This window comes from Garra rufa, chromosome 15 (genome assembly GCF_049309525.1).
Source record: "Garra rufa chromosome 15, GarRuf1.0, whole genome shotgun sequence".
Taxonomy (NCBI): Eukaryota; Metazoa; Chordata; class Actinopteri; order Cypriniformes; family Cyprinidae; genus Garra; species Garra rufa.
The window spans coordinates 25348911-25637268 of NC_133375.1; the positions used below are offsets into that span (position 1 = coordinate 25348911).

Below are 288358 nucleotides of genomic sequence, written 5' to 3' on the forward strand. Positions count from 1 at the left end.
AAACCTGTTTGCAAACAAACCATTGTGTTCATAATTAAGATAATACATCAAAATAATATGGTAAGACACACCAATTTGCAGTATCAAGCAGCACTGTATGTGCAAAGAGATACTGAGATAAATAAACAAATAATTAAATAGCTAAATAAAGGTTAAGATTTCATTATTAAGAAGAAGGTTGAGGTTGACAGAACACATTCAGTTATTATAAAGTAAATGCAGGGCCCAATGAGGAACAATCTGTAATCCAGAAAGGTGTATTCTGTCAATACAGAAAAAGCTTGAGTCCTTTGACATAAGATTCTAGTAGGCAATTTTAAGTCAGAAGGATTCTGTGGAGTTTCAATGAGCCTTCTAGAACACAGTGTTCTTTGGTCAGGACGGTTCAAGGTATGAAGGCGGTTTAAGGTGTCAGAGAGTGCAGCAATGCTTCACTCATAGCACCGGTACAGAATATCACACCATTATGACCCAATTTCAACCTCTTCTCTCAGCGCACATATACATATTCATGAACTCACTAATCAGAGACCAACCATATGCGTGCGCCAAAGAGGAGATGTTAATTATTACCAGCCGGCTCAAAGAGCACTGAGTGCTCATTAAGGGTTGGGTGCGAAATAAAAGAGATGTACGTGTATGACAATGACATAGTGCTGGAGCTATGTTTTTCATATTTTTTTTTAATTGGAGGGAGATACCTGGAGAGATGGAGAGAATATTGAAAAGGGTACTGGGAAACACCAAGAGAAAAAAAGTGCAATAAATTGCATTTTAAATACCCTAGTGTAAAAGCAATATTGAAATATTGAATAAAGATGACATCAAAGATTCAAAAATATTCAGAATATGAACTGAAATGTCATATGGAAAACACACACGGATTTTCTTTTTCATCAAAATGGTAGATAATATTAATGCACTGAACTATTTTGTTCAAACATGGTATAACAAATTGCATATTATATAGGCCTACATCTTTTTTTTTTTTTTTTTTCAGGATTTTTTTCCACTTACACTACCAGTCAAAAGTTTTTGGACATTTTTTTTTTAACGTTTTTTTTTTTTAAGAAGTCTCTTCTGCTCACCAAGCCTGCATTTATTTGATCCAAAATACAGCAAAAACAGTAAAATTGTGAAATGTTTTTACTATTTAAAATAACTGTTTTCTATTTGAATATTTTTTTAAATGTAATTTATTCCTGTGATCAAAACAAAATTTTCAGCATTTTTTCTCCAGTCTTCAGTGTCACATGATCCTTCAAAAATCATTCTAATAAGCTGATTTGCTTTTCACGAAACATTTATTATTATTATTATTATTATTATTATTATTATTATTATTATTATTATTATTATTATTATTATCAATATTTAAAACAGTTGAGTTCATGTTTTCAGGATTCTATGATGAATAGAAAGATCCAAAGATCCACATTTATCTAAAATAAAAAACATTTGAAACAATACATTCTATATATTTATTATATATTATCACTGTATTATTATATATTCATTATATTGTATTCATTATGTACTATACCATTTAAAAGCTTCAAGTTTTTTATAATTTTTATAGAAATTAATACTTTTATTTAACAAGGATGCTTTAAATTGATTAAATGTGATGATATGATGATATAATGTCACAAAAAAATTATATTTCAGATTAATGCTGTTCTTCTGAACTTTCTATTCATCAAAGATACCTGAAAAAAATTCTACTCAGCTGTTTTCAATGTAATAATAATAATAAATGTTTTTTAAGCAGCAAACCAGAATATTAGAATGATTTCTCAAGGATCATGTGACTGGACCAATGATGCTAAAAATTCAGCTGTGAAATAGCAGGAATAAATTCAATTTTGAAATATATTCAAATAGAAAGCAGCTATTTTAAATAGTGAAAATATTTAAAGATTTTGCTGTTTTGCTGCTGTACTTTGGATCAAATAAATACAGGCTTGGTGAGCAAAAAAAAAAAAACTTCTTTAAAAAAAACATTAAAACATTTTGACTGGTAGTGTAGTTACACGTGTGGTGTTCCCAGCCCATAAAAATTGCTTGTAAATTTCTTATTATGCTATATTATTACCAAACACTGCATTTGGTCTAAAGAGAGATTTACAAGCAATTCTGAAAAAAATGGGGAACACCAAAATAGATACAGGATTTCAATACAGCGCAAGAGTCAAAACAAACTAAAGTGAAATGTTAGGTAAGATTTCAAGGCAGCCAAGCAGAATTATATTCGCTTTCTGTTGCAATGAATTTTCTTTGTCAGTTCCATGAGGTGCCAAACGTACACAAGCATTCACAAAATCATTACTTGTTTCCCATTCAATGCCAGCTGCCATTCTACAGCAGATATGTCATCTGCTTTGAAAAAGGCTAATGGCAGGAAATAGGAAGGCAAGTTGCAAGCTTTAAAAAATTACCGGTTTCCTCGAAAGCATTATGTGAACTCCTACGCAGAGTCAGAAATGTCAGATGTTCCCTCACGAAAACAAACACCCAACCTCCAAAGACGCTTCTAAGGCTACAGTACAAACACATGCTGCACCTTACGCAAAAAGTGGCCTTGTTTCAATCTTTCATTAAATCAGTCAATTCTGTTTTGCATTCTAATGTTTTGTATTTCAGTGTCATGGAATTGCTATTAACTGTTAAGTCATTTAATTCCCAGTTCCTCAACAAACCTGCTGCTGTCAACAGCACACTGAGCTGCTATGATGAGGAATTATCCCACAGACAACAGTGAATGCTAATCCTGTTACTCTAGGATACCAACCGATGCTAATGTGGTTTGATGTATAAATGCAGCGGCAACTCCTTCCCACAAAATACATCAAAAACAAGATTTATGAAAAGAATATGAAGCAATTTAAAAGACAATATTTTGTTATTGATTTACAAAGGATGCTTTTTTTGATCACTTTTAGATTCATGTGTGGAACAAAATAATAATTCTGTAAATATAATTCAGTTTAAGGCCTGGGGGAATTGATAATTCAATAAGAGAGGCTGGGGAAGTATATCATATCAACGCCGTATAGGTATGTTTGGTTTCAGCTACACAACAAAAAACACAAATGAACCGAATCCACCTTATTTTTTCCATTTGACTATTTGCCATTGCCGTAAGAGTGGTCATTTGTACATTTTATGGATCTGGCTTCTGGTCTCATCCACATCCAGTTATTTTTAGCTGTATAAAACAGCTAATTTCACTGCTTGATATTGGAAAATAGCGTGTCTTGCCGTATTATTTTAATGTATTATCTTAATTATGAACACTGGAGTGCAAACAGTTTTACCGTTTACTGCATGTTGTAATTCTTCATGTTATTTCCCCATGGCGACTAATAAACTGGAAGTCTCGCCCATAGGCTTACCTCCATGATAAAAAAAAACAAAGTGGATAAACTGGGTGGAAATTATGTGTATGACAAAATTTATTTTGTTTTCTTGTTCAGATCTAAACTGCAAAATTCCAAACATTTTGAAAATGCACTACTGTTCAAAAGTTTAAGGTCAGTAGGTTGTTTCTTAAAAAAAGTACCTTATGCTCACCAAGTCTGAAATGAAACATTATTACATTGTAAAATAATTTCTCTTTTAATACATTTTAAAATGTTATTTATTCTTGTGATTGTAAAGCTGAATCTTCAGCATTAATACTTCAGTCTTCAAGGGTTAGTTTACCCAAAAATGAAAATTGTGTCATTATTTAACTCACCCTGATGTTGTTCCAAACCCGTAAGACCTTCGTTCATCTTCAGAACACCAATTAAGATATTCTTGATTAAAATCAAGAGCTTTCTGACCCTACATAGACAGCAATGAAATAGAAAGGCAGTAAAGCCATTGTTGAAATCGTCCATGTGTGGAAAGAAAACAAAAACACTTTTATTCAACAATTTCTTCTCTTCCCTGTCTTGAGCATTTTTGTTTAAAGATTTCAGCATTTTTTGAGCATTTTTCTTTCAAAAGATTTTTTATTTTTGGGTAAACTATACCTTTTGGTGTCACATGATCTTCCAGAAATCATTCAGTGAGGAAAAAAAAAAATTTATCCCCTGCTGATTTTGTACGTATTTCCCACTGACAATGAAATAAGTCTATAATTGAACTGTGAGAGACAGAATAACAAAATAATACAGAAAACACATTTCAAAAAAGTTATGAAATGATTTGCATTTTAATGAGTGAAATAATTATTTGACCCCTTCGAAAAACATGAGTACTTAATACTTCGTGGCAAAACCCTTGTTGGCAATCACAGAGGTCAGACGTTTCTTGTAGTTGTCCACCAGGTTTACACACATTTTAGGAGGGATTTTGTCCCACTCCTCTTTCCAGATCCTCTCCAAGTCATTAAGGTTTTGAAGCTGATGTTTGGCAACTCAAACCTTCAGCTCCCTTCACAGACTTTCTATGGGATCAAAGTCTGGAGACTGGCTAGGTCACTCCAGGACCTTAATGTGCTTCTTCTTGAGCCACTTCTTTGTTGCCTTGCCTCCTCACCATTCCCATGGTGAAACTCCACGAGGTGAGATCTTGCATGGAGCCCCAGACAGAGGAAGATTGACAGTTATTTTGTGTTTCTTCCATTTGCGAATAATCGCATCAACTGTTGTCACCTTCTCACCAAGCTCCAGTTTTCTGTAGGTCTACAATCTTGTCCCTAACATCCTTGGACAGCTCTTTGGTCTTGGCCATGGTGAAGAGTTTGGAATCTGATTTATTGGTTGCTTCTGTGGACAGGTGTCTCTCACTGTTCAAATAAACCTACCATTAAAATTATAGACAGACAATTTCTTTGTCAGTGGGCAAATGTACAAAATTAACCGTGGATCAAACATTTTTTTCCCTCACTGTATGTATCTGGTGGCAGAAAATGACAGTTTTCAAGTAGCAGTCTATGGAAGCCATGGAATAAAAGAATAAAAAAAAGGGTAAATCTGAGTTTATATTTCAAAATTCCAAGATTATATCTCACAAATCTGATAAGAAAAATCAACTTCTCATTTTCTCTTTTTTCCTCGGCTCAGAATGAAGAGTTTATATCCCACACTTCTGGCTTTTTTTCCTCAGAATTGACAAACCCGCTATTGTTGAGTTAAATTGAGTTATAAAGTCTGAACTAGGAGATATAACCTTGCATTTGTGAGGAAAAAACTTTTAGAATTTCTTTCGAATTTTTCAGAATTGTGGGATAAAACAGGTCAATTATAGGTTCAAATACTATTTTTATTAAATACTATTTCTAATATATGTCCCCTACAAACTGCATATGTAAATATTTTGTAGACCTATTGTTCAAATCAAATGTATGCTTTAAAAGTAGAGTAATTATAGCAGGTTTCATCCATAGTCTGTCTGTTTAAACATCTGCGTTTAGTTTCAAATGGCGTCTTTGACAAGAATATTCTATAAAAGTGACTTTGATTTTGATTCTGACATCCAAAGGCACAATACATTTTTTGTCACACTCCATGGATTTTACCCATTTCCCTCCACTTGTTACCAGTGTTTTTCTGCCACCACAATGTGCATGCAGCTGGAAATGACGTAACTGTGACATCTACTCCAAATTGGTCTATTTTTATCAAAGTTGAAAACAGATGTGTTGCATTTTGGTGGAACCCATGATTTTTTCAGGATTGCTCAATGAATAAAACGTTCAAAAGAACAGCATCTCACCTTTGATCTATTTAATGTGTCCTTTATGAATAAAAGCATTAATTTCTTTCAAAAATATGTCATTTTCACCTCAGTTTTTTTAGTATTTATTCAAAACAAGGCATAACTTTATTCTCTAATTTGTTAACATCTTTTATTTTATAACTCACAACATCAGGGTGAGTTAAATAATTACACAATTTTAATTTTTTGGGTGAACTAACCCTTGAAGACTAAAGTATTAATGCTGAAAATTCAGCTTTACAATCACGAGAACAACTAGTATAACAACTAGTTATACTAACTAGATTTAACAACATGGTTGTGCCAGATATGTGTAAAATGAATGTGAAAAAGCACTTTAAAACCTGTATACATCACAAAACTATGTTGATGAATGTCTACAATAAAAACAGTAACTGTACCTACTGGTAAAACCACGAGAAGCATTAATATACATCAGCACATACTGTTCCTATTGAGGGATGCATTACACTCTGCTTATAATAGACTGAAAGGTCAGATACATATATATGTCCATATCACTCAAGCCTCGATGACAGTGAGGCTGTAAAATGTGATATCAAGTCAGCATAATATAAAAACCTCAGGCGCACACACACACACACAAATGCACAGACCTAGGCTATATCAACATATAGTATTATGATCTCACATCACTGTACATCCATGCACATGTGCCTAGGGACATCATTAGAGCAAACAACTGAGCGAATGGGTGTGTATGTGTGTATCCATACACCTCACCGAGGTGTGAACTAAAAAGTTCAACTCACAAAGCTCTGCTAACTTCAGATCTGTTTCGATCCAATCGGGTGATGAGTAGCTATAACCTCAGGGAGGTTGAGCAGCTCCAAAAACTGCAGCGAGGAAGATAAAACAGGAGTTTGTCTAGTTCACCGACTGCATCATCTTCACTGCAACCGTAAAGAATTGGAATCGGTTAAACTGCATCAGTCACTGCCAAATCCTTCGCTTTACCCCCTGAGGAAATTCACAACGGTGATCAATAGCGACCGAGCGGCGGGTCAGGTCTATAACAGGCATTAGCTGAATATGATAGATGAATCTGAAGATGAAAGTACCGTTTCACTGCTCTTATTATGGGTGGGATTGTGTATGATTCTTGCCTGTTCTCCAGCTCGATCGATGCCATCACTGACATTACTCATTTTCTGACCCTACTGACTATTCCTCTGACAGGGCACAAATAATAAAAAGCCCTCCAGGGAATTGACCACTAAATAACGACTCATCCTGACATCAATATCCGAACCGAACACTTCTTAATCTGAGGTCCGCACAATGGAAAATGCATGGGTGTTTCAGCAGGGGTATAATGACAGAGGTAAATAGAGTACAGGCTGCTGCAGAATGTTGCTTCTGAGAAATATTTTACAGCTTTTGCTCTGTAGTCAATAACTCATGTTAAACAAACTCACACATTATTCATATTGTGTGGTTCAGAATTCAAAAAAACATAAGTTTCAACATAAAGAATTAAGTAGTTAAATTGGTGTCTTCAGTTATCAAATATCCACAAAACTAACACACAAAATAGAGTGAGGTCAAACGTGTCTCCATGTTAATATAGCACTAATGAGAGATCCATATTAGAAAAGTGTTAAGAACTTGTTTTAAGGCAAACACTGTACCTTTCTAAATGGCATTTGGCAAAACAAATCTCAAATTTTTGCACTAACATTCAAACATTTTGTGATCCTGGACCACAAAACCAGGTAGCTCAGGTATATTTGTAACAATAGGCAAAAATTCATTGCATGCATCAAAATTATCCATTTTTCTTTTACTTTTCTCAAGTAAAGATTATGTTCCATGAAGATATTTAGAACATTTCCGACTGTAAATATTTCAAAACTTAATTTGAGATTTTCAAATGGTTGTATCTTGGCCAAATATTGTCATTTCCTAACAAACCACATCAATGAAAAGCTTATTTATTCATATGATGTATAAATCTTAATTTCCAAAAATTGACCGTTATGACTGGTTTTGTGGTCCAGGGTCACAAATGTATCTTGATTTCCATAAAATTAAAGCAACACAACCTAATAATAATAGGAAATGTTTCTTGAGCACCATATTAGAATAATTTCTGAAAGATCATGTAACACGGATCAAATAAATTTAGGCTTGGTGAGCATTAGAGATTTCTTTCAGAAACATTTGAGAAAAAAATTCATACTGACCCCAAAATGTTGACCAGTAGCGTATGCTGGTGAACTGCCAAGATAGAAAACACTGTCTTTTGTATTGGCTCCAGATTAGATATGAATTATGCAATGACGCATTTTTGTGTAAATGGCATCTGTGGAGTAAAGTGTGCCAGATCCTTCAGGGTGAGTGGCTCCATTAGTGAGCTTTGCATCTAAATTTAGGAAAAAATGATAAAAATATGAAAACTGTTTAACTACATTCATATATTCAGAATATTAAAACTTTTCAGGCAGGTTTATACTGTAAAAATAAGGATAATGCTCAGGAAAATAAGACTTGGGAATTTACATGTAGCACAGACATTTATCCAGAGTGGCTGACAAATGATAAATAACAGCAGCTGAAGCAAGTAGAAGTGTGTCGTATTTTTAAAATGTGATCATTTTAATAGTTTTACTGTCATCTAATTTCTCTTCAGCTAAAAGGGAACTTTTATATTCACATTCTATTTAATTTCACTCCACTAAATTGTTTAAATGATTGACTGTAAAATTGACTTTTCAGCATTGCATTGTTTCATATTGTTAAGTATTTCCTATATTTTCATGAAAGAACTTGATCAGCTTCAAGTGCTGGGCATTCACAAATAGCCCAAAAAAAATGCAATTTCATGTGGCTGGGAATGGCTGTGCCGTCGACACAAGAAACATCAGGGACAACCACTAAAGACTGCACATTTCAATGCCACACTATGAATGCTGCTTCTGTAGCATTTGAACTTGTCTTACGTCAATAGCATTCGTGGACTGATATGCTAATGACTGACATTCACTGCAGGGTAAGAAGATAGATATCCATTTTAAAGCACAATATTCTGTTGAAGCATTGGAAACAGCTTAATTACAAATTCCTCATAAATAATCATAATCACTTCAGTCCAAACAAACAGGCTAACCCTTAATTAGCAGTTACAGGACACAATTACCATGACTGCCTACCTATGAATTACAAATGCAGACTATTTTTTTGCCATTGTGTGCAGCGCATCATTCATCAGTCAGAAAGGCTTGGTTTCTAGGTTCGGAATGGAAGAGAAACATTAAATCAATCAATCAATCAATCAATCAATCAATCAATTTTATATGTGTGTGTGCATTTATACGCTGTAACTAAAAAATAATACTGCCTGTGACATTCAGATTAGTAAATGCTAGTGATATTACCTGTTCAAGGCTGAAAAATGGTATTAGATTTTATGCACCAAAGGTCCCAGTATGGCAAATAGCAGCACTAAAGCAGGTGAACAGCATATATGATAATAACTGTTTACTTTAATGATAGCAGTGCACTGCACTGCCCGGACAAAGCCCTCCACTTAATACTCATCAGCAATTATGCTAAATTGCTCTATTCGCCACACCAGCAGCTGTCCATAAACAGGATGAGCTGCAATTTCCCAAGGACCTTCTGTGGAGGAGGTGAGGGAAGTCCGGGCACCAAGCCCAAACTCAAACAAAGCCATTAGCAAACGCAAAAGAGTTACACGTGCCACGAAAGATACCAACACTAATGGACAGCCAACGAGCGGAAAAACATTTCCTATTAACTTCTCCCATTATCTCAATTAAGCCAGAAATAAAAAGAAACAGAGGCAAAGAAATTAATGAAATTATCACTGATGTGTTCTTAATTACTTCCTCATATTCATAGCCTCAACCTCCACACCAAAAAAAATAATATAATATAATATAATATAATATAATATAATATAATATAATATAATATAATATAATATAATATAATTTCTGAAGAAACTTTTTTATGACCAGGTAAAAAAAATGCAAAGTTCTGTCATAAAACTCTAGATGGCAAAGGTCAATATGTTTTAACTCAATCTGATATAATCACATAATTACTCACATGGCACTGCTGATTGGTTTCTTTTCACATGAGCAGCCAATGAGCAGCCAATGTTGCTCAACCATTCAAATACTTTCAGCGTGGTTCAGAAACCCTCCACCTTCCCCAGCTCCACCTGTATATACCCGCTACGGGATGATTTTAATGTAGGGTAGACCGGGTACAGTTGGTGCAGGGGTACATTTGAGACACCTTTAATAACTTCCATGCGCAACAAGTCAGATCTGTGATATTTGCTTCACACATGCGTATTAGCACCCTCTTCGATCGTGGGAAATTTGAAGTACATGCACTCAAGAAGATATTGGTTTCACTTCACCACTTCCTTTCCACATTGAATAGTTTCTCATCCTTACATGAATGTCAAAGTTAACTTACATTTTCATAAACCTTAATCTGTGCTCTAAAAACTGACATATTGCATGACTTTGTGTCATGCAAGGTCATCGGAAAATCTAGAGAAATGTTCAAGGTGGCGAACGGGGTACAATTGAGACTATTTACAGTTGAGTATCAATTATTTATTATGTTTATTAGGTTAGCTAGTGTTTGTATTTGATCTGTTGTATTATTGCTGTTTGCAAGTTCAATGTTTTTTACTGTTACTTAATTTTTCAAGTGTTACTACTTAAATGATGAACTGAAATTAAATATTGTATTGCTGTTTGCTATTGTACAATGTTTTACAAATGAACTACTTTTAACTAAACAAATAATCAAATAAAATAGTGAATGGAAATAAAAACTTGAATTCTCAATTTTAAAGGTATTTTACATTTGCAATAAATTGGTTAGAAATATATGGTATAGCAAATATGATATACTTATGGGTGTTAATAATTATTAATATTTTAGTAGACAAGTAAAGGAAATGTCATATGAAAAATCACTTATTTTCAGTCCCTAGTTTTGGTGTGGTAATGGAAAAAGCTCAATGTGTGCCAACTGTACCTGTTCTAACATATGTTATATATGGGATTTCATATATGTGCAGCAGCAGTCTTTCTTACATGCTTACAGCAGCATATCTACGGATGTATTGGCAGTAGCAAGTCTTAGTACTCACTCTGCCTCTGCTGCTGCTAGCAGATCTATTCTAACCAGACCAAACATATTACCATTGCCATGTAGATTACCATGCTAAACTCTCCAAGAGTTGTCATGACAGAAATGGGATACATTAAAAGGAACACAATATGTCGATGTGTTCTCTTAATGTCAATCTGATCTCATGCCGAAAATGTACCTGTGGGAAGTTTTTCGCAGGACGCGAGTGAACATATATATGGTACATTTTATGTGATGTTGGTTTTGTACGTGTCACCTCAGTTCTGACTTGAAATGTCCGTTGAGTGGTGCAATAACTCGAATGCTCTGTGATGTTTTAAAATAACGTACCATCTGCACTACAGTTAACCCTACCAGTATGAACAAAAGTGAATGTGACGTAAAAACACAATCGCAAGCATGTCATTTTAGCTTGTTTTTCGATCTTTCAGCTCTTTCATCATGAGTCTTGTTTTTTACAGGATTCCGCATCCTAAGTCAAATTCCGTGCCGCCTAAGCTACTGAGCAAGCTTGATACATTCGGAAAACTAAACATATGCAGCTGTAATCATAACTGTATATGAAAATGTGAAAGTGCTCGCTGTTTTACCACCTCCAGGGCCAGATTTTCTAAACAGGGGAAATCAGCATTAAAGCACAATTTCATAAAAGCCCTGATGGGAGGGGAAAATTCTGTGTGTGATTTACTGACAATGCCCACATTAAAGAACACAGGCAGATCATTTCCATAATGACCAGCGCAATCTACCAAAAGCATCGCAAATTAGTACCTGCTTTAAGACATGCTTTTTTGGGGCGTTAATAATGGCTCAAATACTAGTAATTTGATGAGTGCAAACAGTATATCAAGTTGCACAATTCATTTTAATACTCTCCACCCATAAATTTTGCGTCTGAAAGGGAATTTCCTACAAATGCAAGACTGCAGAGATATGTACTTATTGGTGTGTATTTCGCGTCTTGCGAAAAAGTTCCTACAGGTACGTTTTCGTCATGAGATCAGGTACCTTAATGTAAATGTCTATGGAACAGGAATCATTGTCAAGGGGAAGCAACTAAGACTTTTTATGACCTTATATCATTTTAAGACCCACGGAAAGCCTGTAAACGTAACTGGTAAATTATCCACAGTACTATAATGAAATATGAGAGATGTACTTGTCATCTGCAAAAAATAAGGTCAGAATAAACGGAATTGGCATCTTCCAGCATGAGATAACCAAGTCATCCTAAGCAACCAAACCTTGTCTCCTTGATCCCTCCAAACTTGCAACTTTATCATCATCTCTGAATTTCCTGGTGTGGGTTTGATGAAGAGAGGCGTGCAAGTTCGCTCACCTCCTGCAAGGTGAAAGAAAATTGTCGGGCGCTGGGCACGGCTTTGAGGAAACAATGCTGCAATCACCCCACAGAGAGCTGCAACAGAGGTCAGAGGTCAGAACAGGTGATGAGAGGCAACAAAACGCTGATATGAGTGAGGAATAAATTCCATGGAAAAACCACCGTTGAAGCCTTTGATATGATCAAGAGCAACTTCTAAATAAGGAGGAAGCACATAAATATAGTTGCCCCAAAAAGTATTTGACTTTTAAGCAGCACTTTAAAATTTATAAATGGTAATGTGTTATATATTCAAATATCACCATATTTCCAAAGAAATGTAGCACAAACACACATTTTTTAGAATAGAATGTACTTTCTTAACAGTCGCAAAGTAAAAAGAAGTACCTACTTACAGAATATGTGATTTCAGATGCGGCCGTGAACTTAAAATAACTAAAAAAGAAAAGTGAAGTTACTTCTGAGAAAAGGTCAGTCATCATTTGTTAGCAGATACCATTTGGTTTGATATTTCACAACTAGCACAATGACATTCATACATTTTTATGTGTGACTTAAGTGTCCAAACACTTTTTTGGGGACATAGCATTTATCCACTGGGAAGACTTAAAATCTCCAGACTTCACTGTTAATGGAACAGACTGAAAGAGCTCAAACCTCCGATGAATACAAGGTCTGTAAATGAGACTGGCTGCATAATCGCATTAAAGTAAGGAAACCAAAGATACACCACAAGATGAAATACACATTTCTTAACTGGGACAGTACACAGGTGAGTTTTATGTCAAGTGAGCAATGGGCAATCTCAAATTTACTGCTGAAAACTAATTGTTTACCATGTGTCAAATATGACATATGGCAGTACTGCAGTTCCAATCAAAAACCAATAAAATGAAAAAATGAAATAACAGTTGCAACAAAGATTAAAGCTGGTCTTTAATTCAATAAGTCACTGGCCTCAGGTTTTTTTTCTTTGCTGTTACTGAGCTAGGTTAATTTGTACTCCAACATAAGATTAACAGCCCTCACCTGAGTCATTAGTGCTTTTGCTACACATTAGTTCATAGGCCTTCTATGGTAGCAGTTTGCCTAATCAATGGGCAGAAAGGCTACTGGTTAACTTTATACCATTAGACACACTCTTCTGAAATGACAACTACATGGCACTTGCTGAATTAAACATGCAACAAAATTAGGTCACAACAGCATACTGACAAGTAGTCTACATTTCATTCTGTGCAATATAGAAATAAGGCCACAAAAAGCATTATTTTGAAGAGGAATGAACTTGGAAATGCTATAGGTCTGTTACAGTTAGTAATTTTTACATTAGATTGTTTAGTTATTATTTAGCGATTTTGTTCATTTTGAGTAAAATGTTAGTATGTTTGCTAAATAACGTAATGATTCATGATTTGGTTAGTTACCCAGATGTGTGGCCATACTGGCGATACTCGGATGTAAACAATAGCATGGAGTGCATGGAAAGGGCACAATATTTAGACAATAGGTGGTAAATACATGTACAAGCAGTATTAATTATGATATTAGCCTAATGTTTCACCTACAGGACCGGAAATAATAAGAACAAACACGAATGTTGTCTTTTGCCCTGGAAATCCTGGTTCAGTTTGGCCAATTACAATCCCCCTTTGCTTCTCAGACAGTTTCTTGCACTCTTCTCCTTGATTTGTTGTCAATTTTGACAGTCTATAGTACTCCAAATGTTTTATCCGGTCTGACCGATTAGTACAGCGCAAATCATGACAATAACTGATCATTTTCAGCAGCAATATCAGAAAAATCTGCAAGTTTTATTCGGTTTAGTTGCATTGTTTACATTCTGGGCTGCCAATATGGCCGACTTTATATTAAAATTTAGATTTAGTCCTAGACTACCACTTTCAGATTAGATATAAACTACCATTAAACCACAAATGTAATGAAAAGTTTTAAGATCTGAGCTATAGCTTGTTTCAGAAATATTCTCCAAAGTTAGGTGTTTTGTGACGCCCTTTATTTACATTCGACACGCATAAACTATGCAGGAAAATTAAGTAAATGAGTGAATTTCAGCAGCACCGCAGATGGCAGATATGTTGGACGTTACCTCATTCATTATTAGACTTGTAGTCAAGACCGCCTAAACCGAGACCAAGACACTACCAAGACCAGAAGGTATCGAGACCAAGACAAGACCAAGACCAAGACCAAGACAGACCATGTCAAGACCAAGACCTAGTCGAGACCAAGACCGATACCAAGTCGAGACGGGAGAGAAAAAAAACAGACTAGTGTTGAAGCCAAGTTTAATTTAGTTTAGCTTTTTAAAATTTGTTTTATTTTAGTATAGTTTTCAAATTTTCAATAAAATTTAGTTTAGTTTTTATTAGTTTCAATAAAAAAAATTTTAGTTTTAGATTAGTTTCTATTTTGTGAACACATTTCTATTTAGTTTTTATATAATTTAGTTTCAGTTTTAGTTTTAGGTTTTTTTTTAGATTAAATAGAGATCACGATTTCCTCGCAATTCTAAACTAAGCAAAATAATGTGAGACAAAATATGAATTGCTTCAGTCTATTTAAAAATGTTTAATTCATTTTAATGAATTATTAATAATTTAATACATAATATTTATATTTAAAATAGAATATGTTTAACACACCAATTTTTATATTAAATTTATGAAAAAGTGGTTTGAATGAATAAATGACTTGCTCACAAAAACATCACTGGATGAATCTGCATTTTTGAATCAATCTCTATTCATTGACAAATACATTTTTTAACAGTTGTTTCCATCTAGTGGTGAAACAATGCAATCGACACAAACGTTATTTGAAGCGCCTATTACTTTCAAAAGATGAACGTGCTCTGTTTTAATTTCTACCATAGACATCACATTAGTGTTTATATCCAAACTATGACCTTTAATCAGAATATTGCTGTGATAATATGAATGACTGGGTATTTGAAAAGACTGTTTGTGAAGCGGTTTTTTTTTTTTTTTTTTTTTTTTTTTTACATTAACATGATGACTGCTCTCTCTGCTAGCGGCAGTGCAAATACAGATTTGAATGTAAGACTTTTTCAAAGGTTGGGACATGGGAAATCGTTTTCATTTACAAATGAGATCGCGTGCGTGTTTGAATGTCTATCCTTTAACGATTAAGCAGCTCCAGTATATTGGCTTGATCGCTTGTGTTATATAAAATAACGTTACATCAATAAAAACGTATGCAGTAGCCTAGACCAGGTGCTGTTCAGGTCGCAGTCTTTATTTTTTCGTAATGATTACGAAACGATTATTTATTTTAGATAATTATTATTTTATTTCAGTTAGTTAGCAAATTTTATGATCGAGGAATTCGCTGACATACTGTCACTACTAGCTGCTGGATATGTGCTTGTCTCTTCTTTACGCTCTACGCTACACTCACTGAGGCATAACCATTGACTGTTAATATAGAGGGCATAACGTTATATGGATGGATGAGCGCCAACGGCTATCGCAAAAAAAAAAAAAAAAAAAAAAAAACATGCATGTGATTGGTTGCATTTGATTTGAAGGGCGCAAAATATTAATGTTGCATTATCAAATGTGTTGATTCTAGAGCGTGTAGGTTTTTTTTATAGCGTGTAGTACTGCTAAATCTCCGACCACTATGACGGTCTGACACAGCGAGACCTTTACAAGACCGAGAGGTCCGAGACCAAGACAAGACCAAGACCAAAGACCGTCAAGGCCGTGACAAGACCAAGACCACGTAAAAGTGGTCTCGAGACCGGTCTCGAGACATACATCACTATTCATTATACAGCTTTCGCAAACGCTAATCAAATATTCCATTTTCCATGTGTGTGTGTGTGTGTGTGTGTGTGTGTGTGTGTGTGTGTGTGTGTGTGTGTGTGTGTGTGTTTGAAGACAAACTGAAGAGAGCAGAGGAGCGGCTACAAAGTAAACAAGATCAATCATGTTGCATATGCAAAACGACAAAGCCCAGGGATCATATTTATCAAATACCTTTACAGCACACTGCTGTGTCTGAGTGATATATTCCATTCATTACCTCTCACGTCGGGTTTGGCCAATAAACGACATAGAATAAGTCAATGGACTATTTAGATTTTTTTTAATGCAAATACACACGCCGAAGATAACCTGCGTGAAAATGCGTTACTTCAAGGTGCGCCACCATAAAAACCGCGAGATTTCCAAACAAAGGTTCCACACGATGCAACATTTACAGAACCACACTACGCTTGTGTCTGATTTGTATGCTAGTTTTAGTTCAGGCCTGTGAAGCACAGACATTACATGCTAGAAAACATCATTAGCCTATATTTCAGAACAATGGAAGTGTGCTAGTGGAAGTTGATTTCTTCCACGCCTGCTGTGAACACATCCTCATTGGATTCTCTGCTGGTGTGTTTTGACGATGCTGTGCGCATGGGGGAAAACTCATCTGGCATATTTACTGCTGCTATGTAATCTTATTTATAGGGCATTCTACAGTATGAGTTCTGATGGGAGGCAGCCATCTGGTGGTGAAGCTCCTCACTGCATACTAAATAACAGCACTCGATAAATGTTACAAAAGTAGGCTACATTTGGGTATATGTAGGCATTTGTGGTGGTGGGATAAATTAAAAAGCTTTCTTTTTATTTATTTTTTACCCAATATCCATTAAATAAGTTACCACCACAAATAAGTATTTGATTTGCTGTAACTCTATGCTATGGAGTGTTTTACGACGCCTCATCAAATATTGGCGGCACTGAATGTAAACAATGCCACTGAATCGAATAAAGCTTGCATATTTTGATTATTATTGCTGCTGAAAATAGTAAATTATTGTAATGTTTTGGGCTGTACTAATCGGTTAGACCAGGAAAAATATGTGGAGTACTATAGTACTGCCAAAAGTTAAAACAAATCAAGAAGAAAAGTGCAAAAACTGTCTGAGGAACAAAAGGAGTTTGTTCTTATCATTTCCATTCAGGTAGGTGAAATATTATGCTCATATATCTTAATTAATACTGCTTGTACATATTAACTTTAGTTTGTCAAAATATTGCACCCTTTCCTGCTTACTAAGTCCTTCTCTATGATTTAGAAGCTACCACACGTTTTTTCTCCATGGTTTAGACAGCATAAATTAGAAGAACAAGTATCTCCAAAATGGTCATGCTTCTGGCTTCTGACCAAATCATGACATAAGAGAAAACCCTCTATACCAAAGAGAGTATATAAATGGTGAGACCCAAAAGTAGTTATTATTATAGCCTATTCTTATAGGTTTTCTGTGTGAAAATCCTGTTAAAATATTAAATGTAAATTAGGGGTGGGCATAGATTAATTTTTTTAATCTAGATTAATCTAGATTAAATCTTGGAATTAATCTAGATTAATCTAGATTAAAATGGCTAATTTGAATTCTGCTGAAGGCATTCAGAATATGTGTGCTACCCAAATAATGACTAAACATGTTACACCATACTTTTATTTTGACAGGTTGCCGTGAAGTTTCTGTGTACAGTATGACATGATGCGAGTTTTCTCAAATGAAATGGTATAAGTGACACTCACAGAAGTTTTGGAGATTGCGTTTATCTGTTCATGTGAGATGCAAATGCCAAAAATTACCGGGAGCGTCACGTGTGTTTCAGTATGCCTGTAGTAAAAGCGCGTCTCCACCATTCATAGTATGAATGTCATACATACAGCTAGGCAAACGGAACATACCGGATTCATATTAAAACGGTCTTTTTGCATTTCAGTTTTCACAGACACTAGTCCATATCGCGATTTGAATTAAGTGACAGACCATATTTGATTTATGAATCCAAAAAACGACGAATTTACGTGGCATTTCGCGCTATAGTAGATTCGGTTTTTATGAATGGAGGACGACGTGATCCCGTCTGTGTTTTGGCGGAGGAGACATAAACGCGCGACCATATTCTATAGTCTTTGGTATATATCCGCGTTAAACTATCAAGGTGAAAGTCATCATAGCTTGCATAGTTTAGTCCCAGCTCCCAACCCAATTTTGAGAATAGATTAACGGCGATATTTTTTTTATCGCCCGATAAAAGTCTCACGTTAACGTAGCACGTTAACGCCGATAACGGCCCACCACTAATGTAAATATAAATCATATAGATGATCCAGCATGTTTCTTCTCTCCGCTTTGATTCTGATGTTTCACAGGATCAGAGGCAACAGAAGCCTGTGTCACTAATCAAAGATCTGTCACATTCTGGTGGACACCCAAGGCAGAAATAGCACGTGGCTTGTTCAAGGCAGGCTAGTGGTATTTTTACTACAAAAACATGAAAAATCCCACCACAGAGCATTAACTAACACACACTTTGAAATGTATACTTTACAGAGGTCTGTATAGAAGTTAACAATTTGTCCAGGAATGATGTTGTAAAATGTAGCTTGTGCATTATGAAAGGTTTTGTTGCATAATTAAGGAAGTGCTTATAGGATAACAAGTTCTTCAAAGCATTTATAGCTGGATGTATCTTGAGATTTTTTTTCAACACTATCACATCTATTGCAGTTGAACAGATGTTGCATTGCTGTTGCAGCATTGTGTGATGCTCAAGGGTTCTGTTTGCATATCAGGCTCGCAGCGCCTTTGATATCTTTGTAATTCTTGACCTACAAAGCAAAGGCTTCACATCACGCCCCAAGAGGAACACAAACATCAATGCACAGTCTTTTCTGACAAATTCCCTCTTGAGCAATAAATTCCTGACAGAGATACATTTACTGCTTATTGTTTATCACTACTAAAACCTCATTAGCAATGATCTGTCTTTTATTCTCTATCCTCTTTTCCTTGTGGACATTGTTGGTTTTAGAACTTGAACTAAAACCATTGTGTTCATAATTAAGATAATACTTTAAAATAATATGGTAAGACATACCCATTTGCAATATCAAGCAGCGAAACAAGCTGTTTTTTCTAGCTAAAAATAGCTAGACATGGATGAGACCAGAAGCTAGACACATAAAATGTATAAATGGCCAATAAATGGGGGGAGTTGGTGGTCAGTAAGATTTTTTTCAAAGAAGTTAATACTTTTATTCAGCAAGGACGCATTGAATTAGTCAAAACGAATGCTTAAGACTGATGTATGGCTGCTAAAAATTATCCATCACAGGAATAAATTGTTTTAAAATATATTAAAATAGAATACAGTTCTTTTAAATTAAATTGATTTTTTGATCAAATCAATGCAGCCTTTTTGAGCATAAGATACCTCTTTTAAAAACACGTATTAAAACATTTATTATTATTTTTTTGTATTTGCGTTTAGCATATTTTTACAGTATACACTACCAGTCAAAAGCTTTTGAACAGTAAGATTTTTAATGCTTTTTAAAAAAGTCTCTTCTGCTCACCAAGCCTGCATTTATTTGATCCAAAGTACAACAAAAATAGTACAATTTTGTAATATTTTTACTATTTAAAATAACTGTTTTCTATTTGAATATATTTTAAAATGTAATTTATTTCTGTGATTTCAAATGTAAATTTTTAGCATCATTACTCCAGTCACATGATCCTTCAGAAATCATTCTAATATTCAAATATTTTTTATGTTGAAAACAACTGAGTAGAATTTTTTCAGGTTTCATTGTTGAATAGAAAATTCAGAAAAGCATCATGTCTTTATCATCACCTCTGATCAATTTAAAGCATACTTGCCAAATAGGAGTATTGATTTCTATAATTTCTTTCCCCAAAAAATAAAAATTATACTGACTCCAAACTTTTGAATGGTATAGTGTAAAATGTTACAAAAGCGTTTTATTTCAGATAAATGCTGATCTTTGGATCTTTCTATTTATCAAAGAATCCTAAAAATATACTCAAATGTTTTAAATATTGACAATAATAATAATAATAACAAATGTTTCTTGAATCAGCAATGATTTCTGAAGTATCGTGTGACACTGAAAATTGGAGTAATGATATCACAGGACTAGATTACATTATGAAATATTTTCATATAGAAAACAGTCATTTTAAATAGTACAAATATTTCAAAATTGGACTGTTTTTGCTGTACTTTGGAACAAATAAATGCAGGCTTGGTGAGTAGAAGAGACTTCATTAAAAACATTAAGAATCTTACTGTTCAAAAACTTTTGACTGGTAGTGTATAAGATGTCAAAAATTCCATCACACAGACACTAAATAAACGGTGACAACATAGTCAGCTCCTGAATAAAAAAAAATAACATTTTGTGAGTAAAACTGTTTGTTTTGCCGAGATAAAGTTGTGGCTTTGGCTGTGTTAACTGCAGCTTTTCAGAAATATGAAACGTTCATGTTTGTCCTAGAACACAGCTGTTCTTTTAATGTGAAGTCATGAACATATCTGATAACAGCATCTAAGAGAACAGGTTATTGTCGCCACCTTACTCCTTAGCTTAATTTACCATTAATAATTTAAAACCTGACACCTTTGTTGGCAACACTGTTTTTTCAGACACTATTCAGCTGGTGACGGTCTCCCTAGCCTTTGGACTGCTTTGAAAAAAGCTAATTTAATCAGTTTCTCCAGTATAATAAGAGCTGTCCGAGGCATTGGATTCTGATCTCGCTTTTCATCTGGTCTGGTTTTCTTCTTGAGAAATATCTACAGACTTCTAACCTCGCTGGATAATTGAAAATCTAATAATGGCGAATGAGAAGATGCTTCCAGCCCAAGAGGCTGCCAAAATCTACCACACCAATTATGTGAGAAACGCCAGGGCCATCGGCGTCCTGTGGGCTGTTTTCACCATATTCTTCGCCATCATTATGGTGGTTGTCTTCATTCAGCCCTACTGGATTGGTGACAGTGTTAACACCCCGCAGGCTGGATACTTTGGGCTTTTTTACTACTGTATTGGAAACCCCATCACCTCCGAATTGGTCTGCAAAGGAAGCGTGTTTGATTTTGGTTCGATCCCCTCAGGGGCATTCAGGACTGCTATGTTTTTTGTAGGCACCTCTATGCTCCTTATCGTAGGCACCATTGTGTGTTTGGGTCTTTTCTTCTTCTGCAACTCCGCAAGTGTGTACAAGATTTGCGCATGGATGCAAACAGCTTCAGGTGGGCAATGTGTTGACTGGTCAGCCTTGCTAATAAGCATAAATACATTAAAACAGTTTAAAAAGATGAAATGCTTTTAATACATTTATTAAGGGTAGATGTCTGATTTATTTATTCGCTATTGATCACAAGGTTGTGAGGCACAGTCACACAATCCATTAAAAAATATCCATATAATGATACAAATGTTTGGTTAGTAACATTCTTTAAAATTATTTTATGTTCTGCTAAAAGAAATTCACACAGCTTTGGAATGACATTAGGTGAATAAACAATGACTGAATTTCATTTTTTGTGTTAGCATCCATTTAAACTCTTAGATTATATCTATATTCCCTGCTGAAAAAACAGCTAAAACCAGCCTAGGCTGGCTGGCTGCTCTTAGCTGGAAGTAACTGGTTTTAGCTGGTCACCCGGCCTGGCCAGGCTGGTCAGGCTGGTTTTAGCTGGTGGTCTCTCAGCCTGACCAGCTAAGACCAGCCTGGGAAAGTGGCCAAAACCCCTCTAAAACCAGCCTGCAGACCAGCTAAGACCAGCCTGGCCAGGCTGGGAAAGTGGCCAAAACCCCTCTAAAACCAGCCTGCTGACCAGCTATGACCAGCTAAAACCAGGCTGGTTGACCAGCTAAAAGCAGCCAACCAGGGTAGGCTGGTTTTAGCTGTTTTTTGTTTCAGCAGGGTTTGACAGGGAATATATTGGAAAGAAATATTTTAAGACATTTTTTGCTTCAGCTAAGTTTAAAACATTACCAACTGTGCATCTATTCCTTGCAACCTCGTTTTCATTCATAAAAAATTAAAATTGCCTCTACCCTGTATAAATGGATATTGTAATTTTCTATCCACTTTTTCCCTGGTGAAAATAACAGCTAAAACCAGCCTAGGCTGGTTGGCTGGTTTTAGCTGGTCAGCAGGCTGGTTTTAGAGGGGTTTTGCCACATTTCCAGCCCGGTCAGGCTGGGAAACCACCTGCTAAAACCAGCCTGACCAGTCTGGGAGACCAGCTAAAACCTGCTACTTCCAGCTTAAACCAGCTAAGACCAGCCAACCAGCCTGAACGTGAATAATAACAATGTGTAGTAAACGGTAAAACCAAACTATCATAATTAAGATAATGCATTAAAATAGTATGGTAAGACACACTAATTTGCAATACCAACCAACAAAACAATCTATTTGTACAGTTAAAAATAGCTGGACACGGATGAGACCGGAAGCCTGACTCATAAAATGTAGGCTACAATTTGTCACGCACGTTCTTACGGGAAATGTAAGGTGGGTAAAAAGTAGTCCATTAAAGGGAGATGTTATAGTAAAATGTAACCTTTGCACTTGATGTTATAGCTGCGTTGATGGTGATGGGTTGTTTGATTTATCCGGACGGCTGGGATGCTCCGGAGGTAAAGCGGATGTGTGGCGAGCGGACGGACAAGTACACGCTGGGGAACTGCACCATTCGCTGGGCTTACATTCTAGGCATTATCAGCATCCTGGACTCAGCGTTACTGGCACTGCTTGCTTTCACTCTGGGCAACCGGCAAGACAAACTGCTTCCAGAAGACTTCGAGGTGGAGAATAGCGGTAAGAGATGTAATGATTAAGGAAAGATTTGGAGGTCAATGACAATGTATTCATGACACAAAATTAAGAGCGTAACATTGTAACAGTAGCTGTGATCTGGATGGATTCCCACTTTGAAAAAAAAAAAAAAAAAAAATTATTATTTTATCATATGATTAATAATATAACAATTATCCACAAATAGTATTTTATTTATCTATACAACAGTTCTTTCTGGTTCTCTAATCTGATTTTCTGAGAACCTTTTCCAGGTGTGGGATATTCTAGTGATAACTGAACTTCAACTGTTTCACTGTTTGTAGTGCTCTGCCTGAGTATTTCTCACAGCAAGTGTCATGGTGGACGCCTAAATTCACTATAAATGTATAAATAATACTTTTTTGTCACACTTGTGACGTCAAACTGTTGTATAAATGCAACTATCACACTCGTAGCCATACAATATGCCTGTATATCAGCACGCTTTGATTACTTACAGCTGAATCTCAGCCATGTTCATATACAGCCATGTCACACTGCTACCTGTGTGATATTGCTTTAAATATTAATTATTCATGACTATACAGTTGAAGTCAAAAGTTTACATACATTCTGATTCATCAGGAAACACAATGCATTAAGAACCAGAGGGTGAAAACTTTTGAACGTGTACATTTTTCTTATTTTGCCTAAATATATTTTTTTATCATTTAGTACTGCCCTTTAGAAGCTACAGAAGATACTTGATACATGTTTCCCAGAAGACAAAATAAGTTATATTTATCCTGATCTTCAAATTCCAAAAGTTTTCACCCCCAGGGTCTTAATGCGTCGTTTTTGAGCATTTGAACCTTTTGTAAGGTTTAGTTGCATATGAGTCCCTCAGTTGTCCTCAGTGTGAAAAGATGAATCACAAAATCATACAGTCATTGTTGGAAAGGGTTCAAATACACAAAAATGCTGAAAAAGCAAACAATTTGTGGGACCTGAAGGATTTTTCTGAAGAACAGCAGGCAGTTTAACTGTTCAGGACAAACAACAACAACAAAAAAAAAAACCCAGCTGTGGATCATTCAGGTAACAACACAGTATTAAGAATCAGGTCTATGGAAACTTTTAGAAATTCAGCTATTATTTTCTCTTGTGGAAAATACGTAAACATCTTTTATGTGAAATATCTTATTCAGGTTAGTACTAAATAATTTTTTTTTTTAGCATTTTGTATGATCCCTCCTATTTTGGTAAAATAATTCACATTTTGCAGATTCTGCAAGGTGTATGTAAACTTTTGACTTCAACTGTATTTAGGTTGCAATAACCTGTAAAAATGCAAAATGCACATTTAGTAATGTTGATGTTTTTATTTGTTTACAGATAAAGCCTGAATCCAAGAGATCTAAACTGAAGTGGACACAAAACTGGACATTTGTACTAAAGTTAAAGGAAATGATCAAATGTATAAACCTAAAGAGAAAGGAGTATGTCACCTTTTTAAAATACTATTTTATACAAAGTAGATTTGTACTTTTTTTTATTGGACAAAGGCTCTAAAATAACCCCAATTAAAAACAACTATTTCAGTCTTTAAAAAAACATACTACAGTTTTGAAGTAAAATTTCCAATGTTTTTTTTTTTGTTGTTGTTGTTTTTAAATTCGAGATTGACAACCCTTGTTTTTATGATGTATTAAATGAAGTAAACTGTTATCAAACATTATTTTGTTTTCCTGCACTCTTTACTTTTTTTCTATTGTTTTGCACAGATTTAGCAATACAATGATTATTTAATATTAACTTTTATCTGTCCAAACCTTTTCACTTCCATTATACAACATTTGTGACCCTGGACCACAAATCCAGTCAAAAGGGTCAATTTTTTTTAAATTTAAGTTTTCCATTGATGTATGGTTTGTTAAGACAGGATAATATTTGTCAGAGATAAAACCATTTAAAAATCTGGAATCTGAGGGTGCAAAATAATCTAAATACTGAGAAAACTGCCTTTAAAGTCCAAATGAAGTTTAAGCAATGCATATTACTAATCAAAATTAAGTTTTGATATATTTACAGTAGGAAATTTACAAAAATATCTTCATGGAACATGATCTTTACCTTTTGGCATAAAAGAAAAATCGATCATTTTGACCCATACAATGTATTTTTGGCTATTGCTACAAATATACCCGTGCTACTTACGGTCACATTTTATTTTTTTCTTTGAAAACAGCAAATCAGACAAACAGGTGCACCCATCTTCCAAATTCTTTATTAAAACACTTCTATCCAGCTAAATAATTTTAGCTTAGATGCAATAGTAGGATTTCTTTTAAAAACTGTACATGGCTGTAATATACAGATCAAGGCAAACTCTTTGGTACACATATATACAGACACACACACACATGCACATGCGCGCACACATAAATCATACGTACAACACACGCGCACTCACAAATGTTTTTTTTTTCTTTTTCTTTTTCCCCCCCAAATATCAAATATCTTTTGGTGGCCCTTGACATTTACTCACTTTATGTGGAAGCTTCTTGTACACAAAATGTACTGACCATGAGTAAGAAGACTTCAACTCTTTAAAATCTAATCCGAGACAGACAAGATCAAAACCTACTGAACTAAACAACACACACACACACACACACACACAAAAGACACTTGTATAGCTGAGAGAGAAACACAGAGGTGTGGCGAATCTTGACACAGAACAGAAACAATATTAATTTATATTCTATAGTCATAAACTAAACCAAACAATTCCCTTTCCATAAACCACCATTCCTTTCCCACTCAATAAACTAAGAGTAACAAAATGATCTCATGAGCATCGCACTGCAGTCCGAGTCGTCAGTACTCGGGAGGATTGGACTGCATCTCATATTAGTACTGCAAAAAAACCACCTCCATTTAAATTTTTTACGACTTCAGAAAATACCCCAGGTACCTAAACAGGCATCTCCTAGGTCTACATTTCATCCTTTGCCAAAATAAGAGGGACGGCAGTAGGATCAAGGCGAGCGTGATCCTCACGAAAACCTCTCAACTCTGAAAAAGAGTAAAAGAAAGCAGCTAGAACAAAAACAGACAGGTTTACTATTCCTCTGGTGAGCCAAGCAAATGAAATTACTCTGGTTAACAGAAGAAAAATAACTACACCGATATGCTCTATAAACTGGAAAGTGATCTGTTGCAGTCTCTTGAGTTCAGGAAGAAATGGCCTGAAGTATATGTGCAGTGACTGCAAGAGCCACTAGAGGGCAAGCCAAGGGTGTCGCAGACAGTCTGCAGCGGTGACTCTTTTCTCTGGCAGGAGCTCCAGCATTGGAAGCAGGAAATCAGCGAAGGTCTCTGCCTCCTCCCGAGGCCACTCGTATTTATCCATCAGAACATCCAACAAACCCCACGGCTTCAGTTTAGTGATGTGCTTCAGGTCACCTACAGAAAGCACACAGTTAGAGTCCAGGCTTCTCATTTCATGCAGTACTCTAGTACTGTTTTTTCTTTGCAATATTCTGCTATTAACATGTCCCACAAAGCCACATAAAACCAACAATCCTTTTAAATGAATGTGATGCATTTTAGTACAATAATGTACACTGGTGAATGTGCAGAACTGTGCATTAAAGAGGTCATGAACTGAGAAACCAAAATTCCTTTGATCTTTGGACATATAAGAGGTCATTGTACTATAAAAAATATCCTGCAAGTTTCAGAACTTGTTAGACTAAAAAAAAGCTTATACTGAATATCTGCCAAAATAACATATTGTGGATTGTGCCACTTTATGACATATCAGTGTGGCTAAACACTTGCCTCCGCAGAAGATGATCAACGCCTACTTCTACATAACTGCCTGTTTATTTTTCATGTAGCGTAAATGACGAGTGAGATCCCAACGTTAGGAAAGAGTGGATGAAATTCCAGAAGATCCAGACCGTGTCATTGAGAACTTGGTCCTTTGTTCACTTCACTTTACCGTGGATTTTCAGAAAGTTTAAAACCAAAAGATGATGCTGTGACTATATTGGATCCGACAGTAATGTCGCACCACACAAGTGTGAGTAACTGTTTTTATTATGTATGTAGTGAACATTGCTTTGTCTGTTTTTACAGATTGTTTGATACGTATTTATGCATTTGCGTGTCCGCCTATGAAGGATGTAGGCTATCAAATATACACAAGTGTTAGCCAATCATAGCAGCGGGCGTTTACTTTCAGGTCTACAATCCGCCATGCCTATTCAAACAGAGCTTTCTGATGAGGGGGGGGGGGGTCAAAAAAAAGAACAGAAAATAGCCTATTACTTCTAAATTATGTTTTGTTTTTTTTGCTTTTTTGAACACAGTAAAAGTCCAAACTAATTTGAACAATTGACAGTAACAAGACTGACTTAATACAATACTTAACAATAACAGTCAGAGATATAACAGTATGACATATGCAAATAACGTTTTACAATTGTCACAAAAACCTTCTCCAAGGAGAAGGCCATGACAGGGTCAGCAACATCTCTTGAGTTCCACATGAGATGTAATAGTCTTCGCATGTTATCTGCTGAAGACCTAGCCCTAATAAACCCAACTTGGTCTGGATGTATAATAGTAGGTAATAAGTTTTCTAATCTCTTTGCGAGTACTTTGGCCAAAATTTTCCCATCTACATTGCCGAGTGAGATGGGTCTATAATTTGCACAGTGTTGTGGGTCTTTTCCTTTCTTGTGAATTAGAGTGATTCTGCTGGTTCTCATACTTTCGGGAAGTTTACCAGTTATCAATGCATTCTGAAAGACAAAGAGCAATTTGGGTGCCAGAAATTCAGATAATTTTTTATAAAAGTCAGAAGGAAAGCCATCTTCCCCTGGGGCACTTCCCACTGGGTTTGAGATCACGTATGGCATCCTTAATTTCCTCTAATGTGATATCATTTTCTAGTGAGTCCCTATCAAATGTAGACAGACATGGAATCCGCAGGGAAGAGAAGAATCTGTCGTATTTTTCAATGGGTACTTCCCCTTGTGATGTATATCTCTTGATAGAAATTTGTAAAAACCTTATTAATTTCTTTTCCATCTGTAATCAGTTTATCTTTATCGTCAAGGATAGAGGGAATAAGGTTCTGCGTGCTCAGCTGTTTGACTCTATGTGCCAAATATTTACCTGCTCTCTCACCTTTTTCATAATAATTTTGTTTTGTGCAAAATAGGGCAAATTCAGCTTTTTTCTGTATAATATCATTCAGCTCCAATTTCAGACTATTCAATTTATTAAAAGTTGCAGAATCCGGATGACTGTAATTTTGTTTTTTCAAGGACCTAATTGTTTCTTCCAGTTTAGTTAATTTTTCAGATTCCATACGTTTGCGTAGCGAACAGTGTTGAATAAGCCTACCCCTCAAAAAAGCCTTAAAAGCATCCCATGTTATACCAGGATCCGAGACAGAGCCCTCATTATATAACCAATAAATTATGTTTTTTGATGTAAAATCTTGACATCATAAGTAGACCTCAGAGAACAGTACAAAATAGGGTTGTGCCGATAGACGATAGTATCGTGTATCGGCGATAGTCAAAGATATCGCCTGTTGCTGATGCCTTTGACGATAGTAAGACGATTATTATTATTATTATGCGTCAAAAAGGCACCTAACTTTGGCAATGCAGCGCGGAGAGTCGGTTCTAGAATGCCTCAGAAACTTGCCGCGGTATAAACGTGCAGTGAAAATGGGTAAGAGATTTATTCATCATACAGTGTACATAGATTAAGTGTAGACAGTCATTAGGATAACAGAGGTAGTAAAATGTGGTTTAGGCTGAATTAAATACGATATGAGAATTAGGGCTGGGAATCGATTCCAAAAAGAATCGATTCCTCAATTCCGAGGCATTGGGAATCGAGAGTCGATTCCAACGTTTGGAATCGATCCTCTCAAGGGGAATCGACTCCTCATTCAGAGCCGTTTTCAGTTCAACAAAACTTACCTCTTAAACGGAAGGCTGCATTCCATGAAGACTGCATATTTCGGCTGCAAGTCATCAAACGCCGATTGACGAAAATAAACGTAATAAAAACGACTCATTACTAAACTCGTCTGAGTTTAAGGATGCAGCCTTCAGTTTGAGAAGCACCCATTAATTTGCCTCTTGCTCGCTAATAGTTATTATAGTCTGATACATTTCCACAAAAAGATTCGTTCGGATAGATCATTTAAATGAACCAGTTCAAAAAACGATTCAGATGTTATTTTACGTGAGAACTGGCTCATGATGTCCACAATTTATAGATTGATCTTATTTACATCTTAAATAAATGCTATTTTTAATATTTCTATCAGCCAATGATAACTCTGAAAGAAAACGCAGAGAGCACGTATCAGTGGCCGAGAGCGCATCTGATTGACAGCTACACCACAAGCTCTTATATCATTCTGCATTTATTGCGAAATTATAGCTCTTATATCAGTGTTGTTGTTAAATTTCTGTTTATTTTGTTTCAGTGTATAGTTTGCTAATTTTGTCATTTTATACATGTCATGTCTTGTTTTATTCATGCAATAAATGCATGTCCACTGCTGAGCTGTGGGTTATGACTAATTTCCTGGGCAATGAATTACAATTTGAAATCAGTCAGAGCTACAGAAAAATAGTATATATATATTTTTTTTTTTTACAAATGAAGCTTCATATTATGAGAAGGTAACTTTATACGGCCTTTTACATCCTGCATTTATTGCGAAATTAGCTTCCTCCAATCTAAAAAACAAGAATCGAATAAGAATCGAAACAACAGTGAGGAATCGATTCTGGAATCGAATCCATCGATTCCAGAATCGATTCCTCACTGTTGTTTCGATTCTTATTCGATTCTTGTTTTTTAGATTGGAGGAAGCTAATTTCGCAATGACCCTAATGAGAATCCGTCTGTATATAGTAAACATAAACATTCACCTCAGTAACATCTGTATGCATTAACTAGAATTACGATGCGATAAAATGGCGCTAAACATATGCACGTGAATACACGGGCACCGTTTCTCCACTATCAATATGAACTGAACTACAACATGAACTGATGACAAAGATCAGACATACAGCGGTAACATTATCGAAATATGACGGGTAAAGAAAGATACATTCATTTACATTCACGCACGCACATTTACCGCTCCCTGAAGATAGCAGAGAATGAAACCGAAAGTAAACTTAAACCTATCCTACAGAACTACCGTCAGCGCTCTGTACACACACAACTTAGTCACATGCACTACCCTTACAAAACGAATAAGGAATTTATTACATATTGACATATTTACATATTATTAAATAAATTAGCAGGATAGTATCGTGTATCGGCGATCTCACAGGCTGACGGTAGGACGATATGAAAATTGTGCATATCGCCCGACACTAGTACAAAATTTTAAAAAAGGCAGCTCATGACCTCTGTAAATTCAAAATTATGATTTCATGTTACCTGTAAAATGTCTGTACATTCAAATATACATAAAACACCAATAAATGAGGCTTTGCTTGGAATTTGTTCGAGATGCACTACCATTCAAAAGATCTGGGCCAGTAATTATTTACATTTCAAATAAATGCTGTTTTGTAACCGTAATGGTTTCCACAAAAATATTAAGCAGCACAACTGTTTTCAACACTGATAAATGTTTCTTGAGCACCAAATCAGCATTGATTCAGCATCAGAATGATTTCTGAAGGATCATGTGACACTAAAGACTGGAGTAATGAGTTCTAAAAAAAATGCAGCTTTGCTACCTAATAAATTACATTTTAAACTATAATGAACATACATTTTTTAATTCTTCTACACAACATGATCATTTTTACTGTTTTTTTTTCTCAAATAAACGCTGCATTAGTGAACACAACAGACTTCCTTCGAAAACACTTAAATGTTATTAACCTCAAAAATGTGAACAGTAGTGTGCATGTTTAACACTCATTTAAAGGGATAGTTCACCCAAAAATAGATATTACCCTATGATTTACTCACCGTCAAGTCATCCTAGAGTGTATATGACTTTCTTCTTTCAGACTAATACAATCAGAGTTGTATTAAAAATGTCTTGGCTCTTCCAAGCTTTATAATGGCAGTGAATGGCTGTTGATATTCAATATTCCAATAAAGTGCATCCATCTATCATAAAAAGTACTCCACATGTCTCCGGAGGGTTTTTAATAATTTTAATTCTTTACATTTATATAGCACTTTTCTAGGTACTCAAAGCATTTTACATAGAAGTTACCGATCTCCTCATCCACCACCAATGTGCAGCATCCAATTGGATGATGTGATGGCAGCCATATTGTGCCAGAACGCCCACCACACACCAGCTTACTGGAGGACAGGAGACAGAGTAATGAAGCCAATCAAAATATGGGGATGATTAGGAGGCCATGATGGTCAGAGGCCAATGGGCAAATTTGGCGAGGATGCTGGGGTTACACCCCTACTCTTTTTCGAAAGACATCCTGGGATTTTTAATAACCACCAAGAGTCAGGACCTCGGTTTAACGTTTCATCCGAAAGGCGGTGCTTTTTGTCAGTATCATATCCCCATCACTATACTGGGGCACTAGTATCCACACAGACCACAGGGTGAGCACCCCCTGCTGGCCTCACTAACACCTATTCCAGCAGCACCTGGTTTTCCCCGGAGGTATTCCATCCAGGTATTCCATTCCATTCCATCCTCTGCTTAGCTTTAGTGGGCGAACAGTCTTGGGCTATAGGGTGATATGACTGCTGGCATAATAAAGCCCCAAATAAAGTAATCTGGTGCGTTTGTGTAAGAGAAATATTTCAAATTTAAAACTATATAAACGTAATCTCTAGATTCCACTAACTGGCGTACGTGCCTCCACGAGAGAGTGGTGTTCCAGCGGATGACGAAGACGTAGCATAAGCTAGTCTGGCGAGAACCAAGTTTTGTTTAAAGCAAAGGAAAACCAGTCTCCTCTTGGCTTATATTGAAATCTGCCAACATTTTTCTTTACAAATCCCTGTTTTGTACTTCTAATTCCGTGTTCGTCACCTCTATGTTCGCCTACATCCTCCATCATCTGTTGGAACACCACTTTCTCGTGTGCATTAATTCACTTCAGAAGGCCTTTATTAACCCTCCTGGAGCAGTGTGGAGCACTTTTTTATAATGGATGGATGCACTTTATTGGACTTAAATTTATTTTTATTTTTTTAATCAACAGCTATTCACTTTCATTATAAGGCTTGCAAGAGCCAAGACATTTTTTTATATAACTCTGATTGTATTGGTCTAAAGAAGAAAGTCATAAACACGTAGAATGGCTTGAGGGTGAGTTAATCATGAGATAATTTTCAATTTTGGGTGAACCATCCCTTTACACTTATAATGCAATTTAATCATCTGAAATGAAATCATCGAAACCAATGACTAGGTGTAAAATGTATTCATAATGGCCGCATTACCTTTCTTGGAGAAAAACTCCTTGGAATATTTTCCGGTCAACATGAGTTTGCGTGGGACGGCCCCCAGCAGTTCAATGATCAAAGCAATGTGGTCTACCATCACACACAAAGAGTGTCGAGCAGGGAGGGGATGTGGTGAGGTGGAGGGGAGGACGAAACATTGAACAACTTGATCAGACAGTGTTAATACAATCATTCACCCATCCTGAGAGAAGAGAGATGAGAAGGAAGGCGAAGAGACGCAGCCATGTCCTGACAGCACTGACGGCAGTCACACAGTGAACAGTTTTCACATTAGAGATTCAGTTTAAAGATTTTAAGAAGAATTGGGCTTGTTTAACACAGAAGTGTTTTTGAATTTCTTCTGCCTCTGGTAGAGCTTAAAGCTAATTTAGCAGAGTCACACCACAAGTCTTTGGCTTTGAAGCTACAACAGTTCGTCTATTGTGATGAGGGTCGCCTCAGACTTGTAAGAAAAGCCTCCTTGTGAACAACTTAACATTAGCTGAAGGAGATTCTAGCAAAATGTTTTCAAAAAGTTGTGACACAAGACTGTGCTGTCAATGGAGCTGCTGGATCTCCTCTTTTCCCTTCAAACCCCGCTCTCAGGGCAGGACTCTTCCTGACTGGCAGGCGTACCTTTACGGCTGAAATATTCCTGTGAAAATTTCCCGCTCAGAGCATAGTGACGGGGGATATGCCCCAAAAGCTCAATAATCAGAGCAAGGTGGTCTGAGAGAGAGAAGACAGACAGAAGAGAACATGATCATGGAATGGAATGGGGACAATAAAAAAAAAAGGCAAATGACAGTGGGCCAGAATGACAGATTACAAACTAAACAGGCAGTCCTACATCAGTGTCTCCAGTCAGCATATAAATGTTTGTTAGTGTCTCCCCAGTGTACATAAACAGAACTGGAATGAGTAAAGGATAGAATGGTGACCGAAGAAACCATGAGGCACACAGACAGGCAAGGTTCTCTATGTTAATAGGAAAATTCAATAAGTACCTTTCTCTTTGAGATGACTTAAACTGGAAGAAGTTTGATCTAATTCTGCTCACGTCATATTTAGGAAAATTACATCAGCTGATTCCAGTGCAATGTGGTCTTCCACAAGACTAAAAACACAGTCTGTTCTAAGCAAGAGGATAATGAATCATTACTGGTTTCTAGCTGTCGCTCCAGTTTGACTTCTTGTCTGACTAGATTCTGCTAAATACCTTGCAGATATACAAATACAATAAGTTAAAGCACAACCAAATGCTTAACCTCCAACGAACACATTTGCCTTTGAAATCAATAGAATCATCTGAAATTTCACTTGATATGTAATTTGTATCTCATTACTTTTATTTATTATACTTGAAGCAACAAGCACAGTGACACAAAACATGCAAATTCTGATTATGGTTAACACAACTGCTGATTAAACTAAATTTATGCTCCAGCACAAACACAATTAGATGACAGAAACTGCTAACTAAGCTTGACTGATGGGTAATAAATTAGGTTTTTAGGAATTTGTAGGTTTACAAATTCTTCCCACACTCAATCAACTTCTAAGGCATGCATCTTTCTGTCTTAGTCCATTTAGTTACAGCAACAACTAAGAATAGAAAACTAGGAGGAACAAAGAAACATGGGTCAATAAAAGAGGCAGAAGTAGTGGGTGAAAGGTGGAGGAAGTGAATATGAAGAGGAAGTTTTTAGAGGAGACTAAGTCTCCATGAATTTTAATAGCAGGCTCTGATTGTTAGCAGGGAAATAACCACAGGATTGCAACACTTAAATCACTGTAATATCATTACATATCAGTATAGAAGAAAACAACAGACAAAAAAAAAATTATTAGATATTTAAATTTCATTACATAGTGCCTGTAGTGAGATTAATAGGACAGTAAATTGACAGTCACATTAAAACTGAAGTCATTAGTTACATTTAAATTTACATACACCTTGCAGAATCTGCAAAATGTGAATTATTTTACCAAAATAGGAGGGATCATACAAAATGCATGTTTTTTTTATCTAGTACTGACCTGACTAATGTATTTCATATGAAAGATGTTTCCATATAGTCCACAAGAGAAAATAATAGTTGAATTTAGAAAAATGACCCTATTCAAAAGTTTACATACACTTGATTCTTAATACTGTATTGTTACCTGAATGATCCACAGCTGTTTTTTTTTTTTTTTTTGTTTAGTGATAGTTTTTCGTGAGTCCCTTGTTTGTCCTGAACAGTTAAAAAAAATTGTTTTGTGTATTTGAACCCTTTTCAGCAATGACTGAGATCCATCTTTTCAAACCAAGGACAACTTAGGGACTGAAAAGAAAATTAAGAAAAATCTTCATTCTGTTCAAAAGTTTACAGCCCTGGGTCGTAATGCATCGTTTTTCCTTCTGGAGCATCCGTAAGCGATTTAATCTTAAGTAATAGTTGCATACGAGTCCCTAAGTTGTCCTCAGTGTGAAAAGATGGATCTCAAAATCATACAGTCATTGTCGGAAAGGCTTAAAATACACAAAAATGCTGAAAAACTAAAGAATTTGGACCTGAAGGATTTTTCTGAAGAACAGCAATGTCAGGACAAACTGTTCAACTGTTCAGGACAAACAAGGGACTCACAAAAAACTATCACTAAACAAAAAAATAAAACAGCTGTGGATCATTCAGGTAACAACACAGTATTAAGAATCAAGCGTATGTACACTGTAAACTATTATTTTCTTTAGTGGGCTATATATAAATGTCTTATGTGAAATATCATATTCAGGTCAGTACTAATTAAAAAAAATAACATGCAGTTTATATAATCCCTTTTATTGTGGTAAAACATTAACATTTTGCAGATTCTGCAAGGTATATGTAAACTTTAGACCTCAACTCTATGTCTCTTATTATAGACATGTACGTGCATCTGTAATTCAGTAATTCAGATTAATTATTAATACTATACATCTTTCCTCAATAAACGTAATGCAAGAAATATTCATCATTTTTGTAATTGAGGCAGAAAGAAGAAATAGTGCATTACCTTCATCTCTGGAGTAATCTTCACCAGAGTGGGGCTCAAACAAATAATCACCAGTGGCCAATTCAAATGCCTGAAAAGAGAAAGAGCAATCAAATATCAGGTCTGAACTGTTACCAAATTGATTTACCTGTTCTCACAAGGGTGCTTGTGGATTTATGTGAAAGCAATGCAGATTAACAAACTGATGAAAGGCCACGTGTAGCTTCTCACCATGCAGGCTGTGCTCCATATGTCAGCGGGTGTGCTGTACCCTGATCCTAGCAGCACCTCCAGGGAGCGGTACTGTCGGGTCTGAATGTCTTCAGTAAAGTGCTTGTGCTGAAGAAAAAAAAAAAAATCATATCAGTACTCAGCTCTGGTCAAAATCTGAATATTCAGTTCAAAAACAGATTAAATCAACTTCTATATTTTCTTTCTTAAAGGGATGGTTCACTCAAAAATGAAAATTCTGTCATTAATTATTCACACTCATGTCGTTCCAAACCCATAAAACCTTCATTCATCTTCAGAACACAAATTAAGGTATTTTTGATGAAACCCGAGAGCTTTCTGACCCTGCATAGACAGCAATGCAACTGACAAGTTCAAGGCCCAGAAAGGTAGTAAGGAAAACATTAAAACAGTCCATGTGACATCAGTGGTTCAACCTTAATTTTATGAAGCTACGAGAATACTTTTTGTGTGCAAAGAAGACAAAAATAATGACTTTATTCAATCAATTTAATCTGTGTATGTGTGCGTCATTGTACTCTCACGAAAACACACTGAAGTCATTATTTTTGTTTTCTTTGCTCACACAGAGTTTTCTCATAGCTTTTTTTAAATCAACTCTTTTACCTTTCTCGGCCTTGAACATGGTAGTTACATTGAGGTCTATGCAGTGACAGAAAGCTCTTCGATTTAATCAAACATATCTTCATTTGTTCAAGGTCTTATGGGTTTGGAATGACACAAGAGTGAGTAATTAATGACAGAATTTTCATTTTTGGGTAAAGTAACTTTGGGTTATTAAGATTCTTACCACCCAGCAGGCGTTGCCAAGGTCAGCAATCTTGACCTTGATCTTGTCTGAATTAAGTGGTTCCAGTGGATTGACCAATAGGCTTCCCGAGGCCAACTTATCTGGAAGAGGAGGAAAAAGCTCATCAAAAACATATGTGGTCACTATGAACTGTCATTAAGTACGTTTCCATTACTGATTTGCACAAAACTTTTGCAATATTTTACAAATGTTCATAAAAAACTAATGTGTAATGATGGCGCTTCTATTAACCGATGTTATGCGACTAAACGTCATTTTTTCCTCTCACGATAGGTCATGACAATAGATGTTGGTAGGTTTTTGTATATCGCAGCCACCATACTAGCCATTCATTTTATTCGTAGGAGATGTAGGTGTCTGTAATGCACCACAGACATGTTCAGTGTAAATAAGGGGTTATCCAAACTTGTGTAGTCAATGCTTGCGTAAGCAGCCACATGAGGTTATAGTACATTAAAGAATGATCATGTCACTTATGTACGCAAGGTGACTTGTAAATGTGAAAATGCTGTTCCCATTGCAGTTTAGCGAAATATTCCTTTTTCGAATTGCCTGAAAAACCACTTCATGTGAGCATGAAAACTATTTTGCGATACATGGGAGTTTTTGCCAAATTTACAGGTTTCCATTACGCGCATTTTCAATTCGGAACTTCAATTTGTGCAATTTAAAGGGTAATGGAAACGTAACTATTGTAAAGTGACTTTTTTATGTGATCTGTCCCTTTAATACAGTTACCAACATGTAAGAATTATAAAATATCTTAAAAATCTAACTTACTAAAAATTTAAAAAGCCACAGAAAAATTCACTGACCGTTCTTTAGCTTATCCTTGTTCTGTTCCCTGGCTCTGGTTCTAGTCTTTTGCTGATCTTGATCTCCGGGTGGCAGATCTTCCTCCTCCAGCTGCTCTCGGCCTGAGGTGCCATTACTATAGCCGGCCTGGTCCACTTCAGGGGACTCTGCCCCATTACAGTACTCATACGTGCTTTCAGCTATATCCTCCAGGCCTATGTTTGCATTATGGTGGTCCTCCTGTAGCAGTTGGCCATGTTGCTGGTCTCCTTGATCGTCCTCCTCAGGCTGTGTTTGACTGGAGTGCATGCAGCCATTACAGTTGAGCTCAAGTGAAGCATCTGAGGTCAGTCTCTCTCTAGGCTCCACTATTACATGAGACACAAAGAAACAAAAATATAAAGGATATATGTTAATAGCAGCTGATTTACATCTAATCACAAATAACAGAAAATTCTAAATGAATTTAACACTAGGACTATAGGAAAATGGTTGATACAAATAGAAACTAACTTATAGTGTCCTCAGTAGCAATGTCCTGCAGTGATGCCTGTCTGAGTGGGGCACAGGATGGGGATTTGGGGGATTCTAGATCCTCCTCCTCTTCCTCTCTGCCTTCAGGCCCAATCTCCATCTCCTCCAAGTCCATAATGCACTTCTCCAGGAGCTCCGCTTGACGCTTCTGTTTCTTCTTTAGCTTCTTTTTCTTGTTTTTTGACATTTTTGTTGCCTGAGGAAGAGCAAGATCGTGTTAATGCTAAAAAGAAAAGCATTTTGATAACAACAAAAAAGATAACTTTATATTTTGAAATGACATGTGTAGCGTAAAAACACCTGCTGAAATAGGAAAACATACCTGTTTAGGTGCCGGGGCAGTGCTCACTGGAAGATAAAGACCAAACAAGTCATTGTCAATGACAGAATTTTAAGAGCATTATGCTAGAGGGTAAGAAAGCTAACCAACAAGTTGTGCTAAGAAGAGGATGTGAACTGGTTAAAAAAAAAAAACTACTGGGGAAAAGCTGACACATAATCATTTGAAAATGACTGAAGCCGTGTAATAAGCGTGCTTCCTCGTGTGTGTCAGTAAGCAGAACTGCCGTACCTGCTGACCCAGATGGAGGGGGAGCGCCTGCTTTCTGCCACTCAGTAGCTTCTGCAGCCAACCGCCTGACATACAGCTCATCCACGTTCATGAGAATGTTCTCTGGCTTAATGTCTGTGTGGATGATTTGACACTTTGTGTGCAAGTAATCCAGACCTTGAAGAACCTGAGAGATTTCAAAAACACAGAGACTCAAACAACTATAAAAATATCTATTAGCATCTTTCTAAGCATACTTGAGCAACATAATTTTAATCACAAGACCAATAACAATACAGTACTTTTACAACAATGCAACACAACATTACATCATTATTATTGGGTATTCACAGCTCTCTAATACAGAAGATTCAAATTGCTTCTGATTCTAATTAAAAAACCTGTAGGATTTGTTTTGTTTTTGAAAGATCTCTTATGTTCACCAAGGCTGCATTTATTTGATTAAAACACAGTGAAAAACAGTAATATTGAAAAATTACAACTATTTTAATACATTTCAAAATGTTATTTATTCATGTGATGGCACAGCTGAATTTTCAGCAGTCATTACTTCAGTTTTCAGTGTCACATGACACTTTAGAAATAATTTTAATATGCTTATCAATATTGAATACAGGATTTTGTTTTTGGAATTCTTTAATGAATAGAAAGTACGAATGAAATGTAAGAAAATTTTTGATTTAAAGGAGAATTTCCAGAATGAACATTTCCTGATAATTTACTCACCCCATATCATCCAAGATGCCCATGTCTTTCTTTCTTCAGCCAAAAAAAAAATTAACGTGGTTTCAGGAAACTATTCCAGGATTTTTCTCCATATAGTAGACTTCAATGGTGGCCAACAAACTAAAGGTCCAAACTGCACTTTCAATGCAGCTTTAAATGGCTCTACATGATCTCAGCTGAGGAATAAGGGTCTTATCTAACGAAACGATCAGTCATTTTCTAAGAAAAATACAAACTTATATACTCTTAAAGGGAGTGCTCCTAATCTCAGTTTGTTACCTGCATAAAAGACTCCCGTTCACAGAAGCAATCAATCAGATTCTGAACTATCCACCATGGCCAAGACCAAAAAGCTATCCAAGGATGTCAGGGACAAGATTGTAGACCTACACAAGGCTGGAATGGGCTACAAGACCATCGCCAAGCAGCTTGGTGAGAAGGGGACAACAGTTGGTGCGATTATTCTCACTCCCTCGGTGCCTGGGGCTCCATTCATAATCTCACCTTGTGGAGTTTCAATAATCATGTGAACGGTGAGTATAATCAGCCCAAATTTACACGAGAGGATCTTGTCAATGAGCCCAAGGCAGCTGGGACCATAGTCACCAAGAAAACAATTGGTAACACACTACGACGTGAAGGACTGAAATCCTGCAGCACCCGCAAGGTCCCCCTGCTTAAGAAAGCACATGTACAGGACCGTCTTAAGTTTGTCAATGAACATCTGAATGATTCAGAGGAGAACTGGGTGAAAGTCAGATGAGACCAAATTCGAGGTCTTTGTCATCAACTCAACTTGCCGTGTTTGGAGGAGGAGGAATGCTATCTATGACCAGAAGAACATCATCCCCACCGTTAAACATGGAGGTGGAAACATTATGCTTTGGGGGTGTTTTTCTGCTAAGGGGACAGGACAACTGCACCGCATCAAAGGGACGATGGACGGGGCCATGTTCCTTCAAATCTTGAGTGAGAACCTCCTTCCCCTTTTGAAAATGGGTCGTGGATGGGTATTCCAGCATGACAATGAGCCAAAACACACGGCCAAGGCAACAAAGGAGTAGCTCAAGAAGAAGCACATTAAGGTCCTGGAGTGGCCTAGCCAGTCTCCAGACCTTAATCCCATAAAAAAAAAAAAGTCTGTGGAGGAAGCTAAAGGTTTCAGTTGCCAAACGTCAGCCTCGAAACCTTAATGACTTGGAGAGGATCTGCAAAGAGGAGTGGGACAAAATCCCTCCTGAGATGTGTGCAAACCTGGTGGCCAACTACAAGAAACGTCTGGCCTCTGTGATTGCCAAAAAGGGTTTTGCCACCAAGTACAAGTCATGTTTTGCAAAGGGGTCAAATACTTATTTCACTCATTAAAATGCAAATCAATGTGTTACTTTTTAAAAATGTGTTTTTCTGGATTTTTTTGTTTTTATTCTGTCTCTCACTGTTAAAATAAACCTACCATTAAAATTATAGACAGACAATTTCTTTGTCAGTGGGCAAACGTACAAAATCAGCAGGGGATCAAATAATTATTTTCCCCACTGTACAAAGAACACATGCAAAGAAAGTCAAACGCCCTTTAAAAAAAATGGTAAACCAACAATGTTTTGAAGTGAATTACACAGATGAAAAACTAACCGAGACTTTTCCAATGTGATTATGCAATGCGTGAAGACACGCATGTGCATCGCAGAGCTAGTGCAAGATGAGCATTTGTGATACAAAAAAATATATATATTTACATTTTTATTTTTTAAGAAAATGACTGATCGTTTTGCCAGATAAGACCCTTGTTCCTCGGTTGGGATCCCCACTGAACTATATGGATAATAATCAACTATATGGAGAAAAATCCTGGAATGTTTTCCTTAAAAACCTTAATTTCTTTTTAACTGAAGAAATAAAGACTTTAATATCTTGGATGGGAGTGAGTAAATTATCAGAAACTTTCATTCTGGAAGTGAATATCTCCTTTAATGCATTTAATGTATTCAATTCTTTATGAAGTAGTAATGCACATTCATCCCTTAAAAATATATCTGTTCTCATGGTTTCATACAAAAAAGGTGTGACAGAAACTAATTATAAAATTATTCAGAATTTTTACTAAAACCAAAACCGTTAAGCAAGACTGTAAACTCATAATTAATCTGTAACTGATCTACTGAATCCAGGACAGCAGTTAATTAGTCAAACCGTAATTACGTGAACACTGATCTGGTTGTGCGGCGGTGTGCCATGTTACCTGTCGAATGATGCTCTTGACACAGGGCAGAGGTAAGCCTTGATAGTTGGACTTTATAATCCATTTAAGCAAGTGGTGCCCCAGAACCTCAAACACCATGCAGACATCTGAAAGATCAAGTGAAGGTCTAATGCTTTTAAAACAGAAACTGCTGGTCATAGCAGTAACTGGAAAAGTTCTAACTGGAAAAACAACAACTGCTTCAAAGTCAGCATTTACAAATGCCCTTGGAAAAGAATTCGGGGTATCTTAAAATAGCACAAGACACCTGCTTGAAGACTTCTTGACCCATTTTCTCTCTCTCTCTCTCACACACACATACATACACACACAAAACATTCTTCATATTCAAGGATACGAGTCCCATTGACCCCTGAGATCTTGAAGTCATCCAGTAGCTGCACAACCATCTCTCTGTTTGGATCATCAGGGTCTGTATTTCTGACCTGAAAATGAAAGAAAGAAAGAAAGAAAGAAAGAAAGAAAGAAAGAAAGAAAGAAAGAAAGAAAGAAAGAAAGAAAGAAAGAAAGAAAGTCGGTTCAGTAATAAATCAAAATACGCTTGCCTAGTATATATTTTTAATCTATATTTTTCACCCTTGTTTGTTTTCTCTGAACCCTTCCTATTTTCTAAACTTATTATTTAAAGCATTTAGATTTCAGAGGTTTCTCGGGATAATTACAGATCTGAGTAGCTTTATTTCATCCAGAGCTGTTTCAGTGTAATGCTCTGCACTTTTCACCACCTTCATTGCAACAAACCGCTTCCCTCTACAAAGAAAGAAAAAGGAAGAGAAAAACAGTATTATTAATAAGCAATTTTGGCACATTATAATGTGTCATACATTACCAGTCAAATGTTTTTGAACAGTATGATTTTTAATGTTTTCAAAAGAAGTCTCTTCTGCTCACAAGCCTGCATTTACTTGATTCAAAGTACAGCAAAAACAGTAACATTTTGAATATTTTTACTATGTAAAATAACTGTTTTCTATTTGAATATATTTTAATTTGACTGAGTTCAAAGCTGAGTTTTTAGCATAATTACTCCAGTCCTCAGTGTCACATGATCCTTTAGAAATCATTCTAATATGCAGATTTGCTGTAATATTATTATAATTATCAATATTTAAATATTTAAAGTATATTTTTTTCAAATTCTTTGATGAATCAAAAGGGCCTGCTTTTAAAATTTCTTTGGGAATGATAGAAATTAATACTTTTCTTTAGCAAGGATGCTTTAAATTGATGATAAAGACATTCATGATGTTACAAAAGATTTCTATTTCAGATAAATGCTTTCTATTCATCAGAGAAACCTGAAAAAGTTCTACTCAGCTGTTTTCAACATTATAATAATGATGATTTCTGAAGGATCATGTGACTGAAGTAAATTCAGCTTTGAAACCACAGGAATAAATTACATTTTAAAATATATTCAAATAGAAAACAGTTATTTTAAACAGTAAAAATATTTCACATTTTTTTGCTGTACTTTGGATCAAATAAATGCAGGCTTGGTGAGCAGAAGAGACTTTGAAAAACTAAAAATCTTACTGTCTGGTAGTATATATTATTCAAAATGATAATGCTCTTACTGGATGTCCCAGGCAAGCCACACAGTGGAGAAATGCCCCCATCCCAGCTTCCGGATCACATGGTATTTGCTATTGAATAGGTCCCCTATTTTCACATGGTGATATCCTCCTAATCAAAGAAGAACAGCAATCCTTCAGCATTTATTCAGACAGCTCATTGATTGTCCTTTAGGGCTGGTTTGACTGTCATTTTGTTAGGGATTGATTTTAAGCAATCAATTTAAAGTACGTTCAACAAGAATAGAAATTAGAACTTGACCAGACTACTAACATTTTAACATAAGTAAATAATAATAAAGCAAAAAAATAATAAAATCATTATTTAAAACATAGGGGTATAAACAGAGGATGATGACAGTACTAAATATCCATTTCTTTTGCAGGTTACAGTAGTTGTGTGCTGCAATTCTAAGCGTAAATTTTAGTTTCACCAACAGATACTTGCAAAAAACAACAACTGTGAAACAAGGAAGTGCATCTTTTGAGCTTTCTTAGACTGAGCTTGTCATTTCAGCTATTTTATATCTTGTCTATAATAATCAAACTGTAACGTCTACAGTTAAAAGACGGTATAGAGCTTTGTCTCCAACCTTTGCAATAGTCATTAGGATCTTCTTGCTCTTCATCGTCAGAGCCGAGGATTTCCTCATCGGGCTCCTGTATCTGGGTCTCTGTAGGGGGCTGCTGTTGTGATGCTGCGCGTGGAGGATGTGCTGGCCTGAGGGATGACAGTACATTTCATTTAGGTCAATGGACACACATTACAGCGCAGTCTATATAGGACAGTCCTCGTACAGTATAAACTCTCATAGAGCAGTCATCTTCATGAAAGACTCTTTGATGCTGATTTGACATGGTCTAAATGTTCTGACAACCATTTCAGCATGTGATTTTCCTTTCTGACACACCACAATTAAATTAAAACACCTTTATTTATTCAGTGAGCTCGCTGAATAACCAAACTGGACTGACCAGAATTGCTTTATACGTGAAACAGAAGTTTGAATTATAACTAAAATTGCTGAATCCTGATTGAACAATTTTTATAAAAAAAATAACACTGTCAAACATTGGCCATAAAGTACCTTTCCAGTCCACAAAAGGTTCTTTTGAGAGGAAAAAAAAGATCTTTAGATTCAAATTCAAATATTCTTTGCACTAAAAAATTGTTCTTTTAATAATCCTCTTTTGGAACCATTATTATTAAGAGTGTAAATACATAAACTTGACTTGTTAAAAACTGAATCAGTCATCTGAATCTAATTCTAAAAAAACACAATGTGCACACAGCCAGTGTTTTGCTTTCTACCACATAAGCTCTTTCATTAAATACTATGGTGACACAATATTGAGTAAAACGTCTACCAGTGTTTGAATGCATTTCACTGCCTGCATTTATCAATGCTTGGTTTAACCCATTCAAGAAAAACACCAGTGTCTTACATCATAAAAAATGAAGTGAAAGAAAGCCCATCTTGATACTGTGCATGCCAAAAAGATGACTTAATCTGTCAAAATGTTAAGAGATAATGTCAAATGAACACGGTTCAACAACTAAGACTAAATAACCAGAGCAAACTCAAGATGACTCATTCTGTACACATCAAACAGTGGCATCTTAACAGACATTGTTTAACAGCCTACTAAACTTCCAGAACATCATAAAAAGTCTACAGATAGAATTGTGCACCATATTATGGTTTGTAATATCTTAATGTCCAATAATCATATCTTAGAAAAGAGTTACTTTGCACAACCAAGTATACATACAGGCAGTTCTTCGTAGGTCTTGTTTAACAGTCTCATTTGATCTCATTTAATCAAACTTATCAGCCAAATACATAACGAATAATAAAAAAATAAAAAAACAAGAGAATAAAGCACAAACTCACTTCTTGGTCGACTTCTTGGCTTTGGCCCTTTTCTTCCTCGCCTGAAGTGCCAGAACTGGTGTGACAAATGAGGTACAACATATGACAATGAAACTATTAATAAAAAATCACTTAAAAGACAGCCAAACATAGCCTGACATGTATGGAGACACGCAGACCGGTGATAGTGATTTCATGTAATCTTATGTAATGCACATAAACAATACACAGCTGGGTGTTTACAGTGACAGGAACTAAGCGCTTTACATGAGTGTAGACGTAGCTCTTTGATAACATAAATGTTTTTATTAGTCTATTTTTATAGCGCCAGGAACATGGATGCAGAGAAGAGGCTAAAGGAAATAAATTCCTGAAGTTTCCACGACAGCAAAGAGGAAAACAGACGCTTTCAACTCTCATCCAGCTGATACGTGCACGCGCCTACTCATAAGATTAACGTCTGTCAAAACAAACAAAAAGTAAAATCGCTTAAAATGAAGGCGATATAAACCGACAGTAAAACGTGCCTCTGGGGCGTGATGAAAATAAATTTAGCTCACTTCAGCTGCAGACCCAGTGGCTACATGCTAACGCTAAAGACACCAACCCATGCGTTAAAATACAGGGTAAAATGTGCATTTATGCTTTAATATTACGCCTGCTCGTTTGAGTCAGAATGTAAGTTAGCCGCCTTGTCTCATCTATAATCGTTATAGCTTCAAATAAGGCTAAATTTATTCAGAGAAAGTCAAGGAAGAGATTACCTTTTCTCTCCATGTTGGCCCCTTAGTTGGCGACTTGGATGGCCCTGCGCATGCGCTCACCTCCGGACACGCGCGTCTTGACTCGTGCGCGTTCACAGCACGAACTGTCATATTTTTTCTGTGTCGAGTACATTTTTTAAATGTATGTGCTTTCGCAGTTATACATTGAATGAAAAAAATGTGACAGAAGTAGCCAGACGTGCGCATTTTAAATTCTTAAATGATAACTTCGATGAACACACGAAAACAAGCATCGTGGTGGCCGTAGTTATAGCGTTTACTAAAATTGTTTACTGTGGTCATTTTTGTAAGAGACTGAAAACCACTTTTGAAGGTATATCAGTCATAAAATCATTTTAATACGTTTTAAATGAAATTTAGAATCAGGGTGGTGCGTAGAAAAGGTAAATAATGACCTCACACTCTATTGTTCAACATAAAACAAACAATCAAAACAAAGAAGCAGAAGTTTTCTGAAAAATATCGGCCTTTATTTTCAGTAAACAATGGTGTGTTTGATTCAATGTTTTCTATTTCAGGTGCTAAAGAAGACAGTTGCAGCTTTTCAGGTTCATAAATACCACCTCAACAGTATATAAATATCTTACTCTACTTTCATATTTGAACAATCAATTAATAGCATTTTAAAAACAGCTACTGGAGGCAGAATCAGTTCGCATACAGTTCATAGTAGCAACCTCAGGTGGACAGACACACAGACACACACAAACTCACACTTTCTCTCCCTAGGAAACATACACAAACAATGTGAAAAAGATCAGAAATAACACAGCTACAGATTCCAAAAGCTTTACGGAACATATTTACAAACAGCCTAAACATATCACCAATACCCAATGCAACAATTTACATTCATCCTAGCTCTATCGAAGGAGGCTCTGATAAATCCCATTTTTATGAAAACAGATTAATGAAGAACATACTGTAAATTGTTTAATACAATGCTCATGATTTGATTGGAATAAAATATATTAACAGAAACTAAATGAACAATGTTTTCTGAACTTTTAAAAGTACTGCAAATGTGATACATTGTACATGGAGAGAACATTTTAACAGCACAACTAAATACCAAGAAATTTTAAGGAGATATTACAATTTACAAGTGGACTTGAATGGACATCATGAAACTGACCAAACTGTTAAAAAAACTGATGATAATATTACTCAGATTTTATTATATCAGATTCTTTTGAATAGATTCAGTGTGTAAAATAATGATTTTCTATGATATCTATTCCTTCTGTTTGGCCCAGTAGACAACATAAAAAAAAAAAAATGAAAAGAAACAGTCAAACATTCTACTGACTGGCTGATTACAATACTGCAATATGACAGCATTACTGTATTAGTAGTACAGTTGGTTTGATTGCCATCCAGAAGAGAAGGTCAAGATTCCATTTCATCTCCATCAAAGGCTGGTGGCTCAAAACTTATCAGTTCTTCATATGTCTGACCTGAGTGGGAACAGAAAACAAACAATTAAAGTTGTGACTGGAACATTCATTAAAACATGAATCTAGATTATCCTAAATAATCACATTCAAACATGAACTTAGTTCCTTATTTTCATTAACTAAAATTAATTAATTTTTCTTAAAATAAATAATACCATAGCCACTATGTTAAGACTCTGTCTTAAAAACTTGTTTGACCAGCTAGCAGTTAACCAAGTAGTAATCAGTCCTACTTTCCAAATTCAAATTAGACAGACTTTACAAAGTTATGACCAAAAAAAATTAGATGACTAACTTGTAAGACTAGTCTTTATACAACCAGCCCCAGATACATACATTTTAGATTTAAAAAATTAAACTAAAATGGGAAATATTGCCTAGGCAACTAATTGAAACTTTTAAAGTTGAAACACTTAAAATACTAACTGCAAAGTAAGTTAAGTTAAACTTAAAACTAAAATGAAAGTACCTAAATATTAATATTTTACATTATAATAAAAATGACAAAAGTGCAGAAGAAAATGACTAAAATGTAAATTAAGGATTTTTCTCCATATAGTGGACTTCAATGGGGATCAATGGTTTGCAGTTTCAGTGCAGCTTCAAAGGGCTCTACACGTTCCCAGCCAAGAAATAAGGGTCTTATCTATCGAAACAATCTGTCATTTTCCAAAAAAAATTTATACACTTTTTAACCACAAATGCTTGTCTTGCACTATCTTTGGGAAAGCTTTGAAAAGTCACACGCGGTCTGTTCTTCATCGGTGTACTCCAGTTCAAAAAGGTAGAGTAGGGTGAAAAACTCCATCTCTATTTATCCTCCAACTTCAAAATAATCTCACATTGTTGTTTTATCTTTTTTTTGTAAAGGGCATTTGACTTTCTTTGCACGTTCGCTTTGTAAACACTGGGTCGGTACTTTCTCCTACATTATGCAGGATCATTCCAAAGTGAATATGTAATGCGTGAAGTCATGTACGGTTAAAAAGTATATATATATATATATATATATATATTTTTTTTTTTAAATGACTGATTGTTTCACTAGATAAGACCCTTATTCCTCAATTGGGGTCATGTAGAGCCCTTTGAAGCTGCATTGAAACTGCAATTTCGACCTTCATCCTGTTGATCCCCATTGAAGTCTACTATATGAAGCAAAAACCAGGAACTTTTCCTCAAAAACCTTTATTTCTTTTCGACCGAAAAAAGAAAGACATATTGGATGACACAGGGTTAAGTAAATTATCAGGAAATTTTAATTCTGGAATGAACTAACCCTTTAAAGCACTTGTAACTCGTACCATCTGGCATTTTCTATACAAACAATCAAAAAAAAAAAAAAATTCCATGACTCACGTTTCCACTCTTCAATATCAAGCTCTCTGCTCTCAAAGCTCTGGTCGAAAGGGTCTGCCTCGGGTTCATCATCTGGGTCATGGTACTGAGCAAAGTACGAGTGAGCCAGAGCCTCTGCCGCCGTGATGCGCTTATCTGTGTCCAAAACCAGCATCTTTTCTAGGAGGTCCACAGCTAAAACATAAAGTAGTAAATATTTAATCAAAAATAAATATTTCGTCAATAATGTGTACCTTATACGAAATATACTAATATATAATGTTTTAGCACATACACAACCATTAAAAAGTTTTTCTTCGTATTTATCAAGAATGCATTAAATTGATCAAAAGTGACAGTAAAGACAGAATGTTAGAAAATATTTCTATTTTAAAAGCTGTCCTTCTAAAATGTATTACAAATTCTGCAAAAATAAACAAATGTGCCAGTTTTACCTTGTGGATTAGCTCCGATAAACACGTCAGCAAAATTCCTCTTGGGCATCTGAGGAAGTGAGTTGATGTAAGTACGAGCCTGTGGAAAGAAACGGTTGAACCATGTTTATTACTGTCAATATCAGCTACATTCATTTAAAGTTACCATTACAATTAAGAATTGAGCTTGTTTCCAATTCTCGACTTGATCACCATGACAACTGCTTGTGTTTTGCACATACATTGCTAACCCTGTGAATCATAACATTGTGGTGTTAGTATGCAGTGCCATTTGAATAATGCAGCAAACAAACAGCTTCAGAAGGCAGAGAGGTCTGTGCTGTGCTGGCGATGACAGACAGTGATTTCAGCTCGCATAGATCAGTGAATAACTGCATGGCGGCTCAGCGGCAAGCAATGAGCAAAGGAGAAAGTGGAGAAGATCCAAGAACTCCATTGGGTGGAATCTATTACCACTATTACTTTTGCTTATAATCTCCACATAAAATAATGTCTAAACTGCACTTGAAAATGTTCTAATGAATATTTGAACAGTTTAGATTGGCTAAACGGGTTTTCAATCCAACGTCGCTATTTGTATTATTCAAGCTTGTCTGTGTCTCCGATGTTGCATTGTGCGGTGTAAGTGAAAGAGGTTTTTTGTTTGTTTTGTTTGTTTTTGGAAGTCACAGTAGCAGTAATTTCTCTACCTGGGCTGTACAACAGCACTCTTAATCATGTAATATTGCTTTATTATACATTAGTAAGACTTTATTTCCAAAGTGTGGTCTGCTTTAAAGGGCACGATGGGTATTCGGCAAACAGCGGGCTGGGTGACATCGAGCTCACCTCATGGCTAGGCATCCTGCTTATTAGAGAGGCAGGTGGAGTTCCTGTAAGTCGCATTATCTGTTGAAGCTGGTTTATATCTTTGAAGGCCGAGTCAAGGAGCTCACGGTCAACAAATTTAGCGTAATGCATTTTTATCAAATGTTATCTGGACATGTATTGTGGTTCTCCACTGCTCTAAGGAGAAGGACATGATCAAAGAGAGAGAAGAGAGAGGAGAAATTGGCATGCAAATCATGTTCATACACAGCAGAGAAGAATGGCATGCTTTGGAAAAAAAGAGATTTTGACGAAGAGTAGAATCAGTTCAGAAACACATCAGCAGAGCTGCAAGACAAAAATCAGGCTTGTTAAATTCAGTTTAGATGTCATGATTCAGTCCCAAACAGAACCTCAAATCAGTCAAACGATTAAAGTTTAATCAGAGAACACTGGAAAATATACTTTTTAATTAGCGACAATCAACACACATTCCCTGTTGGAAAATCCAGTTTACGCCGTTCTAGCTGGTCCAAGCAGATCATCAGCTTGTCATCCAGCCAATGTGTTAAAAAAAACTAGCTTGATCGCTTTAAGATCTGGTAACTGGTCTTGTAGCTGGTCAGTATTTTTATTCAGCAAGCATTAATTGAATTCATTAAAAAAAAAGACAAATATATTTATAAAAGTACAAAAATTTGTTGCAAATAAATACTGTTCTTTTGAACTTTCTGAAAAAAATCCTGATCCGGCCTGGATAAAAGCCATTACAGCTGCCAGCTTAAAATGGATTTTCCATTTTGAAAATCAACACAGACAGGCGTTTTTAGCAAGCACACACTTCCTAAATATATCAAACTCACAGACTCCGAAGATATTTTCATTAACAGCTCAGGTCCTGGAGTTCCAACCAGAAGCATTATAAGCTTCAACTGATCAATGTCTAGTAAAATAAGATAAAGGAAAACTAGTGTGGCTAGGCCACAAAAAAGCTGGAAACTTATTTCGTTTCATGTTTACTTAAAGAACAGGATAGCATAGAAGCTTCGGTCACATCTGTGGAAAGACATGCAAGCTAGTAAAAATAGCACATGTTAAATATTTTCAGAAGTCAGAAGTAGCTGCACAGGTGTGCTCTGCCTGTGAAAGGGGGGAAATATTTGGCAAGCATTTCTGTTCCATGGGTTGTGGAGCCAGATGCATTTAGAGTGGCAGCCGTTCAAGATACAGAGTGTCAAATATGCAAAGCCAGGGGGGAAAACAAGCTGCAAGCGCTGAAACCTGAAAACATTTGTCACTGGAAATTAGGAGCGGGAAAGAGAGAAAGAGGCATGTCATTTCCTGCAGGGCAGTTTATTGCGTTCTCATAATGATGGATGATATATCCTTCAAATCGCTGTTGCGTCTCGGGGCGCAGCTTAAAGGCGGAGCTTAAGCAGAAGGGACAAAAGTTCAGTTTAAAATGGGGCAGAAAGACCTGCCAGCTTCTGCTGTAGCACAAAAACACACTGCAAGGATAGAAAAAGTTGTGATGATGTTTAAAAAAAACATTTATCCATAATTTGTATCAGCTTGAGAGCAAATACATACTTAAAAACACTAAATCATGCATTTTTCTGGCTTGGAGCCATGGTGCAATTTACAGAGAGTGTTTTGCAGGTCAGCGAAGGGGAAATGAGAGGAAAAGGATACGATCTGTGCCAGGAAACAGAGTCCTGCCTGTCAACAGCTCGGCCATGATGCAGCCCACTGACCAAATGTCCACTGAAAAGAAATCAAGAAACAACATTAATGGAGAGGCAGCAAGCACATGTTCCCTCTCTTGTGTCCTGACCCAGCTATCTTATCACAGAGGGCTGTAAAAATGGCATGAATTAATAGCCACAATCCTCAGAAGACATCCAGGAAAACACAAAGATTTGGCTGGTTAGCATGGGCCAGTCAGCTTGATTGGTAGTCGTAACTAGAGTACCATTCAAACATTTGGGGTCAGTAAGATTTTTTTAAAGAATGTATTAAGGATGGGTTAACCTGATCAAAGATGACAGTGAAGACATTTACATTGTTACAAAGTATTCCATTTAAAAAAAAAATGCTGTTCTTTAAAAGGAGACGTTCACTTCCAGAACAAAAAATTACAGATAATTTACTCACCCCGTGTCATCCAAGATGTTCATGTCTTTCCTTCTTCATTTGTAAAGAAAGTATGTTTTTTGAGGAAAACGTTTCAGGATTTCTCTCCATATAGTGGACTTCTATGGTGTTCCAGAGTTTGAACTACCAAAATGCAGTTTAAATGCAGCTTCAAAGGGCTCTAAACAATCCCAGCCAAGAAGAAGTGGCTTATCTAGCGAAACAATCGGGTATTTTCTAAACAAAATTGACAATTTATATACTTTTTAACCTCAATTGCTCATCTTGTCTAGCTCTGCATCAATTCTGTGTATTCTGATTTAAGACAGTAAGGGTAGGTCAAAAATCTCCCATTTCATTTTCTCCTTCAACTTCAAAATTGTCCTAAATCGCTGCAGAAGTACCGACCCAATGTTTACAAAGTAAATGTGCAAAGAAGATCAAACTCCTTTACACAAAACGGCGATATAGGGCGATTTTGAAGTTGGAGGAGAAAATGAGATGGGAGTTTTTCGACATACCCTAACTTTCATAAACCGGAATACACAGAGTTGACGCAGAGCTAGACAAGATGAGCATTTTAGGTTAAAAAGTATATAAACTGTAAGAAAACATTTAGAAAATTATCGATTGTTTCGCTAACGAAAGACCCTTATCCTCTGCTGGGATTCTTTAGAGCACTTTGAAGCTGCATTTAAACTGCATTTTGGAAAGTCCAACTTGGGGGGCACCGCAGAAGTCCACTACATGGAGAGAAATCGTAAAATGTTTTCCTCAAAAAACTATTTCTTTACGACTAAAGAAAGAAAGACATAAACATCTTGGATGACAAGGGGGGTGAGTAAATTATTTGTAATTTTTTGCTGTGGAAGTGAACTTCTATTCAAAGAATCCTAAAAAAAAAAAAACATTGTGGTGTCCACAATAATATTAAAGGGATAACTCACCCAAAAATGAAAATTACCCCATGATTTACTCACCCTCAAGCCATCCTAAGTGTACATGACTTCCTTCTTTTAGGAAAATACAATCGTAGTTATATTAAAAAAATATCCTGGCTCTGCCAGTTTTTATAACGGCAGTAAATGGCTGTTGAGATTTTTAAGTCCAATGAAGTGCATCCATACATAATAAAAATAACTTCACATGGCTTCAGGGGCTAATAAAGGCCTTCTGAAGAGAATTAATGCGCTTGAGTAAGAAAAATATCCTTTTAAAAAAAAAAAAACTACAATCTCAAGCTTCCGCTAACTGTCGCACACACATTTATGAGAGAGTGGCGTTCAAGCGGATGACGTAACATGCTAGTCTTTTAAGAACCAAGCTTTGTTTACAGCAAAGAAAACCAGCCTTGGTTTATAACAAAATCTTCCAACATTTTTCTTATTTTGTACTAATTCATGATCATATTTAGTTTTGCTCTCTACTCTGCGATTCCATATTCGCCACTTCTCACGCTATGCCTACGTCATCCACTGGAACGCCATTCTCTCGCGAATGCAATACATTTTATAAAGTTTTACATATGAACATTTTTCTTACACAAACACATCAGTCGACTTCAGATGGCCTTTATTAACCCCCAGAACTGTGTGGAGTACTTTTTATCATGGATGGATAAACTTTATTTTGCTTCAAAATCTTAAAACCTTATTCACTGCCATTATAAAACTTAGAAGAGCCAGGACATTTTTTATTATAACATTGTTTGTATTCATCTGAAAGAATAAAGTCATATACACCTAGGATGGCTTAAGAATGAGTACATTTTCATTTTTGGGTGAACTGTCCCTTTAAGCAGCACATATGGTTTTACATTATAATTTTTTTTTTAAGTTTCTTGAGCACCTAATCAGTATTTTAGAATGATTTCTGAAGGATCCAGTGACAATGAAGTCTGAAGTAATGGCTTTAATTAATTACATTAATTTAAAAAGATTTTAAATAAAATTTACACTTCTATCCATTTCTATAAGAAACTTGCATAAGAGATCTACACCAGCTGGTTTTAAACAGCATTCATAATGAGTTAATTTGTATTAGATGTGGGTGTAGTTGTGTTACCTGTCATGTTGTAGTGCATCCAGTTAAGCATGATCTCTGGAGCACGGTACCACCTTGTGGCCACATACCCTGTCATTTCATCATCTGTGTGTCGAGCCAAACCAAAGTCAAGGATCTGAGATGCCAAAAAAAAAGAGAGAGAGAGAGAGAGAGGGGGGAAATACATAATTCATTAGTATTTACATGATGTAATGAGTAACCACATAAAAAGTAAAAGTACCACTATAAAAACAAATGACAGACTCACCTTTAGTTCACAGTCTTCATTTACTGCCAGATTACTGGGTTTCAAGTCCTGGGAAACAATTAATGAATATTACTTTATTACCATCTGTTTTAGAGGAATATTTGCAGCTATTTAAGAATTAAATGTATAGATGTAACATATTTTTGCATTTCAGTTAATTCAAGTTCATAAAAACAAATTAAAATGCCCATTTTCTTTTAAGGAATATGAACATGAACAAGTTTGAAAACAACAAGAGAAATATGAGCTGTAATGTTGTCAAGTTGGGCTACTTTCAGACCAATGTGAGATTGCAATTATTTTCTGTGGTAAACAGCATGGCAACGATGCTGTTCTCAGGCATTAGCTGAAAATAACAAAGACTATTCCTTTAAGACAGACAGAACTTCTTTAAAGCAATATCTAGCTTTAGTCTTTGCACAGCAGCAGGCCTGAGCATGCAACATGGCGATGCCAGGGTGAACTGGCTCCATGGGGCAACACAAACCAAATTTTTTGAGGGGGGAAAAAAAGCCTGTAGGCAGTTTCTGATAAGCCGGAGTAAACACTTACCCTGTGAATTATGTCGGCCGAATGAATGTACTGGTATAATTAAAGAAAAATAGAGTTAGGTTATGAGAGCGAATCAAATTCCAGATTACATCTCATTTACAAAATACTTGAGAGATTCCTGTTTGTTTGTTACAGGATTGAAAAAAGTGCAGTTTCACCTTAAGCCCTCGCAGGATCTGGTAAATAAGGAACTGAACATGATCATCGGTCAGCTTCTGACACTTCACAATATTATTCAGGTCAGCACCCATTAGATGAGTCACCAGGTACCTGCCAATCAGAACACAAGAATGTTATTCTCCTGCCAACTGTTTAACCTGTTGTTGGGAGTGACAGCACAGCCTGAAATGTAGGGAACATTTAGTTCCGTTTTGATAAATCCATTAATCTTGTCTTGTTTTCAAGGCTGACTGTGCTTAACAAACTTAACACAAATGTTGGCCATGGAGAAACTTCTCACTACTGTCAACATTAAGATATGCCACTGGATCAGTTTTCATTTAAATACACCAGGGTAGCTACTTACACATGTCGAATGCTTATTGTTAGGACTGTGAGAGAAGACAGGACAAACAGGAAACTACAGGGAGATATAAACTAGGGCTGTGCTGACACAATCATATAATCAATATTTCGCAACATGTTTTTCTTACAATAGTGAATAAATACTTAAATGGCCAGTCTTGGATCTCACAGTATGCTCAAGCACATTAACAATTAGATTTTTTTACACCCTATTAAACAAACACCTCATGGCAACCCACAGTAGAGTCTAAATAAGCACTGACTCTTGGCAAGAGGGTGGAGCTACAAGTCAAACAGAGCCACTGTGGTGCGACACACAGCAGAGCTTAAAATAAGCCCTACTTAATCCCAGAAACACTCTCCACCCAATAGACACACTCAGCATTACAGATAATCAACAAATACATCCAACCCCCACAAAGATTTGGGGAAAAAAAAAAACAGATTAGAGACGGTAAACAAACATGCATCACTTCTACGTGCGCAGACGAATGAAAAAACCAAGCAAAGTGCGGATGCCCTCCATCCATCACTGTGCGTCAGGTCTATTTTTGGCAGCGGAATCGATGTTAAGTCACCGCAGCATCTGGTTTTACAACCTGGTTGTATCCTTAGCATTCCCTACTAACCCATGGCTGCTAGGCAGGAGCCAGGCAGCAGGAAAAGCTTAGTCTCTGTGGAAACCCAAAGCTCCATAAAACCATGAGAGCCTGAAAACATGCTTCTAGTCATCTAACAAATGGCACAAGATAAATAATGCATTATTCTGTTTAGTGTAGAGCTAAACACATGAGTGATTATATTAAAGCTGTTCTAAAGGACGGGTCACAGTGCTTCGAAACCAAATTGCTCTAATTATGAACAACACAGTTGTTTACACAGGAAGCGTCTGATGTGGTGTGCCATCACACCTTCAGTTGGCAGACAAAGAGTTTCTATTTCTGTTGTGTGGCAGCCACTTTACTTTGACCACCTGTCTGCAAGAAAATTATTTTTTTGAACGAATTTACAGTACCATTCGAAAGTTTGGGGAAAGATGGTATTGAAAGACTCTCACCAAAGCTACATTTATCATTTGATCAAAAATATAGAACAGTATAATTACAAAATTATTATTATGAGTATTTAAATCTACTTTATTCCTGTGATGCAAAAGCTGAATTTTCTGTCATTACTCCAGTCTTCAGTATCACATTCTAATATTTGATGCTTAAGAAATCGTTATTATTATTATTATCATCAATGCTGAAAACAGTATGGAAAAGTATGGAAGCCCGTTTCCGCCACTGAATACAATTTTTTGAAAAGGATCATTCGACTTCTTATGATTCTGACTTAACTCGCAATTGCAAGTTTATATCTCACAATTCTGAGGAGAAAAAAAATTATACAAACACGCAATTCTGACATTTATTCTCAGAAAAGAGAAGTTATAAAGTTATAAAGTCAGAGTTGCAGTATATAAACTCAAAATTGTGAAAAAATAAAGTCGCAATTGTGAGTTAAGTCAGAACTGTAAGATACAAATTTGCAATTGTGAGTTAAGTCAGAATTGTGAGATATAAACTCTCAATTCTGTGAAAATGTCAGTCTTTTTTCTCCTCAGAACTGGACTTTATAAATCGCAATTGCGACAATTCTGAGAAAAAGTGAGAATTGTGAGATACAAGCTTGCAATTGTGAGAAAAAAGGCACAACTGCGAAAAATAAAGTCAGAATCGCGAGAGAAAAAAGTCGCAATTACCTTTTATATTTTTTATTCAGTGGCATAAACAGGCTTCCATATTAAAGGGATAGTTCACCCAAAATGAAAATTCTGTTTTTATTCACTCACTGTCATGTCGTTTAAAACCTGTAAGAATCTGTTTATCTTCAAAAAACAAATAAGATATTTTTGATGAAATCCAAGAGCTTTCTGACCCTGCATAGACAGCAACGCAACTGACACATTCTATTTTACAGACTATTTTAATGATGTCCTTACTACCTTTCTGGGCCTTGAATGTGTCGGTTGCAATGTTGTCTATGTAGGGTAAGAAATTCAGATTTTAACATGATGAACGAAGGCTTTACAGTTTTGGTACGACATGTGGGTGAGTAATTAATGACAAAATTTTCATTTTTAGGTAAACTATCCCTTTACATTTTTGTGAAAATGATTCTTTCAAGATTCTAAACAGACAGTTAAAAAGCAGCATTTGTTTGAAACATTTTTTTTGCAACGATATAAATGTCCTTACTGCAATTTTTAATCAAGTTAATGCAGCTTTGCTATATAAAGCAATTTGTTTCTTGAAAAAAAAAAACTATTTCCTCCAGTTAATTGACACACATGAAGTATAGTCATATTCATAACCAAACAAAAAAATTTATGAATTAATCAAGTCCAGTGAAAATATCTCTTAGGGAGGAGGTAATTGTCTGACTCACACATCATTAAACTCCTCCAGGCTGGTGGCAGGTGTGAAAACATCCAGCAGACCGATCACCTGCAAGCGCAAAGTGCATAGAACAGCAATCAGGATCATTTAGTACAGCATGTACAGTCTTGCATTAAGATTTCATTGCATAACCTGAAAGGGAAAACCTACAAATAAACAGTTATAGAATTCCCTGAATAACCTATAATAACCCAATTTCAAATAAGAAAAACTTGAGACGAATTACTATGTTTTAATACCCGTTTCATTTTGACAGACATAATAATGGCTAAATCTAATAGCAGAGTAGGGCTGCTCAAAATTCGCTGGCGTTTTCAAGGATAAAGTGAGAAAATTGATGTTCCAGAGCCCCTGGAGCAAACAATACCTCAATGACAGGGCTTGATTTAAGAGTATAATAACCCACATTTCCAATTGCACACTGCTATTTCACAGTAAAAATATTATTGACCTATTCTATTTTATGATTTCCAACAATAATTGTTTTATTGTGAATTATACTAGGGACTCAACACAAAAAGGACTTTTGTCTTGTGCAGTAACTCTTGTTAACATCCTATTAATTTAGAAATTCTAGGTTGCCAGTTCACTCATGGTCATTATGTTGCCTGACAAAACTTAATATGGTTAGATGCCATATTGAATTTTCTGCGAATGAAAACAAGGCTGTGAGAAATAGACTTTACAATGGCATGGTATGTAGGTCCTAAATCACGTTATTCTTTTAAAACATAAAATGTTTTGAAAGCTTTTTGTGAATACAGTTGAGGTCAAAAGTCTACATACACCTTGCAGAATCTGCAAAATGTTAATTTTACCAAAATAAGAGGGATTATACAAAATGCATGTCCTGAACTGACCTGAATAAGATATTTCACAGATGTTTACATATAGTCCACAAGAGAAAATAATAGCTGACTTTATAAAAATGACCCCTTTCAAAAATTTACATACACTTGATTCTTAATACTGTGTTGTTACCTGAATGATCCACAGCTGTTCTTTTTTTGTTTGTTTGTTTAGTGATAGTTGTTTGTGAGTCCCTTGTTTGTCCTGAACAAATAAACTGTCCTCTGTTCTTCAGAAAAATCCTTCAGGTCCTACAAATTCTTTGGTTTTTCAGCATTTTTGTGTATTTGAACTCTTTCCAAAAATGACTGTATGATTTTGAGATCCATCTTTTTACAAGGAGGACAACTGAAGGACTCAACTATAACAGAAGGTCCAAATGCTCACTGATGCTTCAGAAGGAAAAACAATGCATTAAAATTTGATTTTGAAGACCGGGATAAAATTAACTTATTTTGTCTTCTGGGAAACATGTATCTTCTGTAGCTTCTGAAGAGCAGCACTAAATGAAAAAAATATGATATTTAGGCAAAATATGAAAAATCTACACCTTTTCATTCTGTTCAAAAGTTTATACCCCTGGCTCTCAATGCAATTTTCCTTCTGATGCATCAGTGAGCGTTTGAACCTTCTGTAATAGTTGCATATGAGTCCCTCAGTCGTCCTGGATGGATCTCAAAATCATACACTCACTGTAGGAAAGGGTTCATATACACAAAAAAAATTAGTGGAACCTGAAGGATTTTTCTAAAGAACAGCTGGAAGTTTAACTGTTAAGGACAAACAAGGGGCTCATGAACAACTATCACTAAACCAAAAAAAAACAGCTGTGGATCATTCAGGTAAGGACACAGTATTAAAAATCAAGGGGATGTAAACTTTTGAATGGGGTGATTTTTTAAATTCAACTATTATTTTCTCTTGTGGACTATACATGTAAACAACTTTTATGTTAAATATCTTATTAAGGTCAGTAATAAATAAAAAAACAACAACGTACATTTTGTATGATCCCTCTGATTTTGGTAAAATAATTAACATTTTGCAGATTCTGCAAGGTGTATGGAAACATAGATCTCAACTGCATGTTTCATCAGATGCACAATTGGCATGTTATTAAACAACAGTACAATCTACTCAAATATAAGTCTGCAGTGGATCTTCTTTTGTGGAAGAGAGAAAAACAGGTTTAGAACTACATGAGGGTGAGTAAATAATGAAAGGATTTTAAATATTTGGATGAACTAAGCCTTTAAATATTGGGATTACCATCCACCACTCTCCATATTAGCCTTGTCAGTTTGATAATACATGCGATCCGAACTCACATTCTCATGTTTCATATGCTTGAGTAGCCGCAATTCCCTGTAGGTCCGCTTGGCATGGATGATGGACTGAAACGGCCTTGACAGCTTCTTCACGGCTACCTTCAATCCTGTCTTTTCATCATACGCAGAGCTGAAACACACATGATTCAAACATGTCGTCATGCTTCATTTTGTTGCACAATTGAAACTTCAACATGCTACAACATGACCAAAGTTAAAGACGGTTGGAAGTAGGAGTCACCATATAAAAGGCACCGATTTAACTCTGACTGAAACAGAAACCAGCCAGATTCTCACTTCCTCATGGAAATAACCAGCAAGGTTTACAGAACAAACTAAACGTTGGCAATACCCATTGCAACCAATCACAAACTACCTTTTCAAGGGCAAATTGTTTAAGAATTTGTCACACATTGACCACCACAACCTATGAAGTAGTCCTAACAGTGAGGGTCATGATAGAACTTTTCAAGAACCATAGGATATTTTACATGATTAACTTGACTGAGAGAACTAATAGATCGTATCAAAGAAAATCTCAGAGCTTTGCTTTTGTGAATACACTGCATAAGCTGAGAGATGAGCCTGGCACTTCAAACCCAGTGCAATCTGTTCATCAGATATTCAATTACACAGACACAATAAGGGGGCCATGAAATATAATCTAGATAGCACGGTTGCCTAGCATCGCAACTTCTAACAGTCACTTTGGTGCATAAACAACCTGTCTGCCCTGAGTAGGAGTAATTTAGAAAATGAGGCTGGCCTTCAAACACCTGTCTGTTTAATATCACAAAAACCTTTCTGAAAATCATTTGCAAACATTAAAGAGTGAGGTAACGCTTGTTTTGAGGTTAAAGAAGAAACTAAAGAAGTCTTTCGATGTGCACAAACATGACTGGTTAAAACAAGGTCACATCTCTTTAGATAAACATCGTCTCACAACAAGTGCTGATTACAACCATTTAAACGCTGAAATGTGCAATTTTTGCAATGTAAATACTTCCTCTTTAATAAACAGAAACAAATAAACTATTTGTAGGTTGATTCCCTAAAATCAGTGTCGCTTTTAAAACACTGGAGTGCTTCTTTGAGCACTTGACACTGAACAATGTGTTTGAAAACAGCCATTTTCCCACTTCTGTTTGGTGGCACTAGTGCTGCAGAAGTTAAGGTAAAAGTTAAAGGTGCACCCAGTACGTTTTTGTTTATGTATCCACCTTTTTCCTTAACGCGGAAGTCTTGTCCGCCTCATAATGGAAAGATGCTTTACATTTCCGGTCTCTGGTGTTTCTAGTCAAGTTAACACATAGCTTAACTGTGCACATATTTTTATATCTAGTTATATTTAAAGAGTTTGAGTTTAATAATAGGGGGTTTGCACTTACGTTTATGTTTGGTTAGGTACTTGGATGCGCAGCCATATTAGAGCTACTCGGATGTAAACAACAGCATGGATTGCATGGTTAATATACTACTGAATATGTTGTTCTGCTCATTTATGCCGTTTAAATCATGGAAAAAAATTGTGAAGCTGCTAAATCATACTGAGAAAGAATTAGTACACTCTAAAAATGCCAGGTTATTTTTTTTTTAACCAAAATGCTGGGTTCAGCCTGCTGGGTCACTTATTTTTAATATTTGTTTTACCCAGGTGCTGGGTAGTTTTTCTGTAACTAAGCTGCTGGGTCATTTTTAATGGGTTATTAAATATAAGGTTATTTTTTTCTACCCAACCGCTGGGTTGAACCTCTCTCCGACGAAACAACCCAGCTGCTGAGTTACAGTCAGAGTGCAGGCTTTTTGCTTCCTCTACAGGAGAGAGCGATTCACAGCACTGCCGATTTGGTGCACTTCTTCAGCGAAATAAGGTTTGTATATATTTTATTTAATTTATAATGTTTTTAATGTGCTGTCAATATTATTTTACGCAAAGCAACATACAAGGATGAGATGTCAGTCAGCTGCGTCAGCAGTGGTTGTTTCGCATAATATAAACTGATTTTATTTATTAGAATACTGAATTTAATTGAATTTTATGTTAAAATATGTTCCCTAATCTCAGTACTGTTTGTTTATATTCAGATTATGGAGTCAGTCATGGCATCTTTCAGCTACGATTGAAACACGAGGTGGCATTCTGAGGTTCGTAGTTCCCCCAGCGAAGAGCGGCCCACACACCGGCACAAGAAACAGTGCTATTTCAGTGAAAAGTGATTACAAAGGACAGTTGCTACTTTTAAATGTTCCAATTTTTCTTTCTAATGCTTGTTAAACATGTTTAAATGTATGTTGTAAACTATGCTGGATTCATCCAAGTAAATTCTATTTGTCTTATATTTTTGTCCATGGGTGTTTTCTCTTAATAATAAATGTTTATCTTGTGATTATTGCTGTTGCCTCTATAATTCTGTGTGTGATTTGTAATTTCCGGCCCATTTTAAGTCAGCAATATGATAATTTTTAAAAAATAGTTGACTTAAATAAAACAACATAGTGTGTTGGGTAAAACGATTTAACCCAACCAGCTGGGTCAAAATAACGCAGCATGTCTTCTGTCCAATATTTACCCAGCGTTGAGTTGCCAAATAACCCAAGTTGGGTTGTTTTTAAGCCAGCATTTTTTAGATTGTAAGCAGGAAAGGGTGCAATATTTTGACAAACTGAAGTGAATAGGTGGTAAAGATATGTGCGAGAATTTATTTAATAACAAACACGTATGTAGTCAAGATTCTTGGTTCAGTTTGGCCAACCACAAATGCCTTCTTTCCTCAGACAGTTTTTTTCCATTCTTCTCTTTGATTTGTTATAACTTTTGGCAGTCTGAAGTACTCCAAATGTTTTTTTCCCGGTCCGACCGATTAGTACAGCCTAAAACATTACAATAATTGACCATTTTCAGCAGAAATAATCAAAATTTGCCAGTTCTGTTTGGTTCATTGGCATTGTTTACATTTTGTACCGCCAATATGGCAGATTGATAACGCATCGTAAAAACACTCTATTAATCTCCATTATCTTTTTACCCCATTTTAACATGAATTTTTATGGAGGCCTGAACATGAGACCATCCAAACGGAAGTTAGAATCCATCATGGCGGCACTCATCGGTTACTCAGAAAAAAGGCAGATAGTTTTGGATTTTATAACCAAAAGACATCTGTTTATGCATCTTTTGTTTAGTTTTTTTTTTTCTTTTTTGTTATCTGAAAGTGTTATACAACGTAAATGTAACTTCGTTTTGATTGCGTGAAAGGTCATGTGATGTCAACATCGTAAAACCGTTTTTCAGACTGGCAAATCTGGAGACTACACCTCAGCTGAGTGTAAATGTACTTTTAATTATTTTTTCCAAACGCGTGGTTCATTTATTTACCTGTAATGTTTTGTTAATTAGCAACAAATTACAGAGTGCACCTTTTAAGTGAATCATAAATCCAACTGTGTCAGAAAACATAACCGACAAACTTCCTCATCGCAACTCAACAAACCAAACGAGCAATCCAGAGGAATTATTCACGAGATTAAGATAATAACAAAGACAAACCCAGTGCTTCACCTCATCCGGGGTGTTACTACAAGCAAACTAGAAAATAAAGTGCTATGAATCATTGACAACAGTCTTGAAATTACACGCAGCTCTGACTCACTGGCTGCGTTTCAAAACGTATCGAGTTACCTACAAAGACAGCAATTCTGCGCATCACAAGCGCACTAAGGTGCCCAAAACGGCGGCTCCCTTGTTTCTGGAGACACAGTCATGATGCATCATCTGCGGGGTGACCTCATTCAGGACAGACCCCACCAGATGTCCGCATTAAGACCACACTACACCGCTAAGTAGGGCAAATTTAGAAAACTGTGGTTCGGTATCATAAACAACCATCGCAGTTCACCAGAAAAACAACTTTGCAGTGCATTGCATTCATATCTTCAACTTCGTAACCATTTTAACGTGTGCATCACGTTTTCCGTCCACTGCAAAGGTTTATCACTTTGCAACAGAAGTGGCATGCGTGCGTGCACGCGAGGTGGCTTTCGCAACATACGCGACTTTAAATGTTCATAAAACACAAATCACACACGTTAAAACACTTTGCAACACTACGAGCGCTTTTAACCCGCTTTTTGTAACTAGCAATCGCTCTTGCATAACAAACTACGGACTTTGGTCTTATTAGCAAGTTTGCTAACGCAGTGCAATGCTGTACGGGCCCGTAAGAATGAATGGGACACATCGTTCCGCCATCGAAACAACATAAATATTTACCAGACAGATCCGTATGCACCAGAGCCGACGGGAGACAAGTTCTGATATCGCACAGGGACCTCCCATATCGTCTTGTTGACCTCCTGGCGATAGAAAGTGGGTCTTTCTTTCTGCGACATGCCTGCAGAACGAGCGCCCGAGGCGAGTTGAGAGACTTCTGCTTTCCCTGGCTCGCCTGCCTGTGGTTCAAGGAGGTTGAGTTTTCTTGAAACAATCAAAAAAGGAAAGTAAACGACCGATAAAGTCGACCGTGCACGCGGAGACTCAAGAACGAACCAGCTAGGTGCGTTTAATTCATGCCAGCGTCTCCAAATATTCTTGGAATGCGAGTGTTGAGAAGTTGCTCGGTTCCGGGTCGCGGTGATTTCGAGCACTATCCCGTCTGCGTCTCTCCCTGCTGCTACAAATGAAAGTCACAGCAGAGAAAAAAAGCAAAGCGAGTTCCCAAGCGCGCCCCCTGCAACACTTTTACACGTACACAGGAGATTTAACAAAGCAACACACAGAGGTTGTTGATGTATTGCAAAACAGGACACAATAAACTATAAAAGAGACACGGAAACGTTTAATGCAAGTCACTAAAACGTTTTAGGTGGTTTGTACTTTACAAACATAACATCAGAGAACATACTGAAGTACATAATGAAAGATTGTGTAAAACTCCAAGACGTATTTGTTTTATTTTTACATTAATGTATACGAAAAAGCATTCACTCAAGATCACTTTATAAGAGCATAAACGACAAATAAGAAAAAATATTATAAAGAAACGTGATAGATATAAAATGAAAAACACAATATAGGTACAGAATGTAATAATGAGCAGAGAGAAAAATTTCATAAATTAACACAGACTGAACCTAATAAAACAATAACAAAATAAACCAGTGGATGGAGAAGAGAGAATATATTTGTCTGAAGATGTTTGTGCCTTAAAAACCACCAGTCAAAAGATTTTGAATGTCACTTCTGCTCACCAAGTCTGCATTTATTTGTTCCAAATACAACTAAAACTAAAAATTTTAAATAACTTTTTCTATTTAATATACTTTAAAATGTAATTTATTCCTGTGATTTCATTACTCACATGATCCTTTAGAAATCATTCTAATATGCTGATTTGCTGCTCGAAAAACATTTATTATTATTGTTGAAAACAGCTGAGTAGCATTTTTTCAGGTTTCTTTGATGACAAGAAAGTTCAGAAGAACAGCATTTATCTAAAATAGAAATCTTTTGTAACATTATAAATGTCTTTATCATTGCTTTTGATCAATTTAAAGTATCCTTGCTAAAAAAAAAAAGTATTAATTTCTATAATTTCCAAAGACTCCTGACTCCAAGCTTTTTAATGGTATAGTGTAGTGTATAATGCGTGCGTGTGTATAAAGTTTTTTATTTCAGATAACTGCTGATCTTTAGATCTTTCTATTCATCAAAGAATCCTGAAAAAATGTACTCAACTGTTATAAATATTGATAATAATAATACATGTTTTTGAACTGCAAATTAGCATATTAGAATGATTTCTGAAGGATCATGTGACACTGAAGACTGGAGGAATGATGCTGAAAATTTAGCTTTAAATAGTAAAAATATTTGACAATATTACTGTTTTGCTGTATTGTAAGACAATATGCAATTTGGGACCTCAGAGTATTGTCCTGTATTTTTAAATGAAATATTTGAATATAATACTACTACAGTATATGAGATGTTTTACAGTCAGGTGCTCTTAAGGGCTGGTAGAACACCGGGGTCAGAGGTCATATTTGGCATTGGCATCTGAGTTATAAAAGTCAGGTTGTGTTTTTCTTCAGTAAACCTGTGAAGGAAAAATTGTTTGACTTAGCAACAAAATAGCATTATGATTATTCTTTGTAAAAGAACATCACAGTGTTATTATCCATCACAGTAATGGGGCCTTACCCTGCATCACTGCTAACCTGGATCTTCTCAGATGAAGATGTTGACAGAGCTGGAAGAAGGGCTGGTTTCCTGTCAGGGAGTAAAGAAAGAAATACATTTATTGTAGAGTTGTAGAGAACCACAAAAGCTATGCAGCACTGCATTGTCTGTCACTACAAAAACCAGGACACTTCCACACAAGCATCTGGGACTCTGAACTGCCTCAAGGAATTTGTGAAATGCAAAGAAATTTAGGCCTAAGAAATCAAAATCTGAATTCTGGATGCAGTTTCATTGAGTGACAGCATCGCAGTGCTAATTTACTGCTGTTTTAAATGCCTTCCATACAGAACAACAAACTCTTGTTTCTCACAGTCTGAGGGTCCTTTAGGTGCTTTTTTGCAAATTCCAAGTCTTGCCGCACCACTAAAGACCGGATTGGTGGAGTGTTGCAGAGATGTTTGTCTTTCAGTAGGTTTCTCCTATCTTCACATATGATCATGGAGCTTAACTAGAGTGACCATCAGGTTCTTGTTTACCAGTCTAACCAAGGCCTTTGGTCACTTGCTCAGTTTGGCCAAAAGGCCAGCTCTAGGAAGAGTTGTTTCAAACCTCTCCCATTATGGATAATGGAGGCTACATGGTTCTGTGAACCTTCAATGCTGCTGATTTTTTTCTGAACTCTTCCCCATATGTGGCTTGACACAATCCTGTTTCTGAGCTCTACAGGCAGTTTTTTTTACCTCAGGTCTTGGCTTTTGCTCTGATATGCATTTTTAGCTGTTAGACCTTTTATTAAGATATGTGTGGCTTTCCAAATCACACCCATTCAAAGTGTAGTCAAAGCAATATGAATGCTCCTGAACTAAATTTCAACTGTCCCAGATAAGGGTATGAATACTTATGCAATGGAATCTTTCTTTTTTTTTTTTTTTTATACATTTTGTTAAAATCCAGGTTTTTTTTGCTTTGCCATTATGGTGTATGTAGTGTAGATTGATGTGGAAAAAAGTAATTTAAAACTGTTTAGCTGTTTAACATAAGGCAGCAATGTAACAAAATGTAAAAAAAAAAAAAAAAAAAATACTTTTGCAAGGCACTGTATATATGTATGTGTGTGTGTGTGTGTGTGTGTGTGTGTGTGTGTGTGTGTGTGTGTGTGTGTGTGTATATTTTACCTTGTTTTTTGCCCATTCAATTTAGCAAAAAGCAGATTAAGTAGTCTCTCTTTCTGCTCCCATGTAAGATCAGAAATATCCACACTGGAGCTTTTCAAGTTGCTCCTAAAATGACACCAGACAATTTTCATCTTCATAATCATTTTGATTAGTGAGGCACCTTAAGAGCAATTAGAAATTCTGCAATAAAAACTCTCACACCATTTGTCAGCTTCTTCCAGGTCAACCTGAACATCATTGGTGCTGTGCGGGGCATTAGAGAACGTCCGTATACGAGGATACTCCAACCTTCCAGCCCGAGCCTCATTCATTCTCCAGCGATAGGCTTTCAGGGCCTCCTGTCTACAAACAAGATCATCTTAAAATACATAAAGCAGTTCCAAAATGCCCTATTAAAGGATATTTCCCAGAGCAGTATTTAGTTTTCATAACTTGAGCGAACCTGTAGTGTTGTTGCTGTGATCTTATTTCCTTCCTCACATGGTCAAGAGCTTCGTGAAAGAAGAGCTCAAGTTCTTTGCGCTGCTCGATGATGCTTTGCGCCAGCCGTTTTACTTGGCCCAGCTCCTTCTCACGGGCAGCTAGAAGCATTTCCATCCTCTCGAGGTCTGTGCTGTTAGCCTGCATGCTGACCATGGCACGCCGTTCCACCTCTTCTTTCTCCTGCTCAAACTCCCCAGACATGATGCCCAGGGCTTGCTCAAGTGTGACCAATTTAGCCCTCAGCTCGGAGATCTCATTTTGTTGGGATCTCAGCTGGGAATCGCTTTCGTTTCTCATCAATTCATTCGTCTCCTGCAGAATGAATCAGTTGGAGAGTCAAAGTGCTGAAAACAATGGCAAACAGGCATCTCTGAAAACCAGCTTAATTAACTCTATCCACCTTATTTTTCCTGTATGAGTGGGCACAGCCATTTGTAAATTTAATGTGTCTGGCTTCCAGTGTCATCCACTTCCATCTGTTTTTAGCTATACAATACAGTTCATTTTGCAGCTTTATATTGCAAACTGGTGTGTCTTACCATATTATTTTAATAATTTAGCTTAATTGTGAACACCATGGTTTGTAGTGCAAACAGTTTTACCATTTACTGCACTTCGTTATTCTTCTCATTATTTTCCAACAGCGGCTTATGAACCAGAAGTCTAACACATTACCAGAAATGTTTGCTTCCGTATTGAAAAATGTGAATTGAAAGGTGAATAAAGCCTTTTGTATCATATTTGAAGCATACATTTCTCTGTCAGTAAACATAAACATGAGAAATTTTATATTGTAAGTAATACTACAATAATATAATATTATTATTTGAATATATAGAGTGACAACTGTTATTTATATGCATTTTATATATAAGTAGTCTGATATATTTTTACAAAGATCAACTATCAACGAAAAACCCACATTCAAACTTTTTTTTGTCTAAAGGTTCAATAGACTTTTTTTAGACAGTTTTGTCATATGTCAGGTTTTACAAGGTTAAACTGTATTTTGATTTTCATTAAGCACACACTTGAATTAAATAGAGAATGTCTCTTAAAATTCCTGATTGTCTGTTAGTGGTAGCACCTTTAAGAGAGCAAGGGAAGCATTCTTCTTTGTCAAGGCTACGTTTGTCCTCTTCAGTTCCTCTGCCTCTTTCACATAATAATTCAGTGCCTCATTCAACCGTACATTCTCCTTGAACACAGCATGTGATGCTGTACCAAGCTGCCTGTTGGGAGCAAATTCTGACGATTTGACTCATATATTTCCAAAAAACACAAATGATACACATACCTGCATAGGTCTTACATGCAGTGTTTAACTATCATGCCAGGAATGAGTAATGGATTTAATAATAGAATTGAAAGAATAGCTGCTCACGCAATAGCTTCATGATGCGCTTGCTCTGCAAGCTGAGTGATCTTTTGCTCCGCTTCCTTCTCAAGGTGAATCTATATAGAAGAACATATGGCTGGCTGTGTATTTTAATGTCACATATGGTATTTAAAGTACAGTTGAGGTCAAAGTTTACACCACCCTTTCAGAATCTGCAAAATGTTAATTATTTTACTAAATAAGAGGGATCATACAAAATGCATATTATTGTTTATTTAGTACTGACCTGAATAAAATATTTCACATAAAAGATCTTTACATATAATCCACAAGTGAAAATAATAGCTGAATTTATAAAAATGACCCTGTTCAAAAGTTTACATCCCCTTGATTCTTAATACTGTGTTCTTAACTAAATGATCTACAGCTGTTTTTTTGTTTAGTGACAGTTAAACTGCCTGCTGTTCTTCAGAAAAATCCTTCAGGTCCCACAAATGATTTGGTTTTCCAGTATTTTTGTGTATTTGAACCCTTTTCAACAATGACTGTATGATTTTGAGACCCATCTTTTCACACTGAGGACAACTGAGGAACTCATATGCAACAATTACAGACGGTCCAAACGCTCACTAATGCTCCAGAAGGAAACAAGATGCATTAAAATAAAAACCTTTAAAAACCTTTTGAATTTGAAGATCTGGGTAAATGTAACTTATTTTGTCTTCTGGGAAACATGCATCTGTAGCCTGTGAAGGGCAGTACTAAATAAAAAAAAAAAGAAGATATCTGAGATGTGGAGATGTGTATTTAGAAAAAAACTACACATCTCCATTCTGTTCAAAAGTTTTCACCCCCCGGTTCTTAATGCATGGTTTTCCATCTGTAGCATCAGTGAGCGTTTGAACCTTCTATAATAGTTGCATATGAGTCCCTCAGTTGTCGTCAGTGTGAAAAGATGGATCTCAAAATCATACAGTCATTGTTGTCAAATACACAAAAATGCTGGAAAACCAAAGAATTTGTGGGACCTAAAGTTTTTTTTCTGAAGAACAGCACACAGTTTAACTGTTCAGGATAAATAAGGGACTTATGATTCGAACAACTATCACTAAACAAAAAACACAGCTGTGGATCATTCAGGTAAGAACACTGTATTAAGAATCAAGGGGGCATAAATTTTGAACGGGGTCATTTTTATAAACTATTATTTTCTCTTGTGGACTATATGTAAACATCTTTTATGTGAAATATCTTAATCAGGTCAGTACTAAATAAACAATAACACGCATATCAGGGGCGGACTGGCCATCGGGAGAACCGGGACAATTCCCGGTGGCCTGGTAGCCAATTTGGCCCGCTGCCATTTTTTTAAATTTATATTTTATTTTCATATATATATTGTTGTTGTTGTTTCTGTTGCCTGCCGAATGTACTAAAGTGATTATTTCCAAATTCGCCATTCAATAATAATACTCTAATAAATCGTAATCCGGTTTGTCTTGACTGACAACACAATTCGCCACGCGCACGCTCAGCCGCTCCGCCCATCCGCGCGTCCGCCAAAAGAATGCAAGACTCGAGAATGGAGAGCCCAGGTGGAGCAGAGAGGCAAAACTGTCCTGTTCAGGACATCATTTACAGGTCAGATACATCTGTAAATAGACTATTGTAGTTTTGTTTTCTTAGTTAAGCATTAAACTGCTTGCAAATATTATCAATAGCAGCCAATTAACAAAATGGCATAATTTTGTAAAGAGTAGGAATTTAGCAGACAAATATTCACATTGTTTTATAACACGTTTAGAGGGAGCTAAGGCTAACAACAATACAACCCTTACAAAAATTAACCATGTTTTCACTAAAAACCAAAAACCATTGTTACTATAGTTGCCAAACAAACAAAACAAAAACAAAAACACAGTTACTACTATACTTTCACCATAGGCCTAATTAAACCATGGTTAATTTTCCAAAGGACAAAACATGACCCATGATAATGCAAAAAAAAAAAATTCAGTATTAGGATTTTACTAAAGATATATTCAAGATGTAGCTATTATTGTAGGCCAACAGTTTTGACATTTGGGCAAGATAAAACAATAGTACATAGTCCTAATGTAATACTTACATTTTTATAAAAAGGTAAATGGAAGTTCTAGAGATAATCTTTAGTTATTTTGCGTGGCAGCAGCCAATGGATTATACTTTTTATGTGATAATAATAATGGCTTTACAAAAAATATATATATTGTCCATGGTTTCAGAATTTGTTGTGGGTTTTTGGGATGGCCTGGATGAGTGTGAGATTTCCCGGCCTGAAATTTTGTCCCAGTCCGCCCCTGACGCATATGATCCTCTTTATTTTGATAAAATAGTGAACATTTTGCAGATTCTGAAAAGGGGAAGTAAACTTTTGACCTCAACCGTATCTAAAAATCCATAACAAAATTATTTTAAATATGACGAAAAATGCACTTTCTATGCATTCTGTCTTTTTTCATCTGGGTTTTCTCACCTGTGCTGTGTAGAACTTGTATTCTGTTCTCGCCAGAGCCTCTTGGTGTCCACGGCCAGCAATATACATTTTTTCTCTCATCTAAAAGAACAAGAAACACATTACACATCACATTTCTGGAGTTTTTATGCCTCTACAATGCAAATAGTATTAGTAATAACTGCAGTACACTGATCAAGTCTTCTTCCAGATTGGCCTTTATTTTGCGATAATGCTTAATGGTTTTAAGCTCGCCCTGCATCCTCTGGAAGTCACTTGACCTCTGCTTAAACCTTTCTTCTAAAGCATCAATCTTCTGCATGTATTCAGCCACCTGCAACAGAATGAGGGGTGAAATTCAAGTCTTGCATGCTAACAGCTTCGAAATTCAATTGTAACATCTTGACACAATGCTAATTCGTTTGAAAGAGAATTCAATATCTTAATGCTTGCCAGAAGGTCCTTCTCTTCTGAAGCTTTAGCTTTTTCTCTTTTCAGCTGCTCTTCTAATGCTGCAATCTTATTGGAGAAAAATGAAAGAAAATGAAGAGCACAGGTGGATAAACAAAAATGTTTGTCAGCCTTATTAATGAGAGAGATGGTAACATAACAAAGGCAGACTAACCGTTGCTGTCTTTTCACGGTCTGTTCTCTTTAGAAAAGCAATAATATCATGTGTGTCTTTCTCGGCTCTGTATTGCTGGTTTGCGAGTTCCTCGTTTGTTTTGGCGAGCGAGCGAGTAGCTTCGCGATACTCGACCCGCGAAATTTCCGTGACATTAAACTTCGCCTCCCATAAAGCAGCGTTTGATTTGAACTTTTCGATCTCCGACTCCCTATCGGCTTTAGATTCATGCTTGCCTTCTTTCTTACCTTTTCTGTAAAGACAAATAGAGAAAGCAAATATGTCAAAGGCTTACTTTTACTGTATGAATCAAACCTAAAACTACATCTTTTATTCTTACCCTTTTCCCTTTCCTTTGCCCTTGCTTCCTTTCTTTTTCGGCATCTTTCAGCGCTTCAGACAACTATCAGATGATTTTGGACCAGCACTAGCTCATTGTTTCATTGTTTACATTCGTTACTATAGAAACGGTCACTGTCTGATCTACTGCGTTGAACAAACTGACGCAACGTGATAAATTATTTTAACAAATAGAAGCTAGATTTGCGTTTTTATTCTTGTCCTTACTGATATTACTTCTTGTTGTAGCTTGGCTTAATTATAGTTAATCTCAAGATTTAATAAACGATGGACACATTAGCTTTATCAGGTAGGTTATATTCTTTAAGAAAAACATTACAAACAAGACATTTTCTGAAATACAAATATAACAAAAACAACAAAAAAGGTCCACACAACATAAATGCTAGTATACCAAAACATTTGAATGATTAAGAAATATTAAATATGCAACAAATTACAATCAGTTGTAAGGTAGGTGTAGCTCTCATCTCATGAAAACATCTCACTGACCCAAATGGAGAGAAAAAAAAATCATATTTGATGTATCAACATCACAGAATGACATGTCAGATGGAAATTATACATTATCTTTAACAAGCATATATGTTTGGTATAAAATGTTTCTATAGGCTTACGGTATATGGGCCATTCTACAGAATTGGTGCAAACTTCTGTCCCACAACCAACAAACACATTTAAAAAGCATTTAAGTATCAAATCTTAGATGTTTACTAAGATCGTCTTATTATCCATTGAAGCCAACAATATTTAAAATATCAGTAAGCTTAATATACACAACTATCATTCAGTGAGTACTTGCAATTGGGAGGTGGCTGTCCTGAACCTTAACCCGTAAATTTCAGTTTAAACTTGTGTACAACTTTGGTACAACTGTTCAAAACTGTGCTAGCTAACCATGTGCTGATTAGCATCTTTGAGCTAGGTTCAAAAGTATCTAAAATTGTCACTACCGAAACAGCCACTACCAAAATATATGGTGAAGTTTCGGGTAGTAACATCTTTGGATTTTTTTGTCTGTTATCCCATAAAATTGTCACTACACTAAACAAAATTTTAGTACAGTTATGTCAATTTTTAATGTGTTTTTAGTATGTGAATTAAAATACTGTAATGTGATGTGGTCGCTATCAAAACATTACTGTCAGTACCAAAAACGTCCTGTCACGACTGAAGCATGGGATGTTTTGTCAAAAATAAAGTATACTGAATTATCAGTTAAGATATTATGTTAGTGTTTGGTTCAATGTATATTCAAACTAATAAATCCTTCAGTTTGAAATCAGTATGATCAACTTTTTGCCTTTTACAAAGAAAAACTGGATTCGAAATACCACAAGAAATCTCTTAAATTACACTTGAAATATTGTTACAATTGTAATTGTTATTGATGTATCTTGGAAATCTTTTTAATAAAATAGAATATATATATTTTTTGGGGAGAGTACAAATGTTCCAAAACTTTCTAAAAATACGAAAAAAAGAATGAACTGCACAATTACTAGAATTAGCATACAGACTCTTTTTTTTTCAAGACGTTACCAACTTTGAACCAGTTCTGTAGAATGGCTCATTTACACAATGATATAGGTCTTTTTCTTAAACTTCCATCATAAAAAAGGTTTTTCAAAATCTTCTTATGCCAGTCGACTGCCTTCAGTCTGCTGACGCAATTGAAACAACCACGGTTTATGAGGTGACATTAATAAGGCAGACGTGTTTTTCAGTATTTTTTTCTTCACTCAGTCTCTTTGGGAATAAAAGTATTGATGTTATATTGTCAAATACAGCAACAAGGATGTCTTGTGAGGGGCCAAACATTTCTTGCTGGCTCTCCCTGTGTCTGAGAAACTCTAGTTCATCTCCATCTCCTGTGCAGCTGATGATTTCAGAGGAACAGAATCAAAGCCATCTGATGTTCTCTGTAAAACAACAGAAGTTTGTCAAAATATGTATCTGCCTGTTATTGCTAATATTATTGTAACATTAAACACAGTTTAATGAGTTTATAGTATGGCCAAAGTGAAGTCTTGTCCCGTGACCTCCTTACCTCTCTGGAAAATGACTTGATCTTAGTAAAGAAAGATTTCTTGGAGAGGTAGATGAGGTCATCCTCTGCATCTTCTCCCTCCATGATGGCACAGCTATCTGCAGCTGGAAGTTCACACTCTTTATCTCCTGCAGTCATCATTAGCTTTGAGTACTTATACTGCAGCCTAAAGAGAGGACATGAATACTGAGTACATACAGCAGCCTTCGTTTCTTCCCAATTTATCTACAATTAGGCTTATAGATATAAAACAACACTATTTTATTACTGGATGTTAAGGTGACAATTTTTCAGTCTCATTTTGAAATGTTGCTTTCAGTAATGAATTCTCACTTGCGTGTCCTTTTCCAGAAGTAGCAGCTGATTGTAATAAGCAAAATAGCAGCTATAGTTCCGATGGAGACACCAAACTTCAGCCAGAAGTCCAGCGTCACACAGGCACTGATCTTTTGAGGAGGCAGTGGCACCCCACCTGTGCACCTTAGAGGCTGCTGCCACACATAGGTAGTCCTCTGAGAAACATGAACACATTTTAGCTATGAAGTCATCTAATAAATTGTGGGAAAATAGTCTTGTTCACAAATTATGACGTGAGTTGACATGTACCTGAATTCCTTGGATGCAAGCGCTCACAATCTCCTTATAGTTCCTCTCAGAGCACAGAGGACAGGCATACTGGGAGCGCCATAGGAAATGGAAGGAGCAGCCATCACAGGTGCCCTCTGAGCAGTTGCTATACCAAATACACACACATAGAAAACAAGCATTTGAGAGTGATATTCTTCCATTGTCTGAAAGTTGGAATACATAGTCAAAAGTTTACATACACCTTGGAGAACCTGCAAAATGTTAATTATTTTACAAAAATAAAAGTGTTCATTCAAAATGCATGAGAAAAGAAAATAGTTTTTATACTATAGAATTTATAAAATGACCCTGTTCAAAACTTTACATACGCTTGATTCTTAATGTTTTTTTTTTATTTTTGTTTGTTTAGTGATGTTGTTCATAAGTTCCTTTGAATTGCTATTCTTTAGAAAATCCTTCGGGTCTCACAATTTCTATGTTTTTTTTCAGCATTTTTGTGTATTGGAACCCTTTCCGACAATGTGATTTTCAGATCCATCTTTTTACACGAGGGGCTTTTTGAAATTGAAGATCACGGTAAATTTAACTTTTGTCTTGAATCATGTAAGTATTTTCTTTAGTTTCTAAAGGGCAGTAATAAATGAAAAAAAAAAAAAAAATCACATTTAGGAAAAATGTACACATCTTTATTCTGTTCAAAAGTTGACAGCTCTTAATTGTTTTTCCTTCTGGAGCATCAGTGAGCATTTAAACCTTCTGTAATAGTTGCATATGAGTCCCCCAAGTTGTCATCAGTGTGAAAAGCTGGATCTCAAAATCATAGTCATTGTTGGAAAGGGTTCAAAAACACAAAAATGCTGAAAACAAAAGAATTTGTGGGACCTAAAAAAAATTTTTTTTGAAGAACTGTGGCGGTTTAACTGTTCAGGACAAACAAGGGACTCATGCACAACAATAACTATACAAAAAAAAAAAAAATCATTCAGGTAAGAATACAGTATTAAGAATCAAGGGGATGTAAACTTTTGATTGGTCCTGTTTTTCCTTGAAATAGCCCCAAAATAGGGCTGCACAATTTGGGGAAATAAGATATAATTAGACTATTTTCTAATTAAAAAAAGATTTTTTTAAATATATATTTTATATTTTTACATTAATAATGTAATCAATATTATATTTATTACAGTGCTTTTAAGCAGTTTACATTTATTCCACAATAATAACAGTTTAGATAGTAAAGATAGTAACAGTTTAAACAATATATTTTATTTGTGAATGTATGTTCACCTATTGTTTTTACTAGTTAATTAACTATTTTTTAAAAGTCATCAAAGCTTGGTAAATATTGTTCACAAACAGAGATTTACCTTAAATTTCACCAAGCTGATTAATCATTGAAAACTCCCACAGATCATGTTTTCACTCCATTTTAAGTCCTATTTTGACGTATCAAAATGGTTATATGGTAGCAATTATATTGTTCATTCAGACTGATTCACAAACACAGAACATGCATGATAAAACTCTTGATGGTCTGTTAAAACTCAATGGGCTCAAGGAAGGCGAGAGAGACCTGGACTCCCGCTGTAACTTTACCTGCTGGTGTCACTGTTGAACAATGATTTTTTTTTAGAAAAACAAGTAATACACTTTTTAATGTTACATTTTCATGTTGTACCTTGGTAAAGAAACATGGTTCTTCAGTGTTACAGTGGGATCACATCGGAGCCTAATGGAGGCTGATCTTCCATTTTTACATGCTTGCGTGGTTTCTCTGGATCTGTTCACACCATCATAGGAAGAACATCATTGCAGATCAGTTTGAGGTAAATCATTTGAGATACTGAGTTGAGGTCAACAAATGGTCAAACTGTTTGTGAGCATTAGAATAAACTAAACACAGATCATTGCAAGCAAATACACTCACCTGTAGTAGAAAATGACATCAGGCAGCTGTGATTCAACAGGAAAGTTGCCATCCATTGATGAGATGTCATCCAATTTGAAGTCAGTAGTCACTCCTGAGTATAAAAAATTGGCATCTGATGAATCCACAGGACCCACTGTGATAGGTTTATTTGATAGAGATTTGAAAGCATTGGTAGCACTCACCGATTAAAGTATCTCCAATACTGAAGGGCTGAGAGGACACAACGCTCTGACCCCTGACCTCAGAAGGCACTACAGTAGATTGACAGATGTAGCCTTTTACATCTCTCTTGCTTTCGGTTACATTTTCCACACAGGATGCAAGAGCCCTGGTCTAGATAAGAGACAGACACACTTTATTGCTTGATTCTGAGCTTTTACATCTCACACTGTAGTCATTCATAAAAACTGAAGGAGGCTGAATGTATTCTCTTACTTCTGTCCCACACAGCGCCACACTGAAATGGTTGAAATATTGCAGCCCTTTACTGGTGAAGCGTGGGCTGCTCTGGAAGCCAGTGACATTTGCCAGTGTAAAGAAATCATAATTTAGCATCTCTCCTTTATGATGCAGTGATAATGTACAGTCACTCATGCACGCAGAACGACCCTGTGAACAGAGAGAACAAACATATGTAACAGAAGCGACTAGATATATAAAATAGTTGGAAAGTGCATGATTTGTTAAAATCTATTTGTGACCACAAAACCAGTAATAAGGGTACATCTGCAATTGAGATATATAAAAAAAAATACATAAGCTTTCCATTGATGTATGGTTTGTTAGGATAGGACAATATGTGGCCGAGATACGACTATTTGAAAATCTGGAATCTGAGGGTGGGAAAAAAATCAAAATTTTGAGAAAATCACCTTAAAATTGTCTAAATGAAGTTCTTAGTTCTTGATTTACTAATCAAAAATTAAGTTTTTAATATTTACATTGTAAAATTTATTAAGCATGGAAGATATAAGACAAGTTCTCAACTGCTGAACAGTTTTACTATTTCTTTGTCAGATCTTTAAATCAATAATGTTGAATCTGAAACCTGTCGACTGACAACAGTCCCACCTACTGACTGGAACAGGTACTGTTCGTAAACTAGATATAGCAAAATCTGACATTTAAAGATGAGCGAGGGTCTTACAGGATTGGAACGACATGAGGGTGATTAATTAATGACAGAATTTTCACTTTTGGTTGAACTATCTCTTTAAAAACAAAGGCTTTAAAACTGCAGTGAGCTGAAAGAACAGGGGCCGTTCACACAGGATGTGTTTGTGGAATGGAAAAGAGCAAATGATCTAGAAACAAGTTTAAATAAATAATGCTCACTTCATTACTGTAAGTATTGGGTCCACAAGGTATGCAGGCTTGCTCTCCGACTGGCTGCTCGGGTCTGATGATGGTATTTGAGGGACAGCTTTTACACACTCCAGTGCCGTTCAGCATGTAGTGTCCTGGAGGACAGGGCACGCAGGCAGAGTCAGAGTCAACGGCAGCCAGAGCACACTGACGACATTCTGAAGCCACACCTCCAATCACATTAGTGATGTGAACAGAGTAGATCTTAGCATAGTCAGAGCTGTGTTCATTTTTCTGTAAGAAAGTAGATCATCAAAGATTTTTAGAGTCTAAAATCGTTGTAGTACTTGTAGTAAAAACGTAAAAACAAAACAGGAAAGAAGTAAAAGATTCCAGTTTTATCTTACTGTGCTGAAGATCCCAGTGCGCTGAAAACCCCACGTGAAGCTAACAGTGCTGTTGCTTTTAATAAGATAAGAGTAGGACTGCTTCCCTTTAGTGCCAGACCAACTCTCCACAATATTACTCCATTCATTTTGCCCCTGCGGAGAGATGTAGACAAATCTTAAAATACTCTACAAAATTAGGCAAAAACAGTACAATGATTGTACCATTTAAAAGTAAGCTTTAAAGATTTATGACAGTAAAGACATGTATAAAGTTTTGTGTTCAAATAAATGGTGTTCTTTTGAACATTCTATTCATTTAAGAATTCTAAAAAACATTCCACAAAATAATTAACCAGCACAAACTGTTTTCAATATTGATAATAAAAAAGAACTGTTTCTTAAGCACCAAACCAGCATATTACAATTATTTCTGCTATAGCTCCAGCTTTTCCCCCACAATAATACAGTCGTGGCCAAAAGTTGACAATGACACAAATATTAGTTTTCACAAAGTTTGCTGCTAAACTGCTTTTAGATCTTTGTTTCAGTTGTTTCTGTGATGTACTGAAATATAATGACAAGCACTTCATACGTTTCAAAGGCTTTTATCGACAATTACATGACATTTATGCAAAGAGTCAGTATTTGCAGTGTTGGCCCTTCTTTTTCAGGACCTCTGCAATTCGACTGGGCATGCGCTCAATCAACTTCTGGGCCAAATCCTGACTGATAGCAAACCATTCTTTCATAATCACTTCTTGGAGTTTGTCAGAATTAGTGGGTTTTTGTTTGTCCACCCGCCTCTTGAGGATTGACCACAAGTTCTCAATGGGATTAAGATCTGGGGAGTTTCCAGGCCATGGACCCAAAATTTCAACGTTTTGGTCCCCGAGCCACTTAGTCATCACTTTTGCCTTATGGCACGGTGCTCCATCATGCTGGAAAATGCATTGTTCTTCACCAAACTGTTGTTGGAAAAAGTTGCTGTTGCAGGGTGTTTTGGTAACATTCTTTATTCATGGCTGTGTTTTTGGGCAAAATTGTGAGCAAGCCCACTCCCTTGGATGAGAAGCAACCCCACACATGAATGGTCTCAGGATGCTTTACTGTTGGCATGACACAGGACTGATGGTAGCGCTCACCTTTTCTTCTCCGGACAAGCCTTTTTCCAGATGCCCCAAACAATCGGAAAGAATCGGAGAATATGACTTTGCCCCAGTCCTCAGCAGTCCATTCGCCATACTTTTTGCAGAAGATCAATCTGTCCCTGATGTTTTTTTTTGGAGAGAAGTAGCTTCTTTGCTGCCCTTCTTGACACCAGGCCATCTTCCAAAAGTCTTGGCCTCACTGTGCGTGCAGATGCGCTCACACCTGCCTGCTGCCATTCCTGAGCAAGCTCTGCACTGGTGGCACTCCGATCCCGCAGCTGAATCCTCTTTAGGAGACGATCCTGGCGCTTGCTGGACTTTCTTGGATGCCCTGAAGCCTTCTTAACAAGTATTGAACCTCTTTCCTTGAAGTTCTTGATGATCCTATAAATTGTTGATTTAGGTGCAATCTTAGTAGCCACAATATCCTTGCCTGTGAAGCCATTTTATGCAACACAATGATGGCTGCACACGTTTCTTTGCAGGTCACAATGGTTAACAATGGAAGAACAATGATTTCAAGCATCACCCTCCTTTTAACATGTCGAGTCTGCCATTCTAACCCAATCAGCCTGACATAATGATCTCCAGCCTTGTGCTCGTCAACATTCTCACCTGAGTTAACAAGACGATTACTGAAATGATCTCAGCAGGTCCTTTAATGACAGCAATGAAATGCAGTGGAAAGTTATTTTTGGGATTAAGTAAATTTTCATGGCAAAGAAGGACTATGCAATTCATCTGATCACTCTTCATAACATTCTGGAGTATATGCAAATTGCTGTTATAAAAACTTAAGCAGCAACTTTTCCAATTTCCAATATTTATGTAATTCTCAAAACTTTTGGCCACAACTGTATATTACATGTAAAATATATATTATATTTAATAATAAATATTAAAATATATATTAATAAAATAAAAATATTTCACAATGTTGCTAATTTTACTGGATTTTTTATCAAATACATGTAGCCTTGGTGAACGTAAGACACACACACACACAAAATTCTTTAAGCTTTAAATTCTAAATGTCATATATACAATAATATAAAATATGGTCAAACTCACTGCCATGAAATACAGTTTACAATCAGCTGTACACTGTGTTTCAAACACAAATGTTATTCTGGAAAGCTGAGCTCTCTCATTGTCTTCACTCTGGAAATTAGGCAGGCTGGGGGAAAAAATCACATGTATTGATTAATTATTAGCCCATGTTATCTCTTTTATTAGTATTAAAGGGATAGTTGACCCAAAAATTAAAATTCTGTCATTAATTTCTCACCCTCATGTTGTTCCAAACCCGTAACACCTTTGTTCATCTTCGGGAAAACACATAATTAAGATATTTCTAATGAAATCCAAGAGCTTTCTCACCCTGCATAAACAGCAATGCAACTGACACATTCAAGGCCCAGAAAGGTAGTAAGAATATTGTTGATAATAAGAATAATCACGTAAGGCTTAATTCAAAAATATATTCTCGTTTGAAAGTGTCAGTTGCATCGCTGTCTATTCAAGGCCAGAAAGAGGAAAGGTCTTACAGGTTTGAAACAAAATGAGGGTGAGTAATTAATGACAGAATTTTCATTTTTGGGTGAACTACCCATTTAATATCGATGCTTCATATGAGGTATTGAGATTATTATTAGTAGTAGATGCAGTTGCTGTTTGTTAACATATGTGTGTGCTCACCTGTATCCAGGTACTGTGAGCGTCAGCATCGTGTAGTCAGAGTCCTGATTGCTTGGTGTGGTGTAGATGTACTCACCTGCAACCTCCCAACCTGTTACAACAAAACCCCCATAACTCACAAACATATATGACAGGATGCCTTTAGAATGTCTAAAAAAATTCAAAAACAGCTTATGCCCTAATCAATGGCTCACTTAAAATTATAAATTAAATCATATCAAATTGTGAGGAGATAGTAAGGTGATATTTACCTGTGCTCCTCTCAGTGCTTCTATATTCTGAGCTGAAGACTGTACTCCTCATATTTCTGGGCATTTTGTTCCACCATTTATATTCAAAACCCACAACTGGTTCTGTTCCAGCAGGACACTCTGAACATTCTTAACAAATGTAAAACAGTTAATGATCTCTAATAATGAATTCTGTCACTGCAATAATACACCAAAAAGACATTTAATGTGCTATATACAGTTGAGGTCATAACTTTACATACACCTTGCAGAATCTGCAAAATGTTAATTATATGTCCAAAATAAGAGGGATCATACAGAGTGTATGTTATTATTTATTTAATACTGTCTTGAATAAGATATTTCTAATAAAAGACATTTACTTATAGTCCACAAGAGAAAATAAAAAGTTTAAAAATTAAAAAGATTACTTATACGTGATTATTAATACTGTGTTGTTAAATGAATGAGCTGTGTTTTTTTTTTTCTTTAGTGAGTCCCTTGTTTGTCCCAAACAGTTAAACTGCCCACTGTTCTTCAGAAAACTCCTTCAGGTCCAACAAATTCTTTGTTTTTTTAGCATTTTTGTGTGTTTTATCCATCTTCTCACAATGAAGACAACTGGGGGCAACTCATATGCAACTATTACAGAAGGTTCAAACCACTTAGTGATGGTCCAGAAGGAAAAAACATGCATTAAGAGCCGGGGGTGTAAACTTTTGAACAGAATGAAGATGTGTCGTTTTTCTTATTTTGCCTACATTTCTTTTTTTCATTTAGTACTGCCCTTCAGAAGCTACAGAAGATACTTACATGTTTCCCAGAAGACAAAATAAGTTTTCCCTGATCTTCAAATTCAAAAAGTTTCTACCCGCCGGCACCTAATGCAATGGGTTTTCTTCTGGAGCATCAGTGAGCGTTTGAACCTTCTGTAATAGTTGCATTTGAGTCCCTCCGGTGTCCTTAGTGTGAAAAGATGGATCTAAAAATCATACAAAATTCATCTCAAATACACACAAGTGCTAAAAAACTAAAGAATTTGTGGGACCTGAAGGATTTTTCTGAAGAACAGCAGGCAGTTTAACTGTTCAGGACAAAAATTGACTCATGTAAAATGTCTTATTCAGGTCAGTACTAAATCAAAAATGACATGCATTTTGTATAATAATAAATACATTTTAATAAAATAATTACCACTGTGCAGACTCTGCAAGGGGTATGTAAACTTTTGACCTCAACTGCACATGCAGTGTTGTTATCTAGAGATATAACAGAGATTCATATGCTGTCATAGGTGAGCGAAATCTTTAATTGTTGTCTTTTGGCTGTTTCTCTCTACCTGTTCCATTTGAATAGAAGCCATGTGGGCAGGGTTCACAGGTGGAGGTGTTGCTGGAGAAGAATCCTGGATTGCATGGAGGGCAGGCCATCATCTCCCCTGAGGCCGGAAGCTGCACTGCCCCCTCCACACTCTCACTACAAATTTTGGGCTCAATCCACTTATACATCAGTTGTGTCTAAACATAAAAAAGTCAATTGTCAGCAGGAGATGTTACATCAATAAAATAAAATTAAATTAAAGATCTCTCTTTTTATTTTTTGTAGTACCTGACCACTGGAGTCACATGGTGTGTGAGTATAGAAGTAATCGGTTGTCTTGCAGGGCGGTCGCTGTAGACAGGTTCCAGATCCAATTCCTGAAGTAACATAAGCAGTAGAGAGGAAAACGCCCGTGGCATTAGGAAAAACACACAGACTCGTTTAGATAAAGTGATAAAACACAGTAGGCAAATCTCAGGGTGTAAAGGTGCTGGGACGTGCAGGTCATTTACATGAACATGCTTACATTTAAATGCTTGATCACATCTATGCAGATGTAACGTTCAAAGCCCTTTACAAGGCATTTCTTGGGTGACCACCAGTCATTAAAAATAGCAATGCTTAAATGCATTGTGAAATACACACTTTCTAGTATACGACAGATATATTTGTTAGTTTAACCACAAAATCTGTCAATAATTATATCAAGCTTTATATTTTATTGAATGCTTTTAATTAATATAATTAATGTAATGTTTATAATATGTGACCCTGGACCCTGGTTCTTTTATGCCAAAAATCATTAGGATATTAAGTAAAGATTATGTTCCATGAAAATTTCTTAACATAAATATATATCAAAACCTAATTTTTGATTAGTAATATGCATTGCTAAAAACTTCATTTCGACAACTTTAAAGGCGATTTTCTCAATATTTTGATTTTTTAAATATTGTCCAATCCTAACAAACTATACATCAATGGATAACAATGATGTATAAATCTAAATATAAAAAAAATTGACCCTTATGACTGGTTTTGTGGTCCAGGGTCACAAACTGTCTATATATAAGTACAAAGGGAAAATAACGAACAAGCAATAATGAACATGAAATGATAACAATAGCAGTTGATGACTGACCTGAATTAACATTAACATTGCCCTTTAAAAGTGCTAAAACACACACCTGAATATTTGTCCGCCTCACAGAGTTGGCACGCGGTGGCTCCCTTATTTGAGTATGAATTAGCAGGGCATGGGACACAGCGGGCAGCCCCTGGTTTATCACTATAGCTACCAGGTTTACAGTGAAAACACTCAGATGTATACGAGACACCTGAAGAAAATGTCAATTATTTATTGAGTAATTTTTTAATGCATTTCAAAAGTAATTTCTGCAATCTTGTTTTAAGTGGACAAATAATTGTGATGGGTAAATACCTGAGATGGCAATGTTCTTCAGGAGAACTGGTTTGGCAGTGTTGGCAGCCAGAGAAAAACCTGTTGTTCTCCAGTACAAAACATTGTTACCACTATTTAGCGGTACCTGGTTAGATAGCAGGAAGAAAAGGTTTTGAGGCCTGAGGGTTCTTCGTATTCTCTCAAGAAAACACACACACACACACACACACACACACACAGACTTACATAATGCTCATCCCAATCACTTTCCGATATCTTCATCCAGCGACGTTGAGAGTCTGTAGACTGACACTGGTCATTCTGAACCTGTTAGCAAATGCATATCATATCCCATATCAGATCTAACATTATCAAAGGAATATAGCACCAGAAACATATTTGTGGTGATTATAAAACTCAATCTATTAATTTTACATTGCCTATTATTTGTTATTTATATTTTAAATATAAAAATGCCCTATATACAAATGCAATTTAAAGGGATAGTTCACCCAAATATTTAAATTCTGTCATTAATTCTACATCCTTGTTTCGTTCCAGACTCGTAAGTCCCTTGTTTATCTTTGGAACGCAAATTACACATTTTAACCACAATGTCACATGTACTATTTTACTGATGTCCTTACTACCTTTCTGGACCTTGAACGTGGTAGTTGTGTTGCTGGGTCAGAAAGCTCTTGGATTTCATCAAAAATATCTTAATTTGTGTTCCAAAGAGGACATGAGGGTGAGTAATTAATGACAGAATTTACATTTTTGGGTGAACTATCCTTCATCTAACCACAATGTCTTTAATTCTGTAAACATATTTGAGAAAAATCTAACTGGCGAAGCCACAGTACTTACATAAAACTCAAAAAACATGTGGTTGTCTGGATAGAAGTATTGGAAGGACACAGATCCAGGCTTCTTTAGACTCACAGCATAGGAAAGAGTTGAAGTGCACTCATCTGTGTTAGAGGCAATATAATCACCTTTCGGAATCCATGTTGAGCTGAACAAATGCAAGAGGCACATGCAATGGGTATCCATTAAAGCCAATTTCCACAAAGTTTCTTTTTAATTCCAAATAATTCAAGGTCCTGACTCATTAAGCACTTTTACCTAAAACATTCTGTGCATGCAATTACAGTTAAGTGAATGCTGAATGGCTCAGCCATCCACTTGATCTTGAATTTTAAGCACTAGCACCTGTTTGCATATCCTGAATGCTGTAGCTCTCAATTTTTCATACATATATCACTCACTTGGAACAATTTATGTGAGTGTCTCCAAGGTTCATGCTGATGCCATGGCTAATAAAGCCAGTGGGCAAAGTGTCCCACTCGTCGAAAGCAACACCCGTCCCAAGAGAATAGGTCCCTGCAACACATTTCTGACACTCTTGAGTCCTCATGTCCAGAAATTCGCCTTTGTCACAGGTAAACGCTGGCAAAAGGAAAAAAAACCCCAAAGATTAAAGTATCTTAATGTCTTTCTAGATTTAAAAAACTCTTTACCTGGTAACATAGCATGCTAGACACTATTATTTGGGGTTCAAGCGTGTATCTCTATGTAATCAGCAATTTCCATGTAAAAATGATCATGCAGACCAAACCATAAGTCGTATAGACTTGAAAATTGGAGGGATGGTAGTACTCACACCGTCAACAAAGTCACCAAGGCTCGCCCCAATCGACCTGATGGGGGGCGCTACAACGAACAAAAGTACAAAATCGCTCATAACTCCTAAACCGTAAGTCATAGGCTCAACTGTCTTTTGTTGTTGGAATCCTTGGCTCAAGTCGGACAAAACCCATGCCTCAGCCTTGATCATGAACCTGGCAAACTTTATGGGTATTTCACATTTTTTAAACCTAGTTTTGCAAACTAGTCTGAATCAAACCAGTGCAGAAAGATTCTCTGGACAGTGAATATCAATAATTATCATAAAAGCTTGAACTTTCGACTCACCGTCGCAAAGGGATGCCAAAACGTTTAAAAGGGGCAGGGCCACTTTTAGTAAAATGCCTATAACTCCTAAACTGAATGAGATATCTTCACCAAACTAAGAACACATATATTAGAGCTCAATCTGAGGTCACAAGGTCACACTATTACAGGGTTAAAAAAAACCTACTTGGGGAAAAAAACCTGTCAATAACCTACTTTTGCGAACTAGTCCTAGGTTCTCTGAACTCTCTAGGTCAATAATTATCAAAAAATGTTGAAATTTACCATTTGGGAGTCTGTAACTGGGTTGTTTAGAAAAGGGGCCTGTCCAAATTTATCCAAAATCCTAAAAAGCCTAAAGGAAAACTCAAAACTTCACAAACCCTGGTGAGCACATAAGACAGGTGATTCTAAACAAGCATGCAAAGTTTTACGTAGATCGGACCAGTTATAACAGTTAAAAAGAACTCAAAACCACTGTGTTTCTATGGTAAATGACCTGGATTTGCCAAAAAATGTTTTTTTAATAATTGATTAATGTGGGTTTAGCCTTCCTAAATAATATGTAATGTCTTACATGCTTAAATGCCTTAAGCGCTTGAACCCCGATATTTGCTGCTTGGAGATAGATTATTTTTGTAGTAGTAGTAGTGAGTGAGTGTGTGTGTGTGTGTGTGTGTGTGTGTGTGTGTGTGTGTGTGTGTGTGTGTGTGTGTGTGTGTGTGTGTGTGTGTGTGTGTGTGTGTGTGTGTGTGTGTGTGTGTGTGTGTGTGTGTTGTAGCAACTCACTGCACTGGGTTCCTTTGACTGGATCGGGTAGACCAGTGCAGGTCTCTGGCTTGTTGGGTATTGCCACTCTCCATCGAGAGCCCAAAACATCACAGTCTGTGTACTCAAAATGGTAATCAGACTGCAAAATAATGAAATATACAACAACTGGATTAAAATGCCATTCATTTTAAAACTATTACTATTAATCAAAGCTATAAAAAGCTTGAAAGGCTTAAAGTTTTTTCAAGTGTACAATTGATAGCTGGGTGCAAAACTTGCCATTTTGTGCTTCACAGACATTATACAAAATTGTGGTTACCAGCACCTTGTGTTTAATGTTCCTCTGGATTACATCTCCTTTTAAAATACAGTGTCAGATCAATATTTGCACTGTAGGTGGATCCACCCACTGGCGATCGACTTCAAGGAAGTCTTCCTATCCTTGTCTAAACAAACTGTCTTTAGCAGGTATTATTGACTCACCATTATGCAAAAGTGGGACAGTCTGATGAAATAAAATCTTGACTATATATTAACATCTTTACATCTCTTTAACTTTCCCAAACATCCTGTTTACCAGGTTATCTTAATTTAACTAATGACATCATAATCTGTTTACTTAATATGCTTAAATGTGTGGTTTAAATTAAACAACTATTTAGACTCAAAGTGGTTTGTAAAGTTGGCAGCTGGCAAGAAATGAACCTAAATTAACCTGACTGAATGACACCTGAGGTAACAGCAGACACTTCACTTTCACACAGCAAATCAGAATGACCCATGTGGAATGAAACAAGATTAATAGTTAACAAGACCTCGACATGACGAGTGGCCACGCTTCCTAAGTGCTTTGTGTTAGTGCAGCGACATTAGTTACGTTTAGGGAGAAAGAAAGAAAGAAAGAAAGAAAGAAAGAAAGAAAGAAAGAAAGAAAGAAAGAAAGAAAGAAAGAAAGAAAGAAAGAAAAAGAAAGAAAGAAAAAGAAAGAAAGAAAGAAAGAAAGACGAGTTGTTTTGAACAAACAGTACACATCATAATCCCCACATCCATATAAATGACGAAACCAAGGCAACAGAACAGAATGACATTTGTTTCTATGGCGTCTCTTAGGGGTCAGATTAATTTATGAATCTCTCACTCCCACAGAAAACATGGGCTGTTTTTCCTACCTCAAGGTCAATGGCTAGGTCTATTTTCAATTGTACTTGCAATAAAAATTATAGTTCAGGTGCCCCAACACAGGGCAGCCGTTTGATGTCCTGACTCCTGTCCTAACAGCAGATGCTCCTTTCACACAGCTCTCTAAAGCCAACGGACAAGCTTATCTTGACATGATAAGGCAAGTGTGTCACCCAGAGAAAAGAGGACAGACAGCTAAAACACACAGTTTCTTTAGTCAGCATTCACTACCAGTCAAAAGTTTTTGAACAGTAAGATTTTTAATGCTTTTAAAGAAGTCTCTTCGGCTCAGCAAGACTGCATTTATTTGATCCAAAGTACAGCAGAAACAGTAAAATTTTGAAATATTTGCACTATTTAAAATAATTGTTTTCTTTTTGAATATATTTTAAAATGTAATTTATTCTTGTAATTTCACATCTGAATTTTTAGCATCATTACTCCAGTCACATGATCCTTCAGAAATTATTCTAATATTCTGATTTGCTGCTCAAAATTTTTTATATTATTATTGTTAAAAACAGCTGAGTACAATTTCAGGTTTTATTTGAATATAAAGAGAAGAACAGCATTTATCTGAAATAGAAATATTTTGTAACATTCTAAATGTCTTTATCAACTTTTGATCAATTTAAAGCATCCTTGCTAAATAAAAGTATTCATTTCTATAATTTCTAAATTATACTGACTCCAAGCTTTTGAATGGTATAGTGCATAATGTTAAAGTTTTTTTATTTCAGATAAATGCTAATCTTTGGATCTTTCTTTTCACCAAAGAATCCTGACACGTAGCCTACTCAACAGTCTTAAATATTCATAATAATAATAAATGTTTCTTGAACAGCAAATCAGCACCCTAGAATTATTTCTGAAAGATCGTGTGACACTGCAGACAGGAGTAATGATGCTGAAAATGTAGTTTTGATCACAGGAATAAATTACATTTCAAAATATACTCAAATAGAAAGCAGATATTTTAAATAGTAAAAATATTTCACAATATTACTACTTTTGCTGTACTTTGGATCAAATAAGAGACTGCTTTAAAAAACATTAAATATCTTACTGTTCAAAAACTTTTGACTGGTAGTGTATATCAACAGAAAGCTGATACTGATGCATGTGAGCTTTTTATTAACTAAGAAAACATCCAGGCCACATCCCTTATTTGCTGTATGAACTGTCAGGTTTCTTTTTCCTTCCTGGTTGGTTTCAAATTTTGTATGGTTTCTTATTTTTAAAGTGGCATCATGTGATACACAAGCTTCACTTCAGGATTCCCAATAAGATTCTCAGCATGTAATCTAGTTTTCCATTAATTTTTATGTACCTTACATGACATTTTTTATAGAAAGCACTGGCCTAGTCATGTTTGATAATGTTGGATGTTTATAATAAACAATAATTCACCAACAGCTGCATTAGCTCGCAAATGTGTTATTCTTTTAATGTGGGTTAAGCCAGTAGCATCTATCTGTAATAAACAACATATAATAAACAGATATTACGATATTTCAGAAGACTACTGTAGCACCTCACGTTGCGGTCTCAGAAAAACTGTATAACGCACAGTAAAGTAGCACCCTACCTCTTTGCAGCTGGGTAATTCCGTTGCCTCCGTTAAAAATAAGTGAAGCAAAAATATAACAGAAAGTCTTTGCGTTCCAACAATGAAAACCACATGGCTTAAAAACATTTCTGTTTCCAAAAGATATGTTACCTTCAAGAAAGGCGTGTGACAGTAACAGACGTGCTGTGCTTTTATCCAGACACTGTTTGCACATACTAAACGTGTAATGCGCTCAGCTTTCCTATTGGTCGGTCTCTTTGGGATGGAGCTCCAAATGCAAACGTGTCCGTCTTGTATAGCCACATGTCAAGACACTAAAATTTGTTAAGACTCAATAACAAAAAAAAGACAACATTAATAGTACTCCCTTAGTTTTATAAGGAACAATGACCCAAGAACACGGCTGAGTAAAATGGGAAACTCATACGTAGCAGCAAATTCTGGGGAAACCCAGTTAACAGCTACTTAATTAACTTAAAAGTTAATTAAGTTAATAGCTAATTGATATAAAGGTTTACACTAAAAGCACTTGTTTGTAACCTTATATAATCTGTGTCTCCCTGTGTGGACAGACCTGACGCTTACAGCTGGTTTCTAGGCAACGGTAGGAGGGACAACAAAGTGCAAGTAAAGATCCCAAACCATCGATCTGTTACATTCCACAAGACTTATTTGGATACCTTTATTGTAAAATTATGCCACAAGAACGAGATCCTTTTCCATTCCCGCGATATGAAAATGACTATACATTAACAGGAAGTAAGGAAATTCAGGTAAGTCAAAATTATGAACTTTAAACTTCATAACCGCCTACCCGTTTCTATTTACTTATCTAGCTCGTAAGCCTGATTGTTAAATACAGCCTACATTTTCATATATTAAGACTACACGTTTTTCACTTTTTACCTTGCGTTTTCAGAAACTGCCATATGACAAGCCAACCCATCTCGCACAAGATGATGAACCCTGGAGGAGACTTCATAACACGACAACACAGGCCAGCTCTCGTCGAAATGTCTTTCATTATGATACTACAGTGAGTTGATTTTACCTCGAAGGTGGGCTTGTATTTGCTGATTACTACTTAAAAATAAATGTAGGTAACCTAAGGTAACTTTAAATCAAAACGGAAACGTGTTCTGATTCAAAGCGTTGTGTTTTTGCAAAGCACTGACTGCTATAATGTTGTTTCAAGGCACCAAAGGACAGTCTGGACATTCATCTAAAATCAACATACGATCATCATCTTGGATTGTTTCGAGACAAAACTCAAATCGTGACGCAGAAGGAAACTGTTGCGTTGGATAACGGGTTAGGCCTCTAAATAACTTATATTGAACAGGGGCCAATATTGATATATAATGATTAATTAAAACAGTACTTTACATCTTTACAATTTTTTTATTGGTACTTCATTATAATAAAAGACACAAAAACAAAGACAAACTGGACAACATACACTACCAGTCAAAGGTTTTGGACAGAAGGATTTTTTTAATAAGTCTCTTCTGCTCACCAAGCATGCATTTATTTAATCCAAAATGAAGCAAAAGCAGTCATACTGTGAAATATTTTTACTATTTAAAATAACTGCTTTCTATTTAAATATATTTTAAAATGCATTTTATTTCTGCGATCAAAGCTTAGTTTTGAGCATCATTACTCCAGTCTTCAGTGTCACATGATCCTTCAGAAATCATTCTAATATGCTAATATTATTATCAATATTTAAAACAATTGAGTGCCTTTCTTTAGGATTCTTTGATGAGTAGAAAGATCCGAAGATCAGCATTTATCTGAAATTAAAATCTTTTGTCACATTATACCATTCAAAACCAGTATACTTGAGTCAGTATACTTTTACTTACTATTAAATTATAGAAATTAATATTTTAATTTACCAAGGATCCTTTAAATTGATCAAACGCGTTGACAAAGACATTTATAATGTTACAAAAGACTTCCATTTTAGATAAATGAGCATTCTATTCATCAGCGAAACCTGAAAATATTCTACCGTTTTCAACTTTTTTTTTTGAGCAGCAAAAAATTCTACTTTGAAAGCACAGAATAAAATACAATTTAAAATATATTCAGACAGAAAACAGTTACTTTAAACAGTGACAACTTCAACGTTTGTACTGTGCTTTGGATCAATGAATGAAGGCTTGGTGAGCAGAAGTTTTTTTTCTTACAAAAAAACCTAAATCTTAGTGTAGAGTGTTATTTAACTTGAAGGCTCAGTAAGGCTCAAACTCACAGTCATTGTCGTGATTTTTCACACAGGACACTGAAAAACAAAGAATTGGAGGACTCAATGGGTGAGACCGAAAACAAAGGAATTAGAGTGTGGGTCGACACCCAGAAGGCGTCTATATACAGTATTAAAGGGTCCATAGGTGGGATTTAATACTTATCCCAAAAGAAAAATACTTTTCCTTAAAAAAAAAAAAAAGTGTATTACAGAATTTAACCAGACTGTTTCCCCCCTACAGAGTCTCATCACACCGCCTCTACAAACCGAGGTTACTCTCGAAAGCATGATGGCGGCTTTTACTCTACGTAACAATACAAGTTAAGATGACCACCCGTATTTCCAGTTGGTTTGTTCAACAATGGGTATCAGCAATACCACGTACAAGGTTGAAATAAACGAGAATAAAAGAAACGTAAATATGCCGGTGTGGTCTCTTCTGTAAACGGATTAACTTTGCAATAAATGTGGCATGCAGCTCCGTGGTGCTCACTGACTTCAAGGACTCACTGATAGAAGTTACGGTGAGATCAGAATCGCTGTTATACTCAGTGAACAAGCAAGGCATATCGGACCGAAATCCAACATCCTGCCTGTTCTAGTATATCTGATCGATTCATCATTTCTTACCACAGTTTCAACTGTGGATGCCCTGAGTTGTGAATAAGCCTCACGATCATCGCTACAAAAGCTCGCGAGTCGGTTATTATCATCTCCATATCCGAGCAGGGCAACAACCCGGACCAGATCAAATAAGATCATGGTGTAGATTTTTAAAATAATCTCATTCACACACACATACACACATGCACACAAACAAACAACCACTCTCTCATACTCACTCCACACACACGCAACGACATTCACGCAATGACCTCACATCCTGGTAGTAGTCAATAAGTAGCACTTTGGAATCATGGGAAGGGTTTAAGCAAGCCTAAAAATCACACTGCCCTCTTGTGGTTGGCAACAGTGACATTAAGATAACGTATTTATTTTTGATCAATTATACAATTATAATTCTTATAAATTAATGATTAATGTTTCAATACATCAATTAAATCTATTTTGTAACTTAAATACAGAGGAATAAACAGAAAGTAAAACTACAAATCGATAGAACACTGAATCTTTTGGTTCAATAAACAACCTTTTAACTATCCATTTGCTTATTTAACAAGCAAAAACACAAGTCTGTCTGTGTTTTCCAGTTGTTTTACTGAGAAAAAAAATAAAGAGATCAAGACTTGATATTTCCAAGGAAGGACGACAGTTAAAATCAGCAGCACTGATGTCTAGGGTAATTAGTTAATCTGGTATCCTACGTGCCTCGTATAGGTTCAGGTTAATCTGGAACGGCGTAATGAGCTTCAGCGTAATGTCTGCAACAAGCATCAATGAACATAAACAGAGCAAACGCTGACCGAAAGCCACAGTCTCGATACTAGCCGCACAATGCTGGACCTCAACACGGCAAAAAAGCAATCAACCGTATGCGTGGAGGTGAGTGTTGTTTGAACAAATATGTTGTCAGAGATTATTTGATTATTCCTAAAAGAATAATTTCTGTTGTTTAATAAAGTCACTCTCTTTCAAAGGTAGTAACTGAGTTTAGCAGTAGCACACTTTATGTCTACATATGCTGCAGATATGGGAATTAAATGTTGTTGTTGTTGTTATTTTTTTAATCCAGTTACTGTTCCATGTTTCACTTAATGAGGAACGACATTTAAAATTGTTTGTTTGTTCTTTCATTTATTTAAAGTTAAGGTAAATGTCCACGAAACTAGAACCATACAGAAGCTGCTATCACTGCTGGTCTCAGCGTTTTTATGAAGTCGTTCACTGTTGAATTAACGGTGGACTTAATTTTTAAACTAAAGTTAAAATTTCCTGCCACTTAATGGCGTCAGTTCCAGTAGCTAAGTAGTTTTCATATGACCCTGTAACAAACTATTGCACAATATGGTTATCATAACTTGCATGAGTCATTCATTTCAGTCAGTAGTTTGATGCCATGTTGTTTCAGGAGTGTGGAGACAGGACGTGTGTGGGTTTTTCTCAAGTACTTTTGTGGTAAAAGTACATAGAGTAGACACTAGTAAGGCGAGTACAAACAAAAAAGCTGTCAAAAAACTGCGTTATTTAGTATTTAAGATTGTGAAATAGCAAGGCCTTTCAATATTTATTTGGTGGTTTATATATAATTAATATTTTTTATATCTTTGTACATTGTGTACACCCATGGCAATTTTATGTAATCATAAAGCATCAGTTTGGAGAAAAAGAAGAAAAAAGGCCAGGGGTGTGTTTGGTGTGGCTGACACACAAATGGCTCCTGAGCGTGGCACTGTAGGACCAGAGTAAGCTGGTTTATCCCAGTCTTGGTTATAAACATGTTGTGGGCAGGATGCCCAAAAGATTAATGTCTCATTAAGAGGTGAACTCGTCTAGGTTCCTGAAGCGTTCCTGTAGCTCAAATAGTATAGTGCTGGCAATGCCAAATTCTTAAGGTTCACATGGAGTGCATAAAGAGCTATAATGTGTGTCCCTCGAGTACAATGCAAGTTGATTTTGGATTAAAGCATTTGGCATTTAAAAACAACAACTTGATTTAAACAGCCAGAACAAGGATTCACATGATTGATGTGTAACCAAATATTGTTTTTTGACTGTGGGTTTGTGCTAAAGTCTGTGTATGTGTCTTTTTATATAAATTTAATATACAAAATGTATTTAAATGTAAAATACATAGTTATTGGTAGATATAGTAGTTTATTTAATATTGGTGATCGTAGCAATTTTGCAAATATATTCATGTTTGTATCTAATATTTAATGCTTACTAAGGAAGTCCAATTTTGAGCGTCTTTCCTCGTCATATGATTTCAGAGCCTGTGTTTCAGAGGTCATAAGGTCAAAACTTAAGAACGCCTCAGTGTTGAGCTATAAATGGCCGTCTTTGCTTCGTTCTTCTGTGTCAGTAAATCAAGCCAACACGCATTAGGAGGCAGAGCATGTGGCATCTTGGTTCACTGAGCTGATTTGATTCTGTGCTTTCATCAGCAGGTGGACATTCTGGCACTGTTACTCCATTTTAAATGGCATGCTAAATGTATTAAGAAGGAACCCATTCATTTGGCAGAAGTGATTTACTTCATTAATCTTTTTCTTTTTTTTTTTTTGTTAACTTTCTCTCCAGCGGCCAGGATTCAGACATCACAGAAAAGGTACAGACACTGACTACATTGCATCATATAATATGTGTAAACCTGTAGACATAGGTTTATACATCTTACAGTTTGCTTCTCATAAACATGTTGTGTCATAACTGACGATTTGCTGGAGTTCATTGGTTTAAACGTTTCCCCTCTTTGTCTTTTCAGAGAATTATGTGTGTCATCCTCCTGTGTCCCCGCAGAGCTCAGACAGTGGAGACGAGTTCATTCAGCTCAGGAAACTGAATGGCTCACCCGGCGAATGTCCCAGTCGCCAGAATCTCCATAAGGAGCTTCTGCTCGGCCACAAGAGGTGAAGAGCAACATCTAAAAGAGGTTTACTTTGCAAATGATGGAACACACACAAGGAACCCAAATACTTTACAAAGTCTAAATGACAAATCTTCACTAACCTGCACCTATCCATACAAGCTGTGCCCTTTTTTTGTTTCTCAGAGGCCTGTTGTTGGAGGAGAAACCAGAATTGCAGCGTGTTTTACAGCAGAGGAGACTTGACCTGCACAGAGAGCAGGAACTTGCCCTCCGACCTCCTTCTGACCTGGAACAAGAGCTCCGTAAGAGGCAGCAGAAAATGCAGGAGGTACTGACCAATCTCTGTCCACTTAATGTTCCTCATTACTGAAATGGAGGTCAAGAGTTTTGCCAGATGTAAGGCGAGACATTTTGTCTTGGATGAACTGAATCACTGTGGCGATGCAATTTGAGTGGATTTCTGTATTTCCTATATTTCTTAGTTTAAAGTTGCAAATATTTCTCCACAGTATGAGATGGAGGAACAGAGGCGCTTGGAGGATGAGAAAAATGTTCCAGAATTTGTACGAGTGAAGGAAAATCTGCGCCGCATACAGTTGACTGAATGATACAACTGAAGTGTCTTTGGAGAAGAAATACGCCTTGTAATTTTTACAGTTTTCATAAAATAAAATGTAAAAAAAAAAAATAATAATTTAAGTGGCATACAGCTATAATATACTTTAGTATTGAAGCACTGTATTTAAATGTACTGTAAATCTGAATCAAATTAAAACTATTAATGTCTTGTATAATATTATGCTGTGTTTCTATTTATTCCCCCTCAATTTTCATTTATCAAACACCGTTAGCCTCAATTAATACTTCTGATTTGTGCTATGACTTTATTACCCAATTTGGCAGGTGACAATGGTCATCATATCTGGGCATATTACTTAATTATAATCTGTTACTGATTTCCAATTACATTACAAATATGTATTACACTACACTTTTCTTAATCTGACTACTTTTACATTACTTTGGACCCAACTTAACGCATTGATTTTAAATGCCATATTGATATAAAACGTAGGTCCATTCAGTGTAATAATCGGCATAACGTGCATTAAACATTACATTAGTGTCACAAGGAGGAGTCAGAGACGTGCGGATCCATTTGCAAGGCTTTATTAGAATAGTCAACAAGCAGGAGTAAACGCCAGGAAACAGGAACAACGTAGGTAATCCGGGAAACAGTTCAATAATCAAGCAGTGGTCGCAAATGGCAGGCAGCAGGAATCAAAAACGGGGTACACAGTCCAGAGTCATACACAGGCAATCCAATCCAGAGAAACACGCTTAGAATAATGACCATGGGAACAATTAGACTTCGCAAGGTGGCTGTGTGTGAGAGTGGCTTAAATGCAGTCAGTAAATGTGAAACAGGTGTTTGCAGCAATCAGATCAGTGGGAAATGAGGAACAGATGTGTGCAGTGATTAGTGCAGTGGCTTATGGGGATTGTAGTCCATGAAGTGTGGTGCAAGAGTTCATGATGACAGGGAAGACCAGATACGTTACATAGCCCCTCCGCAAGGAGCGGCTTCCAGACGCTCTAACCACCTTAACCATCTTGAGGGTGGTGGAGCGGAGGCGGAACAGGGGGAGGGATGGAGGGCCAGGTCCATGTAGTGGTACTGGAACCACGAAATGAGGCGGAGCCGACGGAGGGAGAAGCCATGGAGGAGGAAGGGTTGGCTCCTGCATGGGGCCGACCGACGGAGGTAGAGCCGGTGGAGCCCGAGGCGGAACCGGAGAGTCGATGGTCCTGGGCGACACAGAGGATCCGGAGGGCCAAGGCGGAACCCAAGGCTCTGGCGACCCCGGCGGAGATGGAGGTCCGGAGGTACGCAGCGGAGCCGGAGTGACAGAGGATCGAGGCTGTGCCCACGGGAGGGAGGAGGTCCACAGAGCCGGCAGGACGGAGTGACGAGGCGCAGCCGGAGGAGTAGAGTCCAGAGGCGAAGGTGGGGTGACGACTGACCGGGGCGGAGCCGGAGAGACGATGGAGCCCGGAGGAGCTGTTGGGCCGACGGCCGACAACGGAGACGAGGGAGCACAGAGCCGGGGTGGAGCCGCAGGGTCGGAGGACCGAGGTGGAGTCCAGGACTCTGAGACTGGAGGTGATGGTGAGGGGTCCTTCAGTCTGGACACCGATGGCGACTGGCAGTCCCACGGCAAGTCCTCTGCCACGAAGGTGGGATGGGGGTGAGTAGAGGGACTGTCAGGAGACAGAGGTGGCAGGACTGGAGCAGCAGGGAGGGTGGGTGGGAACAGTCCATGCTTGAGCTCCGTGACCAGAACCGGGCAGACAGGAATCTCAGGACGACTGGATGTAACCAGCGGAGTCTCTGGAAAGCTGGGCGGAACCAGCGGAGGCTCTGGAATGCAGGGCTGAACCAGCGGAGTCTCTGGAAGGCTGGGCGGAACCAGCGGAGTCTCTGGAAGGCAGGGCTGAACCAGCGGAGTCTCTGGAAGGCAGGGCTGAACCAGCGGAGTCTCTGGAAGGCTGGGCTGAACCAGCGGAGTCTCTGGAAGGCTGGGCTGAACCAGCGGAGTCTCTGGAAGGCTGGGCGGAACCAGCGGAGTCTCTGGAAGGCTGGGCGGAACCAGCGGAGTCTCTGGAAGGCTTGGCAGAACCAGCGGAGTCTCTGGAAGACTGGGCGGAACCAGCGGAGTCTCTGGAAGGCAGGGCTGAACCAGCGGAGTGTCTGGAAGGCTGGGCGGAACCAGCGGAGTGTCTGGAAGGCAGGGCTGAACCAGCGGAGTGGAGCGGAGCTCTTGTGAAGCGGGCTCTGGACGACGCTCTTGTGAAGCGGGCTCTGGACGACGCTCTTGAGGAGCGGGCTCTGGAGAACTGGACGACCCCAGCGGAGATTCAGGAGGGCTGGGCGTCTCCAGCGGAGACTCTGGAAGAGCAGGCTCTGAGCGAGCGGTCACTGGAGGGCGCTCTGGCGGCGCAGTCACTGGAGGACGCTCTGGCGGCGCAGTCACTGGAGGGCGCTCTGGCGGCGCAGTCACTGGAGGGCGCTCTGGCGGCGCAGTCACTGGAGGGCGCTCTGGCGGGGCAGTCACTAGAGGGCTGGTTGGGAGACCAGCTGCTCGAACCGACAGCAGCGGTGGGTCCTCCACGCTAGAAATTAGCCTTTGCCACCCCGTGGTAAAGTGTAGCTGCTGTGGTTCTGGGCTAGCAGACCTCTTGTGCTGTGGCTCTTCTAGAACTCTCACAGTAAGCGGAGAGCCGCATAACACCAACGCATAATTCATAAAGTCCTCCACCGGACACTTAAATTCCCCTCCAGGCAACAGCGATTTAATGGGTTCATTGAGTCCAAAGCGGAATAAGTCCCTCAGCCATACTTCATCATACAAAGGTACTTGAAGTGATAACCTACGAAACTGTAGTACATAATCCTCAATGGGAAGATCTTCCTGTCGGAGGAGCAGAAGTTGGTCGACTGGGTCCATGTTGTGATGCTGGTGGTTGAATAAAGCCGCTGGATCCGGGTGTGGCGAAGTCTTCTGTCACAAGGAGGAGTCAGAGACGTGCGGATCCATTTGCAAGGCTTTATTAGAATAGTCAACAAGCAGGAGTAAACGCCAGGAAACAGGAACAACGTAGGTAATCCGGGAAACAGTTCAATAATCAAGCAGTGGTCGCAAATGGCAGGCAGCAGGAATCAAAAACGGGGTACACAGTCCAGAGTCATACACAGGCAATCCAATCCAGAGAAACACGCTTAGAATAATGACCATGGGAACAATTAGACTTCGCAAGGTGGCTGTGTGTGAGAGTGGCTTAAATGCAGTCAGTAAATGTGAAACAGGTGTTTGCAGCAATCAGATCAGTGGGAAATGAGGAACAGATGTGTGCAGTGATTAGTGCAGTGGCTTATGGGGATTGTAGTCCATGAAGTGTGGTGCAAGAGTTCATGATGACAGGGAAGACCAGATACGTTACAATTAGATTTCAAAAACTGAGGTTTGTAAAGGTACTGCAGGGGGTTTGTGAGATTAATGAAAAGCTAATCATTAATCTTAAATTTAAAATTAAAGTTAGCCATTTTAAAAATGAATTGAAATGAAACTGTTCCACACTTCTGACAAAATTCTTTGTTCACCTGTATGTCTTGTGACCACTAACCAAAATCAGAGCACATGCAAATGTGATTAAATATTTATTTTAAAATCTCAGGGGTACTTCAAGTAAATTAGTTGAAAGGGGTTCAGATAATAAAGTTTCAGAATGCACAATAGCATTACATGTTATTTACACAATGGCAATAAATTATTCATTTATTGATTCCCCCTATTTTTTGAATTTTTCCTTGATAAAACAGTCTATTGCTTTCATACATTAAAGTCTTCCAGTTTTGTGGACATTCACACAAAGATCAGTCATTATTCAGGTGTCAACATAGCATTTGATCACTGATTTACTAAAATCATTTTCAGGTTTCAACATTGCATCAACTGCTAATGAATGCATTTTTATTTGGATTAACACTTCTTTGTCTTTAAGGACATTAAAATGCACATTCGCAAACGTTTTAGTCATCTGATCCTCTTTCACCTAATATATTTACTATCACATTTGCATTTTCATTGGTTGTCTGATGTTGTTTATGGTCACATGACATGCAGGTAAACGAATAAAATATTTCCTTTTTTTTAGTGTGTTTTTATTTTGATTTTATAGTGATAAACATTTAATTAATTATTAGCTTTTCATTAAACTCAGAAACCCCTGCCGTTCCTTCACAAACACCAGTTTGTAAAACCTTGATGTAATATGTTTATAGCACTTCATGTTGTTAATATTTGTCAACATGGTACGAAATTCTCCTATTTAAATCAATGTGATGAGTTAAGTCAAAAGTAATCTAAAAGTTATCTGTTTAAAATGTGTAATGTAATGGATTACGTTACTAACTACAGTTTTTGTCATGTAATTTGGAATCAGTAACGAATTACAATTTGTAAGTAATCTACCCAGCTCTGATTACATGACGACAGAAACACATGGTTAAATAACATACTGAGTGAAAATACAAAATAAACATTAATGTGTTCATCAGTGGATGATGCAATGGTAAAACACCCAAAATAATTTTTTTGTAAATCCAGTGGACAAATGCTGTGTATAAACAGTGCCTTGCAAAAGTATTAATACCCCTTCATTTTTTCAAATTTTTTTTTGTTGCAGCATTATGTTAAACTGCTTTAAATTAGTTTTCCCCACATCAATTTACACTCCATACACCATAATAATGACAAAGCAAAAAACAGATTTGCAAATTTTACAAATTTATCAAAAATAAAACACTGAAATAAGTACATTGCATAAGTATTCATACCCTTAACTCAGTACATAGTTGAAGCACCTTTACAGCCTCAAGTCTTTTTGGGTATGATGTGACAAGCTTTGCACATCTGTATTTGGCAATTATCTGCCATTCTTTGCCTCACCTTTTCACCTCTCAAGCTCCGTCAGCTTGGATGGGGCTGGTAGACATTTTCTAAAGTCCTAGTTGTTCCAATCGTCTTCCATTATGGATAATGGAGGCTACATGCTTCTGTGAACCTTCAATGCAGCAGATTTTTTTCTGAACTCTTCCCTAGATCATTGCCTTAACGCAAGTCTGTCACTGAGCTCTATAGGCAGTTATCTTGACCTCAGGACTTGGTTATTGCTCTGATATGCATTTTCAGCTGTTAGACCTTTTCTGAGAGGTGTGTGCCTTTCTAAATCATACTCATTCAAATGAATTTGCCACAGTTTAACTCCACTCGAAATGTAGTAACATCTAGAAGCAATATGAATGCTCCTGAGCTAAATTTTGAGTGTCCCAGAAAAGGGTATGAATATTTATGCAACGGGATCTTTTCAGTTTTTTATTTCTAATAAATTTTCAAAGTTGTTACAAACCTGTTTTTGCTTTGTCATTATGGTGTATGAGATGTACAGTCGTGGCCAAAAGTTTTGAGAATTACATAAATATTGGAAATTGGAAAAGTTGCTGCTTAAGTTTTTATAATAGCAATTTGCATATACTCCAGAATGTTATGAAGAGTGATCAGATGAATTGCATAGTCCTTCTTTGCCAAGAAAATTAACTTAATCCCGAAGAAAACTTTCCACTGCATTTCATTGCCTTCATCAAATGACCTGCTGAGATCATTTCAGTAATCGTCTTGTTAACTCAGGTGAGAGTGTTGACGAGCACAAGGCTGGAGATCATTATGTCAGGCTGATTGGGTTATAATGGCAGACTCGACATGTTAAAAGGAGGGTGATGCTTGAAATCATTGTTCTTCCATTGTTAACCATGGTGACCTGCAAAGAAACGCATGCAGCCATCATTGCGTTGCATAAAAATGGCTTCACAGACAAGGATATTGTGGCTACTAAGATTGCACCTAAATCAACAATTTATAGGATCATCAAGAACTTCAAGGAAAGAGGTTCAATTCTTGTTAAGAAGGCTTCAGGGCGTCCAAGAAAGTCCAGCAAGCGCCAGGATCGTCTCCTAAAGAGGATTCAGCTGCGGGATCGGAGTGCCACCAGTGCAGAGCTTGCTCAGGAATGGCAGCAGGCAGGTGTGAGCGCATCTGCACACACAGTGAGGCCAAGACTTTTGGAAGATGGCCTGGTGTCAAGAAGGGCAGCAAAGAAGCCACTTCTCTCCAAAAAAACATCAGGGACAGATTGATCTTCTGCAAAAAGTATGGCGAATGGACTGCTGAGGACTGGAGCAAAGTCATATTCTCCGATTCTTTCCGATTGTTTGGGGCATCTGGAAAAAGGCTTGTCCGGAGAAGAAAAGGTGAGCGCTACCATTAGTCCTGTGTCATGCCAACAGTAAAGCATCCTGAGACCATTCATGTGTGGGGTTGCTTCTCATCCAAGGGAGTGGGCTCACTCTCAATTTTCCTCAAAAACACAGCCATGAATAAAGAATGGTACCAAAACACCCTCCAACAGCAACTTCTTCCAACAATCCAACAACAGTTTGGTGAAGAACAATGCATTTTCCAGCACGATGGAGCACCGTGCCATAAGGCAAAAGTGATAACTAAGTGGCTCGGGGACCAAAATGTTGAAATTTTGGGTCCATGGCCTGGAAACTGCCCAGATCTTAATCCCATTGAGAACTTGTGGTCAGTCCTCAAGAGGCGGGTGGACAAACAAAAACCCACTAATTCTGACAAACTCCAAGAAGTGATTATGAAAGAATGGGTTGCTATCAGTCAGGATTTGGCCCAGAAGTTGATTGAGAGCATGCCCGGTCGAATTGCAGAGGTCCTGAAAAAGAAGGGCCAACACTGCAAATACTGGTTCTTTGCATAAATATAATTTAATTGTCGATAAAAGCCTTTGAAACGTATGAAGTGCTTGTAATTATATTTCAGTACATCACAGAAACAACTGAAACAAAGCAGTTTAGCAGCAAACTTTGTGAAAACTAATATTTGTGTCATTCTCAAAACTTTTGGCCACGACTGTAGATTAATGTGGAAAAAAATAAGTAATTTAAAGCAGTTAAACATAATTCTGCAACAAAACGTGAAAAAAATGAAGGGGTATGAATACTTTTGCAAGGCACTGTATAAAGAAAGGTCAAAATACGCACATCCAAAGCATCTTGGCCAGGTGCAAGATCAAAGGGTACATCAAATTATACAAAAAATATCTGCACACGTCTGACGAAAGTCTTTGACCAAAACGTTGCCACTTTTAACTTTTTCTAAATAAAGGAGAAAAACAGTGTGCAGTTCTTTCTGACTAGTGACTAGTCTTTGTGTGAATGTCTACAAAACTAAAATAAATAATATGTAATCATGTAATCCATAAAAAGTAACTATAGTCTGATTATGAGTATTTTAAATGTAATTTAATCTAATTACAAGCACTTATTTTTTTGGAATCTGATTACATAATCCAAATTACATGTAATCAGTTATTACCCAGCTCTGATTGTTATATACTTTAAATGGGACTTTCATATTGACTTTCATATCCTCACAGCCAGTCAGAATACCCCAGCAACCAGAGCTGGGTAGATTACTTACAAATTGTAATCAGTTACTTATTCCAAATTACTTGACAAAAATTGTAGTTAGTAACGTAATCCATTACATTACACATTTTAGGTAATATAATCAGACTACTTTTGGATTACTTTTAGATTACTTTTGACCTAACTCATTTATCACATTGATTTAAATAGGATAATCTTGTACCATATTGACACAAAAATACAAAGAGTAAGCAAATATATTACATTTGTTGTTATTAAACATAATAAAAAAGTACATTAAATTATATTACGTCAAGGTATCCCGAACTGGTGTTTGTGAAGGAACTGCAGGGTGTTTATGATAATAATTAATTTAATCATAAAAGATATTTAAAATAAATCATTTTTAAAAATCAATCAAAAAAAAAATGCTAAAAAATGTAAATATTAATTGTTTACCTGAATGTCATGTGACCATAACCAACATCAGAGAATTAATGAACATGCAAATGTGATACTAATTATTAAAACATTTATTGAAAATCTCAGGGATATTTGAAGTAAATTTATTAGGTGAAAGAGGATCAGATGACACAAAGGTTTATGAATTTGTGCATTTTAATGAGTTTGAATGACAAATGCCTCCTAAAGACATAGAAATACATGATTAAGTAACCTACAGAGTGATAATTGAAATGAAAATCAATGTTTTTATAGGTAGTTGATGCAATGTTGAGACTACTTAAACCTGAAATTATTTTTGGTCAATCAGTGGTCAAATTGATGGTCTTTGTGTGAATGTCCACAAAACACTTTCTGAATGTATATAAGCAGTAGGCTATTTTTGAAAAAAAAAAAAAAAGAAAGAAAAAAAAGAATTTTAAAAGATGAAAAAGAGGAATTAGGGAGAATCAATAAATTATGAATAATTTATTTCTACTGTGTAAATAACATGTAATGCATAAAAAAAATAACCTTTTACTATTTTAAAATGTAATTTACTTAATTTTTGTAATGTAATCAGTTACTAATCAGCTACAAATCGCAACATCTTCAGCACCAGAATATCACAGTATGGTCTTTTTCTTTTCTCCATAGAAAAAATGACTTTTGTACTTTACTCACTATTCACAGCCTCTCTATTTACACTAGAATTCCCAAATCGATTCAGTGTCTCGCTGCCTTTGCATTTACAGGTGGCACTTGTGCACATCGCCAGTGAGGAGAGAAATCTCCACGGACTCTTCCTTTCAGATGGAAATGGCCCTGTTTAATTAGCTGATCTTTAAATTCAGGGAAAGGCACGAGGAAAGAAAGCCTGACCATCTGCCGTAGCCCGCCTTTATCAGGAAAGTGACAACAGGAGGCAAATGGAAAGCAAATCGACAAAGACACGTTTGTAGGAAGAAACTCGAGCCATGTTGTGCTCTCAAAATTTATATATCCTTACAGGCTGACGACAGTTACGTCAAATGCTCTTTCAGCAAATTACTTTGATCAGGCACGTCGCCACGCAAGGAAACAATCAAGTTGTGGCAGCGTGCCATTTCAGACACTATACATATAGTCCAGAGGACTATTCGCCAGCTGTCCTCTTGTTTAACTCTTATTGTCTCGGTTTTCTCCCGCTGGCTCTGTTAGACACGCCCATCGCAGAAGAAGCGTGTGCTGCCTTCAAAAGATCACGCACGCTTACGAAGCATCAAGACAAACATTCGCGATAGGGGACTGTTGCAGTGGTATCGCCCTGTTTTGTACCTCTAAACTTGTTTTCAAATACAGTTAGTTTTTTTCCCTTATTAGAAGACATAGTTGCCGTATATTAATTTTAATACGTTTCTCAGCCTAGAAATACAAACTGAAGAATATTTTCGCTGTAAGGCACAATCCCCCTGCGCAAACACGGTTGGTACAGTCCAGTGGCTTTTGGCTAGCTTGAGTAAAGACTCCACATCCAGCCGCACTGTGGAGTCCAGCGGCACATGAGCATCTGCGGGAATGGAGTAAACGGAGGGTGTGTATTGGGCTGGATACTGCAAAGAAAGGTATGGTAAAGATAATAAATACTAACATTAATACGAAATATTACATATATGTATTATCTTTTTGTGGCAAAATGTATTATGATATGTGGAAATGATATTTTATGTTAAAGCATTCCACAATAGCTCAATGAAATCATTCATTTGAAGGCATGCGCTAATCCTTTGATAAGCTCTGTAAAAATACTTTTTGAGTGTATTTATGTTTTTGGGACCTAAACCTATATTTATAAGGCTGTTCATTTTATTGCATGGGCTAGTGCTGCTTAGTAAGGTCAAACATGCCTTTCAAAGCATGCTTTGATTGAAGAATGGCACTTATAAAATCAAATCGGAAATTGTATGATATTTATATATCTATGGGATATATTTATATCATTTGTCTTCACAAGCTCCATCCATTCAAAAGACATGTTTTCTGTTAAGTTCTGTCTCTGTCAAACCAATTTTATTTTATCTTTGAAGTCCTTGTGAGTGTTGTTTAACAATGATCCAGATCAATATTGGTACAGTCATTCTAAACATTAGGTCTGTTAAAAGTTAATTCAAAGAAACATTTTACCTACAGTTATAACCATTGCTATTTGTATAAAGGCTTACAGGGTTGATCCATGGTATATCTTAATTGACTTTGTACTGGAATAGAGATAGAAGTGGATGTCCATTCAAAAAGTAGAATGGATCTGTGTTTACACTGGCAAAGAAACTTTATTTATTAGCTTAAGTTGTTTTCATCTTTGAGAGGCTTTTGTCATGCTTTTTGATTAATCGTTTCATCTTCATTGTGTGGCATGATGAAAGGAGAGAAGTGGATTCACAAAGACTGTCTTTCAAGTCTCTTCACACTCTCTCTCTGGCTTTCTCACTCTCCGCCATGTTTTGCATGGCTTCATTAACATTCGACTGGTTTTTGGCTTTGCACCAGCTGTGGAAATAAGTCACACACTAAATTCTGTCGCTCCCCTAACATCTGCGTCCACACGATTCAGCATCTCTATAATAACAGGCTCCGCATACATTCTGGGTCGCGTTCAAGTCTCCCGTCAGACTTTCCAAGCTCAGGCCCTCTCTGGGAATTCCAGACCTGGCCGCAGTGGTAATGAAATTGGCCGAGTAGGCATTCCAATAGATCACAGCCCCACAGACTCATGGGAAAGGGTGTTGGGGAATCTGGCGGAGATGACATGAGAATTGCAGACTACTGAAAACGGCCTCATTCGCTGATGTCTCATCTTTACGCTCGACTGCGCGAGAGGATGGGTGGATCTGTTGTGTTATTCTTCTGCTGCTGAGATCGCTGTCGAGAAGACTACGTCCTGTCTGCTCTTCTGAGCCTAATGTGCTTTGTAATCAAGACAGGCCTAATGTGTTTTCAGGGTGGAGGTCCTTGCACCAGTTTGTGGCTTTGAAGGAATAGGTCATCCAAAAATTCAAATCTGTCATCAGTTACTCATCCCATCCCTTTAATATTTCATTTCTTCTGTGGAACACAAAAAGAGAAGTTTTGAAGATTGTGCTGATTGCTCTTTTTCACACGTTTACAACAAAGTCCCTTTCACGGAAAGTCAGTTCACTCAACAGCCATTCAGTTAGTAGCAAGGCCAACTTGCTTCAGTAACAAGGTCAACCTGCTTCAGTAAACAGTAACCTGTGTATTATGTTCGTATCTACCTGCAATTTATATTATAGTTAATAGTAGGGATGCACCGATACGAATCGGCCGATCATGCTTGCGCGTTTTGTCAGTAAAGCCGGTTCTGTAATCAGCGGTAAATGCCATCAGGTGCGTGATTTCACGTTGAGCCGTATATACTACACACAGCCGTTGTTTACCGACGAGCTGCGCAAATTAATGTTCATTATCAGTGTGAATGTGCGCAGCTCGTCAGTGAACAACGGCTGTGTGTAGTATATACGGCTCAACGTGAAATCAAGCACCTGATGGCATTTACCGCTGATTACAGAACCGGCTTTACAGACAAAACGCGCAAGTGATCGGCCGATACGGATCGGTGCATCCCTAGTTAATAGCAACCTGTATACTATGTTCATCTATTTGTACATTCTAATTGTAGTTAATTATCATCTGTAAATTATGCTCACAGTACTTCATCTGTAAATATTATCCATAGTTTCTCCCTGTACATATTCCCTATAAGTGCACTTATAACTTATACCTTCATCCTGCACTTGCTGCTTATTGCACTCCTGGTTAGACCTAAACTGCATTTCGTTGCCTTGTACTTGTACATGTACATGTGTAATGACAATAAAGTTGAATCTAATCTAATCTAAAAAAACTTCTGTTTACCTGAATGGGGAAATACTGAGATCTTGAAAACTGCTTGTCAAACTCACATCTATAAAATATTTTGATTAGGGCTGTCACTAATGATTATTTCAGTAATCGAGTAATCAGTCGATTATTCTGCTCGATTAATCGAGTAATCTAATAAGTAGGGGTGGCACGGTACATGAAAAACAACCGAACCGTTCGGTTCGCTTGTCTCGGTTCGGTGCGTGTGTGCGTCGCACGGTTCAACGGTTCAACGCATGCGCAATGTAGCCTTGTGAGTGTCCTTTTTGATCGAAATAAGAGGTGTGTGTAGACATAGAGACAGTAAAAGTGGAGTGCTGCAGGTTACGTCACGTGTAGAAATGGCAAGTGGGAGAGATAAGGAAGGCTGCCCGGAGTTAGAGGATGCGCCAGCTATGATACGCTGTTCATCCAACTTGGCTGTGCTTTCAATTTTATTAAAGGAAAGGATGAAGCTGATTGGTTGGTTCATGTCACATGGCCTGCGGTGAGCTTGCGGAATTTTGAAAAGTTGAGATGTTTTTATCTCGATGCGGCGCGGACGCGCCCTGGAAAAAACTAGCGTGTCGCACCACGTCGCTTCCATTTCGAGCGCGCATACCACTACATTTGAAATAACAAACTTGAGTGCGCAAAAGAGGCTTCATGTGAACGGCCCCTTAGCCAGGTCAGTTGTGTGGGAACATTTTGGATTTCATGTTACCTATTATGAAGACGGGAATAAAAGAATAGATTGAACTGAGACTGTGTGCAAGCATTGTGGAAAATGCATATAATATGCTAACGGCAACACTTCTAATTTGTCAGTTCATCTGAGAAGACATCACACCAGTGTGTTGGTAGACATGCAAGTAAATTCTTCAGTTCAATCTTTATGTGCTAAAAAGGCACATCAATTCCTGTGGAGATACACATTGTCCTGTTTTTGCCAAATAAATGAAAAGCATGTCATCAATGTCTTCTCTATTGCTGTATCAAATCTCCCCTAGCTTTCCTCAGAGATGGTCTCAATAATGTGCTTAAAGTCAAGTCCAATTCAGTTTGTGCATGATTACATGATAAAACTTTTTTTTAATAATGTATCCTAAATTGTGGATAATCAAGCTACATTTCATATGCCAAAACAAACTTCTGGAGTGTTAAAGATTAAAATAAAAAAAATAAAAACAAGAACCGTACAGAACCGAAAACCGTGACCTAAAACCGTGATACGAACCGAACCGTGGGTTTTGTCAACCGTGCCACCCCTACTAATAAGTATAATACATATTTTATGTAATAAAAATAGACCTAAGAAAACAACAGCTATTAAAATGACTTAAAATACTTATATAATAGCAATAAAAAATAATAATTTGTTCAAATAAAGTATCAAAAGCAATTAAACATGGTTTTATGAACAAAACTCTGACAATATATAATGTATTATAAACAATAGAACTAATATACATTATGCATTATATTAAAGGCCTGCAGAGTCGATTAATCGCGATTAATTGCATCCAAAATAAGTTTGTGTTTACATAACATATGTGTGAGTGCTGTGTATGTGTATATGTATATATAAACATACACACATACATGTATTTATTAGAGCTGCAAACCAATGAGTCACGATGAATCGATACTATGTGTATGTACTGTGTATATTTATTATGTATATATAAATATACACACATGTATATATTTTTTAAAAATGATTTGTATGTATTTATATATAAATATTTGACATAAATCTAACATTTTTCTCCAATATACATGTATGTGTGTATTTATAAATATACGCAGACATAATAAATATACGCAGTACACACACATATAGTATGCAAACAAACTTTTATTTTGAATCGATTAATCGCAACTAATCATTTTGCAGCTCTAGTATATATATTTATATATAACATAAATCATATATAAATACTTGCATGTATTTTTATATACACACATAAATATACGCACTACACACAAATATATTATGTAAACAGAATTTTTTTATTTTGGATTCGATTAATCTTGATTAATCGATTTGACAGCACTAGTTTTTACATTTGTAATTCAATTGTCAGCTTAATCTTTAATATTTTGCTATTTCTTTTACGACAAAAATGATACAGCCACTGTAATTTCTTAAATATATGGACATGGTTACTCGACACAGGCAAAATGCAATTTTTTATAACTGAGTACTCAAATTGAATTGAGGAATCATGACAGCCCTAATTTTGATTATTTCCCACAAATGTTAGACAGAATCACGATCAGGAAATTCGACAAATTTGTGTGTGAAATCTGCATATGAATGTTTTCATGAATAAATCATGATTCGACAATTACGTATGTACTAAAATTTATTACAAAATATCCCAATAAAATGTAGGAACAACTAGCAACGTGGCAATTGGCTCTTTTATTTAGATGGAGGGATTTCGCAAATGGGTACTGAAGCTTTAAAGTTTAAAAAATGATGCAAAAGCACCAGAAATCTATCATAAGCTTTGACCCAGGTGCTATATTGATGTGGCATGATTGCAATTAGATAAGAAATGCTTACTACAGTGGAAACACATGTGTTATCACTTGTATTTTTAATGTTTCATACATTAAAAATACATGTTAGTGTTCTAAAGTCACACAATATCTTTGTGTTGGAAAAAAGACCAAAATTCAAGACTCTTATTTAAATAATTGCACGGGAAAGAGCAGCCAGTGCAGTTTTCAGTAATTCTTTCTTTGTGTTCCATGGTAGAAGGTCATGAGGGTATGGAAGCCCGTTTCCGCCACTGAATAAAAAAAATAAAATAAAATATTGCGACTTTTTTTCTCAGAATTGCAAGATACAAACTCGCAATTCTGACTTTTTTTCTCAGAATTGCGAGTTATAAAGTCAGAATTGCGAGATATAAAGTCGCAATTGCGAGTTATAAAGTCAAAATTGCGAGATATAAAGTCAGAATTCTGACTTTTTTTCTCGCAATTGCGAGTTTATATCTCAGAATTCTGACTTTATATCTCGCAATTCTGACTTTATATCTCGCAATTCTGACTTTATATCTCGCAATTCTGACTTTATATCTCGCAATTCTGACTTTATATCTCGCAATTCTGAGAAAAAAATGTCAGAATTGCGAGTTTGTATCTCGCAATTCTGAGAAAAAAAGTTGCAATATTTTTTTTATTTTTTATTTTTTTATTCAGTGGCGGAAATGGGCTTCCATATGAGGGTGAGTGAATGACAGCAGAATTATAATTTTAGGGTGAACTAAAATTGTAGTTGCTTTTCATTTAATAAAGCACAGTGGGTCACAGTGACCCAATTCCTGCTGCAGTTTCATCAGCCTTTCTTTTGCCCTCTTCTACCAAGTCTTGTTGTATCAGCAGATACTGTCCTGTCAGCAAACTGGCCGTTCGGGCTTGTTGACACAGAGCTTTGCTGGTATTTTTTCAGTCGTTGGAGTGTCTGATGGAGCAGGCTGGTTGCTATTGTGCTGAGCTGCATCCATCCATGTGAGTTACAGAACTGAATGAGGACAGAGCCTTTAGAAGCTCCACAATTCACATCCTGTCTAATTTTCTTCCTCAGAACTCAGGAAGAGGGATGATAAGGATCCACGCCGACTTATTAGCAGAGATGTTGTCCCTAGTGATGTGGGTGGGCAAACTAGATTTCCCCCCAAAATAGCATTTATATAAATACAGCGTCTGTGCTAGATTTTTGCGTGCATGACACCAGCACTCATTACATATAACAAGGAGTCATTGGCCCTATAAACCACAGCAAAAACAGTACAATTTTGAAATATTTTTACAATTTAAAAAACGTTTGTCTATTTGAATCTATTTTAAAATGTCATTTATTTCTTTGATTTTTAAAGCTGAATTTTTAGCATCATTAATCACATGATCCTTCAGAAATCATTCTAATATTCCGATTTGCTGCTCAAAAAACATGTATTATTATTATTATTATTATTATTATTATTATTGTTATTATATTGTGAACAGCGGAGTAGCATTTTCTCAGGTTTCTTTGATGAATAGAACGTTTAGAAGAACAGCATTTACAGAAATATAAATCTTTTGTAACATTCTAAATGTCTTTATCATCACTTTTGATTATTTAAAGCATCCTTGCTAAATAAAAGTATTCATTTCATTCAGTTCTTTCCCCCAAAAAAATCTTTGGTTCTTTCTATTCATCAAAGAATTCTAAAAAAAAGTACTTAAATATTGATAATAATAATAATAATCATCATCATCATCATCATCATCATCTGTATATTACAATGATTTCTGAAGAATCATGTGACATTGAAGAGTGGATTAATGATGCTGAAAATTTAGCTTTGATCACAAGAATTAAATTGCATTTTAAAATATATTGAAATAGAAAGCTGTTATTTTAGTAACAGTAAAAAAGTTATTTTAGTAATAGTAAAAAAAATTTAAGTTATTTTAGTAATAGTAAAAATATTTCAAAATATTACTGCTTTTGCTGTATTTTGGATCAAATAAATGCAGGCTTGGTGAGGTGAGCAGAAAAGGAATTCTAAAAAAAAACATTAAAAATCTTACTGTTTAAAAACTTTTGACTGGTATATATATTGCAGTGCAGTTTATAAAAAGGGATACATTTAGTAACTTTTTTTTTAGTTTTTGTTTGTTTTAGAGATCATTCATAAGAATATTTAGAAAATTGTTGTACATTCACATTTAGGATCAATCTTTCTGCAGACATTTAAAAATTAGGCCTAGGTCTGATACTGGTTGATATAATGTGCCTTTTCTTGCTCAGGAAATGAAAGCAACCTTTGTATTTTTGTAGGACTTCAAAAAAAAAAAAAAAAGATAATGTCATAAATTGAGCTGATATCTTCCTCAAATCTTGTTACTGAATATGAAAGAATCCTTTGTATTCCTTCTGAATCTCCAGAAGATGAAAACTGGGGCATAATTTACTCACCCTCATACAATTTTCTTCTGTGGAACACTAAAATGTAAAAAATAACTCAGTATTACTTGTTTTTCATATAATAAAAGTCAGTCCAGTCCAGTTCTGAACCCCACTGACTTTCATTGTATGGATGAAAAAACCCATCCATTACAAGTAAGTCAGTCCTGCTTGATTGATTCCTTTTACTTCTGTAAGAGGATCAGATTTGTAATTCAAACTCAGTGCATTAAAATGTTCCTTATAACAGAACAAGACTTTATGTAAATGCAGTATCTCCTCATCCTACTTTCTCCAAATTGAGGCCTGCGAAATCTGAGACAGTCTGGGATCCCTAAACATATCTAACAATCCTTTAGAAAAACTTTGCCTGTAAGTTTTCTTCACGGTAATAAGAGAAGCCCTGACATGGTTATCTAAGTTATCAGCATCTCCAGCCTGAGGCTGAATCAGCACGGACACATTGTTCCACTTCAAAGCTGCGGCGAGTGGGCACTGAAAGAAAAAGAAGGGGGTCTTGGAGAGAACAGGTGCAGTCTTTGGGAGGGGGAGAGTCCCTTCTGCCATCTGTTGACTTCTAGTTTTCCCCCAAACACACTTCATCACAATTCACACACGCCTGCCTGGTCATAGTGATCCAGGTTGCTATGGTGCTGTATGGGAGGGATAAGACCCCCACATGTGTTCGGTCAACTCTGGGCGCACGGCTATTGTGTTTTGAGACATTCAAATATTTTGGGGGGTGTGCGTGTGTGCGCAGACTGAAATAGGGGTGGATGAGGAGAAAGAGCAGTTGCTTTGTCAGTTGTGGAGGAGACGCTGAGGTGCCTGTGAAGGGTTCTCCTCGGGAGGCTTGGTTTTACATAATCGCACGGCCACAAGCTGCTATTTGGAAGGCAAATTTACTTAGTGGTTGCTGGACTGGAGAGCAGCAGTAAATGGAGAGCGCTTCAAATCAAACAACGGATTTCAGTCTTTTCTTTTGCTCATCAACAGGTCACATCTGCAGACTGAACTCGGATATTGTTGAAAACTGCAGAGTAACAAAAATAAACATGGATTGTAAGGAGGAGATCAGTGACTCTGACAGCGGGATCATTTTGAACTCGGGTGAGTGCTTTTTATTTATGTTAATGATAATTCATATTTAGAAGGGAGCAGAATGCCTAATCTAAATTTGGTACTGTAATTCCCCCTAAAAAGTTGAATGAACATGTTATTAATATAAATAACTTAGGAAATGATGAAGGAAAGTCACATGCTCAAACTTAAGTGCTACAGTTCAGTGTGTCAGGGCAGGCCAACTGCTAGCACCCTATATGTGTGTGTGTTTGTGTAATGAAACCTGTTGTGCTATCCAGGCCCAGACAGTCCCACGTCTCCGGTAAAGGACCTGAGCACTCACACACGTGCCATGAGGCTAAAGCAACAGGCCCTTGAGGACAGACTGGAGCTTTGTGTCCTGGAGCTAAAGAAACTCTGCATTAGAGAGGCTGTGAGTGACTACAAAATGAGCCATCAGTGCTGCCATCTCTGTTAAATTTATAGACATCATGTATTATATGTGACCCTGGACCACAAAACCAGTCATAAGGGAGATGTATACATCTAAACGCTGAATAAATGAGTTTTCCATTGATGTATGGTTTGTTAGGATAGGACAATATTTGGTCGAGATACAAGCATTTAAAAATCTGGAATCTGAGGGTGCAAAAAAATCTAAATATTGAGTTAATGGCCTTTAAAAGTTGTCCAAATGAAGTTCTTAGCAATGCATATTACTAATCAAAAAATAAGTTTTGATATATTTATGGTACTAAACTTACTAAGTATCTTCATGGAACATGATCTTTACTTAATATTCTAATGATTACTGGCATAAAAGTCATACAATGTATTGTGGGCTATTGCTACAAATAGACTTGTGCTACTTATGACTGGTTTTGTGGTCCATGGTCACATTTTTAAATTTTAAAATTTTAAGTATGAGGCTTATATTTAAATGTAAATTAACTTCACATGGGACCCTTGCATATGAAATATATTTTTAGTAGTCTAATTCTTGAACTGTGACCAAAAATCTGCTTGGAAGAACTGGCTACCAATATGATATTTTCCCATTTATTTTCTCCATAGAAATGTCATAAACTTCTTTAAAAAAGGTTCAAGATAAATCACAACTATAAAACCTTGGTTTTTAAATGAAAAGACACAATAAACCAGGGTCTGCCAATATTTGGAAACCATAAAAGAAGTCTGGCCTAATTAACTAATGACTTCTAATCAGGCTAAACAGTTACACTACCATTTCAAAGTTTGGGGTCGGTTGAAAGTCTCTTTTTAAATTCAAAATTTCAATAAAACAGTATAACAGTAAAACAGTTCAAATAACAGTTTTCTATTGTAATATACACTACCAGTCAAAAGTTTTTGAACAGTAAGATTTTTTTTAAGTCTCTTCTACTCACCAAGACTGCATTTATTTGACCCAAAGTACAGCAAAAACTGTAACATTTAAAAAAAAAATGTACTATTTAAAATAACCGTTTTCTATGTGAATATATGTACGTTAATATATAACGTTAATTTTTCCTATGCTTTCAAAGCTGAATTTTTAGCATCATTACTCCAGTCACATGATCCTTCAGAAATCATTCTAATATTCTAATTTGCTGCTCAAAAAACATTTATTATTATTATTATTATTATTATTATTATTATATTGTAAACAGCGGAGTAGATTTTTTTCAGGGTTCTTTGATGAATAGAAAAACTTCTGACTGGTAGTGTATTTTGTAATGTACCTTTTTTTCTATCCATATTGAAAATGGTTTTGTTGCTCGTTGCAATGTTTTTGTGGAAACTGATAAAATCGTACTGATTCCAAACATTTGAAAAGTAGTCTGTATTACAAGTAAATTACTTTGCACCCACACTGTGCCATAGTTTTAATAGTATAAGAAAGTTTTAAAAGGAAAGTCAGCTGGCCCATAAGCGTAAATCAGATTGCTCTGATTAAGCTGGGCTTTTCTTGTTCTGAAAACAGCCATTCAATAGAGGCACTAAAGCCAATGGCTAAGAAACAGATGCTTCTTTGCATGTTAGGCCACATGTCTGTCATTCACTATTGGCCATGCAGGGAGAAGATTTAAGGGCCCAATCATTACACCATACAAACCCCTTTGTGGACACTTCGACACTAGAAAGACGAGCATCTGCTCGCTCAAAGATTTTTTTGTTTCATATTGACAAACAAACATAAAGTTTGTTTTCTTTGTCATTGCTTTTCTTTGAGTTTAAAGCACTCTTTGTTTTAACAGGAGCTGACTGGAAAGCTGCCCTCCGATTACCCTCTCCTGCCTGACGAGAAGCCCCCGCAGGTCCGGCGACGCATCGGAACCGCTTTCAAACTGGATGAGGGTTTTATTTCACAAGATGGCGAGGTATAGGCCACAGTTTCTGCACAGAGATTATTTTAAAAGCTTTAATGCAACGCTATTTGTTATTTGAGCCTACCTGGCTAGTTTGAAATGTTATTCATGGCGAAATTATTATATGTTCCACTTACATGGAAAAAGATTTTTACGAGGTGTGTTTAATCAACGTTTCAGCATTTTCAGGTTGTAATCATGCGGTTACCCCCTAAAATGTTTGTCTCCAGGAGTCTGAGCTGCACGCGCTCGAGGCTGATCTCGCCCTGCAGCGGCAGATTTATGAGGCAGCCCGAAAGCTCTCCCTCGAGGAGCACATTAGCAAACCGGTGAGGAAAAGCCGACTGCAGCAGTGTAAACGTGAAGAGAAGAAGCTGAAAGAGCTGCAGGATGTGATACTGAAACACCGCATCAACCATGGCTGTCTCTCTTCACAGACCTGCTATTCTTCTAGGCAGAGAGGTCAGCCCATCAATTCTCATATAAACTATATTTTACGTATTAGAAAATTGATTGACTGCATTATTAAAAAGATTAGAATGTTTTGAATTAACTAATTTTATTTGTTTGTCCATTCCAGATTTTTGTATGTCTGATGACAGCTCGCTGTCTGACGCTGTTGCCTTGGATGATGGTAAGTGATCGACCCTTTATTTCCAGGTTAAAATAAATTGTGCTCCACTGTATGTGAAAATTTAAAGGGATAGTTCACCCAAAAATGATGATTAATTACTCACCCTTGTGTTGTTCCAAACCCTTAAAACCTTTGATTGTCTTCAGAACACAAATTAAGATATTTTTGATCAAATCCAAGAGCTTTCTGACCCTGCATAGACAGAGGAAAGTACATGCAATGTGGTACTCTCGAAAATGGCACTAGAGTGACTTGGAGGAGAAGAATTGTTGAATAAAGTAATTTTAGTTTTTTTTGCATATCAAAAAGTATCCTTCTATCTTCATACAATTATGGTTGAGCCACTGATGTCACATGGACAATTTTTTGGCACCTTTTTGGACCCTTGCTGTCTATGAAGCGTCAGAAAGCTCTCAGATTTCATCATCTTAATTTGTGTTCCAACGATGAACTAAGGTCTTACAGGTTTGGAATGACATGAGAGTGAGCAGTTACTGACAGAATTTTTATTTTTGGGTGAACTAACCTTTGAATGTATAGTATCTAAGAGTTTGCTAATGTCAAAAATTGTCTTTTATCCACAGACTCAGACTCTGCTCCCTTTTCTCCGGCTGTTCTGGGCTCTTCCACGGACAGCGGTTTCCAGTGTCTGACTCTTTTACCCAATAACGGCCCAAAGCAATCAAGCTCCAGCTCCAGTCTGGACTATGATGCCTCACCCATCCAGAACTCTCCATGGAAGGAATCCAGCTTGGACCAGCCCTATCAGAAACAAAAACCTTCTCACTCTGCCGGCAGCAGCCGCTCAAGGTATTGTGGGATGTCCTAGCTTTGAGCCCAGTGATAGATGCTTAATTGCACCACCTTTAATTTGTGTTGTCAGAGCTGTTTTAAAGGTACTTGATTCTGTACTTGATGCTGATTTGGTGCAGAAACATTATTATTAATACTGAAAATAGTTCACCCAAAAATGAAAATTCTGTCATCAATTATTCACCCTAATGTCATTCCAAACTCGTAAGAGCCTTTGTTCATCTTCGGAATACAAATTAAGATATTTTTGATGAAATCTGAGAGCTTTCTGACCCTGCACAGACAGCAACGCAACTGACACATTCAAGGCTCAAAAAGGCAATAAAAACATCATTAAAATAGTTTATGTGTCATCAGTGGTTCAACTGTAATTTTTTGGTTTTGAAGCTGCAAAAAGTTTCAAATTACGGTTTGTAAAATTGCGGTTGAACCACTGATGTCTAGTCTGATGTCTACTACATTTCTGGGCCTGGGAACATTACAGTTGCATTGCTGTCTATGCAGAGTCAGAAAACTCTAGGATTTCATCAAAAATATCTTAATTTATGTTCAGAGGATAAAGGTTCTTATGAGTTTATAATGACATTAGGGTGAATAATCAATGATAGAACTTTCATTTTTGGGTGAGCTATCCCTTTAATATTTTTGTGGAAACTGTGATACATTTTTTCAACATTCTTTGATGAAGTAAAAAAAAAAAATCTATATTTACTGGTATTTCTTATTGCTTTAAAGCATCCTTGCTGAATAAAAGTGTTTATTTATTTATTTATTTTAATTGTACTGACCATAAACTTCTCAACGGTATTGTAATAGGTCACAGGGCTGTGTTTTGGCAAATATCTTGTACACAATTATTATTGAACACATCAGGTTTGATTCTACTATTTAAAGAACTTTTGTCATACTGATGATCCAATTAGCTAATCTGAGGTAAAAACCCTTTAGAACAAATCACTATAAGATTCTATTTAAGATACGTTTATGTGTTTATAATCTTCATAATGATTTCTCATCTGTCAGCAGCAGTCCAACTGGCTCACCAACTGACACAAGAATGGCAGAACTTCCTCCACCACCCCAGTTTGTGTTCAAGAGTCTGCCAGTGCGAAACAATCAGCCAAACAGCGCCCCCTCCACCCCAGAGCTGCCACTGCGCCGACAGTTCTCACAGTCCTTCAGGTAATTAATGTACACAGCATTGGTACTTCAAGATTGTCTGAATACTGTTCGTCAAATAAATTCATCTTTTAAAACTAAACTAAATTAAGCCAATATATTTTGGGACTTAAAGAGTTCACCCAAAAATGAAAATTCTGTCATTAATTACTCACCCTCATGTCGTTCCAAACCTGTAAGACCTTTGTTCTTCTTCAGAACACAAATTAAGATATTTTTGATGATATAGCTTTCTGACCCTGCATAGACCACAAGGGTCCTTCCACATACAAATTCCAGAAAGGTTCCAAGAACATCGTCAAAATACTTAATCAGTGGTTCAACCGTAATTTTATGAAGCTACGAGAATACTTTTGTGTGCCAAAAAAAAAATAAAAAATAACTTTTTCAACAATTTTCCTCTGAGTCACCCTAGCGCCATATTGGAGAGTATCATGTGCACACTGTCCTCTGAATGTAAACAACGCAATGCATTTTGGTACTCTCCAGTATGGTGCTAGAGTGATGCAAAGATAAAAAAGTATTCTCGTAGCTTCATAAAATTACGGTTGAACCACTGATGTCAAATGGACTATTTTGTCAATGGTCTTGGTAACTTTCTGGACCTTGAACGTGGAAGGACCCTTGCTGCCTACGCAGGGTTGGAAGGCTCTTGGATTTCATAAAAAATATCTTCATTTGTGTTCCGAAGATGAACGAAGGTCTTAAGGGGTTGGAACGACATGAGGGTGAGTAATTAATAACAGAAATTTCATTTTTGTGTAAACTAACCATTTAAAATACATGCACACAAAAATATTTGGTGTTTTCAATTTTAATTGCATTAAAATAATTTTAACTGATACGTTTCAGTTTATTAATAAGCATCATTTGCAATTCTATTCTATCTGCAACCTTGGCAGCAAATTTCTCACTTTAATTATCATCTCCTCTTAAACAGGCTTCCCAGAAGCAAACCAGAATTGACCAAGGCCAGCTCAGACCTGGGACGGGGCCGGACCAAGTTACCACGTCGAAGAGTGACCGATTTCGCATTAGCCTACTCAGTTCAACGTTTATATCAATGCAGCTCTGAAGACAGCAGCTCCGAGCTTTCCATTTCCTCATACAGCAGTTCCTCCAGCCGAGAAATGACCAACGAGGCACCCAAACCCTGTCCGCCTCCTTACGGCTACCATCGCACTGCTACAAATAAAGCACCGGTCCAGCTCAACACCCACAGTACACTCAAAAACAACAACAACGCACCCCACCTCGTGCCTGGCCCAAATCGAGTGAAGATTATCAACGGGACACCACTTCAGGCAGACATGGGGAGGTTGCAACTTGGACCAAATACACAATCTGATCCCGTAAAAACGAATAAACCCCAACAAGAGGTTACTTCACCCAAACGAATGGTCAAGCCTCCCCCGCCGTACACAAAGGTGGTCCGCACGACGTCGCTAAGAGAGTATCCCAACCACCCCAGCCGCGTGCTTCCTCGAGATGTGATATCGGGGGAGCTTAAAACCTGGCACCAGAAAAACAATATAGCCATGTCCAAACCCCGCTCACTTGACCGACAAGGATCGATTCGAATCAAGCGCCCAGAGCCGCCACCTTACCACCAGATTCCCTCTCATAAACAGGTAAAGATGTGAACAATATTTGACCCTAGACCACAAAACCAGTCTGAAGTAGCACAGGTATATTTGTAGCAATGGCCAAAAATACATTGTATGGGTCAAAATTATCGATTTTTATATCACTTTCCATGAAGACATTTTGTATATATAATTTTTGATTAGTAAGTGCATTGCTAAGAGCTTCATTTAGACAAATTTTAAAGGAAATTTTCTCAATATTTAGGTTTTTTTTTTTTGCACCCTCAGATTCCAGATTTTCAAATAGTTGCATCTCGACCAAATATTGTCCTATCCTAACAACCATACATCAATGGAAAGTTTGTTTATTCAGATTTAAAAAAAACAGGGTCACATATGTGCATTTATCAGTACCAATGAGTGTTAATAAGTTCCTGGTAAATGATGAACATACTTTCCATCCAGGTGTCTCAGAAGGTGATTCTGCAAAGGGCTTCGGATGGAACGCCACTGCAGTGGTACGAAGAAGAAGACTCCGAGATTGTGAGTCAGGTGTAACCAGGAAGAAGAAACCTGGAGGAAATGAAACCGAGAATAAGTGGACTCTCATTGTACACGTCTTTCTTTTTTATTTATTGAGCCAATGGACTCACTGATGTAGTCTGATTATGTTAATTCTCACCAAGTTGGAGCTGAGCCAGTGAAGTATACGCCTCAATTCCATATATGCCTACATTTGTGATTAAATTTCAAGTCTAAGACTTCCTTGTAAGGCATCATGCCAGATATTTATGATGAATGTATAATATAAATGTGACTTTATTGATGTCAGGAGAGAGTGTGGCCCACCTTTTGCAAATGAACGCCCTCATGGAAATGACATCATTTACTATATATGTGTCTGGTACACGATTCTTCATGATGAAAGTATTACGTAACGTCTTAGTTTCCCCATTATTTTATTTAATTTAACACATTATGAATTAATATATTATTTTTCCATATTATTTTTTATTTGTGGATTAATATTGCCCCTTTCCTAACACTTTTTTAAATTAGTGAAATGTTTCAAGAAGTGTTGCTCTGCTACTGTAATATGCATTGAAAGAATAATCCATCTGTGAGTTTTATTAATACCAAATGCAGATGTTTTACTTCCTGTTTGTACACTAACTAATTATGAAATATATTTTATATTATTTATAATACACTTTAATAAACAATATCACAGATCCTCACTGTTATGTCTTGTGCATTTTTGTCACATTTTCAAATATTTCACATTTGAAATAGATGTAGAGCACACACTGTCATGAGTGCTAGTGCAAGATTTTATTCTGAGACATTTCAAACTATACATGAAATAGTTTCCCCTAAAACAAATCTACAAAACAATAATTAAAAGCTATACTTTACATATACTGTACAATACTTTTCTATTTCTATCCACCTTATTTTTCCTGTAAGACCAGTGGCCATTTGTAAATTTTATGGGTCTGCGTCCAGCTATTTTTAACTGTACAAAACAGCTAATTTTACTGCTTGATATTGCAAATTGGTGTGTCTGACCATATAATATTTTAATGTATTATCTTAATTATGAACATAATGGTTTGTAGTGCAAACAGTTTTACCATTTACTTATCGTTATTTCCCTATAGCGGCTATTGAACCGGAAGTCTCATTCATAGGCTTACTTCTGCATTGAATAATAAGGTGGATAGACAGTTATTATGATGTTCACATCCATAAGACAGGTGTTTGCAGCAACCACATTAATATGGCTAATATAATGATTGAGCAAAGAACAGTGAGGTAAATGACAAGGATTATCCAGCGGCAGCGATATATCCACTGCCTGAGAGGGCGCTGTCTGCATGTGGAGTCACAAACAATACAAATGATCAGTAAGCACAGAGAAATTAATGGTTTAATAATATAACAAATAAAAGAGTAACTGAAAAAGCAGCGTGGGAACTCACATGCTAATGATGCATCTATCACAGTTTCTGAGGTAGCGCTCAGATCTCTTGAGCCAGACATGACTGCACTCCAGCGACGCCTTCTTCCTCAGCTTTTGATGAGGTAACACTGGCGGTGAACTTGTGTTTCTGTTATTTTCAGAATTATGAAATGGTTAATATACCGCTTTTTGACTGTAGTAGACTGAATCTTAACACTAAATCCATGTAGTTTATTTAAAGGTTCATTTATTTATGAAAAAGGACTCTTAAAAACAATATGCCCATGTTTGAAGGAGACGTTCACTTCCAGAATAAATTTTCCTGATAATTTACTCACCCCCATATCATCCAGGATGTTCATGTCTTTCTTTCTTCAGTCAAAAAGAAATTAAGTTTTTTTTGAGGAAACCACTTCTATGGTGGCCAGCAGTTTGAAGGTCGAAATAGCAGTTTCAATGCAGCTTCTACACAAACCCAGTCAAAGAATTAGGGCAGGGGTTCTCAATTCTGGCCCGCGAGATCCATTTCCCTGCAAATTCTAGCTCCAACCTTGATCAAACTCACCTGCCTGTACCTTTCTTGATTAACTTGTTCAGGTGTGTTTGATTAGGGTTGGAGCTGAACTTTGCAGAAAAATGGATCTCGCGGGCCAGAGTTGAGAACCTCTGAATTAGGGTCTTATCTAGCAAAACGATCTGCCATTTTTTTAAAAATAAATTATATTTACATACTTTTTAACCACAAATGCTCATCTTGCACTAGCTCTGCAATGCACATGCATGTCTTCACGCTATGTAATCATGTTGGAAAGGTCACGCAGTTAGTTCTTCATCTGTGTACTTTGGTTCAAAAACGTAGGGACAAACTCCATCTCATTTTCAGTTCCAACAGCAAAATTGTCTAATGTTGTTTTACCTTTTTTGTAAAGGGGCATTTGAATTTCTTTGCACGTTCCCTTTGGAAACACTGGGTACTTCCACCTACATCACGCGTGACGTTTCCAACATCATTACGTAATGTGCAATGTCAGTCAGGCTGGAGCAAGACGAGCATTTGTGGTTAAAAAGTATATAAGCGTTTATTTTTTTTAGTAAATGACCAATCGTTTCGCTACATAAGACCCTTATTCCTTGGCTGGGATCATGTAGAGTCCTTTGAAGCTGCATTGAAACTGCAGTTTGGACCTTCAAACCATTGGCCACCATTGAAGTCCACTATATGGAGAAATCCTGCAATGTTTTCCTCAAAAACCTTAATTTCTCTTCGACTGAAGGAAGACATGAACATTTTGGATGACATGGGGGTGAGTAAATTATCAGGAATTTTTCCTTTAAGGTTACCTACTTTTTTAAAAAGGCAGGATCCAGCTCAAGTCTCAGAGTTTGGTTGGGATGAATTTGGGCAGAGGACGTCTCCTCAGGAGCATCCACTGTGGCAGTTTGTGAGGGACCTTCATCTTGAGGTACTGCTTGCCTATAGAAATGTAAGACTTTGGATGTGGTTAATAATCACACTTATACTGTAATAAATCAGCATAAAATATCAGTCACAACCTGTTTTATTCTAAAATGTTACGTATTCCCAACAAGTAAAAGAGGATATGGAACAAGAAAAAAAAAACGTCTTGATTATAGCCATTAGAAATGTAGCGAGTCAATAAGTTCAAGCTTGACAAAAAGTCATTAAAATAAAAATTAAAATTCACAATATCTATTTTATAAATGTTACTGATTTTTGTGAATGTTTACCCATGAATGTTATTTATTTGTTAAAAAAAAGACTTGAATCAATCAACCTCTTCAATCCCATTTGACCACCTGTTAGCACCTGCCTTTTTCAAGACGAGTAGGACAATCAAGAGTTGAAAGTACTAAAATGCTAACTTGTTTCGGGGTTTTTGCCTACAAAAATACATCATCCCTACAGAAGAAAAAAACCTGTAACGTCACAACTGTAAATATACATATGTATCCAAATTACCCTCTGTTCATTTGGCAGTCATCTGTGTTGTCTGGTTTCTTTGTGTTTGCTTCTTTCTCTTCCGTAATCTCATTGATCAATGACGATAATATAGCTTCTGTTTTTTGCCTCTTCAAATAAAAGAGAAAAGAAAATTACTAGTGCGCTTCAACTAAATTTAGACTGGAAGTTATGGTTAAAAAGTAATTGAATGAATGAATGAATTGACTCATTGTGCACCGACCTGGATTTGCTTTGCAATGATGTTTGTACTGATTCTTCGTCGTAACTGTGGCTAAGAGAGAGACAGAAGAGAAAGATACTTTTGATACTCTAAACAATCCATATAATATGATTTTATCTACATATATTTAGAAAATAAACAATTAAACCATATAAATCTGAACAAATATGGAATCAATACCTTCTGTGAGTCTTTTTCAACAGCGTCAGTTTCCTCTGTAGTGACACAAATACATTAATATTTCAGAATGCTAGCAGACGCATCCTAACTTTAACATTATGATAGAAATGAATGGGTGTTTTCCTACCCCACTGCTCGTAGACATGTCGCTCTTTGCTGCTTTTCTCCATCTGTTTCTTCATCTCTTCCAGTTCAATGCTGTTCCTCTCATGTCGGCGCTTCAGGTTCTCCACATGAGCTACCATCAGTTCCACTGCACGGCTTACTTTAGCCTCCTACTCACAAAAACATATTTAAAAAAGTAATGTTCTCTGGCTTTGCTACTAGTAAAATCTAGTATGGACCGATACCTGATGCACAGCCCCAAGAACCTCTGCTGTGTTGGAAATTCGTCCGATGGTGCCGCCGATAATGTTAAGACACAACTCAAGACGCTGGAGAAGTCCGGCACGTTTGATATCTAAACACATTCCCTTGAGTGTCTAGTGACAAAAATACAGTCATAGAATTGCCAAAGACTAAATAAATAAAAAAAGACTATTCTCAGACTGTAGACATACCTCAAGCACTTCCATGCCTCTTTCCACTTCCATTTTGAGGTTGTCCTCAGCATTGTTCCGAGCGTGTTCCTCCGTCTCCAGCCTCTGACAGAGCGTGTACTGGTCACAGCGAAAGGCCAGAGACAGCCGAGAGAAAGCAGCCTGTGATCACAGCAAAAATAGATTAGGAAAATATATTCAGAAATATTTTTAAATAGGATTTCCTGAACCATGAAGGAACTGCAGGGTTTTTTTAAGGTAATGAAAGACAAGTTAAGCATTTGTAACCAAATTTAATGAATATTTTATTATACTTCTTTACCAGCATATCACGTGACCATTAAAGGTAACTTTGTTTTGGCAAGCCTTTCTCTGCAAGCATGTGAAAAATACCCTCTTGTCAGAGGAGGCTGTATACAGTAGTCAACATTTGAAGTGGATTAAAAAAGTTAATCAAAGTTGTCCTACAACAAGAACGGGTATTGTTTTGGGTTTAGGACGACTAAGGTTTTGATCCACTTCAAATGTTGACTACTGTATTTACTGTGTATTACACTGCTGCCACATAGATCGAATATAAACATGTGATTTCTTTCGCAGCTGTATACCTTCACAACTCCTGTTGTTTTAGCATAAACTTGTATGTAATTTGACAGTTTAAGCGCAATAAGACATGAAAGAGACTTAGTTTAGTACTCACATTTCGTGTGACATCCGCTTTTTGTGCACGTGCTTCAGATGTGTGCACTCAGAAACCCGTATATCAGAAATTGAAACTAATATGGTTTAAAGGTCCCATATTGTCAAAATCGAAATTTCCTGGCTTTTTTCATGATAACTGAGGTCTAGGGGCTATGTAACTACCATATGAGTTTCAAAACAGTCAATCCACAGTAAACTGCACACAGCCTGCTTAAAGACAGTAGCTGTTCATTTTCACGAGCCACTGTGACTTCCGTAACGATGTGACGTCCGATCTACTCAGTCACCGCCTTCAGTCACCACCCCGAGCACCAATCACCGTCCCACCCTCCTTTTGTCAAACCCAGACAATATCGTGTCCATGACATTGCTAAGCAACAACAACAAGAAAACAAGTCGAGAAAACCCTGTTCAGTCGATAGATGTCGAAACTACATCATTGCACAGGCTTCAGAACAACGTGAATATAAGAGACCAGAGGCACGTCAACTTCAGCCTCTTTCACTCAGCGATTCCGGTAAATACACGGATAATGTGTCCCACGATTTGTTCCGGAGTTGTTTGATTTGGTTCATTCACAGTTGTTTTCCGGAATCTGTGCGTGCTTTACACACAACCCATAAAGACGTGTGACGTTTGGATGTGAGATGTAATGCGACGCGTACGTTTCACTAAACTGAAACTAACCTGAACAAACTGTGCTTTAGCGCTGATAGTGAGCAGCTGGCTCTGCCCGATCGCCGCTTCATTCCACTTTGCACGTATTTTTCCATCATGAAGAGTCGCATGATAACGTGCATCATCACTACAACACTGCCTTTATGGCTCTGGCTTTTGTTCACACAGCGCTGGTTCCCGTAATTTTCCAGAATCAGCGCGCATTGTGAAAGGGGCTTTACTAAAGCAACAGTTGTGTAGCTTACTGCATTCGGTGTTTGAAAAAGAAAAAACATTAATGATCATTCTGAAATATCCTGTTGAGTATCAGCAGGCTAGGCTCTCTCTATGGCTCTGGGCTCGGCTAAAGCATACATGACCGTAGTTAACTGTGGTTGGCCTGGCTGTGCGTCACTCAGAAAACAACAGGCCAATCAGAAGAGAGGCTCATGAATATTAATTAGATGGGCCAAAATCGACCTGTTTTTGACAGAGCTCCTAAAAAAGGAGCTGTAAAAATATATTGAGATGGATTTTGGCACTTATATCGCAAATATATAGTCTTAAGGACATCAACAACTAAAATAAACCTCCAGAAATGTGTACAATATGGGACCTTTAAAACGTATGATTTCAGAACGATAGACATGATAATCAAAACCAAACAAATGTTTTTTGGAAGAGTATCTGAGTTACTTTACTGTTTAAAGGCACAGTCCTATTCTGGAAGAGGGGGCGGGGAGCAGCAGCTCATTTGCATTTAAAGAGGCATGCATGAAAACAGTGTGTTTTTGCTTCTACTCAAAATAGGCTTTTTAAAAATGTGATAATAAATGATCTGTGGGGTATTTTGAGCTGAAACTTCACAGACACATTCTGGGGACACCTGAGACTTATATTACATATTGTAAAAAGTAGCATAATATGTCTCCTTTAATCGGCATCAGAAAACAATGAACGTAAATGTTGTTATTAAATTGCTGAAATATTAATTTAAAATTTCGGGAGTACTTTAATTAAATATTTTAGGTCAAAGAGGTTCAGCTGACAAAAAGTTTGAGAATCCTAGTATTGTACAAATGTGATCATAAAAAAACTAATTTGACTGAATATAGCCAGACATAAAAACACATTTATTAGATAACCCACGTGAAACAGAATTAAGGTTTGCCACATTTTAAAGAGAATTGATTCCCCATCACATCAAGTTGATAATACGAACATCAGTTTATTTCAATCAATCAGGACTGACCTCCAATTCCTCCTCTGTCATGTCAACACTATGATGGAGTGAAATAACACACATTATACAATAGACTATAAATATAAAGCTGTGGTAAAAGCTTGAAAAGATTATGTCTGAGCAAATCACCTGTTAGGACCCAGCCTCACCGTAACAGATGCCTCTTCTAAGGCAATTTGGTCCTCGTGTCTAGACCCTTCAGAACAGAAAAAGTCACTTTAATGTACCCAATATAACAGGAATGCATGGTGAGTAAATGGTTTTGTTAATGCATTACCTTCCTCAGAGTCATTCTCACTATTCTCTGTATTGTTGTTGTTCAGCACGTGCTGGTCTTCACAGGCCTAATAGACATTATTGTTTAAACAAAATACATTGTAATAAATAGTACATAATTCTATAAAAATACAGTATTGATTGAATTAATTACTTCAAAAACTAACTTATGTGACCCTGGACCACATTTGGCTGAGATACAACTATTAAACTGGAAAATTGGAATTTGAAGGTGCAAAGAAATCAAAATATTGAGAACACCACCTTTGAAGTGTTCCAAATGAAGTCCTTAGCAAAGCATATTACTAATCAAAAATTGAGTTCTGATATTTACGTTAGGACATTTACAATATATCTTAACTTAATATCCTAATGATTTTTGGCATAAAAGAAAAATCTATCTATATCTATATGTTGGTTATTGCTACAAACATACCCATGCTACTTAAGACTTAGGTTATCTGGTCCAGGGTCACATATCTTAAAAACAATATTTAATTGGTCTTGACATTAATTCCAAGTCTCAAAATAATTAAAAACTGAAATAGTTTTGAAATATTTAGAACATACAAGCTTAAAGGAAGTGTACTACATAGTTATGAATTCTGCGTACATGTTCTTGTCATCTATGAACAAAAGCCCTCTGACACTTGAATTGAAACCAATCTCAATCGTCAGTTTTACTGCTACTGATCAGGGTAAAAGCCACAAAGTATAGAAAATAAAGATAAACGCTTGCTCACCATGACATTTGATGCGATTTCTTGCTCTGTACTTCCCTTCCTACTTTTAGCAGACACTACTTAATCTTATTAAGAGATAGAGTCAAGAAAACTAGAAGACCGATGACGCCGTTTTAAACAAGTCATGGCTGCCACAAACATTAGTATGACAACCACAATTGAGCAAAAATCAATGCTACAAAACATACTTTGTGTGCATACTATAATACACCATAAAGCAAGCCATCTTGCAAAAATGGTATTTAAAGTTAAGCAATTTAATAAATTCTTAATTTATGCATGTGAAAAAGTTTAAGAACTTTTCCACATTTTTCTAAGAAATCCATGGCATTACACAGCTTTCTTATGGTCTACTGTTCTAATCAATTTGTGCAAGTTTCACACTAATAACAATGATCAAATGAGCATATTTAGCATTTATTAGAAAGGACACAAAACGGATGAGATTTGGATCAACTCCACATTTATTGTAGAAAATTGAGGAACAGTCTCTAATAGAGGCGCTGTGGTTTTCCCATGGTGCTCTTGATGTAGAGAGCTCTGACGTTCTGCCAGTTCTTCTTCAGCAGAGACACCAGGAAGTTGACAGCCAGGTGGATGTTGTAGACCAGCTCTTCCTCAGTCATGTTGATGTGACCAACAGCCACAGCCAGACACAGCACCTAAACATGACAGAGACGACCATCAATAACCAAGTCATACAAATTCAGGTGTTCTTCAAATTAAGCCTCTCAATCAGCATGTACAACATATCATGATTAAAAGACTAAAGACTTGTAATGCAAAATCTTAAATAAATCGGTTGGTAATGGTGTTTTTGGTAGTCTTTTATGCTAAACAAGGCTGCATTTACTTGAGCCAAAGAACTGTAAAAACGGCAATATTGGCATATTATAATAAAACATTACAAGCTGGAGAGCTTTATTTACTTTTTTTTAATCAATAAGATTTAATGTTTTTTTTTTTTTTTTTTAAATCTCTTATCCTCAAAGTTCCATTGATTTGATAAAAAAAAAAAAAAAAAAAAACAGTAAAAAGGCAAAATTATGAAATATTATTGCAATTTAAAATAACCGTCACATATTTGAACATACTTTAAAATATTATGTTTCTGTGATGCAAAGCTGAATTTTCAGCATCATTGATCCAGTCTTCAGTGTCACATGATCCTTCAGAAATTATTCTACTATGCCGATTTACCATCAATGTTGGAAACAATTGTGCAGCTTAATATTTTTAGGAATTTGTGATAATTTTATCCCATACCCTTTGATTAATAAAAAGTTACAAAGAACAGCATTTATTCAAAATAGAAATCTTTTCTAACAAATTACGTCTTTGACATCAATTTAACATCCTTGTTAAAAGTATTAATTTCTTTAAAAAAAAAAAAAAAAAGAAAGAAAACATTTACTGACCCCAAACTTTGAACAGTAGTATGTTGTTTATAAAATAAATAAAAACAAAACAGAAAAATACACTTCTATTTTAAATAAAATGCTGTTTTTTTATACATCTGATTCAAAGTCCTGAAAGATATCACAGGTTAAAAAAAAAAAAAAAAAACACTAAGCAGCACAACCGTTTCGAAGATTGATATTAAACCAGCATATTAGAATGATTTCTGATAGATCATGTGACACTGAAGACTGGAGTCTGATCATCTTTTCATCACAAAAATAAATTCTATTTAAGTATATTACAGTTAAAAACCACCCTTTTAAACTGCAATAATTTATGATTGTTTTTTTTCTCAGTATTTTTAATCAAATAAATTTAAAAAAAAAATAATCAAATCAATTCTTGAGCAATAAAAAAAAAAAAAAAAAAAAGAAAAACATTTGAAATAAATTTCTATAGTATCACTTTTGATCAATTGAATATGTCCAAAGCACTCTCTTTAATAAATACACACCTTCTTCATCTGGAATTTGATGGTGGATTTCACTTCATCAACCTTGGTGCCCAGGTTCTCGTTATGAGTGAGCAGAGAGGGGAACTTTCCTGCCTTGTTGAGGCCAGGTCCCAAAATACGAGGAATCTGCTTGATCAGAGACTCAGAAGCCAGGAAAGCATCGTACTTCTTTGCTAAAAGATCCAACAAAACATATCAATATGTAGACTCAATCCACAACACAAATATAAGAATGAACATGTGCATATCTTATCGCTAACGTTAAACTCACCCAGCTTCTTGACCAGTTTCTTGTTCTTGTTGAGCTTTTTAAGAGCCTCGATGTCCATGTGTGGAAGCTCAGCGGCCTTGGCTTCATCACAATGCTGCTGGTCACCAAGGATACACACGGAGAACTTGGGACGTGGGGTGGTCTTCAGCCTGTGAGGGGTGATAAAAAAGACTGACTGGCGAACAGAAGCATATCAGACCCCTTTTGACCAACGTGAGGCAGAACAGAAGAGTCTTACCCATACCACCTCAGCTGGAATCAGGTGTTGTTAGCACAGGCATTTAATAAAATGGTCGGCTTAGGTATGACGGCACGAATGCCGTCACCTATAGCCTCCCCTCATGTTTTAAGACCCAGGGTAGGGGTCCGCCTGCTTCACCAACCCAGAGAATGGATGGTTCAGACAGACTACCCGAGGCAGTTCTCTACTGCCTGCCTTTAACCTGCCAATTTATGCAATTTGAATAACTAATTCATGTCAAAATAGCTAGATATTCATTCAGGCAGAGCAAAGGACAGGCAGACAGAAGGCTGGGTGATACAGTAAAGGGCCGAACCTGACAGTGCCTGAGAAACGCTTGTCCTTCTGGGGATCGTAGTTCTTCAAGCTGATCTGCAGCTCCACAGTCTCAAGAAACCTTAAATATAAAAGTCACTATGAAAAACTTTTATACGAATAACTGCTACGTATTGAGTTTAAACACTTTGTGCTGTTAAGAAATATACAGCTGAGGCTTAATCTTTATGGCAAGCAGTTAAACATTGATTAATTTAACTAACCACAATTTAAGTAGATTATACTAGTATTAAGCTCAATTTCTACACAATGGAACTACTAAAGAATACAGCAAAAAAGCAAACCACAAATGAAATACATGCTAGTAATTTTTAAAAATGTTCTCATGACTAAAGAAGATAATATAAACGTTTATATGGCCTGCCATACAATCTTATGCTATCAGCTAATGAAGAACACTATGACCAAAATCTTACTTTCTCTTCTTAAGACGGGAACCAGACTGGACCTCCCTAACAGCCTCGTACAAAGTGTCTCTTGAGACCTTGCTGTTGAAGAAAGAAATCAAATAAAATATGATTAACTGCATGACTACGGTTTGTTCTTAGTGGCACAAGTCGCGATGACTACGTAAGCAGACTGACCGGTGAATGTAGCACTAACATGCCATCAAACTTCGTTTTTCAAACATTAATATATCGATATTACTTAGCTTAGATATGAATAATAATGTACAGAACCATTATAATTTCAGATAAAGTTAAATAATTGTCAGATTAAACTGGATTGCATTTCTGACGACCCGCTATGCTACGCCGTAGATCTTAAGAGCTGTTCGAGGTTGTCAAGGAAAACACATTTTCAAGTCTTTGACTGACATTGCTTGACGATATATTTGCTTATGTAGCCATTAAACGTTGGAATAAGGTGTATAAAGAATTAAATGGGTTATATATGAACAGTTCTCACGTGCCTCATTTTGCCGTGATGCCTCTCCTTTCACACGGAGCTCGAAAAAGGAAGTACGAAGGGAAGTTGCGACGAATATAAGCGCCACAGGGTGAAAAACGGACTTCCGGAGCCGCCATGATTGTTGTGGCTGCAGAAATGAGGCAAGCAGAGAACTTTACATTCCGTTCTGCTTTGATATGAAGTCCCTTTTTCAAAGACTTCAAGAACATATAACATTATTAAGTCTGTTGTAAGGAATCTTTAATTTTTTTTGACAAAGTGTTATATTTTGTATAGCTCATAAGCTTTTGTGATGTCTGTAGCCCCCCCACCCCTTCTTAAATCTTAAAGAGCGGGGAAAAAACGTTACTTTTCACAAAATATTGTTTTCAATGTGTCAAAAAGTATGTAAAATAAACAATTACATTAAACTTCATACTTCTAATCTACTACAAAATTAATCCTAATTCAAATGTGTCCAGTACATTATAAATAATACAAATTCAGATAGTTTAATTGAAAATATGCTGTTTATTAAATAACATAAATAGTTATTGATATGTAGAATTATCCCATTCAATATATATATATATATATATCTCAATACAACTATACACATACAAGGAAGTCTTTAATACATTTACAAAATCTATTCACAAAATTATACAATCAGAAGGACTGAAGCTTATTTACTGAAGCGCCATTTAAAATGGGCATAAATGTGATTCAGAGGGAAATCCGTTTTAATGCAGCCTGCAATGATTTCTTGAGGAAGGTTTCGTTGAAAGACAGACAACTGGAAAGTGTGTGGTGGCATGCAGGATTCACCTGAAATGCAAATAAATAAATAAATAATAATAAAACATTTGTAACTCAGTAGTTTTATGCTTGCTTTAAAAAACATTTTAACATCTAGATATTTATTTTTGTGATGTTTATTGGTTACTATCATATGCCTCTTTAATTTGCGTATGGAGCATAATCAGTTTTTGTAGTACTAGAGATGCTGTGAGGACTGTAAAACTCCTCCAACCGTCCGACATCATTGTTTTACCTTACTTTGTAAAGGGCATTTGACTTTCTTTGCACCTTTGTAAACACTGGGTAGGTACTTCCGCCTACGTCACGCATGTGTGATTAAGTAATTTAGTTAAGTTTAGTTTAGTTAGATAAGGCCCTTATTCCCCAGCTGGGATCGTGTAGAGCCCCTTGAAGCTGCATTGCAATGCAATTTGGACCTTCAACCCGTTGGTCACCATTGAAGTCCACTATATAGAGAAAATCCTGGAATGTTTTCCTCAAAAACCTTAAATCGATTATTCTTATGATCATCTTGGATGACATGGGGGTGAGTAAATTATCAGAACATTTTTATTCTGGAAGTGAACTAATCCTTTAAGATTTTGTTGAGGTGTTTCAGAATGAGTTATATCCAGTCATTACAGTTATACTCACATGTGACTGATACTTTGTCAAGACACTCAGCAACATCTTGGCAAACTTCATGGATTTGCTGAAATGTGGAGACTGGCTGCAAAGCTGATTGGTGAAGAGAGAGAAATCCTCCTCACTCAGCTCAAGCTGTGAGCATAACAACAGAAGACATTAACATAGGACTAAAGATCCTCTAAGATTCAAAAGAGCTTTCTGAAGTACCTTTGAATCCAGCAATGCATGGATGACTGATAACACTCCTTCATCCCAGGACACTCCAAGTATTGTTCTAAGATTTGGAAACAAATTTCTGTGATCAGCTAAACCGTGTCAAATACTCAAGCATAATATACTCCAGAAATAACCAAGACCCATTTCTTTCTAAAAGTTGAATTGTGATATTCAGACTGACCGAAATACAAGCAGCCTGTGATGTGGCTCAAGGCAGTCCACTACCAGTCTACAAAGTAACTCTGCCTGGGCACTTCCTAAAGAAATAAATACAATTAGTGTTTACTAAAAAAGGTCTGAAATTATAGGGATAGTTCACTCAAAAATAAAAACTCTGTCATTAATTAGTCACCCTCGTGTCGTTTCAAACCCATAAGACCTTCGTTCATCTTCGGAACACAAATTAAGATATGTTTTATTATTATTATTTTTTGTTCCATTGCTCTCTATGCAGGGTCATAAAGCTTTTGGATTTCATCAAAAATCCAAATATAAACAAATGTCTTGCGGATTTAGAATGACATGAGGGTGAGTAATTAATGACAGAATTTTAATTTTTGGGTGTTTATCCCTTTAAGTCAGGGGTTCCCAACCCTGTTCCTGGAGATCTACTATCCTACAAAGGCTGTGTCCAAATTCAGGGTCTGCATCCTCCTTAGGATCCTTCCTACCAGGTCTTCGGAGGAGGGGTCCTCCGAAGACCGCAAAACCTGGAAGTAGGTGTCAGTGAATTTGGACAGCCTACCCTTCTTTCAGTTCCCTCCCTTCCCCGTTGCTCGTATCCTATCGCCTAGCAACCGTGACAGCGCTAAGCAAAAAGTAAGGTTATCTGTACTGCACAAAACAAAATAACTGCTCTTTCGTCCCAAAAAGCGTTAAAAACAGCTTCAATCACTAACAAGAAATTAGCTGTGTGTAAGGGGATATTCACACAGGCAGTAAGAAAGAAGCTAGTTTACAAAAGTGATGTTTTTTAACATATAAACATACAAATGTAAAAAAAAAATAAGTTTAACGCTAAAACCAAAGGCCTAACTAGACAACCGCTGTAAAAAAAATATTTTTTGAAACGCCAGTTTTTTTAAAACTTGCATCATTACTACCGCTCGTTTCGTCCGCCATTATTTGAAGCGCTCTGCCGAAAGGAATTATGGGATAGGTAGGACGGGAAAGGATCCACCAGACCCATCCTTCCAATTCGGGGAAAAGGAGGACGTATTTGTGGGCCGCATTTGAAGGATCCTACGAATTTGGACAGCCTTCGTCGCGGTGCTGTGACGTAACATCCTTCAAATGAGTCCTCCGAAGGATGTAGACCCTGAATTTGGACACAGCCAAAGTTCAGCTCCAACCCTGATCAAACACACCTGAACCAGCTAAATAATCTCTAATTAATTTAAATAATCTCTTAGGTATCACTTGATAATCACAGACAGCTGTGTTGGAGCAGGGCTGGAACTAAAGTCTGCAGGTAGGTAGATCTCCAGGAACAGGGTTGAGCACCCCTGCTTTAAGTATATGTGATCCTGGACCACAAAATGTAAAATTTTACAAAACTGAGTTGTATACATCATATGAAAGATCAATAAATAAGCTTTCTATTGATGTATGGTTTGTTAGGATTGGACAATATTTGGCCGAGATACAACTATTTGAATATCTAGAATCTGAGGGTGCAAAAAAAATCAAAATGCTGAGAAAATCACCTTTAAAGTTCTTCAAATTAAGTTCTTAACAATGCATATTACTAATTGAAAATTACATTTATGTATATTTATAGTAGGAATTTTACAAAAAAATCTTCATGGAACATGATCTTTACTTAATTTCCTAATGATTTTTGGCATAAAAGAAAAATCAATCATTTTGACCCATACCATGTATTTTTGGCTATTGCTACAAATATACCCCAGCGACTTAAGACTGGTTTTGTGGTCCAGGGTCACATATAAATAAAAAATGGTACATATATGCTAACTTGATATCCAGTTTAAAAAAAAAAACATACTCATACCAGTTTGTCCCTTCTGTAAAACTGGCTCTATCAGAGCCTGGCAGGTCGGCCTGGGGTAACGAGTGCAAAGAGACATTACAGCTGTTACCAAACAGCGAGAGGCAGGTTCTGTGAGGGCCAGAATCTAAAGCAGAGAAATGCATAAATATAAGTGTGATTAATCTTATATATGGTAAATATAAAAAGCTGTATTTAAAGCGTAATACTTAAAGTTTGAGGTTTGGTAAGAGCAAATCTTTTTATTAATATTTGAATAATCAGAATATTAGAATGATTTCTGAAGGATAATGTGATTGAAGTAATGATGCTAAAAATTCAGCTTTAAAATCATAGAAACAAATTACATTTTAAAATATATTCAAATACAAAACAGCTATTTTAAATAGTAAAATATTTCAAAATTTTACTGTTTTTGCTGAAAATAAATGCAGAAGAGACTTCTTTAAAAAAAAAACGAAAAAACGTACTGTTCAAAAATGTTTGACTGCTAGTGTATTTTATTTCATAACATGAATAAAACACATTTCCCCCGTGGTTGTTCTGATTCAAAATTATGATTAAAATTGTTTTAAAAACATAACCTGTGACAAACAGAAACGTACTAACTTTTGCCAGCAGCAGGTGTGTGATCACAGCACAAGCAGTGCTGTGACTGAGGTCTGGCGACAGTTCCAACAGACAGCTACAGAACTGAGGTAAACTCTGTTCGGATGATTCAGACAAACCCAGCATCGAACACAATACCTCCACCTGTGATCAAATACAACAAATCCATACTAATGGAAACATGGAGTAACAAATCCAAAAAGCAATTCATTTTCAAGTGAAACACTACGAACCTCATTGGGGTCACATTCATGAAGGACTTTCAGAGCAGACACAGAGCTCTCATCCCACTGTGAAGGAAAAAGAAATATGTAAAAATTATACAAATGAAAAGATAATAAGATAATAAAACAAAGATTTCTTACTGCAGACTCTGTATCTAGTAATTCTTTGATCACAGGAACAGCAGCCTAAAAAGGGAATTTCAAAACGTCAGAAATTTGTGTGCAAATTCTGACACAAGAACATGAATTTATCCTGATCCTAAAGAACAGCACCTTTCCTGAGGTTTTTATATCATGAGATTTTAAAGTGACAGTTCACCCAAAAATGAAAATTCTGTCATTAATTATTCACCCTCATGTCGTTCCAAACCTGTAAGACCTGTTCATTTTTGCAACACAAATTAAGATATCTTTGATGAAATCCGAGAGCTTTCTGCCCCTTCACAGACAGCAAGGTTAATACCACAGTCAAGACACAGAAACATAGTAAAGACATCGTTGAGAATGAGTAACTAATGACAGAATTTTCTTTTTGGGTGAACTATCCCTTTAACAACCTGTCTGTGGAACTGTCTGTGACCTTGTATTGGTCAAACTATGAAAAATAGGCTATTTGTGAGTAATCAGCTTAAATGCAGTGTTTTCCAGTTTACCTTCATGTGGTCTGGCAGGTTTTTCAAAGACCCCAACACATCAGAGCGAGCCTGTGATACAGAAGCATCACTCTGTTCCAGCTGTGATGTTCTCATTTTAGGTTCCTCCTCTTCAGTCAACCTCTCTTCTTCATCACATGGCCAGAAATCCATCTTCACCCTTTTACTTTGGTGATCTTCCTGGGCATCTCCATCTGGATCCATGTTGTCACTTTTCCTCTTTTTCTGAGATGGAACGTTGGTCTCTTTACCCTCTGCTTCAAGCTCCTCAAAACAAGCGGCCCATCTTCCCTCAGCATCAGCATTCCTGAATCTCTCACAGAGACTCTTTAGTTTCCCTGTACAGTTTGAGGTAAGGATGGTCCCTTTTCTAGTCCCCTCAATATCTCTTTGGAGCTGCTTGATTAAGGCACAAGCCCACTGATTTTCCATGTCATCCTGAGTCAGACACTCAAGCAGGTGAAGAACACGGTCTTTAGGCAGTCCAGGATGAATAAGATGTAGAAAACACAGGAGATTTCGCTTAAAGCCTTCAGAAAACAGGCACACCAAAGGTTTACTGTAAAACACAAGAGAGGATTTTACTAACACAAATAACACATGGACATATTAAAAATCGATGTATTTTTATTTTATAACACAATAGGACTCATTCAAAATGACTTTTGAATTTAAAATATTGTTTTTATTTTCCATTTTACTCTTTTAATAATGATTGCATGATCAACTGTTTTATTGATTAGTGCAAATGAATATATTGGCCATTCTACAGAATGTTTACTAAGATCCTTTTATTATCTATTGAAACCTACAATAATATTTAAAATATCAGTAAGCTTAATATATATACAATCATCACTTAGTGGGTACTTTCAATTGGAAGGTGGCTGTCCCAAACGCTAACCCCTAAAATTTAACTTGTGAAAATGATATTGGAATAATTTTTGCATTTTATTCCATTAATGTTTTCAAAAATGACTATTTTTTAAAGTTAAGTTAAAAAAATATATTCACTTGATATTTTCTTTATAAATTATGAAACTTTATGTAAAAAAACGTGTCCTGCATTTTCATGTCACAACAAAAACAGTGTATGTTTTAGTCCATTGGCTGAGACTGATTTGAACTACACCCCTACATTTATGATCAGGAAATACTTATGTGTCACTCTCCCTCATAGCTACATGGCGAGTAGATAGGCCCCATCATTTTGAGGTAAATTTGTTCAAAAGTATCAAAACATTTAGTTTTTATATGTGTACAACTGTTCAGAACTGTGCTAGCTAACCATGTGCTGATTAGCATCTTTGAGCCAGGTTCAAAAGTATAAAATTCACAACCGAAAGAATCACAACCAAAACGTTTGGTGAAGTTTAGGTAGTGACACACACACACACACACACACACACACACACACACACACACACATATATATATATAGGGGTGTTATCCCACAAAATTGTCACTATCATAACAGTCACGACTAAATCATGGCATTGTTTCGGTAGTGACAAAAGGAACACATAATCCTTTATTTGGAGGAAATAAACAACATTTTAGCACAGTTAAGCAATTTTTTGTATTTTTCTGTGTTTTAGTAAGCAAGTTAAAATTCTGTAATGTGATGGGTCACACTTTATATTAGGTGGCCTTAATTATTATGTACTTAAAAAAGTACAATGTACATAATGTGGTCATATTGCATTGCAAAACGCTTTTGCTTCTATTAAGGTGGGATATGGGTAAGGTTAGGGGCAGGTTTGGTGGTACGAGTAGGTTTAAGGGTGGGTTAGGGTGTAAGGGTTGGTTCAACAGTGGTAATTACAGAAATTAATCACAAATGTAATTACATATAGTTTTTTAAAAATATATAAATTCAATGTAAAAACATGTATGTACACAATAAGTACACTGTACCAAATTATTAATTTAAATGTAAGTACATAGTTGTTAAGGCCACCTAATGTAAAGTGGGACCATGTGATGTGATCACACTACCTACACTAAATGTGCAGTCATGACCAAAACATGATCCGAAACATCAAAAATAAAGTATACTGAATAATCAACTAAGATCTTGTGATAGTGTTTGGTTCAATGTATATTCAAACTAAATTTGAAATCCGTATGATCAACCTTCTGCCTTTTACCAAAAAAAAATTTAATCACACCTGAAATATTGTTAAAATTGTAATTGAGCTCTGAAAACTTAATAAAATAAAAATATTTACAAGGAAAATGTAAGCAAAATCCTAAAAAATCAATATAACCCTTCTTATTAAATCATACGTTACTGCGTTTTGGTAGTGACAAAGTTGGGAAAAGAACAAATTTTCTAAAACTTTAAAATACAAGAATTACACAGTTACTAGAAATGTTTACCTTGGGTATTATACAATTTGTATACATACAGAATCTGTGGAAAAATACACTTTTCAGGACGTTTCCAATTTTGACTTCGAACAAATTCTGTAGAATGGCCCATGTATTTGTGATCTTTTTTTTTTTGTTTTGTTTAACACAAAAATTGAAAATAAAACAAGTTCAAAATAAGTGTTATTTTCGAACAGTCTTTTTTTATACATCACTACACAGTTACATATGAAAGTAAAAAAGAAAATATAGCTGTTGTGAGGAAGTAAAAGATTTCATAATTCTGATCGTTTACCAGGTAACAAATTATCAACAGATGTAGGATCATTTCGCACTCATTTTACTTACACAACGAGAGCGTCCTCGCTCACACATGCTTCTTGCTGGCACAGAGTTTCCAAAAACGGAATGAGGGTGAAATCTGGATCAGATCTGCGCTGTTTATTGAAAATTGTCTGGGCATTGCTCGCCCCGGCTGCTCCTGAATGTAGTGCGTGAACCAACAACCGGGACCGTCCGTCAAAACGCTGCAACACAGCTTTCAGATCCATCACTGGACCTCAGCAACAGATATCAGACACCACCGACGAAGCCTGCTGCTACGGTCATTTCAAAATGATAGTCGTCGCAGTCCCAGATACATATCAAAACAATGACAACACTGCAGAAAGCCCAAGGAAGGTCTGTATACAGTTTCGAATCAGTTCTTTATGTGGCTCTAAAACAAACGCTTGTAGTACACTAGAGACCCCTACAGGTTTGGAGCGGAAGAGAAGCCCTCTGGTGACAGTCTCAACCAATTTTGCCATAGCGTGTCCTCTTAAATTTGAAAGAGGAATTGTTTGTAGAAAAATCATCAATTTAGCCTTTTCAAAGTAAACCCCCACCCACCCCTGGCAGCACACACGATGAGCAAGGCAAACAGTGGAACATTTTTTTATTTTCACTTTTCTTTGAATATAAACATGTACTAAAAGTAATAAAATGTGACATCAAGTCCTGGTATAACCTGTTAACACTGCTGAAGAGAACAATTTTACCAAAAGCCTGCTGACAGGTTGCACATTTAGTGTTTTGCAAAATACTGGCAATAATGTCGACTAGTACACAAAAGTATACAAAATTAAAATCTGATTTCATGTAAAGGTATCAGACAAAAGGGTGCAACAATCAGGAATCAGCACAGATGGAAGTACTAAACGATCAACAAGTGAAAAAGCAAGCTGAAATAAGTGACCCTGCATTCAGTTAACATTAACTTTTTTTGCCCTAGTTTCTTCTGAAAGTACACTCGATTTAAGCATTTAAACTTTATCCCCACCCACACTCTCCCTTAAACTAAAAGGCAAAAGACTTTCACACTCATACAAAAACACACATAGTTAATCTACACGGCTAAACAATTAGCCAAACATTTAGGGCTAGCCAAAGTGAAGCCAACCCCAAGAAGAGACGATTAGATTTCAGTGCAGAAGATAAGCGAAGCTCACTCAAGGCTGAGCCAACATATACACGACTCTAGAAGGTCTCTAGTCGTCAAGAAAATCCAGAAGGTCATCGTCGTCTTCATCCAACAGAGTTAGGGCAAAGATGTAGCTCCAAAGCTGGATGCCATCAATACCCAAATCCTCCAACATCTCAGCGGTGTCCTGAACACAAACAAGATTAAAATAATTGATTATATTCAACACAGCATAGTGAATATTTTCCCACTAATTAACTGAACTGCAGTTTATCCACCTTTTTCCTTTAATGCAAACCCTATGGGGGAGACTTCCGGTTCATTATCCACTACAGGGAAGTTACATACAATGTGCATTAAACGGTAAAACAGTTTGCACTACAAACCAGTGTGTTCATAACACATGGTAAGATACATCAATATGCAATATCAAGCAGCAAAACTAGCCATTCTGTACAGTTAAAACCGGAAGCCAGACCCACAAAATGCGCTTACAGCAAGAAAAAGGTAGATAAACAAGGGATATAAAGTTCAAAATATAAAAGTTAAAAAGTTAAATAAAACAATGTTACCCTGGGTGCAGAGCGCCTGCGACGGTGTGTGTGATTAGGGGGCATGTCGTGACTGTAGATGCAATCCGATTTAAAGGGGCAGCATCCGTGACGCATGAAGAAAGTGCACTTTAACTTGCTAAAAAAAAAAAAAAAAAAATATATATATATATATATATATATATATTATATCCAGAATCAATGTAAAGGATCAAAGAAACAATTACAGAAGACTAGATAGCATGAATGTGAACCATTCCAACCTGCTTCTTTCTTTGAAAGCAGCTATCAGTGATGCCTTCTCCTCCCCATCACAGACCCAGTGCTTGCTGGGAATGTAAAAGGAAGATTTCACTCTGCACTGTGGACAGCCCCTGTTAAAAATAAATCTTACATTAGTACATATATACAGTTTTAAAGCGTTTTCACTACACATTGTTGTACAGCCATACTGGCGGCACTGAACGTGAACAACGCCACTGAAAGGAACGAAACTTGCATATTTTGTTAATGATTGCTGCTGAAAATGATTGTCATGTTTTGGGTTGTATCAATCGGTCGGACCGGGAAAAAGATAGAGTACTATAGACTGCCAACGAGAGGGAAGAGGGGAGTCAAAGGGTGGAGAAGAAAAAAATAAAAATAAAACACTCACTTGATGACATCTTCCTGGAAGTCCTTTGTTTTTCTCCAGGTAACGATGCAGCTGATGCAGAAAGCATGATTGCAGTTAGGTAGGATGCCATAACGCCGTTCCTGACTGGTGGATTTCTCAGAAATCTTGTCCATGCAGATGCCACAGGCCACATCTTTGTTTTGGTCAAAGGCACTTGAACGCTGCCGCTCCGTCGACACTGCAGCACCACCCTGATCTGGTCTCTCTGGTGAACCAGTCACCTAGAACCGATAACATTTCATTAAACTTAGGATAATGAAACACGGATAGCTTCAGAAATGGGACTCTGGACCACAAAACCAGTCAAGTAGCATGGGTATATTTGTAGCAATAGCCAACAATACATTGTATGGGCCAAAATCACAGATTTTTCTTTTATGTCAAAAATCATTTTAAGTAAAGACTGTTCCATAAAGATATTTTTAAAATTTCTAGTGCAAATATCAAAACTTAACTTATGATTGGTAATATGCATTAAGAACTTTATCTGGACAATTTCAAAGGACATTTTCTAAATATTTTTATTAAAACCAGATTTTCAAATAGTTGCATCTCAGCCAAATATTGTCCCATCCTAAACCATACATCAATGGAAAGCTTATTTATCAGTTTTCAAATGATGCACAAATCTTAAAAATCAACAAAAAAGAAAATCAACCCTTATGACTGGTTTTGTGGTCCAGGGTCACAAATATGTAGTGTTTGTGACCTGTGTTTCAGCCTCAGATACAGTTACTTTCTGGACTTCGGCAGGTGCTGCGCCAGGCACAAAAGCTGCCGAGCTGTAGTTACGTGAAGAACTTGAGTCTGTAGCACTGATTTGATGCAGCGGTCTCATTGCACCTGAAGAGTACAACAGAATTCAATTCATAAAAGTAAAAAAAAAAAAAAAAAAATGTAGTTTCAAAGCCCGAATTAACAGTAATAGCCCTACCCTCCTGGGGAGGTCCATCTTCAATAACCCCAAACTCTTCCTCCTCTGCAATGCCTGTAGTCAAGCGTTCAAAGTTCTGCTGCAGCACGCTCATACTTGTGACCAGAGGCTCTGAACCCCTTCGATTCAGGCTGTAGGCTCCTTGGGGTGGGAAGAGAGAGGGCTCAGATCCTCGGCGGTTCACTAGAGAACGGCCTGCCAGGGCAGACGGGAACACTGCGGGTGCCGAACCGCGTCTGCTGCTCCCTGAAGAACCTTCACCCCCTTGAGGAACGTGGAGATACCTGCAAGATGCAACTCGTAAACAGCTTTTCTAATAACATGTTAAAAAAAAAAAAAGCTGGCTTCTTACCTGCAACGGTCACCAAACCAGCAGCCACCTTTCTGAAAGTACCTACACTGAGCCTGAAACGACGGTACTGTAGGAAACTCATGCAGATAGTAACAACTCGGACCATAGCGACAAGATCCATTGATGAACTGCCTACAAAAATACAACAAAAACATGTTCATTACATATTTGTGGACAACTGCAGCACATGTATTACACAAGTTCACGAAAAGCTGCAGCATTTCATGAAAAAAAGCAGCAGTTGAGCCCTTGAGCACTCGTTCATGTTGTTATTGACTACGATTGTACACGGAAACACGTTTAGAAACTAACAAATCTTGCAACGTTCTTCTCCAAATAACGTTACGTTGAAGTTCAAAAAGATAACAAAATATCATAACGTTTGTTGTTACTGCACTAGTCTTCCTACTAAGGTAAAAACAAAAACAAATCGCTCGCTGCCTTAACCGGATGTAAACATCTGCGCCGAGAAACGTTAAAGCAGGAAAAAGTCACTCTTTCACTTAGATAATCGGGGCTAAAAACGAACTTTTCATCCAGTCGAACAAACTAAACTACCTGCAGACTTGTCTTTCCACATTTGAGCTGCCTTTCCTCGACTGTCTACACGGTATGCGATACCGATCCATGTTTAGAGCCTCCAAAAACCTGGTTTAATGCACTTCTCGGAGCAAGTAAACGGATTGAAGAGTTGGAGAGAGAAAGTGAAGCGCTGGAGACCCACGTCACGCAAAACGCGCGCTGACCAACCAGGGACGCCCTTGTCTTTTCCATGGAGTAAGCAACGAATTTGCAGTGGCTTCTATGCAAATGAGATTTGGGTCTCACAATTACTAATAACCTGCAAATCTTTTTTTTAATCGATGACTTCCCTAATTATTTGCTTGTTGGCACTGCAACAATCCAACAGCCCCTGATCTGCACACTTGTGCAAATGCTAAGAGCTGAGGAACATACTCACCTGCAAACTGCAATGTTGTCTCCTGGGCCTTTGGCTGATTGTGCGTCCCTTTCCATCTTGCGCTTGTCCCTCTTTGCCTGATGGATTGCTAATGGCATGCACACTTTTATAATTGTTGGGCGGGGCCTTCCCATTTGCAGGGGTGATGGACAGGGCGGTATCATAAAAAAGTGATACCCAGTGAGGGTTCGAATCAATTCCAGCAAACGGTTCTTTTGAACACAATCGGTTCAGAAAATCAATTCAGCGATTCTTGTGATACTTGTTGTCATATACATTTTTATTATGTTTATTATTATGTTGTAATGTTATATGTCCCTGAATCTAAATCGAACAATACAATACTACTAATTATGTATACTAAATAAATATAATAATATGTGACCACAAAACCAGTCATAAGGGTACATTTATTTCCTCATTTTGACATAATCTGAAAGCTGAATTAATAAGCTTTACATTGATGTATGGTTTGTTACGATAGGAATCTTATTTGACGGAGAACTGAAAGTCTAGCCTAATCTGGGGGTGCAAAAAAAAAATCAAAATACTGAGAAAATCGCATTTAAAGTTGTCCAAATTAAGTTCTTAGCAATGCATATTATTAATCAAAAATGATATTTTTGATATATTTTCAGTAGGAAATTTACAAAATTTACAAAAATCGATAATTTTGTCCCATACAATGTATTTTCAGCTATTTTTACAAATCTACCCGTGATACTTAAGACTGGTTTTGTGGTCCAGGGTCACATATACTATTTATTAAAATTTAGCTCTGAATAAGTCGGTTTAGTCACTTATTCAATGATTAACTGACTAAATCAATTCAGCAATTCTTGTATATCATGGAAAGTATCACGTTACAACGCAATTGCACCTTCACATTCATTTTTATTATCTGTTGAAATTTTATTGTCCCTGAACCTAAATCTAACAATACAACACCACTGATTATATATATACAAAATATAATTATAAATATTATAATATACAATTTATTCAAATCAGCTCTGAATAAGTCGGTTCTTTGTTCAATATTTGTTCAAGACTCGAGAACCAAACAGACCGATTCAGTTGGATTTGATTCGTTACGGTGCATTTTATAAACTAATTTAACGTTAACTGATGAAATGAGTGGTTTAGTCACTCATTCAAAGATTACTGACAAAATCAATTTAGCGATTCTTATATATCGTGGTGCAATTGCATACTAATGCAATATTTTTATTCTGGGTGTCTGTTGTAATTTTAATGTCCCTAAATCTAAATCTAACAATACAATAGCACTAATTACATATATTAAATATAATGATAAATATAATAATATACTATTTATTAAAATCAGCTCTGAATAAGTTGGTTCCCTGTTCAATATGACTCGAGAACCGAACAGACTGATTCAATTTGATTTGTGAACAAATAGACCCACTATTCAGCAGTTTGACCAATTCATTAAAAAGATTGGAAAATAACGATTTGTTACGATGCATTTCATGCACTTAAACATAAGAGTTAGAGTAAACTAATTAAAAGTTAATCTATGAAATAGAAGATGAATAGATTATTCATTGACACCAGTTGTTTCTTATTAAAATGTTTAATCATTTTTCACACATTTTAATTTGTTTGGCAAATTATTAAAAAGATTAACATTTGTATTTTATTTTGCAAATTGCTTGTGAAATATTAGGCATCTGGAGCTTTTCAGAAATCACAAGAAACTTAAAAGATGTATGGAATTGTTTTACTGTGATCCAAATAATAACCCACAATTCATAACACTCGTGCATCTTGTCAGCTCTTGTCAGTGAATCAAGACAATGCTGAGATGGGCCAGTCTGGAAAAGTTGATGAAAATAGATGCTAACAAGGGATTTTAAGAATAAGAAGAAAAGAAAAAACAAAAAAATCCTATAATTTCATATTATTGTGCTCTCTAGTTTCACAGTAACAGGTTTCTACATGGTCATAGATCTCTGACATCAAGTTCCATCTTGAATAAACAGATCAGCAAAGCAAATTTCAGCCATAAGAGAAAACCTCAGATATTTCTGAGATACTTCTAAATGTGAAATGGTAGATGTGGTGCACATCATATTAACACCAATTAATGTAATTCAACATCAGAACTGCTTTTTAACACGTGTACACTGAATTCCAAAATTATTCAGCACTGTTTTTGACAAGACCCGTCATTCATTTGCAATGTACATACAACTCTCATGTCAGGATTATTAGTAATTAATTAATGCATCTGATTTGCATCAGATGAATGAATTTACATATGTACTACAAATCAATTTGACCATAATGTTCTAGTTTGAATGTAACCACAGTCAGCTTGCTATCAAATCACAAAAATATATATTGATAAAACATGTTCAATCAACACACTAATGGAAGACCTAATTTAATGCAACTGCTTATCAAGGAGTCAATGAACATAACTCGTGTTGTGTCTCAATTCAGTAAATATGACTCTGAGACTGGTACCGGACAGTACGCTAAAATACAAGTACCATCAAGGTACCAGATCTTAACAAAGGGAGCAGTACAGAAGAATTATATAAACATATATCACAAACAAAGTGAACAAACATTTCCTTCCATACAGCTGAAATGATCACACTGTTGTAGGTTTCTCCCAAAGAGTTAAAGCAAATTATTGTCTTCAGTTTCAATACCAATATATATTTGTAGCAGCTGACGCTGAAAACAACAACACCCTCAACAAAGTAACATAATTCCAAAATAATATAACTGACTGCTGTACAGTTTTGTTTGGAGTCTAACTTTTACTTTAGTAAAAGGGCCTAATCAAACAGAATCAGGAGGAAAGAACTTCAAAACAAAAGCCCTACAAACACATACAGGAAGCGGCATTTCAAGAGCTTGATTGTTCTCTGATCTATTCAAAGAAACATACTAGGTATCACTTAAATGTACTTGCAAACCAAAACCATGATGGAAAAGACGATTTCTAAAGGTGTTAGCCCTCATCAAGCAAATGAAGAATAACGTGACGGTGGTAGTAGTAGTAGTAGTAGTAAACGGTGACAGATGTTCTGTATCCTTGAGTTTAAATAAAAAAAACACTCCGCAAAAATCAGAGAAAATGTCAGTATTCAAAGTCAATATTTGTAAAAGTCCTTTACAAAAATTTTCATTTTTAAAAAAAACTAAGATGTGTGCGCTCCCTCCATTCGGGACGGAAGTCTGAAGTCCATTCTTCAGTCAGGTCCTTGCATGTCAGTACATGTCTTTATAGATCTCCTGTAAAAGCGGGTGGAGGGAGGTCTCAGATTCAGTCTTTTTGATCATCTGAACCAGCTGGGCGTTCTCTGTGACCAGCTGTCTGAGGTCAGCCATCTTTTGGAGGAGTTTGGGGAAGAGATGAGGAGAGTCCGGGTGGTGCGCCTGAAGATGTTGGTCCAGAGCTTGCAGGATGCCATCCTGGATCTGTTCAACCTGCTTCACGTTCATCAGCCCAGGACGATCTACAGCAAAGAGAAACCGTCCATTTTTATCTTTAGCTATTTGACCGACGCGCACATTCCCATTGATTGGTTTACATCCAGTGCTTTTTTCATGTTATGATAAACAAGCTTTTGATCTCTTCTAATGTTTGGTTCTCATTTAACTGTGATTACTCTATAAATTCTTTGTTGGCGTAAACAAACAACAACAAGGGACCAACGAAATCACACTAAGCAAACAAGCACCACGGCTTTACCTCCGCACAGAATGATGGCTGCTACAAACAGAGCCAGGTCGCTGTCATCCAGCTCTAGGGCATTGAATTTCACCGCAAACTCAAATTTGGGCTCCATGATCTCGCTGAAAGGTTTGCGTAGGCTACGCAGGAACTCTCTTGTCACAAAGCCTTTCCCATTGGCTACCAGCAGCCCATCCTTATTCATGAGCGATGGGAGCATCGCAAATATGGATTCATGGACTCCATATTTTAACAGCGTTACCTGAGAGAAAAAGCGGGAGATGAATTCAGTGGAAGAAAATGCGTTGATACTTAAAGGGATAGTTCACCCAAAAATGAAAATTACCCTAGGAATTACTCACCCTCAAGCCCTCCGCTCTAGGGTGATATGACTTTCCTCTTTCAGATGAATACAATCAGAGTTGTATTAAAAAATGTCCTGGCTCTTCCAGGCTTTATAATGGCAGTGAATAGCTGTTGAGATTCTGAAATCTAATAAAGTCCATTTATTCATCATAAAAGTAGTTTGTGTAAGGAAAATATTCAGAGGATTTTGATAAGCCAAGGGGACACTGGTTTTCCTTTGCTGTAAACAGAACTTGGTTCTCTCAACTAGCATATTCTCACTGGAGCTTACACTACACCTATGTCCTATGTCAGTTAACACATAAATTCACATCAGAAGGCCTTTATTAACCCACTAGAACCATGTGGGGTTTTTTATGATGGATGGATGCACTTTACTGGACTTTAAATTTCAACACCAAATCACTGCTATTATAAAGCTTAAAAGAGCCAGGACATTTTTTTAATACAACTCCAATTTTATTCATCTAAAAGAAGAAACCCATATACACCTATTATGGCTTAAGATGAATAAATCAAGAGTTAATTTTCATTTTTAGGTGAACTATCCTTTTAATTCATGTATGATAAAAACTACCAGCCACTAATATATTAATAATATATTAATATACTAATTTATATTTTATCATTTAGTAGGATTTTTTAAAATAGGAAATGAAAACACATACATAAAGAAATTTTAATGAGGAAAAACAATTGATTGCTCTAATGTAGGCACCAAAATGACTGATAATAACCTCTTTTATCTTAGCAGTTACTACCCAAAATGAATAAACCACAAACAAAATAAATTGAAAAAGATCACAAGTTAGTAAAATAACATGGATCATTCTCACCTGATCATTAAGGAAGAGATCTACAAAACCAGGGATGTTTTTGGCAAACTCTGTGAGCTCTCGTACAGTTTCAACTGTGGTGCACTGGCAGCGGTAGAAGACGTGGACCCCGATTTCTTTGTTGGGTGGTGCTCCATTAAGCTGATTCCAGACCAGCCCGTTTTCTGCCTGCCAGAGCGAGTCCATATCGTGGATCACAAAAGGCTAGAGAAGTAGTAAGAACGGAATTAAAAACATTTGGAATAACTAAAAATCGATTATATACTATTTTGTGAGGAAAAAAAAGAAAAAAAAAAAGAAATCACTTTTACCATCAAAATGAATAATGGCTTATTGTATCTGCCACACCCAAAATTGATAATTCTGTCATTAAATATGTCTCAAATTCATTTGACACAATTAAATACATTTTTTTAGAAATCCTAGAGCTTTCTGACCCTGCGTAGACAGCAATGCAACTGACACGTTCAAGGTCCAGAAAGGTAGGAAGGAAATCGTTAAAATAGTCCATGTGATATCAGTGGTTCAACCTTAATTTTATGAAGCTACAAGAATACTTTTTCTGACATGGAAGAGAACGTCTCGGGTTACTTGTGTAACCCATGTTCTCTGAGTAGGGAACGAGACGCTGCGTAGAAGCTTACGCATTGGGAAACACCCCTGGTGTGACGATTGTCTGAAGCCCTATAGAATCACGCCAATTCATTGGCTGATGGCGCGAAGCTCCACCTCACGCAATACGTGACCTACCTAGATAGCGCGCGCGCCATCTTATTCCTCAGATTTTCCTATCGAGGAAGCCGGAAGAGCGTGGGGAGCTTGGCAGCATACGCAGCGTCTCGTTCCCTACTCAGAGAACATGGGTTACACAAGTAACCCGAGACGTTCTCTTTCATAGGTTCACTCAACGCTGCGTAGAAGCTTACGCATTGGGAACGATATACCAAACACGCCAAGCTAACACGCTGCCAAAGATAGACCCTAACAAGGCCATAACCCTAACACAGCTGGCTCAAGCGGAAAGAACCCGGGAGCCAGGAGCTGTGCTAACATCCAGGTTATAAAACCTGACAAAAGTATGGGGAGAGGACCAACCTGCCGCCATACAGATATCCTCCAGAGGAACTCCTCGAAACAAAGCCAGGGAGGAAGCCACTCCCCTGGTAGAATGAGCTCTAATGTCCAGAGGTGAAGGCAACCCGCGCACCTCATAGGCCATAGAAATCGCATCCCTAACCCAATGGGATATTGTGTGTTTTGAGGCGGCTAGCCCTCTGCGGCCTGCCCCAAAACACACCAGCAGCTGCTGAGACTTACGCCACTGACTAGAGCGGTCCACATACGCCTTCAGCGCCCTGACAGGACAGAGTAAATGAAGACTGCTGTCCTCACTCAAAGAAGAGGGAGAAAAAGCCTGCAGTACTACCACTTGCGAACGGAAAGACGTGGAGAGCACTTTGGGGACATACCCCGGCCTAGGCCTAAGGATAGCCTTGACTAGACCGGGTGCAAACTCAATACAGGACTCATCTACACAGAGGGCCTGCAAATCCCCGACACGCTTTAAAGAGGACAACGCTAATAGCAAAGTAACCTTTAATGTCAGAATCCTCTCTGGAGCCGACTCTAAAGGTTCAAAGGGGGGCTCAACTAGCCCCTTCAGGACAACAGAAAGGTCCCAAGAAGGGAAACTAGGAGGACGAACTGGCCTCAAGCGCTTAACTCCACGCATAAAGGAGGAGACCAGACGGTGTCTACCCAACGGGACATCGTCAGAATCCCTCCGGGCCGCAATAGCCGCCACATAAACCCTCAAAGTGGTAGCGGCCGCTCCAGCTGAGAGCTTTTCCTGCAGAAACTCCAGCACTGAACCGACCGGGCAGTTAACTGGGTCTACAGAATGAGCCAAACACCACGACTCAAAAACCTTCCATTTGGAGGAATAAAGCCTCCTAGTAGAAAGGGCCCTAGCGCTACTAATAGTCTCTCGGACTCCATCCGAGAGACTCACGTCTACTGGCAGCCCCTGATCGGCCACACCCACAACTTCCAGATCTCTGGACGAGGGTGCCAAATTTTGCAGTGGAGCTGACTCAGCAGATCCTTCCTGATTGGAATCTCCCACGGTTCGCCCTCCAGTAGGGAGATCAACTCCGAGAACCACGTCTGGGACGGCCAGAACGGGGCCACTAGGAGGAGACGTGCGCCGCACGTCCTCACTCTGCCCAAGACCGCAGGGATGAGCTTGACAGGAGGGAAGGCATAAAGCTTCCTGTCCGGCCAGGGATGCGCTAGCGCATCGATCCCCAGAGGGGCAGGATGAGAAAGGGAGAACCAAAGGGGGCACTGGGACGACTCCTGAGACGCAAAGAGGTCCACCTCTGCCGCGCCGAAACGCTCCCAAATCTGAGCCACCGTCCGGCGGCTCAGCATCCATTCCCCTGACCTGATTTTCTGTCTCGACAGAAAATCCGCTGCCAGGTTCAGGACCCCCGGAACATGAACCGCTCTCAGGGACAGAAATTTGTCCTGAGCCCAAAGGAGGAGATGGCGCGCATGCCTGTCCAGGGTGCGCGACCGAGAACCTCCCTGGCGGTTGATGTGTGACACCACTGCCATATTGTCCGTCCTGACGATGACATGAGAGTGCGACAGGAACGGAAGAAAATGAACGAGAGCCAGAAAAACTGCTCTGAGTTCCAGACAGTTTATGTGCCAAGTGAGGCACTTGCCCGTCCACAGACCCCAAGCCGGTCTGCCCTCGAAGACCGCGCCCCAACCTGAAAGGGAGGCATCCGTCGAGATCATCTGGCGACGGCATACTACTCCCATACTCACTCCTGTCTGGAGGAAGATGGGGTCTCGCCACACTGAGAGGGCGCGGAGACAAGCGCCAGACACCCTCAGAAGACGGAGAGACGGCCAGGATGGGCGTATCCCCACTGACTTCATCCACCATAGGAACGGCCTCATGTGGAGCAGTCCCAAGGGAAGGACTGGGGAGGCCGCTGCTAACAGGCCTAGGACCCTGCGGCATAGACCTACTGACACGTGACGGCCTGGCCCGAAGCGGGCCGTGCACGATTTGATGCTCTCTACTCGAGCGGGAGCCAAACGGGCCCGCATCGCAGTAGAGTCCAGACACACTCCCAAAAACGTGGTCTGTTGAGAAGGAGTAAGCACGCTCTTCTTGTCGTTCAACCTGAGACCTAGAGCGCGAAGGTGGAGAAGAAGAAAGTCTCTGTGACAGCTCACCTGCTCTTTGGAGTTGGCCAGGATGAGCCAGTCGTCCAAGTAATTGAGGATTCGGATCCCCTGGAGCCTCAGCGGGGCCAGAGCGGCATCCATGCACTTGGTGAATGTCCTCGGGGCCAAAGCTAGACCGAAAGGGAGGACCTTGTATTGATACGCCTTTCCCCCAAAGGCAAACCTTAGGAACTTCCTGTGTCTCCTGACAACCTGGATGTGGAAGTAAGCATCCTTCAAGTCTACAGTGACAAACCAGTCCCCTTCCTGGACCTGGGAAAGAATGCTCTTGAGCGTCAACATTCTGAACTTCCCTCTGTAAAGAGAATAATTGAGTCTGCGTAGATCCAAAATGGGACGCAGGCCTCCATCTCTTTTCGGTACTAAAAAATATCGGCTGAAAAAGCCTAGGTTTAGTTCCGAAGAGGGAACCTCCTCTATTGCCCCCTTGAGCAGAAGGGAGGAAACTTCCTGTTGCAGGACAGAAGCCTCGTCTGCGCTGTTCACTGCAGTAAGAAGGACCCCATTGAAACGGGGAGGGTTGCGAGCAAACTGGAGCGTATAACCAAACTGGATTGTACGAAGAACCCAGGGTGACACTCCTGGCAGATCCTGCCATGCTCCAAGGAATGTTGATAGGGGTAGCAGAGCGGGGCAGTCCAAGGGGGATACCAGTTCTGGGTCCCCGCTGTGGGCGTCCCTTAGAAGGGGAGGACATGCGGCCAGCCGCGGCTGAGGAGAGCGCATAGCGTCCTCTAACGCGGGGACGTGGCTTGATGAAGCCACAATGGGAAGGGCAGGGAAAGTCGGTGCGGGGGGAAAGCTCTGGGCGTCCCTCACCGCGCGAACAATGCCTGCAGCTTGCAGCGGCCCTGAGGGGAGAAAACCGGGGGTGTCTCCTACCTTCAACGACCGCCACACAGGAGGAATGGCCTGCTGACCTTGAAGCGCACGAAGCGGCAAGGACTGCGCAGTTGGTGGAGGAGAGCGTACTGGGGACGGACAGATACGCTTCAGCGGTCTGTCGCGATCCGACAGGACGGGGGAAGCTCTCCTCTTTCTGCCACACACATCAGGAGCGACCCGAGGAAGCCGCGGGAGGCTTCCCAGGGTGCTTTAGATCAATCCGCTTGCGAGGGCGCTGGCGAGACATAGGGCGACCACGGGCTCCCCAGACCGTGTATGGTGGGGGATGCGCCGCGTCACTAGCTCTACCAACTGGCTCCTTCCCCGGGGCCGGACGTTCCCTGGAGGATGAAGCGCTAGCCGACTCGCGCGAACGCCGTGGCATGAACTGCTTAAACGCAGCTGACTGCGTCTTAGCCGCCCTGAACTTATCCACGACGGTGGAAACCGCGTCGCCGAATAAGCCAGAGCTAGAGATAGGGGCATCGAGAAGGAAAACCTTTTCTTTTTCTCCGTGAGATTAAGCCACAAATGGCGCTCAGCTGCCACTAAGCCCGCCATATTGCGTCCAACCGCACGGGCTGTGTGCTTAGTAGCACGAAGAGCTAGGTCGGTAGCTCTGCGAAGCTCTTTAACCGCCTCGGGAGTCAAACCGTCACCTTCGTCCATTTCCTTCAACACCTCTGCCTGATAGGCCTGAAGAATGGCCATGGTGTGAAGAGCTGCGCCCGCCTGGCCCGCCGCCATGTAGGACTTCCCGATTAAAGCGGAAGTGGTCCTACATGGCTTAGAGGGGAGGAGAGGGCGGGACTTCCAAGAGGGGGCGGAGTTAGGCGAGAGATGCGCAGCCAACGTGTCTTCAACAGCGGGGACTGCAGCATAACCCTGCTCCACAGAACCGACAAGGTTGGTGAAGTCAGCGGCCGCCGCGTTAGTGAGACGTGAAGAAAAGGGCTGCTTCCATGACCTGGAAATCTCGTGATGCAGGTCGCAGGTCAGGAAAAAAAGGCAGCTTACGTCTCGCCGGACGCGCCCCCAGAGCTACAGAGAAAGCGCTCATCAAGCTTAGATGACTGGGATTCACGAGGTTCATCCGGCCAATCTAAGCTTAATTTCTCCGTAGCTCGCGTCAAAACATCAACCAGCTCAGAATAGGCTGGGGAAGGCCGCGCCTCCTGGCCGCTAGGCGGGAGAACGTCGGGCGCCGCGGATCCGAAGTCCTCAGAGTCGGAAGCCGCGGTAAATAAAACGTCTTCCAAACCAAAGGAAACGAAATCTCGCGCCTCCGGGCTTGGTGCAAGACAGCCGCGAGAAAATACAACCGGAGAAACCGCGCGACGGCGCTCGGGCGAAGGAGGGAAAGAAAGTGAAAACTGCTCGCTCTCCATCGCCTCGAGCTCCACATCAGAACTCCAGGCCGCGGCTTCACGGAGGGAGGAGGCCTCCGGAGCTGCACGGCGGGAGGAAGCCGCGGATTCATCTCCAAAAACCGCGAGTCTAGCGCGCAAGGTTTTTAAAGTAAAATTCTCGCAGCATTTGCATGAAGAATTGCCAAACAAAGCGTCGCGCGCATGGGCAAGGCCCATGCACTTGACGCACTTACCATGCTGATCATCACTCGACATGAGGCGAGAGCACGGAGGATGGCAACGGCGAAAATCCATATTCACTCACCGCTAGGAGAAGTATTTCCACTAATGCGGTCGCTGAAGTGAATATAATTCACGAAATCGTCGAATTGGGCTTACAGAAAAACCAAGAGAAGCGAACGCTTCTGAAGAGAGGAAAATCTGAGGAATAAGATGGCGCGCGCGCTATCTAGGTAGGTCACGTATTGCGTGAGGTGGAGCTTCGCGCCATCAGCCAATGAATTGGCGTGATTCTATAGGGCTTCAGACAATCGTCACACCAGGGGTGTTTCCCAATGCGTAAGCTTCTACGCAGCGTTGAGTGAACCTATGAAAGAGAACAAATTGTTGGATAAAGGTGTTATTTTTGTTTCGTTTTTTTGCCCACACGAAGTATTCTCATAGCTTCATAAAATGAAGGTTGAACCACTGATGTCACATGGACTATTTTAAAAATGTCCTTACTACCTTTCTAAGCTTGAATGTGGTAATTACATTGCTGTCTATGCAGGGTCAGAAAGCTCTCAGATATCATCCAAAATATCTTAATTTGTGTATTTCGGGTTTGGAACATGACGGTAGGTAATTAATTACAGAATTCTCATTTTTGGGTGAGCTATCCCTTTAATAATAATGCATTCTTATGGCGCTTTTCCACTACACAGTACCAGCTCGCCTCGGCTCGGCTCTGTTTGGTTTTCCACTGTGTAAAAGTTGTACCTGCACCTCCACAATAGTACCTGGTTGTCATAGCGACGCTGCAGGAAACTGCCGTGACGTAATCTTCTACGCGACACACACCCGCTGTCTGCACCTCCTCGTTTGACCACGGCGTATTCTTCCGAGTTGCCATAATATGTAATGGATTTGATATGTCACGCAATCTCTGGCCAAACTTTTTGAAAATGGCGGGGTTATTCTGGATACTATTGCTGGCGCGTGCAATGATGACGCAGTGAATTGTGACGATTCTCTCTGACCAATCAGCAGTCTGCTGTGTTTTCACGTCACATTTTAGTATCGCCTCAGCTCGCTTGGAACCTCGCCGGAGGTGGTACGAAAAAAAGTACCTGGAAGCCGGTACAGGTACAACTTTTACACAGTGGAAAACCAAACAGAGCCGAGCCGAGTCGAGGCGAGCTGGTACTGTGTAGTGGAAAAGCGCCATTAGACTTGCTAAAATGGCATCTCACTGAAAGCAGAGCACATACTGATGTGCAGCTCGTCTTGCCCGTGAGGATGCTCCGTGCTTTTTTCTTGGTCATGTTGAGGTTCCTCAGGTAGGCTGTGTTGACATGCTTGGCCAGTGTTTTGAGGTCAGCACCACTAGAGCCTTGCAGCTTCTCCCCAGCGAGGAGCCCTGCCACTAGCTTCTTTTTCTCCGCCTCTGGCATACGTCCGTACCTGATCGCTGAGGCAAAGACACAAAAAACATTCTCCATTTATTACACCATAACCCAGCACACATTTAAAATGAAGCAACAGTTAAATATTAATTGCAGAGTATGACAATAAAAGAAATAGTTGACACAAAAATGTTAATTTTATGATAATACACTTAACCCTCAGATGGTGATGAGTTTGTTTCTTCATCGAAAAAGATGAATTGAATGGGTACCATCAGAACAATAGTTCAAAACATTGATGGTTAGTAATGATGGATGTTTCTAACAAACATGCAGCTTTTCACTTCACAGAACATTAAATGACGAACTGGAGTCGTGTAGATAACTTGTGGATTATTGTGATGTTTTTATCAGTGGTTTGGACTCTCATTCTGACGGCACCCATTCACTGCAGAGGATCCATTGGTGAGCAAGTTATTTCTCGAAATCTGTTCTGAGGAAGAAACAAACTCATCAACATCTTAAATGGCCTAAGGGTGAGTACATTTTCAGCTTCTTTTTTCCGGTGAATTATCCCTTAACGACTGGCTCATATTATCACAACTAAAGTTTTCAACCATATTATGCTTATTTTGGGTTTCAGACATTTAAATACACATAAGTACTAGCAAAATAATACATTTACAGTTTGTAAAATACATCTCTATGGAAGCGGCAATAACAATCCATCCATTATAATTTTATAGACATGTTTTATTGAGAGATAACTATAAAGTTTACTCTACTCTTCTCCCAGTTCACCATAAACTAACTTTAATGTCTTTCGGGGAAGAAGGAATGAATATACATGTTGTAAAACCCACAGTTTGGATTCAGTGCAAACTAACATAGCGGCACCCATCGGCAGTTATAGACTAACTAACATGGTCATTATAAAGGTGTTTAAACCATAAAATACATTTACTTACACATATTCTAGAATCTGAGTAATATTTCATAATACTGTGAACACATTTGTGAATATTTTGACTGTGATATATAACATCTATCATACAGCGCTATTGTGGCTGTGGTGTGTCACATGACAAACTTGACGTGTCGACATGGAAACAATAAGGCAATACATCCAAAAATAATGGCTGCCTAAAAATAGCTGAAGGCAGGATTACTGGAAACGTGTGAAAGGGTTAATATAGAGTTCGCACAGTGGATGTAAAATGAGAGTTAAAATTCTGAATGCTTCAAATTGTGGTTATGTGCAGGCTGCTCACCATCATGTGACATGCCCAATGCCAGGCACTTCTGGAAGCGACAGTACTGGCATTTGTTCCGGCTCTTTTTCTGGACTTTACAGGCACGCTCACACCGCTCATACTCCAGCTTCATACGAATGGTGCGTCTGAAAAACCCCTTTAAAAAAAGATGACACTTCCTCACTGAAAAACAGCAAGGCAAATATGCGCTTGGATTGCTGAATTATTTCACCACAGAAACGTAACTGTGAGCATTAGGAAGCCCAGTGATTGAAGGCAAAGAAATAGAGTGGTTTTATTAAAGATGCTGTAAGAGATTTTAGGCATTTCGCCAAAATTACAGTCTTGAATTAGCCTAACACAAAAACCCTTCAAGATAGTTTTGGCTGTTTACAGAGCCAGATGTGATCTATTTCAGTGATATCTGTCACTTACAGCAACTTTAATGTTGGTATATTAAAGATGACGGTTTATTTTAGGCCACAGAGCCACCCACGGTTTGTGAAAAACCTTGATTGCAGCGGTTTTGACAAGTTCCGCAAAATTACCTTGCATCCTTCACAAGCATGAACTCCATAATGAAATCCTGAGGCTTTATCTCCACATATGCGGCACTCGACATTCAGGCCCATATTATTGGGGTCATCCCGACCCAGTCGTAACTGGTCTGACAGCGAGAGAGAGGGGTTCTGTAACGGATCTATAAATATGAGACAGAAACAAAAAGAAACTTTATGAAGCATCTCTTATCAGAGCACTGCAAAAGGATATATTTTATGGTTAAGATATTGCAAAAGTACTTATTTTTACATCGAAAACCTGACCAAAAAAAATGAAAATGTTAGAAAACAATTCTCTACTATATTTCACAATTGATTTATTGATTTGAATCTCCAGTTAATGTTGTTTTAAGCCAAAAAAAGGATAAAACCAGGTCATAAATAAGTCATAAAAAACACTATACAAAAAAATTCTATTATATAATATATTACATAATAAAAAATATATATAAAAATACAAACTGAAAATTGCTAGAGATAAAGTTGAAATTGTGTGTTATAAACCTTGCACTTGGGAAAGACTAAAATGTCTGAATTGTGAGATATTGACTTAAAATTGTAAGACAAAGTCAGAATTGTATATTATAAACTCTCAATTTTAACTCAAAATTAGTGGTCGATGCTGATACTGATTATTACAGATCAAGTAGACAGATATTTTTATTGATATATTATTGTATGACTGATATTTTAAACCCATATATATGTTTGGTGAAAAAATAAAACTAATGTCAAAATAAGAATAACAAAGGACTCTGACAAAAATGCATAACGGTGAAGATATCGTTAGACTTCCACTTAAAATTGCAAGATATGAATGCAAAATTGTGAGATATAAAATCAGAATAGTGAGAAATAAAGTGGTATTATATATTATAAACACAACAAAAATAATTCTGAAAAATTAGATGTTAACTAAATTATAAACTTCAGAAAAAAGTCAGAATTGTGGCATATAAACTTAAAATTTATACATATACACACACACACACACACAGTTTTTAAAGACGTTTCTTATGCTCAGCAAGACTGTATTTATTTGATCAGAAATACAGAAAAAAATCGGTAATATTGTGAAATATTATTTCGATTTAAAATAATTGTTTTCTATGTGAATATATTTTAGAATGTAATTTATTCCTGTGAAAAGAAGTCTTCAGTGTCACATGATCCTTCATAAATCATTCTAATACGCTGATTTATTATCAATGTTGAAAACAGTTGTGCTGCTTAATATTTTGTTAGAACCTGTGATTTCTTCCCCCCAGGGTTCATCTAAAAGTTTGGGGTCAGAAAATGTTTATCCTTTCTTTTTTTTAAAGAAATTAACACTTTTATTCAGCAAGGATGTGTTAAATTGATAAAAAGTGATAGCAAAGACTTATTGTTTAGAAACGATTTTTATTTTGAATAAATGCTGTTTTAAAAGCTTTTTCACCTTTTATTCATCAAGAATCCTGAAAAAAGAAATCACCACGCAGTTAAGCAGCACAACTGTTTTCAACATTGATAATAACAGTAATTAATCAGTACATTAGAATCATTTTTGAAGAATCATGTGACACTGAAGTAATGGCTGATAAAAATTCAGCTTTGCATCACAGGAATAAAATATATTAACATAGAACACCATTATTTTTAACTGTAATAACACTTCACTGTAATAATGTAATAATATTACTTTTTTCATCAAGTAAATGCAGCCTTGATGAGCATATAATAACTCTTTAAAAAACATTACAAATCTGATTTCAAACTTTTGAGTGGCAGTGCTCTAACATTTATTTTCTGTAATTGTTTAATTTTAATTAATTTGATGATTGAAATTTACTTTACATAACTGCCAAATTTTATATAATTAACATCTTTTATGAAATATAAAACAATTAAATATAAGGCACAAATAAAGTATGCGAAGCTGTGTAAATACAGTAAATATTTAATATTAATAATATTATAAAAGTATTTTTTTTTTCAGAAATGCATTGACCACAATGATGTAGATAGAAGCCTTTGAAAGCAATGTATCAAATACGATACATAGATATTTATAGGGTTAGGTGGGGGGAAAAAATCTCACTGTCAGGATGTCATAATACTTGGCTCTTTACCTGGAAACATTTGAGCTGTTACAGGAGTGTCACTATTCTCTTGAGGACTCTCCTGCGGTGGTCCATCTCCATTCTGTAGAGTGGCCCCCCAAGATGCCTTGTTGCTGGGTGAGACCTCTAATCCCATAGCATCAGACGTCTCGCTGCCCTCCACCTCCTCACCCGACGCTGAACTCGGCTCCTGTAGGTCCGACATCCCTCCACAGTCCGAGGACGCAGACTCACCCTCCTGGACTGCCATCCAAGTTGTGTCTTCAAGAATCTGGACAGGGTTCAAGTCTGTCCGTGGAGACGACTGGTCCTCCGTAACTCCTGTGAACACGAGGGGCTCTTGAGCTGCTGCGACGTCTACAGGGCTGTCACATTTCATTTCTGAGGTAGGTTGCTCAACCTGTTCCATGGTTCTCCTGTCTGGCTGCTAAATCTCATAACCATCCATCACGTGACATTGCCTCTGAAAAGAGAAAAGACAAGTCAACAAGATGTCATTTACTCCAACGGTACTTCACGCTGGTGAAGTGACCTGGTGTGTACATGCTCCAGAGATTACACGGATGACCTGAGTTTGACCTGTGATCCAGTACTGCTTGTGTCATTTCCTGACTCCACCCCACCCCCATTACCTCTCCGCTGACTCAAATAAAATTGATGGAAACAGTTGCGCTGCTTAATATTTTCAGGACCTGTGACACTTCTTTCAGGCTTCTTCGATAAATAAAAAGTAAAAAAGAAGTGTTTATTCAAAATATACATTTTGTTTACAATGTACACTACTATTCAAAAGTTCAGGGTTGGTAAATGTTTTCTTTTTTAAAGAAATTAATATTTTTATTCAGCAAGGATGTGTTAAATGGATAAAAAAAAAAATCTAAGAAAATATAGTTATCACATGTTCCAAACAAATATTAAGCAGCACAACAGTCTCAACACTGATAATAAATCAGCATATCAGAATGATTTCTGTAGGATTATGTGACACTGAAGTATGGAGTAATGATGCTAAAAATTCAGCTTTGCTTCACAAAAATATATTCTATTTTAAAGTATATTAAAATAGAAAACCACAATTTTACATTGCAATAATATTTCCCAATATTATTGTTTTTTTTTTCTGTACTTTTGATCAAATTAAAACAGCCTTGATGAGCATAAGAGACTCCATTTAAAAAAAACATTAAAATTCTTACTGATCCCAAACGTTTGAATAAATATATAGTAATAATTTTTCACAATATGACATTTTAATTGTATTTTTGATTAAATAAATGGAGCCTTGGTAGGGCTTCCACAAAAAAATTGTAGTGTATGTAAAGATGTTAAGTTAATAGTTTTATATTGCCATTTTTTTTTTGATTGAGTCTTTTGATGATGAGTTCATACCCTTATAAACCACTTTTAAATGCCTTCTTTTGTGCTTCAAATTAAAGTTTCTGATGTTTCATTTGTATCCAGAGATGGCTGGTTTGTGTCTTTTTTTTTTAAAATGCCTATTGTGAAAATGCCTGGCTCAGATGCTTTCAGGAAAAAGAGAATCCTTAAACACAGAGAATCAGAAAGTAGCTTTTGTCTTAGCCAACTGGCCTTTCATTCATTCACCACTTCCGATTACATGACCTTTATCATTTTGAGGCAGTCAGATGCAAACTGTGCCATCAGCAATTACAGGTCTGTGGTGTATTTAGTCTACACAGAGGTGATAAATCCATTATAAGACCATGCTAGGCTGTTTACTTAAAAAGATAAGATAACCCTGAAAAGAAAGCAGCTGTGGGAAGACTGTATCACCAATAGAAACACTTGGAGTTACAAAGCTTACATAATCATGTCACCCCACACAGGCATAGTGTATCAAAACAGAATGAAAAGAGAAAGAATAATGCTGATTGTGATCTTCCTTCCTTGAGAGACACAGAACTGACTGTGCCCATATGTGTTAAGCACAGGTCACATAACTTACATCCTAACAGAGAACATCAACTGGGCAAGCAACCATGTTAACACCAAGACATGAAAAAACGCTTTTCGTAAAATACTGAAGAGAACCATGCTCTCACTTATGACCCATTTGCATGAGCAAACAGAGAAAAAAAAACCAACCTGTCAACACAAAGGTCAAGACATATTGTGTTTCATCTGGTAGGCAGTGTATTTCTGCAGAATACAAGGTGTTTACAGAATGTCTTAAAGGAATAGTTTGGCCAAAAATGAAAACCCTCTCATTGTGGTAATACAAAAAATGCATAGAGGGGAAAAACATTTATACACAGTCATACACTACCAGACAAATGTTTTTGAACAGTTAGATTTTTAATGCTTTTTAAATAAGTCTCTTCTGCTCACCAAGCAAAAACAGGACAATTTTGAAATATTTTTACTATTTAAAATAACTGCTTTTTAAAAAAAAATAAAAATTTATTCCTATGATTTCAAAGATGAATTTTAGCATCATTATTCCAGTCACATGATTTGTCAGAAATCATTACAATATTCCGATTTGTTGCTCAAAAAACATTTATAATTATCATCATGTTGAAAACAGCTAAGTATAATTTTTTCTGGTTTCTTTGATTAATAGAAAGTACAAAAGAACAGCTTTTTTGTAACAAAAAAGTACTGACTCCAAGCTTTTGAATAGTATAGTGTATAATGTTACAAAAGCTTTTTATTTCAGATAAATGTGATCTTTGGAATTTTCTATTCATCAAAGAATCATGGAAAATAAAATACTCAACTGTTTCTTGAACAGCAAATCAGCATATTAGAATGATTTCTGGAGGATCGTGTGACTTTGAAGACTGGAGTAATGATGCTGAAAATTCTGCTTTGATCACAGGAATAAATTACATTTTAAAATATATTCAAATAGAAAATAGTTATTGTAAATAGTAAAAATATTTCAAAATTTTACTGTACTTTGGATCAAATAAATGCTTGGTGGCGAGCAGAAGAGACTTCTTTAAAGAAATATTAAAATCTTACTGTTCAAAAACATTTGACAGTACAGTGTATGAAAAGTATACAGTTTTTGAACAACATGAGGGACAAAACTATTAGACATTGGATGAATGAGGTCACATTCATAGCTCTCAGCATGGAAGACATTGATAACAGATGTGAGTGTTTGGTCATATGGAGGATTGAGACCCCTACCAAACAGACTGCATTTGTAATCCGTGGATTCTGACAAGAGGATTACACAGTAGCCACATCAGTGTGACTAACAAAGACAACGTAATTTAAAATAAAACATCTCAGTTACCAAACCACACTGGATAATGTAAAAAAAACAGCAATACCACATACATGCAGGCTTACATGCACAGTAAACGAAGCGATCAGAAATGCTTTGAGCCACTGTTCAGACTTGTCAGCAACCAGTCGTTCAGGTTCTCAGCCTATCTGCATTGTACTGAGGTTGCATGCTAGAGGCGACCCGCACAGAGGAACTAAATGAGTCAGTGTGCCGAGGTTTTGACAGACATGCATTCCAGTGTCTGGACCTCTCACTTGCTTCATCTTTTGTCTTTCAGGCAAGACGCTATGGGGAAATTTTTTTTTTTTTTTTTTCATGCACAGGGCAATTTTGAAATGTTGGACTACTAGGCTTTCAAAAATGTCTCTTAGACTAAAAAATGAATTTGTAAATTTCAATTAACATGATTTTTTTTGTTTGTTTCACTCTTGACAGTATTGTCTGATTTACTTATTTTCGGATTTCTAAAAAGAAATATCCAAAGTCCCCTTTAAAAACCTTTCAAGGGATACTTCACCCAAATGGAAATTCTGTCATAAATACTCACCCTCATGCCGTTCCAAACCCATAAGATATTTAAGATATTTTGATGAAATACAAAAATATTTGTATCTCTGACCCTCTATAGACAGACACGTTCAAGGTCCAGAAAGGTACCAAGAACATTGATAAAATATTTATAACATCAGTGGTTCAACCATAATTTTTGAAGCTACAAGAATACTTTTTGTGTGCAAAAAAACAAAAATAACTTTATTCAACAATCCTTCTTCTCAGTGTCACCCTACATTCTTAAAAATAAAGGTTCTTTATTGGCATTGATGGTTCCATAAAAAACCTTGAACATCCATGGAACGAAAAGGTTCTTTTTTAGTAGAAAAAAAGATTTTTAAAAAGCTTCTGTTCACTGAAAGGTTCTTTACCCAGCAAACACATTTACGTTGTGGCGACGTCTGTGCAACGTTCCATTTTTATAATGGCAACGTCGCCGTCTAAGTGCTCGCAACGTTGTAACAACGTGGAAATGTAAGACGCGAAAAGGCTGTGGCAACGTTGTTGGGCGACATTCTTCAACCAGGAGGCGACGTTTTTACTACATGTATTTTTTCATGCCAGATTATAAATATTGCCTATTCTGCGTGTTATATCAGGCACGGGATAGGTTTATAAATCTTTTAAATACGGTTTAATATTAAAAATCGTCCAATAATATTGTTCTTTTTGACTTAACATCTTTGAATAAACTTTGAATAAAACTTTGAGTAAAAATGCCATACAAATTCATATAATCAAACTTTATTTCAAACCAAACATTTCATACATATCATGGATAAGTACGTTAGGTATACATTTGGAGGAAAATGCAATATAGATTATATTTTACGTATGTAAATATATTAAGTCAGTTAGTTTAATTATATTAAATTACAAATAAAAAGCAAAGGCATCTGAGAACGTTTATTAAACAAAAGTAAAACAACAAAACAGCGGTCACCGGCCGATGAGGCGGACTCTGGATGGAGAATACGGAGGCCAGGTGATCGTCAAAGGCAGGCGGTAGGGAGAAAAGAGTGCGAGAAAGATGAACAAATCCAGAGGGCATAGGCAAACGCAGAATCCAGTAGACAGGCACAGGTCAACACCAAACACCAGGAAGGACATCTGAATACTGAAAGAAATATAGATCGCATTAACTCCCGACCGCAAACTCACACTCGGTATGTGAATTATCAGATATTCTGTTCCATTAACAGAAAATAAATAAATAAATGTCTCATTGGACACAAAAATTAAAGGATTTGTTTGGATATTTATATTTATCTGAGAGAAATCAAAAAGCAATACTCACATAACGTTATCCTGGCTTGAAGAATAATAACGGCCCAACGGTCTGTTAAAATTTAAAAAGCGCTTCGGAACAGTGACGAGTAAATGTCGTACAGTGGTTGTCCAGACAGCCTAAGCACAACTTTCAGAGATGGCCCTGAACCGTAGTAGAATGGCAACATTGTGACAACGTAGTAACAACCTGACAACACAACGTAGAACCAACAACCTTTTAGCCATGTTGTCACAACGTTGCTAAAAGGTTGGCTACGTTGAGGCAACGTTGTGTGTTTGTTGGGTAGGGAACCAAAAATGGTTATTCTATGGCATCACTGCAAAACACCCTTTTGGAACCTTTATTTTTAAGAGTGTAAACAAAATGTGTCGTGGTACTCTTCAAACTGGTGCTAGGGAGAAAAAGTATTCTCACACCTTAATAAAATTACACTTGTTGATGTTCTTGGTACCTTTCTGGACCTTGAACGTGGTAGGCCCCTTGCTGTCTACGCAGGGTCAGAAAGCTGTCGGATTTCATCAAAAATATCTTAATTTGTGTTCCAAAGACGAACGAAGGTTGAAGGGTTTGGAACGACATGAGGGTGAATAATTAATGACAGAATTTTCATTTTTTGATGAATCCCTTTAACTCTAATATGTTCAATATTCAGATTTCTGTTCTGGAAGTGTATGCAAATTAGTGCACATTAAGTAAATCATTTAATGTGCTTATCATAAAACTTATAAAACAATTTTTTTTATTGTATTGTAAATATTAAACAAACGTTAGAGGTAAATATAGTGATATCTATTTGTCACAATTAAAAAGAAAACATTTTTCACCTGTGATGTCTTGCCTTAAGATTTAAAGGACAGGAAACCCTCAGGCCACCATAAAATTAATAATGAACTTGAACTGGTATAAAACAATTACTGAAGATTATAGATAGCAAATCTTCACCCTCATTGTTAAACCTTTAACTTTGTAATCAGAGTGAAAGCAGTCGGTCTTCTGTGTGCACAAGGTCACACTTGATACTTCTACATGAAGCCTTTCAAATACAAAACAAACAAATAATGTATTCTTAGCAGGAAAATATATAAGTATTAATAAGTAAGTATATCATATTTTAAGTATAATAATAGCAGCTTCTTTTAAGTGACATGTCTGTTTGATTCAGAAAACAGTACTCTTGTCACACAATCGCTTAAATGTATCTACAATAATTTGTTGCTTTAATTGCCTGGTCACCAATTTTGAAATGTTTGGAACCAAAATGTTTTAATAAGATGACATCAGAACATTTGTGGAATGTGCTGACTGTTCCCTAAATTGTTAATAGTTAGAGGTTGAAAATCTAACTTAAAGTTAACATGAACAGAGCCTGAGGGAGCAAAGCTTAAAAATGTATAATACAGATGGTGAAACTTCAACTAATAAGGAAACAATGACTGACTTGAAGTCCGCTGCTCATTAACCTTAACGATGTTGACAAACAACACAAAATAGCCAAAGATCTCAAGGCAGACTGAGACAGAGTGGCACATCAACCTGACAGACAACAAATCTAGCTAGCTGACAAAAACATGACTTCAAAACGGTGACACCAACTGTTTAACAGACTACAATATACACTTATACTGACATGGACGTGTTTACTTTTTTAACAAGCGGATGAAGCAGATATGAGACTTTAAGCAAAACAGCGAGTTTTGGCTAACTAGCGGTTCTGGTTTACCTTGGTGTTTACGGGCCAGCTTCGAAGTTTCCCAGCGGTTGAATAAATGCAAATACACTGTTCGTACGCCAAGTTAAGTTGTTTCGAGACTCAATTGAGCTCATAGTCCGTCGGTTTTCATCGGTTTTGTCATCACCGTGTCCCCGTGTCTCCTATTCCACACATGCTAGTCCGAGGTTAGCACACTAGCTAGCTTGACGCTAACATGTTTTGTTTTTTATTTTGTTGGACACGCGTTCAGATTTCTCCTGGTGAAACAACTACGGCTAAATAGGTTTAAGAGAACAAATGCAGGTGGATTTCTGTTTTATCCATTCTGCTTTAAAATCCAATCAGAAAGCGGATCAAGCGATGACCATCGCGCTGTTATTCCCACACCAACTTTTGCTCAATCTGGTCTAGTAACTCCATTCACTTTGATTACTCGGTTGTCAGGGATGACAGAAATAAAGAAACTGGAAAAGATGCGTGTACTCTATATGTAGAAGCCTGCAGGGGTCGCTCTTCGGCCCAAAGTGGTCTATGAGGTCACTGACCGTAAAGCGCAAAACAAAACCCCGAACACAGTTTGACCACTTATATTTAGTACAATCGTATTCAAAGTGTATAAAAACGTGTATAGAACTTAAAACTCGCGTACCTCATTTCAGCTTGAGTGTAAAATGTCCCTAACCGCGGTTTGACGTATGACCTAATCACATGATAGGCGTTTGTCCAATGCTAGCTCGAGCAGAGGAGTTTAGTTCAGAGTCTGTTTTCCTTTCTAGGTTTTGCAGGCGTTTGTGTGGTTGACAGCTATGAAAAAGCATGGCGTGAATGTTACGTAATAAAAGGTGGCTAGATTCCGCCAGTAGGAGATAGGTGAATATTAATGAAGCTGTATGAATCATAAATGTTATTTCCCGTGAGGGTTGAAAACCTACCGAAACAGGCTAGTTGCTCGGAGCTATTGGAAAATTCCATGTAATTTTGTTCAATCTTAACTAATAATAATCGTAACCTTCGTGAGTTTCAAAATGCTCCTGTAGATGGGGCCATTAGATCGGAGTCTAACAGTAAACAGATGGACTTCAGTATGATGATACAGCACCAAAGGAGATATGTAGCTGAATGTCTGATATAATAGATGTAGAACAGATCAAAGATGAGGTTGTTCATTTATAAGCTTGTTTCTGTTTTAGCTCTCAAATCTCACCTTGAACCTAGATTAACAAAACATTTGAAGACAAGTTTGTGTTCAGGTTTTCCCTTATGTGGTGTCAAAAGGGCTGCACTTGCAACTTTTTGCAAACAAATCCACTGCTCATGTGAAGATTTTTAATAAATAATAAAACTACACAAAAATTACACAAACGAACATTAAATATTGAGAATAAATACAGATCTTGGTCATATGCCACACGTGCATAGGATGTTTTGTGGGATTGCATGGATTTAAAAATAAAATAAAATAAACGTAATAGTTATCGTTTACAGTTACTAAGATAATATGTGTAATTAAATTACAGTTACGATCAGTGTTGGGGAAAGTTACTTTTAAAAGTAATGCATTACAATATTGAGTTACTCCCTAAAAAAGTAACCAATTAAGTTACTTAGATACTTTTTATGGAAAGTAATGCGTTACTTTAGTGTTACCTTTTAAATCTGGGCAGGGCCTGTCTGTTTGTTTTTAATATAAAAAGTTCTAGTTTTGGCAAATGTAAAAGCCTTTTTACACCAAAAGCCTCAGGCTTAGAGAAAAGTAAATTTATGTCTGTACAGTAGACCGCAGAAGAAAAAATGTAAACTTTTCAGCAATAAAAAAAAGGAAAACAAAATGTTAGATTATCTTGAGTAATTTTTGCTTATTAGTATGGATGAATTGGATCACCGAAGGTTGGCAGAAAAGACATCGGTTAATAAAATGGGATTAAATACATAAAGGATATTTGTATTATTTAACATTCGAATAACTACAGGTTTGCATTGAATTTCAAAGTTTTTATTCTTTTTGAGGAATACTGTATGTGAGATTATTTTTTTGCATGTTCACATTTATTCGAGAACTAAAGTAACACTTACTCCCGATTTCTCTCAACATGGGGACAGGAGAGCTTTTAATCAATAAATGGCAGGAAAAAGTAACTGGCATTACTTATTTGTAAAAAGTAACTCTGATATTTTCTTGTCAATTAAAAAGTAATGCATTACTTTACTAGTTACTTGGAAAAAGTAATATTATTAAGTAAATTGCGTTACTTTTAATGCGTTAACCCCAACACTGGTTACGATAAATGTTAACGATTACAAAAGGGGTTACTTCTGAATATTTTCACACACATACAGATTTGATTAATTTCTTTCCCAAATTGCTTTGACGTCTCTAAAATAAGACAACAATGTTAAGGACACAGAATAGATTTCTTGTTTGGGCTTGTGTATACGCTTTATTTTTTAAGATTAACTTTTTTTTTTTTTTTTCCAAAGCTATGCATAGATTTGATTTCAAAAACAGTATCATAGCTATTAAACTATATCTTATGATTTTAAATCTGCATTTTATCACAAAACAATCTCAAAGTTTAAAGAGGTGCTAAAGTTTGATTTTGTAGTGGCTGTGATTTAAAATAAATTATTATAATCTTAATTTAAGTGATTTTGAGAAATCTGACAGTAATCAGTATTGAGTCCTACTATAAGGTTAAATGTGCTTTAAATGTTTATAAATGATTAAAAGCTGAAAACATTTGTTAGAAATGTGGAAAAGTAATCAAAATGTAATCAAGTGTAATCAGTTAGATTAATAAAAGTAAATAAATACTTATTACATTTTAAAAAGGGTAACATTTTTCCAAAGGAACCTTCCTATAAACAAATTAGCTCAAATTTCTTCACACCATATCATGCAGTGTGTGAGGATGTGTAGTTTGAGAGTCACATGCGTTCTAAACCATCAGAAATTTGTGGTGCTTTCAGGTTCCATAAGATCATAATTATACAAATATTTTAGTGCATAACCGCTCTGAAACTAAATGTGATTGCACAATGCATAAAAAATTGTTTTTGCAACATGCAGCTCGAACAACCACTAAGCTGCCATTTCATGTAGTAGTCTTTCTCCTTTTTTGACTGTGGTCTGTTGTCACGCATATTTTGAATAAACATCTTAAGCATTAGATTTGTTTACAAAGACTGTTTAATGCAAATCAAGGGTGACATAAATGCACTTAAAACAATAACAACTGCATAATGTAATAACAATATTCTTTTAAATATAACATTTTGAAAAGAAATATGAAAACGTTATGGGGGAAAATAAATTATATTTAACTATGAAATTAAACTGCCAGTAGGTGGCGACAGGTCACTCTCTTAAAAAAGTCATAGAATCATTCGATTGGTTCAAAGGACTGATTCATTGAAGAACAAATTGACGTGACTGGTGATTTAACAAATGAGTAATGTAATTGAATCATTTTATGTTCAAAACATGGATTTATTTAGAAAGCAAGCACCTGTGTTGCTCGGAGATGCCTAACGCTTCTGTTGTGGATATACTTTGAATTTACGTGGGGGTTATGGAGCAAAAACAGAATACTGTGTCTAAAATGTAAGTCACTTAATATTAACTTTTTGTTTCTAGGCTGTATAAAATCAACATCACGTTTATAATTTGCACTCTTCTTCTTCTGATATTGCTTAACTAGGCTATGTAAAAAAAACAAGAAGTCAAAAGTCACTGTCACTACGTGAGAAAACGGACGTGTGGCATGAGAACAGTTTAAATAGCAAAGAATGAAAAATACTGAAAAATTAAATAATAAATGAATAAATGAGAGTGGAAGATATACGTATTTCAGGCCCAAGTATAATACTACCAGTCAAAAGTTTTGACACGACTGAATGTGTTTTTTTAAAATAATAGTTTCTCGTGATCTTTGACTAGTTTGATTAGTTTTGACTTTGTTGTTTATCCTTGCTGCATATGTAAATGGAAAAAAAATTTAGTCCCGTGGAGGTCTCGTGTTTTTTTTCTTTCCTGAACACACCTTTTCCTGAGCCACCCCTGAAAAAAACTTGCATAAATCGGGTAAGTTTATTTTGCATTCACGCTTGGTTTCATGTATTATGCAGCTTTGATCTGAAATGATGTTAAGTGCTTATTGGTGGGTTAGGACACTTAATTGAAAGAATTTAGCAAAGAGATACGCTTTGACCGTACGTGACTGTGCTCAACAACTGCGCTGAAGGGGTGGAACTGAAACTGTTTTATAGCAAACCAGCAAGTAATGCTGACGAATCTGCAAAATCATTTTCCAATAAGGGAAGCTGGTTAACCTCTTTCACAATTAACAATTCCTGTTTTCATTATCTCTCTAAAGATTTTTGTAAGTCACTGTTGAAGCAGGGTGAAACAAACCACTCGCTACTACAGTCTCTTAGGCTGCCACAATAAACGGGAAGTGTGTAAGGTAAGTGGCAAAATTTTACATTGGTTAAAATGTTGAATTCATAATGTTTGAACTTAATAAATATGACCTTTAATTTGTATTATCAATTAATTTGTACATCAAAACCCCACAACCACATTTGTTTGCAGTTTCAGTTTTTTTTGTGTAGCCTACTGTTTGAGTCAGACGTTTACAGTTGGCCTATTTTTACTTGCAATTATTTTATTTCAGAATTATTTCAGAATCAAGCATTTCTGTCACATTGATTCAGCCATGAAACTGATGTTATGGGGGACTGTGCTCCTTGGGATTTATGTCCAGCAATCAGGTTGGAAATATTTTGTGACAATATGTATTATTCAGTCATATCTAAATGAATATTAAGCAAAAATATGGCTAGCTCACCGACCTTTTACCTCAAATACTTTTTGTACCGACTTTCAAGTTACCTTTACTGTTTTTGTCAATTATAATGGAATATTAATGCATCCTAGTCATCTGTGCCATGACACATACCAGGCAATAAGTGTATAAGTATTTAATTCTTTTATTCATTTGGAGTCTTTCTGAAGTTTCACAGATGGTGGAGTGTTTTTCATCATTTAGCCTGTCCACTGGAAAATGTGGTGATCTTTTGGGTTCGGTTGGAAAAAACGACTGTTGCATGAACCCCAACTATGGCTACAAAGAAAACAATGGCGTTTGTAGGTTCTGTGGGTAAGTTTCGTTGATGTTCATGTCCAAAAACCTGTTATGATAAATGTCTCTCGAGCTATTCGTTAATCCGGTTGTTTGATGAGAAAAAGATTAAAAGTAGTTGCAATAAACATGTTAAAATGCAGGTCATATATTTTTAAGTGTCATAATATTGTGTTGAAATCCCATACAAGAGGTTTAAATGCATCTAAGGTCAGAAAACATTGTAATGTTCTCAATATAGTTAATATAAGAGTCATTTTGCAATGATTTCGAAACGATTCGTTTGAAGCAGTTCTGAGCTAAACCCCTCCCTTCCATAAGCCTACTCTGCTCTGATTGGTCAGCTGGCCAAGTCTATTGTGATTGGACTTTCTGTATACAATGTATAAAATCGTGCTCACAGCTAAAGTTTATCTACTAAACTGTAAACATAGCTACTCATGATTTTCTCCTGTTGAATGTTGACCTCCAGGGTGGCGACATGGTCTGAATGGACTCCCTGGGGTGAGTGCTCAGTGAGTTGTACAGAGGGAGTCACCCAAAGGCGACGGTTTTGTTATGGAAATGAATGCAATGACACTGAAATGCTAGGAATGATTCAAACTAAACCATGTGTGAAAAAGGATTGCTGCCCAGGTAAAAGGATCATTAAGTAATTGTTACAGATTGACATAAAGGTTTTTAAATGTCCTTTCTCATGTTTCTATATTTGTATTGTCCAGTGGAAGGTGGCTGGTCAGAGTGGGGGAACTGGCAGCAATGTTCAGTCACATGTGCCCATGGAATTAAAAAAAGGCGAAGAACATGCTCCGAACCCATGCCACAGTGTGGGGGCTCCTGTAGCGGTGCAGAGGAAGAAACTGCCCCTTGCTCCACTGAAACAATCTGTCCAAGTAAGTATATCTCTGTTTTTTTCACTTACTGAGAATGCTGAAAATTAAGAACATGCTCTCGTTCGATGTCTAGCTCATGGTGGGTGGTCCAGTTGGGGAAGTTGGGGTCCCTGTCCAGTTACTTGTTTATTTGAAGGACGTAGTCCTGAAAAAGAAGTTCGTAGAAGGACATGCACCAACCCTGCTCCATCCATGGCACCACGTGGCAATGACTGCGAGGGCTCCAACATAGACAGCCGCCCTTGCAGCGAACTGCCGTTCTGCCCAGGTAATATACTTTGATTACTTCTAGAAAACAACCAAAAAGACAAGAGATTTTTAGAAACCAGAGCTTTATATCTCTGCTCCACAGTTGATGGAAACTGGGGCGCTTGGTCAGGTTCCACACCCTGCTCTGTGACGTGTGGAGTGGGCCTGCAGACTCAAAGTCGAGTGTGTGATTCTCCTAAACCTACACATGGTGGAAGACAGTGTCGAGGTGAAGAGCAAAAAATGGATGTTTGCACGGTTCCTGTCCACTGTCCAAGTAAGTAGAGTGACACAATAAATAATGCATCTTAACAAACACAAAATATTTTATTGTTTAACATTTAACGTCTTTCTCTCTGTCTGTTTCTGTCAGTAAATGGGGTGTGGGGCGAATGGGCTAAGTGGGGTCCATGTAAACCACCTTCCACTAGAAAAATCAGATGCAATGTGAGGGAGGGAAACCGAAGGAGAGAAAGGTTCTGTGTTGAAGGTCAACACAATGGAACCCTCTGTGATGGAGAGATTCTTCAACATGGGAGCTGCTATGACATTCAGGATTGTCCCAGTGAGTGCAAAGAAAAATCATAGCCGTGTCCGAAATTGCATTCCTTTAGTAGGAAATACATTTGTTTTAAAACTGAAAAGTATGCTCTGTAAAGTATGAATACTGGTAGTATGAATACAATTTGGACATACTACATCCACAATTTTTGTGCAGTCGCATGACCAACCAGCCTTTACTGCCATTCACAAATCATCTCCTGTGGCTTCATGGCATGGTCCATTGGATGCCCACTTCAGAAGCTCAAGAGAAGTAGTAGTTCATTTAGGTGAATAATGTTTTGTGAATATTTTGAATTTGGACATACTCCTCCTGTTTTTTCGCATACAATATATAGTATTGAAGTAGGCATATATTTAGGCACAGCATAAACTACAGAAATACAAAGCTTTTTTATTGTTTACCATGAAAATGTGTAAAATTTTGTAAATTGAGTGCTTAAAGGGGTCATCTGTGCCCGAGTTGATATAATTCCTTAGGGTCTTAATGAGAAGTCTATAAAATAGCTTGGTTAAAATTTCTCAGTGGATTTGTTAAAAAAAACTGTTGAGTAACTGGCAAAATGCCAGAAGTGGTAAATTCCACTTATGAAATTCTATTAAATGCATTATTAGACCGTTTTGTAAGGCAGTATTTTCACAATGCATTATCAATCGGCCATATTGGTGGCACTGAAAATAAACAATGTCACAGAACAGAACAAAACTTACATATTTTGCTGACTATTGTGGCTGAAAATTATCAATTATCGTTATGTTTTGGGCTGTACTAATCGGTCGGACCGGAAAAAACATTTGGAGTACTAGAGACTGCCAAAAGTTATAACAAATCATTTCAAATCAATCAGTTATAACAATCAATTTGTGGTTGGCCAAACTGAACCAGGGCAAGAATCTTGACAACATTTGTGTTTGTTTTTATTATTTCCGGTGAGGTAGGTGAAATATTAGCCTAATATCTTCATTAAAACTGGTATCTTTACCACCTATTAACTTAAGTTTGTCAAAATAGTGCACCCAATCCTGCTTACTATTGCTATATGATTTAGGAGCCTTCACACGGTTTTTCCCATGGTTTAGACCAATGGTTTTCAATCCTGGTCCTGGGGACCCACTGCTCTGCATATTTTGTATGTATCCCTTATCTGACACACTCAGTTAAGTACATGGATCTCTCTCCTAATGAGCTGATGATCTGTATCAGGTGTGTTAAATAAGAGAGATACACAAAATGTGCAGAGCAGTGGGTCACCAGGACCAGGATTGAAAACCACTGGTTTAGACAAGTGGTTTTCAATCCTGGTCCTAGGGACCCACTCTGCACATTTTGTGTGTCTCCCTTATTTAACACACCTGATTCAGATTATCAGCTTGTTAAGAGAGATATCTATGTACTTCACTGAGTGTGTCAAATAAGGGATACATACAAAATGTGCAGAGCAGTGGGTCCACAGGATTAGAATTGAAAACCACTGGTTTAGACAGCATAAATTAGCAAAACAGCGTATTCAGTTACGGTGCAATCCATGCCGTTGTTTACATCCAAGCTTCGTCAATATGGCTACACATCTGGGTAACTGACCAAATCGTGACATATCTGCAAACCCTCTATATATTAAACCCATTTAAAAATCATAACAAAGCTAACACTATTTTGAATTCACATATGCTACTATTTAAATAGAAGCTTTAATATTTACATGCGTGTACAGTCGTGGCCAAAAGTTTTGAGAATGACACAAATATTAGTTTTCACAAAGTTTGCTGCTAAACTGCTTTTAGATCTTTGTTTCAGTTGTTTCTGTGATGTACTGAAATATAATGACAAGCACTTCATACGTTTCAAAGGCTTTTATCGACAATTACATGACATTTATGCGAAGAGTCAGTATTTGCAGTGTTGGCCCTTCGTTTTCAGGACCTCTGCAATTCGACTGGGCATGCTCTCAATCAACTTCTGGGCCAAATCCTGACCGATAGCAACCCATTCTTTCATAATCACTTCTTGGAGTTTGTCAGAATTAGTGGGTTTTTGTTTGTCCACCCGCCTCTTGAGGATTAACCACAAGTTCTCAATGGGACTAAGATCTGGGGAGTTTCCAGGCCAAAATTTCAACGTTTTGGTCCCCAAGCCACTTAGTTATCACTTTTGCCTTATGGCACGGTGCTCCATCGTGCTGGAAAATGCATTGTTCTTCACCAAACTGTTGTTGGTTTGTTGGAAGAAGTTGCTGTTGGAGGGTGTTTTGGTACCATTCTTTATTCATGGCTGTGTTTTTGGGCAAAATTGTGAGTGAGCCCACTCCCTTGGATGAGAAGCAACCCCACACATGAATGGTCTCAGGATGCTTTATTGTTGGCATGACACAGGACTGATGGTAGCGCTCATCTTTTCTTCTCCGGACAAGCCTTTTTCCAGATGCCCCAAACAATCGGAAAGAGGCTTCATCAGAGAATATGACTTTGCCCCAGTCCTCAGCAGTCCAGGCGCCATACTTTATGCAGAAGATCAATCTGTCCCTAATGTTTTTTTTTTTTTTTGGAGAGAAGTGGCTTCTTTGCTGCCCTTCTTGACACCAGGCCATCTTCCAAAAGTCTTGGCCTCACTGTGCGTGCAGATGTGCTCACACCTGCCTGCTGCCATTCATGAGCAAGCTCTGCACTGGTGGCACTCCGATCCCGCAGCTGAATCCTCTTTAGGAGACGATCCTGGCGCTTGCTGGACTTTCTTGGATGCCCTGAAGCCTTCTTAACAAGAATTGAACCTCTTTCCTTGAAGTTCTTGATGATCCTATAAATTGTTGATTTAGGTGCAATCTTAGTAGCCACAATATCCTTGCCTGTGAAGCCATTTTTATGCAACGCTATGATGGCTGCACGCGTTTCTTTGCAGGTCACCATGGTTAACAATGGAAGAACAATGATTTCAAGCATCACCCTCCTTTTAACATGTCGAGTCTGCCATTATAACCCAATCAGCCTGACATAATGATCTCCAGCCTTGTGCTCGTCAACATTCTCACCTGAGTTAACAAGACGATTACTGAAATGATCTCAGCAGGTCCTTTAATGACAGCAATGAAAAGCAGTGGAAAGTTTTTTTCAGGATTCAGTTAATTTTCATGGCAAAGGAGGACTATGCAATTCATCTGATCACTCTTCATAACATTCTGGAGTATAGTACTTAAGCAGCAACTTTTCCAATTGCCAATATTTATGTAATTCTCAAAACTTTTGGCCATGACTGTAGGTTATGTACCTGTGTCTCAGAGCGGCTCCGTTCACAGCAAATGCTGCTTCACATGAACAGTTAATATTTACACATTTTAAACTCAGGAGAATAATCATTATTGTTCTCAATATGCTTACTGTAGCATTTCTGTCGTAAAAAAAAAAGACCAAATATTAAAGATTAAGTGGACATTTGAAATAATTTGAAATGTTGTTTAGTCAATATTAATCAAGGATTATTGTGCTGTAAAGTGTCTGTTGGCACCCTCAGCAGGTTTTCCATATAATTCATAATGTACATTCGTTCTATCGTATAATATTTTAAATAATTTTACAGTTTTATTCAATAAAACCACATCATTACTTGTTTTTGATACTTTATTTGAACCAATTATTATTGCCTCATTATGTAAGGCTATTGTTTGCTTAAGTCTATTTTATTACCTCAAAAAATATTATATTAACCCAATTACTCAATTAATCGTCAGAATAATCAACAGATTATTCAGTTACCAAAATAATCGTTAATGACAGCCCTAATTGTGAATGGTGATATTAGATGTGGTTGGTCTTAGTTTTCGGACAAAATTAGGATTTTTCAAACCATGGCAGTTGTAAGGTATTGTAGGCATAAAGTAACAAATAACTCTCTGACTGTGTTCAGTGGCTGGCGTCTTGTCAGAGTGGAGTGAGTGGAGTTTTTGCAAACCTGACTGTGGGGAAAACTCTGAACGAACAAGAGAAAGAAAGTGTGTTCCTGACGTCTCTAAATACCGGTAGGAGCAAAACATACCATGATACTAACTTTTGTATTATAAATTTTGTCTACTATAAATCAGATAGGTGTGCAATTCCTTTACATATAGTAGGTTGTGCATTGTTTCACAATCAGTTTACACATTCTTTGGTTTTCTTTATCTCCCAAAGTTCCCAAGACCTCAGTATTTTTGCAGGGGAGCCACATCTTAACTGTGAGGATGTGGAACCAGAAAAGGAGAGCAGTCAATGTAAAAATGTTCCTGTGTGCAAGAATTAGGTTGTAATGTTATGTTCAGAGCTAATTACCATTATTTTTGCAAATTAATGTGAATACATTTTCATTTTAACAATTTTTTCTTACTGTTTTCCAGTTTGAATGAGCACAGACTCCAGAGAAGCTGTTGAAGACAAATGGACCAGTTGCCATGCACAGTAACCAAGGACCTCAACATGCCAAGCTGTTCTCTTATGAAATATGCTACTAACAGAGAAATACTTGCTTTATTAGCCTTAGCTATATGGATTAGATTGATTGTTGATTAATGCACACCTTTGTAAACTCTGCTATGCTGCCACAATAAAATATTAAAGCAATGCCTTATGATGTTGTAACTGGGACTAAATAAATCAAGTCATTATCTTAACACAAACGCGTTTGCTGATTATTCGAAAGAAGAAAAGATGCGAGCCAGCCAGGAGTCGAACCTAGAATCTTCTGATCCGTAGTCAGACGCGTTATCCATTGCGCCACTGGCCCGACGAGAAAGCCGAAGCACCACGTGACTCTATGTAGTAGGACTGTACAAGTTGTCTCATTTCAAAGACTGCTGCGCCCTCCGGTGGTCGCATTTCCTGGCCGCAAACTTAGTTGAGGCTGCCTCATTTCAGTAAAGTAAGAATTACATTCTAAAATAAAAAAAGAAATGACAATATATGCCTCATGGGAAATAACAATTTTATTATGTTTACTTGTATGAAATTGAGACCTCCTCGAAGATGTATGCGACCACAGGAGGGCGCAGCAGACTTCAAAATGAGACAGCGATATGACGTTACGTTACTGTGTAAACGACATGAAACGTGTGAACGACTAGCATTTCTTTCTTGGCAGACTACGTTAGCCCTTGTAATGAGGAAACGTTATGTTCATTAAAATGGTTGGCAAAGCCATCATTATGATCACAAGCTGTAATAATCGCATAACTATATATGTCTGCTTAACTAAAACATACAGATACAGGAAATGGCTCGCAGGGCTAGCACATCAACCGCCGAAATAGCTCAGTTGGGAGAGCGTTAGACTGAAGATCTAAAGGTCCCTGGTTCGATCCCGGGTTTCGGCATTTTTGCACCAATTTTGCACCTGTCTTGAGCAGTAAAATCAATAAAAGTTTGTAACATGAATAGAGATAACAGACTGCAAGATTTCACAATTTTATAAAAGAAACAGAAAAAGTGAAATCGTTTTCTTTAAGGTGACGGATGTTGATTAAAGTTTTCTTTCTATAACCTAAACACATGCCGTAACTTATATTTCACATTATTTAAGCTAATTTCCAAGTTCTGACGTCATACGTATACGTATTATAAACCCCGCCCTGACGTTGAGAACGCATGTTTCCGTAGTGTAGTGGTTATCACGTTCGCCTCACACGCGAAAGGTCCCCGGTTCGAAACCGGGCGGAAACAAATTTATTTTCCCCTTCTTTAGGCCTGGAACACACTAGATGATTTTCAAATCTTCAACGAAGAGCACATACATAAAGACGGCTTCAAACTGTTTTTAGCCTTGAAATCCTCTCAGCGTGCACACTACATGATTCGGTCTGACCAGAACGCGAGACCACACACTTCTTTATTGTGGGAACGATTTCAGAGTGACACGAAATCTGACTCTCCACGTTGTCAGCTGGCTTTCCTAGCGAGTGTTCTGTTGTTGTAGTGAAAAACTAAAGTAACCCTTCACAAAGACCCGCCCCCTTTAGTTACTGTTGTTATGTCCGACAAGCCATAGCACTCTCACGGCAGGCTCTCGCGCAGTAAAAATAAATACATCGCGGAGCAAAGAGGAAGCTGACAACATGCCAGCAGACTTACTACTGATATGAAACAAAACATCAGCTTTTGTCATTTATTAAGAAATTCAAACAATAAATACCGTTTCACAGATCACTGTAGCGCCTCAGTTCAAGTGCCACGTGAACCAATCATCTCGTCCTCTTTACTAGTTTGTTAAACATGAATAAACATCAGAAGATGTCTTGTTTCAACTACGGAAGTAGCTACGTCAATTTACACCATTTTTCAAGTTCAAGTCCACCACTTAAACCTACCTTCCTGTCTGGATTGTTCGTCAGACAAAATGGCAGATTCTGTTATGATTGGTTATATCGCCTGTCAATCAAACGCCCTGCCAAGGGCCAATTGGCCAAAAAAAAAATAAAAGCTTTCTCTTGGTTGTCAAACACTACACATCATGTTCTCACACAGTGAAAAATACATAGCGGAGAAAACAAGAAACTAACAACACGCTGACAGACAAGACCTATAAGGTTATTTCTGGTATGAAACAGGGTCTCAGCTTTAAAATTGTCATTTTTTAAGAAATTCAAACAATAAATACAGTTTTGTGGCTCTTTAATGTGTCGTGACAGATTACTGTATTGCCTTATTAGATCAATGACATGTAAACTGATTGCTTTCTTTACTTTACTAGCACTTAAAAAAATGAATGAACATTAGAATGTATTTTAATCAACCGCGGAAAGACATCAATACACTTAGGCCCGGTTTCACAGACGGGGCTTAGATTAAACCAGGATTAGCCCATAGTTCAATTAGGGCATTTATGTAATTTTTAGAAACCTGCTTAGAAAAAAAACATTACTGGTGTGCATCTTGAGACAAAACAAAGGCACTGATATATTTTTAGATCAATCAGAGCAAGTTTCTTTTAGTTGAAACAGCTCAGACTTACATTTTAGTCTAGGACTAGGCTTAAGCCTTGTTTGTAAAACCGGGGGATAAGTTTAAGTCCACTTAAATCAATCTACTCTCCTGTCTGGTTTATTTGTTGGAGAAAATGGCAGAATCTGTGTTATGATTTGTTAGATTACCTGTCAATCAAACTCGCTGCGAAAGTTCAATTAGCAAAAACCTCCTTGTGAAAGAAAGCTATTGTGTTTACAACCATGATGATGAGCATTTATCAGGATCAACTAATCGCTGGATTTTCAAAAGTATGTGAAATATTTAAAAGTCGGGGCACAATACGTTCAAGAGTTTTACACATGATCTGTTATTGTGGGGACATTTCCATGAAACGAAACGTGAATGGTTGCTTTACCTTTCAAACATATTTCCTCTTGGATGGGCCTTGGCTATTCAAAGTGGCCAAGTGTCCCAGACCCTCTGCCGTTAGTCTGAAGGTCTGGCTATTCAAGAACTATCATACTCTAATGACCAGCTTGACCAGCCCGTTGCCATTTTGTTGCTGGTCCAAGATGCTCTACCACCTCAGACCAGGTAGAAACCGGCTACCATGTTCCAAAACAACAGATTAAGATACATTTCCAGCAGGGATTTGCACTTTTCATGTGCAAAGAAAGATAATTGATCAACTAATATTCAGTGAATTTATTGTACAAATAGGAGTATTGCAAGCATCCGATCTAGCAAGTCTCTCCATGGATATGAGTAAAATACTATCATATAGAACCAAACCAAAAATCAGAGAAACAAACATACATGTATACACAACGCTGATGAACAGGACTCATCACTGTTCCACTTTCCAGGAAAGTCATTTTTAGTTCATGTGCAGGTTTATCATTTGAGCACTTAGAACAAAAGAGAAAAGAACACTTGGTATTAAGACATAAAGAATGAGTCTACAAGGTCTCCAATGAAACGCATTCTGCTAAAGGCATTAAACACTTTTTGTAATACTCTCTGATTTTTTTTAAAAAGCAGGGATGCTTGATTGTTGCCACATGAAGATTAAGTCATTATGGCAACGAATGAACAGACAAACCTTTGATGGAAGAGGGATGAAAGCAATGAAATTATATTTACACACAGAAGAGACAAAAATGCCTAATTCAGTGAAACGAGGCACTTCTCCAACAAAGGCAAGGATGACTGAAACCATATTACCAGCCATTCTCCATGTTGATCTTAGTAGGAGTGCTGCTTTACCAAAACGGTCAATAGCAGTTCTACACTAGAGAGAAGTTCTACTAGTATTTGGGGCTGAGTGTTACCTGTTTTACAACTGAAGATTTCACATTGATGGGATACCGGATAACGCATCAGCACCTTCATCTCGGGTAACATGTTTAGTACAAACAAAAGTCAAGGCTTAAGGTTCTCATAAAGCACAAATAATACACCTTTGCTGCTGGCAATGTCAAACAAATTCATGAATACATTTCAGACAGCGTCTCAAAAGCTTTGAGTAAACATACTCCTCCCTACATCAACAGAGCCTTGATAACCTCAGAGGATGCTGATGACACCCTTTCCGCCAAAATAAAGATTGCACACAGAGAGATAAATAACAGTATAATCTTGTTGCTTTGTTTTAGGTAAGTTCGGTTAATGTAACGGATTTTACATGTCCATAGTGTGCCTTTCGAAAGTGTTATTTACAAAGTGAAATGAGAGACAAACTGGCCTTCCCTTTTAAAGGACAATCAATAAAGTGCAATAAAAAAAACTATACAGTACAATGAAAGGGGGGGGGGGGGCTTAACTTGTTGGACAGGGCAAAAGAGACATGAGAAAGTCACTAAGCTTTGGTTGTTAACATAAAACAATACAAGTCTCATTAAGCATGTGTAAAGCACAAAGGTAAGCTGTGACTCGACAAGGTACTTGCTTATGGGTCCGTTTGTGGTCCGGAGCTGGTTTCTGGAGATACTACTACTACCAGAATCAGGAATCGGATGGAGAGAGGGCAACAGGAGTTGTTGGAGATGGAATGGTATTGGCCAGATTATAGGTTGAATTGGGTAAGGTACCCTGAGAGGGCTGTACATTGAGGAAAGGAGGTCTAGTGGTGGGCGTCTGAGGAGATGTTGCCGCTGTGGTTGGGGAGTCCAAGCTGACTTCATCCCCTTCCTCCGAGTCCCATACCTCACTCTGCAGGTAGTCTGCAAAGAGGGCTTTAGCTCGCTGTAGAATACGCCCAAGGTTGTGCCGACGGACCAAGCGGTCAAAATGCATCGCCAGCTCATTGTAATCTAGGCTGTTTTTGACAATGTGGTCACGGTGTTCCAGCAGGATAGACAAGCAAAGGAAAAGCATGAAGGGATTCCCTTTCCCAAACTCTTGTGGAGGAGGAAGCGAGCAGGGTTTAATTCCACCTCCTTCCGGTTTGTTTGTGTTTGGAGAGGTTACACCAGACCCTGTGGGTCTGCATGGCGAGGGAAGATTGCTGGAGAACGCTTTGGGCAAAGACGGGGACTTGCCGAATGATAAAACGGGTGAAGAGAGGAGCGAACGATTGTAACCCTGCGACGGAGACGCCAGTAAGGATTTCCCTGGGACCACTGATGGGGACTGAGCTCCAGTTTCGTTTATTACAGCTTGTGAGGACGGGAACCCTGCAGGTGGTTTTTCAGGAGATACGGCTTTGTCCCCACTAGAGGAAGAGGATGTACATTTTGATAGAGCATCAGGAGATGCTGTTCTCCAGCTGGATGGAGAATTAGATGCTTCCAGTGAATGATTGAAGCTACTCTTCCAGTTCGGTAAACCAGATGCTGGGGAAGCTGCCTGACCATTGGGAGAGTGTCTTTGTCCTGGAGAAGACGGCGTGTGATTGCCGATAAGAGGTTCCTGCTCTCCAGGGTCGTCCTCACTTTCTTCTGTGGACTGGCGGACCGAGAACGGCAAGGTGGAGTGTGCAGATTGAAACTGTACTGGAGATAATGTAGGATCGGAGCAATCATTTTCATTAATCTCAAAGCTCTCCTCGCTTCTGCCACTATAGTACTTGAATTCCCCAAAACTGGCCTGTTTCTCAAATGAGGGAGCTGGAGCTCTGACATCATTGTTGTACTCTCCTTCACCTTCCTTCCGAGACTCTTTCTCCTCTTCTACGATAAGGTTCCGTCCCCCATCTGCCTCCTCTCGGGACGGTCTTAGCATGTGCCGTCTCCTCTGCCTTTCTGTCTGCGTCTCTTCCATCTCCTCCATGTCCACATTCTGCGAGCCGTTGGACTGTTCTGCCTCGAGTGCTGGCCCCAGAAGCTCCACCTCTGTCTCAGGAGGATCAGGTGGCAAGGAGCTCCAGGTGACCTCCAGCATTCTCAGGGCATCGTCGAAAGCGAATTCACGCTTCAGCTCCAAAAGCAGCCAGCGGTAGCAGAAAAACAGATCGTCGGCACCTTTTGAGACTAGGTAGGCGTAAAACTCGGGGTCTGAATACTGCAGAAGCAACTTGAGATGCTGGAACTTAATGGACATGAGTTGTCCGTCAGGCCGAAAGTTGCCCTCGAGACGTTTCATGATGCCACAGAAGCAGATAAAGGCGTGAGCTTCGTTGTCCATGACGGCGAGGATTGGTGAGGCAATGTCGCTCATGCCTTGGCAATAAGACACCTGCGAAAGCAAACGAGAACAGTTTATTTCCCACACAGGTAAAGACACATCCTAGTGTTGTCAAAGGGGATTACGGCGGGTTTACCTGTGGATGTGTAATAGCAAAGGTGGTAAGGAGGTCTGTCAAGGCGGTGAGATGTGGGCTGTCCTCGGAGCCTGCGTAGTAAGGATGTGCTCGGTCCGTTCGAAGAACATCTTTCAGAACGTTTCCCCTGATAAACTCCAGGTCCTCTGCACTTACCCGTTCGGCCCATTCGCTCTTCAGCTGGTCGTACTCTCTTGTCTTCCTCTTCATGTAGTCCATTCTCTCTTGTCCTGTCAGACCATCTGGGTACACATTAAGGAGGTATCGCCAAACAACCTGTCATAAATGTAGTAAGGACATTGTTAAAATAGTCCATGTGACATCAGTGGTTCAAACTGTAATATGTCATATGGACTATTTTAACAATGTCATTACTACCATTCTGGGCCTTGAATGTGTCAGTTGCGTTGCTGTCTATGCAGAGTCAGAAAGCTCTTGGATTTCATGAAAAAAATATTGTAATTTGTGTTCCGAAGATGAACAAAGGCCTTACAGGTTTGGAACGACATGAGGGTGAGTAATTAATGACAGAATTTTCATTTTTGGGTAAACTATCCGTTTAAGGGTTTGATTAGCGTTTAATTTAGTGTTTGGGCAGTCGTAAGTAGCACAGGTATATTTGTAGCAATAGCCAACAATATATTGTATGGGTCAAAATGATCAATTTTTCCTTTAATGCCAAAAATCATTAAGATCTTAAGTAAAGATCATGTTCCATAAAGATATTTTGTAAATCTACCATACATATATCAAAATATGCATATATGCATTGCTAAGAACTTCATTTGGACAACTTTAAAGGTGATTTTTTCAATATTTATAGTTGCATCTCATACCCCAATTATTGTCTTACCCTAACAAACCATACATCAATGGAAAGCTTATTTATTCAGGTTTCAGGTGATGTATAAATCTCAATTTTAAATTTACCCTTATGACTGGTTTTGTGGTCCAGGGAAACAAATAAAGACACTTCATTAACTATAATAATTTGTATTCAGTTTGAAAAAATGGCAAGGCATTCTGGTTACCTTGCGTAAGGATGGCTCAACCCCACCATGATATATACGAAGTCTTAGTTCTTCTGGTCGGGTCAGTTGACCTTGGCTGTTCAGGTAGCTGTGGAATTCAGCATCAGTTAAGGGAGGCTTGAATGGTTTCACTTCCTCCCCATAGGACCAACTCAAGGCCTGCTGCACACGCGACAGAGTGCGGCCCACCTGAATGTGGAGAAAGATACAAAGTAGACACAAGAATGTTTACTATTTATATAGATTTCTAGCAAAATCTATGGTATTAGGTGGAAGACAAGTGGAAAGAAACATTCCTATCACATAAGGTATCTAGAACATGATTAATTATAATCGGTGAGATGCAGAAAATATTTTCTCTATCAAATGAATACATCAGTTTGTCAGCACAAAACTACTTCTCACAAGAGCAAAAGAGCTCTCGCCCTTAAGGACTCCTGAAATATCTTAGTGACTTCAACTGTTTCGGGGTAATTGCCATTAATTACAGTTTAAGGGCAGCAGACTGTGAACCTGACTGACTGCAGCAGACACTGGCTGGTAAAACAACTGGCTGACAGGGTGAAGAACATCATGAGTAACCTGGGACAGCAGCGACTGTGTGAAAGGAAGTGCAGCAGAAGCCAACGACCTCTTCTCTCCCTGCAACTGGTCTGAGCCAATCACATCCTTAGGGCTGATTATGTCCCAATCCTCCAAAACAGGACCTTAGGAGGAATATGAGGGGAAAATTAGTATTCGAGACTTATTTTTAAAGATCATGATCGTTTTTATAAAATAATTCTTGTACCCAATTTAAGACACTATGTAGACTCTACAAAATCATTTGAACTGCAAAGAAACTACAAAAAATAACTTCTAATTAGACAGTTTTGGATTTATTGATTGCTCAATTATGATTTGTGAAACTAAACCTTTAATTCTCTCCAAACAGAAAGATGTGGAGTTCACTCACTGTCCTCTGATGGTTTGATGTCCATCTTGAGCTGGAGGAAAGGCTTTGCCGCACTGACAAACGCTGCATCTAAATCCCAGTCAGACAGCAGAGACACATAGACCTCCACACCTCCGCGGTCACGGGACAGGTAACTTATCCCAAAGTTGCGTTTCCTACAGGCAACCAAAGAAAAAAAAAAGACTACATCTATGTTTGCTGCAGGTTATTTATCCATCATTGCTATTAAACAATCCTAAAAACTGTGTTACCACTGTAGAATTAGCAAATACATTTTGAAATTTGACACTCACCCATTCAGCTCAAACGCTCGTATCAGGATGTGTTGCAACACCTCCAGTGAGGTTATTTGAGGATCAACAGCAAAGGAGCGGAACTCCACTGGTAACACCCCTTCACACTTCTGCAAAAATAGGTACGCTTTTAGAAAAACTAAGAAAACGGGTAACACTGCCTATTTTACATAACTCTACTTTTGTTCATTATCCTAAGGTCCTGAAAGGCTAATCACTCTATCCTCTGAAATGCAAATCATCTAATCAAGTGACACATTATTTATTCAGGTGGATTTACTGCCTGTTGAGCCTCTGTTGATGTCACAACCGACCATGGGAAACTGACTCTGGCTGTACAGATTACTTTGAACTTCACTAACATGTCCTAAAACACCTGCAAAACACAGCACTACAAGGTCATCTGTCCCATGCAGACCAGACATCTGTCAAGGTTCACACACTGAACCTAAACTATTTTATCATTCAAAACTTATTTGATACTGACCCTTGAAAAAAAACAAGAAATGAAACTTATTCAAGGAATAAATTTAAACTGTATCAAGATGTTCAGAAATATTCATATGCATCTCCAGCTTTTTTCTCCCTTGCCAAAATGTGGTTTACATGTTATTCAGTACTTCTTATTTACTATCATAGCTATCATAATGTTTTTTAAAGAAGTCTCTTCTGCTCACCAGGCCTGCATTTATTTGATCCAAAATACAGCAAAAGCAGTAATATTGTGAAGTATTTTACTATTTTTTATTTGAATTTATTAAAAAAAAAATGTAATTTATTCCTGAGATCAAAGCTCCTTTTTTAGCATCATTACTCCAGTCTTCAGTGTCACATGGTGCTTCAAAAATCATTCTAATATGCTGATTATTATATTATATTAGCTTTTGTAACATTATACACCATTAATACTTTTATTTAGCAAGGACGCTTGAAATTGATCAAAAGTGATGATCAAGAATATACTATTTCTGTTCTTCTAAACTTTCTATTCATCAAAGAAACCTGAACAAAGTCTACCATTCTGTTTTCAACATATAATATAATATAATATAATAATACATGTTTTTTGAGCAGCAAATCAGAATATTACAATGATTTTTGAAGGATCATGTGACTGGAGTAATGATGCAAAAAAAAAATCAGCTTTGAAATCACAGGAATAAATTACATTTTCAAATATATTTAAATAGAAAACAGATATTTTAAATATTAAAAATATTTTAAAATTGTACTGTTTTTTTATGTACTTTGGATCAAATAAATGCAGGCTTGGTGAGCAGAAGAGACTTAAAAAGAAAACATGACAAATTCTTTTCAAAAACTTTTGACAGGTAGTCTATATTTCAGTTTTAGTAATTTTAGTACTAAAACATATTTCAGTAAAGTTTTTATCCTAAATTTACATTCTGTGTTATTTTAGCTTTGTCTTAGGTACTGAAAATGAATCGTTTTAGTTAACAATTAACAATAACACTATATCATTACCAAGTCGAAAAAAAGTGCAATTCCATAATGTACTTCAAGTGCTCTATTTTCACACACTATTTGGATGAATATTAACCAAAATGTGCTTTTCACATACTATCTCTGTATTAAAAAAATTTTTAGTTACCACTTGTATTACACTTGAACCCATCTTTCATACTCTACTGGGTTCAAGTGTCTTTTTATACAAAGAGAGTATGTTAAAAGCACATTTTAGTTCATATTCATGGTGTCCCAAAATAGTGTTTTCACAACATGTTGTCAAATGGCCATATTGGCGACACTTATCGTAAACAATGCCACTAAACCAAATGAAATGCGCAAATTTTTCTGATTATTGCTGCTAAAATTGGTGAATTATTGTCATGTTTTAGGCTGTACTAATCAGTCGGACCGGGAAAAACATTTGGAGTACTATAGACTGCCAAAAGTTATAACAAATCAAGGAGAAGAGTCTGAGGAACAAAAGGCGTTTGTGGTTGGCCAAACTGAACCAGGATTGTCAGGGCAAGAATCTTGACAACATTTGTGTTTGTTCTTATAATTTCTGGTCAGGTTAGTGAAATGTTAAACTAATATATTAATTAATACTGCTCATACATACCACCTATTAACTTTAGTTTGTCAAAATATTGTGCCCTTTCCTGCTAACTAAGTCCTCCTCTATATGACTTAGCAGCTTACACACATTTTCCCATGGTTCAGACAGCATAAATTAGCAGACCAGCATATTCAGTAGTACATTAACCGTTCAAACCATGCTGTTGTTTACATCCAAGTATTGCTAGTATGGCTGTGCATTCAGGTAACTTAAACAGTTAAACAAACCATCTATAGACGTTTTTCCTGAACACGGAAGTAAGTCCGACTCTTAACTGAAAGAATGCTTTGCATTTCCTGTCTGCATTGTTTCTAGTCAAATTAGGGTATATTCCGAGCTAATAAACCAATGTTAAACCTATTAAAATGTTTTTAAAAAGCACATGGCTCCATAGCGCCATCACTTGGCAATGTCGCAATGACCGTCATTTGTCAGTGCCTCGTTTTAATGAGTGTGTAGATGACACGAAGCAGCGGACGTTAGCTACATTAAAAACAGATGGACGCTATTTGAATGGGTTCCTATGGAAACCGGAACAGAAAAGTATTCAATCTGACTTTAGAATTCGTAATGGCGGCGCTCATCGTTTACTCAGGAAAAAGGTCTATAGCACATTTGAGTACACTTAGGTGTTCTTACAATTGTCTTAAAGGTGCAGTGTGTAGATTTTTTTGCGGCATCTAGCGGTAAGGCTATGAATTGCAACCAACGGTTTAGTCCACCGCTCACCCCTCCCTTTACAGAAGCTACGGCAGCCGACACGCGATTAAGCTGTCGTCGTTTTAGACAGCAAATAATAATGAAGTTTCTTTTAAAACGTAAATTAGGGAATTAGAATTACTTGATAATTCAATAAAACGATGTTATTGTGAATATTACTGTTACTTGTTCATCATTGTGTCAGTGTTTTTTCGCTTGAACAACAGTGATGAAACGCGATCTGTAGAGCTGTTTGTCCGTTCAGGGCTACTGTAGAAACATCTATATTATATTGCATTTCTGTCTAGAGATAATCTTTAATATTACACATTGCACCTTTAAGAAGTACTAAAGAATAACTTTCAGTATATAATTACAAAGCACTGTAAACACATTATGGAAGTACACCTTTTTTTTCGCCTGGGTAGTGATCAACACTGAGAAACTGAAGTTATGTGGCATAAATCATGAGAAATCTAGTATTCACTTCCTTTAAAGGGGCTATATGTAACTTTTTCCCCAAAATAAACTTAACAATGTTAAACGTTTCAGATCACTCTGCCACAAAAAAAAAAAAAAAGATCACTCTGCCACCACCGCTAGTCATATTGCAAACAAACTTAGTTTCTCAAACAATATGTATTTGACTGTTCTTACCTCTGTAAACATAATGTTGAATTCTTTGCAGCGGATGACTTGTGAAGTGTGTACGTACGAGCGCGCGCTGCGAGAGCGAGCAGAAAGGAAGAGCAGTTCCGTTTTTTGGCCACAGGTGTCAGTGTCAGAAAGTTACATATAGCCCCTTTAAATAATGATTTGAGATATCAAACACAGTTGTAGCTCCATATATTCAACCATCACCACAGTCAGAAAATCTTGAAAGTGCTGACATAACCATGTTTTGCTTTTCATATTAAACAGCTTATCATTAAACAGTTTTTATCCCATGTCTCAGGAATCAGTGTCATGGCAGTGTATTTGATTGATCAAACGTTCACTGTGATTAAACTGAAATTCAGTGACCCACATTCTTGTCCAGAGAGCCTTCTTAAAGAAACAGACGTGCAATACCGCTCTCTTTTAAAACGGGCCAACATTTTAAGTGCCATTTAATCATTCATGGGGTTTCTCTTAAGCCTGCATCGGAAACAGTACCTATGGCTTTCAAAAAGCGGATACACTGCTTTTCGTATTCATTAAAGAAAACTGAGCACCTGAGAAATGACTGAAAAACAAGCGAGGGAATTCATGGCAGGTTGATCATGTGACACTTGAGAGCAAACATGACTCACAATCAGGTCAGCAGTACATATTTGTGTACGTTTTTCTCTTTACGACGTGGCTTCACAAATAAATATAACGTTGCAAACCGAAACATTGCGATCACACAGAATGATAACGATCAATCTGCATATGATTAACGTTTATGTGTCAAACATTTATATGACACGAACAACAAAACATAACCAAAACAATATAAACACAAATATCTATCCAAAAAGCACGTGTCACATAAGGATTAAACTATATTATTATTACACAACCTTAAAGAATGCACGTATGCCATGTAAACGAGGGATGAAAATGCGGTCACGATTTGTAAACAACAAAGATGCCATTGAAGTAAAGCGATGGACATGATGGACCAAGGCTGATTAAAAAAAGCTTCGTGACAGACGCAGACATGCAACCAGACACTGTCTCCTGGCCTGGCTGGACTACGTGGACCGCTCTCTGTTATTGTGTTTCCATCCCGCTGTGTTGCTCTGTGTGTGTGTGTGTGTGTGTGTGTGTGTGTGTGTGTGTGTGTGTGTGTGTGGTTAGGGTTTGTACCTGGCGCTCGGTCCCCACAATTTCTCACCTTGACTTTGACACGAACTACCCCCCTCTCCTCCTCAGCCGACATGGTGGGCAGTCCGCTTTGGGGGGGTCCCGTTCAGAGATGTGTTGTCTTCATCCAGTAGGAAATCTGAAAGTAAATAACAATGGATGCGGGTACCCGTTTGCCCCTCTCTTACTGCTTCGGCAGGTTGAATGAAAATTCCGTTAGCAAGAAACTGAAAAACAACTAATATCCTGCCGGCACGTTTCAAAATATAAGCCCCCGTAGAAAACTGAAAAAGGCTTTCGGGACTTAAAACTAAGTTTGAATGTACAGCTCGGGTATGATTGACTCGGGGAATCAGTGCTTCGTCCATTTAGACTAAAAATCATGACATAAGTAACAGGACATTACGTTTGCTACATGACATCGGACCAGTTTTTAAACAACAGGATATGACGCTACTTTGGCATTACATCATTGAATTCACCAGGGAATGCATGATCCATGTGCAACAGAAAGGGAAAAAACATAATGATGATTTATAGTCAGACAGATCCAGTTATTTAGCGGTAATATTTAACGGTATTTTTTTAATAAGTACTAAATTCAACAACGGCAAATAGTATAAGATTAATGAATTGATTAATGAAATATTCTCAGGTAGTTCTATAAGCAAATATAACTACATACCGGTGTTTGTGTATGAATTACATCATGAAGCGGTAATAGGCGTTTTATCATCCATAGCACAAACAAACGAAAATGTTAGCTTTGCCTTATGCCGTGACCCGGATTCGAACCGGGGTTGCTGCGGCCACAACGCAGAGTACTAACCACTATACGATCACGGCGAGCTAGTCGGCAGCTGCTCAGACACTCCAGATTTAGACCATATAATTAAACCGAGTGTATTTCTGTAGCTACAGCACATTGGATTGTATTTCAGGCAGCTACTCGGCAGGTCGTCGATGATTTTGTGAATATATTTACACTTTTTTGGGATTCTTTGGTAAAAATAACTTTGAAAAGAAACTCGTTTATTTAAAGTCTAAATCTGTTGTAACATTATAAAGGTCTTCACTATCTATTTTGATCCATTTAAAGTTTTTGTTGAATAAAAGTATCAATTGTTTTTTTTTTAAATCCCAAACTTCTGAATAGCAGTGTATCAGGTTTCCTCAAAAATATGAAAGGATTGAATGAAAATTACCTGATAATTTACTTGGCCTCATATAAGATGTTCATGTCTTTCTTTCTTTAGTCGAAAAGATATCAAGGTTTTTGAGGAAAACATTCCACCATTTTTCTTCATAATAGTGGACTTCAATATTATGTATATAATAATATAACTTCAATAATAAATCCTGAAAACAAAAATACCATGTTTCCACAAAAATATTAAGCAGCACAACTGTTTTTAAACATTGATAAAAAAAAAAAAAAAAATCTTAAGCACCAAATCAGCAAATTAATGCATAAGCATAACAAATTATTTGTAAATTCAGCTTTGCAATAACTGGAAAAAAATCACATATTAAAATATATTCAAACAGAAATTGCATTATTTCACAATTTAATTTTTTTCTTCCTGTATTTCCTTTTAAAACAAATAAATAAATGAAGGCAGCCTTGGTGAGCATAAAACAACTTATTTCAATAACATTTAAAAAAATTATACAGACACCAAACGTGGACTTTTAATAAAACACAAAACTTATATAAATCACATATTATATATATATATATATATATATATATATATATATAATTATCATGTTCTCACAATTTTGGGTTTAAAGTATAATAATAATAATAAAAAAAAAAAACTTAATTTCTGATTATACAAGCCTAATATTTTAAGCCATTTCTGATTAATACAATAATATTGAGGCTCCAACAACTTGTATAATATTGTGTGATAATAATTTAAAATTCTAAACAGAAAAAAAGAGAAATGCTGATTTTTTTTTAGACTCATTACAGGCAAAAAAAAAAATATGTTTTTAAAATTCATCTATCACATAAATAAATTACATTTTAAAATATATTTAAATCCTGAAGAAACCATTATTATATTATTGCATTTTTGATCAATTAAATGCAGCCTTGGTAAGCAATTTGTCATTTGTGGGTTATACGTTTCATCCCTGAAAGACATAAGAAAAAACAACATTAATACAAAGCCTTTTATTGGATTTTATTAATTGTAGAGCAAGTACATAGAAAAGATGACATTTTTCTTGTTCCTGGACAACTGAACTTAGCAGCATAGCTGCTTATATTCACAGATGTAACTGTAAGCAAACAATGCTCTGATTGTACAGAAGCTTAGTCTAAAGCCACAAACAGCCTGCTAGGTCAAAAACAACAACATTATTTGGTTTGACCCTCCAGGAGCTTCCATGTATGGAAATACAGCTGTCATTAAAAAAAATTTTCTACTAATAAAAAGCTGTCAAGAATGCTAATACGTGTGCATGTTTAAACTTTTGAGTCTAGGCTATATTATTACTGTAGTGTGGGGAAGGTAAGTAACATTACAACACCAAATCTATGAAGTTATTTGACCTAATCGCACATGTAATCAGACCTACTGTATTTGTAACTCAGAATTGTGCATTTTTGGCCAGCGGCTCAATACTTTGGCCTACCAGAGTACAAAAAAAGTCTGGGTACCCCAAGTATAATACATTTCATTCTTCCCGCTATCATGATTCATGTTAATACAAACATCACCCTGTTGCAGCTACAAAACTAATGACATACAGGTTTAGTCTACAAAACCAAAAAAAAAAACAAAAAAAAAAAACAAGAGAACTGTAAACCACTCAACATCTAACTACGTTTAGTAAGACATAATGCAATAGCATTAAAAGTAAAAAAGTTAGAGATAAGAACATAAGCATAAGTTCATCAGCAAGCCTTTCATTCAATGTCCAAGGCTTGAGAACATCGAGATGCATTGTAACATAACATCCAGCAGGTGGCCCTGTTGTATGTGGTGTTTGCGCAAAAAGTGCCACGTCTCCAATGCCATAGAGACACCCAGCCCCTCATTTCACTTCTCAGTTCATATTTGCACATTAGGTTTTTAACGAATATGAGCCATTTCCTCTAAGAAGGGTGTCTTCATGCAGCCAGTGCAGAGCTGGTCCATCCAGAGGGGGGCTTCGTGCTGCAGGGGCGTTCGGCGAGGGTAAAAGGTGTATGAAAGGTCGTAGTTCAGCAGGCAGCTGATTGAGGCCATGTAGAGGTCTGAGAAACGGCACAGGCGGCGGGAAAAGTAGGTGGGGTTGTGGCAGGTACGGAAAATGCTGCCAAAGTGAGGGTTGAAGAGGTTCTTGGTGACTGCCCTGTAAAAGGAAATGGGGACACAGGTGTTACAATGGCTAAAGTTCTTGATCTGTTTATTAAGCGAGTTCAAGAATTTGTCTTTTTGTCTTGCTTTGCTCACCGTAGCTCCTCTCTCTCTTTCAGCCACTCCTGCAGAACCTTCTTGGACTCGGGATCCCGATACATCTGAAAAGCAAGATGTAAATAAGTCAGTTGTTCAAGGCAAGTGTTTTTTTCTACAAATCAACAGGGAGAACTTTTGGAATTGTCTTTAAGATGATACAAAAGACATAATAGACTTTTATTATAGCTGTGTAACAAAATAAAATTATAATATTTTAAATAAAAACAATACCTTTTAAAGAGTTGGATTTTTTTTTGTAGTTGTTGGTAACATTAAAAGTATTTTTACCATTTTAAATTGTTATTTTAAACTTTCTATTTTCTACAACTGTTTTAAACACCGATTCTTGAAGCCCCAAATCATCACATAAGCCTTAAAAATGATTAGAAAATTCAGCTTTGCAATAACAGGAATAAATCACATTAAAATATATTGGAAAAAGAAAAGTTTGAAATTATTAAACTTATTTCAATATCAATAAATGACCCTATACTATGAAAGCCTGTTTCCACCACTGAATATAAAAAAATGCTACTTTTCATCTCACAATTCTGACTTTTTTTCTCAGAATTGCATGATACAAACTCAAAATTATGACTTTTTCTCAGAAGTGAGATATAAACTCACAATTGCAAGTTATTAAGTCAGAATTGTGAGATATAGTGTCATTATTCTGACTTTGTTTCCCCTCAGAATTGTGTGATACAAAGTAGAAAAGTAGAAAAAAAGCCTGATCTGTTCTCAAAATAGCGAGTTTATATCTTAAAATTCTGACTTAACTCCAATTGTGTTATAAAGTAATAAGTGCGCAATATAAATTCATAATTCTGAGAGGAAAAGTCACGATTGTGAGATATAAACTTGCAATTCTGACAGAAAAAGTCACAATTGCAAGATATAAATTCATAATTCTGTGGAAAAACAGTCACAATTCTGATATAAACTTGCAATTCTGAGAGAAAGTCAATTGTGAGATATATACTTGCAATTCTAAGAAAAAAAAGTCACAATTGTGAGATATAAACTTGCAATTTTGAGAAAAAAAAAAGTCACAATTGCAAGTTATGAATTCACAATTCTGAGAAATAAGTCACAATTGTGAGAAGAAAAAGTCTGAATTGTGAGATAAAAAGTCACAATTACCGTGTTTTCATGGTGGAAATCGCTTCCATACCATACAGACCCCAAACCTTTTTGACGGTAAATACAAGCCCCGTTATGTGATATTTTTGAGATATTTTTCATTAATACAAAATATCTAGGCTCCAAAAACATTTAGAATATTGTTATAATATTATAAAATTCTAAACTGTACAGAAAAAAAAAAAAATACAGTAATGCTGATTTTTTTGGACAATATTATGAAGTGCAGAGAACAGAGTATTACCAATATTCCCATCAGACTTAATACAGGCAAAAAATAATCTATTTTTGTCTTTTAAAGTGTGAAATGGCTCATCGTCTCATGTATTTCATTAACTATCGCGTCAAATTCTTATGGCCTCTGCACAAACACAGGAAAAGCTACATTAATGTGCTGTTCCCTTTGGGAATACAAACTTTGGATTTCTACAGTAACCGTGTCCTTTTACATTTTATCCACTTTTATCCAAAACCCAAAACGTTTTGAGTGGCTCAAATTTTAGTGTAGAACAAATTAAAACAATTATCATCCGAAACCTTGACCGAATATGAGGTCGAATGCACTCTGGTTTATGCAAACCGAAAAACCGATCACACCAAACTGTTCTAACATAGAGGATCTAACTTTGCATATGAACAATCAATTCAGATCAATATAAAGCGAATGGACCTCTGCCAAACCTATTAGGTCAGTCCTATGCAACCATATACTATAGAAGCACATGTAATGCAGACGTGTTTGTTTTGCCCTCATTTGTTTTCTAGAAACTCGCTTACTGAGATACATTGAAAAGTTGACATACACCTTACAGAATCTGCAAAATGTTAATTATTTTATTAAACTAAAAGGGATCATATAAAATGCATGTTATTTTTTTATATAGTACTGACCTGAATAAGATATTCCACATAAAAGATGTTTGCATATGGTCCACAAGAGAAAATAATAGTTGAATTTATAAAAAAGGCCCTGTTCAAAAGTTTACATACACTTGATTCTTAATACAGTGTTGTTACCTGAATGATCCACAGCTGTTTTTTTGTTAGTGATAGTTGTTCATGACTATCTTGTTTGTTCTAAACAGTTAAACTGCCTGTCATTCTTCAGAAAAATCCCACAATTTTTTTTTTTTTCAGCATTTTTGTGTATTTAAACCAAGGGGCGTAGATTTGCTCTGGACAATGGTGGGGACCTATGACTCCACCCCCCCACCCCAACTCCGTCCACGAAATGCATGTTTTTTTTTTATATGCTGCAAAATGACTTTACATTAATACTAGCAATGCTTTGATTGATATTAATCCACTCGAAATGCAATTCATTAAGTTAAATTAAGGAATAGTGTAATGTTAAAGGAATGTTTAATAACTGACAAAAAGATAGTTTAATAAAGATAAACACATGCCATTTAAACAGCAATCATTTTATTTCACTTTTTCTGAGTCTTAGTGTGCAAATCTCGAATCAAATCATTAATGTTTGCCAAGTCAGTGAATGCATTTTAAAAACTATTTGTGCGAAGTGGATTGTCTATTGGTGAACTGTCAACAAAATTCTGGCAATATTAGTATGTAGCATATCAATTTCTTTCACAAGACTGACTTCTGACAAATAGTCGTCATTAGATTAAGAGAACTGACAGGGATCATATTTATACTTTTACATGTAGCCGTTTAATCTGCTGTTAGGACATATCCCCTCCTTCCACCCTAAATCTACACCCCTGATTTAAACCCTTTCCAACAATGACTGTGTGATTTTGAGATCCATCTTTTCACACTGAGGAAAAATGAGGGACTCAAATGCAACTATTGCAGAAGATTCAAACATCACTAATGCTTTAAAAGGAAACATGATGCATTTAGAGCTGGGGGTGTAAACTTTTGGACAGAATGAGGACGTGTAAATTTTTCTTATTTTGCCTAAATATCATTTTTTTCATTTAGTACTGACCTTTAGAAGCTACAGAAGATACTTACATGTTTCCCAGAAGACAAAATAAGTTTAATTTACCCTTATCTTGAAACTCCAGAAAGTTTTCACTATCACTAGACAAAAAAACAATACTGTGTTGTTACCTGAATGATCTACATCTGTAAGAATCAAGTGTATGTAAACTTTTAAACAGGGTCATTTTTATAAATTCATTTTGTATGATCCCTTTTATTTTGGTAAAATATTTGGCATATTCTGCAAGGTTTATAAACTTCTGACTTTAACTGTACATAGTTCAATGGTTTTTTTTTTTTTTTTTTTAATGTGAAATTTAACAAAGTAGACAGTTACAAGAAAAAAAAAAAACTTTTCTATACTAAAAAGGAAAGGTGTTGAAGTTCAGAGCCACATTGTGTACCTGCATGCGTTCCAGCAGTCCAGTGAGCGCTTGCAACCACGTGAGACTTTGCGCGTACTGCTCTGTGTTCACCACCTTGGTCTCCACCTCAAGTTCAGGCACGATCGCTCCTGTCCTCCACCCATGACGGAGCATCAGATCCTAAAATGCCGGACAGGATGTTTAAACTATTGTCCACTTCAAGAACTCTTTAGAATCATTGTTACTGTTTGACTCTGGAAAGCAGTGATTATGAAAACTATAGGGTGAGGTTTACTTCCACTGTTGCTGGAATCACTCAGCTGAAGAAGCAAAAACAAAAGGAAGAGACACATGCGCAACAAATGCGAACAAAACAGAAGGATGACTGTGACTCACTGCCAAGTCACTGTAGAGATGATCTCCAAAGTAGAAAACTTTGGATCCTCGCCATCCTGTTAGCTTCAGAAAATCCACAAGGTTTCCCTGAAACAAAGCAAAACAAAAAACAGTTTTGTTAGCCCATTGATAATATTCTAATTGATTTCAAGGTTTTCATTTAGCTAGAAACTACACCATACTGCAGTTTTTCTGTTTCTTTTTCCTTCTTCCAGTAGTCATTCAGGTTTCTGGAAGCAACGAGTCAACAGACCTTTCATTGGTTTTGCAAGGCAGGAACAGTTTGCACTGCCAAGGAACTTTCCCATAAGTCTTTCCCAATTTAGGATGGTTTTCATATGCTGCTTTAACTTTGTCCTGCCTGAGTCCGACTAAGTCTGTACTGGTCAGCCAAGTCTGTTTGTACATGCCTGACACCACTAAACTGTGTTCAATTGATTTTCCATTCAGTCAGAAGTTGACCTTCCCACCTTCTTTTCCACTTGTTCCGATTGAAAGCCAAATTTAGTGGATAAATCATTCTACAATTAACAGAGACTCAATGCTGAGAGAAAGATTTGAGTTTATTCTCACAGGGATAGGAAAATGTTAAAAGTTTAGTGAATAGCTAACCATGTAGACTTGTAAAATACCATGTTTTTGCAAGTTGAGGATTTATAAGTAGGCAGAATGTTCCAGTAATTCTGAACAAATTTTGCCAGATTTATTTGTGAACCCTGACTTAATCCAGACTCACAGATGAGTCAGCATAAATGTTATAGCAATTTCGTCTGCATGTACTGCTTATGCTCATCTTGCCAGAGTAAACAGACATTATGCAGGACAAAACAAATCTGCGTTACCTGTTTATAGATCTGTCCCTTATCCAAACTCTTGATCCTGTCCCACTGTAAATCTCCATTGCTGTCCAAACGTCTAAATGGTCTGGAAAATTAAGAGGTAGAGATACTTTAAAATCACTGCAAAGTGGTAATTCACGCTAAAACTAAAACAAAAACAAAAACACTCAATGCTGGAGAGAAAAGGTTATTGGGAATCAATACATTACGGCTTATTGTCTATTAAGTTTGGGGTCATTTAAAAAATTAAAATAAAATACTGTTCACTAATAATACTACTCATAATACTATTAATACTAGGGCTGTCACGATTCCTTGATTCAGCTCGAGTACTTTTGCTTGTGTTGAGTAACCAGCAAATTTTTTTACACTTTATTTGAACTAAATATTGGCTCATTGCTAATTTTAAAGGCTATTGTTCGCTTGGGTCTACTTCAATTACCACATGAATTATAACTGTCTGATTACTCAATTCATCATCAGAATAATCGACCGATTACTCGATTACTGAAATAATCATTAATGACAGCTAGGGTTGGGTATTGAGAACCAGTTCCATTTTAGAACCGGTTTCAAATTTCAAAGAACTGGGTATTCGAAAAAACGTGCATTTTGATTCCGCAGTTCTTGTGTTTGCATTTTAATGTGATTTAAACCATCTGGTATTGTTCAGTCATTTTAGCATGAAAAAAAAAAAAAAAAAAAAAAAAAAAAAAAGTAATCGGAATGGCACGAAACTCGATGACATTTATGGCAGTCGCTATGTGATCAGTTGTTCCTGTAGTGGTAGTTTTTGTTAACACCATATGCAAATGTTCCTCTTGTAGGCCTAATTGTTCTGTAGGCTGCTGCTTTTTGCTCGTTATTTAGCTGAAACAAAACAATTTGTAATAAGACAGAATAAATATGTTTGACTTAAATTGTATTTTTTTTTCTCTCTCATTGGAATCAAAACTAAAAATCGATAAGAATCAGAATCGATAAGCAGAATCGGAATAAATAAAATTTAAACAATACCCAACCCGAGTGACAGCCCTAATTAAGACTATACTATTAATGCTAATAAAATAGTATGTAAGGCTATGTAAGTTATGTAAATAATTATGTAAGGCTGTTACATTGGTCAAAAGTGACAAAAAATTATTTTAAACAAATGCTTTTATTTAGAAATTTCCATGAAACAAAAGTTAAACTAAGAAGATACATTACCATAACCAAAAATATGAATAAGCACTAAGGTTTTCAAGATTGATGATAATAATAAATGCTTTCCAAGTACAAAGTCAGCATATTAGAATGATTTCTGAAGGATCGTGACTGATGACTGTAATGAAGTAATGATTGCTGAAAATGTAGCACTGCATCACAAAAATTAATTTAAATAAAAAATATATTTAAAAAAAAACATAATATTTTACAATATTACTGTTGTGTTAATCAAATAAATGCAGCCTTAACCAAAAAAAGTTTAAATGTTATTGTATATTTTGAATAACCTCTTCCAAAGTGCACAATGAAACATTTTAGAACAGATATCTCAATTGACTATAAAAGAGATTTTTTCTATTTATATAAAAGCAGACTTACTTTACACAGTCATTGAAAAAATGTGGTTTGTCAGCTTGAACGATGACAACGTCAAAGAATTCCCTCCACTCCTTTCCAACCATGTACTTCATGCCTTTATCACTGAAAAAAAAAAGAAAAAAAAAAAATTTCAATTTAGCAGTGGAAAAATAATAAATAAACATTAATAAGCTAATGTTTCAATTTATGACAAAAACAAAATTTGGGGGTCCAAAATAAGTGGTTATTGTTGTATTTTTTTGTAATTGTACAGAGCTTCACTTTGAAGTCCTTTATGAATAAATCTGCTGAATTTAATACAAAAAAAAAAAAAAAACTCACACAAAGCTGAAGGGGCTGTTGGTAATAAGGAAAAGCTTCTTCCCCTGACTGGCCAGCCGATGCAACACAGCATATGTCTCATCTCCTCTGAGAATGTATTTCTCTGGGGAACGAACACGGAAAAGGGGTCACAAAAGGCAGAAAAAAGAGGTCCTTTTAAAACCAAGTCTATTCTATACAGACTAAAACCAAATCAGTCATTTTTGCAGACTTTGATAAATACAATATAGAATCTGATCATATCTGTTTTCCTGTTTGCTTAAAAAGTGTTTATACTGCAATGGAAAATCTATGATAAGGATTTGCAGGTTCCCTGCTTGTCCGCAGGGATACAACAAACATTAAAACCAAAGATTAGATTGGGCCAGCCTAACAGAACTGCTCATTTTAATCTCATTCTCTAGAGAGGTTCGATTATGCAACAGTCTGCTCTGAAAACAAAAGACTGCTCTCCACCTATATGCACACACATCAAATACATGCACTGCACAGACTGGGTCTGGAGAGTCAACTTCAAGTCTGGTAGTCATTAGCTTCAGGTTTCAATAACATGATCTGTAGCTGGCTAAAGAAATTCAGTGCAAATAAACTAAGATTTGAAGCCATTTTTGGGTAATGCGCACAGTAAATATTTGTTCATACTTACCAAGATCTTGCATGATCCATTTGTACATGTAACCCTTGATATGCACCATTCCAATAGCATCCTGAAAAGAGAAATTTTGTTCATATTTCTCAAAGTATAGAAGTTAAGCAAACTCTAACAGGTGTTTTTGTCAACCAGTGCTTAATGCAAACACTTTCTATTCTCTTTTTTATCATTTCCTTTTTCCTCTTTTGTTCATAAAAATGATTTTTAAACAGATCTTTCACAAACGTTTCTTTGATCTGCTGCCAGGTTTCAGGTTCCCTATGACATCCTACATACCCACACCTCACACTGCGAGTACAGTACAATCTGTTCTAGCAGCGCGGACAGAAGTCAGTTCGAAAAGCTGCGCTTAAAAGATAAACAAACGCAGCTGACGTTCAACTTCCTGACAAGTACTTCAGTGATGGTGTTAATGAGGCAAACCCACTTACTGCAAAACAATTCTTTTGATTCTTGTTGACATGCTTTGGAGGGCTGAAACATTTTGGATTTTAGCCACTTATTGTGCAGCTAAGGTTTTATTTTTTACTAGTCAGCAAGAGCTCAAGTAAGGGGGAGTGGGGCTGAAAAGCAGAAGTGAAAGACAAGACTACATTCTGCAAGTAAATTGACCAAAAACAGCATGAAAAAACAAAGTCGCTCTGTAACCCAATTCAGGACCACCGTGATCTAAGCTGAATGAAAACAAATCAGTCAGCGGCACTTAACCACAGGCAAAAGAAAGAATCCGCTCGGCTTGATGACAAAGTTTACAAAATGACAGACAAGAAACAGCTCTCACGGTTTTAAATTACAAAAGCAGTTTGTAAACTGTTCTCACAGTCCTTAAAAAAAGAGTTTGGCTTTGTTGTGCAAATGCTCTTAAGTGGTTTGATCAGGATTCACGCAGGGCATATTGACTTCACACTTACTGAGACATCTTTGTAGAGATGCACAGGGTCGTACTCGATGTCGTTTGAGATGAAGTAATCGTTCGCAGCTGCCAAGAGAGTCATCTCAGGGATGGAGAACACATCCATGAACTGCTTCATTTTGGGACCCTGGAACAAATAATAATAAAATGCACGAGTCATAAAGCTTCTTTCATCTGTATACCTAAATTACATGCCTTCTGGAAATACTGTTGACCTGCTGCAAGGAAATTGCAGGTCATATATTTTAATGGCCATTTTAGTGCAAAACCTCACATACACACACAAAAAAGTTAACCAGTATTTAACAAATTTCCAGAGCCATGACTCTGCATGACCACATCAGTCATTTGTGATTAGAAAAAAAAATCAGAAAGATTATTCAATTCAGTGATTCTTAACTAATTTTAAACTGGACATTAAATATATTTTAGTACCATTAACTGCATGGCTTTAACATAAAAATCATACCCTGTACAATTTAACAGGACAGTTGTGAATGCAGCTTTATTATCATTTCTTTTTTTTCATCAAAAACACGTCTGATGAATCATTCATAGAGATTTGCAAACCACTTTAAATGTTTGAACTGACTCAAAAATAACGTTGTTCACAAGCCAGACAATACTAGGCAAGTTTTACTGCATCCAAGAGCAATATTTAGCTAATTAATCGATTTACAACAGAGCACAAGAGAAATCTTATGCAAAACACCATTTTATAAATCCCTGATACATGAAGTCAAAAGTTTACATACACCTTGCAGAATCTTATGAACACTTACTGATGCTTCAGGGGGTGAAAACTTTTGGAATTCAAAGATCAGGCTAAATTTTACTTATTTTGTCTTCTGGGAAACATGTACCTTCTGTAGCTTCTGAAGGGCAGTACTAAATGAAAAAAATATGATATTAAGGCAAAACAATTAAAATGTACATATCCTCATTCCATTTAAAAGTTTACACCCCTGGCTTATAATGCATTGTGTTTCTTCTTGAGCCTCAGTGAGCATTTGAACCTTCTGTAATAGTTGCATATGAGTCCCTCAGTTGTTCTCAGTGTAAAAAGATGGATCTCAAAATCTTACAGTCATTGTTGGAAAGGGTTCAAATACACAAAAATGCTAAAAAACCAAAGAATCCGTGGGACCTGAAGAAGTTTTCTGAAGAACAGCAGGCAGTTTAACTGTTCAGGAAAAACAAGGGACTCATGAACAACTATCACTAAACCAAAAAATAAAAAATAAAATAACGGTTGTGGATCATTGAGGTAACAACGCAGTATTAAGTATCAAGCCTGTGTAAACTTTTTAACAGGGTAAATTTTTATAAATTCAAATAAGAATTTTTCTTGTAAACGTCTTTTTTGTGAAATATCTAATTCAGGTTAATTCTAAATAAAATAAAAAACATGCATTTTGTATGATACCTCTTATTTTGGTAAAATAATTAACATTTTGCAGATTCTGCAAGGTGTACTACATGTAAACCTATGACTTTTGACACAATTGTATGCGTTTCCCTTTACTGTGATCCTGCAGAGAAGAACGTGCCTGATAACCATCTGATAGAGAAAAGGACTGTAATGTTTTTGTTGTAGATATATAGCACACAGCCACTTACTCATGGTGACTGGACACACAAAATCAGATCTGAGCTCCTGACAGGGTGGCACCACTTTATCCTCATTGACCTCTTAGTAATGAGGCACAAAAATGTAAGCATGCCAATAACAGCATATAAACATCTGCTCTCTCGAGTGTAAAATTAAAATGAAATTTAACTAAATGAAAACGCAATGCGGAACAATCACCTTGCCGTAAAATCCACTGACTTGGTGGAGGGGAACATGATTTGAACCTCCGTAAAGTTTCATGACCTCATCATCAGGGACAGGCTTCAGACCTCTGCAAATACAAGAAAAAAAAACATGAATTACATAATCACACAAACTCACTGATTAAATTGATCAAATGAGGTCAATTTACCTATAAACAGTTCCTAACTGGATATAATGGAAGGCATCGATTTTCATCAGTAGTCCCTGTGGCATTGAAATAATGATAAAAAAGTTAATTAATTTTATTGCACAACTGCAATTAAACAATGCATAAAAAACTCAAACAAAGAAAGTTAAATGCACCTTTTGGATGTCATAGTGAAGTCCCCGAGTTGCAAAGTTGGGAATGTAGTCGTACTTACTGATTCCCTCAGGATACTAGTGAGAAAAACAAGTTCAGTCATCTCAAGCATGCCAAACCTTTAACCCCCCACCCCTTGACTCCACATGACCCCTCAGACAGGTCAACATCATTAGAACAATTAAGCAAAACACAAAACAAAAGTCGAAAGTCCAGGATACATTTGTTGTTTTAGGGGACGTTCACACAAAACACATTTTTGTGTTCCACTGGACTGCTTTTCCAATGCTAATATGGCTAGATGGACATGTTTTGACTGTTGCGCTCGCGTCTTTTGCAGCGCCTCACACGTAACACAAAACTCAATAAAAAAAAAAAAAAAAAAAAAAAAAAAAAAAAAGTGGCACTTAAAGAGATAGTTCATCCAAAAATAAAATTGTCAATTACTCATCCTCATGTTGTTCCAAAACCATAAGGCCTTCATCTTCGGAACACAAATTAAGATATTTTTGATTAACTTTTGCAGTCTATGCAGAGTCAGAAAGCTCTTGGATTTGCTCAAAAATATCTTAATTTGGGTCGCAAAGATGAAGAAAGGTCTTACTTGTTTGGAACGACATGAGGGTGAGAAATTATTGACAGAATTTTCATTTTTGGGTGAACTATCCGTTTAAGGAAAACAAAAAAAAAACAAAAAAAATTTAACTTTTAAAAAGAACCAGTTTAGGTCTTTTTTTTTTTTTTTCATTCCAATTTTAAATGCATTTAAAAAAAATTTTTTTTTTTTAAAACACATTCTGTGTATGGCTTCTTGACTTTGTTCTAAGGGGCCATTCACACACAATGTGTTTTGCATTCCACTGCGCTGCTTTCCATTTTTTTCTATGTGAAGGTGCTAGATAGACCCGTTTGAACATTGTGCTCTTGTCTTTCACAGCATTCTAAAAACGTGGTGTTGAAACAAAAGTTCAACTTTTATAAAAATGTAGACTGTGTATTTTTTTTTTCTCGCTACCCTGCACCCTACATTTTTAAAGTGAACCCTGGGTATTAAGACTTGTATGGTTTAATATAACATAAATGATGTATCATAAACCTATGAAAGATTTACCGCAACAACTCAGAAAATAAAATACAGATACAATGCCATGTTTTATTGTAACTTTTAGTCAAAAGGCAACAGGAGAAGCGATGCAAGTCATCACTGCATTGTTACCGATAAGAAGAGGAGAAAAGAATGAAAAGACCTGCGTCTGTGTTCTCTCCACTTTAGCCCTGATGCCTTTGAGGCTTTTAGTAGACCACAGCTACTGAAAGAGCTTGCAAACCATGTAAACATGCTGACAGTGGTCATTATGCCACAGCCACCGATAGTTTCTCAGCACGGATTTCGCTTGAAATTGGGTGTGTTGAGACTCCATGTGGAGAAAATCAATGGTACAGCATTTGGTTTAAGCCTTCGCTTATATCCATCACCACCTTTAAGCTCTTACAGTAGCTGTGGTCATCGTATGAGTATTTTATTGTCCTAGCTGTGTTGCAGTTAAAAATTGCGTAGCTCAGTACCAGTAGCTCACCAAGTGCAACTGTTTTACGTAATCAAAGTAATGGCGCCCCCCATAGTTCAAAATATGTATGTGGATTTTTTAAATAACGTAAATATGGGTTTTCTACTTTTTTCTTTTTCAATCCGCGAATTAATATTTAAAACGCATTCTGTGTGAATGAACCCTAAGTTTTTATTTTTTGGTTAAGCGTTTTACCTCATTATAACGCGTTAGTATTTATAATTATTTGGTTTAATAACAATGAAATATGAAAATCAACAGGTTTATGATATAAAATTAGGTATTTTTTTCGGACCTTGTAGTGCTGGACGAGAAACTCTCGCGCCTTGTTGTAAATCATCTCGTCCAGCGCGCTGGAATAGAGCGCGAGCGTGTAATCATAGTCAAAGCCGTAGATGTCCACCTCTTCCAGATTCACCTCATTGTTGGCATAGATGGTGGAAGGGTTCAAAAGATTGCACACCCCTGGAGGAATCAAATCTGTGGGGCGGCAAAGGGAGATTTGAGGTTTATTATGCATGTTTTAAACACTGTTTCTTCTGTGCATAAACAATAAAGTTAAGAAAAACATGTCTGATACACTTGAACACAAAATGTCGATCAGGTATTGGACATGTGAATGGCAGTTGGCAGTTGTTTACAAAATGTCCAGAGGCTAGCGCCTCTCTGGAACGGATGGAAAGTGGGCAAATAAGTTGTACCACGACTCCAAAGATTACAAAACACTACATGTGAGAACAAAAAAAAAAAAAAAAATCTAACATTACATACCGTGCACAAGCCGTTTCATCTCATTGTATCTCGCCCACAAGTAGGTTTTATTGTTGACCTGCGGGGCCGTGGATGAGAAAGCCCTGCCAGATTTGGTGAGAGATTCTTCGCCTCTATTTTTGCCCACGATCTGGTGTCTGTGCGTTGTGACTGCGGCTGCAACAGGGTTATGACTAGCTGCTACATTTCTCGTCGGTCCACAGTTGTGTCCATCTTTGCAGCACTTCTGTCCGTTCATTGTTGTTGAACCAGCCGAAGCGAAGCTTCCACAAGCAAAAGCAGGAATATTCAATCCTGCACACAGGGAAACCCTGCAGCTGGAGCTCCTTTGCCACATTGCGTTGCTTAAACTGCCTATTTTTTTGCAAGCCATGACTAAACTATACTAAGAAAGTTGTTTACTTCTTTCATTCGTACTTGCCACGCGTGTTCAGTAGGTTCGCTTCTGTGGGAACTGATACAGCTTCACTGAGGGCATCGTTAGTCAGGCCCTTCAGGCGCAGGCTATTTTATGAACCAATCAGATAGCAGACTTGTAATGATTGACAGTTGTTTAAACCAATGAGACGTGGATTCTGCTGCGACGCTTACCTAGGGGTTTGGCTCAGGAGGAAAACGTGTTTACATGCCAGTCCAACCAATACGTTTTCTTGATGGAAATTTAGCAATATTTCGTGACTCACGATTGGTTAAACGACCTGGCAACTGCCTACATGGGCTACGTGACTGAATATGCTTAGCATACTTTTTGTTCCTAAAGACGTAGACATGTATGTACAAGATGTGACCACTGGTTGTGCTTTAAAAACATTTTTTTTTGTTCTATGCGTGTTTCGTGGCAGACCTCAGGAAGAGTGCGAACTGCCAAATGCGCTTCAGCCTGGAACAAAAGGGACGCATTATGACTGCGGTTTAGTGCAGTAGCAAAAGACTGATGTAATTAGTTTACCGCGTTTGATCATATGTTCGACTTTTGTTACTATCTTATCCTTACCGATAAGCAAATTGATTTTTATTTACGAGGCCCTTCTGGAATGCACACGCTTTTTTTCTTCTTCAGTCAGTCGATCATTTTAGGCGTTGCAGTACGAGTAAAGTCACGTTTTACACATTCACAAGTTGTCAAGAAGAGTTTACTAAGCTAATCAGCTCAGAGACATAAAATAAAAAATGTAGAATAACTAAAATGTTGTCACTTTATGGCCACTCACGTTTGAAGTAACTGTTTGTTGTATTGGCATTCATACAGCATTCATTTAAATATGTGTGGAACAGGGTGTGACAGAGGCAACCGGAACGTGTTTTTGTCAATGTCCCACGAAAATATCCATGAAACCATGTAGAAACTGAGTCTTACGAAACCTGTCAACAACATTTCGCTCCAAAATGTAAATGTAGTCAATGTGACCCTGGACACATTTATACAACATCTGAAAGCTGAATGCATGAGATTTTCACTGATGTATGGTTCGTTAGGATAGGCCAATATTCGGCCGAGATACAACTATTTGAAAATCTGCAATCTGAGGGGGCCAAAAACGCAAAATATTGAGAAAATCGCCTTTAAAGCTGTCCAAATTAAGTTCTTAGCAATGCATATTACTAATCAAACATTAAGTGTTAATATTTACGGTAGGAAATTTACACAATATCTTCATGGAACATTATTTTACTTAATATCCAAATGATTTTTGGCATAAAAAAATCGATCATTTTGACCCATCCAATGTATTTTTGGGTACTGCCACAAGTATACCCTTGCTACTTAAAGGAGTAGTTCACTTTTTAAGAACAAATTTACAGATAATGTACTCATCCCCTTGTCATCCAAGATGTTCATGTCTTTCTTTCTTTAGTCGTAAAGAAATGCTGTTTTTTTGAGGAAAACATTTCAGTTTTTTTTTTCCCATATAATGGACTTCTATGGTGCTCCTGAGTTTGACCTTCCAAAATGCAGTTTAAATGTAGCTTCAAAGGGCTCTAAATGATCCCAGCCGAGAAAGAAGGGTCTTATCTAGCGAAACGATCAGTTATTTTCTAAAAACATTTAGATCTTATATACTTTTTAATCTCAAATGCTCGTCTTGCCGAGCTAGACAAGACCAGCATTTAAGGTTAAAAAGTATATACATTTTTTTTATTTTTTTTTTAGAAAATAACCCACCGTTTTGCTAGGTAAGACCCTTCTTTCCTCGGCTGTGATCATTTAGAGCCCTTTGAAGCTGCATTTTGGAAGTTCAAACTTGGATGCACCATATCAGTCCATTATATGGAGAGAAATCCTGAAATGTTTTCCTCAAAAAACAATTTCCTTATGACTGAAGAAAGAAAGACATGAACATCTTGATGACAAGGGGCTGAGTACATTATCTGTACATTTTTGCTCTTCTTTAAGACAGGGTCACAAACAGAATTTTCCTTAGAGACAATTAAGACTTTTTGAATAGTTTAATCTACAAATTTAGGACCATTTCCTTGTTCATTTGACAGGATTTTTGTGACCATCATTTAAAACTTTTTTTGGAGAGAAATGTGGGTGGGAAATGTTTTTCATCTGATAACTTCCTCAGGACAGTAACTAATTTCAGAACATCACGTTCAGAGTTTGAGCAGATGTATACAAGTCATTGTAAATTACAAAACATTTTTTTCAATTAAACATTTTCTCCAAATTGTGCCACCCTACTCTAAATGTCTAAAAACTGCCTTATTATTAAGTCGAAGGATTTAATACGTCCTCCTCAAAACAAAACAAAAAAAGGAAAACTGGACAATGACAATCGATGGCAAAATGGTGAAATATTAGAACATCTTGTTCAGAGATTGAGATGTATACAAGTCATGGTAAATTACAAAACATTATTTTCGCTATAATCTCTAAAATCAAACATTCCAAAAACAGGCATTAACTACTAAATTGTTTCGAAAACCAGTTTGATTGGGACAATCATCAGTGTGTTAGTCAATCAGACACTTAAATGTGTTTACACAGCTTTCCTACAGTCAAAGAGTACTTTTATATCACAGACGATATAACTTTCAATGACGAGTATTTGAGTTCTATGGATCCATCAGAGCCAAACAAACAGATACGTTATCAAATGTATGCTTTAATACGAAACAGGCAAGCTGCTCATGAGTATTGTTATCAGCCCACTATTCTCCAAGCTCGACTAAACTGCCTGAAGTTTGTAATGTTCACGAGCAGCTTAACCCATATGATAAACAACAATCAGAGGTCACTGTTAACGGACGCTTTCATGTACATAATATGGTTATCGCCGTATAACAAAGATGCACTGGTACTGGTCCTTCTCAGATTATTGCAGTCCGAGCTTTTCGTTAAAAAAACAGAATCTCATCACAATGATCAGAATTAGCTTTAACTAACATTTCTTCAAATTTGTGTCATTTTGATGCAAAAAACGTTTGTGTTCAAACCCTCAGTAAAAGCTGAAAGTTGCTAATGTGATGAGGATTATTTCGGATGGAGGGCTGACGCAGATGGGAGCCAAACTGACGTCTCTCACAGCAGCGCTCGTTTCAGCAGGCTGGCTTTTCACTCTGCAGTACCATCAAACACGGACGGAGCAACGGCTCAACCTTCCCGGATCTTCGCAGCGAGGGCCGAATTCTCCTGACGAATGGCCTTGTAGTCTTCGAGGATCTTCTCTAGATTGCTAACTGTTCTTTTGCCGTTTTCAGTCTCAATCTACAAAAAAACAAAACAAAACTGATGACAGTTGAAAAGTGACAATGTTTGCTTACATATAAACATGAGTGTGTTTCACACCTGCTCTTCAAGGTCTCGGATTTCTCTCATGATGGTTCCCGTGTCCTCAATAGTCTGAATCAGTTGAGTGCAGTTCTGAGAGGACAAAAAAGGAGCACCAGCCAGCACTTTATGTGTTACTTTTGTCTGAAATGTTTTTCACAGGTTCACAAGCAGCTTGCCTTTTGCTTGTCTCCTCATGAGACAAAAATGTGTTTTATATGCCGTTCCAAACCTATGTTCGTCAAATGAATTGTTGAATAAAGTTATTTTTGATTTCTTTGTGCACAAAAAGTATTCTCGTAGCTTTACAACATTACGATCGAACCACTGAAGTCACATGGACAACGTTAACAATGTCTTTACTACCTTTCTGGGCCTTAAACGTGGTAGTTGCGTTGCTGTCTATGCATTATCATATTTTAAATTATCTTAATTTGTGTTCTGAAGATGAAAAAAAGGTCTTATGGATTTGGAACGACATGAGGGTGAGTAATTAATGACAGAATTGTCATTTTTGGGTGAACTATCCCTTTATTAATATGCAGACTTACCTCATGTAAGGCAGCCAAGTACTTGTAGGATTTGCGGACAGATTCATCTTTCTTGGCATCCTGCAGTATGAAAGATTTCAGTTTTTTAATAATGAATTACTAATACGAAACATTGAAAATGACACTTTCTTAACTATTTTAGGACTATATTTTAAAATATAAATACACTACTAGTCAAAAGTTTTTGAACAGTAAGATTTTGTTTTTCAAAGAAGTCTCTTTTGCTCACCAGGCCTGCATTTATTTGATCCAAAATACAGCAAAAGCAGTAATATTGTAAAATATTTTTACTATTTAAAATAACTACTTTCTATTTGAATATATTTTAACATGTAATTTATTCCTTTGACCAAAAGCTAAATTTTCAGCATCATTACTTTAGTCTTCAGTGTAACATGATCCTTCAGAAATCACTCTAAAATGCCGATTTGCTTTAAGAAACATCAGCATCAACATAATAATAAATGTTTTTGAGCAGCAAATCAGAATATTAGAATGATTCCTGAGGGAGCATGTAACTGGAGTAATGATACTAAAAATTCAGCTTTAAAATCTGAAATAAATTACATTTAAAAATATATTCAAATAGAAAGAGTTATTTTAAATAGTAAAATATTTCAAAATTTTACTGTTTTTGCTGTACTTTTGATCAAATAAATGCAGGCTTGGTGAGCATTCTTGAAGAGACTTCTTTCAAAAAAAAAAAAAAAAAAAAACAATCTTACTGACCGCAAACATTTGAACAGTAGTGTATAAATTTATATATATAAAAGCGAAGAAACAGAAAGAAAAAAACACTTTTGGACCCCACTATGTATAAGACCGACCTTAAACACCAGCTCATCTGTGACGGCAAATGTTCGGTCCAGTTTTCCTGTCAGGCTGTTAATCTCTTTCTGCAAGTCCTTTGTGTCGGACAAAATCTGCAGGGGGTCGATTAATAGGGTCAGAGGTCAAAAGGCTTCTGAAGACCTGCCATCTTCAAACACAAAGCTAATGTCTGTGGACACAGGTCACGAACTCAGATGAAGTATTTTATTGAGGGCTAGATAAAGGATAAACTCAAGCAAAGACCTTAGTGATTTCCTCCTTCTGTTTCTTTATGTTGCCTACGATCTCCAAGATCCTCATGGTGTAGGCTGAGCGAGACACATCTTTAGATAGCGTTTCAAACTCAGTTAGCTGTAGAAAAACATTAGGAAGAGGAGTAAACCAATGCATTGAATGTTAAACCAACAAGCAATAAATATTAAAAGATAGGCTTAACATTTAAATGCTTTATTACACCATATCCTAATCATGCAACTATTTGTCTCTAAACACAAAATGACAATTACAACCAATCCGAATATATGTTTTGTTTAATATGCATTTATGTGGAGTGTGAGTTTGAAACAATGAGATTCCAAAGAGGGTAGAGTTACACAGCCAGATGTAACAAACATGGAAACCCAAAGATCATATGTCTTGTGACGGCTGATGAGGACCAAAAACTCATTTACATGGAACAGATGGCACTGAACACTTGTTGGCTGGTTAGGACGTGGTGTAGGTGCTAATGCATTTACTGGATGATTGAAAGGAAAGGAAAGGAAAGGAAAGGAAAGGAAAGGGATGAAAAAAACATTTCGTACCAGCTGCTTATACAGACTCTCCTTCTTTTTGGCCTCCTCAGCAGACTGTCTGATTTTGTCATGCAGGTCTTTGATCTCTGACAGCTTCCTGGAGGACTCGGACTAAATGAAAGTTTACATAGCTGAGTGAAAGTTTACATAACTGGTCACTTCATATAGACACACAATGCAGTCAAAGTCATTATTAGGTTTGCACAACTAATTGCAAGAAATCCAAAATCACTATGTGGCTTAGTGAGATTATTAAAATAGCAAAGTCTGTCATTTAAAAACACTGTGTTCATTTACATGTAAGCAGATTGGTTCACAGTAAATAAATCAGTGTAAAACTGTATTGTTCATAGTAAATTCACAGGTTCACTGTCACTTAACTTGCAATTTTTACATTTTCATCTTAAAAACTTTTCACTTGTAGAGGTTAATACTTCACAAGATTTAGGGGTATTAAAATATAGAATGGTTTATCCCATCTAGCAAAAAATGTTCTTAATATGTTAAAAATGATTTACACTACCAGTGAAAAGTATTACAGTAAGATTTTTTATGTTTTTAAAGACTTCTTTTCTGCTCACCAAACCTGCATTTATTTGATCCAAAGTACAGCAAAAACAGTACAATTTTGAAATAAAAATTGCTGTTTTCTATTTGAATATATTTTAAAATGTAATTTATTCCTGTGATCAAGGCCAAATATTTGGCATCATTACTCCAGTCTTCAGTGTCACTTCAGAAATCATTCTAATAAGCTGATTTGCTGTTCAAGAAACGTTCATTATTATTTTTCTTATTATTAATTTTTTATTGGCTTTTGTAACATTATACACTATACCATTTAAAAGCTTGGAGTCAGTTTTTTTTTTTTCGGGAATGAAATGATAGAAATTAATACTTTTATTTAGCAAGGATGCTTGAAATTGATCAAAAGTGATTGTAAAGAGATTTATAATGTCACAAAAGAATTCTATTTCAGATAAATGCTGTTCTTCTGTACTTGCTATTTATCAAAGAAACCTGAAAAAATTCTACTCAGCTGTTTTTAATAATAATAATAATAAATAATAAATATTTTTAGCAAATCAGAATTTTAGAATGATTTCTGAAGGATCATGTGACTGGAGTATATTTATATAAAACCACAGTAATTTTAAACAGTAAAAATATTTCAAAATTTCACTGTTTTTGATGTACTTCATTTATTTGATGAGCAGATTCATTGATTTGGTGAGCAGAAAGGACTTCTTTAAAAAAAATTTTTTTTTAATCTTACTGTTCAAAAACTTCTGTCTGGTAGTGTGTAAGGGATCATAACTGTGTTTTTTGTTTCTTATGTCTTTTACATACCCTATGTTGTTTTTGAAGTGCATTTTTGACATATGTTGTAATTAATTTGATGCAGTCATTTACATTTATATATTTGTAATTTGTTATACACAGTATATGGATTTTTTATTTTTGTGCAAATAAATTAAACAAAAAAATACTGTGCATTTGGGAACACAACATGCAGAAACCATCAAACTTGTAATGAAAAATGCCCATAAACCATCTGTTATCAACAAAAGTGTCTTTTTTGGTCTCCCTATAAAAAAAAAGCTTGATAGTCTTAGGTTTAAAAATGAAGAAATTAGGACAGCCATACATATCAGAATTGTAGATTTACAGCTGTACTGTAAAATAAAATTCTACTTATTATTAATGCTATATAATTTTTTTTTTATATTTCTTATTTAATACTTGTATTTAGCGAAAATAATAGTTTTTTTTTTAAAACAATATACTATCAAAACATTTTTGGTCAAAATTATGCAGCCACAATACAACAAGCATTGTGCACAATACAAACACGCACAGCAAACCTACAAAAACCAAAATGCTTTTTAAATCCCAATCTTAAAATTGTGCAGCCCTTTTTTATACTTGCTGTTACAGCAAATGTCACAAAAATTACCTTAAAGGATTAGTTATAATAAATAAAATAACTGAACTGATATCTACATATTTGGCTGTTTAGACAGGAGTGCATATTAGACGTAGATGACTAAGGGCTGTACAAGACATCAGGGTAACACAAGGTACCTCTCTGTTGCCGCACAGCTCTTTTAGTCTGCGGTGCTCGTCAATCAACGGGACTCTGTGTTTCTCCCACTGAGAGGCCAAATGAACCACTCGTTTAGAGCTGGCCTCTACCAGACTCTACAAACACAAACACACAAGACAGACAAAGAGAAACATGTCATTAGTCGCAGGCTACTTACATACACTTCAATTGTCTGGACTGTACTGTTATTCCTGTTTTATTGTTTGTTTTTGGTCACAAAGAGGGGGTGATAGGGGTGTGTATGTGGTGTGACTTGTGTACCTGTAACTTTAGCAGGTTGTTCTCAGCATCAGGTAGCAAGTCAATGGTCTGCCTCTTCACTTTGATCGAATTCTCCTTCTCGTCATTACTAACCTCCTTCTGCTGCAGCTCATCTGACACCTGCAGAAATAGGAATACATCATATCAGTGATTAGTCAGTGCTGCATACATTTTTTAATTCACTGAAGATTCACTGAGAATTTAAATATTTCCCCATATTATAATTGTTACATAACTATATTATATGTGATATTGTAGGTAATACTATATATGTGATATAATGTCTGCATAACATTCATTTCATCTGATTGGTCATTACCTGCTGGATGGACACAGTGAGCTGCTTGATGTCTCCGCCCACTTCTTCCATTTGGACTGACAGCTGCTGCAACTGTTGCTGCAGATTAGAAAGTTCTTCTTCCTGCTGGGCCTTTAGGTCCTCCTCTGATTGGTGAGAGCTGGGAAGTGCACTTGCTGCTGCTGCCATCTGCTGGACTGCTTTCTCGGGTTCCTAAAATTCATTTAGTCAGTTTGCTTTAATTTTCCTTTTTAGTTAAGAGCACTTAAGATGCACTAATACAGACTCCAAGAAGATGAAATTAACTGGAAAAATAATCTAAAATTAACTTATAGTTTTAATAATAACAGGAAATGGCTATATATAAGTTATTGAAGTAGAGATTGATGAATACTAATTAAAGTATCCAATTAGGAATTAAATCTAGTTTGTAATATAAAATAATCTTTATACTCTTATACTAATAATCATTATAATTAAGCATAATATATATATTTGGAATTACTATATACACTACTAGTCAAATGTTTTTGAAGATTTTGATGTTTTTAAAGAAGTATCTTCTGCTCACCAAGCCTGCATTTATTTGATTTGAAGTACAGCAAAGCAGTAATATTGTGATTTTTTTTTTATTATTTAAAATAACTTTTCTATTTGAATATATTTTAAAATGTAATTTACTCCAGTGTTCAGCGTCACATAATCCTTCAGAAATCATATGCTGATTTGCTGTTCAAGAAACATTTATTATTATTATTATTATTATTATTATTATTATCATTATTATCAAAATTTAAAACAGTCGAGTATTTTTTTTTCAGGATTTTTTGATGAATAGAAAAATCCAAAGATCAGCATTTATCTGAAATAAAAAGCTTTTGTAACAGTATACCATTCAAAAGCTTGGAGTAAGTATAATTATACTCTTTTTTTTTTTTGAGAAAGAATATATAGAAATTAATACTTTTATCTAGCAAGGATGCTTCAAAATGATCAAGTGTGAAGGTAAAGACATGTATAATGTTACAAAGATGTCTATTTCAGATAAATGCTGCTCTTCTGAACTTTCTATTCATCAAAGAAACCTAAAAAATTCCACTCCACTGTTTTTAACATAATAATAAATGTTTTTATCAAAATATTAGAATGATTTCTAAAGGATCTGATTTCTGAAGATGCTAAAAATTCTCAAAATGCTTTGAAAATGCTTTGTAATAAATTACATTTTAAAATATATTCAAATAGAAAACAGTTATTTTAAATAGTAAATTAAATACTAGTAAATTGTTTTTGTTGTACTTTGGATCAAATAAATGCAGGCTTGGTTAGCAGAAGAGACTAAAAATCTTACGGTTCAAAAACGTTTGACAGGTAGTGTAAATGTGTTTTATAATTTATTATTCTAATAATTATACTAATAATCATTATAATTACGTTTGGTTTTTTTTACTATATAAATGTTTTATAATTTATAATATTTTTTAATGGTTTATGTTTTGTTTATAAAGCTGTATTATACCCCATCAGGATAATAGACAGATTATATAATATTATAATATTATTATTACTACTATATATTTATGTTAATAATAATAATAATTTTGTGTTTTGAAAAGTTTTATGCACCATCTATACAGCAGTATTATAGTCCATTACTTTACTGGAATAATAACACAGTCTAAGAAAAGTGAAAAACTGTAATGACCAGAGTCCTGCTGAGAAAGTATATTATAAGTATTAATAGTTAACCTATGTTACTCTAGGATTACATGACAGCCTACAGACACACCGCTATTTTTTACCATGTTTTTACTGTGAGCAACACATCCAGTCATTCAATACATACAAAATGACTATATACACGTCGCATATCAGCTGCTGCGCTGCTCACTCACACACAATTCTTTTGATAGAGCTTTTGGCCCACATTTCTGGTACATTTCCATGTCTAGCAAGCTTAGTCAAAGCTGCAGTCCCAAAATGTCTACATTTTGAAAATAACTGTTAGTAACACCGTCATATCACTATTATTTCCCACGGCATGTATGAAATTTTCCATGACTGAAAAACAGCATTACAAAACCCAAGAATTTCCAGCATGTGCGAACCCTGGCACATCACAGTTTGAGTAAACAAATTCTGACAGGTACCTGTGTAAAGGTGAACTTCTCTGTATGGGTGAAGCGTGTGCCTTTGGTCAGCACATCTCCCCCAGTGGAAGCCCCACCGAAAGACTGCAGCAGATCAGCAAGGTCAGAAGTCGAGCGTGTGGCTCCATGTGTGTCGGGACGAGGCTGAGCCGCTGCTCTCAGCTGCTCTTCGATCCGCTTCTGCAGTCGAGCTTTCTTTCTGGATCGGTACTCCTGAAGAAACGAGATAACAAGAGTGGCAAGGCTTTAAATCACCAAATGAAATACTTCTTAACGTAAATGCATCTCATTAGTTGAATATCACAGTTTATTAATGTACTAAATCATAACAGTTCTGAATAAACTACAAAACCTAAATGCACTGTGGCTATTTTTAGACCCACAATTATTCTCAAAGCACTGCAGATAAAACAGTAAACAGAAATAAATCACAAACACAGATAAAGCCTTGCGATTTACAAATATGTGCCGAACCCTTGGAGAACATTTAGGGGTCAGACAATAGGCCAGTGTGTAAGTTGGAGGGCAGGTGAGGTGAGAATGTGGAACTGAGATGTGAGAGGGCAGCGGTACAGTCAAAGGACACATACATGCTGAATGTCACACTTGCGTGAAAGACATCTCTGTGTTCCATCCTCATGTTGATACATGCCTTTACCACAGAGACGCCATCAAGGAAAGAAGGACCGCAGCAAAAATATTTACATGCTAGTGATATTGTTATTATCAAGACAGGGAACCTAGATGTGGTGCTAGAAAGACATCATGCTGAGGCTGTAAAAAGGCTGTCTGTACGAGTAAACTGAGCCAAATCTAAATGAAATGCCTGCCAATTTAACAATTCTATTAACATGAATTTCAGTTTCAGATACTGATAAAAGGATGAACAATGAGGGATTTATGAGCTTGATAATAACAATCAGCTCCTAAAGGGATAGGTTTCCTAAAAATATACTGCTGTTTAAAAGTTTGGGATCAGTAAGATTTTAATGCTTTTTTTAAAGTGTCTTATGCTCATCAAGGCTGTTTATTTGATCAAAAATAGAAAAAAATACTATGTAATATTGTGAAATAATATTACAATGTAAAGTAATGTTTTTCTATTTTTATGTACATTAAAATCTAATTTATTCCTGTTATCAAAGCTGAATTTTTTAGCATCATTACGCAAGTCTTTTATGTCTCATGATCCTTCAGAAATCATTCTAATTTGCTGATTTATTATCAATGTTTGAAAAAGTTGTGCTGCTTAATATGTTTTTACCTGTCATACTTTTTTCATGATTCTTTGATGAATAAAAAGTAAAGAAAACAGCATTTATTTAAAATAGAAATAATTTCTAACAATATGCACTAACATTAAAAAGGGTTCAATACATTTTTATTCTCTTTTTTTTTTTTTTAAAGAAATTGATACTTTTATTCAGCAAGGATGTGTTAAATTAATAAAAAGTGACAGCAAAGACTTATATTGTTAGAAAAGATTTATATTTTGAGTAAATGCTGTTTTGTTTTTGTTTATTTGTTTATTTATTAAGTTTCTTTTTATTTATCAAAAAAGCATCACAGGTTCCAGAAAATATTTGGCAAGCATAACTGTTGCCAACATAGATATTTAAAAAAATAAATCAAAAAATCAGCGTGACCCTTAAGACTGGAGTAATGGCTGATGAAAATTCAGCTTTGCATCTCAGGAATAAATTCTACTTTAAAGTATATTACAATAGAAATCATTATTTTATATTGTAATATCATTTTGCAATATTACCTTTTTTTTGTATTTTTGATCAAATAAACACAGCCTTAGTAAGAATAAGAGATTTCTTTAAAAACATGACAGCCATCACAGGAATGAGGCTGTCAAGTTTTAAAATGACAAACAAAACAACATACAACTAACAGTCGTGAATGAAACCAATCATTCAAATGAATTTTAAGATTCAACTCAAACAAATCAATCATCTACAAATCAGACATTGTTAACAAACTATTAAAATACTATTATTTAAAAATGTAAATAAATCTGAATTCAAATTAAATATGAAAATTAGATGAAAAAGAACTAAAACTTAAAAAAGCTTTAGCAACATACTGAAACTCACCGGAATACTAACTGACTTACTGAAGTACGTAAGTATTAGAATTATGTAAAAGGATATTTCACCCAAAAATTAAAATTTTGTCATCCTCAAGTTTCTCTAAACATGTATGAATTTCTTTCTTCTGCTGAACATATTTTGGAGAGTATGGGTAACCAAGCGGTTTCTGGTCTATGGAAGCCAATGGAAACAACAACGGTTTGGTTACCCTCTTCAAAATATCTTCTTTTACGTTCAGCATAAGAAAGAAACTCATACAAGTTTGGAACAACTTTAGGGTGAGTTAATCATGACAGAATTTTAGTTTTTGGTTGATCTATCACTAAAAATTAAATAAAACTTTAAGACATAAAGAAAAAAAATACTACAATTAAATTAAAAAACTAAAAATGTAAAAAAAAAAAAAAAAAAAAAAAAAAAAAAAGTTTTGAAATATTAATATATAGTATAACATTATACAAGTAAAGCTAAAGTAACACTATCATGAATGCCACTGAGACCTAGAACTGATGTCAAAACTGCCACTAAACAATTATATAATTATGACAATTTTTATTTTTGGATGGACTCTCCCTTTAAAATTGAAGAGGGAAAAAGTAACCTCAGGTGTAAGTCTTGACAGAAGGCCTTGGCTGTTCCATTCACTCTCCCACTCCTGTGCGGCACTGAGTTCAGAAATATGGTTCTCCAGGAGGGACGCTGGCACTGAGGCATGCTGGGAAGGCTGGGCGGTCACAGGCAGTAAATAATTCCTCCAGTATTGTTGCACCTCTGAAAGAATTCACAAAGAAACAACAAAGGCATACTAATGTTAGCTGAATGAATCATAAGTGCTGAATTTGTTTTTGTCAAACTCCTCAAAGGGATAATCACACGTCAGGGGCAAGTGGCAACAAGGGCAATACCACAATGTATAAGACATACCACAGCAAACCTGAAAGGGGTTACTGAGTTGAGTAAGTGAAAATGAGCATGCCTTTTGGCTGTTTCCTGGAAGAGACCTTTGCAGAATATGGGAGGCTCAGCGACTGGGCGTGGAAACTGTGACATGGGCCGGAACTCTGAAATCACATTTACACACATTTGTCAGTTAGTTAGATAACTTGCAAGACGTTTCTAGAGTTCTGCACATAAGACTTAGCCCTGGATTTCAAGCATGTAAGCATGTTGAGGTACCTGTGTTTTACGATGAACTGGGAGTCTACAGGACGGAGGGAGCCAAGGCACTGACAACTGCGCTTTAATTTGAGCAGCAATTGCTCTTTGCAACAGAGCAGACTTCCCTAAGAGAAGAAAGATAAATGCAACAAAATATTCTGAAAAACTACCCTTATGTAATCATATTAATTTAATCTAATGATCAGGGGCAACATGAAATTGAACAAAAAGTTTGCGATAGTGAGTCTGAACCAGTCTGCACTGTTTCCCACTAAGTTTATAATTAAGTTAACAAGCTATTAACTGGAATTCACTGGATTCTTTCCAAGATAATAAAACATTTTAATGCATTTTAAGCAATCAATTTAATTTATGGAGAATTGAGAGGGAAGAAACATCATTTCTAGTTTATTGAAGAAAGCAGTGAATAATCAGCACTCTAAGCTCTTACATTAACACCCTAGTTAATCTCATTACCCTTTGATCCCAGCATGAAGAACACACAGCCCAACCACAACGCTTTATTATTATTACACAGCCAGAAATTCATCTCAGGTGCTAGAGAATTTGTTGGAGACGTTGAGTCACACCAGATTTAATAGGAAGTGAATCATTGCACTCTTCAGTATTATCACATGGTGTGTTAGGTAACTGATATAACAGAATTGCAAGTATACACTACTACTAGCCAGAGGTTGTTAGACAGTAATGTTTTTAAAGAAGTCTCTTCTGCTCACCAAGCTTGTATTTATTTGATTCAAAGTACAGCAATAACAGTACAATTTTTAAAACATTTGTACTATTTCAAATAAATGTTTTCTGTGTGAATACATTTTAAAATGTATTTATTCTTGTGATTTCAAAGCTGAATTTTAGCATCATTACTCCAGTCAGATGAACCTTCAGAAATCTAACATTGTAACATTCTGATTTGCTGCTCAAAAAACAATATTATTGTTGTTGAAAACAGCCGAGTAGAATTTTTTCGGTTTCTTTGATGAATAGAAAGTTATACCGAATTTTTTTTAAATAAAAATAAAAAATTATACTGACTCCAAGCTTTGGACTGGTATAGTGTATAATATTACAATAGCTTTTTTATTTCAGATAAATGCTAATGCTAATAATAATAAACATGTTTCTTGGACAGCAAATCAGCATATTAGAATGAAGACTGGAGTAATGATGCTGAAAAATTAGCTTTGATCACAGGAATAAATTACATTTTAAAATATATTCAGTTAGTTTAAATAGTAAAAATATTTCACAATATTTCTGCTTTTGCTGTATTTTGGATCAAATATATGCAGGCTTGGTGAGCAGAAGAGACTTAAAAATCTTACTGTCCAAAAAATCTGAGAAAAGAAGTCAGAATTGCAAGCTGTTAACAAAAATTTTCTGAAAACAACAACAACAACAAAAAAACCCACAACTGTGAAATAAGAAGGCCACCATTACCTTTTTATTTTTTATTTCATGGCAGAAATGGGCTTTCATACATGCTACATTGCAGTTTTACTATCTGTATTGCAACTGGTCTTTTCTTCTGTATTGTGATGTATATTCAAGTTAAACAAATTATCAAAAAGGAAAAAAGAAATGCAGGGCAGGGACTTGGCTCTAGTAGATCTGAATCTGAACTTAAAGGAGTAGTTCACTTTCAGAACAACAATTTACAGATAATTTACTCACCCCCTTGTCATCCAAGATGTTCATGTCTTTTTTTCTTCAGTCGTCAAGAAATTATGTTTTTTGAGATAAACATTTCTGGAAATTTCTCCATATAATGGACTTAAATGGTGCTCCGATTTTTGAACCTTCAAAATGCAGTTTAAATGCAGCTTCAAAGGGAAGTAAACGATCCCAGACGACGAAGAAGAGTATTGTCCACAGAAACGTTCGGTCATTTTCTTAGAAAAATATATTTTTATATACCTTTTAAGTACTGAAACTCGTCTAGCACTAGGGCTAAAGCACGTTCGCGTCTATACGTTCTACGTAATCACGTCGAAAGGTCACAAAACAAAACTGCATTTTGAAGGTTCAAAAATCGGAGCACCATTTAAGTCCATTATATGGAGAAATTTCCAGAAATGTTTATCTCAAAAAACTTAATTTCTTGACGACTGAAGAAAAAAAGACACAAACATCTTGTATCACAAGGGGGTGAGTAAATTATCTGTAAATTGTTGTTCTGAAAGTGAACTACTCCTTTAAGGACGATTTTCAGAAATGGGCGGGCTTTAAGTAGACAAAATGATTAGAGAAGTCTGGCATACACCAGAGACATTGAATTATGACATTTTGATTAAAATTTACTAGGTAAATAAAATATACAAATAATAAAACATGGGTGGATGAATCATTCCCAATAGGTGCATTTAGACAATAAATACAGCAAATTTCCATTTCATGTTGAGTTTAATATCAATATTAAGCATATGCCAAATACATTAATGTAAAAAAAAGGTAGTCAAAAGTACCTGCAGGCTGGTCCGAGGCCTCTGCGCTCTCTCTGGGCAGCTTTTCAACCAGAAACATAAACAGAGAGCGAATCTCTGGCTCATTGCTGTAGAGAAATGTCTGGTAGCCAATTTCCCCTTTAAAACCCACATCCTAAACATATAGAAGAATGAAAAATTACAGTCTGTGGAGTACAAGTCATTGCTCTACTTTGTTAAAGGATCAGCTGTAGGGATGCTCATATTGACCGTTTAACCGTTAACCGACAGTAAGAATTTTAACCGATTATTACTATCAGTTAAACGGTTTAAAAGGGTTTTTTCTATTCTTTTTTTTTTTACATTTGCTGCATGGTGAAAGAAATAATGCTATTTGTAAGTTATCTGTTTACTCACGTGCGCATGTCGACACGTGCAGTGTGGCTGTACAGACATATTTTGCTTCACCTTTACTTAGTAAACTGATGTAGTATATGCAACTCAATGGCAAGTGGCGTTATTGGGTTATCAGAGAGTGAATCCGTGAGTGAATGTATTCAAATTCTGAATGAATTATAGTCTAGAAAGTGCGCAATAGGCGCTCCCGTTACAATCACTGGAAAGCTATCACTCATAAAGTTATTAAAAAGTAATAAAATAACCTTTACACTGCACAATCAATCTCTTATTTATATAATGCCAACACTTTCTTTGTTTTAATAAGAGAGTTCGCGAAAGTGTAGTTTCAGCAAAACTGAAACCGGCACTTTGGTTGGTGATTGGATTGAAACATAGCCTCCTCTGATTGGCCACAGTGATAATCGAATCAACATACATGTCTGTGATTGGCTATTGCTGAACGCTGTAAAACACGCGCTTCTCCACACGCATATGACAGTGGATGGAAGTCCCGAACCGCAAATTGAAAGGGTTTATGTGATGGTGTTTTTTTTCGCGGATCTAAGAGTTAACAGACAGCGGTCCTGCCTATCCGTACAGCATGTGGACATGTTAAAAACTAGGCACACTGAGGTATTGGCTGGCCTGCTTTATATTTATGTCCGACGAGAAGAATAAGACCGGTACAGTTCTTCAAAGCGCATAAAAGGATTCAGTGTGTTTTAGTTTTGTCATCTTAATTAGGTAGTTATTTAATTTATACATATTTAGTGTAGGCCTATTTATATTATTCTTTTTTTTTTTTCATTCAGATTTTCTCTGTTCTCAGAAGCGCTGCTGATGCGTGATAATTTAAGTATATGTCAATACAGTTTTTGTTGTTGCTCTGTATGCTGCTGTTTGCACGTTAAAATAAAACATTTGCTTGTATTTTAATGTATCATCACAGATACTCGTGCATTTTATTTTTATTTTAAACTAATTTATTATTCTAATTTTATCAGTTAACGGTTAATGTTCGGATAACGAGCAGCGGTTGTCGGTCAGGAAAATTAACCGAAATGAGCATCCCTAATCAGCTGACTTCTAGAATAAAAATTTCCTGATAATTTATTCACCCCTATGTCATCCAAGATGTTCACATGTTTTCTTCTTCAGTTAAAAAAAATTAAGTTTTTTTGAGGAAAACATTCCAGGATTTTTCTCCATATAGAGGACTTCAATGGTGGCTAGCAGTTTGAAGGTCCAAATTGCAGTTTCAATGCAGCTTCAAAGGGCTCTACATGATCCCAGCCAAGGAATAAGGGTCTTATCTAGCGAAAAAATTGGTCATTTTGTAACAATTTTAAAATTTATATATACTTTTTAATGACAATGCTTGTCTTGCACTAGTTCGACCTCACACATTACGTAATCACACACATGTGATGTAGGCGGAAGTACAGACCTAGTGTTTACAAAGCAAACGTGAAAAGAAAGCCCTTTACAAAAAAAGGGTAAAACAACGTCATATGATTTTGAAGTTGGAGGAGAAAATAAGATGAAGATTTTCACCCTACCCTACATTTGTGAGCCGAAGTACACAGACAAAGAACTAACTATGCATGACTTTTTCAACATGACTGTGTAATGTGTAAAGCTAGTGCAAGACAAGGTGGTTATAAAGTACGTACATTTTTATACGAAAACGATCAATCGTTAAACTACATAAGACCCTTATTCTTCAGCTGGGATCGTGTAGAGTTCTTTAAAGCTGTACTGAAACTGCAATTTGGACCTTCAACATGTTGAGCACCACTATATGGGGAAAAATCCTGGAATGTTTTCCTCAAAAACCTTAATTTCTTTTTGACTTAAAATAAAGACATGTACATCTTGGATGACACAGGGGTGAGTAAATTATCAGGAAATTCTTTTACTGGAAGTGAACTTATAGGGAGGTACTAAGAGTAACACTTTACAATAATATATCATTTGCTAACAGTAGTTATTTGAACATGAACCTGAATAAATTAATTAACCAAAATAAACTAATACTGAGCGCGATATATATTTTTATAGCAGTTATTACAATTGTTAATGTTATATTATAATCTTTGTAAAAAAGCTCATGTTAGTTCACAGTGCATTAACTAATGTTAACAAATACATCTTTGGATTTTAATAATTTATTAGTAATGCTGAGATTAACGATACCTCAGATTAATACATGCTTTAAAAGTATTTTCATTGTTAGTTCATGTTAACCAATGTAACATTTACAAATGGAACCTAATTGTGTTTCTGCTACTAACTACTTGTGAGACAAAATTGCCTAAAGAGATTATTATTGAGGATATTACAACAATAAAAATAATAGTTTCCTTTGTAGCATTTAAAGGTCATCTGAATTATATCACAACAGATTAATTCAATCACAGAAGATTTCTGTAAAATCTATTATCTGCAGTAAGGACCCATTTATATTTCTTGAAAAATGTTTGTTTGAAATGTATCTATAAAGTCTGGTTAATTTATTATAAATGTTCATACTGTTCATTCCTTAGTCAAACTTGAAATGAAAACAAAAGTGCTTATTCACCAACAGTAATGCATTTTGAATGGCTATCAGCTGACTGTGTCAGTTGTGAGGGGTCAAGTTAACTCAAACACACAGTGGGACGTCCAGGCACCGCGTCTCTCACCTGACAGGCCTGTGCCAGGCTCATGCCCAGTCTGAAACGGGCAGACATGCCAGGGGGGAGTGAGTGGGACAAGCCATTGCCCAGCGCGGGGTCGATCACACGCAGGCATTTCACCACCGCCTCCACGATCAGCTCACTGGTGAACTGCTTCACACTCTGAACATCCTCATCAATGTCTCTGGAAGACGAGGAGGTGACCACAACGGCACAAACACAGACAACAAATAGCCTAAGCTTGACATGTCCCAAGATGCAAATCACTTCAAAGACAGAGGAAATGACTTGTCACAACTGAAGAGACCTGTTAGATTTGGAATACTTACGTGCCAGCTTGTCTTAGAGAGTGAATTAAAATCCTATCGACTTCTTCCATCACGGAAAGAGGTCAGATATAGCTGCTCGACTGTCTTCCGTAACAATATTAAACCCCCACCGCGGACAAGGCAAATGAATATCATAAGGTTTCAGCTAACCCTGAGCATCGCCTCCACTACAGCCTGTGCAGGGCTGCTAACCAGGACGACCGTTCGGTTGCCATGGTTACATTTCAAACCGCAGCTACAAATGAACGATAAATTGTTTTTTACCACATGCTCCAACACAACGGCGTGTCAAAATCACAGTTTTTTTACACAGTGTCTTCAAAATCTGCTTTTTCTGGAGAGGAAGTCATTACCTAGGAGTGTCCGACGCAGTGTACCATGGGACATGAAGTTTTAGATCTTTGAACCGCCCGTACGGAACTACTCGCATAAAACTCAAGTTCCCGAGGTCCACAGCGCGTGCAGGTCTCGTGACGAGACCGACGCGTAAGCACGTGCGCTGTCCAGGAGTGTTCAAACAGGAATGTTTGAGATGGTTTGCGAGAAAATCAGATGATTTAGATCATTAGATTTAGAACAGGAGTATTATTAGCAAATGCGTTAGTCAGAAAGAACAAGCTTTTTATCGTCAGTATTATTAGTTCGGAATATTAGTGCTATTTTTAAATCAATAATGATTTATAACCTGCAGAAAAACTTCAGAGATCCTTTTTCTGCCTTGAACTTATTTCAGGAAACTTTACATATAGCTGGTACTTGATTCACTTTGCTTATTTAACAAAAATAAGTAAAGTTTCACTTTAACAAACAATAAATAAATATCACAAGACAATGAAAGTTTGTTAAGTCTAAAACAAACCTTTAACCACTGTTTCACAGACAAGGCTTAAGCCTAGTCCCAGACTAAAATGTACAATAACACTAAAATGTATTCAGACACCTTCAACATTTCTCACATTATCACAGTTGATTCACTATAGCTGAGAAAATGGTAATAAAATATAATAGGACTAGAACTCGAGAGTTAAACTGTGTCAGAACAAATTCATCTGAATAATCACAAATGAATTACGGTCAAAATAACATTTATTCAGACACCTTCAAAATTTCTCACATTATCACAGTTCATTTGCTATAGTTTGTAAAATGGTAATAAAATATGACAACAATTCAAGAGTTATATTGTGTCAGAACAAATTCATCTGGATAATCACAAATGAATTACAGTCAAACCAAAATTTTTTAGACACCTTCAAAATTTCTCACATTATCACAGTTTTTTTCGCTATAGTTCAGAAAATGGTAATAACATGAGAAGAATTTAAGAGTTAAACTGTGTCAGAACTAATTCATTTTGATAATGTCAAATAACTTTGATAGAAAGGTATGTAAAAAACATTGTCAGGTCAAATCGTCAAGTCAATTCTTTAGTCCCATACTTTTTATCAGTTTTACTGGTAGTCCACTGTATAAAGAATTTTTGGGTTTAATATGTTACGGTTTACTTTATTTTGCTATACTCACTTACATAAATTAACTATATTGGCCTGCTCCAACTAGTAAAAGAATATTTTTTGGTTTGACTGTAACTCAACTGAAAGAAACTTGCATTGACTAATCTGAAAATATATCAGTGCCTTTGTTTTATCTCAAGATTCTAAGGCACGCTTATAAAAATTACTTACATGTCCCAATTGAACTATGGCCTAATCCTGGCTTAGTCTAAGCCCTGTCTGTGAAACCAGGCCTAAAAGTCTTTTGAAACTCAGCGATAGTTTTGTTTGCCAGAGACCAAAATGTAAGTCTTTTTATTCACTTTAAATTTTGCCCCAGGCCACGGTTTGCATCTGGTGATTAGTCATGTGACATAAAATTGCTATATTTGGACTAATTAACATAATCTAAAAAACACTGGGTTAAAAACTATCCAATATGGTTTGTTTTTGCCCAGTGGCTGAGTATATATAGGATGTTTGGCTAACTTGACCCCAGCAAGCCGGCTTGTTTATTTAAACCAGAAAGATGGGTTGATTTTACACGTTCTGTATTAATGACAGATTAACATACTCCTCTAAATCTTTGTAAAATAAAGAACCATTAATTTGCATAATATCTTTATTTTTGAACAGTACAGTTCTTAATACTGCATTTTAGTTTAACATGTATACAATACTGCCTACATTTCAGAAGTAAAAATTTAAAATCAATCAATCTGTTATCCCATTTCCACCATAATGGTGTTGGATCTCTTCCTGGAGCTAGGCTGAAAGCTGAAATCTGACTGACTGGCTCTATAACCTGCATTAGACCCAGACAAAGGGTTACACAAAAACTAAAAAACAACCCAAAAAATGACCCAACAGTAACTGTTCACTAACCATTTAATCAAAATCTAATTTTATTTACTGTATTCTTAGTTTTACCTTTTCCAGCTCAAAATATTGAGCTTATTTTGGATTGCATGACATTCCATCAATATGCATGAAAGACAAGCAGATGTGAAAACGTGAAAAAGTCACTGAATGGAATGCTGTTGCCTGCTTTACCAGAGCGGGTTCAGTTGTACGTGACATCACGAGTAATTTGAGACTGCATTGAGCAGCTCCCTCCCTTTCAGGGTTTTTTCTCCATGTGCTTCCCACCCTTGCCTTACTCCCTTCAATAGAACCACACTGTCCTTTCTCTCTTTCTTTCTTGGGCTTTAAACCTTTTAACAACTGGGATAAAAAGCAACACCTCAACCAAGAAAAGCTCTCAGAGAATGCTTCATGAGCACTGCCTTTGAGAAACCATCAACAGTCATTTAAAAGGGTGAGAAAGTCTTGAGTATTTTTTTCTGAGTATCTGTTGTATTGCCTGAGCACATGGTCTATAAAATCAAACTGCTGTTGACAGGACAGGCTTAATGGCTTAGGAGAGTTTTGTTAATGCAATTATAGCTTTCATTATGTTCTCTAACATTTTTTTTGGTCATACAGTTTGTTCTCTGCTTGCAATTAATTTCACTTTTATGTGTCTTTTTATTAATTTGGGTTAGTGAGATTTAGCTTGTTATTAATAATCCAACAATGTGTTGAAGAATATGGCTAAATATGAATTAAGATAGTTGCAAAGGTAAATCTTTCTATGCACACTGTATATGACGTTATGCAAGTATCATATGTCAGATCGCAAGACTAGAACTAACTCGAGCCAGATATAAAAGGCCAATAGCTGATTTGGACTTGCACTGACTAGGGACAAATGATTGAAATAGACTGCAATATATATGTTCCTATGTCTTTTACTGTGTCCTGAGATGTTTTCTGTTGACTGAGAGCAGGGTGTACCCACCCAGAATATCTACAAAAATGAACAAGTCACTCTTTCTTTGTGAGGTTGTTGTTTAGAAGAGACTTTAAGATTGGAATGTTTCTTTTAAGGTAAACTCCCATGACAATGTAAGAAAATCAACTTGATTGACATGTAGCTTAAATGTAAACTGACAGCATATATCATTCAGTATGTTTACATTCTCTCAGTTCCCCATATGTTCCACAAAGTCTTAGTTATTGTTCAGTAAAAGGGGTAATTAATATGGTTTATTACCAATACATTTACTTAAGTCTTCTCAGACTAAATTAGAACTATGAAGAGCTCAAAATATCTAAACCATTCAAAAATTTGTTGCGTAACACGTAAGAGTACACCAAGTGCATTGTGAGAAGTAGCCCAGTATATCATGTTAAAAAGATTTATTCACGTATTCATAGAGCGACTAGGTTATGTATATGAGAAAAGAGACATCAAATCTCATCAGGATATTCGTAATCTTTTCAAAAACTGTTATAAAGGTAAATGGAAGAGCACAAGTGTGTAATTTCTTATTACTTTCCTACTGTAGTGGTCATTAAAATGTATACACTCTTAAAAATAAAGGTTCTTTATTGGCATTGATGGTTCCATGAAGACCCTTGAACATCCATGGAACCTGGCCAGATTTTTAAAATGTTCTTCAAATGGTTATTTTAAGAACTATTCACAGAAATATTCTATGGGGAACCAAAAATGGTCCTTCTATGGCATCACTGCAAAAACGCCCTTTTGGAACCTTTATTTTTATTTTAAGAGTGTATTTCTACATTTGTTGGTCAAAAAATCTTGTCCGATCTTAATCAGAGTCACAAGTATAGACAGAAGCTAAAACAACACACAAACAATCTTATAAACATTAATGTATTTACAGTGCTGTGGAAAAAATAAGAGACTTCTTGTTACCTGGATGACCCACAACTGCCCAGTGTTTGTTAGATTCTTTGGTTTTCCAACATATTCTGCAAATTTGACAACTTCACAACATTACTGTAAGATTTTAAGATCTATCTTTTCATACCAAGGACCAGTGATGGACTCAACACTACTAAAAGGTAGAAACTGCTTTAAAAGCTGGGGGTGTAAACTTTTTGAAAATGATGAAATTTGTACTTATTATGAAACATAAGCATTTTATGTAACTTCTAAAGGGCAGTACTAAATGAAAAAAAAGATATTTAAACAAAATAAAAAAAGACAATGTCATCATATTCAAAAGGCGTACTTGTGCCTTTGATGAAGATCAAATGACATTTTCTGTACAAACAATTTCAAAGGTTTTACATACTTTTACTTGCTACTGTATATAGTATATGGAAGGAAGTATGCCAGATGAGTAGGTTTTCCAAATAAACAGTATACATGAAACAGTAGGTTAATAATACTCGGATCTTCACCTGCTGGGACTTTGAATTTCACAGCCTGTGATTGCTTTGTTAACACAATTAGGCCATGTAAACTGTACTTTTATGCGACTCTTTTCAAATGCAATTTAAGTGACACTCCAACTGATACCAAGAATGTTATTTATCATGGTTAAATTGTACAGTTGTAGCCAAAAGTTTTGAGAATGACACAAATATTAGTTTTCACAAAGTTTGCTGCTCAACTGCTTTTAGATCTTTGTTTCAATTGTTTCTGTGATGAACTGAAATATAATTACAAGCACTTCATACGTTTCAAAGGCTTTTATCGACAATTACATGACATTTATGCAAAGAGTCAGTATTTGCAGTGTTGGCTCTTCTTTTTCAGTACCTCTGCAATTCGACTGGGCATGCTCTCAATCAACTTCTGGGCCAAATCCTGACTGATAGCAACCCATTCTTTCATAATCACTTCTTGGAGTTTGTCCGAATTTGTGGGTTTTTGTTTGTCCACCCGCCTCTTGAGGATTGACCTCAAGTTTTAAGATCCGTGGAGTTTCCAGGCCATGGACCCAAAATGTCAACGTTTTGGTCGCCGAGCCACTTAGTTATCACTTTTGCCTTATGGCACGGTGCTCCATCGTGCTGGAAAATGCATTGTTCTTCACCAAACTGTTGTTGGATTGTTGGAAGAAGTTGCTGTTGGAGGGTGTTTTGGTACCATTCTTTATTCATGGATGTGTTTTTGGGCAAAATTGTGAGTGAGCCCACTCTCTTGGATGAGAAGCAACCCCACACATGAATGGTCTCAGGATGCTTTACTGTTGGCATGACACAGGACTGATGGTAGCGCTCACCTTTTCTTCTCCGGACAAGCCTTTTTCCAGATGCCCCAAACAATCGGAAAGAGGCTTCATCGGAGAATATGACTTTGCCCCAGTCCTCAGCAGTCCATTCGCCATACTTTATGCAGAAGATCAATCTGTCCCTAATGTTTTTTTTGGAGAGAAGTGGCTTCTTTGCTGCCCTTCTTGACACCAGGCCATCTTCCAAAAGTCTTGGCCTCACTGTGCGTGCAGATGCACTCACACCTGCCTGCTGCCATTCCTGAGCAAGCTCTGCACTGGTGGCACTCCGATCCCGCAGCTGAATCCTCTTTAGGAGATGATCCTGGCGCTTGCTGGACTTTCTTGGACGCCCTGAAGCCTTCTTAACAATGCAGTGGAAAGTTTTTTTCAGGATTAAGTTAATTTTCATGGCAAAGAAGGACTATGCAATTCATCTCACCACTCTTCATACCATTCTGGAGTATATGCAAATAGCTATTATAAAAACTTAAGCAGCAACTTTTCCAATTTCCAATATTTATGTAATTCTCAAAACTTTTGGCCACGACTGTATTTGTTAGCTCCTGAGTGCATTTTTGTGGTTATTTTATGGAGTATGTAACGTTTTAAGGAATAGTTCACCCAAAAAATGTAGGTGATTTTGTTTCTTCAGTAGAACACAAACAAAGATTTTTACAAACAAAGTTGCAGTTTGCCAGTCATACAATGGCAGTCAATGGGACCCATGGCTTTAAGAATCAAAAAAACATACACAGACAAAACCAAATTAAACCATGCGGCTTGTGACGATACATTGAGGTCTTAAGACACGAAACAATTGGTCTGTGCAAGAAACTGAACAGTATTTATATAATGTTTTACCTCTGATCCACCGCAATGTCCAACGGTCCTGAGTGAGTTCACAACAGCCGGCGTGTGAAGAAGCAACCATAACTTCAGTCGAACAGGCTCAAAAGTTGGGAGTTGGTGAAATGTCAACACTCCCGAATAAGTTCGCGCAAGCAAATGTAATCTTTTAGTTTTTAATCAGGATAAGCACAAGTATTTACCATTTTGAGTCAAAGTCGTACCCATAGTCTCTGCACTGTGTAAACAATGAGTGACATATACGCACGACAGACCACTTCCGCGTAGGGCTGGGCGGTATGACGATATATATCTTTACCGCGGAATGAAATGTGTACCGTAAAAGAATTTTTTATTCCGTGTATACCGCGAAATGTAAATAAGTGGGCGTGGCCAACTCACGTGCAGCACGCATAAGTCTGAGACTGGCCAAACCGTTGAATGCAAGACTGAAGGATACGCTGGGAGGTTGTAAAAACATGGAAAAGGAGAAACGAACAGACGAGGAGGGCTCAAAAGAAAACCCTGAGCAGGAGGAGGAATAAAATACAAAATAATTGAATAAGATCAAGTCCTTTTCTTTTCTTAAATATTCAAGCTTATTTATTATATAAAGCCCTTTTGTACATTTTCTGGAATAACTACCTATATAAAAAACTATATAGTGAAAGATAACGTTACCGTGAAATTAGATTTCTCATACTGTGAAATAAAATTTTGGTCATACCGCCCAGCCCTACTTCCACGTATGCGTCTACAATGCAAAAGCACGTTGCCACGTCACACGACGGCTGTTGTGAATGTGCTTAGGACAGTTGGACATTGCGGTGGATCAGAGGTAAAAAATTTTTTTTATATAAATACTGTTCAGTTTCTTACACAGACCGATTGTTTTATGTCTTAAGACCTCAATGTATCGTCACAAGCCGCATGATTTAATTTGGTTTTGTCTGTGTATAGTTTTTAATCTCTCAAAGCCGTGAATCCCATTGACTGCCATTAGTTGACTGACAGACTGCAACAGTTTGAGTTAAAAATCCTACGTTGTGTTCTACTGAAGAAACAAAGTTACTTACATCTTGGATGTCCTAGCGGTAAGCAGATGAACATAAAATTTTCATTTTTGGATGAACTATCTCTTTAAAAGTCAATGCCTACACTGCAGATGTAATATGGCTGATTGTTTTTTTACAATACACAACTGCATACCAGAACAACATACTTCATAAATGAGCGAGAGGTGCAGTATTGATCAAATTCAGCATATATTCTGAAAGTATGTGGTTTTGGACGCAGCAGGTTTCACTGTGTGCTTTCCTTATCTGCCATTGGCCGGCCAAACACTTACTCTCATGCTATTGGTTGTGGTACTGTTGCTATGCTATGGACCACTTCTGTTGTTAATGGCTTATTTATAGTCTCTGCATATAAGAAAGTATTTCAACATGTATTTCAACAACTTTAACATAAATGTTACTATGGGCTAAAACTGGATGGCCAGAATTTCTTCCGCTGTTTGGTTAGCAAGCAAATTTAACCACAGACAACAACAGTCCCTTCACCTAGTGTTTAATTTTGTCCATCCGAGAGCATGACTTCATATAATGTCATTTTGCTTACTAATTTTAGCTGTTCGCTTCAGATGAAGTGCTTCCTGTTGTGTTGTAATCTTTGATGCACATAAAGTTCTGTGGCTACTAGACTGTGAACAAAAACATCACCTTCATAATATTTGCTAACATACCACTGTTATCTAAAAGGAAAAGTAGAGGAAATCATTATCAGGTGGAAAATGAAAAGGAATGTGTTTAATTTTTTGAAGGGCTGTTCAAGGCACAATGTACACACTGAAGTTGTGACCCACACAATTGATAAACCTCAAGAGGTTTCCGTAGCGTTTTTAAACGGATGTCCTGGACATATTGAATATACATGGCTGCAACCAGGGAAATGAGCCTGCGGAGAGATCAGCGAGTGCATTGTGTGGTCTACAACAATGACCAGACCCGGTCTATTACTTCAGCTTCCACTCTTTTGGGTTTAAACGTAATTCTGATGTGGAAAACTCATTATGTTAGTGCTATTATATCAGTAAAACCTACTACGAGTTCACTCAAGCCTGGGTTTTGGCACACAGATGTGTGCGGCCCCTGAGCTGAGGGGCTTTTATTATCTCCTGGGAAATGCTCTGGAAATTCAAGTATGGGCAAGTATACTACACTGATGTGTCTGCCATAAAAAGAGCATTTGAGCACTTTAATACACCTCTAGCCAAGGCCTTAAAATGGATAGTGTGAGATGTTGACATGTAGGGAGAGAGTCTATAGAGAATGAGAGTGGAAAGACATGAAATGGATGGAGGCAAGGAGGGGAATGCGAGCAAAAATGGGTGGAGAGATGATTGCTCAACTCTGATGGTGAGTGGGTGAAGATAGTATAGTGGGTGGGATCTGCTAACCTGACAAATCTTGTTGCAATGCAAGTTTTGTGATTTGTTTTTGACATTTACAATATAGTACTACAGTTGTCTATCATAATAAAGTAAACAAAAATTCACATGTTTAAATAAATAAAAATATATACAGTTAACACTACTGTTGAACAGTTTGAGGTCACAATCATTTTTTTAAAGGCTTTTATGCTCACCAAGGCTGCATTTATTTAATTAAAACAGTCAAAACAATAATAATGTGAAATATATTCACAATATTTAAAATTTAAAATAGCTGTTTTTCATTTTAATGAATTTTAAAATGTAATTTATTTCTGTGATGGCAAAGCAAAATTTTCAGCAGCAATTACTTCAGTCTTTAGTGTCACATTATCCTTCAAAAATTATTCTGATATGCTGCTTTGATGCTCGATAAACATTTCCTTATTATCAATGCTGATTATCAATTTTTAATTTTATGATGAACTATATGTGCTTGGTAATATTCAAAACTGTTTTTTAAAACAATTGTTAGTTTCTCATTATTTTTTTTCCTTTTACCTCATGTAGTTCTTTTTCCATTGTTTTTAAAGCAGATGGCATGTCACAAAACCTACCCTTGCTAAATTTGAATTTGCACTGAAATACCTGTATGGACCAGTAAGATTTTTTTATGGTTTTTTTTTTTTTTTAAAGGCTTTTGTGCTCATCAAGGCTGCATTTATTTGCTAAAAAATACAGAAAATAACTGTAATATTGTAAAAAAATTACTGGAATTTAAAGCAAAGGTTTTGTATTTTAATATACTTTAAAATATAATTGAATGAATTTTCAGCATCATTACTGTAGTCTTCAGTGTCAAATGAACCTTCAGAAATCATTCTAATTGGCCGATTTATTATCAGTGTTGGAAACAGTTGTGCTGCTTAATATTTTTTTTGGGAACCTTTGATACTTTTTCCAGATTTTTTGAATAAAAAATCTTTTGTAAGAATATACACTACTGTTCAAAAACTTTTGTTCTTTCTTTTTTAAAAATAAATTAATACTTTTATTTAGCAAGGATGTGTTAAATTGATACAAAGTGATAGTAAAGACTTGTATTGTTTATTAAAATTTCTATTTTAAGTAAATGCGGCTCTTTTTAACTTTTAACATTACAACTGTTTCCAACACTGCTAATAAATCAGCAGATTAGAATGATTTCTGAAAGATCATTTGGCACTTAAGACTGGAGTAATGATACTTAAATTCAGCTTTGCTTCACAGGAATCAATTATATTTTAAAGTACATTAAAATAGATAACCAGTATTTTAAATTACAATAATATTTAACGTTATTACAGTTTTATCTGTATTTTTGATCAAATAAATGCAGCCTTGATTAGGATAAGATACCTTTTACTGATCCCAAACATTTGAATGGTAGCGTGATTATATATTAAAATGCATTTTGCATTGTTTTCCCTGCAGTCAGAAAGTTGAGTTTCACTATACGAACATTAACAGTTTTGAGAATCTCTTAAGTTCAATTTAGCAACAGCGAGTAAGGGGTTAAAAGTTATTCGATTTCCCAGCGCACCTCACCCTCCTCTCTTTGCCACCCTCCCCCACCTCTTTCTATGTTTTTTTCTTTCTCCCAGCCCCTCAGTAATGTCTCTACTACCCACCCTGCATGTTTTAGTTGAGTGCTAAGAAGTTTACTCGATGACTCCCTGAGAGAGAAGCGGAAAGGTTGTCTGGGCCAAGTAACGTTTAGTCTTTAAAAATCAGATCCAAAGAATTTTGGATTACAAACCAGTCATCTAGTACTGCATGGAGAACAGCTGCCCCAGGTAACAGTCAGTCTGGTCACACTAGTATTTCACACTTGAACAGGCAGTTATTGGTACGTGGTGGTCTTGTCACAGAGAGGTTAAAATCTCTTCTTGACTGTAGGCAAGCTGCCTTCAGGGTGAAATTCTTGGCATATACACGAGTGTGACATTTTGCAGCTGACAAATGTAATTTATAGAGGATTTTTCCATGAAAAGGTTTTTGGTGTTCATTTATTAAGACTTTGCTCTGTATTATGTAAGTTCCATGTCTTTAAAACATTGATATTTGAGAAGTGATCATTTGTCTGTTGTTAAAAAGTAAACTTAGTAAGTCACAAAGCTTCTCTTCAGGAATGCTGTCCAGTTGGTTTCAACTGTAGTTTACACAGAACTCATGACACATTGCTTTTAAAGCTCACATAATCGTCTTTGGTTAAGCTTGTGGTTTGTGCTATTGGTAATACTTTACAATAAGGTTCTATTTGTTAACAGTATTTAAAGAAACAGCTTACATAAAATAACCGTTTATTAATCTTCATTAAAGAAGATTCATGTCATCCAAGATGTCATATCTTTCTTTCTTTTGTCACAAAGAAGTTAAGTTTTTTGAAGAATACATTCCAGGACTTTTCTCAATATAGTGGGCTTCTACGGTTCCCAACAGATTGAAGGTCCAAATTGCAGTTTCCATGCAGCTTCAAAGGGCTCTACACGATCCTAAGGAATAAAGGTCTTATCTTATTAAGAAAAATACAAATTGATATACCTTTTAACCACAAATGCTCGTCTTGCACTAGCTTAACCTCACGCATTATGTAATAACGCACAAAAAGCATTAGGATATTAAGTAAATCATGTTCCATGAAGATATTTTGTAAATTTCCTACCATAAACATACCAAAACTTAAATTTTGATTAGTAATATGCATTACTAAGAACATTTGCACAACTTTAAAGGGGATTTTCTTTTCTTTTTTTTGCACCCTGAGATTCCAGATACAATTTTTTTTTTAATCTCTGCCAAATATTGTCCTATATCTTAACAAACCATGCATCAATAGAATGCTTATTTATTCAGCTATAAATCTCAATTTCAACAAACTGACCCTTATGACTAGTTTTGATGAGAAAAAAAAAAGACCAATCGGTTTGCTAGATAAGACCCTTATTCGCAATTTGGAAGTTCAAACCATTGGGAACCAAAGAAGTCCACTATATGGAGAAAATTCCTGGCATGTTTTCCCCAAAAACCTTAATTTCTTTGCAACTGAAGAAAGAAAGACATGCACATCTTGGATGACATGAAGTAGAGGAAATTTCTTTATTCTGGAAGTGAACTAATCCTGTAATGTTGATTTCAACATACTGTACTGTAATATATAACATTACTCTAATATATGCTTGTTTTCAGAAGTCTTGTTTTCATTTTTAGTTTATAATGCATTAACTAATGTTAACTAAGTAAACCATACAGTGTTGTTGTTATATAAATTCTCATCAATACTATAAATTCAATACTGCAAATACTGTGTTATTTTAGGGTTATTTATATAGCACTGTAAAGCTTTTATATTTTGGGGTTTCATTTTATTTTAAGTTTGTGTCATTTTGACAGTTTTATTACTTTTTTCACATTTCTATTCAGCTCTAATTTTCATTTAAGTTTTTCTAAATTATAATTTTTGTCAGCTATAGTTATATGTTATTTGATTTCAGCTTTTTTTCCAATTAATGAAATGGTTTTTGATAGTTTAGGTAAGAATAAAACTGATTGTTTATGATGTACTATAATTGTACATGATCTATCTCTGTATAATTTTTATTTAATGATCAGGGTTTTGATTACAGATAGATTGTTTAAATACGTTTTCAGGCTTTTAAACTTCTGTTAGCGATTTTCAGCACTGTACAATTTACTCTTCATTTACATAAATGGCAGTAAATGACTGTTACACAAAATATCTTTCAGTGGTGAGTTTACACAAGAAATACGAGCTGATGAGAAGGTGCAATAACCTTCCAAAACATTCTTCCACAATGCTGCATTACTGTTTAATTGTGCTCATGTGCCCAGAGGATTATGTAAACATCACAGATTGAGCAATTCTCCACTCGGTCTGCAGATACAGAATTACCATTCAGCCTGATGGGTCAGACACTTTAATGACTTTAACCACACGGTGTGGAATTTTGCCAGGCCGCAGTACAAAAGGTCAACATCTCAGGCTGGCAACTCACTGTTAAATTTTGGGAAACTATATATAGTGACAACCCCTTATTGGGATGCGGCTAATAAGAGTAACAAACTTTTAGAAGAGTTGTGTTGCTTTTATATCCTCCATCTTAATGTAATTATGTAAAATCACATTTAGCTTTTCTAAACATGCACTGCATATTCTCATAGCATATTATATTTTTAAACCTCATCACATTTCATTTCATAAACGTGCTTCTGGTACTTCTTGTGTTTGAGAAAAGACCAAAGTGTGAATCACTATGTGCTGGCATTATGTTATTATCACAAATCTTTTTGTGTACAAAAGTTTTTGTGTACAAGGTTGTGCTCGGAAAGCAGTTCGGGAACTACAGCTGGCAGAGGCTGATGGAAAGTTTCCAAACCTCCGAAGCCCGAGCCACGTATTCAGATTTGTGGCTGAATGTGACTGTGAATTTCATATCCAACAGTAATTCACCTTGTTGCTTCTTCCCACAGCATTTCACAGGGTTTTATAAACAGGCTGATCTCATATTTGCTTACATTTTTCTGATACATTCACCCTGGCATTGGAAAGGGATTTTTTATACTTTCTTATGTGTTCGAGACACTGTGAGATAATTCGCATACACGTGGCAAGAAACATTCTCAGTAGAGCTGTTTGAGTCACATACTGTTATGTTAGTTAGCATGTGACCATTATTCTGCCACATGGAATAGATCCCACTGATTTCAGTATCTGAACCATGAGTAGTTTGCAAACCACTGAGTTAATATATAACATACTAGTGTTGGTCTGACTGATGTCAGTCATAATGATAGAGCACACATGTATTTTTCTTTCACTGCTGTGCAGACTATAACCACTATACAATATTTAAAAAAAAAAGCTATAATAGTATCTGAGTGCTACTAAAATAACACTGACCCCTATTTCCTGGGAAGGCTAAAAGACAGAATCTCAAAGTTAGCGTCTCTCCAGAGGCAGTTTCAGCCACTCGTCAGTCAGTAAAGATTATATGGGTGTCCCCTTCGAGGATGAGTGTCGTAGCAACACAAAAACAAGAAGCATAGTTTCGCTCACTATTATGGTGTACACAATGGTTTTAGAGTTACGGAATGACTAAAAGGAGCACAGAATTATAGATTTATTGTGTATTCTTAAGCTCTTTCCCCCATTGAAACATTGCACTAGGAGCCAATTACAATAGAGGTGGTGGGAAACAGACACATGGACATCAGGTTTCCTGGACATTCAGTTATATCTTGACAGCTCTCAGGGTTTTTTTTTTTCATTGCATAACTTGCAGGAAAATGGTGAAAAAGAGTAAATAGAAAGTTATGTGAAGACAGGGTCAAAGATTGCATTTAACCTTCTTTAGGTATGTAAGTTAAGTGAATGCATCAAGGTAATCCAAAGGTACAGTAAATACATTTATAAAATAATTAAAAGATGTCAAATAAATGTTGTTTATTTATGAAATAATCCTGGAAAAACATATCACGGTTTTCAAAAAAAATATTAAGCGGTTTGCAACGGTTTTCATTGATAGCAATAAGAAATGTTGCTTGAGCACTGAATCAGCATATTATACTGATTTCTGAAGGATCATATGACAGTGAAGAAAATTTAGCTTTCCATCACAGGAATATATTACATTTTAATGTGTTAAACTTGTATTAAATTTAAATTGTAATAATATTTAACAATATTTCTGTTTTTAATGTATTTTGATCAAATCAGTGCAGCCTTGGTAAGCAGAAGAGACTTCTTTCATATTATAAAATCTTACCAACCCCAAACATTTGGAAGGAAATGTGTTTTTAAACATTTTTGTAATTATTTCATATTTTGTTTACAATTTCATATTCACAATTTCTTGCTTCCATTTTAACGAAGTTATGCAAATTTTTTGTATTAGTAGTGTTTTAGTGGGTTCAAATTGTGATGTGATGGGGTCGCTACCAAAGCATTACTGTCAGTACCAAAAATGTGCTGTCACGACTGAAACATGGGATGTTTTGTCAAAAATGTAGTACGCTGAATTATCAACTAAGATGTTATGATAGTGTTTGGTTCAATGTATATTCAAACTAATAAATCCTTAAGTTTGAAATCAGTATGATCAACTTTTTGCCTTTTACCACAAAAAATTTAATTCAAAATACAACAAATCTCATACATCACACTTTAAATGTTGTTAAAATTGTAATTGTCATTGATTTACCTCTGAAAACTTTTTATAACACAAAAAATATATATATTTACAAGGAAGATGTAAGCAAAATCTTAATAGGTTAATAACCTTTCTTATTAAATTATATATTGTGTTTCGGTAGTGACAAATTTGGGGAGAGGACAGATATTCCAAAATTTTCTGAAACTACAATATGAGAATTAGCTGCACAATTACTAGAAATGTGTACCTTGGATATTATACAATTTGCATACATACAAAATTTATGGAAAAATACATTTTTTCAATACGTTTCCAACTCTGACTGAACTAATTCTGTAGAATGGCCCATATACAGAATGTTGCATCTACAGAATTAGTACTATTTTATTTATTTTACATTTTTGTACTATTTTAGTCTAACTGCTTTTGTGTCATTTTTTTTCTTACAGATCTACTTTAGAGAAAACCCCTCACTCCGCGCCACAACTTTCACTGCTCAAAAGAGAAAAAGAAAGAAACAACACATCATGGAACTTCAGAAACTAACAAACGGTCACCACCAAGAATTTCAACATCTTGAGGAAGGGTATGTGTCACTTATTAGTAGTGATTTTACTTTAAAAACAGAATTGCAAATGCGCTTCCTGTGTCACTAAATCAGTCACCTCATATCTATTTTCTACTGCCCTGCAGATTCATACTAAAAGCGAAGCAAACACACTAGTCAGTTGCTCACCATCTGCTTCTCTAGAACAACACCGCAGTCATAAACAGAATTACATTTATTTTAAGTGAATATTTGGGTCAACCCAAAATGAACCTAAAAGGAAAATGTGAGCATTGCAACATCATTCAAATATTTTTTAAGGGAGTGAGAAATTTAGCAGTATACCACAGCATACCCTTCACCTCATTAGCAGATGGAAATAACCCCGGATTTATGGTCACATTAATAGATTCCATAGAGGTTGAACAAATCAGCGTTAACTGCTTAACAACAGTATATTAAGTGATATCATCCTTGACACATTTTATTACATATAAACACCATGATAAACTTGGGCTGTTTAAATATATCAGGATATCAGGCATATCACTTTGTAAGATCTTAATGGTCACCCTGTAAGGCAAAACAAAAAATTTGGAAAGGGTTCTTGCTTCAATTAATTTTATGAACCTGAACCCCCTGATTTACTGTTTACTGCCTATAAAATGAATGTCAGGGGATAATAAATGTAAAGAGTAAATGAAAAAGCTCCACATGGTTAAGTATTAGTGAACATGCAGGCTATGCTTGTATGCTTGTATGCTTGTACCTTTACTTACACATTAGACTTTTAAACTATATAACATCATAATTGATGATCTAATAATTGCTGCGTTTATAGAGTGTGACCTTTTTTCTATTTGTTTTAGAGAGTCACCTGAACGAGAGGAGTTTTTACCACATAAGAGTGATGGAGGAAAACCCCCTCAGTTTACAGATGTGAGTCCAGAAATCAAACTCATATTCAATTTTGACTAAGTTGTTTCTAATGTCTCTGTGATTATTTTCGCTCCCGCTAACTCCCTGTTATTGTCTCTCTGTCTGTTGTTTTTGCTAGTTTGAAGGAAAGACGTCATTTGGAATGTCTGTCTTCAACCTCAGCAATGCCATCATGGGCAGTGGGATTCTAGGACTGTCTTATGCCATGTCCAACACTGGTATCATCCTCTTTCTGTGAGTATCCCAGAATGCACCTCAAATCCCTTAGTCTTACAACAAGGCACAATGTCAACCCAGTCTCATAAAAATACGTACCTCTGGGTACTTTTTAGCAGCACCATTTTTAGGTACCTTCCCTGCAGAAAAAACAGCATATGCTGGTTAGGTATGTTTTGGTGCTGGGATGCTGGTTTTAGCTGGTTCATGCTGGTCCTTTGCTGGTTAATGCATCCCAGCATCAAAACATACCTAACCAGCATATGCTGTTTTTTTCAGTAGGGTTACTGCACGTTTCGCAGCAGTTTCAAAAAGAAATGTCCACTGAGTTGAACACAGGTTCAATACTTGAACCCTGGCACATTTGTATTACGTTGATATAGGCATGTATTGCTGTGTTTTTATTACGTATCTTCAGGTATGTATTGCGACAGTTCAGAGTTCAAATATTGCTGTTGCTAAAAGTTAATGCTCTATCGTGTTGGAAATATGCCCTACACCAAACCCAACCGATGATGATATATATATAAAAACTATATAAAAACACATTTGTTGATGCCATTTGAATCTTCCTTATGTGTAGATTTGAACTATTTTGTCAAATCGTAGTTACATGGGTTTCGAACCGGAGCTCTTCACCTCACAAGTACATCTCTGTACTGCGTGAGCTACCAAACAAACCTACTGTCTATGAAAACCCATAGATATGAAGCTGGATATGTCATGCTAACATTCAAAAGCTTCAGTTTTCAAATCTCCCAGCATATTAAAATTGTTTTAAAGTCATAAAATAATGTTCTTCAAGTAATTGTGCGAAAATTACACTTTATCAAACTCTGTAAATCATACTTTGTGTGAAAAGAAATAAAAGGTGTCAGAGTTTTACTGCCTCTAGCGTTAATTTCTTTTGGAAACTGCAGTGATATGTACTTACTGGTACGTATTTTTCGTCTCGCGAAAAAGTGCCCCCAGGTACGTTTTTGTCATGAGACCAGGTAGCACAATGTAAGGCACCATTTGAATGATCTAATAAACATTTTATAAATCTTTGATTGTTTGATTATATCTTTTGAAAAATGAAGACAACTTATGCTTCATTTTTAGTGCATATTTTCAGCTATGTAGAGCATGAGACAAATCATCATTTATGTTCTTGTCTCATGTGTTTTGTGTTTTCTGCTTGCTTTTAACAGGGTCTTGTTGACCAGCATTGCTGTCTTGTCATCATACTCTGTCCATCTTCTGCTGAGGAGCGCAGGGGTTGTGGGTACGGCTGATTTAAGAGATTTGGGGCCAGATTTAGTAAACAGGCCAAATAAGCGTTACATTGCAATTCCATAAAAGCGCAGATGGGAGGGGAAAATTCTGTGTGTGATTTACTGACAATGCACATATTGAAGAACACAGACGCAGTCAGACAATTTCCATAATGACCAGCACAATCTACCAAGAGTAGTGCAAATTAGCGCCTGCTTTAAGACATGCTTTTTTTGGCATTAAATAATGGTGCAAACACCAGTAATTTGACGAGTGCAGATGTTAGTAAATCGCGTTGCCTGATTCATTTTAATACTCTCCTCCCATGATTTTTAAGTCTGAAAGGGAAACGCCTACAAATGCATATTCATTAAGGTCAGGCACAAAAATAACCGGTGTCAACGCCTTTTCACTGTTTGTCTTTAGTAAATCCTGACAGTACTATTTTAACACCAAAAGTTTAGGTTTAAGTTTAACAGCTTTATTAATCCCACAAGGGGCAATTAAAGTAGGACAGTAGCATCATATAACAAACTTTAGACAAACATAATGCATCGCATAGACAAAAAAAAAAAAGTAAAAACAAAAGACGGTTTGCGATGGCTCTATATCTTCTATTACCAATACTAATGATTTTACAATCTATACTGAGAGTTGTCATGACTGTACTAAATACAAACTTTTCACTAAAGTTTTAGGGCCAGTTTTACTAAACAGGGCAAATTAGGGGGAGCGCGCAACATCTTATTTACATATCGACCAACGCAATATACCAAGCACAGTGCAAATTAGCATAGTCACGAATAAAGAATACAAAAATAAAGAAGCCACAGTATGTTGAAAAGAACCGAAGGCTTTGCTGGAAGTTTTGATAGACTTTGTATTGCGTGACTCCTAGTTGAGGGTTCCAAGTCGTCTTTTATTCCCTGAAGCAAATTAAAAATAACGTGGCTTGGCAAATGATATGTTTGAATAATGTGTTCTTCTGATATTCCAAATAACTTAATACATGTGGAAAAAATCTTCTGCTTTTTACCACGAGCTCTCTGTCCTTTGCGGTGCGTCCTCCTAGCAATAATAATTGCAGTTTAAGACATTGTTTTTTGTGGGTGTTAAATAATGGAGCTAATGCCAGTAATTTGACGAGAGCAAGCGTTAGTAAAACGCGTTGCATGATTCATTTGAATACTGAAAGAGAAACTCCTATAAATGCATATTCAATAAGGTCAGGCACAAAAATAACTGTGTCCATGCCTTTTCAGTGCTAATTCTTCACTGTGCGTCTTTATTAAAACCTGACTGGGCAATTTTAACGCCAAAAGGCCCTTAAACTTTAATCTAAAGTTTTTATATTATTTTTAGATGCAATTAGATTTTGTAGTGTCAGACATTTGAACCTAACTATATATAGAGACTGCAGTTAGTTCATCAGGCTGAATCACTCCTCACTAACCTGTATTATTGTCTGCACAGGCATTCGTGCTTATGAACAACTGGGTAAACGAGCATTTGGACACCCGGGAAAAATACTGGCAGCTGTTGTCATAACGATGCACAACATTGGTGGTAAGTTGGAGTTTTGGGTTCTGATTTTATTTCCAAACTCTCTTTTTTCTTTATCTTTTTGCTGACTATTTAATTAAACACTTCAATAGGCCCAGTTATACTGATTATAATTATTATTGTCCATTAGATTGAAATAATAACTCTCAAATTTGGTCTGTTAGTAGGACATGAAAATGTATATTTATATTGTAAATGTACTGTATATACAGTGGTTAAGCAGCAGTCTCTGAGTCTCATGAGGAATGATGTGCATATGTTAACAGCATTATGTTACATAATGTTCTCTCTCAGACGATGTAACAAAAGTTTTATTGTCCTGTCAGCTGTATTTTATTTATGATGCTTTTGGGGCTCTAAACCTGGAGACACACAGGCAAAAGTCACCTTAAGGCTACACAAAGATCCTTGATTATTTATTTCTGTTATTCCTGTTAAATATGTACATCTGCCATTCATCAAATCTGCTATTTGATGTATCCGTTTCTTTCTTTCAGCTATGTCTAGCTACCTCTTCATTGTGAAGTATGAATTACCTCTGGTTATTCAGGCTTTCCTTGGCCTTCAGCACAGCAGTGGGTAATAAAACAATCATTTGCTTATCTCCGTGTTATCCTAATGAGTCTAACTTAATCTAGCCAAGAATTAGATAACATTTTTAGGGTCATCCGAGGAAACCAATAGAACATTCCAACCTCAGAGCAATCCAAATCCTTCAGCTGTTGTTGAAATATATTAACATTTGCTATGTTCCCTGCAGAATGTGAGTTGAGCTGGCTGATTTTTCACATTAACTTATTCTTTCTTTTTTAAAGTGAGTGGTTCCTGAATGGCAACTATCTGATCATCATTGTGTCCTTTTGCATCATCTTGCCCCTTGCCCTGATGAGACAACTTGGTAAGCAATTCTGCTCAGTGTTTGTTGTGAATCCATCCTTTTCACATCCTTTCTATTTGCTTGTCACATTGCCAGTGTTCATAATATTTTCCTCTCAAAATCTACTTTGTTCACACACACACACACACACACACACACACACACACACACACACACACACACACACACACACACACACACACACACACACACACACACACACACACATGTTGGGTTTACATGTTTTATGGGGACATTCTATAGGCGTAATGGTTTTTATACTGTACAAACCGTAATTTCTATCGCCCTACACCTACCCTACACCTAAACCTAGCCCTCACAGGAGATTGTGCACACTTTTACTTCCTCAAAAAAACTCATTGTGCATGATTTATAAGCCTGTTTCCTCATGGGGACCTGAGAAATGTCCCCACAAGGTCAAAATCTACTGGTATTCCTATCCTTGTGGGGACATTTGGTCCCCACAACATGATGAATACCATGTGCACACACACACACACACACACACACACACACACACACACACATTTACAGTGCCCTCCCCTAATATTGGCACTCTTAGTAAATATGAGCAAAGATGACTGTGAAAATAAATCTGCATTGTTTATCCTTTAGATCTTTCATTCGAAAAATTCACAAAATTCTAACCTTTCATTGAAGTAAAATGATGGAAAATGGGGGGGGGGGGGGTATCTCATTATGAAATAAATGTTTTACTCTAGTTCATGTTGGCCACAATTATTGGCACCCCTAAAAATTTGTCTAAATTTTTTTTTTTAAATATCTCTAAAGTATATTCCCATTAATATTACAATCTTTTAGCACACCAGGGTGGCTAGGAGTATAAAATTGTCCAGTCATGACTTTCTGTTTCACAGTATTATAAATATGAGGAACACAAAAGCCAAATTCCCTTAATCATCCATCACAAGAAGTAAAACCAAAGAATGTAGTTCTGATGTGCAGAACAAGTTTGTTGAACTTCACAAAATAGAAAGTGGCTGTAAGAAAAGAGCTAAAGCATTGGAAATCCCCATTCCCACCATCAAGGCAATAATTAAGAAGTTCCAATCAACTAAAGATGTTACAAATCTGCCTAGAAGAGGATGTGTGTCTATATCATCTGAATGCACGATAAGGAGGAGAGTTTGAGTGGCCAAAGACTCTCCAATGATCACAGTTGGAGAATTGCAGAGAATTGTTAGTCTCGGGGTCAGAAAGCCTAAAATAAAATGATTAAACAGCCCCTACATCACCACATGTTGTTCCAGAGGGTTTCAAGAAAAAATCCCCCTGGCTCACCCAAAAACAAACTCCAGCATATTCATTTGTCAGACATGATTTGAACTTCAAACAGGACTGACTTCTATGGCCAGAGGAAACTAAAAATGAGCTTTTTGGCAGCTTACCCTCCAGATGGTTTTGGTGCAGACAGGGATAAAAAAGTACCCCATGCCCACGGTTAAAAATACTGCTGGGTCTTTAATGTTGTGGACCTATTTTTCTGCCGGAGGTCCTGTACATCTTGTTTAGATACATGGCTTCATGGATTCAATCAAATACCAGCAGATAAAAAATCAAAACCTGACTGCCTCTGTTAGAAATCTTATAATGGGCCATGGTTGCATCTTCCAGCAGGACGATGATCCAAAACAAACATTAAAATCAACACAAAAATTGTGTCACTGAGCACAGAATGAAGCTTCTACCGTGGCCGTCCCAGTTCCCTGAGCTGAACCCTGTATAGAAACTGAAGAGAAGAAGCACCAACATAAAGCTGGGAAGAGAGAAATTCTGGAGAATCTAGAGAGATTCTGTTTGAAGGAATGGCCTCTGATCTCTTGTCAGGTGTTCTCCAAACCCATTAGACATTGTTTTAGAAAACTCAGAACTGTTATCTTGGGAAAGTGACGTTGCTATAATTGGGTGCCAATAATAGTGGCCAATGTGAACTAGAGAAAACATTTATTTCATAGTGAGATTTCACCCCTAGGTTCTATTGATTTACTTCAATGACAGGTTAGAATTTTGTGAATTTTTTGAATGAAAGACTAAAAGGATAAATTATGCAGATTTATTTTCACATCCACTTTAGCTCATTTTTACCAAGGGTGCCAATATTAGTGGAGGGCACTATAATAGGATCTGTTGCTTTTTATGTAAAATCCTAAAATACGGAATATTTTTCAGATTTTCTAATCTACCCTTAACAAATATAGTATAATATACACATTTTGTGAAATATTGTCTGTTTTTTGTTGCAGGGTACCTGGGTTACACCAGTGGCTTCTCTCTGACATGTATGGTTTTCTTCCTGATCTCAGTAAGTTCATTTAATGCGGTCTGGGTGTGGGCTTTTTGTGAGAAGATCAAAAGATCTCTCAAAACATTGCTACTTCTCTTATAAACTTTCTGGCACTCTTCAATATTTCTGGTTTGCTTCCTCCTAGTCTTGTTTTCGCCCTCTCCTGTTTGTCTTTTCAACTTAACGTTTGTGTTCCCTAGGTCATCTATAAAAAGTTCAACATCCCTTGTCCTTTTGATGGTTTCACCAACCACACTGCTGAAAATATAACTCTTGATGGTGAATGTGAAGCCAAATACTTCACTATCAACCAGCAGGTCAGTAACTGTAATTATCATTGCAAGAATCTATTCAGGAAGTACAATTTATGACCTTAAACCCCAGGACAGATAATCTGTCGTCATTATAGCTCAAAAGACAGGAAATGCTTAGAACGCAGATGGAAATAATGTCACCAAAGCAATGACTAATTTCAGTATGATGACACAGGTCTAAGACCGCCTAACTGCATGAGATCAGAAACAGCATTGTGTAATTTCAGTTACTCTGGTTGTTTTGCAGACGGCCTACACGGTTCCTATCTTGGCCTTCGCTTTCGTATGCCACCCAGAGGTGCTACCGATCTACACCGAGTTGCGCAAGTACGTTTAGAAAGCATCCACTCTCTATGAAAATATTCATGACCACTAATTATAATGGTGGTCACTGTTTGAAAACAAAACTGTTTTTTTTATTTTTTGACATATACACTCAAAAAAAAAAGTTTGGGTTTTAAAACTTTTAAATTGTGTAAAGACATTGGGTTGTTAAAAGGAAAGGGTCTTTTATTGCAAAACGGGAGGCATGAGTCAAAAATAAATCTCCTTTTATGATTTTTGTTTTGACACTTCTAGTCCCACAAAGAGACGCATGCAGGCCATTGCCAACGTGTCCATCCTGGGGATGTTTGTCATGTATCTGCTCACTGCCATCTTTGGCTACCTCACCTTTTATTGTAAGCACACTGGATTTGAAATTAAAAATTATGTCTATTGCTGCAAGCAAGGCTGGTTACAGGCTAGACTCACATTTTTCATTATAGTTGTTTTAAAATAACAAAATTTTGGTTGGCTTGTATAAATAAAAGAACCTGCATCTGTTTACTTGTGTGTAATTTAAGCACAGCCTGGAAATATTAGTTAATCTCAATATATATTCATCTCTTTCAGTAAACACAGAGGCAGAACTTCTACACACCTACAGTAAAGTGGATCCTCTGGACACGCTCATCCTGTGTGTGCGACTGGCCGTGCTGGTGGCCGTGACTCTGACTGTTCCGGTTGTGCTCTTCCCGGTAATGAGACTCTTCAGTGACATCTAACCAGCTTTCCTGGAGTTCTGAAAAGATGAAACTACGTTGTAACAGTGTCAAATGTAAAGGAATTCTCCACACAAAAATGAGAATGTTTTACTCACACTTATGCTGTTCCAGATGACTGATTTTTATGAAAAAAAAAAAAAAAAAATTTGTGAGTGCATATAATGCATAGAAAACCTCAAAGTTGACGCTTCAAAACCACACAAATTGAATGTGTTGGTAATCCATATGACCCAACACACTTAAAAATAAAGGTTCTTAAAAGATTCTTCACAGCGATGCCATAGAAGAACCATTTTTTGGTTCCACAAAGAACCATTCAGTCAAAGGTTCTTTAAAGAACCACCTCTTTCTTACCTTTTTATAATCTGAAGAACCGTCTTTCGCCACAAAGAACCTTTTATAAAACAGAAAGGTTTTTCAGAAGTTAAAGTTTCTTTATGGAACCATTTAGACATAAAGGTTCTTCAATGGCATCGTGAAACACCTTTATTTTTAAGAGTGAAGTTGATAAATCAATGTGTTCTAAAGCGAAACAACAGGAATGTGTGAGAAAAAATACTACTAATACTTAAAACTTTTTGGACTACAATCCAGCACTTCTAGCCAACTGCCATATACTTGGTTCATAAGAGCCAAAAACGCTACATCAGCACTTTGTCAAATGTGCATTTCACACAATGTGCTTAAATCTCAATTAAAGGGATAGTTCACCCAAAAATGAAAATTCTGTCATTAATTACTCACCCTCATGTCGTTTCAAACCTGCAAGACCTTCATTTGTCTTTGTGGAGCACAAGTTAAGATATTTTTGATTAAATCCGAAGCTCCATAGACAGCAAGAGTCCTACCTTGTTCAAGATCCAGAAAGGTGCCAAGAACATTGACAAATTAGTCCATGTGACATCAGTGGTTCAAAAAAAAAGGTTTGAACCAATGATGTCCACATGGACTATTTTGTCAGGGACCCTTGTCTATGCAGTGTCAGAAAGCTCTCGGATTTTATCAAAAATATTTATGGGTCTTACAGTTTTGGAACAGCATGATGGTGAGTAAGTATTGACAGAATTTTCATTTTTGGGTGAACTCTCCCTTTAATGCAAACTGATGATATTCACAGCATGAAACAACTGGGCTTCAGTTGACTGGTTCATGTTTTACATTTAAATGGCTGGTTAGCATTCACTAAACTATTTTGCAGTATGCTTTCAGAGTTACTCTGAAACCCTCCACCTCCCCAGCTCCACCTGTATAGATCTGCTACAGGTTATTAGGGGCCAAGCACCGAAGGTGCATAGGCACCTATTGTATCCGTTAGCGTTCTTTTTCTTCCGCTCTGGAAGTCTATGGCAGCCCATAGAACCGCTTGCGGAAAAGTTGTGTAATTTGGCACACTGATAGAGGACAGTCCCAACATTAACCATAGCAAGTTTGGAGTCTCTAACTCAAACTCTCTAGCGCCACCACTTGTCCAAAATTTTACTTTGTTTTTGCTAATAACTTTTGAACCGTAAGCCACAGAATCAAAATTCTTTTTTTCTCTGAATCATTGGCTCATGCCGAGGTTTAGTTTTTTTTTCTATAATTAATTGTTTGAAAAACCTACTTTTTCAAACTCGTCCTAGACGGTTTGTCTGATTTTCACCAAAATTGGCACAGATCATCTTCAGACCATGGTGGCAAAAAGTTATGTAATTCAAGATTTTTAGTTACACCATTCTCGAATAATGCCTGAACAAATTCTTCGAAAAAGACGCAAAAATGGATGTAAGGCTATATCTCCATAACGGTTTGTCATATTGAGACCAAACTTGCTGTGTGTTATAACAAGCATGACCTGAGGCTAACTGCAGTGTTTCGGCACAGTGCCACCTAGTGGTCAGGAGTTATGAAAAATTGCTATTTTTGCTTATAACTTCTCAAGGGTTTGGCCAATAATCTTGAAACTGGTCTCATTAGATTTGGAGGAGCATGCCAAGTCGTACCATATCCAATTTTCCCATGTTGTCCAGTTTGCGAGTCGGCCATTTTGAATTTTGTTATAAAATGCTATATTTTACGAATAAATTGACATATCATTACGAAACTCGGTATGTACCTTCAGCACCATGCCTTGACAGTGCTCAAAAAGTTTGGAGGCAGCGCCACCTTGTGGTCAAAAGTTATAAAGATATTCAGAAAAATGTTAATAACTTCTGTTTAGATTGTCTATTGTAATGAAACTGGTCTTGATATATTCCTTGGATAATGCCGAGAACATTGATACCAATTATGTCAGAATTGGAATAACTTCCTGTCCGCCATTTTGATTTATGTTGAAAACCTACTTTTGCGTACTCCCCCTAGACCGTTACTCTGATTTTCACCAAATTTGGCTCGGATCATCTTCAGACTGTGCTGACAAAAAATCATCGATTTCGTGTCGATGCCCAGTAGGAAACGGTTTTCGTTTAGTGCATCAACAAATTTGCTGAAAAGATGCCAAACTGCATCTGAGGCTGTAGCTGTCACGTTGGAGTAAGGGTCTGGGTCCAAATACAGGTAAGTATTTTTTAATTAAATAAACACAAATAAACAGAACAGAACAAAACAAAACCAAAAGGCCAACACGGCACAACACGACATAAACTGAATACTAAATAAACCAAAACAGGGAACACGGTCAAGGTCAGGAATCAGGAACGGAGAGACACACATACGAAGACAATGCAGCCAGGATGAGTAGTGGGAAATGAGTGTTCTTATAGACCAGATGTGATTGTGAACAGGTGTGCGTGTAATCAGTGATAACGACTAGACAGGAGTGTACAATTAGGGATGTGTGTGCAGGGAAGGGAAAACAGCGACCTCAGGTGGCTGAGGGGAGCCCCACAGCCCAGATCATGACACTACCCCCTCCCCACGGAACGGCTCCCAGACGTTCCACAAGTCTGGAGGGTGGAGGAACGGGGGAAGGCAAATCAGGGGGAGGGACGACGGGCCAGGCCCGTGCATCGCAGTCACCGCCGCGTCAGGAACAGAAAGCACGGTCGCCGCAGTGTCAGGAACAGAGATTGCGGTCTCCGGCGCGTCAGGCACGGAGATAGCGTTCACCGCCGCGTCCGGAGCAGAGAGAGCGGTCACCGCCGCGTCCGGATCAGAGAGAGCGGTCACCTCCGCGTCCGGAACAGAGAGAGCGGCCACCGCCGCGTCCGGAACAGAGAGAGCGGTCACCGCCGCGTCCGGAGCAGAGAGAGCGGTCACCTCCGCGTCCGGAACAGAGAGAGCGGTCACCTCCGCGTCCGGAACAGAGAGAGCGGCCACCGCCGCGTCCGGAACAGAGAGAGCGGTCACCGCCGCGTCCGGAACAGAGAGAGCGGCCACCGCCGCGTCCGGAACAGAGAGAGCGGCCACCGCCGCGTCCGGAACAGAGAGAGCGGTCACCGCCGCGTCCGGAACAGAGAGAGCGGTCACCGCCGCGTCCGGAACAGAGAGAGCGGCCACCGCCGCGTCCGGAACAGAGAGAGCGGTCACCGCCGCGTCCGGAACAGAGAGAGCGGCCACCGCCGCGTCCGGAACAGAGAGAGCGGCCACCGCCGCGTCCGGAACAGAGAGAGCGGTCACCGCCGCGTCCGGAACAGAGAGAGCGGCCACCGCCGCGTCCGGAACAGAGAGAGCGGTCACCGCCGCGTCCGGAGCAGAGAGAGCGGTCACCGCCGCGTCCGGAACAGAGAGAGCGGTCACCGCCGCGTCCGGAACAGAGAGAGCGGTCACCGCCGCGTCCGGAGCAGAGAGAGCGGCCACCGCCGCGTCCGGAACAGAGAGAGCGGTCACCGCCGCGTCCGGAACAGAGAGAGCGGTCACCGCCGCGTCCGGAACAGAGAGAGCGGTCACCGCCGCGTCCGGAGCAGAGAGAGCGGCCACCGCCGCGTCCGGAACAGAGAGAGCGGTCACCGCCGCGTCCGGAACAGAGAGAGCGGTCACCGCCGCGTCCGGAACAGAGAGAGCGGCCACCGCCGCGTCCGGAACAGAGAGAGCGGTCACCGCCGCGTCCGGAACAGAGAGAGCGGCCACCGCCGCGTCCGGAACAGAGAGAGCGGTCACCGCCGCGTCCGGAGCAGAGAGAGCGGTCACCGCCGCGTCCGGAACAGAGAGAGCGGCCACCGCCGCGTCCGGAACAGAGAGAGCGGTCACCGCCGCGTCCGGAGCAGAGAGAGCGGTCACCGCCGCGTCCGGAGCAGAGAGAGCGGTCACCGCCGCGTCCGGAGCAGAGAGAGCGGTCACCGCCACGTCCGGAGCAGAGAGAGCGGTCACCGCCGCGTCCGGAGCAGAGAGAGCGGTCACCGCCACGTCCGGCACAGAGAGAGCGGTCACAGCCGCGTCAGGAACAGCGAGAGCGGTCACCGCCGCGTCAGGAACAGAGAGCACGGTCACCGCCGCGTCAGGAACAGCGAGAGCGGTCACCGCCGCGTCCGGAACAGAGAGAGTGGAAGCCGCCACCTTCCCACGAAACTCCGTCTCCACCCCCACCGCAAAGAAGGGGCGCCTTCGCAAATCCTCTGCGACACGGGCGTCCATCGCCAGGCAGGCGTAGATATATTCAAAGCGCGCTGCCGACGCCGCCTCAAAGGACATCCCCTCCGTGTTGGGAGCAGAGGGAATGGTCGCCGCCCCGACCGCCGCCTCAAAAAAAAAATTCTTCCCCGCTGGACCCATTTGTGCTGGCTGCATTCTGTCACGTTGGAGTAAGGGTCTGGGTCCAAATACAGGTAAGTATTTTTTAATTAAATAAACACAAATAAACAGAACAGAACAAAACAAAACCAAAAGGCCAACACGGCACAACACGACATAAACTGAATACTAAATAAACCAAAACAGGGAACACGGTCAAGGTCAGGAATCAGGAACGGAGAGACACACATACGAAGACAATGCAGCCAGGATGAGTAGTGGGAAATGAGTGTTCTTATAGACCAGATGTGATTGTGAACAGGTGTGCGTGTAATCAGTGATAACGACTAGACAGGAGTGTACAATTAGGGATGTGTGTGCAGGGAAGGGAAAACAGCGACCTCAGGTGGCTGAGGGGAGCCCCACAGCCCAGATCATGACAGTAGCTCTGCAAAGCTTTGACATATTTGCACTAAACTTTGTATGTGCCATTGATACCTCACTCTGACTATGCCACGTCAATTTGATAACAGTGCCACCTATTGGTCAAGAGTAGTAAACCATTCATTAACCTTAAATTATTAAATTTCCAAAAATGCTAATAATTATTGATTGCATTAGCCTATTATAATGAAACTGGTTTCAAAAAATTCCTTGGGTCATGCCAACAACATAGATACCAATTATGCCAAAATTGGCCGAACTTCCTGTCCGCCATTTTGATTATTGTAGAAATCCTACTTTTTCAAACTCCTTCTAGACCGTTGGTTGGATTTTCACCAAATTTGACTCGGATCATCTTCAGACCATGCTGACAAAAAGTTATGGATTTCATGTTGATATTTGAAACCGTTTTCATTTAACGCATCAACGAATTTGCTGAAAAGATGCCAAAGCGCATCTGAAGCTATCTCTGCAAAGCTTCGGGATATTTGCACCAAATTTTGTATGTGGCATTATCACCTCACAGTGATTACACCACATCAATTTGGTAACAGCGCCACCTATTGGTCAAGAGTAATAAACCATTCATTAACTATCAATTATAAAACGTCCAAAAATGCTAATAACTGTAGATAGCATTAGCCTATTGTAATAAAATTAGTCTCAAAATATTCCTTGGGTCATGCTGACAACATAGATAACAATTATGCCACAGTTGGCCAAACTTCCTGTCCGCCATTTTGGTTTATTTTGAAAACATACTTTTTCGAACTCCTCCTAGACCGTTCATCCGATTTTCACCAAAATCGAGACAAATCATCTTCAGACTGTGCTGATAAAGAAGTTATGGATTTCATGATGATAGATGAAACCGTTTTCGTACAGCCCCACTACAAATTTTAGGCTTAATGCCAAAATGACTCTGAGGCTTTATCTCTGCAAAGCTTTGACATAATGACACCAAACTTTGAGTGTGCCTTTGTCACCTCACACTAAACACACCACATCGTTTTGATAACAGCGCAACCTGTTGGTCAAACGTAATAAGCCATTAAATCATGTCAGTAGGCGTTCTACATTATTTTTCTGTCGTTTTGACTAAAATCATCTTAAAATGGCTTCCTTTCACTCATTGTTGCAGTTGGTCTTATGTTCCATGCCATCCTTAGCTCCTCATTTTCCCTTTGAATGCTTGGCCCCGTAATTGCTGCTTGCAGCTATATTTATATATGCTATTTGTGTAGCAGCATTTCTGAAATACTCACAGCAGCATAACGGCGTATTGGCAGTACCAAGTTCCTGTACTTGCTTTGCATCTGCAACAACAGCAATAACCAACAGCAACAGCAATTCAGTAGTGTAGCAGATCTAGTTTGCCAAGACCAAATACATTAACATTGTCAACATTGCCAAAAATCTTCAAAGAGCTGTCATGATAGAAATATACACCTGGGGGAGTAAATGATGAGAGAATTTTCATTTTTTTTGTGTGTGTGGAGTGTCCCTTTAACCTTGAAAGATTCAGTAAACAATTTGTTTTAAAGATTTTTCTTTTTTTCTATTTAAAATTTTCTTTGTCATATTGTATTTTCAGATTCGCAGAGCCCTTCTTCAGCTTCTATTCCCAGATAAGCCCTTCCACTGGGTGCGTCACATCTCTATTGCATTGTGCCTCCTTTTCGTTGTCAATCTGCTCGTCATTTTTGTGCCCAACATTCGTGACATTTTCGGCATCATTGGTGAGTAAATAAATGGAAAATGTAAACACTGAACTGACAAAAATATGTAGTGGCAAAAAAAATATTGGGTAAAATAATACATTTGTAATTTAGATATGACACCTTTGAAGGAGAAGTATAGATAATATAGATAATTTACTTACCCCCTTGTCATCCAAGATGTTCATGTCTTTTATTCTTCAGTCGTAAAGAAATTGTGTTTTATTTAGGAAGACATTTCAGGATTTCTCTCCACATAGTAGACTTCTATGGTGCCCGTGAGTTTGAACATCCAAAATGCAGTTTAAATGCAGCTTCAAAGGGCTCTAAATAATCCCAGCTGAGTCTTATCTTGTAAAACGATCGGTTATTTAAAAAAAAAAATTACAGGTGATATATTTAACCTCAAATGCTCATCTTGTCTAGCTCTGTGTGCACTCTGTGTATTCCGGTTCAAATTAGGGTATGAAAAAAATTGAAAAACTCCCATCACATTTTCTCCTCCAATTTCAAAATCGTCCTACATCACAGAAGTAAAGGCAGAGCTAGACATGATGAGCATTTGAGATTAAAAAGTATATAAACTTTAATTCCTTTTAGAAAATAACCAATCGTTTCACTAGATAAGACCCTTCTTCCATGGCTTGGATCGTTTAAAGCCCTTTGGAGTTGCATTTAAACTGCATTTTGAAAGTTCAAGCTCGGGGGCACCGTAGAAGTCCACTATATGGAGAGAAATCTGAAATGTTTTCCTTTAGAAAACATAATTTCTTTACAACTGAAAAAAGAACATGAACATCATGGATGACAAGGGGGTGAGTAAATTAACTGTAAATTTTAGTTCTGTAAGTAAACTTCTCCTTTAAGCATTAAATTAAATTAATGTAAATTTAACATATTTCTTGCATAAAGCTGATCTGTTAGGTGACAGCTATAATTGGTTAGCTGTATGCTAGGAAAACAAGGCCAATCACAAATCACCATGCAGATATTACAGTGATGTAATCACTGGTGCATTTCAAATGCTGGGGAGTCTATCAATGTACTGTTTGTCATTTGCTGTTTAGGAATCTATGCAATCTGGAATTGTGTGTATGTGAAAAAGAGTTTTCATGCACATTTTGCAACAGGCTGTTCACATAGATTTGCTACATTGACCAACATAAAGTTGCTTGATTTGAAAGTGACTTCTATGTAAGCTGTGGTTCCTATCTTTGTGAATACTGTCACTATTGACACTATTTTTGCCAAAATTTTGCTAATGTGATCACACCTTCAGCTTAAATGTCTTGTAGAAGTCATTTATTTGGTGTTCATTTTATAGGTGCAACCTCTGCTCCGAGCTTGATCTTCATTCTCCCTGGTCTTTTTTACATCCGTATTGTTTCCACCGAGCCAATGAACTCAAGACCAAAAATTCAGGTATGTCTTAAACTTTCTATTATGGTTAGCTAAGATGTTTGTAGTCAGCAAAAGCTTCTGCTCTTGTGTTTCAGGCTGCCTGCTTCACTGCTCTGGGCTTCCTCTTTATGAGCATGAGCTTGACGTTCATCACACTGGATTGGGTCTACGGAGAGAATCGAAGTGGAGGAGGTCACTGATCTTCAACCACAATACTGTAAGGGTCCGTAAAGCCTTCTTAGAGGAACATCACCATCTTTTCTCTCTCCTGAACTTGAGAGAAACCAAAACATCAGTTAGGCTGGACCCAACTCACCTCAGATCTGTTTTCCCACTGAGTAAGGAAAGGACTAACGTCCTGCCATCTTTAAAATAAAAATGGATAAAAATCCTATGATGTTTCATGGTGGAGGATTTCTGGGGGACACAGAAATGTCATGCCATTTTGAGGCTGTTTCTACAAACAGGCCTCGTAACGATAAATGATGCTTGTGTTAGAGATGGAAGTCCGCTACATAGCTTTAAAATAATGCTAAAAAGCCAAAATAAATGACTGGAGAGGTTTGTTTATCTGATGGAGACCAGGAAACAATCAAGTTTGTCACATATCATCGGTTCTGTTGTCCCCATCAAATAAAAGCCATAGTCCCAGAGTGCAATACTAGGGAAAGTAAAACATATTTTCCTGATTCAATTTGTTTGTCAGAAAATGTTGCTCATGATAAGAAAATTCAACATCATCTCAGAATGGCTGCAAACCTAAACTGAACATGTCAGCATCTGCTATAGGCAAGAATTAAATTTAAATTGAGATGAAAATTGGACCTGAAATATCGTTTGATATTAACTGCACTACAATTGAGAACAGACAATCAGCTTTACACCATTTCAGGATTTTTTTTCTGCTGGATATCATATAATATGTCAAACAAATGCGAGGTACGTACAGTTGCAGTATTTCGTGGTGCAGTGGGTGAAATGCCATCTATCGTGAGGAATAGATGAGTCATAACTATGGTTAAGGTGCTTAATTACATTGCTGTGATGCAATAATGATGCAAACAAAGCCTAACCTGTGAATTCAGTGATTCATGCCATATTCCCATTGATCTGTCACAATCTAACAACAGTAGGCCTATTATGTGTCATAAATTGTTTAACCCATTTCTAATTACTTTTTAATTTAGATGGATATTTGTATAGGAATAAATTAAATAGGAAACAGAAGAATTTTCTTTTAGACTTTTAGACCTCACTGTGAACTTCTTACTCATGGAGAAGTACCAACAATTGTCCAAAACCTTTAAACAACAAAAGGAATAATGACTTTGCATGTCAATAAATTACATATTTTCCTCCTGGTCCCCTTTAGACTGTGAGACAATGCAATGCTTGAAAGTGATTTCAATGCACGCCCACTCACAGTATCACACCATTGCTAATACCAATAGAGGATGGCAATCCCCTCCTTTTTAAGTTTCCACTGTCCTGCGATGCCTATTTATTTTGTTCCAGGGGAAATAAATACATGGTTTTGTTACTTAATTGGAAAACAGGTGCCAAATTGTATGAGGTTAAAGATTGACAGTTCCAATGTGAAACACAAACGCACCAAAGAGAGTTGGCAGTTGAACAAGTGTCTTTTTCTACTGCTTTTACATTTGTTTGTTGATTTACTGAACTGGCCTTTGACTTTGTCATACTTGCCATTTTCAATAAAGTTTGTGTGGTCAGTATTAAACGTGCAATATGTATGCATTTATTTTTTGTGTACCCTTGTGAAGACTACAGCATTTATAATGTCTACTTATTGACATATGAAAGCACTCTATCAGTATTGACTTTATTTTATTTAGTTTATACTCACAGTCTGTATTGAGACATATATGTATAGAGCCTATATATTACATACCAGTCAAAAGTTTTTGAACAGTAACACTTTCAATGTTTTCAAAGAAGTCTCTTCTGCTCACCAAGCCTGCATTTATTTGATCCAAAATATAGCAAAATCAGTAATATTGTGAAATCTTTTTACTATTTAAAATAACTGCTTTCTATTTAAATATATTTTAAAATGTAAAGTCTTCACATGATCCTTCAGATCCTTCTAATATGCTGATTAGCTGTTCAAGAAACAGTTTTATTATTATTATCATTATTACCAATATTTAAAACAGTTGAGTACATTTTATTAAAGATTCTTTGATGAATAGAAAAATTCAAAGATCAGCATTTATCTGAAATAAAAAAAACTTTCTATTCATCAAAGAAACCTAAAAAAAATCTACTCTTAATAATAATAATAATAAATGTGTTTTGAACATCAAATCAGAATATTACAATGATTTCTGAACTCGAGTAATGATGATAAAAATTCAGTTTTGAAATCATAGGAATAAATAACATTTTAAAATATATTAAAATGGAGAAGAGTTGTTTTAAATAGTAAAAATATTTAAAAATTTTACAGTTTTTGTTGTACTTAGGATCAAATAAATGGCATGGATAGTGGCCTTCAGCTCATTTGCATTTTTTGGTCTTTTGTTTCTCATTTTCCTCTTGACAATATCTATGGGGTTCAGCTCTGGTGAGTTTGCTGGTCAGTCAAGCACACCAACACCATGGTCATTTAACCAACTTTTGGTACTTTTGGCAGTGTGGGCAGGTGCCAAATCCTTCTGGAAAATGAAATCTTCTTTAAAAAGCTGGTAAGCAGAAGGAAGCATGAAGTGCTCTAAGATTTCTTGGTAAACGGGTGCAGTGACTAACACAGATCTGACCAACACCAGCAGATGACATTGCACCCCAAATCATCACAGACTGTGTAAACTTAACACTGGACTTCAAGAAACTTGGGCTATGAGCTTCTCCACCCTTCCTCCAGACTCTAGGACATTGGTTTCTAAATTAAATACAAAACTTGCTCTCATCTAAAAAGACGACTATGGACCACTGGGCAACAGTCCATTTCTTCTTCTCCTTAGCCTGGGTAAGACGCCTCTGATGTTGTCAGTGGTTCAGGAGTGGCTTAACAAGAGGAATACAACAACTGTAGCCAAAGTCCTTGACATGTCTGTGTGTGGTAGCTCTTGATGCCTTGACCCCAGCCCTCAGTCCATTCCTTGTGAAGTTCACCCAAATTCTTGAATCGATTTTGCTTGACAAGCCTCTCAAGACAGCGGTTCTCTTGGCTGGTTGTGCATCTTTTTCTTCCACACTTTTTCCTTCCACTCAACTTTCTGTTAACATGCTTGGATGCAGCACTCTGTGAACAGCCAGCTTCTTTGGCAATGAATGTTTGTGGCTTACCCTCCTTGTGAAGGGCATCAATGATCGTCTTCTGGACAACTGTCAGATCAGCAGTCTTCCTCATGATTGTGTAGCCTAGTGAACCAAACTGAGAGACCATTTTGAAGCGTCAGGAAAACTTTGCAGGTGTTTTGAGTTGATTAGCTGATCGGCATGTCACCATATTCTAATTTGTTGAGATAGTGAATTGGTGGGTTTTTGTTAAATGTGAGCCAAAATCATCACAATTAAAAGAACCAAAGACTTAAACTACTTCAGTCTGTGTGCACTGAATTTATTTAATACACTAGTTTCACAATTTAAGTTTAGAATTACTGAAATAAATGATCTTTTCCACGACATTCTAATTTATTGAGATGCACCTGTAAATAAATAAATAAATTTATATATTTATATACAAACACTTATATAATGATATACTTATATAAATGAAGGATCATGTGACACTTAAGACTGGAGTAATGGCTGATGAAAATGATTATATTATAATAAATTATATTTAAGTATAATAAAATAGAAACCATTTTTTATATTGTAAAATAATGGTTTCTATTTCACATTTTGCAATATTACTGTTTTTTTCTGTATTTTTGATCAAATAAATGCAGCCTTGATGAGCATAAGAGGCTTGTTTAAAAAACATTAGATATCTATTATATAAGTATATAATTAAATACAAGTATGTATAATGTATATATATTCCTTATATGAGCTAAGGAGGATGTACAAGGCGCTCCACCTTCTTTATATGAGCGAAGGAACACGTGCCTGTCCACGACATTCTGAGAGCAGATATGTGGTGGTTTTGTTCTTCCTGTTCTCTTTTGCTGTGCTGCATTTACATCAGATTACAGAACACGGAAGCAACAGTTCCTTCAAGCCATTTGCCTGTTCTAAAAAGGCTTCAGGCAGGTACTGTGGGCCAAGCAGGGGCCCCAGACGTGGAGTCCTAAGATCTGAGTGTCCATTTAATCAAGGAGTGATGAGCAAAGGAAAAGTCAAGGGGCAGGAGAACATGTCCAGTTCTCTCCTCAGCATCCAGGAGAATGAACGACTGCTAGAGCTGCTGGGAAGGAGATGCGTGGTGAGTGAAGTCACTTTGATTAGAAGGGCCAATCATAGATGGGCATTCTATCCCACCGAGGATGTTTTGGGGATATAAATAAATCAGGTATAACAGAGAAACTGCTGAAAGGAGAGACATGGTGCAGAGTTCACAGATGAGATTGAAGCTCTTACTGTTTATGTCAGTTAAAGGTCAAAGTGAAACTAAGCTTTTTAAGTTCTTTCGTTGCTTGTGTGCTAAATGACAAAGATTAAAAAAGACAATATGCATACAAAATGCTTGTGACAACCTGTGACAGAATAAGCTGTACAAGCAAATGTTTTATTCAGTGTAAATTAATTTTGCAATTAGTTCCACCTAGTATAATTTGTAAAAGATTCTAAAACATAATTAATTATTAAACATTCAGAATGTACATTTCACAACATTGTTAACCTTTCTGCAGTGACAACTGAGGTATGTAACGGTAAGGTTTAACTGGAGAGTGACAGGAAATGCTGTTTGAGGCCACTTCCTGTTGTTGTAGAGGATGCAGATGTCTTTGCTTTAGTGCTTTCGTTGTAATACCTAACTGATTAATTTTTTATAAATGTACTTTTATGTCAGTTTATTGTGTTTGTGTGTGTGTGCAGGCCATGGCCACAGCGGTTGTTCAGTTGTACATGGCTCTTCCTCACAGTCCGACGCAATGGAGTCTCCAACATACAGGAGTTGTGTGTTTCGTTAAGGACAATCCTAAACGTTCATATTACATCCGGCTCTTTGACATAAAGGTTAGGTGCAAACCTGCTCTTTTCATTGTCAGAATTTTTATGCAGAAAGTTTATGCGTCTAGCACCTTTGCAGATAGAGATGTTCTCTGAGAGGATGATAAATTGATTTATACTGACTCCTGTCAGCATGACCAAACTTGACCTGTTGTCAAGTAGGCTAAAATTAAATAAAGATACACTTCTGCTTTGAGTTCTGAGTCACAGCAGTACAGCTCAGTTCATGAAGTCACACTGTGGTGGCACCATTTAGACTTTTATAATATTTGTGTTTTCATTTTATGTCTTTTTTTTCAGGAAGGGAAAATGGTTTGGGAGCAGGAGGTGTATAATCAAATGACATATTCCTGTCCAATGAGGTTCTTCCACAGTTTTGCAGCTGATGTGGGTACAGGCCATTTAAAAATCTCAATTCAAGCTGACACTTAATAGGTTAGTTCATCAAAAAAGAAAATTCTGTCATTAAATACTCACCAAACCATACTCGTTCCAAACCAGTTCACCTTCAAAACACAAAATAGGATATTTTTGATTAAATCTGAGGGCTTTCTGACCCTGCATAGACAGCAATGCAACTGACATGTTCAAAGCAGAGAAAGGTAGTAATAACATTGTTTAAAATAGTCCATTTGACATCAGTGGTTTGAACTTAATTTACTGAAGCTATGAAAATACTTTTTGTGTGCAAAGGAAACAAAAATAACGACTGCATTCAACAATTTCTGCTCGTCAAATGAGTACCACAACGTATTCGTGTGGTGCTGCTGAAGCAGGAGCCGGTGATCTAACACTGAATGTCCATTTCTCTTAGCTCATTGTCTGTATATTCTGGTTCAAATAAGTAAGGTCATCTTCTGTCGAAATCTTCAGACATGTTTATGAAGACTTCCACTGCTTGTAAACAATGCGCAGCGCATCCAGGTTCTATGTCAGAACGCTACTATGCGTCATGGTACTCTTGTGAGTACGCGTCAAAGACTGACATGAAAAAGAAGAAATTGTTGAATTAAGTTATTTATTCAACAATATTTTTGTAAAAAAAAGAATTCTTGTAGCTTCATAAAATTAAGTTTAAACCACTGATGTCACATGGACTATTTTACCGATGTCCTTACTACCTTTCTGGGCCTTGAATGTGATAGTGCTTTGCTTTCTATGCAGGGACAGAAAGTTCTTGGATTTCATTAAAAATATCTTAATTTGTGTTCTGAAAATGAATGAAGGTCTAACAGATTTGGAGTAACATGAGGTTGAGTAACTAAAGTAAAAATTAAATAAAAATTTACAGATAATGTAATCACCCCCTTGTCATCCAAGATGTTCGTGTCTTTCTTTTCCTCAGTCATAAAGAAATTATGTTTTTTGAGGGAAATATTTCAGGATTTTTCTCCATATAGTGGACTTCTATGGTGCCCCGAATTTGAACTTCCAGAATGCAGTTTAAATGTGGCTTAAAATGATCCCAAATGCGGTTGTAAACTATCCCAGCCGAGGAAGAAGGGTCTTATCTAGCGCAAAAAAAAGTTTTTATTACAATTTATATACTTTTTAACCTCAAACGCTTGTCTTGCCTTGCTCAGCCTGAACTTTTTTCTGGTTCGGGTATGTCGAAAAATTCCCATCTCATTTTCTCCCTCAACTTCAAAACCGTCCTATATCGCTGTTTTACCTTTTTTGTTAAGGGTGTTTGACCTTCTTTCACTTTGCAAACACTGGCTCGGTACTTCTGCTGCGATGTAAGATATTTATTTTGTTAAATAAATTATAAGTTGAGGGAGAAAATAAGATGGGAGTTTTTGTTCTGGAAGTGAACTTCTCCTTTAATGACAGAATTTTAATTTTTGGGTGAACTATCGCTTTAACAAGTCTAAATAATTCCTTGAATTACTTTACATTAAAACTGGAAAACCAAAGTCTCACAATCTGAGAGGTCTAATATATTTGAATGCACTTATATCTCAGGACTGTCAAATAGGTTTGAACTTTGCAAGTGAGACAGAAGCTGACTTTTTCAGAAACATCACTGTGGAGAAGATTAATCAGAGATCCGGTCGCCACGGTCAGTTACTGTCATTCTCATTCATATTTTATATACATTTTGCTATGATCATTACCCATAAATACTCATATTTCATCAGTATCCCTTTGTGCCTTTATGCACATTTAGAAAAAAGACAGCATGCTCCATCTGAAGGTATGTGTCAACAAGTTTAAACATACACTTAGTATCAATTGTTATATTAGCATTTTAAGGCTGGTTGTATTTGATTAACAGAAAACCGGCCACTACCACAAACTCCTCCAACAAATGGTGAGTCACTTTTAAACATTTTTAATGCTTCATGCTGAAGTGTAAATCCTGTCATCACTTACTCACACCTATGTTGTTCCAAACTTTTATGACTTACTTTACACTGATGTATGTCCAGATGAAATTCTTAGCAATGAATATTACTAATCAAAAAATTAGGTTTTTATATATTTACGATAGGAACTTCACAAAATAACTCAGTGGAACATGATCTTTAATTAATATTAATTCATAATTAATAATACTTTTGACCCAAACAATGTATTGTTGGATATTGCTACAAATATACCTGTTCTACTTACGGCTGGTTTTATGTAAAAAAAAAATGTCCCAGTGTTTAACATTGGCCACCAAGTAATGAAATTTAATGGTGGCCAATGTTGTTTTAGACAATGTTTGTTCTTTAAAATACCTTTTGTGTTCAGCAGAAGAAAACATTTAACTTTAATGTAACTTATGCTGAAATGATCACATGGTATAACACACTAATAAATGCAAGTGGTTAATATGTTACATATGTCCAATAACCAGGGCCAGTTTCACAGCCAAGTGTAATGGCCACGGTGGACATCCAAAACCCAGATATTGTAGCATCAAGGTACCGCCCCGCCCCAGTGCCGACCCCCGCACCAGCCTCACTCGGCAAAGGCAAAAAGGACAAAAAGGTAAAGAAGAAAGGCCCAAGGCTCACTAAGGCAGATATCGGAGCTCCTAGTGGATTCAAGTAAGAGGATTTTACCCTAAAGTTAGACACTCACCTTGTGTTTTGTTTGACATAATGCTGACTGTGCCTCTCATTCCTCTTCAGACATGTCACTCATATTGGGTGGGATCCAAACTCTGGTTTTGATGTAAGAAATGTCCTTTTTCCTTAAAAATGCATAAAGCAAATTTAATCACATAAACTGATACTCCATGCTCCATACTCATTGCCATTATAAGGGTAAAAAGTAACATACCTGTATATATGAACACTGACTTTGGCCCCTCTAGACCAACAATCTTGACCCTGACCTGAAGAAACTGTTCAACATTGCTGGAATCAGTGATGCACAGCTGGCAGACAAAGAAACATCTAAGATCATCTATGACTTCATCGAGCAATCTGGAGGCCTGGATGCGGTAAAAGAGGAAATGAGGAAACAGGGTGAGTTCATTCCATCCCATCAACAACCGATTAACACAACTAAGTCCTGGCACTTCTTTCGGTCATTTTCATGTGCCTTTAATGATGTTTGTTGCCCTCCTAGATGGTCATTCCGGCTCTCTTCCTCCAGTCCCAGGTGGTCCTCGTTCTGCCCCTGCACCTCCTCCACCTCGTAGCGGGCTCCCCTCAGTCCCAGGTCCACCTGGACGTCCCGCACCACCTTCACGCAGCCCTGGACCCCCGCATCGTGGCCCACCGCGACCTGCACCACCTGGAGGCCGTCCTGGGCCTCCACCCCCTATGCCATCTTCTCTTCCACCACCGCCCCCCAGCCACAGTCACAAGCCACCTCCTCCACCTATGGGTGGAGGTGCGCCGCCTCCACCTCCGCCCCCACCTCCTCCTCCACCGCCACCTTCTTCAGGTGGTAACTTCAGCCCTAGTAGCCCTGCCAGCTCAGCTCCACCTCCTCCTCCCTCTGATGGTGGAGGACGAGGAACCCTATTGGAAGAAATTCGCCGTGGACGTGTGCTAAAGAATGTACGTGAGACACAAATGCAATACATTTTGTTTAGTCGTTTCTTAACGCATTACAGGCAGTTCACACTAAGAACGACAACTATAATGATAAACTAATAATTCTAAAGAATGGAGAAGTCCACATCACAGCAATAACAATAGTGATACAGAGGAACAATGCTATTAGAATTACTTTCAGAAACATTTTTTACATTATCGTGCATAGGCCTAGTTATATTTATCTTTATAGAGGGTTTGCACTTACATCACGATTTGGTCAGTTACCCCGATGCCCTGCCATATTGGCGACACCAGGATGTAAACAAAAGCATAGATTACATAGTTAATGTACTACTGAATACGTTGTTCTGCTAATTTATGGTGTCTAAACTATAGAAAAAAAACATGTGGAAGCATATAGAGAAGGACTTAGTAAGCAGGAAAGGGCACAATAATTTGAACAACCAAAGTTAATAGGTGGTAATTAGCCTAATATTTCACCTACCTGACCGGAAATTATAAGTACAAACACTTAAGTCAAAACTATAAGTCAAGATTCTTGCCCTGGAAATCCTGGTTTAGTTTAACCAACCACAAATGCCTTTTGTTCCTCAAACAGTTTTTTGCACTCTTCTCCTTAATTTGTTATACCTTTTGGCAGTCTATAGTACTCCAAATGTTTTTTTTCCGGTCCGTCCGATCAGTACAGCCTAAAACATGACATTAACTGACCATTTTCAGCAGCAATAGACAACAAAATATGCGAGTTTTGTTCAGTTCAGTGGCATTGTTTACATTCAGTGCTGCCAATATGGTTGACTAACGCTCCGTGAATACACTCCATACTTTTAATTCTACATATCTTAATGGGATTTTTGCTGTGCTTTGTTGGGTATAACCCAGTGGCGGCTACTGGTCTGTCAAATAGGGGAAGCTCATTTTCGGTCTACATCATAAAATTGTCTATTTATTTAAAAGTAAATTCTGCCCTATGTTCCTTTTCAAGAAAATGGTCTGTGACCCTGTCGTACCAACTAGGCGTCTTTTCCAGTGACTTTTCGTGTGCAGTTTCATATGAATGAATGATCTAAAAAAAAATATTAAACTCTGTAAAAGTGAAACAAGGAATGTGGTGTATAATTGTGTGAAATGTATGATGAAAATCAAGCAATTTCGCCAAGCAAATATAAAGAAATAGGTTGCAGCAGTTTTTATTTCGACTGAACTTGAGAAATCCACGATGGGACTGAGCGGCTGCAGAGAGCGCGAACGAATAGCTTCAGCGATTCCTTATAGGACAAAATCGCTGTCAGTCAAAAGGACATGCAATCTTTCGACAGACCTTCCAATCATCACGCAGAAGCTCAGCGTCCAGGCCAGCCTACTCCTCATTCACCCCCAGAGACGCTGAGCGTCCGTGGGCGGGACATAATCGCAGCGTTTATCCAATGACCGTCTAGTTTCAAAGCACTGAAAAAAAACGTTCAAAGCAGCCCCATTGAAGTCAATGGACGCTGGGCTTCAATGGGGAAATGCACTGTGACGCTACGGGAATGTATGAGAAGAAAATCAAGTCAGCCGACCTGCTATATCTAACTGATTCTGAACGAATTCGTCTTTGAGATGAACGTTTTCTAACGCATTTGTAGTCAATAAAATGTTAATACAATAGTACGTAATTTGACCATTAATTTTGTGACATTATAGGGGAAGCTGAGCTTCCCTTGCAGTCTTAAAGAAATCGCCACTGGTATAACCACATTGTATGTGGTGTTTTTGTCAGGTGCCTGAATCCCCGGACACTAACCCTTCAGCGCAAGATGAATCCTCAGAAGGAATTGTGGGAGCTCTGATGATGGTTATGCAGAAAAGGAGTAAAGTTATCCATTCTTCAGGTAAAATATTTAATAAATGTATTATTTTCACAACAGATTATTCAAAACACGAGTTAACAGGATCCTAGATTATCTTTTTATATATTTCACATTAATAAATCGCGTCTTAATGTTATTATTTGCATAAGTTACTTGCTGTGGTAATTGATTGGAAGAACACAGCTGCCCCCTGAGCTGTTTACATAGCGCCTGGTCTCTTGTTCGGCATCAGTTCGGCTTACTTTTTCTGGCTGTATATTCCAGTTTGTCCAGGACCATCCATGTAAGAATACGGTCTGTTCTTCACTTAAATTAATGGGTTTTCTGTCACTTTCTGAGAAGTTACTTTCTCTCAAACCCCAACGACATGCCGCGCAACGCGTTTCTGCTATTGCGCTAAGCTAATGAATATTTAATGAAACAAGCGCTGTTTAGTTTTGTGATTGGTTGCTTGTTTCTACCCATATTAAAAAAAGAAACCCTTAATATGTTGCTGTGGACCACAAAACTAGACATAAGGTTTTTTTTTTTTTTAATTGAGCTATATACATCATATAAAAGCTGCATAAATAAGCTTTCCATTGATGTATGGTTTGTTAAGATATGAATTGTTTGAAAATCTGGAATCTGAGGGTGCAGAAAAATATTTAAAAAATCGCCTTTAAAATTGTCCAAATGAACTTCTTAGCAATGCATATCACTAATCAAAAATGACGTTTTGATACAAAGTATATTCATGGAACATGATCTTTACTTAATATCATAATAATTTTTTGCCATAAAAGAAAAATCCGTCATTTTGAGCCAACATATTTTTGGCTGTTGCTACAAACGTGCTGCTTGGCACAAAATAAACAAAACAGAAAAAAAAGCGCATGAAAATGCATTTTGCATGCATACAGTCAAGCCCGAAATTATTCATACCCCTGGCAAATTCTGACTTAAAGTTACTTTTATTCAACCAGCAATTTTTTTTTATTAGAAATGACACAGACATCTCCCAGAAGATAATAAGAGGATGTACAAGAGGCATCATTGTGGGAAAAAAATATTACTCATCTTGTAATTTACATTTGAACAAAAAGTGGCATGTCCAAAATTATTCATACCCTTCTCAATAATCAATAGAAAAGCCTTTATTGGCTATTACAGCAATCAAACGCTTCCTATAATTGCTGACCAGCTTTTTGCATGTCTCCACTGGTATTTTTGCCCATTCATCTTTAGTGATCAGCTCCAACTCTTTCAGGTTGAAGGGTCTCCTTGCCATCACCCTGATCTTTAGCTCCTTCCACAGATTCTCAATTGGATTTAAGTCAGGACTCTGGCTGGGCCACTGCAAAACGTTAATGTTTTTGTCTGCGAACCATTTCTTCACCACTTTTGTTGCGTGTTTTGGGTCGTTGTCACTCTGAAATGTCCACTGGTCCACCGACTGCCTGATGTTGTTGTTGATAATTTTGATGTTTTGCTCCTTTTTCATGGTGCAGTTTACTGTGATTAGGTTCCCAGGCTAAAAAAACACCCCCAAAACATTAGGTTCCCACCACCATGTTTGACAGTGGGATGTGTTCTTAGGGTTGAAGGCGGCTTCTTTTTTATGCCAAATGAAGGCTACATCATTGTGGCCAAACAATTCAATTTTTGTTTCATCTGACCATAAAACAGAAGACCAGAAGTCTTCTTCTTTGTCCAGATGAGCATTTGCAAAGGCCAAGTGGGCTTTTGTGTGCCTTATCTGGAGAGATGGTGTCCTTCTTAGTCTGCGTCCGTGAAACCCAGCGGTGTGCAGTGTCCGTTGGACTTTCTGCCTTGAGATGTTGCCACCAGCAGAGCCCAGATTCATCAGGATGGCCTTGGTGGTGATCCTTGGATTCTTTTTTACCTCTCTCACTATCCTCCTGGCCAGCACAAGTGTCACTTTTGGCTTCCGACCACATCCTTTGAGATTTTTCACAGTGCGGAACGTCTTGTATTTTTTAATAATACTTTGCATTGTAGCCACTGGAACTTCAAAACATTTAGATATGGTCTAATAGCCCTTTCCTGACTTGTGAGCAGCCACAATGCACAGCCGCAGGTCCTCAGTGAGCTCCTTTGTTTTAGCCATGACTGTCCACAAACCAACAGCAGAGAGCTTCTGTTTTTCACCTGTTGAGTTGATTAAAACAGCTGTTCCCAATGAATCAGGGTAATTAGAATGCTTTAGAACAGCTTGGACTATTTGGAATGGTATAGAACTTTGGATTTTCCCAAAGACTGACAGTTTGCAAAGGATATGAATAGTTTTTGACATGCCACTTTTTGTTTTAAATGTAAATAAAAGCTGAGAAATATTTTTTTCCACAATGACGCCTCTTGTACATCGTCTTATTATCTTTTGGGAGAAGCCCGTGTCATTTCCGGTCTTGCTGGTTGAATAAAAGTAACTTTAAGTCAGAATTTGCCAGGGGTATGAATAATTTCGGGCCTGACTGTATATGCATGTTTTAGTATCTGGATAATTGTGCCATTAGATGCTAACAAATATATATATATTTTGCTTTCTTTCTTTAGAAGATGAAGAAGACGATGGGGGTGATGAAGAAGAAGATGATGAATGGGATGACTAATGCTTCTCTCTGCTCTTGGTTCAAACACTTAAGCCACCCAATCTATAAGAATGAGCTGATAAAGCTGATTCTCATTGGAAATCATTTTAGCAATAGGCATGAAATCTTCAAGTTGTTCCAAATTAAAGTTGCACTGAATGATCTGAAGATCTGCTGTAAATCCAGTAAAGCAATAAAGACCTAACTTTGATAGTCTTACTAGATGTGATGTCTGTTTTGCAGCGTCTCAGCCTCAAAGACTGATCTGTCTTTGGTCTGTTTTCATCTACAGTTTTCACTTCACAGTAGCTCAGCAGCAGTTCAATGCGAGTTCATTCAGGAAGAAGGAACATTAGTTGAGCCAAACCAGGAGTGGTGTTAGATTTCATCCAAACATAGGACTGCCAAGATTAACCACAGCTTTATGTTGGATATTTCCTTCTGTGTGCACATACTTTTGACTCACTGTCTTATTCCAAATCTGTATCTTCTAACTAGAAACCCAGTAATGTTATTCTTGTCAAGATACATCTAGTTTTCTAAAGCCATGTGCAATAGTCTATTTATCTGTTGACTGTACAGGACTTCCCCCTACAGGGCAAATGTGGAACTAACAAAGAGTATAAAAATAATCAAGTATTGATGATACTTTTGATGTAGATAGTGCAGGTGTTCAGACAGTTAGAACAAGAAATACATAGATGGATAAAAACAAAAACAGCAGTTTATTGTTATTGCTTTAAAAAACACCTATTAGGACTCCCAAATCCCAGAATACCATGATAATAAAATAATATTTATCACAAACAATCACATTAACATGAACCTACACAAACATCGGTAAATACAAAGAGGAAATATTTAGGAAGCAACCATATTTAGGAAGTTTTTGTTTAGTTCAACAACCAACATCAAAGGAACACAACAGGACAAAGAAAGTCTATGTGGCATTAAAAGTTCTTCAGAGAAGTTGTGTCAGATGTCATTCTGCACAATAAAATCTCTGTGGACAGGAAAGAGATGTGGTTTGGACTCTAGAATATGTTCTCCACCCTTCAAGACCAGATAACATGTCTCGGGTTAAAACCACAGAGCGTTTCTTTGAGCGCTTTCATACACAGTCATTATAAATATTCCTCCAACATCCAGTGAAGAGAAACAGTCTCTTATCCTTTCAAAAAATGACATTAGTGGGCTAGACAAAGTATATGTTCTCAGAAGAAAATTACACAACACGTTTCCCTTGCTTTTGTCCTTTAGCTTGGTGTCAAGTGATATTCCATAGAAAGTGCTTGAAGAGGTAGACATTTCTGGCTTAAAACACACTGCAAATATGAAATATTTCATGCCAACTGAAAAAAAGAAATGCCCATATATTTCAATTCAAATGTTAAAACATATTTCTACGGGTTAACTGATTATAATTTATCCAAAAACATCTACCTCTTTTTTCCTCAGCATCTGTCTATGTCCTGGTCCTGTTAATAAACAATACATACAATGACATTTTCCATCAAAACCAGCCCTGTCCCACCACCAAAGAGCACAACTCGCATGAATATGTACACTCTCACAATAAATATGTTGTATGGTGTGGCTGAGAGAAAGAGAAAAAGAGAAAGACAGAGGGTCACGTGACAGACGAGGAAAGAGATTAGAGGTTAGTTTTTAATCCTGACCAGTGACTAGTCGAATACATACATTTTCTATGTACATGTGTCATTGTCACACAACACAAAGCACAGATACTGTGTTCATACACAAGCAAAAACATGACCACATATCACCATTGACAAACCGTGGAATACAAAATGTTTTGATTCGATGGATTGAGTGAGAATGTTTATAGTGCTCCGACTATCATCAGAGTCCACAGTCAAAAATAGAAGAGATCAGACTGAAAATCTCTATCTATGTACAGCAGATCCATATGCTTATAGTAGTTGGGGGACAAGCATTTGTTTTACAAGACAAAACAAGAAAATAACTCACTTATATTTGGGTTGCAATCAAAATTGCAATGTGAAGTACGTATCAAGGCTTTTCACATTAATAGCTATCGATGTCTTGTTTCATTGATCACAAGGGAGACATTCGGATGCATAATCCCTATAAACAATTTTTATTTTTTTGTCATTTTGGTCCAAAGTCTTGTCCAAATAAAACATCTAAATTTCCAGGGCAATGATTTAATCATGTTGCAAAAAGCTGCTTGTTCCATTACAAAAAGGAGACAAAATATATAATATTTTTAGTATTAGATACATACAGTTGAAGTCAAAAGTTTACACACACCTTGCAGAATCTGCAAAATAAGAGGGGTCACACACAATTATGTTATGCTAAGTTTTTTTTTTTTAATTTAGTACTGTCTTGAATAAGATATTTCACATAAGAGACATTTACATGTAGTCCACAAGAGAAAATAATAATTGAATTGATAAAAATGACCCCATTCAAAAGTTTACATACACTTGATTGTTGTTACCTGAATGATCCACAGCTGAGTATTTTTTTGTTTGTTTGTCCTAACTACCTGCTGTTTTTCAGAAAAATCCTTCAGATCCCACAAATTTCTTGGTTTTTCAGCATTTTTGAACGCTTTCCAACAATGACTGTATGATTTTAAGATCCATCTTTTCACACTGAGGACAACTGAGGGACTCATGTGACTATTACAGAAGGTTCAAACACTCACAGATGCTCCAGAAGGAAAAATGATGCATTAAGAGCCAGGGGTGTAAACTTTTGAACAGAATGAAGGTGTACATTTTTTTTTGTATTTTGCCTAAATATCTTTTTTTTTTTTCATTTAGTACTGCCCTTCAGAAACTACAGAAGATAGGCTACTTACATATTCACCAGAATACAAAATAAGTTAAATTTACCCTTAAAGTTTTCACCCCCCAGCTCTTAATGCATTATGTTTCCTTCTGATGCATCAGTCAGTGTTTGAACCTTCTGTAATTGTTGCATATGAGTCCTTCAGTTGTCCTTAGTGTGAAGGGATGGATATCAAAATCATAGAGTCATTGTTGGGTTCAAAAATGCTGAAAAACCAAAGAATTTGTGGGACCTGAAAGATTTTCTGAAGAACAGCGGGAAGTTTAACTGTTCAGGACAAACAAGGGACTCATGAACAACTATCACGAAACAAAACAAACAAACAAAAAACAGCTGTGGATCATTCAGGTAACAACACAGTATTAAGAATCAAGTGTATGTAAACTTTTGAACAGGGTCACTTATATAAATTCAACTATTATTTTCTCTTGTGGACCATATGTAAATGTATTTTATGTGAAATATCTTATTCTGGTCAGTACTATATATAAAAAAAATAACATGCATTTTGTATGATCCCTCTTATTTTGGTAAAATAATTAACATTTTGCAGATTCTGCAAGGTGTGTGTAAACTTTTGACTTTTGAAATGTCCAATATTGTTTTAGCAATGACTTTAAATTCCCAATCTATCTGTAGTTTTTCTCTAAAACAATAAACATGCAAATGATACTTAAATATCACTTTTAGTAGAAGTTGCTGTCATGGATCAAGACTGAAATTAAAGCTCAAATGTATGAAGAACTAGAAGTGGCACTTAAAAACAAAATTATAGAAATGCTATTTTAGTATTGTATTTTTAAATGATTTATTTCAATTTGAATGTTTAAATTATTCATTATTTTAATTTTAAATAAACATTTTCATATTATATTCATTTTTATTTTAATTGTCACTCCTAGTTGTTCATACAAATTGACCTGTTCTTTCCAGAACTTTACTATGGAAAAAATTGCAAATGCCAAGGAAAGTTCAAACTTCAGTGGTCAAAATGATGGCAAGATATATTGTGCTATAATTGTAGCGTGCAGATACGTACATCTAACCATCTTCAAATGCTCCAGAACATTCCTTCCACAACTATATTTCATGGTCTGGGGGTTTAGAGATAACTGACTGAATCAGCGATCTTTCATGTTCACCTTTTGAAACCCCAACAACGTACATGGTTTCAAATGTTTGTGATGGCATTTACACTGCAGTCATCGGTGTGCTGAATATTAGAATGGAATAGCTTATGTTTAACATAAAACAGCAGTAGTTTTGCTGGTGTGGCTGGACATTTAAGGAATTCATTAGAAAACTGTGTAGTTTGATGCTAGCTATGGAAGTGAGCACATCACAGCCAGATTTAGATTAGTTAGGGGAGCTAAGTGCATCAAACTGTACCTCAAAATGAAAATCAATCTAGTTCAGACACAGTCTGATACATCTAATGAATCAATTTAATCAGTCTAAACTAATTAATCATTTTATTAAATGGACCAAGTTTGCCTGGAGGAAGTACATAGCGATGGGGACGTGGTCAGCAGGGTCCCAGGTGCTGTTCCATTCACTGCTCCTGTAGCTCCTCCTCTTCTTGTTCTCCCGTATGCCTGCGGTTGTTTCGTTTAGCTTTGTGTGGCTGGCTTTGTATCTGCTGCCTGTAGGACTGGCAGTACTGGTTGATGAGACGCACTTCAGGCTGTGGGTGGAGCTGGAGAGCAGGTGGGTGGGTTTGAGGTGGAGGAGGTGGCGGTGGAAGGTGGTGATGGGAATGGTGGCGGCGGTGCTCTGGTTCTATCGGGACGTCCGACTCGGTCAGGGCCTCTACGATCTCCCGGTCCAGGATCCGTAGGGAGATGCGTGCCACGGTGTGTTTGAAGTTGTTCTCGGTTGCCAGGCAGTGGTAAAGACCGGCATCCGATTGGGTGAGGGATTTCAGCAGGATGCCCTGACCGGTCTTCAAGACATCTTTGTCTCGGCTGAGCTGAAAAGGAAAGGGAGACATTCATGCCTTCTAAATTAATGACACAAAACATAAAGAAAGTCAATAGGAGTTCAAAACAACACTGGACCCCACTGACATTCATTATAATGACAAAAAAAACCTGGAGATATTTTTCAAAACATCCACTGAAGAAAGAAAGTCATACAAAGTTCAAAATTACATGAGGGCGCACTGTAATAAAATTCTATTTTTAATGGTAAAAGACTGTAAAAATTGTAATATTAAACCTGTTAATAGCTTAACAGCAAGGGCCTCATATACACAATACACTAATAAATCTAACTGATTTATTTCATGTAATTGTACAGTAAAATACTATTAAAAGTTAGTATACACGTTTCTGGAAGTGAAAAAAAAAAAAAAAACATCTTATAATTTACAGTGAAAAAACAAAAATTGTGCTCTGTGTGAATATTCACATTTTCACTGAAACATTGTTTCTTAGTTTTTTCTTACCAGTTATGCACAGTAGGGTTTTATGCTGAATATTATGTTGTTAAATTAATGCGTCATCTGTGTTACCATGATGATGTTTTGAAATTGTGAGCACATTGGTATTTACATCAGCTTGTGGAAAAGCTTTGCTTTTATGTGTGTCCTTTTGTGTGTCTGTGTATAATAAAGGTAAAAAATAGGGGTGGGCATAGATTAATTTTTTTAATCTAGATTAATCTAGATTAAATCTTGGAATTAATCTAGATTAATCTAGATTAAAATGGCTAATTTGAATTCTGCTGAAGGCATTCAGAATATGTGTGCTACCCAAATAATGACTTAAAGTCTTTGAGAATGGATCATAAAGCTCATAAAGCTGTTCTATGATAATTTGTTGATGAAAATAAATTATGTTCAATTAGATGTACTTGTGTTTACTAACTAACTAACTAACAATGAAATTATTTTTTCTACCTATTAGATTGTGTTTTAACGTCAACACCTACCCAACCCATTACATGTTACACCGTACTTTTATTTTGACAGGTTGCCGTGAAGTTTCTGTGTCATACAGTATGATATGATGCTAGTTTTCTCAAATGAAACGTTAAAAGTGACACTCACAGCAGTTTGGGAGATTGAGTTTATCTGTTCATGTGAGATGAAAATGCCAAAAATTACCGGGAGCGTCACGTGTGTTTCAGTATGCGTGTAGTAAAAGCTCGTCTCCGCAATGCATACATACAGCTAGGCAAACGGAACATATCGGATTCATATTAAAACGGTCTTTTTGCATTTCAGGTTTCACATACACTAGTCCATATCGCGATTTGAATTAAGTGACTGACCAACATTTGATTTATGAATCCAAAAAACGACGAATTTACGTGGCATTTCGCGCTATAGTAGATTCGGTTTTTATGAATGGAGGACGACGCGATCCCGTCTGTGTTTTGGCGGAGGAGACTTAAACGCGCGACCATATTCTATAGTCTTCGGTATACATCCGCGTTAAACTATCAAGGTGAAAGTCATCATAGCTTGCGTAGTTTAGACCCAGCTCCCAACCCAAATCTGAGAATAGATTAACGGCGATATTTTTTTTATCGCGCGATAAGAGTTTCACGTTAACGCAGCACGTTAACGCCGATAACGGCCCACCACTAGTAAAAAAGAGATATTTCAGTATTAAAATTATATTAGTTAATGATTTATTTCTGTAAATTTAAGTTAAATCTGTGAAACCAAGAAAGAAGCTACCATATTTCTTATGATTCAATTCTGGCAACTGCAACTGCTTTTCTTACTGTAAATTTCACAACTGTTCTTATATGTGTGTCTTTCTCATTGGTTGTCCATGTATAATAAAGGTAAAAAAGAGATATTTCAGTATTAAGATTATATTAGTTAACAATTTTTTCAGTAAATTTAAGTTAAATCTGTAAAACAAAAAAAAAAGTTGCGATCATATTTTTTACAATTTATTCTGGCAACCACTGCTGCTTTTTGTAAATTTCACAACTGTTTTATAGTGTGAGTAATTGATGGCAGAATTAGCATTTTGGGGTAAACTATCCCTTTAAAAGATGAATTGGTTTTATTATTATTTTGTACTGTTCTTTGAGGTCCACTTAAAATGTAATTAAAAAAATTATAATTTAGAAGTAATAGGCCATTTTCTGTCCTGTTTTGACCACCATTATTAGAACGCTCTGTTTGAAAGGACTGTAGACTTATCAGAACCTGCGTTCACCTCTCGTTATTTACTTTACATGTGCGAATCGGTGGGCGGGGCTAAACAGGCAGTGATGTATAAGCAGGCGTTGATCATCTACTGCAGAGTTGGGGTTTAGCCACACTATTTCATAAAGTGGCATATTCCACAACCTGTCGTTTAGTATAAGCTTCAAGCTGTTTGTAGACTAACGAGAAAGTTTTGAGTTCTGAAACGTACAGGATGTTTTTATAGTACAATGACGTCTTATATGTCAAAAGATCAATGGAATTTTGATTTCTCATGAGTTCATGAGCCCATTAAAGCCTGAAAATAGTAAGATGAGCGTCTTACTGCTTTTCGCTTGCCGTCCTTCTGGTAGAGCCATTTAACGGTGGCCTGCGGTGATCTTGGCTGGCACTCCAGGAACGTGCTGCTCCCTTCAACCCCAAACTGCACCGTCTCCCTCAGACGCTTCTCTACTGAGGGGGTCAGAGAAGGGCCACATTCAAGTTTCTCAAGATCTCCTTCATCATTACTCAGTATCACGTGAGAGGCTGTTTACAAACCTTTAGCATTAAATCCTCTGCACTGCCGTAGAGGATCTCCATGTTTGATATCTTGCCTTCTGCTTCTCCTAAGGATTCAATCACAGATGATTTCATAGTTAAAAAAGCTTACTGACTGTGAGCTATTTTAGCTGTGAAATCAACTATTGCTGTTGATCATACTGTTTATTTTCTATTCTGTTTCTCTTCAGCAGATTCGAAGACTAATATGCTTTGTACATGGATTGACCAGTTAATAAAGTCTAGATATATCCATTTACATACAATTTGAACCATGGACCACCCAGTGGGGTAAATGAATGTGGTCTGACCTCTTGGTAGCTGGGGTGAAAGCAGAGCAGTGTTCCCCATCCCAGGCACAGTAGGGGTCACGGGCCAGGCAGCAGTCTGAACAGGCCTTGCCATAAACGGCACACCGGTGCAGGGACACCTGGGTAAGACCCCTTTCTGATGAAACATACAATTGTTGCTGTAAACCACGAGGGAGAAAGAAAAAGTGTTTAGAAACAGCACAGATTTATAGATTCAGTTACAGATTTGTATTAGTGTCATATGCAGGGTTATTATCATATTAACTACTGAACTTATTAAACTTAAACTATTAAAAAAATCCTATATTTGTAATTAAAAGACCTATTAAAAAGTAATAAAAAGAACAAACATTTATAGCAATATTATTAAAGCTTAAACTAATTAAAATAAAAACAAAATATAAAACAAAATCAAATTCAAAATTAACAAAACTGTAATAGATATCAACAATACTAAAATAATTAAGCTGGTTTTACTACAACTATATTTACCCTTTTAGAAGAAATCTTTAGAGTTTTGACAGCAGCTGAACTCTGAAAAAAAAACAGAGGAAGAAATTTAATTCAACATTCAAAATTATCCATTAGGATTTTTAGGGTAATTCCTACCCAACAGCTAAAAATCTGTAAAATTCTGTGTTTTTGTACCTTAAAAACCTCAACCTCTTCCAAAACGAGCTCTTCCGTTGTGCTGATGTCTTTTGGTAAGACAATCACCTTCTGGACTGTTCCACGATCTAAAGTTCAAGGTGAATCATGAGTAAACAGATCAGATTGTCTATGTTTTATAAGATGTACAAACCTCATGCAACTTCAGGAAGAAATCATCCTGCATGTAACCAAATGGAAAGACTTTCTAACCTGTGCCCAGGAAGAGCACCTCATATCTTCCATCCACAGCATCCACCAGGTCCACAGCAATAGTGGTGAAACGGTAGTCAACTCCAGTCCTGACCACCAGAGGGCGCTTGTGTATTGGATATATAGGTTGATACATCAGCGGATGAGCACGTACAAAGTTTACAGCCTCGTCGGAGAAGGCTTTAGTGGTGTGGAGATCAGGGGTGAAGGTTCCTCCAGGACACTGAGCAGTAAAAACAAAGAAAGAACAAAATAGAATGAGATATCTACAAAGAATCAAAAATAAGATACAAAACTGGATTTCATAAGCAAAACTCACAGTCCCCGGACGAGGGTAAGGGATTTTGCCAGTGTAGGGTGTCCACTGGTAGTTGTGACCATGTTTGTGAGAGAAAGGTCCATTGAAGACATTTCTAATGTCAGCCATTGAGTACACACACACGGCAGAGCCTTTAAACACAGAGCTGGAGTGGAAAACAGAAACAGCATTGGCATCAAGGTTAGAAATGAACCTTTCCATTAAGGGGCAATATTTTATTTAGTTTTCAGCGCTGACTAATCAGAGTGCCTCTGATTGGCCAATGCATTCCTATGTTTAACGAAAACACATTTGTGACCCTGGACCACAAAACCAGTCATAAGGTTAAATTTTACAAAACTGAGATATATACATCATATGAAAGCTCAATAAATAAGCTTTCTATTGATGTATGGTTTGTTAGGATAGGACAATATTTGGCCGAGATACATCTATTTGAAAATCTGGAATCTGAGGGTGCAAAAAAATCTAAATACTGAGAAAATCACCTTTAAAGTTGTCCAAATTAAGTTCTTAATGCATATTACTAATAAAAAATTACATTTTGATAGGTTCACAGTAGGAATTTTACAAAAAATCTTAATGTAACATGATCTTTACTTAATTTCCTAATGATTTTTGACATAAAAGAAAAATCAATAATTTTGACCCATACAATGTATTTTTGGCTATTGCTACAAATATACCCCAGCGACTTAAGACTGGTTTTGTGGTCCAGGGTCACATTTGATTGGTTGTAAGACTCAACACTGCACAAAACAGCAGGTACAAGCAATCTGATGCAGTGTGAGTGAATCTAAATGTAATTTATGGGGCATTTTTGTTCATTTTGGTGGCATTTTTGCAACAAGCCCTCATTAATTTTATTTACTATGTTTACTGTAGTGATAATATTTATTGCTTTTCCATAGAACAAAAGAAACAGGTGACTGTCAAGCTCTAAAGATACAGAAGTACTAGAGAAGCAATTTTATTTGCCTTGTGCATTAAAGTTTTCTATACACTCTTAAAAATAACGTTTGCAAAAGGTTGTTTTTGCAGTGATGCTATAGAAGATCCATTTTTGGTTCCCCAAAGAACCTTTCAGTGAATAGTTCTTAAAAGGACAATTTTGAAGAACATTTAACAAAAATCTAAAGAAACTCTTTCGACTATAAATAACCTTTTCTGCATTTGAACGGTTCCATGGATTTTCAAGGTTCTTCATGGAACCAAATGTTTTAGGTTGCATGTTTGCATGAGATTATCTCACCCAGCTGTGGAGAACACAGCATACACAATGGGGTTCCGTTCATCATGGGTCCTCTGGATGAAAACATCCCCTACAAAACAAACAGACATCAGCCATCAGAGACAGACAGAAAGCTGATTAAAAACATGTCATGATCATGGAGGAAAGAAAAACATTTGCCATACTCAGTTCATCAAAGTAAGTCTCAACACCATCTGCACCAATCACAGAGCAGACCAGTCGTGCTTTGAGGAACGTCGTCCACTTATTCACCAATGACCTTTGACCTCCATCATCATTCTAAAGGCAAAGCACACAAATGGGGGAAAAAAAGATTAGACTTTAAGCAAACCTGGGGTTCATCTGATTTACATAACGATTTGCATGACAAAAATCTTCATTATTAAAAGTTGATTATTAAGTCAGAGTGTGGCTTAAGAAGTCAAGTCTTGTGTCTAGCATCTGGGTTTTCTCACCAGACAGACTCGGCCTACTCTGGCGAGGACGCTCGGAGCGCTGCCTCCCGAAGCATCTAAACTCTTCTCCCGAAAGAAGAAGTAAAGCTTGTCATCATTCTTCTCCGCACTGTCTGGAATCTTCTGGATTTTTACAAACACAGGCTCTGATGGAGAGATAAAGGGATTTGTAAAGAGATAAAAAGGATAATATTTGTCACTGTTCACTGTTAATCACTTCGCTTTCTGCTCATATCATACCATTCAGCCATCGGGAGTCATACTGCTCGGTTCTGACAGCGGGACGGTCTCCTAAGGTTCTGAAGATGGCTGGATCTGTACCCATGAAGTCCACATGTACTCCAGCATACAGGTTCCCATCTGAAGAGGGTAGAATGAGAGTAATGTGGAGAGAGACAGAGAGAGAGAGCGAGAGAGAGAAATCATGATGGATGAAGACTGGCTAAATTTATACTAATAGCCCATTTGTACTGCTAGAAGACTCTCATACAACCAGAAGTGCTTAGAATAGTTCCCACACTTTCTAACCATGGAATTTCCACTCCAGTCGATCAAGGTCACCGGTTAAAGGATTAGTTCACTTCCAGAATAAAAAATTCCTGGTTATTTACTCACCCCCACGTCATCCAAGATGTTCATGTCTTTAGAAAAGAAAAAGAGGTTTTTAAAGAAAACATTTCAGGATTTTTCTCCATATAGTGGACATCAGTGGGTTGAAGGTCCAAATTGGAGTTTTAAAGGGCTCTACAGAATCCCAGCCAAGAAATACTGGCCAAGTCTTACCTTACTTTACTTTTTTAGTTTTTTTTTAACCACAAATGCTCATCCTGCACTAGTTGACCTCATGCATTATGCAAAGAAAGTCAAATGCCATTTACAAAAAAGGTAAAACAACAATGTTGGACAACGAGTTTGTCGTCCTACCCTACCTTTTTAAACCGAAGTAAACAGACGAAGAACTAACTGCGCATGATCTTTCCAACGTGAATACGTCATGCGTGAAGATGGGCATGCACATCGCAGAGCTAGTTCAAGATGAGCATTTGTGGTTAAAAAAGGATATACATTTTTGTTTTTTTAGAAAATGACCAACTGTTTTGCTAGATAAGACCTTTATTCCTTAGTATTGTATGTATTTGGACCTTCAACCAGTTGATCCCCATTGAAGTCCACTACATGGAGAAAAATCCTGGAATGTTTTCCTCAAAAACCTTCATTTCTTTTTGACTGAAGAAAGAAAGACATGAACATCTTAGATGACATGGGGTGAGTAAATTATCAGGACATTTTTATTCTGAAAGTGAACTAATCCTTTAAGTATTTTTTTAAACCTAATAAATATTTCTGAAGCAAATTGCCATTTCTATGTCAAGTACCAAAACCTTGGAATTTATACTGCAGATAAAATATACTACTATTTAAAGGTTTGGGTTCCATATGATTTTTTATTTGAAAGAAATGAATACTTTTAATTAGCAACAATGCATAACATTGATCAAAAATGACAGTAAAGACATTTAGATTTATATTTCAAATAAATGCAGCTCCTTTGAACTTTCTATTAATCAAAGAACACAAAATCACAGTTTACACAACAATATTAAGCAGCACAACTGTTTTTAGCATTGGTAATAATAATAAAAAAAATGCTTCTTAGGCAGAAAATTAGATATTATACTCATTTCTGAAGGATCGTGTGACACTGAAGACTGAAGTAATGGATGGAGTAATGGCTTCAAAATCTCATTTGTGCTTTTTGGAGCTTGACTACATGATTTGGTTATAAGAGAAACAAGAGCAGGAGAGAAAGTCTCACTGATCAGAGCTGCTGCGTTCTCCTGGCGGGGATCGTAAGGAGACTTTCCTTTTCCAGAGTCCACATAACCAGGAACCAGCCGGAACAGGTATTCCTACATACAATCACACACTTATAAGTAAAGAAAGTGACTGTACTGCACAGATAATTTTCACAGTTTTTATGTGTGTAAAATCTCAAAAGATAAAAAATAATCAAATTATTCAAAATCTTTTAAAAATGCATAAAATTTTTTTTTAAATGTGTTTTGATGTGTATTGATCATCTTTGTGATTCCTGATGAAATACAAAAAAATTGTCTTCATTAATGTAAAGGTCTGAAAGTCTCGTCCAAAATTTTTGCATGTTAAAAAACATAAATATGACTTCACGTTTACACACTCTCCTTCAAAAAAATCTGATAGCTTTCAATTTTGTGCATTTCCACATCCGAAGCAAGCATTTTGAGAGGTGTTTTGACAATTCAAAGCCTCGACGAATTTTGACAAATACGCAAAAACGCATATGAAAATTTCAGACTCATTATGCAAGGACCTTAACACTGCTGTACTGTAAACATTATGTATGTACCTCAGCTCTCCAGCCTCTGTTGATGAAGGTGCAGATTGGTTTGTAAGCTCCTGTGCCGCAGGTGTACAAGTGAGTCCTGTTCCACGGCTCAATCAGACGCACAAAGTTAGCACACTCTCCCTGAAAACATACACAAATCAGAAAAAAAACAAGGCATTTTTAGCAGTGAATTTCTTTTTTGCCATAATGATTCAATGTTGAATCAAAACAAACTGTAAAAATGTACCTGTCCACCTTTGCCAGTTAATTTACACTCCCCTTTTCTTTGTGCTGTTGCTGGCCAGTGAATCTGAAAACACACACACCTTATTTAAAATACTATAACATAATCACTAAAAAGTAGCCAAAGTACCCCTGAAGTACCATACAGTTGAAATGGATAGGGTTCAATCACAGTAAATGCACACTTAAATTAACTACATTCACGTTTTTTAAAAGATTTTTTACAATATAATTACAAATACAAATAATTGCATAGTGCCTTACAATAAGGGGTTCTTTATTGACATTTTGCATGTCTAGAGAGACCAGATATTCACGGCTGCCCAAATAGAGCCTGCCTTGGTCTTGGTCCATATGCAGGATTCGGTAGTCGCTGGTGTTGAAGGAGAAACTGAACGGCCGTATGGTTTTTGTCTCCAGTAACTCTGAACAATAGACAGAAAATATCAAGAAAAGCAGTTAACATCAACAAAACCTTTTCTAAAAGTACCAGTGCTAGTTTGTGTATGGGTGCTTTAATCGTGAAATCATCCATCTATCCAG

The 288358-nt window shown here is 37.0% G+C and overlaps 20 protein-coding genes and 5 non-coding genes across 31 annotated transcripts; 9 read left to right on the forward strand and 16 right to left on the reverse strand.

Moving 5' to 3' along the window:
• The first annotated feature begins 20921 nt into the window (after positions 1–20921).
• On the forward strand, positions 20922–24527 carry lhfpl5b (LHFPL tetraspan subfamily member 5b). The gene is made up of 3 exons (XM_073818784.1): positions 20922–21339; positions 22683–22919; positions 24273–24527. The coding sequence occupies exons 1-3, from the start codon at positions 20922–20924 to the stop codon at positions 24281–24283; spliced, it is 666 nt and encodes a 221-aa protein (XP_073674885.1). The 3' UTR covers positions 24284–24527.
• Positions 24528–25142: 615 nt separating this feature from the next.
• srpk1a (SRSF protein kinase 1a) lies at positions 25143–45614 on the reverse strand. Of its 2 annotated transcripts, none has more exons than XM_073818782.1 (16): positions 45561–45614; positions 44818–44872; positions 43516–43643; positions 42926–43034; positions 42011–42098; positions 41686–41773; positions 41328–41434; positions 38363–38528; positions 38114–38139; positions 37771–37987; positions 37278–37625; positions 36442–36542; positions 35631–35738; positions 35421–35490; positions 32379–32471; positions 25143–26345 (listed from the first exon to the last, which is right to left on the reverse strand). In XM_073818782.1, the coding sequence occupies exons 1-16, from the start codon at positions 45571–45573 to the stop codon at positions 26161–26163; spliced, it is 1902 nt and encodes a 633-aa protein (XP_073674883.1). In that variant the 5' UTR covers positions 45574–45614; the 3' UTR covers positions 25143–26160. The 2 variants fall into 2 exon arrangements, with proteins under 2 accessions (XP_073674883.1, XP_073674884.1); XM_073818783.1 differs by lacking the exon at positions 32379–32471 and adding an exon at positions 33018–33110.
• Positions 45615–46029: 415 nt separating this feature from the next.
• Positions 46030–64442, reverse strand: mapk14a (mitogen-activated protein kinase 14a). 2 transcript variants are annotated; one of them, XM_073819635.1, is made up of 12 exons: positions 64048–64442; positions 59778–59907; positions 57590–57648; positions 54793–54904; positions 54635–54664; positions 54083–54130; positions 53836–53950; positions 51331–51402; positions 49660–49739; positions 48832–48910; positions 48398–48571; positions 46030–47038 (listed from the first exon to the last, which is right to left on the reverse strand). In XM_073819635.1, the coding sequence occupies exons 1-12, from the start codon at positions 64164–64166 to the stop codon at positions 46971–46973; spliced, it is 1086 nt and encodes a 361-aa protein (XP_073675736.1). In that variant the 5' UTR covers positions 64167–64442; the 3' UTR covers positions 46030–46970. The 2 variants fall into 2 exon arrangements, with proteins under 2 accessions (XP_073675736.1, XP_073675735.1); XM_073819634.1 differs by lacking the exon at positions 49660–49739 and adding an exon at positions 50502–50581.
• A 1330-nt stretch (positions 64443–65772) lies between these two features.
• Positions 65773–72458, reverse strand: bbof1a (basal body orientation factor 1a). Its single transcript, XM_073818528.1, has 12 exons — positions 72415–72458; positions 72075–72327; positions 71903–71968; positions 71640–71783; positions 71471–71551; positions 69001–69071; positions 68704–68848; positions 67576–67928; positions 67335–67475; positions 67134–67238; positions 65977–66045; positions 65773–65872 (listed from the first exon to the last, which is right to left on the reverse strand). Exons 1-12 carry the CDS (start codon positions 72456–72458, stop codon positions 65773–65775), a joined length of 1572 nt encoding a protein of 523 aa, XP_073674629.1.
• A 272-nt stretch (positions 72459–72730) lies between these two features.
• On the reverse strand, positions 72731–85943 carry elapor1 (endosome-lysosome associated apoptosis and autophagy regulator 1). Its single transcript, XM_073819065.1, has 20 exons — positions 85763–85943; positions 85362–85509; positions 84741–84821; positions 84534–84639; positions 84280–84429; positions 83381–83469; positions 83112–83289; positions 81794–81922; positions 81543–81633; positions 80916–81021; positions 78715–78849; positions 78338–78601; positions 77438–77611; positions 77185–77335; positions 77000–77093; positions 76751–76852; positions 75091–75217; positions 74818–74996; positions 74485–74650; positions 72731–74356 (listed from the first exon to the last, which is right to left on the reverse strand). The coding sequence occupies exons 1-20, from the start codon at positions 85909–85911 to the stop codon at positions 74288–74290; spliced, it is 2688 nt and encodes an 895-aa protein (XP_073675166.1). The 5' UTR covers positions 85912–85943; the 3' UTR covers positions 72731–74287.
• Positions 85944–90607: 4664 nt separating this feature from the next.
• cfap276 (cilia and flagella associated protein 276) lies at positions 90608–92641 on the forward strand. The gene is made up of 5 exons (XM_073819922.1): positions 90608–90740; positions 90887–91003; positions 91163–91278; positions 92254–92366; positions 92463–92641. Exons 1-5 carry the CDS (start codon positions 90663–90665, stop codon positions 92531–92533), a joined length of 495 nt encoding a protein of 164 aa, XP_073676023.1. The 5' UTR covers positions 90608–90662; the 3' UTR covers positions 92534–92641.
• Positions 92642–92746: 105 nt separating this feature from the next.
• LOC141287825 (small Cajal body-specific RNA 2) lies at positions 92747–93142 on the reverse strand. The gene has a single exon (XR_012339549.1).
• Positions 93143–93584: 442 nt separating this feature from the next.
• On the forward strand, positions 93585–96405 carry LOC141287535 (protein FAM107B). The gene is given in 6 exon segments (XM_073819697.1): positions 93585–93630; positions 93633–93724; positions 95423–95450; positions 95607–95751; positions 95895–96039; positions 96221–96405. Coding segments are annotated over 6 exon segments (555 nt in total). The 3' UTR covers positions 96320–96405.
• A 9337-nt stretch (positions 96406–105742) lies between these two features.
• On the forward strand, positions 105743–121961 carry inavaa (innate immunity activator a). The gene is made up of 10 exons (XM_073819665.1): positions 105743–105818; positions 114077–114190; positions 114442–114575; positions 116401–116523; positions 116742–116973; positions 117092–117145; positions 117730–117955; positions 118985–119140; positions 120078–120768; positions 121189–121961. Exons 2-10 carry the CDS (start codon positions 114136–114138, stop codon positions 121279–121281), a joined length of 1764 nt encoding a protein of 587 aa, XP_073675766.1. The 5' UTR covers positions 105743–105818; positions 114077–114135; the 3' UTR covers positions 121282–121961.
• Positions 121962–122036: 75 nt separating this feature from the next.
• On the reverse strand, positions 122037–128808 carry LOC141287613 (uncharacterized). The gene is made up of 12 exons (XM_073819769.1): positions 128489–128808; positions 128341–128407; positions 128221–128248; positions 125631–125771; positions 125421–125552; positions 125198–125345; positions 125071–125105; positions 124891–124941; positions 124668–124777; positions 124032–124160; positions 122706–122834; positions 122037–122596 (listed from the first exon to the last, which is right to left on the reverse strand). The coding sequence occupies exons 3-12, from the start codon at positions 128239–128241 to the stop codon at positions 122464–122466; spliced, it is 1029 nt and encodes a 342-aa protein (XP_073675870.1). The 5' UTR covers positions 128242–128248; positions 128341–128407; positions 128489–128808; the 3' UTR covers positions 122037–122463.
• Positions 128809–129676: 868 nt separating this feature from the next.
• Positions 129677–132952, reverse strand: rpl10a (ribosomal protein L10a). Its single transcript, XM_073819292.1, has 6 exons — positions 132907–132952; positions 132410–132481; positions 131974–132054; positions 131417–131565; positions 131146–131318; positions 129677–129892 (listed from the first exon to the last, which is right to left on the reverse strand). The coding sequence occupies exons 1-6, from the start codon at positions 132909–132911 to the stop codon at positions 129722–129724; spliced, it is 651 nt and encodes a 216-aa protein (XP_073675393.1). The 5' UTR covers positions 132912–132952; the 3' UTR covers positions 129677–129721.
• Positions 132953–133416: 464 nt separating this feature from the next.
• On the reverse strand, positions 133417–141099 carry fance (FA complementation group E). 2 transcript variants are annotated; one of them, XM_073819291.1, is made up of 10 exons: positions 140768–141099; positions 138047–138605; positions 137535–137579; positions 137403–137459; positions 137170–137313; positions 136564–136687; positions 134731–134806; positions 134541–134607; positions 134340–134465; positions 133417–133712 (listed from the first exon to the last, which is right to left on the reverse strand). In XM_073819291.1, exons 1-10 carry the CDS (start codon positions 140968–140970, stop codon positions 133611–133613), a joined length of 1503 nt encoding a protein of 500 aa, XP_073675392.1. In that variant the 5' UTR covers positions 140971–141099; the 3' UTR covers positions 133417–133610. The 2 variants fall into 2 exon arrangements, with proteins under 2 accessions (XP_073675392.1, XP_073675391.1); XM_073819290.1 differs by having other exon boundaries at positions 137403–137579.
• Positions 141100–141339: 240 nt separating this feature from the next.
• On the reverse strand, positions 141340–145091 carry mkrn4 (makorin, ring finger protein, 4). The gene is made up of 8 exons (XM_073819556.1): positions 144953–145091; positions 144395–144526; positions 144043–144326; positions 143818–143951; positions 143088–143329; positions 142696–142806; positions 142454–142571; positions 141340–142068 (listed from the first exon to the last, which is right to left on the reverse strand). Exons 1-8 carry the CDS (start codon positions 145021–145023, stop codon positions 141949–141951), a joined length of 1212 nt encoding a protein of 403 aa, XP_073675657.1. The 5' UTR covers positions 145024–145091; the 3' UTR covers positions 141340–141948.
• A 1989-nt stretch (positions 145092–147080) lies between these two features.
• ppardb (peroxisome proliferator-activated receptor delta b) lies at positions 147081–168906 on the reverse strand. Of its 2 annotated transcripts, none has more exons than XM_073819421.1 (8): positions 168782–168906; positions 161326–161779; positions 159203–159354; positions 158673–158811; positions 157267–157466; positions 150276–150479; positions 149092–149335; positions 147081–148855 (listed from the first exon to the last, which is right to left on the reverse strand). In XM_073819421.1, the coding sequence occupies exons 2-8, from the start codon at positions 161723–161725 to the stop codon at positions 148608–148610; spliced, it is 1587 nt and encodes a 528-aa protein (XP_073675522.1). In that variant the 5' UTR covers positions 161726–161779; positions 168782–168906; the 3' UTR covers positions 147081–148607. The 2 variants fall into 2 exon arrangements, with proteins under 2 accessions (XP_073675522.1, XP_073675521.1); XM_073819420.1 differs by lacking the exon at positions 168782–168906 and adding an exon at positions 168142–168580.
• Positions 168907–172172: 3266 nt separating this feature from the next.
• Positions 172173–179567, forward strand: LOC141287400 (properdin-like). 3 transcript variants are annotated; one of them, XM_073819549.1, is made up of 12 exons: positions 172173–172213; positions 172506–172595; positions 172806–172902; positions 173147–173291; positions 173746–173909; positions 173996–174166; positions 174240–174434; positions 174519–174692; positions 174789–174980; positions 178872–178983; positions 179135–179243; positions 179338–179567. In XM_073819549.1, the coding sequence occupies exons 3-11, from the start codon at positions 172848–172850 to the stop codon at positions 179241–179243; spliced, it is 1317 nt and encodes a 438-aa protein (XP_073675650.1). In that variant the 5' UTR covers positions 172173–172213; positions 172506–172595; positions 172806–172847; the 3' UTR covers positions 179338–179567. The 3 variants fall into 3 exon arrangements, with proteins under 3 accessions (XP_073675650.1, XP_073675652.1, XP_073675651.1); XM_073819551.1 differs by having other exon boundaries at positions 179348–179567; XM_073819550.1 differs by lacking the exon at positions 172173–172213 and having other exon boundaries at positions 172411–172595.
• An 83-nt stretch (positions 179568–179650) lies between these two features.
• Positions 179651–179723, reverse strand: trnar-acg (transfer RNA arginine (anticodon ACG)). The gene has a single exon. It is a non-coding gene; the product is annotated as a tRNA-Arg (tRNA).
• Positions 179724–180236: 513 nt separating this feature from the next.
• On the forward strand, positions 180237–180309 carry trnaf-gaa (transfer RNA phenylalanine (anticodon GAA)). Its single transcript has one exon. It is a non-coding gene; the product is annotated as a tRNA-Phe (tRNA).
• A 273-nt stretch (positions 180310–180582) lies between these two features.
• On the forward strand, positions 180583–180655 carry trnav-cac (transfer RNA valine (anticodon CAC)). Its single transcript has one exon. It is a non-coding gene; the product is annotated as a tRNA-Val (tRNA).
• A 1932-nt stretch (positions 180656–182587) lies between these two features.
• tbc1d25 (TBC1 domain family, member 25) lies at positions 182588–192876 on the reverse strand. Its single transcript, XM_073818988.1, has 7 exons — positions 192583–192876; positions 187937–188046; positions 187644–187798; positions 187271–187395; positions 186689–186877; positions 185658–185933; positions 182588–185572 (listed from the first exon to the last, which is right to left on the reverse strand). The coding sequence occupies exons 1-7, from the start codon at positions 192625–192627 to the stop codon at positions 183902–183904; spliced, it is 2571 nt and encodes an 856-aa protein (XP_073675089.1). The 5' UTR covers positions 192628–192876; the 3' UTR covers positions 182588–183901.
• A 449-nt stretch (positions 192877–193325) lies between these two features.
• trnah-gug (transfer RNA histidin (anticodon GUG)) lies at positions 193326–193397 on the reverse strand. The gene has a single exon. It is a non-coding gene; the product is annotated as a tRNA-His (tRNA).
• A 1321-nt stretch (positions 193398–194718) lies between these two features.
• nt5dc2 (5'-nucleotidase domain containing 2) lies at positions 194719–209091 on the reverse strand. The gene is made up of 14 exons (XM_073818944.1): positions 208647–209091; positions 208171–208355; positions 206310–206384; positions 206155–206210; positions 205980–206073; positions 204168–204296; positions 203251–203311; positions 202605–202707; positions 202284–202385; positions 200700–200781; positions 199858–199944; positions 199501–199641; positions 196001–196065; positions 194719–195899 (listed from the first exon to the last, which is right to left on the reverse strand). The coding sequence occupies exons 1-14, from the start codon at positions 209017–209019 to the stop codon at positions 195638–195640; spliced, it is 1815 nt and encodes a 604-aa protein (XP_073675045.1). The 5' UTR covers positions 209020–209091; the 3' UTR covers positions 194719–195637.
• A 2334-nt stretch (positions 209092–211425) lies between these two features.
• On the reverse strand, positions 211426–228876 carry ccdc22 (CCC complex scaffolding subunit CCDC22). Its single transcript, XM_073819188.1, has 16 exons — positions 228518–228876; positions 228195–228372; positions 225154–225286; positions 222689–222795; positions 222489–222573; positions 222114–222283; positions 219414–219626; positions 217285–217476; positions 216966–217085; positions 216683–216799; positions 214607–214708; positions 214047–214154; positions 213800–213895; positions 212973–213032; positions 212440–212514; positions 211426–212358 (listed from the first exon to the last, which is right to left on the reverse strand). Exons 1-16 carry the CDS (start codon positions 228565–228567, stop codon positions 212245–212247), a joined length of 1920 nt encoding a protein of 639 aa, XP_073675289.1. The 5' UTR covers positions 228568–228876; the 3' UTR covers positions 211426–212244.
• Positions 228877–244040: 15164 nt separating this feature from the next.
• slc38a5b (solute carrier family 38 member 5b) lies at positions 244041–262611 on the forward strand. Its single transcript, XM_073818762.1, has 15 exons — positions 244041–244158; positions 244989–245058; positions 245177–245292; positions 246468–246541; positions 248005–248097; positions 248592–248673; positions 248910–248992; positions 251257–251315; positions 251498–251614; positions 251859–251938; positions 252191–252291; positions 252506–252630; positions 259346–259490; positions 260794–260891; positions 260966–262611. Exons 1-15 carry the CDS (start codon positions 244100–244102, stop codon positions 261068–261070), a joined length of 1407 nt encoding a protein of 468 aa, XP_073674863.1. The 5' UTR covers positions 244041–244099; the 3' UTR covers positions 261071–262611.
• Positions 262612–265027: 2416 nt separating this feature from the next.
• Positions 265028–274679, forward strand: wasb (WASP actin nucleation promoting factor b). Its single transcript, XM_073819476.1, has 12 exons — positions 265028–265263; positions 265878–266018; positions 266313–266399; positions 267978–268074; positions 268183–268209; positions 268291–268326; positions 268858–269050; positions 269135–269177; positions 269320–269473; positions 269577–270013; positions 271776–271887; positions 274423–274679. The coding sequence occupies exons 1-12, from the start codon at positions 265162–265164 to the stop codon at positions 274476–274478; spliced, it is 1485 nt and encodes a 494-aa protein (XP_073675577.1). The 5' UTR covers positions 265028–265161; the 3' UTR covers positions 274479–274679.
• Positions 274680–275163: 484 nt separating this feature from the next.
• On the reverse strand, positions 275164–288236 carry sema3gb (sema domain, immunoglobulin domain (Ig), short basic domain, secreted, (semaphorin) 3Gb). The gene is made up of 16 exons (XM_073818602.1): positions 288080–288236; positions 287820–287882; positions 287594–287713; positions 287024–287117; positions 285448–285567; positions 285208–285353; positions 284917–285031; positions 284753–284822; positions 283501–283645; positions 283182–283404; positions 282969–283057; positions 282813–282854; positions 282321–282478; positions 282010–282077; positions 281795–281922; positions 275164–279270 (listed from the first exon to the last, which is right to left on the reverse strand). Exons 1-16 carry the CDS (start codon positions 288167–288169, stop codon positions 278854–278856), a joined length of 2088 nt encoding a protein of 695 aa, XP_073674703.1. The 5' UTR covers positions 288170–288236; the 3' UTR covers positions 275164–278853.
• Between the last annotated feature and the right edge of the window lie 122 nt (positions 288237–288358).

Bases quoted from the DNA above. Each gene is read 5' to 3' on its own strand.
- cfap276 (XM_073819922.1), top strand. From the start codon at position 90,663: ATGCCACAAGAACGAGATCCTTTTCCATTCCCGCGATATGAAAATGAC. The intron at 91,004-91,162 runs GTGAGTTGATTT...TGTTGTTTCAAG, and splicing joins TCTTTCATTATGATACTACA to GCACCAAAGGACAGTCTGGA. The intron at 92,367-92,462 runs GTGGGATTTAAT...TCCCCCCTACAG, and splicing joins CAGTATTAAAGGGTCCATAG to AGTCTCATCACACCGCCTCT.
- ccdc22 (XM_073819188.1), bottom strand. From the start codon at position 228,567: ATGGAAGAAGTCGATAGGATTTTAATTCACTCTCTAAGACAAGCTGGC. The intron at 222,796-225,153 runs GTACTTTTGACT...TTCTTCTCTTAG, and splicing joins GGCCTCGGACCAGCCTGCAG to GGAAGTCTGCTCTGTTGCAA. The intron at 216,800-216,965 runs GTACACAAGTCA...TTGTGTTTGTAG, and splicing joins ACAACCTGCTAAAGTTACAG to AGTCTGGTAGAGGCCAGCTC.
- rpl10a (XM_073819292.1), bottom strand. The intron at 132,055-132,409 runs GTAAGATTTTGG...TTTATATTTAAG, and splicing joins TCCCGTCTTAAGAAGAGAAA to GTTTCTTGAGACTGTGGAGC. The intron at 129,893-131,145 runs GTGTGTATTTAT...TGTCATGTTTAG, and splicing joins TCAAATTCCAGATGAAGAAG to GTGCTGTGTCTGGCTGTGGC.
- wasb (XM_073819476.1), top strand. From the start codon at position 265,162: ATGAGCAAAGGAAAAGTCAAGGGGCAGGAGAACATGTCCAGTTCTCTC. The intron at 265,264-265,877 runs GTGAGTGAAGTC...GTGTGTGTGCAG, and splicing joins TGCTGGGAAGGAGATGCGTG to GCCATGGCCACAGCGGTTGT. The intron at 271,888-274,422 runs GTAAAATATTTA...TTCTTTCTTTAG, and splicing joins TAAAGTTATCCATTCTTCAG to AAGATGAAGAAGACGATGGG.
- slc38a5b (XM_073818762.1), top strand. From the start codon at position 244,100: ATGGAACTTCAGAAACTAACAAACGGTCACCACCAAGAATTTCAACAT. The intron at 245,293-246,467 runs GTGAGTATCCCA...TGCTTTTAACAG, and splicing joins ACTGGTATCATCCTCTTTCT to GGTCTTGTTGACCAGCATTG. The intron at 248,674-248,909 runs GTAATAAAACAA...TCTTTTTTAAAG, and splicing joins GGCCTTCAGCACAGCAGTGG to TGAGTGGTTCCTGAATGGCA.
- fance (XM_073819290.1), bottom strand. From the start codon at position 140,970: ATGGATCTGAAAGCTGTGTTGCAGCGTTTTGACGGACGGTCCCGGTTG. The intron at 137,580-138,046 runs GTAAACTGGAAA...TTCCCTTTTTAG, and splicing joins ACCTGCCAGACCACATGAAG to GCTGCTGTTCCTGTGATCAA. The intron at 134,466-134,540 runs GTACTTCAGAAA...TTATGCTCACAG, and splicing joins ATGCATTGCTGGATTCAAAG to CTTGAGCTGAGTGAGGAGGA.
- srpk1a (XM_073818782.1), bottom strand. The intron at 36,543-37,277 runs GTCAGTGAATTT...CTCCTCTTCCAG, and splicing joins CAAGGATAAGCTAAAGAACG to ATAAGTTGGCCTCGGGAAGC. The intron at 26,346-32,378 runs GTAATGCGGCCA...TGCTTTCTGTAG, and splicing joins GGAGTTTTTCTCCAAGAAAG to GTGACCTGAAGCACATCACT.
- ppardb (XM_073819421.1), bottom strand. From the start codon at position 161,725: ATGGAACAGGTTGAGCAACCTACCTCAGAAATGAAATGTGACAGCCCT. The intron at 158,812-159,202 runs GTAATTTTGCGG...CTTTTTTTAAAG, and splicing joins ATGCTTGTGAAGGATGCAAG to GGGTTTTTCAGACGCACCAT. The intron at 149,336-150,275 runs GTGAGAATGATC...TTTTTCTCTCAG, and splicing joins ATCTCTTCCTTAATGATCAG to GTAACGCTGTTAAAATATGG.
- sema3gb (XM_073818602.1), bottom strand. From the start codon at position 288,169: ATGGACCAAGACCAAGGCAGGCTCTATTTGGGCAGCCGTGAATATCTG. The intron at 283,646-284,752 runs GTGAGATAATCT...TTTCCACTCCAG, and splicing joins GCTGTGTTCTCCACAGCTGG to CTCTGTGTTTAAAGGCTCTG. The intron at 281,923-282,009 runs GTTTGTAAACAG...TGACCCCCTCAG, and splicing joins CAGAGGATTTAATGCTAAAG to TAGAGAAGCGTCTGAGGGAG.
- bbof1a (XM_073818528.1), bottom strand. From the start codon at position 72,458: ATGCCGAAAAAGAAAGGAAGCAAGGGCAAAGGAAAGGGAAAAGG. The intron at 71,784-71,902 runs GCAAGCATTAAG...ATTCTGTTGCAG, and splicing joins CAGAAGAGAAGGACCTTCTG to GTGGCTGAATACATGCAGAA. The intron at 71,552-71,639 runs GTACTGCAGTTA...TTGTTCTTTTAG, and splicing joins TGGAAGAAGACTTGATCAGT to ATGAGAGAAAAAATGTATAT.
- nt5dc2 (XM_073818944.1), bottom strand. From the start codon at position 209,019: ATGGCTTGCAAAAAAATAGGCAGTTTAAGCAACGCAATGTGGCAAAGG. The intron at 206,385-208,170 runs GTCCGAAAAAAA...TTTTCTCACTAG, and splicing joins TTCTCGTCCAGCACTACAAG to TATCCTGAGGGAATCAGTAA. The intron at 195,900-196,000 runs GTGAGCAAAGCA...TTCCTTTTACAG, and splicing joins AAAGAGAGAGAGGAGCTACG to GGCAGTCACCAAGAACCTCT.
- inavaa (XM_073819665.1), top strand. From the start codon at position 114,136: ATGGATTGTAAGGAGGAGATCAGTGACTCTGACAGCGGGATCATTTTG. The intron at 116,524-116,741 runs GTATAGGCCACA...GTTTGTCTCCAG, and splicing joins TTATTTCACAAGATGGCGAG to GAGTCTGAGCTGCACGCGCT. The intron at 117,146-117,729 runs GTAAGTGATCGA...TTTTATCCACAG, and splicing joins CGCTGTTGCCTTGGATGATG to ACTCAGACTCTGCTCCCTTT.
- lhfpl5b (XM_073818784.1), top strand. From the start codon at position 20,922: ATGGCGAATGAGAAGATGCTTCCAGCCCAAGAGGCTGCCAAAATCTAC. The intron at 21,340-22,682 runs GTGGGCAATGTG...TTGATGTTATAG, and splicing joins ATGGATGCAAACAGCTTCAG to CTGCGTTGATGGTGATGGGT.
- tbc1d25 (XM_073818988.1), bottom strand. From the start codon at position 192,627: ATGTCGGCTGAGGAGGAGAGGGGGGTAGTTCGTGTCAAAGTCAAG. The intron at 188,047-192,582 runs GTGAGAAATTGT...CTATTTTTGCAG, and splicing joins TAGTTCGTGTCAAAGTCAAG to AAGTGTGAAGGGGTGTTACC. The intron at 187,396-187,643 runs GTGAGTGAACTC...ATTCCTCCTAAG, and splicing joins CATCAAACCATCAGAGGACA to GTCCTGTTTTGGAGGATTGG.
- elapor1 (XM_073819065.1), bottom strand. From the start codon at position 85,911: ATGAGGACTCAAGAGTGTCAGAAATGTGTTGCAGGGACCTATTCTCTT. The intron at 83,470-84,279 runs GTGTGTGTTTTA...ATGTTACTTCAG, and splicing joins TGAGGCGGACAAATATTCAG to GAATTGGATCTGGAACCTGT. The intron at 74,651-74,817 runs GTGAGAATTCAT...TCCTCTCTTTAG, and splicing joins TTCTGGAAAAGGACACGCAA to GCTGCAGTATAAGTACTCAA.
- mkrn4 (XM_073819556.1), bottom strand. From the start codon at position 145,023: ATGGATCGGTATCGCATACCGTGTAGACAGTCGAGGAAAGGCAGCTCA. The intron at 143,330-143,817 runs GTCACAAACACT...TATCGGTTCTAG, and splicing joins TATCTGAGGCTGAAACACAG to GTGACTGGTTCACCAGAGAG. The intron at 142,807-143,087 runs GTGAGTGTTTTA...TATTTTTAACAG, and splicing joins TTCCAGGAAGATGTCATCAA to GGGCTGTCCACAGTGCAGAG.
- LOC141287400 (XM_073819549.1), top strand. From the start codon at position 172,848: ATGAAACTGATGTTATGGGGGACTGTGCTCCTTGGGATTTATGTCCAG. The intron at 174,693-174,788 runs GTAAGTAGAGTG...TGTTTCTGTCAG, and splicing joins GGTTCCTGTCCACTGTCCAA to TAAATGGGGTGTGGGGCGAA. The intron at 178,984-179,134 runs GTAGGAGCAAAA...TATCTCCCAAAG, and splicing joins CCTGACGTCTCTAAATACCG to TTCCCAAGACCTCAGTATTT.
- mapk14a (XM_073819635.1), bottom strand. From the start codon at position 64,166: ATGTCGCAGAAAGAAAGACCCACTTTCTATCGCCAGGAGGTCAACAAG. The intron at 54,665-54,792 runs GTGAAACTGCAC...TAATTATACCAG, and splicing joins AGATCCTGCGAGGGCTTAAG to TACATTCATTCGGCCGACAT. The intron at 54,131-54,634 runs GTAAGTGTTTAC...ATTGTTTCCCAG, and splicing joins CGGCCGACATAATTCACAGG to GACTTGAAACCCAGTAATCT.
- LOC141287613 (XM_073819769.1), bottom strand. From the start codon at position 128,241: ATGACAGAGGAGGAATTGGAG. The intron at 125,772-128,220 runs GTCAGTCCTGAT...CTGTGATCACAG, and splicing joins TGACAGAGGAGGAATTGGAG to GCTGCTTTCTCTCGGCTGTC. The intron at 125,346-125,420 runs GTATCGGTCCAT...TTTTGTGAGTAG, and splicing joins TTCTTGGGGCTGTGCATCAG to GAGGCTAAAGTAAGCCGTGC.